Source organism: Daphnia carinata, chromosome 9 (genome assembly GCF_022539665.2).
Source record: "Daphnia carinata strain CSIRO-1 chromosome 9, CSIRO_AGI_Dcar_HiC_V3, whole genome shotgun sequence".
Classification (NCBI taxonomy): Eukaryota; Metazoa; Arthropoda; class Branchiopoda; order Diplostraca; family Daphniidae; genus Daphnia; species Daphnia carinata.
In genome coordinates, this window is record NC_081339.1 from 2073073 (window position 1) to 2314129 (window position 241057).

A 241057-nucleotide genomic window follows, 5' to 3' on the forward strand; every position below is an offset into this window, starting at 1 on the left:
AAACTCACCCACCTGTAAAAATGTATTCATTTTTATTTCATTTTTCGAGCCCATTCGTTATAAAAAAAAAATAAAAAATAAAAAATAAAATAGCCTAATCTTGAAAGTCGTTTGGCCTGGCTGCACTGTTATACACGAAGAGTCTGGCTGTCGTCTTTCTTCTTCTGTTTTGGCATCAGATTGACGGAGAGTTTCGTTACACATCGTCAAAAGAGATTCGATGGCATCTTTCTTATCCATTCTTCTCCCCCCCCCCCCCTCTTTTTTTTTTTTTTTTTATAATAGGGTCTTTGTTCACTTCGGGACTTAGTGCACGTCTCACCCTCTTTATTCTAATAGGGATGCAACCGAGAAAATTGACAGGGATAAAGAAAAAAAAAAAAATAATAATAATAAAAAATGGTAGCGAGAAATACTGAGAAATAGATGGGCAGCACATCAGTTTTTAGGTCCATCTTGCCGGCCCGCCAGTGCGGTGTGTGGCTTTCAAAGGAGAAGTCGGTAGCTTTTTTTTTTTTTTTTTTTTTTTTCATGCGAGATCGACGACAACAGCCGCATTTTCCTTTCTCGCTCGGTACCCATCCAGATTGATAGCCCAAATGGTTTAATTGTTCTTTTTCATATTTTATAGTTTTACTATTTTGCCTGATGCGCGGCCTTCTTCATCGTTGCCCTCTCTAATCACTTTTTTTTCCGATTCGAGAATTAACCTCCAGAAAATATGAAGCCATTAAGAAATGCTTCTTCTCTTCCCAAGTGTCTACGTGCGGTACTCTCCGCTTTTTGGCTGTGCACCTAATAACAAGACGTTTCACGTCTGTCGTCTTTCCACCATCCATTTGGTTAAAAAAAAAAAGAAAAAGAAAAAGAGGAACGTTCACTTGGCTTTTATCCAGCTTCAAGAAAACAAATGTACCGTAAAGCAGGTCCCCGTGGTGCAGCCACGCTCTTCTAGTCAAATGGCGTTTAATCTTGCCCCCAACTACCAAGTGCGGACGTACGTTTGCATCCGTCCGTACACATGCATTTGGGACTTGTCTTTTTTTTTTTTTTTTTTTCCTCTTCTCTGAGCTGCCGGAAAAAAAAAAAAAAAAACATTGGGATTACAGACGATAAGTCATAAGACGACCTACTTTTTGGAGGGAGGGATTGGCAAATAAAAAAAAGCGGATCGAAAGGATGACTTTTGCTTACTATGTTCTTTTCTGAGGGGATGATCTTTGTTGATGACGAGTTCCAACTCCGCCCCCGCAAGTCATACATACCTTCGTTCACCACTTAACTGGCCTTTCACACGCTGCGACAATCGGCTTTTTTTTTTTCTTCTTCTTCTTTCTTGTTTGGAGTCTCTTCATTCCACGAATTCTTCTTTTGTCTGTAGAAAAAAAAAAGAAAAGAAGAAAATATTTCACACACTCGTGTGGATAAGGAAATATATATAAAAAAAGGGAACGTGTCGAAGGACGGCGGGTCGCCGCAGTCAGGTCGATATCCAGCTGAAAAGGTCAACTGGTTAAAAGCCCCTTTTTTTTTTCTTCTTCTTCTTCTTAGACCTGATCTAATCCTTTAGCCCCTTAACTCCCCCTCCCCTTTCCTTCTGTGTTTTTTTGTTTTTTTTTCCGTACCAGTAACTTGGCTGCAATGTATCCCTCTGCTTTCCTTGTGTACTGCAACTCTGAAAAGATGAAACGTTTGACGGAGATGGGCCTACATCAATGTCGGTGGTGTTTTTTTTTTGTGTTTTGTACTCCGCCTCGGCTTTTTTTTTTTTTTTTTTTTGCTTTTCTTCTTTGTTGTGATCCAAAGAAAACGGAATCCTGTCGAAATTGTTGTTCTGTAGTCGGCATATTTGCATCCATCTCGGTACAATAACAAGAGACCCCATAGTAAGCCTGTCCGCCCAAGCTATATGGGCATTCTTTTCAGTTGCAAATTTTCAAAGACTTGTACACATATCAGCCATAGATGTGTAGATTGGGCTTCTTTTCCTATACATCCAAAACTAAAGGAATGTTGTAGTACGATGTACATTTGAAGGGGAAGGGGGTTAACTTTGTTTCTAGACAAGAATTTTAAGAGTTCATCTCCTTTTTTTTTTTTGTAGCCAAATGCGCTTACAGATTACAAAAAAAAAAAAAAAAATAAGAAAAGGAAATGAGAAATCGATAGATTTCTAATATCAATCTGTAGTCTTTGGCAATGGTTGGCTAACGACCGTTCCCCTCACTGCTTAATTGATTGATTGGAGAGTAGAAAGAAAAGGCGTTAACTATTTGAGCTCTTTCTGCCGAGGCTCTGTAGAGAAGTCTAGACGTGCAGATCAATCTTGGTGTCGAACTACTGCGAATTACGTAACGGAAACCTGAACAACTGAGACTACCCTTTCCTACTTTTTTCTTTTGGAGGGAGGGAGGGGGGGGGGAAATCTTTCGTAATTCACTTGATTATTTTGCATTTGAAAGACGAGGAACCACACCCTGATTCGATGCGAACGAAAAAGAAAAAAAAAAAATGTTTGAAAATCCATTGTGGGATGCTCTTTTCACTTCTAAATCTTATGGGCGATGATTTGAAAAAAAAAAAAAGAAAAATAATGAAAACGAAAATGAAAATGATTTTCAGATGCTTCTGGTGATTTTGGCTGCCGTGGCGGGGGAAATTGAATATGCGTGCGGTGAGTTGATTTTTTCTCCCACTTGATGATGAGGGCACCTATACGTAAGAGCTAACAGCAAGCCAAGATGAAGAGGGACCCTGACGAAGCAAATAAAAAAAAAAAAAAACCCTAATCGAATGGTGGGCCAAGGTATGGCGCCCTAAACCAATATTTGATTCATCATTTTCACATCCTCCACCCCATTCGAAAAAAAAAAAAAAAAAAAAACAAGCTGGAAAGAAGAGCGAAACGGAATACAAGGCAAAGAAAAAAAAAAAAAAAAAAAAAAGAGAGGGGAGGATAACACAGTCAGATTACAATTAGATGACACAGCGGGATTTCTCAATTTCTCCCCACAAAACTCGCGGGCGGTGGCGGCGGTCGACGGCCCTGGCGCCCCAACATCCAGCGAACCTTGTATAAATACATTTTATGTTTTCTTCAATTCTTTTTTTTTTTTTTTAGAACAAATCAAACAGGAAGAAAATAATTCCTCCCCCTCCCCCCACCCTCCAAAAAAAAAAAAAATAAATAAAAAAAATGTGTGAACTTTCACGTGTGTACACATCAATGATTGCAATTCGTTTCATTTTATTTGGAAACCTCATGATTCATTCAGTTGGAAGAATTTCATCATTCGATGCAAGTATGTACACTCAACGACCCCCTGTACAATTAATCCGCCATTCCGGCGGTACCACGAACGCACCGGGCTTTCCATTACACGACGTTTTTATCTGCTTCTTATGTTTTGCAACCGAAGCTCTACCTTGCACTATTTACAAATTCAAATGAAAGAAACGTGCTGTTTTCCTGCTGTTTTTTTTTTTTTTTTTTTTTTTTTTTTGGAAGAGAGGACCAGCCCCTTCCTTTTTCTTTCTTTATCGATATTTACGAATTGTAAATTTCTTTTTTTTTTTTTTTTTTCCTACGTAACATTGCAAATGAAATGTCAGTTGAAAATGTCGAACAAGGTTAGTCCAGACCTCCCATGCCGAGCTCTTGTTTTTTTTTTTTTATTATTATTGCAACAAGAAAAGTGTTTTGCCTGGAGCACATTTTTTTCTTTAACTTGTGCGGATCTCGATCGATTATTCCGTCCCCCGCTTTTTCCTTGTGCCAATTCCGCAGAGAGGAGGAGAAACGAGATTCTTATACGTAACAGACGGACTCGTTTTTTTTTTTTTTTTTTGCCTACCAAGTAAAAAAAAAAAAAAAAAAAACCAACAGCGCACAAATTGCTTTGTGGGACGTGTTATTATCATTGCGACAAGAGAAATGCTTTTTCAATAGATAAAGCTATGTATAGAAAAAGGAACAGCTGTTCCTGTAGTGAATTCTTTCTTATCTCAATCGGCCGACAATGCCATTTTAGAATATCTCTTTTTAAGCTGTGCACTATCCGTTTCATATCAGGCACCTTTTCCTTTTTATGTGTATACGAATTGTCGTACACCCGCTGTCGACGTTGCTCAAACTCCTTTTGGCCATTTGGCTTAAAGTTTAAGAAGCGCATTCAGCAAAATAATAATCCAAAACTCTTACGTCTAGATCGTAAACTTGGTTTGTATACGTTATATGATGTTCGTACGGATTCGTTGTTGCCCCTATCCTTTCTGAACTCAAATCAGCATAGCCAAAAGCAGCTCGAATAACTAAGTCTTTCTCCCCTCCGCTCTAGTGTATTTGTCTACACACCGAGAGGAAAAAAATATGTTTTGAATTGAAAACGTTTTGCTGGATGAGGACGAGTTGCCCGGATCAACTTGCTGACTCAGCTGGCCAAGACTGTTTTTTTTTTTTTTTTTTTTTTTTTTTTTAATTCCATATCAAGTTGCTGTTTTCATCCCAGGTGATGGTCTCTTATATAAAAAGGGAAACTGCCACGTTTGAATACGACGGCCGCGCCTGATATATCAACCCGCACCCCCAAACGAATCGCAAGAGCGTAGATATTAATTCTCAAATTCATACCCACGACAAGGAAGACAACAACAAAATTCACAATTTCATAAAATATTATTTTCATTTTTATTAGAAATGCCGAGAAGAGACCAATCATTTTTGTTGTATCTTTTTCACAAGTTTATTTTGAAAAAAAACAAAACAAAAAACTGTTGGTGATGTTGACGATAACTGCAGTTGTGTGTACGCGGGCAAGCGGAATGACTGCAGTTTCTCTTCTGTTTTTTTGTTTTTGTTTTTTTCCTTGAGTTTTTGGCTGGCAAACGAGTGCCATGAAGAAAAGCCTACACGTTTTGAAAGAGGAGACTTTGAAAGCCTTCGTCTTCGTCTCCTTACAAACGGCGTCAGGGAATTGACGGTTGATTAACCTTTAGCTATGCACTCAGCCTCTATCGGCAAAGGCAACATGCGATAATGCGTCATGCCTACAGGGGACGAATACGTCAATTCAAATCAGATGATCAGAAATCCCCCCCCCCCCCAAAAAAAAAAAAAAAAAAAAAAAAACTTGTCCGCCTTCTCTCTCGCTGCTTTACCGGTTATTGCCTTTCCATTTGACCATCTTTTATTTTTTTTTTTTGTTTTTTTTTTCCCACCTGACCAGACCTGAGAGGAAACTCGTGTTGGGCTACTGGCTGATAAAAAAACATTGAAAAAAAAAAAGAAAAAAATACTTAAATTTTCTAGCGATTTATTCGGGGTGAAGTGACGCACCGTTAAAGGATGTGGTCAAAATTTTAAAGTCGAGATCGATTTGAAAAGTCATCAATAAAACTGGAATCCTCTCTCTACGGTGTAGTTTGTCTACAGGAGCGTTCGCACGACATGCAACACTTCATATTTGGTCACAGCAGGTCCGAGCAGACGAGCAAATGAGACATGATTTAGCTTTTGCTTTCAAATCTTGACGAAAACTGACATCGCATTTGGATCGATGAACGCTAACGATGCAAACCAAATACGGCAAAAATATGTCTTCGACTGAATTCTTTCTTATTTTATTATTATTTTTTTTTCGTCTGCAGATCAACAACTTTCGCTTTGGTGTTCGTCGTGATTATTGCCACGTAGAAGGTCAACACAGGAATGCAAAAAAAAGAAAAAAAAATCATCATTTCTTGTATACACACACGTTCGGTGAACGCACAGAGAATGAAACTTTCTTATTTATTTTATTTTTTTATATAGGTAAAGTACATTTGCCAATCGTCCTACGAGTGTATGATCGGATAAGCGGGCAGCCTGGGCGTCCGATCTGTCCATCCATCATGCTCAAAGTCTGGGCAATGTGTAAGCCGGGATTGGCAAATGAATCGCTGACTCGAGTGCACAGCTGTTGCTTGAAGATTGGATCACAATTTCTATATATATATATATATATATATATATACGTATATACTGGACTCTTTACAACATCCTTGGCTGGCCTACTGTGTAATTCGATGTTCACCTTGGAGTCAACGGTGAAGGGAGCTTTAAAGAACGAGAGAGAGAAAGCTGAAAGAAATAGATACAGCATATCCCGCTGCGTGAACCTTTATTCCCCTACCTAGTTTTTCATCTTCGTTCCCTATAAATCTCTTTTTCTTTTTCATCTCCTGTGGAAAAAAAAAAAAAAAATAAAATCTCGAAAAAAACCCCGTCGTTGGAGCATCGAAAAGAGAATCAAGTCGCACTACGAGCCATTAACTTGGAACAATGAACATCAATCCCACGCAGATTTTTTGACGCCCTTGCAAAAGCCCTATTTCATTTTTTTTTTTTTTTTTCTTGTACCTATAAAAACATGAAAAGAAGAAGGCCTCGCTATGGGGGTTGTTGCTGTTCCAGATGCGTAGCGAGTTATTCAAACGGTAATGGAGCAACTGATGTCGAAATTATCGATTTGTTCTGCCCTTTTGAAACACTCCCAAACATTGGATTTCTTTTTCTTTTTGAATTCCTTGGCTGACTTGAGACATTCTTGTTTGTAACCACAGTTCTAAACTGATGCTCACGTTTCAGGATGTGCGATTGTTATCTTTCGTTCTTCTTCCACTTTTGTACAAACCCCCCTGCAACATCTTACTGAAGGCTGCATATGATCAAAACGGAGATCCATTTGTCAGATTGGTAAAATGAAATCCATTCGTGCTTTGATGCCACGTTCGGATAGCAATTCTCAACAACAACAAAAAAAAAAAAATAGAGAGCCACTACAACCGCGCATTTCAAACGGATGAAAACCATATGATTCCCTTGAAGAGGCCCAAATCGAAAAAAAAAAAGGAATGTAAAGTTCAACGAGTGTGTGGGCTCAATATGTCGGACATGTTTGACAACAAATTTCAAAGATCGATTCGAACTGCGTTCGGCTTCAACAAGAGGATGATAAATAGAAAAAGAGTTCCCAACATTCGGGTTTGCCTTGTTTGAAAAACAGGGTCACGTGTTCTACAGCGATACACTGTAGAGGTACGTTTTTTAAAGCGAAATGTTTAAGGGCATCGTCTATCGTTTTCTTCCATTCTGCCCTTTTTTCCCTCCCCTTTTTTTTTTTTTATTTCATTATCCCTCCCACGAATGTATATACATAAATATTGGGACGACCCCTCCGTTTCCTGTTGGACCCCCAAAAACTTTTGACACTCACCCGTACATAAAGGCTACAAACGCCCATGTAGAACGACGACTAGGATCCATATAATCTTTGTCTTTCCCGCAGACCCCCTGGCCGTTTCTCCCTTTATTCCTACCCTCCATACACACACACACATACACACACTACAAGAAGAAGAATACAAGAGGAAGATAGCGCCTCTTTCCTAGGGCATTTCGGAGAACCCCTGTCGTGAAAGGTGGGCCAACAGCCCCAGCAGAAAAGAATAAAGAAGATGGTGTGTGTGTGTGTGTGTGTGTGCGTAGGGAATGCGTGTGTGTGTGTGTTATAGGTAAAAAAAAAAAAAAAAAACGTACTGTGTGTGTAGAGGCATAGCAAAGAGCCCACAGCTTCTTTTCTCACCGAAACACAATGTTTTTCTTCATTCCACAAAATGAAGTGAGGCTAAAAAAGAAGTGGAGGGCCAAATAGGAGGGAGGTGTGTGTGTGTGTGTATGTTTGGTAGGTTTAGCGGGGGTCCAATAAAAACAAGCCTGAAATATAAAGGTATGGGTTTATTTCTTTTTTCTTTTTTTTTTTTCCCAAACAGGCCTACGTATAATAGGCGTGCATTCAATAGATTGAAGAATAGAGACGACGAGAGTTTAACACCATATAGCCAAAAGAGGATCCCCCTCTCGACGATTTGCTCTTATATAGGCCTACAGCCGGATGATTTCCATGGCGTATATTTCTTTTTTGGAACGCCAAAACTCTACTAGTCCTACATCCTCCATTGTTGTTCAACTGTGTGCTCTTCCTTTATTCATATACGTTTTTCTTTTTCTTTTTTTTTTATTCAACACAAAATCTTGTGTGTGTGTCCTCCAATGACTGTCGTGTCAACTAGAGATTCATGTAGAGAGGAAGCAGTTGAAGCCATTCATTTTTTTTTTTTTTTCATAAAAATAGCCAGTATTTGAAGAATGCCAACAGCATGGAGAGGGCAACATGGACCCGCACTACTTTGTTAAGAAAAAGACTATTTTCCACACACAAAAAATGATTGGGAAGGAAACATTACACATGGCGCGTTAAGATTCGAAGTTAACACACACACGCACAGCCTTTTCTTCAAAATGTTGCCAGCACGTGTCTTTTGGATATTACATTTCGACTTCCGGCAGGAGTTACTGCTCTCTACCATATTACACTGTGCCATTGTAGTTTACGAGCTGGCTTAATTGGCGAGTCTGTTAAGAACCTAAAGTGGGTCGCTCCTCTTTCCTAACCACCCGTTTTAAAGACGTTCTACGAAAGAAGAAGAAAAACAAAACTAATAAACGTCAATTCCTGCCATCGTTAACTTGTTTTTCTTCTTCTTTTTTTTTTTAAGTGATAATAATTGAATATAAATCCTGTTACACATCCAGAGAATGTGTGTACATAATAGTCCCTAAGCAAAATTTAATTAACAAACGATGATAGTTGCCCTAACGTCTACGGGCCAGCAGTTCGCGTGTTATATTGGTGATTGTATAGCGACAGATTTAAGGTTACGACTTGATAAGTGAAGAAAAAAACAACATGTGCTGCACGACTGAAAACACGCGTAAACGGAGGGCAGCTGACATGCCGTGATGCGAAATGATGAAAGACAGGCAAGAGCATTCAGCTTTTTTTTTTTCTTTGTAATTGAAAGCAAACGCGTTCAAAAAGTACAGCAGAGAAGACGTTGCGTTTTCGTTTCCCCCATTTTTGGGGGGATAAATTTATTCCAGACATTGACGCAGGAGGGCGCAGTCATAGATGTGTATCAATGGCGATATGGGTTGATAAGTGCTCACAAGAGGCCCCCAATAAAAATAATAAAAAAACTTGTTTTTGGCTGCAAATGAAAGAAAAGGGTCTGTCGTGTCCCCTCGTATTCAGATGAATGAGCCACTCTCCAGAGAGCCATATCATTTTTTCGATTGCCAAGAGTTTTTCATTTCCAGAAATAAAAGTACGGCAAATAAATATAAAAAAAAAAGAAGAAGAAGAAGAAGAAGCAGAAGCTTTCATTAAGAAAAAAAAATCAAGGGATTGGACGCAATGACACTCTTGGGAATGGGAAGGATATGGTAGACAAAGGAGTCATAGATATAGTCGCTCGGGTCAAAGAGATATAGCCCCCTGCATACACACACAAGTTGCACTGCATATAATTGGCCTGCGTGTCTGAGATGTATATATACATACGATGTAGACATATACGAACCATTAGGTTGGCTGGCGGTACGTCGCCTGTCGGCTTCATCCGATTCTTTGCAGACCACGGCCCAAGAATCGTTTTGGCTTGACTCGAGATGTGTTTCAATTTCATTTTGGCGAACGGTTAAGGTTCGTCGACATCGCGCTAATTGGTGGGGAAATGTATTCAAACGTCGCCTTCAAGTATACAACTTTTTGTTTTTGAATTCTTGGGGCATGATAGATGGCGCTCTTCAAGTTTGCTAGAACACAGGCGTGGTTTTTATACATTCTCACATTGTAGAGAAAAAGAGAGGAACAAACTAATATTGCGTTTTCAAGACGCTATTTAAGCTGATGAATGAAGAGCAGCATCTGGTGGCATGGCGGAAATGGCTCTATATGTGGCAGACCAATTGGTGAAGTCATGTGTGTGTGTGCTATATGTACGTTAGCATTATGTGTGCGTGTGTGTATTAACTTTTCTTCGTTTACAAACGCGCCTTTTGAGCTGCGTTGGATGTTATTGCCCGGCAGTCGTGAAACAGATATCGTAAAGCAGCTCAGTTGACAGCGGCTTTCAGTCTCAGCTGACACCTCCAGTCGCCCTCCCTATTTCGTCCCTTTTTTGTTTTGTTTTTTTGGCTTGAACTATAATCTACTATTTTTTTCGTATCAACCCCATTTTTACATAAGAGTCGTAAGAGTGCGAATGACTTGTGCAGCCGCTTGAACCCGCAACCCTTCTCTCTCTTTTCATGCGTGACTGCCTCCCCCGTACGAGTTTCAACTTGCCTGCATAAAATGGCCATTGTGAATGAGGTCTGCAAATAAATATCTTGACACGCACCCAACAAAAAAAAAAAAATATGGAACAAGGGGAAGGATATAGTCAAGATAGCCATCTTGGCAGCAATAAAGCAAGAAGGGAATACTTTAAATAAAAGAATAACGGAAATAAGCCGCCAAAAAAGAAAGAAACATTGTTTTTTTTGTTTTTTTTTTATTTTGCGTACGTGTGTGATGTCCTGCTTTCCTTGTACACACATGGTGGCTTTTGCCTGCGAAAGCTGATAAGCTACCATAGAGGATAGAAAGGAGCAAGAGGACAAGGAACGAGAGGGACATATTTATCGGAAGAGGCCATCGACAACGTCTGCGCTGCATTTTCGAACTCAATTTCCCTACAGAATCATATCTTATACACACCCTCGTACGGCTCTCTTTTCGCCCTCCTATTACCATCCGGCTTCTTCTTCTTCTATTTCTCCCCCTTCCATCGTAAAGAGAGAAAACGACTCTGAAACGGCAGTCGTTTCACCTGAAAAAAAAAAAAAAGAATAAAGAAATACACACACACATAGCGTACGACGACCGTCATAAAAATGCGCATCGTGCCAATATGTCACGGCCCTCTTCCACGCGACGACTGCCAAACTGCCGGCTCTACAATAGGGAGACGCGACACATGCTGTCTTCTCCTTTTTTTTTTTTTTATTTTAAAACTTCTTTAGCAATGCTAATAACAATAAAAAAAGAAGGGGGAAAAGAAAAGGAAAAAGGGGACATGGCAGACGAAGAGGAGGGACAAATATTTAAATTGTTTTACTGCGCAAAACGAGGGTGAATGATATGTTACTTATTTGCCATGTGCAGATATTGCTATTCGCTAGGGCAGCTTTCAAAAATATAAATAAAAACTAGTGCAATGGAGATAGGGGCAATGAAAAAAAAAAAAAATAACTACTGAAACTCGGTCGTGGTATAATATAATAAGGTTATAAATCATCATCAAAGTCATCGGCTGCTGTTCTCAGCGCCTGACGACCTTTAAAGGCTGCCGTATCACCGCGACGTTGTTAGTGTCAGCTGCGCGCTCTCGTTTTTTTATTATTTTGCTTGAAATAAAATGACTTTTTTAAGGGGGGGAAATGTAAAAATGCGGACGTTTCACGGTTAGTTAGAAATTTGATTGAGTTCCAATCTCAGTAGCGCAGGATGCGTGAGAACCAGACCGTATTTGGCGAAAAGCTATCAATATTGATTTTCGAAGCGAAAATCTGGTCATTTAGAAACTTCAACTGCCATTGTTTCATTCGTTATTTAATGATGGCAGCAGAAAGGGGAAAAAAAAAAAAATGAATAACCTGACTGTTTTAATTTGACATTTTCCTCTTTTTATTTTTCGTAAGGGTTCACAAGAACCCGAAACGGGTTCTGTTCGACTATAAAGGGATAAAAGAAAAGAAAAAAAAAAAGAGCACAGAGGACATGTATTGAATTTTTGAAGGCAAATGTCGTTTTCTATAGTTGGGCGTGTATGTATATATATATAATAAGTATGCGTGTTTCGATCGTATGCAGAAGAAGGCAAAAGCCGGCACGATGAGTAAATGGAGAAAAGATGTCATCCCCCCCCCCCTTTCCTTCCATCGGATTGGAAATTCAAATCAAGTCGAGTTGTTGGTTGAGCAGCAGAAATTGGGAAAAATAAATTTATTCGGAGGTCGGCGTTGTCATCCGACATGCTCGTAGCCATCGTTGGACATAACAACACGACGATGCTCAAAGGAGTTGCCCAGTTGCTCATCCGGATGGTCTCCCATTCACTCGCATGTCGATCGACGAGATCGATTTCTTACATTATCGACATATTTTGATTTTATTTCTTCTTTTGTTGATATTTTATTTTATTTTATTTTTTTTTTTTTTTTGAACGGGGAGGGGATTTTTACATATTACAAAACTTTTTTGGGTTGCATGTAGAAAATGCCAACCTGCCCTTCTATTTATTTTTGATTTTTCCTTTTTCTTTTTCTTCTTCTTCCTTCTCTCCTTGATGTAATGAAATCCAGTCGGTGGGGCTGATGGCTTTGGACAGATACTAAGTGATTGTTACACAGTGGACACGGATAAATGGGTCCGACGGGGTCCACCGTGGGTCGGCTGACAAGCCAGCGCGCCCATCGAAAGAGGCGGAATACAAGAAAATAACAAATAAAAAAAAAAAAAAAAAGAGGGAAAAATAGTTGAGAACAAGAAGAAGAAGCAAAAGAAGAAAAAAGAGTAACTTGAAACTTTCAGAGACGGCTGTCACAAATGTTTTCTTTTTCATGTTTTGAAACGGAGACGAGGGAAATCGAAGAAAAGAGAAAACCTACACGACTGAGGCAGTCAAACAAAAGAAATAAAAAGGGAAAAGAAAAAAAAACAGAAAGAAAGAAAAAGAAGACTAATGACGGTATCGAATCGAACAAGTGGTCGGAATAGGTCACAAACGAGTTTGTTTTTTTTTGTGCAGAGAGAGAGAGCCGGGGCGGATGAAACGGCCGCGTCTTTGGACGTGGATAAATCGCCGCACGTCCAACCTTCGTCTACCGCTGTCTATTACGGGGAGGCTAGGCAAATACATCGGGATCAAACGAAATCCATCAATACATGAAACACAGGTAGACACGTTATGCTTTAGAAATATATGTACACACACACACACACAGCAGTGTATACTTAATAAAAAAAATTTTAAAAAAATCTGTGATTGCATCGATCGATCGGATACATTCCGAACAAGTCGGGCAGAAAAATATTTAGAATGGAAACTGTTTTTTTTTTTTTTTTCTGAAGAAGAAGAAAACAAATGAATTCTTCGGCGTCATCGTCGTGGTAGTCTTGGTCGTCGGCTTCTATTGGCCATGCAATCAATCCATCATCGACAAAAAGAAAGACGGTGGGTCCTTAAAGTAGATGGTCATGTTCGCCGTGCCGACCGTCGTTTTTATTTTGAGAAAAATAAATAAAATAAAATATATGTATATAAAAAATAAAAAATAAAAAAAAGGTTAGAGCTTTTCTTAGTAGGAATGGTTTTCCGATTCGGCTGACACGAAACGGAATATTCAGTGTCATTTTTCAAATTTCTTTCTTTCTTTTTTTTTTCTTCTTACTTTGAAAAGGAGATTTGACACATTAAAGAGCTGCGTAAGAAAAGAAAAGGCTCGGGCTGCTTTCAAATGCAAACAATGGCGTCTCGGCTCTCGTGTGCACATGTGTGACACATAAGCAGGAGAGAACGGCGGGAAAGTAGATGCACGTAGCTCGTCGTTGGTGATCTTTTTGCCAGTTGTCACGGGCATAACAGTACGCTCGGCTCGTAGCTTCTAAACATTGCTTTCTCGGCCTGGCGTGAATCAATGACGGCACGCAGCGTCCAAATTCATGCCGGTATAGACGCGCAAAAACGTATATAAATGTACGCATTTATTTTATTTTATTTTTTTTTTTTTGTATTCGTTCAGCAACCGCATAGAGAGGGAATACAAGCAACCCGCAAGGGTTCCAACAGACGGGAGTCAGTGGCCTTTATTTTTTCTTAACACATATTCGGGATGCGCATGTTTTTGACCCACTTTGAATATCATTATTATTTTCTTATTTTCTTTTTTTTTTTCCTATTTTATTTATTTTGTTGTTTTTCTTATGTGTTTCCTACACATAGGGCAAACGATGGCCATAAAGCTCGCGCGCCATCTACATATCTATTCATTCAATTTATTAGGAATTCAGCTGAGAGGTTAAGTTGGCGATAAATCAATCGACCACACCGCCGTAACGGCCTCATAAACGCATCTAAGTTGTGTGCCGTTTTGATCCATCAGCGCGCCAATGACGATCATTTCGGGACGAATGGTCGAATAAGAATAAACGCAATGCGAATAGTGCGGGATTTCTTTTTTTTTTTTCTTTCTTTCTTTTACGGACGTGCCAGAATTTCCGCGTTGCCGCTTTTTTTTACCGCAATGCAAATGTTGGGCGGCGCGAGCCGCGGTCGACTGCACATCTTTTATGACTTTCTTTTTTTTTTTTCTTTCGTTTTCCATATCATTCTCTTTTCTCGGCTCGCCATTTATGCGGTCATTACGGCATCGCGGTGAAACAGGGTCAGCCAACGGTACAAACTTACTGATTTCCGACAGGTGGGCCAACGTGTGCGCGCGCGCGCAATCTTTATTCAACTTAGCGAGAAACAATGACGGACCAATGAATAAAATGTAAGAACACACACAGCTACAATATAAGGGGGGGGGGGGAAATGCATGCATGGGTTCAACACTCTTCACAGTTTAACACAAGTCATGACTTTTATATTTCGTCAAATTTTTTTTAAGAACCCTCAACGTCATAAAAAGGCAAACAAAAAGGCAACACAGAGAAAGAGAGGAAAAAGAATGAAACAAAGCAGCTAGTCGACCACACGCTGCGAAATGAATTAACCCTCTCGTTCGCATCGCGCTGTGTTCGCTCAGTTGGTCGTTTTTTTTTTTTAAGACATCAGCAAGTAAACCATACAGCTAAAAACACAAAAAAAAAGGTGAATAATAATCTACGCTATAGTTTAGCATCAAGTATAAGAACGAAATGAACTCTCTAAAAATGCCGCCAATGTGCGTACAAATGTCGATCGAGAGTTCGAAGAGCTAAAGCCTCGACGTTGGCATTCGGATGTGTGAGAAGGCAAAGGAGAAAACGGAGCTGCGCAGACGGTCGTGAATAAAAAGGAAAAATTCCATTAAGGGCCCCAAAGAGAAAAAAAAAAAACAAAAAAAAAAAAAAAACACCACGCGCATCTACTTTACACACAAAGTCAATAAAAACAGTGTGACAAATGAGCGGCGCGTTCGACGGTTAAGAGGAGCGCCCTCTTCTTATTCGTTCTCTCTCTATGCGTCTCTTTCTCTTAACACGAAAAAAAAAAAATATATACAAGGGCTTGTCCAAAGACGGGAAAAATAAAAATAAAAAAATACCCCCAAAAAAAAAATAAACGATCCAGGTCAGAAAACAGTCGATAGAGGGGGGTAAGACTTTTGGAGAGAAGAAGAAGAAGAAAAAAAAAAAAAAAAAAAAAAGGCGCACGATCACGATATTGGAAACGCAGCGTGTGTGCACTGACCTCAGCATGCGGCCTCTCACGTCGTCCATTTTTATTTATTTCTATTTTTTTTTTTTTTTTTTTTTAAGGAGAAACATTTTACGAGCATTGAATCCATTTCTCTTCTTTTTTTTTTTTTCCCGTTGCATCCTCGCATTTTCCTCTTCTAGTTCTTTTGCCTTCCTTCCACCAAACTCCACCTTTCGGTATGTGGCTTGAAACAGGGGAAGAAGAGGAATATGAAAAAAAAAAAATAAAATAAAAAAAAAATAAATAAAAAAAAAGTCCAAAATCAAAGCCGGAAAAGAGGGAACCGCCGCCGCCACCACCACCACCATCACCAGCGGCCACCACCAACCTCTTGAATAATTCAAAGTCGAGCACGCCATTGAAAGCCCTGAAGAATGAAGAAGAACGACAGCCATATAGGAAAAGAAAAAAAAACGAGAAACGACAACGACAAGACAAAAAAGAAAAAGGAAAACTGGAAAAGAAAGGGAAAATGAAAAACAAAAACAAAAAAAAAACAAATAAAAAGAACAACTGAAAAATGCCCTTATACGTACCCTGATACCTTCGCCCCAAACTGCGGCTAGACGCACGCAGATCTCGAGAATGGACAACATATTAGGCCTGTGGCATCTACGGAAGAGACATCTCGTGATGCTCGTCGTCATTCTTGTTTAACAATTCCGAGAAGAGCTCACCTGCACAGCGCACTCATTAACGGAATATCTGGAGAAAAGGCACGTCAAAATTCCCGATTACGAATTCAAAATGAATTGAGAGTTTTTTTTTGTGTGTGTGTGTGTGTGTGTGTGTACGGCATGATGGGCGTAGTTTGGCCGATATCTCCATCGAGTAGTAAGTATTGAATGCATCCAAAGATGGATATCTAGGGCAAAAAAATAACATAAGAAAAGCAACTGAAGATATATATTTTTTAAAACTCTAGAAGATGAAGGTAAAAAAAGGGCATATCATAATAATAAACAAGAGAAAAATAAAGAAAGAAGGAAAAAAAAAAAAAACGAAAAAACAAAACAATAATCATTCCAGACAGGCGAGTCACGCAAATACATTCTGAAGGCGGATCCGCCCTTTCGTTTCTAGCGGCCCGCTGCTCGGTCATCAACTGAGGCGCAGTCAGCAACGTCATACGTCGAAAACAAGAGAGAGAGAGAGAGAGAGAGAAACAACTTGCGCCACCATAAATCTGCACGGTAATAGACATGACGAACCGATGAACCACCCATCAATATTGATTGGTCACGTACGTCCGACATAGCGTGCCGTGAATCATCCAACAACACATTTCTCCCTAACAACTTACCAAGGCAAACAGCTTACACGGGGCGAAACAAAAAAAAAAACAACATCAGCAACAACAACAACAACAACAACACAAAAACAAAGAAAGAAGCCAACGTCTTTACATACTTGTGAGCTTTAATCAATTGTACGGATGACTCGTTACGCTTGGACGTCACTCTCACGGTCCGAAGAGATTTACATTTCAACTGCGGACGCATGACGGACAGTTAAGGCTCTCAACACCTTCGAATCGCCAAATGTCAACGTCCTTTTTATTAAAAAAAAAAAATAAAAATAATAATATTTACGTGCATTCCTCGAGTGGGTTTCGATGCGCACGACACAGGTAGATGGTTAACCTTTGTTCTAAACGTTATGCGTACGAAAAAACACGGTTGGAAAGTAGACAGCGGAAGATAACTCATTTCTGCACGGAAAATGTTAGGACAAACAAAAGGTGCGCAGCCGGAGAAAGAAGGAGAGAATAAAAAAAAAAAAAAAAGTGGACTATTTCTGTTATTATTATTATTTGAAATTTCCTTTCATCTGCTTTTTCTGTATTTTCTTTTGTTTTGTTAGTTTAGTATTTTGTCTTTTTCAGGGGGGGGGGGGGGAGAGAGATTCTTAAAAAAAAAAAAAAAAAAAAAAGGCGGATATGGAAAACAAAAGGATCCCTCTGTTTTTTTTTGTTTTTTTTTTTTATTTTCCAGTGAATTTCCTACTGGCGTAAGTATTTATCGTGGCCCAGTGCTTTTTTTCTCTTTCTTTCTTGCCTTTCACGGTGTTTTCTCCTCATGAGAAGAAGGTTCGTACCTTTTGTTGTTTTGTGTGTACAAAAAAAAACAAAAAACAAACGAGTCGGAGACGACGTGGCGTACACACTAGACTGAAACGCCGAGTTTTTAAGTAGCAACCGAGCGGCTATAGGCATTTAGCCGAATTATTTCCAGGACCAAACAATAGGAAAACCTGGCCTTTTTTTAAAATTCATCTATTTACTGTTTTCTTTTTTTTTTTTTTTCAGACATTTAAAAAAAAAAGACTCATATTTTTCTGCTTTATATTTCACCTTGGGGGGGGAGTGGAATAACAACGTTCCCATCGTCAATCAGTCGGCCGACTTAATTGAATAATCAACCAGGCACGCCATCATTTTTCCAGATTTTTTTTTTTTTTTTTTTTTTTAAGTTTTAAAATTTTTATTTCTTTTTTTTTTTTTTTGTTAAATCTTTTGCAACCGTCGTCATTTTTCTTGTCTACACGCCGCGCTGTGAATTGTCTAATGACGAGACACGTTACAGCGATGGCCGCGTGCAACGAGCCGGATTTCCCACAGTGGCCCGACTTGTGTTTACGTCCGCGCACGAACACACAACCCATTCGCAAGCGGCATCTTCTATTAAGTGAAGAAGCAAAAACAAAAAAAAAAAAAAAAAAAAAAAAAAAAAAGAAAATGGACGAAACGATCTAACCAAGTCATCGATTCGTTCCGTTCGAAAACGAGGAGGAGTGCGGCACGTCAGCAAAGTGTTTGCTTGAAAAAAAAATAAATAAATAACGTGTAATTATTCGCGCGCAGTCTCTCCCTCCGCCGAAAGATGATGAACACGGCGAACGCACACCGTTTCCGCCGCAATGAAATTTTTTCGAATTACAGACGTTTCAAACGGAAGAAACCGCTCGATTCCGGCATTCCTTTCCAATTGAAATGAGACAACGAAATGGCGTGTCATAAACGACATTCCTCAAGAATTCTTTCTTTTTTCCTGTTTCATTTTATTGATTGTATGTTTGCAAAATTCGCCTCTTTATCCACTCCCCCTTTCGTCTCTGTCAAAAAAAAAAAAAAAAAAAAAAAAAAACAACAACCAAAACAAAATTCCTTTGCCGTTTTATTTTACGTGTTTATTTGGGTGTGTGTATTTACCTTGGCTGTTATCTAGCTGATTCTTTTTTGTTTTCCTGTTTTTCAACATGACTTTTTGTTTGATCTTTGATGTTCACATTGTAGTTTGGGGCGTTTTCAGATGCGAGAGCCCATTACGCTCGAATGAATTGGATGTTGGTGTGTGTGTGTGTGTGTGTGTGTGCGTCTAGTGGAATAGCAGTCAGTCAAGTCCGTCCGGTCAGGGGTCCAGTCAGCCAAAAGGAAAATGGTTTTTGTGTACAAAAGACACGAAGGGGAGGAGCGAGTTGGCTCTTTTGAGGAACAACAACTGGCAGGACTTCATTTTCAACTCGATCAACTGCAGGGCATTCATGAGCTGACTTTTGGCTCTGGCAAAGTCATTCATTTCTCTTCTGACATCTTGCATCAATATTGAACAAACCATAATAAGCAGAGCGATGAAAGCAGATCGGCTGCATTCCCACTATCCTTTCGCTTCGCCCAAGCTTTTGCGCACAATGCCTAAGAGAAACACACACGCATATAACAAAAGAATATAACGATCGCTCCTCACTCCTTTTTTTTTTTTTTTGCTTTCGCGTTCTTCTTCGACCTCACGGCAGTTATCTGTTCTTTTTCTCTTTATTTGTCTTCGTTTATTTTATACACATCATACATCTAACCGGAATGTTATAAAGGCAAAACGTAGCCGTAAATATTGAATCGAGACAAACAAGTCAGAGCTAATGAACGGCCGACACACACACGCGTAATCAACTGCAGTGGCGGTAGCTTGCCCAAGTCAAACACCAGCTGGATAATGGACGAGAAACTGTTTTTCTTTGAATGGAACACAAACTTCTGTTCGCAAATATATATATAACCTTTCAGCAGCAATCTGAACAAAGTATATTTGGCCAATTCTTTTTTCTTATGTGCAGGGGAGTTCGGCCTCCCTAAACGGAGTCAAAGAGACGGCAGCTGAGAGAGAGAATGAGTCCATCTAGGGTGGGCACCGGAAGGATAGGATATGGGAAGGAGGGGAAGGGGGACAGGTCTTGTGGACTTGTTCATTTCCTCCGACTTTTTCCGCCCTCTCGCTCCATCGTACGTTGACATGCATTTGTATAGACGAACGGCCCGCTTTCCTTTCTCAATTACAGACCAGACGATTTATATATATGGAAACACAACCGGACATGCACCCGGCTACCCTCGGCTGGAACCTTTTTTATTTTCAGTGATTCGTCAGTATAGATTTAGATTCGTTCGTTTCCTGCTTGACTCTGAAAAACCAAGAGAATAACATCGCCTTTTTTTCGCTGCACTTAGCCTACGACTTTGTCGGCGTTCGCCTTCCGTTCTGCCCGTCCGGAGTTGTGTGGATCCGCACAGTTTTTAAACGAAACCAGCATATTCACTACAATGAACTAGACATTTTTAATTATTTGATTACGAAATGCTACTGCAAGTGAAAGCGCAGTGTCTTTGCGTACGAGAAGAAATTTTAAAAGGGCAGCATCTAACAGCTACACGTGCTGCTGTTATAGGAAATGTGCAATTTACATAACTCAATTCGAGGCTTTGTTCTTAGTGTGTGCTGAAATAAAATCCTACTAGCAATATATGTATATTTTAGTTTTTTTTTTTCCCTCAGAAATAAAATGATCAAAAGGAAAAGAAAATAATGGATGCAAAATGGAAGTCAAAATGAGCTCCCGGAACTTTCGCCTCATTACTGCAAGGCAGAACACATCTGCGTGTGTGTGTGTGTGTGTGTTGGGATCTAATCAAATCAGTGTATTGTCATGCTACGCCATCCCACAAGGCGGCTACTACCTATTTTATGAAGGGTGTTGTTCGAGACAACGAGTCCGAGCCATAGGCTCTCTGCTAACGCTATGTGGTAACGCGAGCGCTGCTTGATCATTAACTCGTTGAGGCTTGTGTTTTCTATTTTTATTGCACCTATCCGAAGCGGCCATCTATAACATAAATACACATATATACCTTTTTTTTTCTTTTTTCGGGATGTATCTATGTGCATATTTGTCGGATGGCGGAGGGAGAGAGAAGAGTGCCCGATAACCAGATAATATATCCGAAAAAAAACCCAGTTAAAACGACTCTGACGGTATAACTTACACACACACACACACACACCCCCCGAGTAACACGACGACGACGATACGGGTGCATTTACGATGGACGCCCCGTCCGAAAGAGACGCGGGCTGCTGGCTTCGTTATGTATTCATGACCGGAGAGTTCCTCTCGCGAGGCACGCGGCGGGTTCAATAACGAACGATAAAAAGAAAGAAAAACGCGGCGAGCAACCAAAGTCTTAGCGGCCGGCATCACTTTTACGTTGTTGATCCATTCAATAATTTTTTTTTTTTTTTTTTTTTTTATTATTATAATTTTTTTTTTCACGGGAATAAATTACGACGAGAAGACGAACGTTGTTGTTTAGCTCTTTTTTTTTCTCTCTAATCAAACTATCGTCGTAGTGATCTATCGATAGGACGACGGAAAACAATCCAATCAACATAAAACAACAACAACAAAATATGGTTAGGTTAAGAATCTTTTTGCTCTTTTTTTTTTTTTGCCATAGATATACTGTAATACACCATATCGTCCCGTTGGTTGGGCTTATTTACAGCCGCCATTATCACTTTTATGCGACTGTATTTGTAGATGAAATCTACCGGTAAAGAAAGGAAGCGGCCTGAAGGTCCGTTTGCACGCCAAAACAAATTTTTTTTTTTTTTTAAATTCGTTCACTACCGTGTCGGATGCAGTTAGAGCATGGTTTTTGTTCTCGAAGACAAAAGCTTCGTGATTTTTCGTTCGTGATGGCGCCGCGATTCGCATTCGTGCTCTGCTATTAGCGATTGTTTTATACGACAGCAGACGGTTATGCAGAAGAATTCCATTCGTGACCCGTTACTTCTGAGCTAAAAGTAAATAGCTTTAATGGACCAGCGTGCATAGCTTTAGCCCAAACGTAACGGCGTTCTTCCATTCTTTTCGTGTGTCCTATCTTCGGAATTTTCACGAAAAAGATAGTCAACATATTTGTTCGAATAGAAATGTAACGTTGCAAACCACGGACTCTTTTCAAGCTTATCGTTTGTGTATTTAAACAAGTAGGAAAAAGAGAGAGAGAGAGAGAGAGAAAGGAATACCTTCACGACGGTGAAGCCATCAATTTAAAGAAATAATGCATCACCTTTGAGTGTGTAACGACGTACCACAGAGGCACTTGTTGGTCATCAGTGTTGCAACAGTCATTTCTTTTTAAAAATATATTTTAGAATAGTCTTACAGGTCGTTTTTGGAAGGAAAGAATGAACGCCATTGAGGCGCTAATGACTGCCTGTTAGAGCGTCCTCATTTTCTAGTTTGCCAAGTGAGCTAATGGCCGACAGTTGATGGAAGAAACGGACGAACACCGGGCAGGAAACGAAGGCACACACATTTTACATTGTTATTTGATATCCAGCTGCTTGTCAATACGAACAGGATTTGTTCTTTTTCAAGCCCCACATTTCCCTTTTCTTTTTTGTTTCTGTAATTCTTTAACAAGGTGTACATGGAAATTTCCTTTTTGGCATATCGCTGATGGGTCTTTAGGCATTTGATGTCTACCCACAAATACGTGCACCACAAGCCCACAGTTGCTTTTTAAGAAGACAAGCTAGCCATCTTTATGCAAATAATGCTCCACTTTCAGGCCATCATCAAAATTGGGCGGCATTTATTTATTATTTTTTTTTTTTATCCTTCGTCTTTTGCTCATTTCTGCGAGGCAGAAACCGTTGGGACTGGGACTTTACCAAGGCGTATGTATATATTCATCATGCAAAGCTCATCTAAATATTACGCACCACCATGCAAATACTTTTCTCTTTAAATGTCTAGCTTTAAGAATGATGATCACCGTCATCAAAGACTGGCGGTAGCAATCAAACATAAAGCAACGCAATCAAATAGCGGCAAGCAAATGCTACCCACGAGTAACGAGAAAAACAAAAAAAGAGCTGAAGACAATGGCGGAAAAGTTGGTTGATTAATGATTAATTTGGCAGCTGTTGCTTCGTGTAGTCTATTGACCCTCTCCTTTCTTTTTTCTTGAAGCGAACCAGCAACTAAAAAAAAAAAATGCGTTCCAAATTGGCAGCTCATTTTGTGATTGTTTCCATAGTGATGCATTAATGCGATGCGGCCATCATCGCTTCACCGTTGCCCGTCGTGAATTAAGCGGCCGTCTCGTTATGTTCAGAGTAGGTCAAATTCGTGGCTCTCACACACGGCTGTATTTCTTATTTTTTTTTTTTTTAGGCTCGGGCACAAACATCGATTCCTTTTTTTGAATATTCATGGCTCTTTTCGAGCAGGTGAGGGTGAACGAGGGTGCGGAGAAAACAGCTGCGCTCGATGTCGGCGATCGCTTTCTGTGTAATGCTCTTATGTGTATGATACAGCGTCTAAGGGAGAAGGAAAATGTTGAAATCGATGTCGGCGCGACTCTTTGCCACAACAAAATTCCAATTTTGAATGATTTGAAAACGTGAAGAGAGCCCTTCGGCTTCGATAGCGAGAGGTGGGGCTACGTGATAAGCAATAAGAAATCTATCGTCGTTAAACAACGATGCAATACGAGAGGAGACGTGCATTTTAATCAGCTTTTTATCACAAGCAACAGGTGTCCATCAGCCAACGGTTTTCACGCTCATTTTTTTTTATTTTTGTTCTCTTTCTTTAAGCTTTTGTTTATTATTTTTATTTCGTCGACATGATGGGGGGGCATATCAACGACAGCCACACAACGACTGGGACGTGACAAATGCCGAGCGCAACGGACCGCGACGAGAGGTTTCATGCCGCCCGTCGACTCGACATCAAGTCGATTGAGGATTTTCTCTCGTTTTGTGCAGCTTCTAACCTCTTCAGTTGTCTTTTCGTCGGCTTCGAAGAAGCTCAATTGCCACGTCTTTCTGTAATGACATACCAGCACCTTCTACTTTCATTTTTCTTTAGTCTTTTGTCAAGGCTTTTTCCCTTTTTTTTTTATTCTCATGATTCTCCTTTTCTTTGCGTGTGATTACATTTTCCTTCTCTTTGCCACCTCTTTTTCCCAACATTCTGTATGCATACAATTTCGGCATTCGCTCGTTTCAGATTGCACAAGAGGTAGCAACACATAAGTTATCGTGCACGCACTCTACGCTCAAAGAGAAGCATGTTCACGGACTATTGTTCGTGAAAAAAAATGGAAGAGAAGGGATGGGCGTGGGGATTATAACAACTTTACGTGAATTTGAGCTCCTTTTGTGTTGTATTAAACGAAAAAAAAAAAAAAAAAAAAAAAAAAACAGTTTGACTTCAGGTTGACAGGAATAAACGAGACCAACATGACTGTCCGCTCGGGGTTTCATCGTCGGCTGAGCACGACAAACAAACGCAGTGGCCAAACTCCCGTTTGCTCACAATTGCCCTTTTTCAGTAGGAAAAAAAAAAACGAAGGCCAGCATAATTTTCCACTAGACTTCACAAAGCAAAGAGCTGCCGATTCAGCATGGCGATGCTTTGCCTCTGTTTGCTCGTTCAAACTTTTGGTCAGACCTTTTGGGAAATTGAATCGCGTTTGCATAGCAAACTCGATTATAGGTCCCGTTTTTCTTGTTTGTCGGATGGCCATGTGCGACGGATACCCCTTTCGGATTGCTACGGGATGAAATAGCTGAACCACGAACCAGCGACTTTGGCAATGAGATGCAAATTCTGCATCTTTTTTGGCGGTGTTCGTGCTTTACCAAAAGACCAACTTGCCATGTCGGCACGTCCAGCCAACACGTTCACAATTCTTGATGCCGGTTGTTTAGCAAGCAAAACCCTAACTGCACGTGACAGTTGGATTAACGTACGAAGAGAATGTATATTTGGCTCGAAAAGAATCATTGGAAAAAAAACCGTGGCAAATGCAAACGGTCAGAGCGAAAATTGCAAATTGGCAGCGGGATTAAAAAAAAAAAAAATCACACATTTCAACGGAACACCGCAAAGTGAGTCAAACGAAAAAAAAAAATAATAAAAAATAAACAATTCAAAGTACATATTGGCAATGAAATTTAAGCATTCGATGACTCATCGATGGAACGACGGGATTCGAGTCTGATACGATGTGGCTGGCCAACATTGGAATTGGTGGCACTCGAATTGGAATCCATCGACGGTGAATGCGACAAACGGCTAGTGGTTGAAGAGAGAAATTTCGTGCGGGGTGCTGGAACGGGCGGCATCGTAGATGACGCCAGAGAAGACCGAGTCGACGACACGTGCATTTCGACATTCTTCTCCGACAGGCTGTACGTGCCGGGTTCGAAGACGGGTGGGTACTCCAGCTCTCCAGTGGATTGGATCAACGGAGGCGCTGGAGCTGGAGAAGCTTCTTTGGGTGTCAGCGAGTACGGGAAACGCGTAGTCGAAGAGCTGTGGCGTAAAGACCCTCCAGTCAAAGGTCCTGGGCTCGGTGGTAGACCGAAAGGTGAATCGGGTCCCACAGGCGTCCGGCGTTGCTTGCCTATCATCGACACGCCCATGGCAGGTTTCAGCGACGGAGTTTTAGGCGTGCCCGGACAACTACCGTTACCATCTTCGTACGGCGATACGACGGCGATGCCGCAGCTGCTGGAAACCGACGGGCTCTGCACGGGGTTGATCAGCGGAGGCGGTCGTTGGTGTGAGCGATGATGATTGACAGGCGCCGGTGAGAAGCGAGGAGAAAACTCACTCGAAAGTGATGAATTAAAGCTCGATTGAGTTTCGTCTGTTTCGGGACGATCATCCAAAGTCAGGACAGACTCTTCGGGAACGAACGGATGCAAATGAGATTCGCCAGTTTCGAGTAGTTTCTTGCGTTTTTCTCGCGAATTGCCGAAGATGGCACGATGGAGGCGAGGCGAGCCTAAAAGCGTCTTCTGCGAACGAGGAGATGGCGTCGTTGCGAACGACGATGCTTCGAGCATCTTCGATTTGGCTGGAATGGAAGGTGATGGCGTCGTTTTGCGACCGAATTTCGGCGAAACCAACATTTTGAAGAATTGTTTCGCATCCGCGGCGGCACCGGTCATTTTCGGAATTTCCGGATCCGGCGTCGGCGGAGATGTGATGTCCAAACTCATTTCAAAGGCAGTCCTCATTTTTGCATCGTCTTTGGGACTAAGCGGGAAGTTCATTGGTTGATAGCAGGCGGCGCTTTTCAGTCTACTACTCGAATTCTGTTTGATCAAATGATTAAGTTAAACAGTTCAATTGCAATTGAAAAATTGGTGTACAATATAGCCTTTCTTACTTTAGGGCGATCGGGACTACAGCCATGCTTGCCTGGACTTGAAGCCATGCCACTGCGTAAAGAATTGATCCATAACTGATCTGGTGGTCCTTGGCGATAACTCTTTCTATACATGCAGCAACGACAAGTACAAAAATCGAGAAAAATGCCAGAAGAGATTTAATAATTTTCGAGAAACTCTATTTTAGTTAATGCGCTAAACGTAGTGTAGTTCATGCTCATTAACGGAAACACGGGGACGTAGTATTTAACTTCCGCTATGGCCACTAACAATGTCCTTTTTTGAGAGTGTCGTCGCACAATGTCCTGGATTTTCCACCCTGTGCCTTGCATTCGGCCTAACGACAAGCGAGCTTCAAAAGAAAAAAAATTCCCGCTTAGTGAGCCAACTATAACGATGGCTCTCGTTAGTCGCAGCGAAAGGAGGCCAGATCAGCACATTGTGCTCTACAGACTTGATTCCTTTATTGTGAGCGTCTGCAACGGCACTATTCCCGACAAAAGCACCATTTAAGATTTAAAGGCGACGTAAAAGGATAGAAATCGCCATCAAATTAATTTATAATCCGTCACCGAACGGAATGCAACCAATGAAATTCAAAGGCCAGTTCTAGATGCGAATTAAAGAATATTGCCATCGTGAGCCAATGAATTGTTTTTTAAAAAAACAAAATTAAATCCATACCCAGACGGATCCACATTGTTGAAATCGAACATCCCTCGGCTGGGCGATGCTGGCGAGAGGGAAGCACTAGGTGAAGGTAATTTCGAAAGACTGCTGCTGACTCCGCTACATTTCACGGTGGAACCACAATCGGTGCTAGAACGCCTCGAAGAGCTCACACTGGATCGACGTCCAACAGATTCCGCTTTTTTGGGACTTGAACTAGTCGAACCCGCACGATTGCCGCTGCGGAAGTAGTCGCTGGCGCTACTGGCATTACGTGGTTTGATTTTGGCGTAACCCGATTCCAGACTGCCATAGATGTCGATGTCGCCACAGTTCGAGCGGTTCCACGAGCCGCTGTTAGCTCGGCGTTGGGCTCCGTCAATGGCAGGCGCATCAGTTGGAGGTTCCGATCCGTGTCTGACTGTCGTTCGTGCACTGTTCGGTTTCGGAGCTAACTGAGGTTTAACGGGCGATTTCGGTGATTTGCTATCGATTATTTCGATACTGTGAGGCCGACTGGAACGACGTGCAAACGATGTGATTGAACTAGGCCGTTCTTTCAATTCCTGTGATTCCATTGGTGATGCTTCGGAGATGACACTTTGATTAGTCAGTTGCAAAGTAGGTGTACTGGGCAACTTGGAAGTGCTGATACTCTTGCGGAAAGCATTGATGGCATCTGAAGGGTTGGAGCGTGGAGCGGCCCGTTCAGCAGAATGACGGCTAACATGTGGATGCTTTGGTTGAACGGGCGATGAGAAATCAAAAGACGATTCATTCAATTCCACGGGATCTTTCATGACGTGTGGCGATGGAAGCGGCTTGAATGGCGAAGCCGGTTTCGAATCGTTAGGCGGCCGCGGTGGAGGTTTGGATCCATCCATCCAGCAAGGTGAAGGTGGTAGCGCAGTTGGGGGAGCTGTGGCCGTCGGCGACGGTGAGGGACTCGGTTTACGATAACTGCGGAATTGCGGAGTAGGTACGGGTTGTTTTTCGGGGGCCACCCGCAAGAAACGCAAATACTTTCGGTCTAAACTGGCAGCCATCGGGCTCCGGCTATTGGCTTTGGAAGCAGAAGGGGAACTCTTCTCCTCTGTCGAATAGGGATTTTCGGGGCTCTTTTTGATTCGACCTAGCGTTGCCGCTCCTTCGAATGGGGTTGTTTTGTGCGAATTAGAAGGGGGCAATGCTGGCGGAACTTTCCCTTTCCTTCGTCTTAGAGTAGCTGACAGACCACTCTTATGGTTCTCTGCTTCGTCCAGGGATTCGTCTTCCGTTTCGCTGTAATAAGCTCCTAGTGAAGCAAACCAAATGTTAACATTTTGATTTCAAAAGACTAATATGAAAGGGTAGCAAACCTTTGGTAATAAACGAGGAGTCCTTGTGTATGTTCGAACCTTCACCAGTGTTCCCATAAGGCGCTGTAGCCGACTGCTTCACCGTGTTCAGCCACTTGTTCAATTCCTCCTTGGTCTCGCAAGCAAAGTAAAACATCGTGCCTGCACACAAGACGATGTTATGAGATTGTTCAGAAAGTCACAACCTTTTGTAAATTTCATTACCCGGATTGAAAACTCTAAAGGCAAACTTCTTCGACTTGACTTCAGTAGCAACAGACGAACTAAATCCAGGTAAGCAGATCAGACTTTCCGCTTTTTGATCCTTCATAATTAACAGTAAAACGTTCAGTTATTCAGCGAAAAAGTTATAGACAAAATTGTTTCCATTTACCTCCGGATCACGGTAACCATAAAGGGTGTGCCTCTTTAGGACGAAAAAACGGCGTGTCCATCGGGGTCCGGCGAAAAATCCACGTGTCTGACGACGCCGGAACAGCCATCCTTGGCAATCGCCTTCTCCTAATTCGCGACATGGAACACGGCGATGTCGTAGACCGTCACTTGTTGATCTCTCATTATCGCATTGCTGTTGTTGCTGTTGTTGGTAGTTGGCGGGCCGCTGACTGAGATGCTGGTATTGGGTGCGACTGGCAGAACTAATTGCACCGTAATGACTACTGCCGTGGCTGCTCGTTTTAACTGGGGGTAGGGCCACGTGAACTTCCTCGTCATGGCGAGCGTAGGTCACCAAGAGGGAGGGGGCTATCCGTGGAACGGTGCTACCCGGAACGGGATCGAAATTGGAGTCCAGACGGGTTACTCGAGTCAAAGCAGGCAGCGCTACTTGTCCAAGCAACGCAAAGAAGCACAACGTTTCGCATCCGCACGCAACGCGAAACCAACGATTGGACAACGATAACACGAAGAACAAAGAAAGAAAAAAAAATAAACAAATTAAGAAGAGTTAGTTGAAACAGAATGAGGCTCATTTGAAATCATGTAGTAGATATTTGTGCAAGATGTACCTCGATCTTCATCGGTGGGATGGCGAGGCCAAAGTCCACGACGGATCAGGTCGCGGATTTCGTGCGGACGTAAACCCAAGTGCGACAGTTCACGTGATGCTGAATTGGACAAAACAGAACTCACACCTATCAGTTACGATGGACGACATTCAACGAATACAGGAAAAAAAACGATAAGCCACAAAGAATGGGAAGGATCAAAGCCCATCGCAAATGAATCAAGCACGCCAATCCATTCCTAATAAACAAATAAAACACAAAAGAAATTGACAAAGTGTTTACCTGCGCTCGCCTCTTGACCCGATCTGTCATCAGGACCATAGGAAGGAATGATCAGCGAATTATGAGAAGTGGATTCTGTAGGCGCATTAACCAAGGCCGGATCAGCTACTGTGTCTTCTTCCGGAGGTGGCCGAACTTTATTTCGGGGAGGCAGGGCTGGTTTAGGTGACAGTGGTGGGGAATCTTTTTCAATTCCAACAAAAGCAAAGTTAATAATTAATTGAAAGTCAAGAAACGAATTAAGGGAAAAAAACTTGAGCCTTAGAACTTACTAGAAACAGATATGGGGCAAGGACTATGGTTCGAATCTTCTTTAACAGGGTTGGGCGCTTCTTCTTCCACTCGGCTTTGTTTGCGTAAGCGAATATCGCGTAGTTTCTCCTCAATTGAACTCATGTCGCCTGATAGAGATTCGTAAGTCGGAGTGCTTTGGCTTTTATCCAGCCGCGGTCGGTCCTGCGACACTTTTCGCGAAGGCGATCGGATTTCTACATCACTTCCATCAATTTGTTTGTTGTCTTTTGGCAATTGGTCGAACTCTGTGCATAAATCACTCGGCTCCTCACTGATTTTTCCGGCCATTAACGCCGACGGAACAGCGTGGACCTTCTCCTTTTCACGTAACAGCAGCAACCCTGCTTTATCGGGCGCAGAGGTGTCTGACTGGTTAACACTTGGATCTTTCTTGTGCGGTATACGTGGTTGGCCATCGTAGTGGCCAACACTACTATGCGGACGTTGCTCAGGCTGCTGTTGTTGCTGATGGAGAAAGTCGAATAACTCGGGTGTTTTACTTTGCTGGCCTTTCAATTGCTTCCAAAACTGGGAAAGGGAAAAAAACACAGGTATAATGAATGAAAATTATGAACAAGGAAAACGAACAACAATATACAATAAAGCACGTATCAAGAATGAACGAAAATGGAACGAATCCGGGTTTTTACCATCATTATTCCTGCTGGATGTTAGGGAAGCAGTTAGGAAAAACAGAAATGGTCAGTGGTAAAGACTTATACTAGGTGAAAAGATGAGTGAATGGGTTAAATGAGTTTACCTGTTCAATATTATGTGTTGGACGAGACGACGTAGGACTTGCACCAGTCACTGTCGCTCTTCGTTGGATACTCAATCTGTTTTTCGGCAAAATTAGTCGAACGCTCGCCGGGGAAGCGGCCGCGCATCCAGCCATATCCGAGCCCGTAGCAGCCGCAACGGCTGCAGCGGCGGCTGCCGCAGCGATAGGATCGTGATTGTCTGGTAAGAAGCTGTCATCATCGGTATCGTCACTCTCCACTTCCGACGGTAGTTCAGCTGCCATTACCTCGGCCATTCTATCAAAGACGAAAAGACCCACGTAAAATCAACCACAAAAATACAAAGAGAATAATATCGCCCCAAACTAAGCAAGGACGAAAAAGCAAATTTGCTTACACTGGAGGCGCAATGTGCACAACTGGAACCGTGCTCATAGTAACCGAATCAATGGCTTTGGAAGATGACGTGAGCTCCGGCTTCGTTTGGCTCTCCCCGCCCAAGTGCCACCGAAAATGGTACGATTCCCGCTTCTTGCTTGGCAGACGATAAGGTTTTACGTAGATCTGACCAAAATTGTTCGAATGACGTGGCCGCTTTTTTAGAGTCAGGATCACTTTCGTTGGGTTTTCTAACATTGCGGCTTTCAGCTTTTTCTGCTGCCAACCGACAACCGTTTGATAGTTAACCTGTACTATTTCGTCACCTTCTTCTATTTTCCCGCACTGATGGGCTGGACTCTGGAAGGTTACGCCTCCAATGACATGGACACCTTTATACGATGTCTGAATAAGCATGCCCTGCAGTCATAAGACGTTTCATGTAAGAACATTTGTTACAACAGCAGAATATGCATACTCACTTGTAACCGAAGATCAGTTCCATCGTAGCTACTAGAAATTGAATGGGAACTAATAAGCACTACATCTTCCTCTGGTTTCTTTTTTACAGTAGCAACATCCAGAGAGGCTGGCTGCAATACCAATGGATCCAGAAACTCACATACTATTCTATCAGTAATTGTGATTAAATAGATGCAGCCTTTTCTAATAACCTGATAAGCAAAGGGGATAGTTAACAAGCATTTACATGATAATTATTTTACAACTATATTTTTCTTTTACCTGAACTGGGTGTTCAGCAAACAAATCTCTTTGCGCATTAGTGGCAAGCTCAAGACATATTTCTAGCAACTTGCTTTTTACTTCTAAATATGGTTCATGACCATCAAAAGGTGCTCTAAATTAAAATAAATAAGTAGTGATTAAAATTATCAAGCTGACAAGACCAGAAACATGAAACAAGCTCACCTGTCAAGCCAAGATAGAAGATCTTTAACTCTATCAATGATATCAGCAACAGCTGCCAAAGTTGCAGTAGTCACTTGTTCAGCTTTCCCGTTGTTATAGGAATGACTTGTACGTAGCAGCTCATTATACAGGCTTCGAGCTTTGCAGTTTAATTGCATAGCTAGAAATTGAAGATTCTCACGATCCAAATTGTAGTGCTAAAACAAAACAAAAAGAATTTAAAATCTTTGCAATTGGTTATTTTCAAAAATTTCCTGTTTTACAAAATCTCTTAATAAATCAACTGCTCCCATGAAAATTTCTTGGTGGCCAAGTTTATCTATGTGAAACACAGGCAAATCTTCAACTGTAGTTGACAGGAGTCTATGGCCATTGATTTCTTGTTCAAGCATGGGTTGCATATAGGGAAGAAGAGTATCATCCAAGCCTGTAAAATTTTACATCTGATTTGATGCTGGCCAGATTTTTTTTTTTTTTAGTAAGTATCATACCCCGCATCCAGTCTACAACCTGTTCCGGGCTCCATTCAGCAACTATTTTCAAAAGAAGTCATGAAATAATGTAAGATGCGGACGACAATGTCACTCTTACCGTTGACATAGTAGGCTGTCATTTTAAACTGAGGTCGTACTTTAATCGAGGGAAAATTGAAATAAACATCAAGCTCACTTTAATATCAATACCGCTAAGGAGGTGTTTTGTGTAAGATTAGGTCCGAATTGTTTTTGCAACAATACATTTTAGGATGGAAGTATCAAAGGCTTACCTTAAGTAAACAACCATTAAACAATAGCGATTTGCGCTGCAGTCTCTTAATATTTACAAAGGTATAGGAGCCTATACCTTGATATTTACTACGAAGCTTTTTAGCTTCGTATCGAATCTTGCAGACTAAAGCTGCGATGAGTCAGTTTTATTTTGGCTTTTGGTCACCCCATAGAAATGGCGCTGTAGATTGAAAATATTCATAAACAAGTCTAGACTGGCGTCATGTTTGTGGCGAAATGGGTTGATTTTCCCTAGCGGTTAATCAAGAAAAGCTTGTTTTCTTAGACTATAAGAGGACTAGCTAATAGTTTCGAAAGAAATCGAGAGAAGTAAAAGCTAGCGAGCTTCACGACTTTCATCTACTTGTCTGAGCTGCATTGTGAAAAATAAGCACACAGACAAAAAATAAAATAATGATTTCTATCGACAGGCCCAAGTGCGCATAGCGCTTTCATCCATAATGCCTATTGTTATTTTATGATGTTTTCGTCTGCTCACGATAAGCGACTAGCCGACTAATGCAATCGACCAAAGGATAACGAACTATTCGTTTAAATCACGCGTATCGAAATGCTACAATATTACAGACTTGACCATGACCAGTTTGGCACATTTGCCTTGTGTTAAGGGACCTAAGTTTACGTTCTTTCTGGTACGTATTTGGCTGATTGTGCCATTTTAATGCTAAAGGCCACGTTGCCAAACGCTTAAGGGCTTTGAAATATTGACCCTCCCCTCGTTTAGCGACCTTGAACAACTGTCAAGAGAATGCAAAATATCCGTATTCTGAAAAGCTGTCTGCAGATAGTCAGTGTGATTGAACGGCTTACAGAATTTCCAAATGTTTGTTAAGCAAGAATATCGTAATGCTTTTCTTTTAACTAAGTTTTGTGACGCTCTCTGTGTTGGTAAACAAGTTGGTCGTGAATTGAGCCATACAGCATGCACACAGACTTGCCGGTACCGGTCGTCTCCTTCTGCTACCACTGAAAGGGATGTAAAAGCTTTTAGCTCAATACCAGGCCCTAAACCACTACCTTTGGTCGGAAATATCTGGCGCTACGCCATAGGTGAGTCAGGGGGGAAATGTTATTTATTTAAACGTTATCGTGCTATGTGTTTTCACTGTCTTATAAAGGCGATAGGACGTAGAATAACAGTTGAATCGGATGCCGTGTCCTTTCTAAATATTATAAAGATTTTCAAAAAAAAATTGTGTATATAGGCTCATTTAAGTGTTCATTGAAACTTGTATCCTTTTTGGCGGTTTACCCTGTTAAACATTATAAAGGCATATTTTAACAAGAATGAGGGCAATCCATGCACAGGCAGATCTCTTTATTGACTTAGAAATTACGAAAAATTACTTTTTGATAAAGATTCAGGAAACTTAAAAGAAAAAAACAAACTTGTCGTACTAGTCTTTCTTTCTTACATAAGCTATGCAATCGCCGACGTTACAAGTGTTTTCGATCTGTCGAAGGTGACCTTTTTATTCCCAGGTGAAAGTCACATGACATGACTATGTCGAAACAAAAAACTGGCACTTTGAAATAATCATACTGAATCATGTGGGGCTCTGCCCGTGGCTAGGACAATATTCGTTCGACCAGTTGCATACTTCCGGACTGAAAAAGTATCAACAGTTTGGCAGCATTGTTCGAGAAGAAATTTTGCCAGGTGTAAATCTTTTGTTACTCTACCGACCGGAGGATATTGAACACATGTACCAGGTTGAAGGCCGGTATCCATCCAGGCGCAGTCATACGGCTTTAGAATTCTATAGACTTCAAAGACCTCACATTTACAACAACGGGGGCCTCCTTCCAACGTAAATGAATACAGTCTTAATTCAATTTCAATCAATAGCGTTTTTTCCAATTTGTTTGTACGGAAGAAATGGACCAGAATGGCATCGCCTACGACAAGCCCTTCAGCGTCCACTGAATATGCCGGAAAACATCCGCCAATATATTCCCGGTATCGACACGATCGCTCGCGAATTCACCGAGCTTATTTCCACGTCAGTTAATACAATGAAAACTTCACCAGACTTTTTACAAGACCTATCTAAAGTCTTTCTTGAATGTATGATTTTTTTTTCTAATTATAAATATTTTTTTTTTTATTGAGTAGCATGTGAGTGGTGCTTTATATATATATATATTTACCATTCCAACAGTTCTTGGTTTGGTGACGTTCGATACGCGATTGGGATCTTTGAAAAAGAATTTGGCTAATGATTCCTGTCCGTATAAACTCATAGAGGCTGCCGGTGACACGAATAACGAAATACTTCGAACGGATAATGGCCTTCAACTTTGGCGCAAATGGAAGACACCTTCCTACAAAAGAATATGTCGTTCTCAAGAATACATTGAGAGGTAGTGGTATATTAGATATTAAATGTATAAAATTTCTTAAAAATTAATTTTTGTTCACAGTATTGCGTTGCAATTTGTCAACGCAAAAAAAGCTGAGTTGCTTACCAAGAAGTTCGCTGATGATTCTCAAAAAACTTTGTTAGAAGTTTATCTAACGTCGAAGGACCTAGACGTTAAAGATGTGATCACTATGGTTGCTGACATGCTTCTGGCTGGCATTGATACTGTAGGACCAGAAATGTAAAAATATTTTAACATATGAAATTATTGTAAATGTGGTCTTTTTTCCTTAGAGTTCTTACACAATGAGCTTCATACTGTACCATCTTGCCAAAAATCCATTAAGCCAAGAGAAGATTTATCTGGAAGTTAAGCAGCTCCTGCCAAAATCCAACAGTGTTGTAACATCTGATGTCCTTGCTCAACTGAAATATCTAAAGGCTGCAGTAAAAGAGTCCTTTAGATTAAATCCAATCTCAATTGGGGTTGGAAGAATTTTACCAGAAGATTCATCCTTTTCAGGATATCACTGCCCAAAAAATGTAAGTTATGTTCTTTTAGTTTCAATTTACTGCAAAAAAACAAAACAAAAACATAATGGCTCAAGCAAATTTTACATTCTAGACAATACTTGTGAGCCAGAACCAGGTTTCATGTCGACTCGAGTGTTACTTTAAGAACCCATTACAATTTGTTCCTGAACGGTGGATAAAAGGAGACCCAGCTTATGAAAAAGTCCATCCATATCTGGTATTGCCATTTGGACACGGTCCGCGAGCTTGCATTGCTCGTAGACTAGCGGAGCAAAATTTGTACATTCTTTTAACACGGGTAACTAAAAAGTAAAAACCAGATTCTGTGGATTGTAATTACATTATTGTTAAATCAGCTCGTGAGGCAGTTTCGCATCGAGTGGCATGGTGCTGAGCTAGATGTCAGATCGAAATTAATTAATCGTCCAGCCGTACCATTGAAATTCAGTTTCATCGAGCGAACAAATTTTTAATTTCATTCTAAGTTTGTGAATTTAATTAAAAGAAATAAAAACATGTTGAACCCTGGATCTGGATGCAATGTTTTGAACGATAAGCTTAATTCTATTGGATAGATGAGCGCTTCTGAAAAACGGGTAACTGGTTATTGCAACCGGAAAGATCTTAAGTTAATCGGTAAAGCAACATAACCTTTCACTTTCATTTTTCGGATGTAAATTTTATTTCGGTTGACATACCGTAACTTCATTCAACGCTATCAAAACTAGTATTTGTTTCATTTCCGGTGTCAGAGACTAATTCATAGCGTCTAAATGTTGCAAGTTCGTGCAAACGAACGTGATTGACAACTTCCATGGATTAATGGTTGATAATGAATGCAAAAGGATGTGATCAACTATCTCATTTGATTCACTAATGGTTCATCATGAGTACTAGTAAATTGATGTAACATTCACAGAACAAAGATGTTAATTGGGAAATTAAAATAATGTGATTCAGCAATGTGAATAAAGAAGAAAACGTTTTCTGATGCAAAAAATTATGTTTGTCGATTTAGCAAGGAAATTGACTTCTAATACGTCAATAAATAACTCCCAGTTTGAATTGTATAAACATTCATACCTTTACGGTGAGACCGTTTATACGGTAGTAATACATGACAAAAAAGGCTTGTACGAAAGTGTATAATCTTACAGTAGAAACTTCGTAGGAACGTCGGTTACCTAATGCAGTTGAATCTGCCATTATGTAACGGCTAACATACATTGCTGTTACGTTTTGTATATTAGATGCCGGAAACCTTCTATCGTCGCCATACGTCTCGTTGTTGATGTTTACAGTTTCGTACCAGCAACTATGTAGAGTGGCGCTAAAATGTGGTAGGCTATACATCACACAAAAAAATAATATACAAAATAATAACAAAAACAAAGAGGAAGCAAAAAAAAGTACTGCAAAAAGTAGTTATGGAAATCGGATTACGAGTACGGTCATGATCAAGTTTCGATTGACTGACAGAAAGGAGAAAACGAACGAAATAACAAATATATGCGCGCGGTATGCGTCTACTGTCTAGTCGTCTACTTCAGCTCTAGCACTCTAGCCAATAGCCATGGTCTAGCTTGCAAAACCGAAACAGAAAGATCGGCGCTGCGCACGCGAATCAAGTGTCGAACCGACGTCACTGTTAAACGGTTGTCAACATGGCGTTCGTCAGATTTTCTTCCTGTTGAAAGTGTGTGCAGTGAATTGAAACCACATAATCTGTTGATTTCTTTAAAAAAAAAAAAAATTTGACCATTTGAGACAGGTTATGAAATCCGTGAAACCCCGCCCTGTATACACATTGAACATAACAATCATCTAGCTTGAATCATCTTTATCCATCACCCTTCTGAAAGTTAATGTTATGTTAAAACATGGTCCATTGGAATTACATAAGGCTTAAACAAAGACAGAAAGGGTACATATTAAACGCTGGAAATCTAACTAGGAAGAATTTACAAGTGCTTCAACCATGTGGATAACTGAATGATTACCAAACCTTATTTCTGGTCATGTAACCAATTAATCTTCAGTACTTCAAAAAAATTAAAAAATCAGGTATTTTTAAATAAAAGAGATCTCATTTTAAACATGAAAATAGAATGTTCTTTTAACTCAAACTTTATTTGTTTTGGTTTTAATTTATCGACATAAACGTTGTTCTCAAGTCAGTACAACAAGGACTTCCACTGGCAGCAATGGGTAGTGCCTTGAGCAGCTTTTTTCAGTCTGGCAGTAACCTGCTTCCAGGCAATCATCGTGGCATGTCAGAGCATTCAAAACAAATTGTTCGCACTGTTTTTCATGCCCTTAGAGCCAATCCCAGAGTCACTGTTCAAAGACTGGAAGGATTGCTTTGTCAAATCCCCAAGGTTTTCAATTATCTTTTACTCATTAAATACTTAGTCTTCACAGTATTGTGTTCATCAAGCATTAACAACAAACAATTTATGTTTAGGGTGAGAATATTTTGTTGGCCCACAACGAAGAAGGATACAATTTGCTACAAAAATGTGTAGGACTTAACAATGTAGATATGGTGAGGTGGATATTGACCAGAAACATAGATATTAATCGCGGAGCTTGCTCTTTACCTCTCCATATTGCTTGCCTCAAAGGGTAGGTGTACTTACTATGTCCCTCTTTTTTCTTGTTTTTTTTTTTTTTTTTTTTAATTGTGATATATCATCTTCGTTAGATATGAGGACATTGTGGAATTGCTTTTAAAACATGGAGGCCGCATCGATGTCGAAGCTCGAATGTGCTGGCCTGGACCTCATAATCAAAACTGTGAAGAAAGATTTAAAAATTGTAAGAAAAAATAGAACATTTTTTTAATGATTCCCCATGATGGTGATCCTCATTTTTCGCCTGGCACATACAGCTGTTCCAGATGAATCTTTGGCAGACCGATCTAGTGACAAACTGCAAAGTGCTATTTATTACGGTATTGATGGTGATCAGGTAGCCATACTTTGAATTTCTTCTTCAACTTAATTTGACTTTCGTTAAAAAAAAAAATTACCTTTTTCTACCATAGGTTGAAATTCTTGAGCTATTGACTCAACAAGGCGATGATCACTGGCTACCTTGGCAGCAAAAGCGACCTTTACTGCACATAGCTTGCGAACGTGGTGCTTGGAGTTGTGTTAAGTATTTAGTTGCAGAAAGACCGGAGGAAATTAATCAATGCTATGATGAATATTATCCTTTACATCAGGTTCTTTCTTTACTCAATTCTTGCCTTGTTATTCACTGATGCTGATTACGTGCTATTAATAGGCTGCCTTGCACGATACGCGCTTCGTGGAGCTGTTAGTAGCCTGTGGGGCCCAAACAACTGTACGAACAGCTACTCAGCAAATGACGGTTCTACATGTTCTCTTCTTGCTGGGCAAGAAGTCGGCAGAAGATACCCTACAAACAGCAAAGCTATTACTTGACCATGGTCTGCGAGAGCTTATCAATGAAGCTGATTCTCTGGGCAATACTCCTCTTCATGCCCTGATCGTTCGTTACGCTTTGGAAGAGGCCAAATATGGGTATGGTTATGGATTCTCAGGAGGATATGGCGATCACCGTCAGGAAGAACCTCAGCCGTGGAACAAGTGGGATATGCTGCACATAGTGAGATACTTAATTCACCAGGTAAACAAAACATTTTGCAGTGATTCGTAAGCCCATGCAGATAAAATACCGTTCTTTCTCTTAGGGAGCGGGACCGAGCATTAATCAGTCGGGAAACTCTGCCTTGGCCTGTGTTCTAAGACACGTCCGTGACTGGGAATTTAGATACGAACTACTTGATATGCTGCTACAACACGGTGGCAATCCAAATGTGGTTGGGCGTGATGGATCTGTTCCCTTGATGGTCTGTTTGGTTCCGCTGATCAATAAGGATCCACTTCATCATTTTACACATACTATGAAGGTATGAAAATTAAATTCGAAATCAATCATTTCAATTACATTTTCCTGTGGTTTGGTAGGTTTTTTATCTAAATTGTGTTCGGCTTCTTTGTAAGCATGGCGCCCATACTAACTGTTCATCAAGGTCTAATTTAACGCCACTTCACGTCCTGGTTTTTACTGCCTCTGAAAATATAGCTTTGAATCGCGAAGAAGAAAAAGCACAGGTTCGTATTTCGCTGAGATAATTTCGAATCAGCTCTGGTAAACCATGTTTTGTTTTCAGGCATTTGCGTTTATTCGCCAACTGCTAGTGATTCTACTTCAACATGGTCTCGACCCAAATGTACGATTCTCACAACGCACACAGCATATTCTTCTTTCGCTTATGGATATGGTGATGAATGCTCGTTCACCGGCTGATCTGGATCACGTTTATGCCCTCACACTGACGCTTCTTCAATACCGGGCCGATCCGAACGTACACATTGCTACCACGGAGCCTATGATTTGCCATTCGCAGTCGTCCGTTTTTCTCAAGAAATCATCCCACCAAGTTCTCTACTATTACGTTCAGGTCTTTTGATTCGTTCATTATATCTTAAGCACGAATCCTATGTAGTATATGCTTTCAATTTCATTGGCAAAATGAAGTTGCTGTATCCTATTTTCTACATATTGTAGCAAAGGAGGCCTAAGGTTATCCTATCTGATAATAAGCCGTAAACGAATGTAGCAATCTAAACTTACAAAAACAAAATTCACGTTCGTGATTAGACAGATTGATCTGTAAACGATTTGACGAAATTTTTACTTTTTATTAGGTAATTTTGCGTCGAGAAGAGCTGCTGCTAGATCCGGAACAGCGTTACGCTCGCATCATCATACTTTATTATATGGCGATGGAACATCGGCCGTTGTACGCTTGCCTGAAGCTTCTTTATACACAGGCCGGTCTAGTCCCCATGAGATCGGCTCTCTGCCGCCTCATCCGCCAGCTTTACTCTCATCCGCGAAGTCTGAAGCAAATGTGCCGCGTCACCATCTACAACGCCGTCGGACGGTGTTCCGCCCTCAGCGTCAACAAATTGCCCCTACCAGGACCCCTCAAAGAGTACCTTCTCAGTTTCGATCCATAAAAAAATTCAGTTGAGCGATATACATTTTAGCGGCACAGTGTGGCGCACAAGGAGACACGTTCACGTTTGGAACAAGTGTGTGCAAAAAATGTAAACGTATGTTTGTGCGTGTAAAATTGAATGCTGTTATCTTTTACTTAAGAAGACTCACGGACACAAAAATGTATATGATCATGTCAGATGATTTTCTGAAGGGATTTTATAAGTTCTATAAGCAAGTCTATTCATTCTGTAAGTAAGGTTTTTCTTCGCTATTTTGGTTGTAGACAGATTCGACAATTGCTGCTGTTACTCAATAGATGTCTTCAAATATTTAACATGTTCTATTTCAAATGTTTCACAGGCTTTGCTGCATCGCGTCTAATCTTTTAAATGTCTATTTTTCGGCTTGATCGTGGAAACAAAGCCACGATGTAATACATCGTGAGTAAGCCCATCCTGATAGACGATAACGGTTTGGTTCGGTATTTAGATATAATCTCGTAGAATTGAACGTTATTAAATTATGTTGAATGGTTTTGTATTTTGAGATACAGAAGATATTAATGGGCAAAGACTCAAAAGAGTCATTTGGATGAAGCAGCTACAATACCAAGCTGTAGATATGTTAAACGTTCTTTCTTATACTTCCATACTATTTTCTGTAAGCTCCACCTCCGGAACCGCCTCCGAATCCACCGCCTCCGGAAGAGCCACCGTATCCTCCACCGCCTCCAGATGAGCCACCGTATCCTCCACCGCCTCCAGAGGAGCCTCCGTATCCTCCGCCATTTCCAGAGGAAGCATCGCCGTATCCACCATTTCCACTGCCTCCTGAAGAGCCTCCAAATCCACCGCCTCCGGAAGAACCACCATATCCACCACTTCCACCGCCTCCAGATGAACCTCCGTATCCACTACCTCCGGAGGAGCCACCGTTTCCTGCACCAGAGCCTCCGTACCCGTTTCCGATACTTCCGCCTCCGGATGGCCCTCCATAGCCGCCACCTCCTGAGGATCCTCCGGATCCGCCGCCGCCGGAAGAGCCACCATATCTCCCACCTGAAGAGCCACCAAATGCACCGCCAGCTGAAGAACCTCCGTATCCACCGCTTGCGCCGCCTCCGGAGGAGCCACCGTATCCTGCTCCTGCAGAGCCTCCAAATCCACCACTTCCCGAAGAACCTCCATATCCACTGCCTCCTGACGGAGCTGCGTATCCGCTGCCGCCTTGGGAGCCTCCAAATCCACCACCTCCGGAAGAGCCTCCGTATCCACCGCCTCCACCGCCTCCTGATGAGCCTCCGTACCCAGCGCCTGCACTGCCTCCTGAAGAGCCACCATAGCCTCCGCCCGAAGGGCCGACATTGCCGCCACCTCCTGCAGGGCCTCTGTATCCACCACCTCCGGATGATCCTCCGAATCCGCCGCCTCCTGATGAGCCTCCGTTTCCGCCGCCTCCTGAAGAGCCTCCATATCCGCCACTTCCACTGCCGCCGGATAGGCCTCCAAAACCACCGCCTGCTGAAGAACCGTATCCGCCGGCTGCGCCGCCTCCAGATGACCCGCCGTAACTTCTGAATCCACCTCCTCCTCCGCCACTTCCACGGTAAGCACCGCCTCCCCCTCCGCCTCCACCTCCGCCTCCACCGCTACCATAGGATCTCATAGCACGGCCTGCAAATCAAAGCATTTGATAGTTTGGCATGAAATACGGATAGAGCCGTCGTTTTAAGAGGTAACGATATTTTTGCTTGTAAAAATGTAAGTGAATTTCATAGGATAAAACGCAATAGCGAGAGAATGCGAAGTTACATTTGGACGGCTAGAGTTATTTAGGGTTAAACTGATTGATTAGGAAAGGAACTACTAATTCGTTGTTAAAAGAAAATCGGTAGAAGTATATTGGATAAGCAAGTCCTATTGCTAACTTTAGTTCAACAAACTAACTCAATTTTACGTGATGAGAGTTGCAAATCGGAATTGTATTTACCAGACGATCCTTTATTGAGGAAGAACGCATCTGATGTCTTGCTGATGGCGATGACCGCTACCAGAAGGCAACTGCACAGCAGTATCTAAAAATGAATTCAATGGGACACGTTAAACCGATTAGTTTTGAATGTTTTGATTATTTACCTTCGTCATTGTTGCAAGTTTGAGAGCAAAAGAGAGCAAAAGAGCAAGTTTGAGAGGATGGATTTGAGAAGTGTTGATCAGGTCTTGAGCTCGGCTCAACGTCTGCTTTCGGTCATGAAATCTTCCTGCTTTTATACTGTTACATCAACCACTAATAATCATGCCACTTGAAGCTATCATTTTTTTCCTTCTTTGACAAATCATGACGAGTAGAAAATGGAGGGTGAGAGAGAGCGCGACGATGCGCTTCTTTGCCAAGGCTCAGTAAATTAGTAGAGTGGAGATATTTTGCACAAAAGAAGAAAAAAAAATCAACATGACAATAAAAATTGTGAATCGCATCTCTTTCGGCCCTCCAGCCATAGCCAACAGCGAGGAGATGAGGTTGTGTAAAGGGAAAGGCATCAAACACTTTCGCTTCTTTTATTGTTTACCGAGACTAAGGTGTAGTTAAGAAGGACTTTTCGATTTCTCCCCTCTCTTTATGCGCACTTAATGACTGACGATGATTCTTCTTCGACGTGGCCCCAGTACACCATCCATGTCTTTCGATTTCAAAGCAATCTCCAACCATGAAAACTTCAACACTCTTGGCTACGCAGTGAATACATCCAAGTTATGATTGAATGGTACTAATCAGAACAGACTGTTAATCTGCCTTTGCACCAAGTTTGGGTTTAAAATATTCAGTTTAAACATGATTGTGTTTGTGCTATTATTCTTCCACTTTTTTTTTCAGTCAAAGGGAACCGCATCTAAAATAGATCCGCTCTAATGCGCAGCTTTTTATATATATATTTTTCGAGTCATGCTTTGCTGGCGAAGGGGAAAAACTGCTCTTGTGATTCGCGCGTTCTGCGGTTTCGTATTTAGAAGAATGATGAATAATCCTTTTCATTTTTGAACTAGAAATAATAATAAACATCACAGCGTTTTGAAGTTCCCGTTTCTATCTTGGTGAATGGCAAATATTTGCAAGAAGAGAAATAAATGAACAGTGAAAACGTTTCAGCGTGACACAACAACTCACGCAACTTAAAAAAAAGCATGTCTAACGTGCTTTCTTAAAAAAGAAATTATGCAGTGGATCACCTTTTGCTTTGCTGATGTCACCAACGTTATCATTCATTCATGTATTTTTAATATGTAATTATTTTCAGAAGGGTAGGAACTATCCGAAAAGAATTTCATTCCTTTCTGTTTAAGTACTAATGGCTATAGAGAAAATGTCATTCGGGTTGCATCCTCATGCTCAGTAAGATGTGAAATGTAGTTTGTTGAACGGTAGTGTAAGTTTTTGCGTTTAAAAAAAAGGCTCTAACTATGAAGCAAGGAACATTTCTTGGCAGCAAATAGTTCCTTGGGCGTTGTGCAAAGAAGGTATGGTTACGCATATAAGGTCAAACCATTTAGCGAAAATACCCCATTTTTTTTTTTTGTGAGTGCACTAGCAAATTTTTTTTTTCTTAGTCGAAGATGATGTTTGATCCAATCAGCAATCAAATTTCTAGCTATTCCGGCTACAGTAAAAGGGATTTCTACAACGCCATCAGTTATGACTTCTGAGTGTGTTTAAGGTAATATGCATTTTTAAATAACGCTAAAATGCTTACGGCTACCTGTTCTAGAAACGTGACAGCCTCAAGCATCAGGAAGTCTGTCGAATATTAATGATAAGAGAATATAGCCTTGCTGTTGCTCAAGAAGCAAGCCACGCCTCATAAGACACTAGTACAATACGTTATTTGAACGAGAAACTACGCGTTTTCATAAATACAGTGAAAAGCTAAGTTGTGGGAAAAAATCTTGAGGTATTAGTTGAGTATGGTCATCTTAATTTTCGCAATACGTGCATGTGTGTAGATCAAATAGGTGCGCTTATATGTCTCTTAATAAGTCAAATTTAATAAGGTATTTAAATACCTACCGGCACTATGTATTGACGTCTTATTCTGAACCCCTTCATAGTTTATGTACTGTAAGATAATACTTATAATTAATTTCGCTTCATCGATAGCCGTCCTGCTGTTGTGATGATGTCCCTTCGAACGGTAGTTTTGTTCCTGCCCGTTTTATTTGTCGGTTCGATCAAGTCAAATGACCCAGAAGAGCCAACTAGTAAATTTTTGATTTCTTTCTAATCCTAAGTTTGCAATCGTGTTAACATTTTCTTGTACATTTAACTAATTAGGATTTAAAAGAATCATCGTTGGCAATGGCTCTGCTGTGCTGCCTCCACGACCACTACCCATCGGGAATTTGTCCAGCGCTCTAGGAGAAGCAGATTGCTACCTTGTTAACAGCCGTTTCTATTGCATTAGCCAATTTCTGGTATGTTTTATAATCTTAGTGGGTAATGGCAATCTGATATCAAGTTTTGATAAACGTTGAAACAGGCTAGTTTTACGGATTCCAACCGATACTGCCGTGAAGAAAACATGAAACTGCTTTATTTAGAAAACGAAGAAGAGCATGAATACCTTTACGATTTTATGGGCAGCAACTACCGTAATCAACTAGTTTTCAGTCTTCACTTTAAAATATTGATTTCAGTCATTTTTCTTTAAATACAGGTGCGTCGGGCAAACTGTTACACAAAACAGACTTCGCCAGTGATGAAGACTATTCTGCTTACGTTTTCGATAACATAAGTCCGGGAATGTTGGTGAAATGCATATCTGTGGTGCGTATAGACTTTTAGGATTTATAGTTGATGAGTTATTCAAATTCCAAAGTGGCTACCAATCCTACCATAAAACCAATTTGTTTCTACATTTTTTAAAACCATTTAGTTGACGCGAAAACTAATACTTTATTCTGAACAAGCGCTTAATTTTGGTTATAGGAAATTAGATTTCATCGAATTCAACGCCAAAATTTCAAACCTGAATTTTATTACGAAAAGTCGGGTTTAAAAAAGTCGGGCTGGGCTTAAAAAGTCGGGCTTAAAGTCAGGTTAATTTATTTGTTTATTTTTTCAGGGGAAGGGCGTTCAAGTTCGGTTCCTAAGTGGTTGGTGCGTTAATTACTGGAAAGTGGATTGTCACTAAATAACCATGCAGGATCTCTATAAAATTAGCGAAATAAGTTGTAAACCAGAGAAAAGGAGCTGTGCCTATAAAATAAGGAGGGTTATATCGCTTAACATAAGACATGGTTGCATGCCATAATTTGATGAGTTTCATAAAATCAACATCATCTAATAATCCTCGTGAGCTCTTCTTTCGCTGATGAGGCTAAATAATTGGTAATATCTGAGTATAAATTCCTATTTTGAAAATAATTGCAGTGTGGAAGCCAAATACGGCCTTCTGTAGACGAAGGTCGAGTGCTAGATTACGAGGACCGTGAGTATATAGGATTGGCCGTAAAAGTGCAATGGAAAACGGGCATAGTTAGGTGGTATCCGGCGCAGAATCTGATAATGGGTGCCTTTCGTAGTCAAAATAACAGTAACAATCGCCGGCCGGCTGAAGGGGTGTTGACCCTGGAAGAGGATATATTTGAGCCAGGCGATAAGGTACGTATTCGTCTATCTGCTGACATGTCAGTGGACAATTTAATGGCACCTCAGCAAACCCAACGAAGCGAGATCGGGATTATCTCAGGTTATGGATTTTAAATTTTGGGGTCTCGAACTCAAATCAAATGTTTGGTTTTTAACTTTACAGATTTGGATTTTTCTGGTGGAATTGGATTGGTCCACTTCCCGAGTAACAGAGCATGGCGAGGTCCTTTGGCTTCCTTGGAAATAGTCGATAAGCGGAAAGGTAAGTAATGTTTGGGTCACAGAAAATGATTCAAATTTAGCAACATGTGCTTATTTCTAAGGACTAGGCACCTACTGGACATCAGGGAGAAGGAATAGGCAAAATAATTGGCTGTGGACAAGCAATAATGAACGTTTGAGTTACACCAATTGGGCTACCGAAGAACAACACTCGGTACATAGAGGAAACTGCCTCCAAATTAAATATCACAAACACGGAAAATGGTATTCTGCTAGCTGTGCTGACCGAAATTATTTTATTTGCAAGAAATGAATGCATTATTGCACGAAAATTTATTGGTGGTGAACAAGTGAGTGCCCTTAACTTTTCATTAATTACCAATTTTGAAACATTAAAATTCTGTCCATCTTCAAGAATTTAAATTCTTTTCGTTTTTAGTTAATTTTTAGTCATGCAATATTTTCATTTAGGAACAGACTTATTAAAATTTATGGGGAACTAAATAACTTACGACACGAATTTGAGTTAAACTCGTCGGTTTATATCTGGCGCTAGTTGCCGTCCAATTTCATTTCTATCACTACCAGGGGATGTGCAGTTGGACATTCCTCCAAGCTGTTCGGAAAGTTCGGCCTTTAAAAACTATCTTTGGCATTGACTATTACCATTTATTATCTGGACATTCATTGCTGAAACAGGGTGCAAATATTTTTGGAGGTATAACATGGTTTTATTTGTCTGATTCTTGTAAGATGTGTAATATAATGAGAACCTTTCTATATTCTTATAGCTTTTTCGTTTTTTTCTGGAATTTGATGGCCTTGGCGCATAATCTGCCTTGGTCTTGGCTTGCATCGTTAAGAAGGAACGCCATTTCGCTGTCTTTCCCTCTCATTGCCGGCATTCTCATCTACTCTGATTATTCCTACACTCAAAAGTGTAAGGCTCGCAAAGTTTCTCTAGTAAACGGACAATCCGAAGATCTTGAAAATGTCCATGGTTAAAGAACTTTCCATGACATGGAGCTTTGTAAAGCAGCGAAAACACTTGGTGATCATCATCCCTATTGCCACCTACCTGATTGGATGGAAATTGGAGAAAATTGAGTACGAAAGGATGACTTTATTTAGAGATAGAACTGCTTTGTTTGGAAGAGAGCATGGTCCAAATTACAAACCATCATGGTGATTGTACTTTATATAAGGCAGTTGTAATGTAGATTGCAAATAAACAGATAAAAGTCATACATTTTTATTCACCCTCACAAAATTGATCCACATGAATTCAAAATTTTTTCATTTGTTTCCGTATCAGAGCCATTCGTTGTTTATGAGCTTCAGTCACTGGTGCCCTCTTGTATGGTCGTAGCTCATCTGTTCCAAATCCAGGAATCCACATATTCCACTGTCGTTCTACAAATTTGTTTCAATAGCTATAATACAATGGTAAAAACAAATAAAAAAACTAATACCTAAATGCATCTGAACATCAGTCACGTCTAATGCAGTAGCTTGTCTGTGTTTTGCAAGTTGGCAAGAAGCATTCACCGTAGACTCAATGAAATCATCAGCAATTTGCAACAGTAGCTCCTCAACTTCTTCATCTAACTGTTCATTGGGGTCTACTTCTCTAACCAAGTCTTGAAGTCTGCTCCTTGTAAGAACCTAAGGTTTCAGCGTTCCCGAATGACAAATACTTTAGTTAGCCAAATGAACAAATTAAAAAACACAAAATAATGAATTTTCCAAAGACAATTATCTGACATTAATCGTCTCACCTGGTTTTCATTATTCACTCCACTGCTTGAACTCGAATTCTGTGCATTTGAATAGTTTGTTGATGACGAACCTGAAGTGTTCTGCGACATTTATGTTGAAGTTGATGACACTACTAAATTGTTTTCGTTAACAGCGTCTCTACGAACTTGTTCTCGGTACTGGTTTACACACTTCTTAGAAAAAGATTTTATAGAGTTGAATTTCTATCAAGGCTAATAATCCTATACCGTTTCTCACAGGGATAGCAAACAGTATCTCCGCTGTATGTTACACGGCCAAGATCCGTCCTACCACCAAATAGGTAGTGAATATATTACGATTGTTGCACGGGCAGTCACATTCCGCTAGGGGCGCTATACTCGAAATTGAATGCTGATTCCGAGAAAATTGCTATTTTTTTCATTAAGTTAATCGTTTTTGAAATACACTGAATATTTGACGCAATGCTAGCACGCCAGTACGCCACAGCGCTAGCGCGATGCACCAGAAAGTCGGACTTATTTGTTAGTCGGGCTTAAATTTTTTTTCGGCAAAAACTGACATTCACCGGAATTGGTTGAGTATCACACAATACACTCAAAATTGAATGCTGATTCCGGGCAAATTGCTATTTTTTTCATTAAGTTAATCGTTTTTGAAATACACAGAATATTTGACGTAATGCTAGCGCGCCAGTACGCTACAGCGCTAGCGCGATGCAGCAGAAATTTTCGGTGAGTGTAAGTAGTGAATTAACTAGAAATCTGACCGGCAGATGGCGAGAGCAGTAAAACAGGAAAAAATTTTTTTTGTTTTTTTTTTGAGTAAAACGGATTCCCATATGCCATTATGTATGGCAATCCGTTTTACATAAAAAAAAAAAAAAAAAAAACAAAAAAAAAAAAAAAAAAAATAACACTTTTTTCTCTTTTTTCTACCCGTAGCCATCTACCAGTCGGTTTCGTTATTATAGGCATGTAAGCAATTTGAGTTAATTGTATCCCATTAGCAGTTAATTGAGTAGCTTGGCTGGAGAAAAACTCGTGGCTGGAGGAACAATTGAAAAATGGATAAGATAATACAACAAAAGGATGGTAAGTATAAAGATTATTATATTGGTTTTCAATTATTAATTATTGTTTATTAGATCAAATTATGAAGCTGCAGGCCCAATTATTGGAACAACACAAAATATTGGATAACAGCAATGCTAAGGATGGTAAGGCCTAATACGTAATGATTCTATTTATTTGCTTTTATTCATTTGTGTTTTGTAGCTCAAATTTTGAGTCTACAAGCTCAGCTAGGGGAAAAGAACAAATTGGAACGGAACAGTTTCCAAACAGTGAAGGAGGTTTTTCCAAACTCAAACCTAACTGAACGTGAGGATGAATTGGCATTAGGCCTAAACTTTTCAAATAAGAATTCAAAATAAGTATAGAATTTTAACAAACAATTATTTATTGTTTAGTTATTCAGTCTACCACCTGACAGTGTGTTAAAGTTAAATTCTGTTAGTGGTGCACTAAAAGAATTGTTAGTAATAAGTCCATGCAGCGAAGGAAGTGAACAATTGTGGGACCGTATTTGGGCTGAAAATGGGTGTGGTACGGAAACCCAGAAATAGCACAAGTTCAACATAAAACATGAATTAGGTACTTTTCGGTTTTTTGTCTATCAAAAGAGTATTTTTAATGCTATTATTTTGCATTCACAGAATTTTAGTGGGGGATCAAGTCAAGTCTCGAAGTGTAACAGGATGGAAGAGTGAGCCTACAGTTGAAAAACACTGAAAGTGCATTACCATTAAGGTATGAGGTAAAGTAATAGAGTATGCAAATTGTCTAATGAGAAGTACCATCTTGTGTGAATGAATCCTGTGTAACAACAATCCTTTATAGTTCTGTTATAGCTAGAAGCCTCAAATAATTCTGCTTCTCTTGCTAAAGAACAACTTGTCCTTTACACTCAGAGTGTTGGTGAAGCTGGGTACTTAAATGGCCCTAAAGATGTTTCACTTCACTGGCATTGCAGCGATGAACATCATACATGGACTCTTTAGGTATGAAAGGAATTTTCTTGAAAAATTTTTGAATTTATGATGAAGCTTTTCTCCTCCTTTTTGCCAACCATGTCTAATCTACAAAAAAAAAAATTATCCAATAGGAAAGGATTTTCAGCATACTGGGAACACAACTATCAACAATGCAACATTCTAGGGGTGTTATTTTATCCTTCAAGAGCCTTATACAATGATTTTCATCTACAATTTGTATGGCCTTTCCCGAGCTTCTGCCAGAAGTTGAATCTATGAGTCATGTAAGTCACATGAGCAACAATTGAGATGCTTAATGGTGTTGTTTTTCTTTTCTCAGTGTAGGTTAATAGTAACATTGGATCTGAAAAAATTCTTGGTTGGGGCAAGACACTGAATAAATTGTAATGATTGGATGGATGACATGATATTTCTATACTTCATTCGGATTCCCGAGACGGTATTTGATATTTAAAAAATTGAAGTGCATATCTGGGCTCCCTTCCTTTCCGTAGCCCCGTTTCCCCTTGACTCGTAATAAGCCCGTAGGGGGTCATGCCCCTACTGTACGGTATATATAAAAACAACATATACCGAGGTTTGGAGGGCTCTGGCCGGAAAGGGGACGTGGGGTGCCGCTTCGTCCGATGATGTGTTCACGGAGGGTGACGTGGCTGCCCACAAATCCGAACTAAAGGTTAATCGCTCCTGTAAAAATGTTCCAAATCTTCAGCTCTTCTTCCGGCTTCTCTTAGCCAATCACCGGGTAATCTCCCCGGTGGGTCAACAAGGCAGTGTCTCCCCCTGCCTGGGTTGACGGCAACTTTTGAAAGGGCTATTGTGCCTTTTTAAAGTTGCAAAAATAATTGTAATGTGCAGAGAATTGTCAATAAAATTTTTTTTATAAAATATTTTTTGCAAAATTCGTTCCTTTCATTGTGTGTGTTAGCTTTGTTCACACATTGCATTTATCAATTTTTTTTTTTTGGCTTTGATTTATTTGTTTTTGTCCCATTTGATGGTAAGGTGACGGGCATTGGCTTATCGTTTATCTGTAAGCATTCTATTATTATCCAGGGATCGAACCCTGGATGTTCGGCACACCTCGCCGATGCTCTACCAATGAGCCACGAATCATATGATTTTAAGTTGGCTTTTTTTTTCTAGTCACTTGTGGACTTGCATTTACACTTAGAATAAAACTGAAATGCAATTCTGCAATATACTCTTCTACATTATTCTACTACATTATTACACATCTACTCAGGTTTGAACTCATGGTAACAGGTATCGCAGATAAAAGCTCTACCACAGAGCTAAGAACCTTATGGAAGCAATAGAAAGATAAACATATAGTTGTGAAAGACTGCATAAACATCCTAGACGATAACATATGATATGCGATAATAAAAAATTTGAATATATCTCGTGGCTCAATGTTAGAGCATCGGCGTTGCACGCTGAATGTCTGGGGATCGGTTCCCATACGAGTAAAACAAAATACAATATTACTGCATAAAATATCCAGATTGTTCCTTGAATCTAAGTTGAAGAATTCAAAGAGTGTAATAAATAATACTTACAGATAAACGATAAACCAATGGAAACAATGCTTACCATCAAAGGTGACAGAAACAATAAAGGTGAATTAAGCAAGCTAAATATAAAAAGTGTAACGTGTGAATACAGACAATGAAAGGAACGAATTTTGCAAAAAATATTTTATAAAAAAAATTTTATTGACAATTCTCTGCACATTACAATTATTTTTGCAACTTTAAAAAGGCACAATAGCCCTTTCAAAAGTTGCCGTCAACCCAGGCAGGGGGAGACACTGCCTTGTTGACCCACCGGGGAGATTACCCGGTGATTGGCTAAGAGAAGCCGGAAGAAGAGCTGAAGATTTGGAACATTTTTACAGGAGCGATTAACCTTTAGTTCGGATTTGTGGGCAGCCACGTCACCCTCCGTGAACACATCATCGGACGAAGCGGCACCCCACGTCCCCTTTCCGGCCAGAGCCCTCCAAACCTCGGTATATGTTGTTTTTATATATACCGTACAGTAGGGGCATGACCCCCTACGGGCTTATTACGAGTCAAGGGGAAACGGGGCTACGGAAAGGAAGGGAGCCCAGATATGCACTTCAATTTTTTAAATATCAAATACCGTCTCGGGAATCCGAATGAAGTATAGAAATATCATGTCATCCATCCAATCATTACAATTTATTCAGTGTCTTGCCCCAACCAAGAATTTTTTCAGATCCAATGTTACTATTAACCTACACTGAGAAAAGAAAAACAACACCATTAAGCATCTCAATTGTTGCTCATGTGACTTACATGACTCATAGATTCAACTTCTGGCAGAAGCTCGGGAAAGGCCATACAAATTGTAGATGAAAATCATTGTATAAGGCTCTTGAAGGATAAAATAACACCCCTAGAATGTTGCATTGTTGATAGTTGTGTTCCCAGTATGCTGAAAATCCTTTCCTATTGGATAATTTTTTTTTTGTAGATTAGACATGGTTGGCAAAAAGGAGGAGAAAAGCTTCATCATAAATTCAAAAATTTTTCAAGAAAATTCCTTTCATACCTAAAGAGTCCATGTATGATGTTCATCGCTGCAATGCCAGTGAAGTGAAACATCTTTAGGGCCATTTAAGTACCCAGCTTCACCAACACTCTGAGTGTAAAGGACAAGTTGTTCTTTAGCAAGAGAAGCAGAATTATTTGAGGCTTCTAGCTATAACAGAACTATAAAGGATTGTTGTTACACAGGATTCATTCACACAAGATGGTACTTCTCATTAGACAATTTGCATACTCTATTACTTTACCTCATACCTTAATGGTAATGCACTTTCAGTGTTTTTCAACTGTAGGCTCACTCTTCCATCCTGTTACACTTCGAGACTTGACTTGATCCCCCACTAAAATTCTGTGAATGCAAAATAATAGCATTAAAAATACTCTTTTGATAGACAAAAAACCGAAAAGTACCTAATTCATGTTTTATGTTGAACTTGTGCTATTTCTGGGTTTCCGTACCACACCCATTTTCAGCCCAAATACGGTCCCACAATTGTTCACTTCCTTCGCTGCATGGACTTATTACTAACAATTCTTTTAGTGCACCACTAACAGAATTTAACTTTAACACACTGTCAGGTGGTAGACTGAATAACTAAACAATAAATAATTGTTTGTTAAAATTCTATACTTATTTTGAATTCTTATTTGAAAAGTTTAGGCCTAATGCCAATTCATCCTCACGTTCAGTTAGGTTTGAGTTTGGAAAAACCTCCTTCACTGTTTGGAAACTGTTCCGTTCCAATTTGTTCTTTTCCCCTAGCTGAGCTTGTAGACTCAAAATTTGAGCTACAAAACACAAATGAATAAAAGCAAATAAATAAAATCATTACGTATTAGGCCTTACCATCCTTAGCATTGCTGTTATCCAATATTTTGTGTTGTTCCAATAATTGGGCCTGCAGCTTCATAATTTGATCTAATAAACAATAATTAATAATTGAAAACCAATATAATAATCTTTATACTTACCATCCTTTTGTTGTATTATCTTATCCATTTTTCAATTGTTCCTCCAGCCACGAGTTTTTCTCCAGCCAAGCTACTCAATTAACTGCTAATGGGATACAATTAACTCAAATTGCTTACATGCCTATAATAACGAAACCGACTGGTAGATGGCTACGGGTAGAAAAAAGAGAAAAAAGTGTGATTTTTTTTTTTTTTTTTTTTTTTTTTTTTTTTTTTAAAACGGATTGCCATAATTATGGCAATCCGTTTTTATGGCAATCTATGGCAATCCGTTTTACACAAAAAAAAAAAATTTCGCCAAAAAAAAAAAGAAAAATCACACTTTTTTCTTTTTTTCCGACACGTAGCCATCTACCGCTCAGACTCGTTATTGCTGGCGTAGGCAATTTCAGTCCATTGGATGCCATTCGCAGTTAGTTCAGTTAGTTCATTGTCAATAAATTTTTTTGTATAAAATATTTTTCGCAAAATTTGTTTCTTTCATTATCTATTTTCGCTATGTTCACACATCACATTTATCAACTTTTTTTTTATTCAGTTTGTTTAATTCATCTTTATCGTTTTTGCCACCTTTGATGGTAAGCATTGTCTGCATTGGTTTATCTGTAAGTATTCAATTATTATATACTACACTCTTTGAATTCTTCAATTTAGATTCAAGGAACAACGTGTAATACCTAGATATTTTCTGAAGTAACTTTGTCTTTGTATTTTGTTTTACTCGTATGGGAACCGATCCCCAGACATTCAGCGTTCAACGCCGATGCTCTAACATTGAGCCACGAGATTTATCAAAACGTTTTATTATCGCATATCAAATGTTATCGTCTAGGATGTTTATGCAGTCTTTTACAACCATATGTTTATCTTTCTAATATTGTCATTAGGTCCATAGCTCTGTGGTAGAGCGTTTAGCTGCGATACCTGTTACCCTGATTTCAAACCTCAGTTGAAGTTTAAGAATGAAGCAGAATATATGTATAAAAGAATGTTGATGTATTGCATTTCAGTTTTATTCTATTCAGTTCTCTTCTTTACATTAAGTGTAAATACAAGTCCGCAAGTGACTAGAAAAAAGCCAACGAAACATCACATGATTCATAGCTCATTGGTAGAGCATCGGCGCGGCATGCCGAACATCCAGGGTTCGATTCTCTAATAATTAAAAAATGAAGTCTAATCAACGGATAAACGATTATCTAATGGAAACAAGGCTTACCATTATTGATGGCACAAAGCTTACCATCAAAAGTGTCAAAAACAATAAAGGCGAATCGAGCAAGCTGACTAGAAAAAAAAGCTGATAAATGTAACTTGTGAATACAGCGAAAACAGACAATGAAATTTTTTGAAAAAAAGAATTTATTGACAATCCTCTGCACAAAACAAATATTTTTGCAACTTTAAAAAGGCATAATAGCCCTTTCAATAGTTGCCATCAACCCAGGCAGGGGGAGACACTGCCTTGTTGACCCACCAGGGAGATTACCCGGTGATTGACTAAGAGAAGCCGGAAGAAGAGCTGAAGATTTGGAACATTTTTACTGGAGCGATTAACCTTTAATTCGGATTTGTGGGTAACCACGTCGCCCTCCGTGAACACATCATCGGACTAAGCGGACCCCCACGTCCCCTTTCCGGCCAGAGCCCTCCAAACCTCGGTATATGTTGTTTTTATATATACCGTACAGTAGGGGCATGACCCCCTACGGGCTTATTATGAGTCAAGGGGAAACGGGGCTACGGAAAGGAAGGGAGCCCAGATATGCACTTCAATTTCTGAATTTTAAATACCGTTTGGGGAATATGAATTAAGTGTAGAACTTCCATGTAGTGTATCCAAACGTAAAAATTAATTCATGACCTTGCCCCAAACAAGAAACCTTTTCAGATCAAAATTTATTGTTCATCTATGAGACAATAAAACACCATTAGCATAAAAACTCTTAATTCACATGTATAGTTCGTACCTTACATGATTTGTGAGTTGATTGCGAGTATATTCTTCTGTCAGAACTATAAAGGATTGCTGTTGTAACGGATTCATTAACACAAGGTGGTACTTCTCATTAGACAATTTGCATTACTCTATTACTTTACCTCACACCTTAATGGTAATGCACTCTGTGTTTTTTCAACTACAGGCTCACTCTTCCATCCTGAAACACTTCCAGACTTGACTTGAACCCCCGCTAAAATTCTGTGAATGCAAAATAATAGCATTAAAAATACTTTTTCGATAGACAAAAACCAAAAAAGTACCTAATCCATGTTTCATGTTGAACTCGTGCCATTTCTGTGTTTCCATACCACACCCATTTTCCGCCCAAATACAGTCCCACAATTCTTCAGTTCCTTCGCTGCATGGACTTATTACTAACAATTCTTTTAGTGCAGCACTAACAGAATTTAAATTTAACACACTGTCAGGTGGTGGACTGAATAACTAAACAATAAATAATTGTTTGTTAAAATTCTATACTTATTTGGAATTCTTACTTGAAAAGTTTAGGCACCTGACTGTGTTCACCTAATGCCAACTCATCCTCACGTTCAGTTAGGGATGAGTTTTGAAAAACCTCCTTCACTGTTTGGAAACTGTTTTGTTCCAATTTGTTCTTTTCCCCTAGCTGAGCTTGTAGACTCAAAAATTTGAGCTACAAAACACGAATGAATAAAAGCAAATAAATAGAATCATTACGTATTAGGCCTACCATCCTTAGCTTTGTTGTTATCTAATATTTTGTGTTGTTCCAATAACTGGGCCTGCAGCTTCATAATTTGATCTAATAAACAATAATTAATAATTGAAAACCAATATAATAATGTTTATACTTACCATTTTTTTGTTTTATTATCTTATCCATTTTTCAATTGTTCCTCCAGCCACGCGTTGTTCTCCAGCCACGCTACTCAATTAACTGCTAATGGGATACAATTAACTGAAATTGCTTACATGCCTGTAATAACGAAACCGACTGATAGATGGCTACGGGTAGAAAAAAGAGAAAAAAGTGCGATTTTTTTTTTTTTTTTTTCCGCCATTTTTTTTTTTTTTTATGTAAAACGGATTGCCATAAAATTTCGCCAAAAAAAAAAATAAATGGAAAAAAAAAATGGCGGAAAAAAAAAATCGCACTTTTTTCTTTTTTTCCGACACGTAGCCATCTACCGCTCAGACTCGTTATTACTGGCGTAGGCAATTTCAGTCCATTGGATGCCATTCGCAGTTAGTTCAGTAGCGTGGATGGAGAATAACGCGTGGCTGGAGAAAATAACCCTCATATTCGTGATACCCGCTTAATTCTGCATCAGTACCATGTATTTAAAGCGAAATCTAAAATTTTACCAAAATTGAAAAAGTGAGAAGGCTATAGCCTTCTTCGACTTTCTGCTGTATCGCGCTAACGCTGTAGCGAACTGGCGCGCTAGCATGCGTTAAATATTCCGTGTATTCCAAAAATAATTAACTTAGTTTTAAAAACAGGAATTTTCCCCGAATCAGCATTCAGTTTTGAGTATACCCTGTGATAATCAACCAATTCCGATGAATGTCAGATTTTTGGGAAAAAAATTTTAAGCCCGACCGAGAAAAGTCGGGCTTATTTAGTCGGGCTTATTTTTTCGGTCAGTGTATGTAGAGAAATTAACTAGAAACACTACCGGTAGATGGTGATAGCAGTAAAACAGAAAAAAGGGCAATATTTTTTATTTTTATTTTTGGTAAAACGGATTGCCATACCCAACATTATTTGTTGCAACTTACTGGTCACAAGGAAAAGAAGAAAAAGATGTTCCACATTTCATGATACTTTAGGATAAACCAATCATCATGTAATAGTGTAACAATTACTATTATAAAATAGTATAAATTACAACATAGTGTTAACCTTGAAATAACAGAAGTTCCTGAACCAATCTTTAAGAAGCTGGAGGACATTATACTTATCCATCAAATGTGAAAACAGCCTTTTGTGATCATAGTATTTGTTAAACAATATTTAGAAAAAAATTGCTTGAAAATATCACATAGCACAACAATTCAATCTGAAAAATATGGAACAGATTAATGCTTACCGATTTGTTACAGAAGGAAAAAAATAATATCACTAATTTGACTTACATCTTTGAATGAATATTATTAGGTATGTAGAACAATCAAGGAATTTAATTTGTACTAATTTTCTTATTATTATTAGATGCCACAGCCATTTTGTGGTTCCCGCAATACTAGAACAAGCGGCGACGAAGGCGAAAATGAACAATGCGATCGTAAACAAACAAAAAATAGCTAAATAAAGTATCTTCTCCATATAAACACTTTCACAATTATTATCTAACTTCTGTGGTTTGATGAATTGCACATTGTAAGGCAAGACTACTTCTATTGGGTGAGAAGAAGTACAAAAACAAATCCCTCTTCCTGTGAATAGCAACTTCAAAAAAAATTATTAGAAATGAAATGGAGCGTCAAATAACATTTTTACAAAATCATTTTTATTGAAATGGCAATAAAAACACAGCAGGTGGTATGCAAATTGTACACTTCACATAGTAACTTGATTCGATTGACAATAAATCGTCTCTAAACTGCGACCTATCTCGGTGGCTCAAGTGAAGAATGAGTTATGCCGTATTACGATATATAATTCACATCACGATCTCAAACACACATAGTTTCATGGTTTATAAAATCATCCCTAAGGTCACTATAATTATAAACAAGTTACTTTTCAGGTGAGATTTACAGTAATTATAGCCAACAATGAACGACAGAACATACATAATCATATCATATTAAACGAAAATAATTAAGCTTTTATGATTGTTCGTTAGCTGACATGAAGTAGTCTAGTCGAAATGTTTTTCTACGAAATAACAAGAGATCAAAGGGGATTAATTTCGAAGGAATGTCACAAACGTGGCTGGTAAAAATGTATGTCTTATATTAGTTAGTCATAATCGCTAGACTTCGACGAATGGATAAACAAACTTCAGAATTAGTAAGGTCTGAAAACGATTTCGGCAAGTGCAAAGACGATTTCAACTTGAAATCAATTAGTGAGTTTGAAGGCGATAAATGCGTGGATCGTTCTGAACAACTTTTAAAATGATCTGCTAGGTAGGATGTTATCAGCTATTTTCTAACTAAATGTTGGCATTTAGAGGTAGCGCAGAGCTTAACTTATAGCTCTATGCCGTATTGCTGCATCAGGAACAATTGGCTAGAGGGGATATGTTCTGGTAACCAAAATCATAAAATTTTATTACATTGATCTTCCTTGGCTTTCCTCCGCAAGCTTAGCGGAATGTCCTCGTCAGACGAAAAATCCGTGATGGTCGGTAATTTCGAATCTAAATTGCTTTTGATAGGTTTTGGTTGAGTCTTTTCTCTTCGTTTTATCTTTCTTGGCATTGGTTGAGTCACCCTTCATTCCGTAAGCAGTTTTAATATTTCGTCACATGGTGGAGAAACAAAAAAATGTACCTGTATATTCTTTTGATGTTCCCAGAAGCGGACAAGTCTTGAACGAAGGCATTCCATTCTGTATCAAACGAGCTTTTCCACTCCTCCCACTTCTCGTCGGAAACTATGGGATCTGATTTTACTGGCGTTGAATCAATAAAAAAATTATCGGTTGATGGGATATGGATCAGTGGCTTTTCGAGACACTGCATCTTTAATTTAGGTGGTTTCGTTATTCTGTCGGGTTGCCCTTCTAGTGACTTATTGTTAGAATAGTCAACAGCTAGACTGACTTGGTTTTGCAGCACATTAGAAACGGCAGAGGCACCCGATTGGAATCTTTTGCTTTCGTGAGTAGCCAGTTCTTTTTTCGGCCAAGAAACCAAAACATCCGCGGAAACTGGCTGGTCTTTGGTATTTTTTGAAAATAAAACATTAGGCAATGTAACACTGGTGTTGTTGAGATGATGGTGTTTTGGATAATTAATAACACTCACGCGCTCTTCATTTTTCCTCGTTGCCTCCACTGCCGAAACTGTTGCATAATGTTTTGGCTGTTGAATGACACTAACTCCACCGACTACTTCACTGCCTAAGTTATTCTCAGTTTTTATCTCTGACAATTCGCTTAAATAGGTTTGCCGGTGTGGACGAAAATCAGTTGAAAGGCGAGGAGATGCATTAGCTTCCACATTTGCACGGAATGGTGCGAAGGTAATATTACTTGAAGTTGTGTTTGGAAGCTCTTGGATTTGACAGTTCTGTTGAAAAGAGGTCTGATGACGTACCATCATTTCCGGATTTTGAAGAACATTCGTTCGTTCACCAGGAAGCCCTAATGAAGTATACTCGTATTTTTGTCTTGTAAATTTATTCCCGATCGAAATGTTCTGGATCCTTGAATCCCATTCTGAGCTCTGCTGTTCGAGAGTTGGTATGTCCTGTTGCTTCGAATATCGGTGCAGGGGACACGGTCGATTAAACAGACAATCACAGGAAACAGGCGCTGACGTATGTTCCGCCTGATTACGCCAATCCGATGCTAAAGGCAAGGATTCGTTGTACAATTTTCTGAATGTTGGCTGGCGACCACTTTCTCGAAAACTCGTTAAGTTTACATTGTCCCGCGAAGCTACAGTACGTTGAGATTGCTGCACACTTTTGGATCTACTATCTTGAACAAATGTCGGTCTAACGAAATTTGCTGAATATGAGGAACAATCACTTGCTTCCGGCAGTCCCCGATGCAAATGATTAACAGTGGGAACCATGCATTCATTGTTTTTCACTGAAGCGTGCTGTCGGTGACCTTGACATGCCGCTGGTGTAACTATACGAGGGTTTGTGGTTACAACAGCCGGGATGGGCTGGTTATGATGTAAACGAATATTTGATGAAACATTACCACCTTCTGCATAGATGTTTTGTTGCCACACTTTTTTTTCACCATACTGAATTCTGGGTGTATGAGCAGGGTACATGGCAGTGGGCTGAATCCAATTACGATGGTTAACTTCCATAATCGGCACATTAAATTCTTCGACTTGCTGTGAAGACTGGCTCTGTTGGTTGCTGGTAAAATTTTTTGAGTAAGGCTCAGAATAATATTGGGGCATTGTTCCATGGATGCTTGACTGAGTAGGACAGTTTGATTTAATCACTTGCGAATGAGACTGTAAATTGTATGATGTCTCATGATTCCTTTTTACACCAGTTTTAGCTTCAGGAAAATGAATGAATGGTGGTACAATGCCAACACCATTATCTTTGGGTTTTCCTGGGTGTCCTTGGAAGAATTCGCGTGTTCCTCGAATTAAATGGGAAAAATCCATGTTGTTTGAATTCCTACAAGACACTTTAAAAAGCAACTCAAAAGTTAACAGAATAGCAGAAGGAGGGATATGAAAAAAAGCACCGTATAACATAGATAAACATGAATTTGCAGCTTTAAAACTGAATCCTTGTATACCTAAATGAAGATGTACAGTGCAGATTCAGAAGGATTGCATATTTATAGTATTGAAGGAAAAAAGGGAATTTTTTTCTACATGCTAAAAATAATGCAATTTGTTTTAATGCAATTTGTTTTAATCCAAAAAGATGTAACAACCTTCCGAACATGTTCTTAGGTACAATATCTTCCAATTTGGTGATTCTTTGAAACTATGCTTGCATGATGTGTAAATATTTTCATTTTCTAAATACCTGCGACGTTGAGATCTTTAAGAATTCCACGGTCCCGTAAATGATATGAAAGTTAATTCATACTACGGTCTTCTTTTTTTTAGAACAGTAACATCATTTGTGTTCTTAATTTTTCCAAACTAGATGCAAAACTGGCATGACACTTTAAGCGCTTTACGATCACTTTGTAGGTTATACCCAATGCTGAATCGACTGAATTGTTTAGTCAATTATGCAATAATCCACAAGCCATTCGATTTACAATATGTATATGTTATCAACATCTGACAAGTCCATGAACAAGGCTCACGTATTCCCATGAACACGGATTGTTCGGATGTTGTTGCGCTACTACCCCTAAATTGGCAGATACACACGAAAATTAAATAATGAGAAATTATTTTTAAACAAGAAGTCACAATGTCAGTACAATACCAGAAGATGGTGAGCGTGGTATTGTTTTTCAACTAGTTCTTTGGAATCGTATACAATATTTTTTAAAGCTTATTTAAGAATGAAGATATAAAAAAAATGTATAGGTCATATTAGCGACAACCAGTTAACTACTTCTTTTCTAGGATGATCGATTTTGCTAATCTATTCCTGAAATAGATTTCGGAGCATTTTTAAGTGGAAAACTTAGAACTTAAATCGAGTAGATAAAACAGCTAACAGCAAGGAGCCTAAAACGTGATGGAAAGGAATGAAAAAGTCGGAATTGGACTCTCGATCACAGATGAGCAGGAGCAGATAACGGTTGACGGGTTTCAGCGGGTCTGCGGGTGTGGTAAGTTAGGAAATTTTTTAAAACGGCAACATCGCACAAGTTTGACCAACAGCTGAGAATAACTAGGGACATAGCAAATGGGAATTAAGATTCCTTTTAATGAATTGTTTATGTAAACAAAGTTAACGCAATTTTCCCTTCGGCTCAGTATTGTGCAGCCTTTATACATCGTGAATCACTATGGACGAGGTATAATCTAATCGTTTCTTGTCAGTTTCCGATGGACATTGATCACCACAGCAATCTCGGCGTCGGGTTTAGGTCTCATCCTCTAGCGGAATTTTAGTTGTCGTATTTTTCGATCATATCTATCTACTCTGTGGACTGCCATGGTGTCATGTTGATAACCTTTGGGTGATAATATTGCCAGTCACTAGGCTGGCAGAACTTCCTATCCCAGTCTGTGATTTCTTTGAATCTCTGAGGGTCCTTAATACCAGCCATTGACGAGGGTCACCTTGCCTCTGTTCATTTAGCGTTGTGTCAGATAATTTTATTTAGCCCTCATATAGCTATTTAGTGGAAAATTTTACGGTGGACTAATATGAGTGATATTGACACCGGTTCTGAATCTGATCGTTTGTTTATTGAAGGTGTGATGGAATGCCAGTTCTCATCGTTCTGCCAGTCCAACATGATTCGCAAGGATCCTATTTTCAAAACTCTTATGCTGTCCCGTAAAGGTCAGTGAATGTTTTTCAGTTTTCCAATATGAACTTATTATAATTTTTTATCAAACAGGGACAGTAGAGAGACCAACTGATGTAAATGATCCACTACGGTTTGCTGGTGAAGGTGTTACTTTTCGTGCCAAGCTAATAGGAGTTTTGGAGGTAAATGCCCCCAGAGGAGACAGACTTTGTCAAGAAGCACTTGGAGAGTTGAAAATGGCCATTAAAGCTGCTGGGGAACATAAACAAAGGATTATGATTTGCATAGCCCTGGATGGACTCCGGTTGAGGGACGAACGAACTGGGGTACCCATTTAATATAAAGTTACTGGTTGAAACATTCATTCAATTTTTAAATTCTTATGATTAACACTTTTACAGGATTGCCTGTATCACCACGCTGTTCATAAGATTTCTTTTATAGCGCAAGATATGGCAGATCCTAGGGCATTCGGATACATTTTTGGTTCTCCCGATCAGGGTCATCGTTTCTTTGGCATCAAAACGGATAAACATGCAAACTTAGTAAGCGCTAATAATCACGTTATAATTTTGTATGTTACTCATTTACTCCTTCAAATTTAGGTTGTTGTTGCTATGAGAGACTTATTTCAAGTTGTATACGATTTAAAGAAGAAAGATGTTGAGAAGAACAAGCAATACCCATTCGACAGCAGTGGCAACAAGACGGTAATTAAAAGTTACCATATTCGGAATATAAATTTATAAAAAATACATGTTTATTTTATTTCTTTAGAATGGTGATAGGCATTTAACTGACTCCATGGATAGCCTGGATCAAATGTTGGCCTTGGGAAGCCACTTGAATGGTGGGCGATCGGAAATGTCAGCCATTCAGACAGCTGATTTGTTAAATCTACATGCTGAGGAGAAATCAAGTGGCTCTTTCGATCCTTTTGCCACATCATTTACTCCAACAAGCTTGTCAAATTCCATGGCAGTAAAACCAATTGCGGGGGTCCCTCTGTTGTCGATGCCGCCAGCTATCCCGCCCCCGCCCTCTACAGTTGGGATACTGTCATGTGGGCCAACTAACGTTTCCCAGCCAGATCAGCTGAAGCCAACTGTGTCGGACACTTTCAGTGATTCTTTCGTCTCCATGGCACCGCCACTTCACCTCACTCCACTGGTTCCTCCACCGACAAAGTCACCAAAAGTTAAAGCTTCCACTTCCACCATGTCACATTATTCTACAATTCGGCCGAGGAAGAAGTCTGGCAACGACCCAACCTCAGAGCCAATGAATCCCCCACAGCAAACGTTTCTACCTATGGAAATGCCGACCACCGTTAACGCCTTACCCATACCGTCTGCCACGAAACTGTCATCGTTGAATGTGCGCAATATAAAGGGTAATCTCTCTCCTAGATTGAATTCGGCAGCAACTTTACCGCGACCCACCAGCGCCAATTCCAGTACGAACTCATCCCCTCGCGTCGTTGATGGTTTTGATAGCCAGCCTTTCACAGCAAATTTTGTCGTAGAACCCGCACCGGTTGCACCTGTAGAGCGTGTCGATGTCTTCACTGAGTTGGATCCACTAGGCACTGGACGTAGTCGACCTTATATAGACAAGAAGGATTTTTTTCAAGATCTGAAAAAGACATCGCTTGGATCTAAAATGCTGCTCAAACAATTGAGCACCTCGCAAGTTGAAAGTGTTGATCATCAGCATGCAAAAGATTGGCATGCGCAGTTATCTGAAGATCCGTTTGGTAGCTTGCACTTTGGCCCTTTGCCCGAGGCCGATCCGTTTGATACCCAATTCGCCTCCATGGCTCCTCCGCTTTTCTCTGCTGCTTTCCACTCATCACCGTTAGTCCAGTCATCTTCACCTCCCAAATCTATTTCCCCTAGTGGTTATTCAAAGGTCTCTAAAGCAATAAAATCCTCATCCCCTCGCCCGACAAACTCCGTATCCTCGTCTTTCACGAGTACCCCTCTGTCAGCCCCTGCTGCCAAGTCCAGCGCTTCCCGCTATCCACGAGGATTACTACGTGTAGCTCTTCCTGTTAGTCAATCGGATAGTGATAGTGAGATTACCAATGAGATCCCTCAACTACCTTCATCACCGATCCAGGCTCAGCGTAATCAGCCCGCTAGCGGAACCCCAGAAAACAGCGCTCGAAGTTGCTCACCACGGAGTTCAGCCTCGCAGCTGTCAATCCATATCGGTTCTATTCACATGGATAGAGGAAATACTCCCACAAATGGCACTGGCGATTCGCCCCTTCCACCTCAAGAGCTATCGTCAAGCGAGGATGATTCATCGTCCAGTTCGGTTGAGGATGGCCAGTTAAGAGACCCCTCACACCACTCTCAGTCACCGCAGCACCATTTGCGGTCGTTACAACCAGAATGTATATCGGGCTCTGCAATACTTCCTATGCCACCACAGCCACCTCCTCGCCCGCCTGTCCTCCGGCCGCCACCATTGCCACCCAAAGGGCAACCACCACTCGTACCACAACGGCCAGTCGTCACACCAACTGATGAACTAATCTGTAGTGGGCATCAAACTCCACCGCTTCCCATTCCCATTCGAAAACCCAAACAACCACTGTCGTTATCTAATTCCCATTCTAGGGGACAAAGCGTCTCACATCATACGTCACGAGAAAATGGAGACGAACCGCGTCCTGCCAAACAAATTCAATCTAAACTGAATCAAATTTCTCTTTTGCAACTTTCTAACATGTCGCTAGCTGAATTAGCCGACACCCTTCAGTTGCCCCCCGCGAGGCTAGCCAGTATGACATTAACGGAGTTAGCCTTACGGTTAGCCGAATTGAATAAGAATGATGTAAAGGCTGAATCTAAGAAAACACGCCATTCCGAAAAGAAATTCCCATCATCCCCACTGTACCACTCAGCAGCTAGAAGGAAAGACGAGGATGATGAAGAGGAAGTGGGGCAGGACGACGAAGAGGAAGAGGAGGAAGAAGAGGAAGAGGAAGAAGAAGAAGAGGAAGAGGAGGAAGAAGAAGAACCAGAACCCGTTGCAGTTAAAGTAGATGAAACAGAGATTTGTTACAAAGGTGGAAAGAAGTACGAAATACTCAGTGATGTTCCTGAACCAGAAGATGACTCAGCTACGCGACTATCTAAGACGTGCCCAACCGCAAATACTCAATTAGATGCTCGCACACCCGATATCTCAAAAGTGTCTGATAGCGACCGATACGCTGCCCTTAGAGAAATCATGGAGCAAGATCTGGCTGTTTCGTCTTGTGCTCGAACGGATGAACCAGTGGAAAACGACCGGGTTCCCGAATTCGCTAATTTTGATGATATAAATGTTCTTGCTTATTCTGCACCACAGGAAGCTAACGTTCCGTACAGTGGCACCCCACTCACGTCTATTCGGAAAGTAACCTCACCCCTTTTCGGATTCGAAGATGATTTTTGTCATGTCCAGTTAAATCGATTGACGGAATCGCCGTATGACAACACTGGTGCCCGACCAAAGACTACCGGACACACACCACATCCTAGGTGTAACTCTGTGTCTTCTGGAAGCGCAGAATTTGACCATTTTATAGAGGAGGAGACGACCGTCATACCAACCGGAGTCCCTATCACCTGGAGCTGCCCAGAGCCGGTGGATTTTAAATTGTCTGAAACGCCTGATGATGAAGAGCCAGAACAAATGGAAGTCATTGGCAAAGAAGATGACGAAGTCATTGATGATCTGGCTGATAAATTCGCAGCTTTCGAGGCCCGCTTTCCTGCCAACCCCCTCGAAGGATTTGGAGATTCTTTTGCGGATTTTGACCTTTCCGCAAATACGGTCGTTATCGAACCAAATGTCCCGCCTGTGTCGGATTCGTTTGCCGTCGATTTTAGTGCAGCTTTCAATGAAGAGAAGGCTTCAGAGAATCAGCTAAAGACCAAAGAAAAACAGACTGTCAAAAAATCCACATCAGTCAATATATTTTCTCGAGTAGACGATCCCTTCGACGACGATTTCTTCCAACCTGACCTGCCTATTACTACTGCTGCTACAAGCTCTGTTACAGCACCTTCTAATTCTCACATGGTCAAACAGCCATCGGTTCAAGTTTTTAACACTATTGTTGAAGACCCTTTCGCTTGGGTTCAACCCTTTGACGATAACGTTCAATTTGATGACGTTGATGATGAATTCACACTCTAAAAGTCATTTTCATTTTGAAGCCGAAATCATGTCTAATGCAGATTGACATGCTATCGTGCTGCTGCGCTAAACATTTCCGTATCATTTTCTGTCATTCTCAAGTCTAATAAGAAAGAGACACTTTCATTTAACACTTTCCGTCATATCTATACTTATGACCAGTCATGAAGAGTGGACCTGAAAATATGGCAGAATAGTCCAACTGATCCTGCTTATGTTTCCTTATGTTAATGCTGTCATCTGGCATAGAAAATCGTCGACTAGTCATCTATATCTTCATTTGTGATTGTTCAATTTTCTTTTTCTGTAGCCTTCTGCCATTACCTTTTCTTTTCCCTCCATTTTTATGTTTATTCTGAATCTCGTTTAATTCAAGAATTCAGTTTTTACCTTTCCATTATTTTATTTTATTGTTTTTTGCTTTTTTGCATTTTTATTTCATCGCTTTATATATGAAGCTTCAACACGTTTTTGCTATACTTTTTCCCTTTGCCAACCCTTCGTATGATTTACAGACATTTGGTTCCTTCTTTAATTCGCTACACGACCCGTCTTATATTTTTTGTCTGTGTATCTTTTCATTTCCAGCGGCAATGCATTATTAAACGTTTTAGTATGAAAATCTTTGCATTCACATTTAATTAATTAAAACAAGAGACAAGACAATCACATTACTTTTTGACAAAATCAAAATCTTTGATTGAATGAATTGTTCTGTTGAGGGTGCGACTGTTGCTGAGGATGGCCGGGATGATTAGAATAGTTCGGATGCATTCCTCCCTGCATATTGTTTTGCTGCGACGGATGTTGAGGATGATGACCGTGACCGTGATTAGCATTGCCTGACTGGGAGACATGCTGTTGTTGTTGCTGTTGCTGTTGCTGTTGTTGTTGTTGCTGCTGCTGCTGCTGCTGCTGCTGCTGTTGTTGTTGTTGCTGTTGCTGCTGCTGCTGCTGCTGGGCTGACGGGTGCTGCTGGACGTGTGGCTGTTGTTGCTGTCCAACATGCTGACCGTGGAAATCTGGCGGGCCTCCTGTCATTTGCGGTCCACTATTATTGCCAGGATGAGGAGGAGCCAACCGTACTCGTTTCGCATTAGGACCGTGTGACTGATCATTGGGGGCGTTAGCTGCTGGATTCTGGCCCTGTGGGTTCTTAGCAATCATCTAATTTTAAGAATGCCCCCAAATGCCGAAAATACATGGGAAAACCAAAAAAAAATAAAAAATAAAGGGGAAAAAATACAAATGAAGAATAAAGTAAAATAAAGTAAATTAAAATAAGTAAATAATAAATAAATAATAATAGTAATAAGAAGTTATTAGGCAAATGTTGTCACCTTGCTACTATCAGATTTGTCATCTTGCTCTTCGTCACTCAAAAACTCACGCTTCGGATACGGGATAGGGCACCCAGCAAACACGCTGGACAAATCAAAGCAAAAAAAAATAAATTTGCAACAAACGCCATTCTACTTCTTAAGAATTCACTTTCTTGTGAAAATTTAGCTTACTCAGAGGTTGGCAAAGGATCTTCCTGGAAGTAAGGGTCAGCCATAGCGGCTTCAGAAGTAAACCTCTTTGTTGGGTCCATCATCAAAAGTTTTGACAGCTTGGAAGGCAAATGCGATAATCAAAACATACTCAAAACGGACAAATATAAAATATTATCTTTTTTTTTATTACCAAATGAAAAGCTTTAGTGTCAGCTTTGATTTTATAGCGATCCATATACTTCATAAGGGAGCAAGTTTGATAGCTATAACAAATTGAAATTTATACTTATTAATAGGAATAATGTGTTAATAGGTAACTTCAAAAAAAATTTCTGAGCATACTTGTTGCGTTTAAAATCTTTGAGAAGTGTAGGGTGTTCCGGCATTTTCTTGATATCTTCCCAATCTTTATCATGAGGGAAACCCATGACATTGAAAATTCTAATGAAAAACGGTTCTTTCATTCAGTTACTCGTAAAGGACTATGTGTCTACTTACCTATCTAGTTGATCATGATGATATGGATTGGACGTTTTGATATCTTCTTGTCGGCAATGAAATATGGGCTCTGATGTCAATAGCTCGGCAAAAATACATCCAATGGCCCAAATATCTTGGCAGAAAACAACTTCAGAACAGTTTTCCATTAAACATTATTGCAATTATTTACCAATAGCTTTAGTATAGTGCCTGGCTCCCAATAGCAGTTCTGGTGCGCGATACCAAAAGGTCACAACGACTGGATCCAAATCAGCTAGAGGTTTCAGTGGTGAATTAAATAAACGTGCAAATCCCATGTCGGCAATTTTTACTCTTCCTCTTTCAATTCCTTCTCCCATGACTAAGATGTTTGCTGGTTTCTATTAACAATATCAATATTAACAAATTGCTGCATTTGATGACACAGCAAGAGTTGGAACTATAGCCAATTACCAAATCACGATGAAGGATCCAATTAGAATGTAAGTAGTGAATGCCATCCAAAATTTGATACAGCAATGATTTTACCATAGCCTTTGGTGTGTAAACAGCTTTTTTGTTGGCTTTAGCTGCTCTATGGAATTTTATGATGTGCTGAATGGGTATGTAAGCCAAAAAGAAATGATTTGTTTGGTAAAAAAACAATTTGACCATGATTTCACTGAAGAAGGATGTGGCTTATTGCACCTTACCCATAAGTCATGTTCTGCATAATCAAAAAGGAGCCATACTTTGCGGTCAGTATGGGAGAGGAAGACACGCTGAAGATTGATGACATTTGGATGCTTTAACTCTCTTAGCAGAGCTATTTCACGGCAAGCTGACATTGATAAACCAGTGCCTTCTATCTGTTTCAATGCATATTCCTTCTGGTCTGCACTGTTAAAACAATATTGAGGTTTTAAGATCACTTTATGCATTCATTTTTAGCTATAGTTAGTTTCATACCTGATCAATTTGTTGATGTCAGAAGTTGCAAAAGTTTCTTTTCTTTTTGCCTTATAGACGTGTCCGTACGTACCGCGACCAATTTTCCGACCTTCATATTCAAAGAGATCTTCCACTTTAGTACGTTCTACGCTAGTTCGAACCTTAAAATCGTAATCCATGCTTGTGTTTTCCTCTTTGATTGTTATTTTTCCTTTGATTGTTTCTGTTAGCAGATTACAGCCACCAACAGTACCCCCTCGTGGCAGAAAAATGAAGTAACTGTTTTAGATTTTGGTAACCCCCTAAAAGTGTTACCGTAACCGGAAGAGGGTTAAAAACCCTTGCTGAATACCCGCCAAAACGTTAAGCATCATGTATAAGCCGCTGGGCGCTGGCATTACTGGTGGCTCTGCTGACGTGTCTCAGAAGTAACATGTGGCATTAGTTCCTAATTCTTTTTACGTATGGTACTTGAAAATTCATCTAACCCATACATGTGCATAGGCTTTGATATTTGGGGGTCACAACTGAACAAATTATTTGTCAAATTGAAAGGTGAAATTGTAAGAGGTGTTGACAAATTCTTCTGCAAAAAAAAAATCTAACATCATGAAGGATTTAAAATACAACAGTGCATACTTGCCACAATTAGAAGTAGGTAAGATGAACAAAATTAAATGCTGCAATTATGTCACCAGGTAAATTGCAATTGCAAAAGAACCAGCACTAACCTAATTTTAAGGGAAAAATGTGTAAGGTTTGCATAATATTAGTTTTCTTCAGACGTCTAACAATAAACAAAGGATTAACGATTCACCGTAGATTAAGAAAAAACTGCTCTCGAGTTTCTCTCCACCAAAGTTTTGGCGTGACCCAGTAATATGTGTTTTTAGGTTTTCTCACTTTCGCGCCAGTACCTTCCGGTGTTAAGCTGTTGATGGATAACTCATGGGTTGAATGAGACCGAGCCCTGGTGCTTACATCCTCGTGAATGCTGCAGTTTTGAAGCAATTGATAATAAAATTTCCAGAATTTTTATGTACAAAACTCCTACGAGTGCTCCGATGTTATCCAGATTTAGAAAAGCGCGCTGCGACAGAAAAATTAGAAACAAATTTTTAAATTGGCTCATGCGATAACAAGGTGAGTTCCGGGCAATATAGATCAAGTTGAAACGGATGAGGCCCGAATTTTTCTGAGGCAATGCTGGTTCCGTCGATTACATGCGTAAAAATTTTCGAATCTTGGATTTTCAGTTCGGGGCATTGCACCGGCTCGTGGGCAAGGCGTAGTATACTGACAGCTCGTGAAGTAGTTGTCTCCATTAACTGGTAACATTGCATGGTTTATTATTATTATTATTCTTCCTTTGTTTCCTTCAAGGCTGAAAAATTACAAGCGATTATTTGTATAATACTCATCTTTTATTGATAAATTCCATACTGTATTTTTTTCCCGTAAAATACATGCTAAAAATTATTATTATTTCATTAATGTAGTTTTGTACAGACTTAACCTGTATTTTTAACTACCTAATATATGATTGGTTTTCAAAAACGGTAATATTAAAAAACGTCCCCGTGAGGATAAACTACCACCTACCTTCTTTCATTTCATTTGTGAGGTTCGTGTTTATCTTTTCCGCTAGGTGACACTATAGCCCATGCGGAGGGCAACTTTGAGGCGCTGTGTGGAACTAGGGATAGAATGCTTGGTATTGTAGGACAGGGGATGGACAGGCTTTTGCTATCTAGTAGGCATTAGCTATGATTTCATGAGTCTTGGTTAATGTTCAACATGGCCGAAACTTGGTCGCCACAAGAAGATGGCCTGTGTCAAATCTTACAGTTACTAAAAGAATCCCAATCACCCGATAATGCTACCCAGCGTGCAGTTCAACAGGTATTGTATTCATGGCTTTTAATTATGGAACTCGTCTCTACATGAAATAAGTACAATTTTGGGAGGGAAGCGGGACCACCCGGTCACAGTTTGTTTCAACATGGTTGCATGGTGGTTGTTATGACCAGTGTTTATTGATCTTTTTATCTTTCGCAGAAATTGGAAGAACTTAATAAATATCCAGATTTCAACAACTACTTGATTTTTGTATTGACTAAGCTTACATCAGAAGGTGATACAATAATTGCTCTAATAATGTTCATTTCCATTGGCACTTAAATAACTATATATTGATAAATTTTTACGTAGATGAACCTACCAGATCTCTGAGTGGCTTGATCTTGAAGAACAATGTTCGAGCTCATTTTCACAAGTTTCCTGCTCCAGTAGCAGATTTCATACGTAGTGAATGTCTTTCTGCTATTGGAGATCCTTCTCCTCTTATACGGGCAACAGTTGGTATCCTCATCACTACCATCTCTTCAAGAGGAGAATTGGCCAACTGGCCAGAGTTGTTGCCTAAGCTTTGCCAAATGCTAGACTCACAGGTATGTAAACTTGTTTTATTTTAATTATCAATTTTTTTTTTGTTCATTGCTTATCTAGTACATGAAAGTCTTAAGAAAGTTGTATTTTTTTCACTTTTGGATATCATTCTTCTTCCAGGATTACAATGTTTGTGAGGGTTCATTTGGAGCTCTTCAAAAAATCTGTGAGGATTCATCTGAGATTCTTGACAGTGATGCATTAAACAGGCCATTAAATATTTTGATCCCCAAGTTTCTTCAGTTTTTCCAACATAGTAGTTCAAAAATCAGGTAATCATATCAATATATATCATATACATATCTTTAACCAATGATAATTTACCAATAAATCAACCTCAAATCAGATCACATGCCTTGGCCTGTGTGAATCAGTTCATCATGAGTAGGACGCAAGCTTTAATGATCCATATAGATGCATTTCTGCAGGTAATACAGTTATATTAGACATGGGATTCGTCATGAGCATTTTAACTGTATTATTTTTATTTCTTTTTACTTAAAGGGCTTGATGCATTTGGCTGCTGATGATGACGCGGAAGTTCGTAAAAATGTTTGCCGAGCATTAGTTATGCTTCTCGATGTACGAATGGATCGGCTAGTTCCTCACATGCATAATATAATTGAGGTATCAGCAGTTCTCTCCCTTTATTTTATTGAATGACACCTTCAGTCACGAACATTTAGTTAATCGCATTTTACCTTTTGACTTCTACCAGTACATGCTAGGTAGGACACAAGATGGAAATGAAACGGTTGCCTTAGAGGCTTGCGAATTTTGGCTTTCGCTGGCAGACCAGCCCATTTGTAAAGAAGTTCTTAGCCCTCACCTTGCCAAGTTGGTCCCAGTTTTGGTTAAAGGGATGAGATACTCGGAAATCGACATTATCCTCCTCAAGGTTTGTTCAAAATCCTCGGATAAGAACGCTTAGGGCCACTTTCGCTAAATATGTACTTGCTTTGTTAGGGAGATGTAGAAGAAGACGAAATGATACCTGATCGGGAGCAGGATATTCGGCCGCGTTTCCATAAATCTCGAACCCACACTCTTCATCGCGATGGAGCCGAAAGCGGTCGTCCTGCCAATGCTGACGGGGAAATTCCTGAAGATGAAGAAGATCTCGAAGAAGGTGACGAAGATGACGGCATGGACTCGGACAGCGCACTCTCGGACTGGAACCTTAGTAAAACAGCGTTTACCATGTCGTTTTTCCTGTCATCTGAAAAATGTATTCTAACTATTAATCTATCATGTTTAAAGGAAAATGCAGTGCCGCCGCACTTGACGTTTTAGCAAACGTTTTTAAAGACGATTTGCTACCTGTTCTTTTACCAATTCTGAAGGAGACGCTTTTCCATGCGGATTGGGAGATAAAAGAGTCTGGAATTTTGGCACTTGGAGCGATTGCTGAAGGTATTTATTTTTATTTTTATTATTATTATTATTATGATTATGATTATGATTATGATTATGATTGGCTTGTTGTTAACGACATTATCTACCTTTGTAGGTTGCATGACAGGAATGGTAGCTCACTTACCTGAGTTGGTTCCATTCTTGATCAACTGTTTGTCGGAGAAAAAGGCTTTAGTACGAGCTATCACATGCTGGACACTCAGTCGCTACGCTCATTGGGTAGTAGGCCAACCTCATGATCAGTATTTGAAACCACTAATGACTGAGGTTTATAACATATAAAAAAATTTCTCTTAGTTTTATCTTTCAAATTTTTAAATATTATTCAATAGTTGCTAAAACGGATCTTAGATGGCAACAAGCGAGTTCAAGAAGCCGCTTGTTCAGCTTTTGCCACTCTTGAGGAAGAGGCATGCACAGAATTGGTGCCCTATTTGGGTTTCATTTTGGAGACACTAGTGTACGCCTTTAGCAAATATCAGCATAAGAACTTGTTGATTCTTTACGACGCAATCGGTACGCTGGCCGATTCGGTGGGCCATCATCTAAACAAGCCTGACTACATAAACCTACTGATGCCACCGTTAATCACTAAATGGAATGTGCTCAAAGATGAAGACAAAGATCTGTTCCCGTTACTTGAAGTACCGTTTTGCTATTTGATGTTGTTCTAGCTGGAAATCTCTACTTTTTCTGTCTCTTCATAGTGTTTATCCAGTGTGGCAACAGCCTTGCAGTCTGGTTTTCTCCCCTACTGCGAACCAGTATTTCGCCGCTGCATCTCTTTAGTGGAGCAGACACTAAATCAGCACATTGTATGTGTGACTTAGTCTCAGCAAATTTTCTCTTCCATCAATAATTCTCAAGTAATATTGCTACCTTTATTTATTAATTTTTTTGTATTTAAACAGGCTAGTATGCAGCAGCCCGATCAGTTTGAAGCGCCTGACAAGGACTTCATGATTGTAGCCCTTGATCTCTTGTCCGGACTAACAGAAGGATTAGGCGGCCATATTGAACGTCTTATAGTCGCTTCTAATATTATGCAACTTCTCTATCAGAGCATGCAGGTGTGTTTTACTAATTTTCTTTATACATATATAAAAAAAACTGAAAACATTTATTCACACACCACAAGGATCCGATGCCTGAAGTTCGTCAATCGTCATTTGCCTTGTTGGGTGACTTGACAAAAGCTTGTTTTCAACACGTTCTTTCTTGTTTACGTATGTAAAAAATTGAGCAACATTTATTGAGATAAAGATATCACAATTTTTTTTTTTTTTTGAGTAGCCGAATTCCTGCCCATTCTTGGACAAAATTTGAATCCTGAATTCATCTCAGTTTGTAATAACGCTACTTGGGCTATAGGCGAAATAGCAGTAAAACTCGGTAATTTAAAATCTCCTAATTGTACGATATTCTTTCTTGATTAGCTTCAAGCGTTAACAATGTTTTTTGTTATTTTAGGAAACGAGATGCACAATTATATTCCACTATTTTTGAATCAGCTGATTGCCATCATTAATCGACCTAACACGCCAAAAACTTTGTTGGAAAATACAGGTAAGAGACAATTGTACCACTTCTTAGAATCTAGTGTCGAAACCAAGAATTTATCTGTGAAAAATGAGATTAGTTGTTATGTAAGGTGTTTAACATTTTGTCATTTCATTTGAATTGCCGTGGTCTAATTTTAATCAATTTTTTTTTCAACGAGAGTTCAATCTTGTAACAGACACTTGTACGTAAGGTGATTTTCAATTAAGTTTTTCTTGTTGAATTCCAAACCTAAGTTACCTGAAGCTTCTGAAGTTTTGATTTTTTTAACGCTATTGGTTTGTTTGTTATTTTGAGTGCATATTTCCTGTCCGAATACTTTTTTTTATTTGTGCGTCTTTCTTTTGTCTTCTCCTCATTTCCCTATTTGGATTCGTCCCGTTTGAAACCTTACCTTACCTCTACCTACTGGCGCCGATAATCTGCCGTTTCCCACACAATCACACCAATAGCCATTACCTTAGGTCGTCTGGGCTTTGTGTGTCCCCACGACGTGGCTCCTCATTTGCAACAGTTCGCCCAACGATGGTCGGTTTCTTTTGCTAATTTTTTCTTTTTACTTTGATTAAATTGTTTTATTATCGTGGTTGTTATTATTTTGAGACTTGTTTGCAATCCTTAATCGCGAACTCTGTTGTGATAATCATCTAATAGTCCCATCTCAATTTCCGAAAGTCTAGGCGTCTTCGCTGCGGAGTTGTTTGTCATTTACCTTTATTTTTATTGATTTTTTAAGGTGTATGTCGCTTCGAAACATCCGAGACAATGAAGAGAAGGATTCTGCCTTTCGTGGGATGTGTAACATGATAGCTGTTAATCCTGGCGGCATTGTGCACGATTTCATCTTCTTCTGCGACGCGGTTGCTTCATGGGTCAGTCCACGACCAGACCTCAAGGAGCAATTTGTCAAAGTAAGTTGAAAAATAAATAGCACTTAAGGTTGATGTTAATATTTTGTTTCTACTACATTAAGATTCTCCAAGGCTTCAAAAGTCAAGTTGGTGAGGAGGGCTGGAAACGTTTCACGGATCAATTTCCGCCGCCACTTCGCGAAAGGATGTCTCAGCAATATGGTGTCTGATAGTGCGGCAGCCGACTACTTCCGTCACACATGATTGGCGGCGCTGATATCCGTTACACAGGAAACGAGAGATCACGCAAACGAAAAAAGAAAGATAAAAAAATCATTAAAAAAAAATTATAATAACAAAAAAAAAAACTAAACAAAAAGGAAAAAAAAAAACGAAAGAAAACAAAGAAACAAAGGGAAACAGTGTTTAGCGTTTTCCGTTCAGGCCAAAAATGTAATAGATTTTTGCGGCTGATTTCCCTACCGGAGTTCGTCATGTAAAACCATGATGAAGTTATTCTTGATTTCTCGTAACACGTGTTGATTTCTCTCCTTCGTTTTCTCTTTTTTTTTCCCTCCTTTTTCCCCTTTATCTTTCTTTTTCTCTTTTCAAGCTTTTCCGAAGCTCTCTTAGCATAGATGATGTACTCCTTTATTCTTTTAAGAAATTAGGTATGAAAATATCTCTTTGGGATGTGGTCAAGAACCATTGTCCGGGATTGCAGATAGTATGAAGGTTTAATGCGTCCAAGTTAGATTTATTTGTATGCTTGATTTTTGTTTTGTGGCCCGAATCCGTATCGGCAAACGTCATTTTGATTTGTCGGCCTCGAGGCCTTGGCCAATCATTTTCTGTTATGCTATTGTAATGGTTCTTTGCTTTTTGCATCCAACCTTGTCAGACGAAAGATTTCGTAAGAAGGCCTAGGTGTACGTTCGTATTAGTTTGTAATCCTACATTGTTTGTTTAAACTTCGTACCACTCGCCTCCAGCGCCATCCGATTAAAAATAGGAGAGGGAAGGGGGGGGGAGGGGGGAGGGCTTTCGGTAATTTTTGCCCCGTCAATTCAAAGCGTTTTCGATGTACTTAAACGCCAAAACAGTAGCGTCGTTCGCGCCCCGTTGTCTTTTTGTTCGATTTCAATGGTTTGTTCCTCCGATTGATACCCAAGTAAAACAAAGTTCATGACTATTAGCGTTCCACTTTGAAATTTTCTCTAGGGGGAATTGTTTGCTTTTTTAAAAAAGGGAAATAAGTCTGTGATATCTGCACGCAATGCTCATCACTTTTTTTCGGAATGCGTCCGTGCGTGAGGGAAGTCGTTTTTAAAATAATAACTTGATGCTTAAAAAAAAAAAAATAAAGACCATTAATTGATAATTGAGTCAACCGAACTCCACACCAATTTCAGATGAGGCGCGAACAATTTTTTTTTCTATAATATTGAATTCCAGGGTCGTGATTTGTTGTTGCGCGTTATACGGGTTGGGCATAGGGAAATCATTAAATATAAAAAAATTTCCTTTCTCCATTTAGGCTTATCCGCTAAATAAGGGGCTATATTCGTTTTTTTTTTATTATTATTTATTTTTTTTTTGTCTTCTAGTCTGTAAGGTCATAGTAACTTTAAAGCAAATCCGTTTATTTTTATTTTTTCCTCAACTTTTTTTTTTTTCTATGGCGTTATTAGGGACTTGCTCTGAATATTCATAATGAATTTGCTGTTGGTTAATTGGGCAGGGTAGGAAATAAGATGTCAAGCTGGTTTCATGTCACGAAGTGGGACGTTACACTTCTACGTTGTGGCGTGATATGTTTTGCTTCATTCATTTTTCCGTTTCTTTTTCCATCTCCAGAAATAAATCTTGATTTCGTTCTTGAATTACCGTCTACAGCCATGTGTCTCGTCCCCTAGGCCTTCATAATTCAACAATGTAACTGCCCATCATCGTTAGGCTATTTTATTATGTATGTGAGTTTGTATGTATCCTCTAATTGGTGAACGTTAGGACTAAATCTTCTATAGAATTGAGTAAATGGCCATGAATCGTACGAGTGCTTTGTTGCTGTGGGGTTTTCACACATTTAAATGATTAAGTTATACGTTTACCATCGCTCGTCGTTTGTAGCACTAAAACCTAAACTATCTTTTCTCTAATTTCGTAACTGAATTGGCAGTGCCCTCCCACTGTGTGACGTATCAAATGATCAATAGATTGGGAATTAGGTAGTTTTTTTTTGTCATTCATTTAAAAAAATTTTTTGTCATTCATTAAAAATTTTTTTTTGTCATCCTGATGTCATCTGATTGTCTACAAAAACGTAATCATTTTAAATAAATCGTGGCTAATCTTTCCGACAAGCTTATTTTGATGTACATTTCCTTAACACTGAAAACTTCATATTAAGACGGATGAACGTCAGTTTTTAATTGCAATTTTTAAGAACAATTTATAAGTTGGAAAAACCTTAAATTGTGAAATTGTACATTACTAAAACACAATGAAGTATTCAAATCTAACTTTTGAACTGTTTATTCAACTGAGCCGGTCTTTTCAAAACGCACACGTGAAATTTTGTCGACACTGTTATCCGTGGATCGCTGTAAAGCGCATAGTATCCGACGTGGAGAGGGAAGGGGTTTGATCGATAAGCTTTAAATATATACGTGTAAAAGACGGGCCGAAACGGTAACGTAAAAGAAAAACCGAAAGAGAAAACCGCATCTAGCAGGTTGGTACAACATAACATCTCCATAATAAAGAAATACAGTTAAGGATTTTAACTGCTTTCTTTCTGGGTTTGACAAAATAACGGAAATAAATGTGTGAGATGTTACTACCACTAGTTAAGAAAACATAAAGCTTAAACTGTTTTAACGGTAACTTGCAGGTTGAAACGATCCTGTTTGGTTCTTGAAGCCATCTGCTGTAAAATTTCTTTGCCATCCAGAACTTTTCCAAAAAGCATGGCCACCTCCATGTTGTTGGGTTTAAATTTTTCTAGAAGAAAGATTAGTTTCCAGGCAACGACCTGGCCGTCCGCATCTAAGACCGAGTTTATGCCAACGTCCCAGGCATCCTTTGTTCGTTCCTGGCTCTCCCATGTGCCCAGGGAATGCATAGCTGGCATTGCCTCAAGCATCAGTGGATTCTCGGCTTGGACAGTGATGAACATCCCAGGAGAAGCCTACGAATTAAACTCGTATAAAAAATTAGAAAATTCGTAAATGCAATACTAACCCTTCACATACCTTAATGATACGTCTTGACATTTCTCTTGGCTTACGGCAAAAGTAAATTAATTCTTGCATGAACGTAACGTGTGATGAAAGCCTTATTTTCACCAGGACTTCGCCGAGAAATTTGCTGGAGAGGTTGAATTTGCTGTTTCCTTTTTGGCCAAACCGGAAGGTGAAACTAGGTAATTCACTGCTAGCTTGTGAAACTGGTTTCGGAGGCTGCAAGGGTTTTGGCAAATTGAGCACTTGCGAGTAGCTCAGCGTGGGAGCTGGGCCCCATGCACTTGAAGGTTTATTCAGTGGTTGCTCGACAACACTAGGGGACATCGTAGTTGACGGGACGCTGGAAGATGTGGAAGGTGCGATTACAGTGGGAAGCTGTGGTGGAGGATGTCGGTTTTCGATAGAAGACAGGCTGCCTGCTGTAAACATAGAACTCGGAGGTAATTGGACCTTCAAAGCAATCTTCCATCGCTTCAAGATTGTGAAGACCAGATGCGATACAAGCATAAGATTTCGATCTGTGGTAGACAAGTTTTCCGCTGTTGACCAGTTGCTGTAAAAACCATCTTCGAATAAAGAAAACGTTGGGATGACTTGATTGTCTGAATTTCGAAGATTTAAAAGGATTCTAATCCTTTTCTGTGATTCGTAATATTCGGCAATATTTGCCACTTCGGCCAACGATTCGTCGCACTGGAAAGCAATCTTGTTGACAGTTTCCCTAACAGCTGCGACAGTCATATCTTTCTTATCTTGCGCAAAAGCAAGATTGTCATCTAAAGACATTATTCCTGCTAGATGAAGATCATTTTTCATTAGCTGATCTTTTAGTCCATCTTCAACTTGCTTCAGTGATTCCATTAAGGAGTTCAGATGGGCTTGCACTTGTTTATGCTTTTTAATAGCCAATGACTTTTTCAATGGGATATCTTTTACCAACTTTTGAAGATCTTCTGCTTCTTTGAGAGTGCTACCTCTTATGGTTACAAGAGTATGTTTCGGGTTACTGAAATAGCAAGCCAATTTGGCAACTGACTCACAGGACAGGCACCAGCATTCCAACCTGTTAAAACATTTACAATTATTAGTTGGTATCCATCAAGTGCAAGCATAAAGTAAGAGTGGCTTACGATCTTTGCAACTGTTTAGCTCTCTCAGCTTTGTTGGACATTTTGGCAATATGGAGGGCATACATGTTAGATGGAAGATTATCAACACCGTTGTTGCATGTAAATGTGTTCCGACAAAGAGGACATGTTATTATAACAGTGGATGAAGACAGTGACTATTAAAAATAGAACATTAACAAGAAAGTGTTGAAAAATACCACTTATGTTGAAATTAATTGTAAAATGTTTACCCTAAGGCACTCCAGGCAAAATGTATGGAAACAAGGGAGAAACTTGGCGATTCGCTTATCACTGTTATACTCTGAAAAACAGACTGAGCATGTACTCAGATCTTCAATCTCATCCATTTGGGCAACTTGCTTGTCGTACACGGTGTCGTCATTGAAATTCATTAAATGAGACGAAAGGCTTACAGCCATCTTAGAGCGTGCATTAACCCTTGATCGCCAACCTTTCAAACAAGACCACGTGTGAAACTCACGACTGAAATGGACTGAAAATGTCGTTCAAAGCCATGACAACGTTTAATATTTTATTATTTCTTTCGTATCGGTAAGAAAACATTTATTCATCAACGAATAAAATATTTAACAATCTAAGGTAATAATTTTAAACTGCTAAAGTTAAATCTGTGTGATTTTTTATTTTTCAAGAAGTTTTGAAACCTAGCGTTTGTTTTATAGAGATGAGTGCATTGGTGAATCAGTATCCATTATGCTCGAAAAGGGTGAAGTTTAGAGCTGCGTACTAAGTATTACATTATTGTGAAACAAACTTAAACTTCTGTAAAAGCAATTGGCAAATTATCTAGCTCACAAAATTTTACAATTTGATCTAGGAGAACGTATGCACTCGAGGAAATGTAAATTTTCGTTTCTTGGTCGAATTGGCAATGATAAGTGAGATATGTCCATTAAAACAAAAGTGCTAAGAATAAAGATCAAGGTTGTGTAAACAGAAAATGAAACATAACTAGAAACTGTGTGTGAAAATTCTTATGCAGTAGACGTATTGTGTCGAGTGATATCTGGCTGGTCGTTTGTTTCTAGTTAGATGTATTGAAGCCTTCTGGGACAAGAATAGTGAGAGCCAAGCCATGTGAGAGAAAATTCATTCGCTGTTCATATAATCAATGTAACATTCAAAATAACAAGGGCTATTGCTTAGACGTCTGACTTTCGAACATCGTAACAGTTATAGATTCAGTAAATACGGATGTCCAGCAAATGTAGGAGCATGGCAAGTTGATGCCCTCGCCACCTTGAGCGGTTCGGCTTAGTTTTACCGAGAGGAAAAGGTAACGAGCAACTTTTATCATTTTTTTCCAAAGCCATGTTGTACCCTCCTTCTTCCAAGCCTGTAGCATGTAGCTTCCTCCCTTGTAGCCATGTTCTTTTACCTTCTTCCAACAAAAACAAAAGCTGTACAAAAAAGGAAAGCTCATTTCAGAGGAACAGATGAAATGCATCGAACAAAAATTAAAGTTAGTTCTGTAATATTAACAAAACAAAAAACTAAAATGTAATTAGATTTTTTTAAAACAACAAAAAAGAACAAGTTTTTTCATTTTTAAGAAAAGTAAGCACTCAGGAAACTAATATTATCATCTCTTCTTGTGCTTAAGTAGAAAGCATGTATGGTGGAGGTAACATAAAACATTTTTCAAAATCAACATAATTGAGGCGTCGATAGCCTAGTGGTTATGGCGTCTGTTGATCATCAGTGACCCTAGATGAGGCTTAGAGGGATTGAAGTATTGTACATGGAAACATGGAACATGGAACCTGAACTTGGGGCGCGAGTCTACGGTCGATGATCAACTTTTGCCAAATTACCGACCTTTAAGATAAATTTAAACAATTAAAAAGCAATGCGTAAAATTAAGCAACGTAGCGAAATAATGTGATTAAGGATTTCAACTAAAAACGCGTTTAGGTAGATGATAACACATGACACTTGTCCAGGCGATCTGCTATGTCTACAGTTCGAATCTCGACACGCGCAAAAATTATTTTCAGCTTTGAGTTTTCTTTAAAGTTAATGTTTAGGTTTGTTATGTACTTGGGATTGTGTGGATATGCTTTTTAGAATTTTCTTTGCCTGCAAACTGAAGTTTATCGAGGGTTGCAACTTGGAAGAAGCGTGCTCTTCTCCATTTCCTTCTCTATTTCAAATTTTTTACCTTAAGCTGCAGTAAATTCCGTATGTGAACTGAGTAATGTTGACAACTTGTTAATATGGTGTGAAACTTTACGAATGTTTAAGTGATTGAAGTACTAATTACCCGAAACCCGGCTTACCAACAGAAGGTAAAATTTTATTTTCAATCAATGTTAAAGTTTATTAATGTTTTGTGCTATAATAGTCATTGTCTTCATCTAATATTATAATAACATGTCCTCGATGTCGGAACATATTTACGTGCAGCAATGGTGTGGATAAATTTCCGTCCTACAGGTATGCCCTTCATATTGCCAAAATGTCCAACAAAGCTGAGAGAGCTAAACAGTTGCAAAGATCATAAGCCTCTATTACTGTATACTTGCACTTGATGGATACCAACTAATAATTGTAAATGTTTTAACAGGATGGAATGCTGGTGCCAATCCTACGAGTCAGTTGCCAAATTGGCTTGCTATTTCAGCAACCCAAAACATACTGTTTGTACCTACTAAAAATTTTTCATTACACCTTTGCTTAATTACCATCAGCTTAATTTGCGTATTATGAACTAGCTGGTTAGTACACATTTACTTGAAAGGAAAACGCAGTCCATAAAGCTAACTAGCATTTGAACCATAGTCTTTCGTTAATTTCAATCTATCCGATTTGTTCCACTCTTCTTTGTATAAATGAGAAAATTGCTTATAAACATGAAAAAAAAATTCTCACGACAAGCCAACGTTTTACCTGAATTTTGCTTAAACTTTTCATCCGTGGCTTCATAACATCAGCCGAAAACTTTTCAAGCAAGGAACTTCGATTCTAAAGGCTTAGGTGCGATATCATTAGTTAACGAGTACATAATGTCATTTTAATCTAGACCCATGAGAATAAGAATTAATTGCTTGGGAAGCTACTGCGAATTGTGATTATTCTCCTCGCGCTATTGGGGTTTGCATGGAAGATCATTCAGAAGATCACGCTAGTGCCTAGTGAGATCCATAAGTGATTTCCTAGAACCAGTTCAGCTATTACTTTCCATTTGATTAAAGGTAATTATTGCAACCTTTGGCAGGGTTTTTACCGTTTGCTCTGGAAGGTGTATAAATGCCTGGTAATATGATTTTTGCTATCACTCACCGAGTTGAGCTCAGCAACAGCAGAACGGCAAAAAATCAAACTCTTCTCCAGGATGAAACAACAAACGTAATTTAACTTTCTTATTTAATGTGAATTTAAATGTTATTTTGAGTAATTGGATTGTTGTTCTCCCTTACAGGTTCACTGTAATTTTTTTGGTAGCATTGTGTTCAGTTCGAGCTCAGTTTAAAGAAAGTGGTGATGATAGTTTTGCTCCTTTAACGGAAACACTGGAAGAAGAAAACTCGCCTATTTCCCGCCTCAACACTGCTGAAGACACAAGGGGTAGACAAACAATGCTTCCTCAACCAAGCCAGCTGTGCGCCATACTCGGCAATTGCAATCCTCAAGGTATCATTTTTCACCGTTTATAGAAATGTCTCATCTAGCCATTCATTCCCAAGCTTAATGATTTAAAACTAACGTTTTATTTTGTGATTCGCACTATGAACTCCAAAAACAGCTCCACTCCAGGCATTTGGTACCGTAACGAATGCTGCCGCCGCTCTAATGGGTTTCCCAGCACCTTCTTCGCCGTCGATGACCTACCCCTCTGCAGGAACCATGGCTTACCCTGCTCCTATGGCACCTGTTCCTGCAATGCCAATGTATTCCACTGCTACCACACTTGCCCCTGTGCCAATGAGTTATCCTATTTCTAGTACGCCAACAAGCGTACCTTAACCGTAGCGCGAGGAAGCACCTTCCTTGCCTTCACCCACTCCAATGGGATATCCTGCACCCCCGGCAGCTCTGTCTTCGCCAATGGGCTATCCTACAATTTCAGCATCTACACCAGCACCGTCAGCACCCGTAACTATGGGTTATCCCGCACCAATGGCACTTCCGGCTGCACCTATGGCACTTTCACCAGTATCAATGAGCTACTCTGCTACGCCGGCACCAACAGGCTATCCCGCACCTTCGGCAGCCACACCTACACCGATGGGATATGCTACACTTCCATCAACTACGGCAGCACCCGCAGTCTATCCTTCACCCCCAGTTATGGCTGCTGCACCAATGGGCTATCTTGCAACTCCATCCACTATGTCCACTATCAGTACATCGGCAGCGATGAGTTATCCTTCACCTCCAACAACTATGCAAATGCCAATGGGTTACACCACAGCTCCTGCCTCAGCGTCTGCCCCGATGGTCGCTTCCCCGATTCCTTTGTCACTCCCATCCGCACCGATGAGTTATGCTGCACCTCCTATGGCTACACCTTCTCAAATGGGCTACTCTGCACCTTTTGCGTCTATACAATCACCGATGGGCTATCCCTTACCACCGGCATCTTTGCCCGCATTAACGAGCATTCCGCACCGTTGGCCCCTACGGCATCTGCTGCAATGGGCTATCCTGCATCTGCGGCACCTACACCTGCACTTTCAGCGATGTCGTTTTCAGCGATGCAACACCTCCCCCTATTTAATGAGTTCCGCACTTCCTATAATTACTCCCCGTCCATATCTGATTAATCTCTCTTTAACCTATTAATTAAACATGGCTTTCTGTAATGTTAAGAAGTATGTCCAATAAACAATAGAATGTAAAAGAAAATATTTAAGCGTTTATTCAAAAAGAGAAACGATTTCAGCATCAGAAGATCTGCTGCTTTATGCGGGTGAACGAAGATAGTATACGAACAATTTTGGAGGAAAATATTTACTGTATTTAAACTAGAATCAGCTTAAAAAGTATTCGCGGTTGAGCGCCTTCGGGAACTACCCCCGAGGCCATGCCCGTGCTCCTTCTCGGCCCGTAGGCCGAGGCGGAAGTTAACTAACTTTGGTTAGTTAACTTAAAAATTAAGTGACTTGATCACTTAAGGAACTCCTCAAGTGGTCAAGCCACTTAATATTATTTTTTTTACCTTTCTTTTAATACTAACCTTGCCAGGACGGTGATTCTGTAGGATGCGAATCCAACGAGCATGGAGTGCGGTCTCAGCATTGGAGGCATGATCGTGTGCTTCGTTCGTGGTTTGGAGTCACATGTGGTAGGTGCATGCTGACGTAATCTTATTACGTCGGCGTACCCATTGAGCGGCGCACGAAACGCGGTCTACCGACAACCCCAATGCTACAGAATTTTTTTTTGTAACACCACATGCACATGCTACCACTCCAACCACTGCACCAATCCACCGTTATTCGATCCGTCGCAACCCTTGCAGCTTCCTTCCGCCATTAGATCCATACCTGCAATTAGATAAACATTCATTAGTAAGGCTTATATACGCAGTAACGGCGCTAGCGAACCAACACCGTTACCAAACACAAATTGTTTTATTAAGTCTTTTATACCGTGCTATAGGTGATGTAAAACGCTACAGTTCTTTATGGCACTAGCCGACGTTTAATGTTAAAGTTAGTAAACAAAATAAACTAAATTGTCAATTTTAACAAATGAACTTTATTCTTTACTTCTTTTAGCATCTTTAGAATAGAAGTTCTTTGTGCAAGAAAAACAATTACACGCGAAAAAAGCCACTATAAAAAAATTGCGTGGTCTAATCCCGGATCGTGAATGGAAGTGTCCCGCCGTAAGACCGGTAGCTTCTCCTCGGTTTTCCTCAACATTTTTTAGGTTTAACAGTAAAATTACTAAACCTATTCTTAAAGGAAGATTAAAAATTTATAAAAAAGAAGATATAAAAAATCTCCCTCGGCTAAATAATCTTAGTTTTTGGTTCCTTAGGTATAAAGTTTGTTATAATTTACAGAGTTCAAATCGATAAAAAGGTTTGCGACCGTCACTAGGTGGCATGTGACTAGCACTAGCTATCATGTTGCCACTCCAACCACTGCACCAACCGTACAATCCTTTCCTAGTAATCGTCCATTCCACACTTCTCGCGGTGAAGGAGTTTTCGTAACGCGGAACTGTACCTGCTATGGCGGAATGGGGTTTAGGGGATTTTTTTAAAGACGTAGACAACGTTACCTGATCCCGCATATTATGGGTCAGTTGTTATTTTTGCCACCAGATGGCATCAGCCGAGCGTCTGCTGTGGTTTTGGTGGCTAATGCGTTATACTCTAGGGGGAATCTGTGTTTTTAATTAAATGAAGATATAATTTCCTTTCTTATGGAATTGCAGGATTTTCGAATTATGTACGTATGTTTATGAAAGTGTACTAACGTTTACGGAGATATTGAATTACTCTTAGATTTGCTGAGATATAAATTTATTTCTGTCATTAGAGCAGCCATAGGTATTTAAACTATTAATCCAACAGCCGAAACTGGCGCTTCTTATTTTTATTATAAACTTGCGACCAGCTGTTATCATTAAAGGTACGGACGCCAACTGGTAGTTGTTAACGAAGGTTCCACAAATATGTTGTTTGTGTAAAAAAAATCTGCGCAAAGTTGGCTTGCAATGATTTTTAGTTATGGTTCTATAGCTGCATTATGGGTATAGAAAGTCTTACGATAGAATTAGATGATCCTGCTGGAATTTACTTCCCTGGAGAAGAAGTGTCTGGAGTAGTTCACATCTCAAATGTTAACAGCAAAATACTGAAAGGTTTTGAATTATATCATTTTAAATTCCATTCATTGTTACATTTCTTTTAACTTTGCTAGGAATATACCTGGAATGTCAAGGCTATGCAAAATTCTGTTTCAATGAATTAAGTAGCGAGACATACTATTCAGCTGAAGAAACTTATCTAGACCTGAAAATTCCTCTAATTAACAATGAAGGTGCTAATTTAGTAATAATAAATATTTCCAATAATATAAAATAGAATGAGTAAAACACTTCTGTTATCTTCTATACACTAATTATTTTATTTACAGGTAGAGAAACATTTGAGCTTGTCAGTGGGGTTCACCAATTTCCATTTGCTTTTCTACTTCCAACAAAAATTCCCTCATCATTTCAAACTGAGATGTTGGAGAAATTTGGCTATGGCCATGTCAAGTACTCGATCAAAGTAGTTTTGAAAAGGTCTTCACGCCAAGCAAATCGAGAAACCTGCTACATTCCATTCACTGTTAGTTTACTATTTAAATTGTATTCTGTAATATTTCAAAAATACCATAAAGAATAACATTTTTCATGCAGGGAGTTTTGAAGCCGTCATGGAAACCAAATTACGAATATGTGCTCGCTTTTACGGTCAAAACCATTGTTGACTTAAATGCAATACCAAAAGCAGCAGTAAATTTTGTTTTGCATGATATGTCAACATATTTTTTAAAACACTACCTTTTAAATTTTATTGATAGTTACCAACACAAGCAATAAAAACCAAGCCCGTTTTTCGTTGGTTTTGCTGCCGGTCTGGACTTATAACGGTAAAACTGTATGTAGACCGTACAGGCTATGTCGCAGGTGAAACCATTTTCTTGCATGCAGATGTAGACAACCAAAGCATGACTACATTGCTTGGTGCAACGGTTTTTCTCATTGAGGTAGTTTTTATTTATGTGTCGTTATTATCATTAACATTTCAATTTTGTTTTCAATCTCCGTTGTCATTAAGAGCGTGGATTTTCATACCCACAACAAATCCAAAACCTACGAACGCGTCTTGTGTGAACAGAAACGGCGAGGAAGAGTGTTCCAAGAAGCACCGCAAGTGTTCTCAATCGTCGTCCCTACAATGACACCATCCTATTTGCATTTTTGCGATATTATTGACGTCTCCTACAAAATTGAGGTAAAATGTGTCTAGAACGTTGTGGTCTTGTGTTGAGTAACTCATAGTTTTATTCGTTTCAGTTCCGATTGATAGACTCTGAAGCACTTGCACCAAAGTTAGTGGTGCCACTTGAAATTGTGGTGGGGAATGTTCCCTTTCGCACTAGAGCCCAACCGTCACTCAATCTTACTGAAACTTACCAGTAATATACCACTTTAATCGCCATGAAGAAATTTTGATCTCTGCCCGTCTCGAAGATCTCGTTGTCATACCTACCATACTAAGGAGTATTGAAAATCAACTCTCCTAGGCTTTAATTTAATTTTGTTTTTAAAGACTATAATTTTTGTGGTTTGGGTGTTAATAACAACAAAAATTGCTTGCATTTTTCAGCCAAAAGGTTTTTGATTTAAAAATATTTGCTATTTCCCTGGATGTCCCTTTTGTCTTGCTGTGGGCACTGAATTAATCTGTCTTTGACCGGTAACGCCATCGCCAAGTAAAACTATGTAAAAATAATCCATTACTATATCAGTATGTATACTAAAATTATATCAGCCTGTTAATATGCTGGCTTACCTATTTTGTAACCTGACTATATTTGAATTTGAGTTTTAAATATATGTTTATTGCGTCCACGTAAATATGTGTACTTTTTTGGCAAGAAACAGACTGTGGGCAATGTCCTATCGTTTCCAAAAACATTTTCGTCTCTTCTTGTTTCTCTCACATTGTCGCTATGACTGAAAATAGTCTTCACGTAGCGACCAGAGCTGGTCTGTTTGTTTTAATAACTAAAGAAGTTTCGGGAAAATGCATTCCTTGATAACATTAGTCTCTCACGATGAATTTGCTTCACTTCAATAAAACGCTCCTACAGCAGACACCAGGCGGAAATCCGTTAAGGTGGTTCAGCTACTCCCATTTCAAGCTTAATTTTGACTTTATGTGGAATTTTAAAAGGATATGGCATTTTGAACAACATTATACTAAAAAATTGTTATCTCGTTCTACCAACAGTAACAACTGTATGCAAAAATAATTACAGTATTGTGCAGCATAAACAAAGAGGACTGATGTGTAGTGTAACGAAGCCAATATACGTTTTTACCCGATATCCTTTTCTATGTATCATTATTAACTATATATATATAAACATATGAATTGCACAATTATACTATTGCATCATAACGTACGCAGCACCGTGACCTAAATGAACACCTGCTAGCTGTCGCATCAAGTGTCATCGGCATCACGCCACTTATAATAACATTTTTGATTGGCGGTTCGCGCGACGCTCATCATCGCACCATTATCACGCCATAGTAAACATCTTCGATTGGTGGTAAGTAATTGCGCAGCAATTAACCAATTGCCCAATATGCGAGGTTTCTTGGTGAACTGAAGACATGAAGAAAGTCAGTTACCGACGTGTATCTGATCCTAGCAGTCAGGCTCCAATTCACCTAGTACCTTCTCCAATTCTTATTATTGTGTTAGAGAATTGATCTGTGTTTTCGTGTTTTAACTCAGTATTCAATTATTTGTATCTTCTTCTATCAACGTATCGACGAGTTGTGTTACACCTCGTCTTCTTCTGTGTCTACGCTCGTATTCCGCTCGTACTACTGCGGTAAGCTTATATTACGGTTGTCCCATTACACTTTCAGTTCCCCTTTTTACAGTATAACTTTCTTATGTCTTTTATTCAAACTCACTTGTATTTTTATGCTTAACTTAGATAAATATAATCATTGTGGGTACAAACGCCTTTGAGTTCCTTATATTTTTATTGTCTTAATTTCATAGTCAGTCTTCCCACACGGGAAGATGCTTTACAGAGCAATCCGCAACGAGCAAAACAAGAGTACATTCCGAAACGGCCCTTTTTTTTAAATATGGCGCTACAGCACAGCTGTTAATAAGCAATAAATTCTTTTTTTTTTCCAATTTCGACCATGAAAATCGGAACAACCCCGAAGAAAGGAAAAAGTGGTTTTACTGCTAGCTTCTTTGTTCAGCCAACACTTTAAAAACAGGCACTAGGACCCGACGATGGAGGGGGGGGAGGGGTAGAAAAATGAGTCCACAAACAAAACTGATCAAGTCTGGACTTGCCAATGCAAAATAGGTTGAGGGAAGTGGAGTTGCCAATGGCTCCCCCTTCAAGAGCGTATTCAGTTTGCTCATTCGACTAAGAACTACAGGCAGATAAACTAGCATACACCGTTTGTAATTTGTGTTTTATACGTTTTCATCATTGAAAAGGTAAGCGAATTACATTTGTCTGCTATTTACATATTCATATGTATTTTAAGCCTTTAAAATTAACAGTAGTATTTGTTTAAGTTACCGTTTTTCTTCCTCAATCGTTTATTCGTCATTGTAAAAATATTGTTTTTAGCAAAAGCATTCATGAAACTTTTATATTTTACTGATCGTGTTATCAAACGTGCAACATTATACATCATTAAGAATTTTATGTGCAAGTGTTACAAGTGTAAGTGTATTTGTTATTCCTTTTCCTTATAACTTAACTTCGCATTATATCGCAACCTGTTGAATCAACGGACAACTTTCTTTATTTTTTTTTAATTTTTCTTTGTTCCGTGGAAGGAAAAGAGTGATTCAAGATGGAAAGGTCCCGAAGAGAGTCCCCAAAGAAGCCATACCAAAAGACGTTCGGCTGATGGGAGCACTGGAGGGACTTGCGTCTTGTTTGAATTGTTTGAGTAGCCCTTTGTATTCACTCGGAAGTGTGTTACCATAAACAATATTCCTAGCGAATGTTTATCAACATGCAACAGGAATTAAGAAAAGTTCTATTTTTAAATGTTAAAAAAACACAGCAATGTGAAAAGCAATTAACAAACAAAATTCAAACACCGACTACTTAGTGGCTTAAATCCTCGAACGCTCACGGTCGCATCGACGCAACTTGACTAAAGTAAGATAAATCTGGCCCACATGAAAAGGTCATCATCACTGCCCTCTCCCAAAACTTAAAAACTTTTGTATTTATTTGTTTCTTTGCAGTTATCCTAAAATGTTTTGTTATGATCGTCTGGAGTCTCCCGAAATTTGTTTCCAAAATTGGTACACATTCGCCCGAAAAAAAATGTATCTCTTGTTCCATACAAGTCATAGCAATTAACTGGTTCCACTTCAATGCTCAGTACTACATTGGGGTAGAGATATACATGATTTCTTATTGCTCTGGGGAATAAGTGTTTTTTCGTGAAATTTTGAGTTATTGTGCCGAACCTTACGTGCAAGTCTAAGATATTTTACTTGACCTATATTTGCAGGACGTTCACAACATGGGTACCTTTCATTCGATGAATTTCATGGTGTGGATTTTGGTCGTGCATTTGCCTCATTTAGTCAATGCTGCTGCTACTTCTCACGAGGTAAATTTTACTCTAGAAAATTTTAGAAACGTGATTCATGCAGTTTTCTGTGTTGTTATTATGTATTAGTGCCGTTTAGATTCGGACTGTCCAGAATCTAGCTTTTGCGATCAATTGCATTTCGTCTGTGAAATATGCTTGCCGTGCCAAAGTCTTTTAAATCGGGCAGCTGGTGTTGACACATGCGCCAAATCGGAGGATGATTGCGGACGTTGCCTTAGGGGGTAATTACCTCTAAAATATACGATGGTTTATTTTCCCTTACTAATCCGTACTCTTCAACAGATTTCAGTCGGAAGATTTAACTGGGCAAAGGCGCTCCTACAAGTGTTTCCCAATACTAGATAAACAAGCTGAATTCCTACCGCATCCTTCATCCTTAATGACGTGGAACGAGTTTATAACTTTAGCCGCTGCCATTATGTTATTGGCAGCTATGTTGGTAGTTCTTACCACCTATTATGTAAAAAGTAATAAAATTGTGACGATTGCGTCTATTTCAAATTGACGGCACAATATTCATTTTTAGACCGTTATAGCATGCCGCGGGAAAACGCCAACACTGGAACTAGAAAAAGAAGCTCAACGGAAGTCGATTACCTTCCACCGCCCTATAATGAAGTGGTCTCATCGGATCAAACGTACACTTTTGCCACAGAAGAATCATCCGAAGAGATGAACCAAGCTACGCCAATTGGTCGCTATCACATGATCCATAGAGAAGATGAAACGAATCGCGAGGACCTTGACTTAGTTGAGGACTTACACTCCGAAGAAGAATCCACATTGGGTTCTACCGAGACTATTCCGTCTTCGTGGGAACCTAGTGGGACGACCAACAATTTGGACGGTATTACTGTTCTAAGTCAACAACATCCGCGCATAGTTAGAAGCCAATCATCGACCACGTTCAAAATGCTTCGTGAGTTTTCTTCTCGTTCTTGCCCTAATCTTTCCAGCTCGATTTCCACTGGAATCCATGGGGAACGGCATGTTTTGCTCTCCAGTTTCAGGCGTCCAGTGATGATTACCGGCCCAGGTAACACAACATTTGCAACAATGACGGGGATAAATTTGTAATCCAATTCTTCATTTAATCAGTAGGTAAACAACAAAATGAAGGCTATCGCTTTCAACTGAATGATCCGCTTCGCCAATGCCCATTGTCGAACAATCAGATCAGACAACCACAAGAAATTATCAGTGTTAATAACGAACATATAGCTCTTCAAACATTTTCTGTTCCAGAAGATACCCCAGCAATGCAAGCTTCTGAATCCATGGATCCCTCTGATCCGCTCGTGCGATTTTCGAGGAGACGAGCTCACGTGGATGAAAACCCAGTCAACGCTAAACGGCGCCATATGGAATAGCTTCAGCAATATTTTTCGTTACGCAAGATATTCCATGTTGTTCAAACGTTCGAGTGTTCGAGGCACATAGAGTTTGCTTGTTGCTTGTTGTCTTTTTTTAAAATTATCGCATTGTTTTAGTTTTCGAACGAACGAAATGTAAATATCAATAAGAGGAAACTTTGACTCATAAGTTTTCGTTACTCCATCATTTTCAAATACAAATAATTTTTCTACCAATTTGTTTTATTGTGCGAAAATGAAAGCCACCGTCAGTCTTGAATAGAGATTGCTTGTGAGTATATGGGAAGTTGGTAACGTTAATATAGGTGCGAGATTGCCATTGGAGTGTATAACGATGTGGAGAACTGACATACTTTTATCTAATAATTATTTTGAATTTAGGTCACTCAAAACTAGTAGTTTCCACAAAAAAAAAAACATTTATTTTCATAATTCACGTTAAATTTTGTATTTAAATTTTGTAGATAATATAAGCCCAACTTTTTCGGGCTTATATTATCGGGCTTAGTTTTAAGTCAGGCTTTTTCACGTAAAAAAAATCTCTTGGAATAAAAAAAATACATGTCTTACTAAAAAAAATCGAATGCTAATTTAGAGGAAAATGTTCGTTTTCCTGTTAAATTTATCGTTTATGTATTAATCGGAACTAACATGCTGCTGGCGCGTCAACATTGTTCATCCGTTTTTTAAGATTATAATATAAAACTGATCCCAACGTGAAAACAAACCTCACTTTCGTAATTGCCGCTCAATTTTGAATCAAAATAATATAATTTAAGATAACTTTTGATTTTTGTGAAAAATGAAAAAGTAGGAAGGCTATACCCTTCTCATTTTTGCCAAAATCGGCCAAAATCGGTATGTCTTGGAATCCATTCAAAAACACCACTTATTACACTCAAAATTGCATATAAGTTTTCCCGTAAATATTCAATTTTTTTTATAAAAAAGGAAAATCTAAATAATGGCTCTCAAATGACTGCACGTGATTTGGAAAATCCATGGTCCAAAAGTGTGCTTATCAAAAATGCTAAGTGTATATTATCAGTTGACATAAAATGTGAGGTAGAAGACTGTATTACCTTTCACAGCGCCATTGTGAAAACCCCAATTGTCTTACAGATTTGTGATCTCACCGGTGAGCTACTTAAATACAGCAACAACAACAAAAAAAAAAGACTTGTGTACTGTAATTGACAAAGATTATCAAAAAACAAATTGAACGCAAACATGTTTACGGAATAGCACAGGGCAAGTGTTGATTATTTCCGTAGTTTTATCTCAACGTTGTGATTTTGATAGTGTATCGCATCCGAATTTGAAAGCACGAAGACCACTGCTTCTAAAACCAACTTCCGAAAAAAATCAAAGTTTTGAAAGAGGTAATGTACTGAAATACCAAAGGAACCTGATATCGATGCTTTCATGTGAGCCTTCTGCAAAAAAATGGCTGCAAATAAGGACAAAGAGCCTCTTTCCGATTCGCTTATCCTTGCGCTTTCACGTTACCTACTGTAAAAATGGCTTTAACTGTGTTGCAAGGATTACATGCTAAGACCTATTCCTTACAATCTGATTTATTTAGAACTGAAAATGACGAAACTAGACATGGAATATGACGATGTAAGGACGAACGATTCTTCCCATTTGCAGTCGGGATCAGGTGTCAACTCCAAAATTGATTACAAGTTTGCTTCAAAAGGACCCCAAATTAAAGCTGCATTAGCAGGTAAGATAAAACAACAGCATATGAGAAGACGGATTTTCCTGGCTTCAGTGAATGTATAAATAAACGTTTCATCCCCGTTTCTTACAGCCAGCATGGGTGCCTTCATTTTAGGGACTATCATCGGTTGGTCTTCCCCTGTTCAGCCCCAACTTCAGTCGAATTCTACCGAATCTGGTGATGGGGATAGCATGTGGATAGCGGGCATAACGCTGGATGATAATCAAATGTCATGGGTTGGCTCGTTGTCCAACTTGGGAGCTCTATTCGGTGCTCTTACCGGAGGAATTTTGATGGACAAGTTCGGACGGAGATCTATCCTCATGGTCATGTCCCTGCCTTACTTTGTTGCTTGGATGCTAATAACATTTGCAGTGAATCCTGGTTAGATTTCTTCTTGAAATTCATCGTAATAACCCTCCATTCGATTTCGGGTGTTTCAATGGAGAAAATGCTCTGAACAAAATGAAGTGCAACTGTTAATTAAGGCAGTTTGTATTTTATTCTCTAATGCGCAACCAAAATGATAGACTTTCAGAAATGTTTGAATATTCACAAGCTCCATTGTGTTGCCTTCATTTTTCAAAAATTCTTACTTATCTTTATCGTTTATAGCTATGCTATACACCGGTCGTGTTCTTGGTGGCCTTGCTGGAGGAATTTGTTCAGTGGTTTCGCCCAGTTATTTAGGTAAAAGTTTCTACATACGAATGTTAAAACTCGTCACGTTTCCAAGTATCTTACGATTTATTCTCAATTTGGAAAAACAGGTGAAATTTCTATGCCCTCTCTAAGAGGACTTCTTGGCATGTGTTTTTCTTCGCTGCTGTGTGCTGGAATTTTGGTAACCAGCCTCACGGGCTGGTTGAATTGGCGCCTTATATCCGGCATTGCAGCCATAGATCCTATACTACTTTTTGTTGCCATGCTCTTCGTCCCTGAATCACCATACCACTTGATTAAAACAGGTGTTGTTCATTATTTGCTAGACAATTGTATGCTATTGATGGATATATACTACTTCGTTGACGTATAAGGGCGTCCGTCTGATGCTGAAAAGGCACTCAAATGGTTGAGAGGGCCCGACTACAATATTGCTCCCGAAATTATGCAAATGGAAGCTCGGTTGAACGCGGAACTCGCGGAAAAATTCATCCCGTCCGATTTGTTCAAGCCGTGGGCTATAAAACCTTTACTGTTGGCTGTTAGTCTAATGATATTCCAACAGCTTTCTGGTATTAATGCTGCTGTCTACAACGCTGTGGTAAATACGATGACAATAAGTCGGTTAACCATCAATGTTTTATTAATCAATTTACATATTCCTCTCTAGGCTATTTTTGAATCCGCCGGATCTACACTCGATACGCTAGTCTGCGCAATTCTCCTAAATTTAGATCAAGTAAATAAAAAAAATAATCATCGTTCATTTATCACAATATTTTTCAATTATTTTGATTTTAATTGTGCATTACTAGCTCGTCGTCACAATCGCCTCGTCTCTCCTAGTCGAGCGATTAGGCCGTAAAACGTTGTTCGTCATCTCCGAATCCGTGATGTGCCTTTCCCTGGTTGGATTGGGTACTTTCTTTTACCTGAAAGAGAATTCGTCAACTGATCCGGCGATCATCGAATCTCTCAGCTGGCTACCATTGGTTTGCCTGATCCTGTTTATAGCTGCTTTTGGCATAGGAGCCGGACCGGTGGCCTGGCTTATGACTGGTGAAGTCCTGCCATCTAAAATCAAAGGACCTGGTGCCTCTATAGCTGTTTTTACGAATTGGTTTCTGGCGTTTGTTGTAACCAAATCGTTTGTCAATATTCAAGAAGCTCTCACCAGCGCCGGAGCGTTTTGGATGTTTGGTGGTTTTTGTGTCTTTGGAACTTTGTTTGGATTATTTCTCTTGCCGGAGACTAAAGGCAAAACGCAGGAAGAAATTCAGGCATTCTTCAATAAGAGAAAATAGTTTTAAATTGAGAGTTAGCTTATCATCTCTAATATGATTTCATTTAATAAAGCTTTTTAGAATAATAAACAATTGAAAGACAACTGCATGATTCTTGTTTACCTATTACTTACCTGAAAATTTCAAGGTCAAACAAGCGTCTTTGAATTTTACTGAACATTTATTTCCTAGGAATGGATAACGCTATGAAAGATAGCTTGATTGCGGTATTTTGGAAATTCTTACTGAGAGAAAAGCACGGGAAACAACACTCTCTTACTACGAGGAAGGATTTGAGAACCGGGTCACGTGCTCCCTGGCAATAATTAAACGTTGAATTTGTGCTGTTCCTTCATAGATTTGATAAATCTTGGCATCTCTCATTAGCTTTTCAACTGGATACTCGGTGTTGTATCCATTGCCACCAAAAATCTGCAGAAACAAAACGTGTTAAAATCACTCTTTGATAACGGCAACGATAGCTGATGGCAATATCATTTCCCATTGTTAGAACTATAGAACCATCGATATACTACTAACCTGTACAGCATCCGTGGCGCATTTATTTGCAACATCAGCCGCCATAGCCTTGGCTATTGAAGCGTAGTATGTGTTTCGCCTTCCGTTGTCAGACTCCCAGGCTGCTCTAATACAAGCTAATCGTACTACCTCAATATTGATGGCCTGTAAGTTTCATATAACTGCAATGTTATTTTTCTACAGCAAATGAATGTTCACTATTTCCCACAAAACATACCATTTCTGCTAGCATGTTCATGATCAGTTGATGCTTGGCAATAGGAACGCCAAACGTGTATCGCTCCATGGCGTATTTGGTGGCTTCGTCCAGAGCTCGTTGGGCTAATCCAACAGAAGTAGAAGCGACCTGATAAGCGAAATCGTTGTCGAGATGTAAATAGTGAGTTGCGTAAGTCTAAAAAAAATTAAATAAATAAAATACCGTTGGTCGAGTGCGATCGAAAGCGCTCATTGCAATTTTGAAACCGGCTCCTTCACCGATGAGAACGTTTTCCTTCGGCACCAGAACATCTTCGAATGTTACACCACGAGTATCGGAAGCTCTTTGGCCCATGTTGATTTCCTAGAAAACAAACAGTGTTTTGCGTGGAACAATATTGGCTACGTCTTTCGCTGAAATGAATTTACAATACCTTTCGACCGGGAATGACTCCTGGTGTGTCCCGATCGACGATGAAACCAGTTAGCGATTTATGGGGTGGAGCTTTAGGGTCGAGATTTGTGCGTGCTAAAACAAAATACCAGTTTGCATGTCCAGCGTTTGTAATCCACATTTTTTGCCCATTCAAAACGTAATGATCGCCCTTCTTTTCGGCTTTTGTCTTAAGACTAGCTACGTCAGAACCTCCCCCTGGTTCGGTGACAGCGTAACTCTGTTATTGAAGAAAAGGTGCTGTTGCAACAATGTTAGTTTTCAGAAGATATGAAATTCATTTCAATACTTACACACATGAGGGGTTCCTCCACCATGCGACCCAAGTACTTCTTCTTCTGTTCCTTGTTACCAGCCACAACAACTGGTATTTGCTGTAATAAAAACAATTAGCCTAATTAATAATAAAATCCATTTTCAGGAGATGAATGCGAACAAAACTCACGCCTAGATTATTGACATCCATAGGAGTGGCGATCCCACAGCAACCGTAACCAAATTCTTCTAAAATCAGCACCGATTCCAAAGATCCGATTTCTGATCCACCTGTTCTCAAGTGTGTTTAACAGACGTTATAAGAATATTTACATACCGAATGGTTCATTTAATTCACATTACCAAATTCTTGTGGTATATGGTGATTTATGAGACCAAGACCATGGGCTTTCTTGATGATGTCCCACGGAAATTCTCCGGTCTTGTCATACTGGGCAGCTACAGGAAGAATTTCTTCACGTGCAAATTTCCTGGCCAACAATTGAATTTCTAACTGTTCAGCATTTGGTTCTGGAGGAAAACAAAAAATGTTTATTCAGTCCGCTCGGTAAGATCATACATTTTTATCGCTAGCATACCAAATGAGAAACCAGCTGATGGCTGAGAAGACTTTGAAGCAAAACGCCTGCTAGTTACCATGAGGCAGCGATGAAGACTTGATGGACCAGTGATGGCCTAAAAAGGATGGCACTATGTCATTAGATTTCAAACTTTATACAAGCCAATTTCGCGGTATTGTAGAGCCAAGCCAAATGGCAAGTAGCTAGAAAGGCCTCTTCACTTGCAAATGAAATACTGTATCGAATGTTACAAGTGAATGGAACTATACCTTAATCAAATGAGCCATTTTTTGCTTTCAGGTTGTAATGTTTTGTCTTTTGAGTCACGGTATAAGATTTGTTTGGTATTCTTCAGGCTAAATCAGCTTAACACAAGGTGATGCCTTAGTTGGTCTGTGAATGAGGAGCCCTCTAGCTTATATCTGCAACAGTTTACAGATTGTTAGCCGACAAGGATGTTTACCTGAAGATAAGAGTCTTCGCTCCCTCTAGAGATTTACCGTCGTATCTATGCATATACGTATAGCTCATAGCCTTATACCATAAAACACAAATGTCCGTATTAGGGCAACAGCCTTCTAATCACGGGTAAACACTAAACGTGAAGGCGTTCCTTTGTTTGCTGCATACCAATCAGAAACATTTTAGGCCAGTTGTATGGTGAGTATGCAAATTGCATGCCTCATAAACGTGTCCATAGGTTTTCGTTTACTTATCATTATATGTGGGTCTGATAGCAAATCGTCCCACTTTTTAGGCCCATATTCCATTGCGGACTTTTTTTTCTCATTTCCCAAAACAGAGCCGGAAGAAGAGAAAAATGGTTTTGACTTACGCTCGCAATGCAATCGTTGCATGACATCCACGCTCTTTCGTTTCGGCAGTGTTTTTCATCAAGCAAGACTTGTGCAACTGAACAGCTCAAGGGTGCTATCGTAAACAGGTTACCATTATGTCTACATGTACGCAATGTTTTTCTAGTAATGCTTAACATTCCTTTAGAAACAGGAATACTGGTTGAAATCTAACACGTGGTTTCCAAAGTTCCATCTGATAAGTACGCTATGTGGCGCAGTTAGCAATTTTTTTTTATTGACCAAGGCAAGATCGCTGTTGTAGGTGCTACACTATCAATCTCCCGCGAAAAATTCGTCCGCGTGCTGCGTAGCGTAGATTTCGAAATATTGGGTGTCCCGTACGCATTCCGGGGTACGTGGTAAAGCTGGAAAGGGTCAAACAGAGTACAAGGCTCATATTGAACAACGAAATACGCAGCGATCAGAACGCGGATATGCTTCAGTTTACATAAGATAAGAACGTTCAGCTTTGGTATGTGATTATGAACGAGCAACGTTCAACAGGTTACATTAAACATTTGGGTAGATCCTTCCCGCTCTCTCCTTAATTTATTCACCATGGTCAAAGTTTCGTGTGGAAAAAAATAAATAAATATAGAACTCGTGACAGCTTCGTGTGATCCGGTTCATTGTCCTCCTTTTTCTATAAGTTAATAAAATACCATTCTCGTATCGCTCATGTCTTTTCGACTATTTATCCAATGCAGGACCGGGTCGAGCTGATCTAAGCGTTTTGTCCTGTTCCATGGCAGAAATACAAAAAATAAAGTTTCAAAATGAACACCGTAGCAATTCGATCAAAATACAGCTGTATTAAAGCGAGTCACTAAACTGACTCTGCCACGTTTATTTTATTGTTGCCCCATTTTTCTTCCGGCTTTCTGTAATGTTCTACGGACCATAATGCAGGAAGATGACGAGGCTGCATTTTATGCAAAAAGTGTTCCCTCCAAAGACGTTCTAAGGCCAACAAACCACCAGGTTGCTTCTCAAAATAGCGAACTACTTTTAAACCATGAGGAACGTAGTCAGAATTGGGCACATGAACTTCGAGGTTTTGGCCATCTCCATGATCTCTGGTGTCAGCTTTTCTACTTCATAGTAATTTTTTATGACATCCTCTAGTACCGCTACCCTGTCGGATGGAATTGCATGTCGATTAAGAATTAAGGCATTTGCAGCTTTCTGAACACCACTCAGTCTTTTATCGAGTTTTGTCTAAAATGGAAAAAGAATAATTGGGTAGAAACTTTCTATACCACTATGGTGAAATTTAAAAAAATATATCTGGGTAGTAAAACTTCAGCAAAGGAAGTGACTAACCTTAACATCTCTTTCGGTGCCAATTGGGGCGTCGCACTTTAATGACAAATTATTCTTTACAGTGTTCTCATGGCTATTGCAAACCGTGTGGCATTCGATGCAAAGCAGCAAAATATCGTGACTTTTATGGTCCTACAGAGAAAAGGAATTGATAAACGGAGAAAAACGTTTGATGTGAAATAACTCCCTACCTTCAAATGCTCAGGAAAGTGTTTCCTGTATTCGTGAGGCACAATATTTTTTCTCAGAAACGACTCTGCCTGACCGCAAACAACGCACTTGTTAACTTTGTCCATCAAATAATATCGGTCATATTCAGACGATGGGCGTCCAGACGGTTCAAAATTCAAGCGCACTGTCATCGGATTTTCGGATACAACTTCTCCCCGACCTTTTGCAAAGTACCTGCAAACAGATGTGTAATCATTGAAACATTTTATTTATATTTTTAGCAGATTATGTATGCTTTTCTTCTTGCCACATTGCTTTCTTGTAGTCACAAGTGCAAAGCTGTTGTCCGTCTGGGGCTTGTAAAATGCAATTATCGTAGAGAGCGGTCTTTCTAGCTGCATAGGCTCTGGAACTGTTTTAAATTCATCATTTATCCCGCACCTTAAACCACTATTTAAATGTTTTTTTGTATAATACTTATTTGGCTTTGTTGCAGTAAATTTCTTCTCTTTAGAGTTACTGGTCCCCATAAATTTATGGTTCGATGACATTCGAAATCTTGTATCGGGTACCGCACATGTGACAGCCCATGATGTATAGAATTCATTCATGTTGCTTATTACCCAAAATCTGTAGTTCAGATCAGACAGTCTTGTTTCGGCTACTAGCTTCAAACAAATGGCCACTGAAGCTATGGCATCTTGCGCTGCGTATTTTACTTGCACTTCGGATAGATTTTCTGCTTCCCAATCGCTACATCTTACTGAATAATGTTTGTTCAACGCTTTGCCTAATAGCTGTTCTGATAAGCCTGATTTTTTTCAATGATAAAGTTTTTACGTTTAAAACCCATGGAACAACGTGGTGGATAGTTACCTGAAAGACCAGATTTGGCTGACAGCGACACTCTATTTGGATGTCTTAAAATCAAATGACGCACGTCAAATCCTCCACAAAAGTGAATGCCAAAATCTTTTTTCAATTTAGATGCATCTTCCCAGGTTGCAACTCCCACTTTCAAGATTTTAGGATTGGACAGGATATCCTAAAATTGTTAAAATGCCGATGGATTGCAGCAAAGAACAATTTATGGAGTGTAATGAAAAAATTACTTTGAGAGTTTCAGGAAGTGTAGATAGGCAGGACACCCTCACAAGAGCACAGATCCCTACATAGACATGTATAATAAATAAAACTGCAAATAATGTGCATACACAAGAGAACAAACAAAACACACATACCTTGATGTGAGGCCAGCTGTATTAGAGCAATAGGTTGAGTATTGCCATTGAAATTGACCCATTCACAGTCAAACCCCAAAATTGGAATTTCTGAACAATCCCTGTGACAGACAGTTTAAACATTCAAGTGTATGCTTATAAATATGTGGAAGAAAAGAAAAATTGTAGCATTAGAAAAACAAACACTTCACATTGTACCTTAAGAGCACTGGGCACACTTCCTCCCATTCTGATATTCGATTAACGATTGTTGTTGCTGGTAACGGATTTTCCAATTTTTCCCTCAGTCTGTTTTGAATTACATTTACTTTCCTCAAGAATCGCCATTTTAAAGCTGCATGCGCTAACGATCTACCAGCTATAAAAATGGTGCTGATTCCGATCCCCAGTGAAATAATACTTAATAACGGCCACTTCCTCTGATCACTCATTATGAAAAACTTGAATTTACGAATTGAACACTTTGCAAAATTATGCCTAGGGTTTAATGTTCAGATTGTAAACAAAAACTTTCAGAAAAATAGCAGACGATCTGTTAAGTTAAATAAGCCAACGATGCCAGATGACTGGTCTTACGGCGGAACATTTTCCATTGACGATCCGTGATTAGACCACGATTTTTTTTATTGTGGTTTTTTTCGCGTTTTACTGATACAACAGTTGATTTTCAACATAATGTTGAGATCAAGATGAAACGTGTTTCTCAGTCTAAATGCGAAGAGGTGAGTCTTGCATAGTGGATCTTTAAGGCAGTGTAATCAAAATTCCTTTGTAGCAACTGAATATCCATACATACGAATTGGCACGACAAGCACGATTGAACTCATTTAAGTCTATATGACAATTTTTTCTAAATTTCATGATATGCGCATTAAAGTAAAAAAATAATACAAGCAATATAGTTTTAATTGCCAAAATGGGCAATCAATCGAATCCTTCAAGAAGTTTCCATCATGTTACAGATTGGTCCGTTTACCAGTTGCGTTGTGGCGAGTAGTTTTCAGTAAGATTGCTGTAGGCGCCGTCTTTTGGCTGCGATTAGTGGGGCCTTTAAAATCAAAGAATCAAATAAAAACACTTAATGGTTTAAACAGCTTTTTCAAAAACAAGTAATAATATTGTTACAGTAGAATTTGGTATGCGCGTTGTCTCCTGTAGCTCCGCACATTTCACAAACATACTTTCGCAGTACTGGACAAATGATTGCACGCGTGACCGGATGGCGCAATGTATGAGAGTCTACCTAAATAGTTAGAAATTACACATTTTCCAATTCAATTGCAATAACTAACGAAGATTAAGTACCACACTACGAAGCTCTCCATTTTTGGCGCAAAATTGGCAGCCAACTCGTAACTGCTTGCTTCCATAGTTAACTAAACTGTAGAGAGGTTTTTTGGCAACTTTGGCATTGAATTCCGTTGGTTTCGTTCCACAACATTCAGTCAGCGGTTGCATAGTAAGTGCGCGATTTAGATCCTTTTCCAAGGCAGACCATTCGTCTTCTGAAACCTTGTTAACAATGTGAATGGCGGGGCAAAGAGGTGTTTTCACAAATGTGAAGGCGTCTGTTAATTGTGAATTTGCTGGTGAACACGTGCCATACCCTTCATCATCATCAGTCGATTGCTTTACTGATGCCAGGGATTTTTTTGTTAAGGGGCGTCCTAGAAAATATATAATACCATGGCAGTTTATTTTAATTTTAAATTTCTATGTACTGGAAGTTAGCACAAATAATTAACAATGGCATCTAACTGTTGAATTGGCCTATAATGTAAGTCGCCAAAAATTAACAAAAGACGATTTTGTGCTCATTGGAGAGCTGCACCGAAAAACCAAACTAGAGGGAAAACGTCCACGTGCTTTCAATGGCCGAACAGAATAAACCAAAACAATACACAAAAGTTATTATGAATTTCATTACCTGCAAGACGTTGTTGGCGTATCATGTTTGCTGAAGTAATAAATGAGACTAGTGAAACAGTTTTAAGCTCTTGCAAACGAGAAAGATATTAGATAAACTGCACAAAACTGGAGCACAAATACGTGACTTTCGCTAATCACTTTTCTAGTTCGAATGACTTGGGTTCAGTTTTTGGATCATGTGGCAATCTTTCAGTTGCCACTACCCTTGTTTCCCACGTTGAAAGAATTGTCCTGGGACGGCGCTGAGGAAAGAACCAATCACTGAGTAGGAGGCTCATTTTCACCCTCTTCGAGAAGTGCACTCGATGGCTGGTTTCTTAATAAAAGACTGAATTTTCCCTCTTAAATTTTTTCACAAAACCCTTTTTCTGCAACCCAAATTTTGTCCAGTCTCCCACGCGTGTTGGTGTCTTCCTCCGAGAACATAAGAAGCCGTAGGCAGTGTATTGGATTTTAACAAACCAAATCATCAAATCCAATCAAATCCAAATCACATCATTTGTGGATGTGGATTAAATTGGATTTTACTGCTTAGGTTAGTTAAAGTTAGCTTAGGTTAGTTTAGGTTATGTTACTCGAGAACTTTTGCTGTCTTGAATGATTTGAAGATCCAATGCAAATCCGCAAAAAATTGGATTTGCTTCGGATTTCTTTGTTTTTGCGGATTTGATTGGCCAAAATCCAATACACTGGCCGTAGGTTGGCTTTGAAGCAGGGCTGATTACGCAATGCAAGCCTATAAGTGCACCACATGGTGTGAAATTGTTTGCAAGCACTTATCATAAATTGCAAAGCCTTGATTTGGATGAAAGAGAGAAAACGCGGTAAACGTTAACCTATGTGTATCGCCGTAACGGATTTTCTCTGTTGTAATTTATGAATTCTATTCCAGTTACATTGGGATGTACATGAAGGGCTTAAGGCGCACATTTGGGGAGGAACAAAAGAAGGATATTCGATTTTTCTAACGAAAATTGCAGCAAGCTGCAGGGTAGAACATGCAGCAGTAAGGAATGGGGATATGCATTTAAACGAACATGAACTATGCACAATTCTTATCAAAATATAACAAGAGAAGAGCACGATAAGACAATACAATATCAGACCGTAGTTGAATGAAAATGACATTTAGCTGTAAGGGTAGCACAGATGGGGTAAATGAAGATGAAATTAGACGATCACAGCAATACGATATATATGAGGAGCTTTACTTAAGCATCGTTCTTCAAGAGAGATGAAACATCCCAGATCTTCATAACCTAAAAACATTGAAGCATTTAAAAAAAAGAAAAAATGAAATGAAATATTACGATCATTGTGACATATTTGAAAATGTAATATATATACATAAATATATGTATATTTTATGCTTACACGGTCGTGGCCCAGGGTAAGAAGCCGGGCGCGCTCTTCATCCAGATGAAGCCACAGAATTGAATGCTTGGCCTCCTGGCAAACGGCTAACGAAACACGATCAGCATCTGTGAGACTCTTGTTGCACTCAACGCAAACTCGCACCTCGTACTCGTAGCCAATTGCTGGCAAAACGGAGCGATGTGGCGAACAGTCATCACAAACGGCTCTACCACACTGACGACAGTGATGTTGCCGAAGACCTGGACACGAAATCGTGAATAAATTTTGTCAGTATTTGTAAGAGTTTAGTAGTTCCACCTAATTGACGTTGATCGAACATTCCTCTCAGATTCCAAAAGAATGGGCGGCTGCATCTTTGACAAGTGCTGGATTCAGTCCATTCTGAAGTCTATACAAATAACACTCATCTTATTGCTCGACCTTTAACATTTTAAGGGAATTCACCTCAGTTCGTTTGGCTTTCATGTTCCATATCCACAACATTGAGTCCTCTCCGCCAGAAACCAGTTTACGACCAGTCGGAGAGAAACAGACGGACATGACTTTATTTCTAATTATTCAACTATAATTAAAACAGAAATGAAATAATAAGAAATTGAGCGAACCTTACTTGTGCCCTTGAAGCTCATAAGCCGTTCCTTGCTGGCCGCCAATATCCCAGGCAATTATACCTTTATCTTCGCTGCCAGAAAACAGAAATTGATGGCCAGCATCCCAGGCTAAAGAACGTACTGGACCTGAATGGCCTTTAAAGACGGTAATTTGCTGTACACCGACAGCTTGCTGCTCGGTTGTTGTATTGCTGGTAGCTAAATCTGGTTGGGGATCTAGTTTTAACATCGTAATCTGACCAGAGGCGTCGCCTACGAAAACGTGTCGGGAGGCAAAATCGAATCTATAATTTGAGAATGATAGTGAAACCGAAGCTGAGCTTAGGATCAAATGTTGACTTTTGTTTTACTCTAAGCAGTATGCCCAAGCAGGGCAAATATGACCACCGAGGCGTTTGCCTGATATTGCGCAATAGTACTGGAACCATTTATCACGGCCCACACTAAGTATCCAAGATGGTGTGGATGCGTGATGCACTTGGGTAACCCGGGCGTGATGTGACAAATAGTCCCGCTTGTGTGTAAGCGAATTATAATCCTCGGCAAGTATAAACTCCTGTACCACAAGAAAAAAATTTAATGGCAAAACAGGTTGCTGAAAATTATTACAAATATTACTGAAATTGTGCCATTTTCTTGACCAACAAACACCCTCCAGACTTGTTTAGTAAAACAGACAGATGTGGCACCTGATGGCATATAATGACATATGCTTGGCCAAAACTGGCCTGAGTCACGTTTTAGCCAAACTCTCACAGACCTAAATGACAAGATCAGTTTTCCAAACATAATGTTGAATGGAATAGATTACACTACCTATCATCACACACAGCAATAACACCATCCTCTCCAGGGAGAATGACAGCTTGATTGACAGTTTCTTCATAACCTTCAATCTTGTGCATCAATATAGGTTTCTTCTGGTTTGATCTAGTAGCTGTAGCTGATGTTGCAAGAACAGGAACTGGTTTGATTTCTGCTGCCATTTTTTTTTCACATATAGCCTGACCTGCAATAATATTAAGAGAGGTAATATACTGAATTACTGGTATTTTGACCAATTACATATTTCATTTTTCTCACACACATATAGACTATTGCAAACTTGGTTTTGGAATACACCCCCTTTCCAACCTATTGCATATAACTGTAAGTATCTAACAAATCATAGTCATACCTACGATCACCTCGATATGGCAAACAGGGATTTACGGCTACGAAAGTTTACTGAAGTTACACTTTGGCTGATGTGTCAAAGAATTAAAATCAATAGTTTGACAAATTAGATCAAGTAGGTAAATGAAATGTGGATGACAGATCAATACGAATCAACTAGGATAGAATTTGACTAGAAGGAAACAGAAATTCCAAATATTAACGATTTGTTATTGATGGAAACAATTTTTACTTGGAATGGTTGAATAAGAAAAAAAAACGTGTGGTCAATTGTAAACAAGACAGATTAAAATAATTTTTCGACAGATGATCTGGTTGCCGAAACGTTTCTTCACTTCCTCAATTAACCATCTAGCGATGCGACTGCAAAACAATTCCGAATACGCCTGGTCAGAGAAACTTTCTTGGCCGTGGAAACCTTTTCTGGCAGAGCTGATAAATTTTGCCACTAGGAGCAGATTGGAGTATCTTTCCGCCATATTCCAGGTCAAACAATCAGCTGGTGTGGGTATACCAATCCAAGAAATGGCATCAAAATTCCTAAGTACCCAAACCGTCAAAGCAACTGTAAGTTACTCAATTAGCAATGCATTCCTAAGCTTAACTAACTGAAAACTTTTCTCGGATTCACCAGCGCGGTTTTGCTGTGCAAACGGCTGCCAAACCGGCCGCTACAGAATTTTCTCCCATTCCTAGGGAACCCGTGAAAACTACTACTTTGAGCAATGGGATAGTTGTAGCCTCGATCGAAACAAACGCTCCTCTGTCGCGTGTTGGAATTGCATTCAAGTAATATATAAAAAGAAGATGGAAGCATTAAAAATCGCCTATAATGTGATGGTATGAGCAGCCTTTTTCTACTTGTTTCAGGGCAGGAACACGAAATGAACCAAGTGGAAAAGAAGGCTTGGTTCATCTTCTACGAATGACATCTAGCCTTAGTAATAAACAGTCAACCCAGTTTGCCCTCACAAGGATTATTAATCAAGCTGGAGCTGCCTTGACTTGTGCTTCAGGCAGGGAACATGTTCTGTATTCTGTTGATGCCACTCGTCAACATATGTAATTATTTTTTTTTAAATTATGTTTAAGAAATTCTGTAGTTACTTGATCTTTATAAACAAAGTGATGGTGTGCTATCCAAACTGGCTGATGCAGCAACACAGCAAGCATTTAAACCATGGGAGTTAGCTGATAACATGCATAAGATCAAACTTGATTTGGCTGCTGTTCAACCTCAGGTATTTAAAATTGCAATTACACAATTCACCTGATCTTTAATCAAACTTTCTAATTCATAGACTCAGGTTATTGAACTCCTCCACAAAGCAGCTTTTCGCACAGGCTTGGCTAATAGTCTGTTTTGCCCGCCACATTTAGTTGGCAAACACACTTCAGATTCGCTGCAGAGCTTTGTTGCGGCCAATTTGCGTGCAGATAATGCTGCAGTAGTTGGAGTGGGTATTTCTCACGATCGCTTGGTTGCATATGCCCAAAGTCTCGCTTTAAATCCTGGGAAGCCCGCCTCGGTAGTACCTTCGAAAGTAAATGCCGGAGAAGTACGTGTGGATACGAATTGTCCTCTGGCTTATGTGGCTGTAGCGACCGCCGGAGCTTCTTTGGCTGACACAAAAGCCATGGTTACCTTTGCTCTTCTGCAAAGGACTCTAGGAACAGGTAAGAGGTTCTGGTTCGATCTCATTCCCCTGCTAACCGTTTGTCATTTTTCAGGAATTCCAGTCAAATATGGATCAGGAGCAGGATCCAAACTAAATCAAGCTGTGTTGGGTTCCGGTGCCGTTTCAGCACTTAATTTGAATTACTCCGATGCCGGACTTTTTGGCTTCATTGCCACCGCCCCTGCGGCTGATGCCGGCAAGGTCGTCTCTGCTGCCGCCAAAGTCTTACGGACAGCTTCAGTAAATGACAGCCAATTGAGCCGTGCAAAGGCTCAACTTAAAGCTGATTTACTGATGGCCCAAGAAAACACGGGTGCGTTACTAGAAGAACTATCTCTGCAAACGCTTCTTAACCGGGCCAGCACCTCTGCCGATCTTCTGTCCACCATAGACAAAGTATCAGCTGCTGAAGTTAACGCTGTAGCTTCAAAACTGGCCTCAGCCAAATTTGCCATGGCCTCCATCGGTAGCCTAAGCAATGTCCCATTTGTTGATGAATTGTAAAGTTGAATAGCTCTCCGGATTGTGGTGTAGTCTATAGTTCTCTATAATTGCACAGTGGCTCATTAGAAAACATCCAATTGAACGGCTAATTATTCTGAAAAGCTGAAAGAATACACGTGCTCTATACAACAATCGTTGATGTTTCCCTTGAATTGCACGACTTCTTTGTAATGATAATGAAGGGAACAGAACCATGAGATTCTATCTGAGACCGGAGGTACTTGAATAGCGGTGTACCGGATTCCAGATACAGCTTTCCACCAAATGGCTTAACAATTACACCTGTTAGGTTCCGTCATTCAGCTATCCACGGAAGCTGACCTAATTGGATTTTTTTTTTCTTTATGTTTTGTGATTAAACTCTAAGATTAAATTAATTAAATAAAAAATAATGATTGAAAAATCTGTATGGAGGAGGGGGGGGGGCAGGTAGTAATTAACTAACCGTTACTTTCCTTGTATTTGTCTACACAGGCTACATACTGTACTAGAGCCATAAGTAGATCTATTTATGGCTTTGACTGTACTTGCATTATTTAGTCGATTGATTGTAAAAAAAAAAAAGATGTTTTCTATGTAATTTTCTCGAGCAATTGGTTGCCTAATACCCAGCTTGCTCGCGGAAGATACTGGCGATGAGTTGAAAAAAAACTGGAAAAATCACATTTTTGTGTGTCCGAAAGTACCTTCTGGCACTTCTGGTAGTAAGCCGGGTCTCAGGTAAGCGGAGCCGAGCCCTTTCGAGCATGGTAGTTGTACTCATTTTTTATTGTTTTTAAATATGTAGCACCTGAAATATTTCTACATCTCAAAAGTCGAGGGAATAACTTCTTCAAACTCAAATAATGATTTAATTTTTTCTTTTTTCTTGTTAGCGGCAAATATCATAGTTTTTCTGGCAACCATGGCCTTAACCGTATCCGGTCTAATGGCGGCTGCCAACTAGTGTGTTGCGAGTTGTAACCTGTCAGCCGGTTTTGGCAAGTATTCAGATTTCCAGTTTGAGTTGGGAATATTGTCGTAGTTGTTTTAAAATGGCTGCGCATTTTGTCCCACCAGCAACGCAAGACAATAATGATGGTTGGGGACCTTTGGGTATACCCGATCGGTACAAAGATATGCCTTACCAACCGTTTTCGAAGGTAACATCATCCGGTGTTGTATACAAGTAAACGACTTCTGATTATTCCCTTCATGCTAGATGTCAGAATGGGCTGGTGGAAGCAGCATTAATTATTCATTTCAAGATCGCAAGTATGGTGGTGGTGGAAAATATGCCGGAGGAGCTGGTGGTAGCCAATATGCTTATCTCCATGATGAAGAAGAAAATAGTTTCCAACTTGTGGACACTGCAAGGACTCCTAGGCCAATGTATGCTAGAGGAAGATTCCTTCGTAATCAGCGTCTGGCAAGAGGCAGACAGAACTTCAGAAACTCTCAGCCAGTGCCATTGAAAGGTAGTATTATAATTGAAGTATGTGAAATATTTGTTCTACTACTGTAATTTGTTTTTTAAAGGTGGAAAAATGAAGGATAATAGAATGAGGCAGACCAGAAATAAGTGGAATAATAGAGGTCCACGACAAGTACAACTATCAATTGTATGATTTTCTTTAGCATAAATTAATGACACTTTATTGCAGGGACAAATTCAAGTGAAAAATCGTGAATCATCAGTAATTGTGCAGCCATCATGGAAAATAATTGAAGAAATGGATTTCCCCAGGCTGAACAAGTTGTCTTTACGTCTCACTAAGGAAGCTAGTGATTTGTAAGCAAGCATTTTTTGTTGATATTATTGCTTCTGTTTCTATATTAGATAATTGTGTCTGTTTTAAAATTTGACATGAAGGCTTACGTGTGGTGAACTTGAGTTTTATGACAAGCAATATGACCGAGTTACCGTAAAAAATGAGCGAAGGCTTCAGAGGATTGACCGTATTTTTCACAAAGTCACCACCACCGATGACCCCATTATCCGCAAAGTAAGTACAATACGTTTACTCGTATCATATGCTAAAAGTTATATACGCATTCTAACACCCTTCTTCAATAGTTGGCAAAAACGGAAGGCAATGTTTATGCTACTGATTCTATCCTAGCTACTTTGATGTGCAGCATTCGTTCCAACTATAGCTGGGATATAATAGTTCAAAAAGTTGGTGGTAAACTGTTCTTTGACAAACGTGATGATTCAGAATTTGGTATGAATTTATTTCGACAAAAAGAAATTTAGTTACATCTAAACTTAAATTTTTGTTTAGATCTGCTTACTGTATCTGAAACATCAAATGAACCTCCTCAAGAAGAGGGTATTAATAGTCCTCGAAATCTGGCATTGGAAGCAACCTTTATTAATCATAACTTATCCCAACAAGTTTTGAAAATGGTACATTGCCATTACAAACATATTTAATTTGTCCGATAAACAAAAATTATTTCTAGGGGGAAGAAAAATTCAAAATGGAAGAGCCTAACCCATTCATCTCAGAAGATGAAGTAGGCGAGGTAGCCTCAGTAGCATACCGTTATCGCAAATGGGATTTGGACGGAGGTGTCGTCCTAGTTGCTCGTTGCGAGCATGACGCAGCTACTGTTGGATCGGCTGGTGATACGCAGTTCATTAACATCAAAGCTCTAAATGAATGGGACTCCAGAGTACGTATCAAATATTCCATTATTAACAGTCTTAGTTGTTTATTTTATTTATCATCTGCAGTTGTCTGGAGGAGTCGAGTGGCGTCAAAAACTAGACACCCAAAGGGGTGCGGTTTTGGCCAACGAGCTAAAGAATAATGCGTGCAAGCTGGCTAAGTGGACTGTCCAAGCTCTTCTTGCCAATTCCGATTGGATCAAGTTTGGGTATGAACGCAATAACTCCAGATATCGTTTGTCTATTTTATCGCGTACCGTGACCTTATTTTCTGTACTGCAGATACGTGTCTCGGATGCATCTTCGCGATACATCACGTCACGTAATCTTAGGAACCCAGCAGTTCCGTCCGTCAGATTTCGCCTCGCAAATCAACCTTAACATGGACAACGCTTGGGGCATACTCCGCTGTATTATCGATTTGTGTATGAAAGAAGAGGACGGCAAGTATTTGCTGGTGAAGGATCCCAACAAGCCCGTCATTCGCCTTTATAAGGTGCCGGATAATACGTTTGAGAGCGACGATGAAGCTTTCTTCGAAGAAGGAGAAGGTTTGTAATCAACTTGTTTTGTAATACGTTTGTGGACCGTCTGGCTTGCATTGCTTTTTGAACGCTTGGCTGTGGGTTTTTTCTTTTTTTTTTTTTTTCTAGCATAGAACAAATAAACACGTTCGAGATGTTAACAAAACTTTTACATTTCAATAAGTCAATATTGCTTGGCTTTGTGTTATTTATAATTAGTACATTAACGTTTGGGAATAGTGCTTAGATTCCACAAGATTTGGTGGTTGAATTGGAAAAAGTTACTGTATTGGGTTATGCTTGTTCTTGTTGGCGTTTTAAAGAATTGCATGTTATTATCTATATGCCAACCGCTGCTTTATTCTTACAGGAGGTTATTAATTCATTTATTTTTGTACATGAACAGAAGACGAATGAAGCCTGTTACAACGGGAATATTCCTCCGCAAATTTTCACTCTACAATCTTACTATGCATATCGTATGTATGTACGTTTGTAATGGTATGGTACGGTACACGGAATAAAGACTTGTTCTTCAGCGTACTAAACGTTACCTTGCAGTTCTCCCAAGACGAATCTTAATTTATCTTGAGCCAGTTTAATATCTTCGGAAGTATGGTTGCAATGGACAACGATCCTTACGTTCAATTCAGTCATTGGGTAAGCCAGCAAACGGATATCTTGACCAATTATCTCTTTTTCCTTGTCGGTCGTAGTAGCGAGTCTTGTTACAAGTGAACTCGGAGTAACACCCGTTTCAATATTGACTTTTAACATAACCATATTCGTTTCCACACTTTCTAAATCAACTTCCACGATGCCCTTACCAACCTCTTGAGCTGTAACTGCCAATTGCTTAGTGAAGACATGATCTTGTGCTAGCCTAGTTGGTCCATTTTGCAATGACAAAATGCCGGCTGCGGCCAAGATACCCGCCTGGCGCATTCCACCTCCAAGAGCTTTTCGACAGCGATGGGCCTTGTTATGGATTAAACAGAAAATAAAGATGGTATTTACCGGGAAAAGAAAACCAGAAGATATACCTCGTTGATGAAAGCTTTCGATCCAACAAGCAGTGAACCAACAGGAGCACCTAAACAAGAATAAGTTGTTCAACAGCCAAGTGCGCAATTTTTTCATCTAGCTTATGCCGACTGACCTAATCCTTTGCTGAGACATATTGATATCTAATTGAAAAGATATGGAATTAGGTTACCATTTTGATTTGAAACATACAGCGCAAATTACGGAATCAAAGGGTTCCACCAATTCTGACGCGGAGACGCCTGAAGCAACAGCAGCGTTGAAAATTCGTGCTCCATCTAAATGAAATTTCATTTCATTTTCTCTGGCCAATCGGCCTGCCTGGAAGAATAGGGAAAACGTACACTGTATTAAATACAATGTAACTTAATACTATATTGCCTTTCGAAATGTGACGAAAGTTAACGAAGAAGAAACCTTTAAAGTCCAATCGTGTGGAACAATCCTACCACCGCAACGGTTGTGAGTATTTTCAACACAAAGCAAAACCGAGTGGGATTGGTGGGCATCTTTACTGTTACGTATTTTCCTCCTTACTTCATCCAGGTCTAAGCTGCCATTCGAAAATGTTCGGACAGGGCGAAGATTAATTCCTCCAAACTAAGAATAATGGTCTAACATCCTGTCATCATAGATTGTGTATGAAAACATTTACTTGGGCTGCTCCAGTTTGTTCATAATGTAGAATGTGACTCTCATCCCCAACAATTGCTTCACTTCCTCGCAATTTACAATGTGTCAAGAGGGCAATCAAGTTAGACATGGTTCCTGATGGAACATACAAGGCAGCTTCTTTTCCCAATAGTTTTGCTGCCAGGCTCTGCAATTCTATAGAACAAGATATTACAGATAAAATAGATGCCAAAGTTTCTTATTCCCACCAGTGACGGTAGGGTCTTCGCCATAGACATCATCTCCAACATCTGCATGCATCATTGCTGTCCTCATTTCTATACTTGGTTTTGTTACTGTGTCACTACGGAAATCAATCACGGTGGCCTGTTCCACAAGAAATTTTGTGACCATTATGCATTTGGCACCAATTTTGCTTTTTACATTCAATCACTTAGAAATATTGTTTACATTATATCTTTAAATTTCGTGCAATCGATATTTTTATTTCTAAATTTGGCAACACAATTGAACCCAAGAGCAAATGGCAACCACCATAGTATTTGCAACTGCTACGACAGCATGGTCATAGAACGAGGAATCGTAATATCGTGGATAAAACAATCAAGGATACTTACTCCTAAAGGAACTTCAGTTCCAGATATCAGCTTTGTGTTTCCATACCCTGTCATAACTGCAGACATTTTAGGTGTGGCTATTGTGGCAAATGTAGACTGAGTTTTGACTTTCACTCTCGATAACGATCGGCAAAAGAGTAAACACCTGCTGCGGATTGACATTTTAAACTATAGATAAGGCCGTCGCCATCTAGTGTTGTTGGGAGAACTACAGCTGAATACAAGTGGAAATTCTGGCGCCAAGGGTCTGATCGAGAAGCATTGTTAAAGAGGTCTGGCCGAATCCAAACACGAAGGAAAATACAGTAAATTACCACATTTCGTTTTGGGCAAATTATCTATACCCGGATTTTTGTTATCAAAGTTCAAGAATGAGCAAGGTGGTTGGAATTCCGGAAACTGGTGAAACATAATTTTAAGTTTCTAGGGTTATTGTTGTTTACATATTTTTACTTCTTTTTTTACTCAGAAATCAACGATGGCCGGAGTCCTAAAACCCCCAAAGGGAAGAAACTTATTCAAGGTTGAGCTTAGAATTAAAAATTTTTTATGACTCTTTCTATCAGTGTTGTATTCTTCACTTTGATTTTATAGGGACGCTCTCCTTCACACCAATTGATAATAAGAATGCTGTGCCCAAAATTAAGAATGGCAAAACATCTGAAGTGTCAAGTGAAGCTAAAGGGTGTGATGTGATTGCAGTGGTCGATAAGAACTCATCTGAAGTGGAAACCATTGAAATTGATGACACAACCAAGTATAACTCATTGCGTGAGGATTCAGATGAATCAAATAGTATCCCAAATGTGTCATTGGCTGAGGGTGAGTTAGATAGTGAACTGGATACAAGTCACATATCAAATGATGAATTAGGCAAATCATCCTCATCAGCCAATGCTTCAACCCCTAGACAAGCTGAACGACAAAAAAAAAAATTGGAAAGGCTGAAAGAAAAGGAGGTATTAAATATCTAATCTATTAAAAAGCAGTTCAAAATTGTGACCACTTATTTTCTTTGGCTTTAGGAAAGAGAGAGAAAAAAGGCTGAGGAGAAATCAGAAAAAGAACGTTTACGAAAGGAAAAGGAAGAAGAAAAAAGGAAGAAAGAAGAGGAAAAAGAAGCTGAGAAAAAGAAAAAGGAAGAGGAAAAGAAGAAAAAGGAAGAAGAAAAAGAAGCAGAAAAAAAGCGTAAAGAAGAGGAGAGAAAGAAAAAAGAAGAAGAAAAAGAGGCTGAAAAAAGGCGTAAAGAAGAAGAGAAAAAACGGAAAGAAGAAGAAAAGGAAAATGAAAAAAAGAAAAAGGAGGAAGAAGAACGGCGAAAAAAAGAAAGGCTCTCCCAAGTTTTTACAAATTTTTTCACCCAAAAGAAAACTATTGCAGGAAAGAATGACACCAATACCCCGTGTGTCACTTCGTCATCCTTCTGTTTAGCATTTCCACCTTTCCAGGTTAGCTTTTTCCAGTATTACTATGATTGTGAAGAGGAAGTTTTAAGTTTTCTGACAGTCCTAGCTAATATATTATTTCCCAATAGATTAAAGAAAACATGAAACTAGCTCCAACCGTTCGTAGCGAATTCGATTTTTCTAGAAGAGATTTCCTTGACCAAATATTAAAAAAGTCAAAACCTACAACGGAAGTAAATTGCCTACAATTCAAAGGAAATAGAGGAAGAAACCATGGCGCAACATGGCCCCTTGTCAAAGACAATGAAGTGGAAGTGATAGGTAAGTAAACTGGTATCGAAGCAAACGCAATAACTAACATTTAGTTGCTGACAGATGAAGACGAAGCAGAAGGTGCGATGAACAAAGAAGACATTATAACAGTAGTACCACCGCTGCCCCGAAGGATGCGACCGAAGCTGTTAAAGTTCTGCGAAAACCGCCGCCCCGCTTATTGGGGGACGTGGGGTAAAACTAGTCATTTAGTAGGGCCTAGGCGTCCTTTCGGGAAAGAGGTATGTAAATTGAACACGAACTCGGAAGACCAAATTAGTTATTCAAAAAAAATTATTAGAACATATTCGACTACGAAATTGATTCTGATGACGAGTGGGAAGAAGAAGTTGAACCAGGAGAATCCTTAACCGATTCCGAAGCAGAAGGTGAAGAAAAAGAACCGGCTGATGATTACGAGGTTTGTAAATTTAATGACAATTTCTTTGTTTTTCAGTTGTCCATTTTGAAACCTATGAATTTTTGTTTCTTGTAGGTGGATAACGAGTTCCTTGTACCTCATGGATACTTGAGTGATGAAGAAGGAGAAAAGGAGGACGACGAACGGCCGATGTCCCCCTCTGAAGCAAAAGAGAAGCTGAAACTAAAGGAAGAACAATTCGAACGAGAGTTAAAAGAGAAAACATGCCACATTAAACCAAGTCTAATTGGTTGTTGCTGGACAGATGACTTGAATCTTGAACCGCAACTTCTAAAAGTTCTGCAGCGCTACGCCACTGTGGTGTTCTCTTCAGCCAACCCTATTCCACTTAGTTGCAGTGAACTGCTTTGTGAGAATGGCGAGTCACCGATTGCCGATGAAACCGCTCGAAGTGAGAATAAAGCATCTAAGCGACTTGTCAGCGAAAATGATATTCCAGCCCTTATACGCCTACTTCATGGGAGTTCTTACAGTAAGCTGACGATAGTGAAGGAGTTTCAGTCCTATCTGGGGCGAAATCGTACAGACGAAAATAAAAATGGTAAATCTATTAATAAAATTTCCAAAATGCAAAATCTGCAATATTTATGCATTCTATGAATTTAGCTCCATCTAAGGCACAGATCTTGACTAAAATCGCCGAAATTGCTTCGTGGACAAAATGCACAGAAACGGGAGCAATGAATGGTAGGACGTGTTGGTTGGTTCAGCCTGATGTTCTTGATCATTACGATCTCAAAGAACTGTCTGTCATCAACGCTTGGGAATTCGCCACGGAGACCAAAAAGCGAGGACGTAAAGCTGATGATTCTAGGACGGAAGAAGATACCCCGCCTGCCAAGACCCCACGCGTTTCACTCATTAAGCAGTTTGTGCAGCCAAATAATCTTTCGTTAACCAACAGGGTTACAACATCGTTGGAGAAGGATCTTCCTGAATCAGACAAAGATACTAAAGAATCCTGCAATAAGCCATCAATAGTGTCGACCCCCAAAACCAAAAAAAGAATCACGTTAATTAGTATCCCAACTTCTGGTACCAAGAAACCCAAGACTGAGTCGAAAAGTACCCCCCTAACAAATTTCTTAAAGAAGATGAGCACAAAGGAAGCGTTAACCAAATCGTCGAATGAAATTGACGATACAGAGATGGATGGGATTGAGTGTTTGACAACGGAATGATTTGGAATTTGTTGGTGTCAATTTGTATTGAAATATGGTTTTATTTCTCGTCAATTCGATAAGTTCAAGAATGTGCGGCTGTTTTACCTCACCCAAACTGATGGATACACCGAAGCCTTCATGTGATTTTTTTTTTTTTCAATTATTTTTATTTTGCGACGATGGTTCGTTAAATTCAATTTTATTTTGTGGTTACAAACTAAACTAATAGAAAAACAATAACTCAGACTGTGTCAACTAATCTGAATTTTGGCTCTAACGGCTCAGGGATGACATGGAAGTATTTTTTGTAGACATTAACCATATTATCTTTTCTTGATTTGTAAACTCTATCTGTCCAGTATTTGTCAAAGTTGGGCTGAAATTTTTCACATGTTATAAGTACTTTCCCTGGCTGTAGGGCATAAAGAGAACCATCTTTGCCAATGCCAACCTATAATTAAATATATTACAGAATATGGGGTTTATGATGCCAATATCTAAGTACTGACATTGAGTCCAGGGTGGCAGCGAATGTTAAGCTGGCGTAACAAAATGGAACTTTGTGTCACTATAGTCCCATCCTGGGCTTTGATCCCTCTTCGTTTACCTGGAGCATGCCCTTTCCTGTTTCTTGATGAGCCTCCAGCTTTCTTCGATGCCCAACGTACCACCGAGTTAACGACGTTACCTATAGTTATAATTTTTTTTTATTTTAAAGAAGCTAGAAAAAATAAATTTCAATTTTTTTTTCGTTACAAGGTCGTAAATTGATTATGATGTTGCTCACAAACGACATAACGTGTGGAAAAGTTCTCGATTTCGGGAGCACTGCTATTTCTGTAGAATTCTAGAATATATTGCATTAAAGGTTCAAAACGTTCCTTTAGGAAACCAGCGCGAATAGTGTGTATTCTGTAAGCTTTCCGCAGCAGTCGACTCTAGGAAATTTTCGCTATAGGGATTCTGGCTTGCTGAGATGGTATAGTGCACCACCGCCGCTTTTTTACGATGTTTCTCTCAATAGATGGCGTTGTATATCCGTCTTATATGGAAATCCGTTTTACCCCAAAAAAAAAAAAAAAAAAAATATCGGCCTTTTTTTGTTTCACTGCTCTCGCCACCTCCCGGTCAGATTTCTAGGTAATTCTCTACATACACTCACCGAATTTTTCTGCTGCATCGTGCTAGCGCTGTAGCGTACTTTGCGGTTGCCAAACGCCGTCAGGCTATTTCGTCTTACTGCGGTTTCACCCCATCTGTCATTTGTACCAATTGTAGATAATGTCCATAACAAGTCTTCATGTCGACATTCTTGCCAGTGGTGCTGATACTTTTTTTTATCACAACCGCTTGTTTCAACTGTTCCAAGTATTGAAGCAAGTACTTAGAGAGGGCTGCCCATTACAAAAGAAGAGCTTATCACGGTATGTTATGAAATAAATAGATTTTTAAAGAAAGAAAACTTTTAACCTCTCCTGTTCCTCATAAATGCTGTGATGTGTGCAGGGGTCCTGAAAGAAGTTGGAACGTTTTGAACCGTCTCATCCAATAGGTCTGTCTTTTTTTGTTTGTGCCAGGAAACTCATGATTACAACTAATTAAAATTCCATTTATTGTATTATTTGCATAGGTATTAGAAAATGGTAATCGCTTAATGATTAGTTTCTTCATTGCCTGTCAACTTACCATCCAAGCAAGCACTGTCTGTCAAACCATTAGCCGAATACAATTAATACCAGTAGTTCACCAAAACAAAAGGTAAAGAAGGATTGCACCGATCCTTATTGAATATATATTGATAGGCAAACATTTAAAAATTGATTCATGTTTCGTTTTCTTTAAATAGGTTAAGAATCATACTGAATCAAAAGAGGTATCTAGTCAAACCAAATATCATAATGATAACGGTTGGAAGCCCGAAGGAATTTTTGAAAAATGCTTCCTGCCCATTACCCTCAGTCGTTGCTGCAGTCCGAAAACAAAGTATTAAAAGTTATATAAATTAAAGTGCATATCTGGGCTCCCTTCTTTTCTGTGGCCCCGTTTCCCTTAAATTTTTAATAAGCCCGTAGGGGGTCATGCCCCTACTGTGATCAGCAGTAACGGTTGTGAGTGCGCTGTCTGGAAAGGGGACGTGGGGGTCCTCATGGTCCGATGATATCATTGGAGGGCTGTGGGGCTACCCAAAAATCCGAATTAACAGTTAATCGCTCACGTAAAAGCTTGTCCGCAACCTTCGCTCTTCTTCCGGCTTCTCTTAGCCACGCACCGGGTAATCTCCCCGGTGAGTCAACTGAGGTAGTGTCTCTCCCTACCTCGGTTGACAGCAACTTTGAAATCGGCTGTTTTGCCCTTTCAAAGTTGCAAGTCTTAAAATTGTGCCGAATATTGTCAATACAAATTCTTTAAAAAAAATTTCAGATCTTGTCTTTTTTACTTTCGTGCTGTTGCTCTGTTTACTAATGTGAACATTTCCTTATTTATGTCACAATGTCATTTTATGGACATATGCGTTATATTTTCAATTTTTGCTGTTCCCAATTATGGGAGAATGTTTCGTTGTTAGACGACTTCATTGTTTACGGAACGATGCACTTTAATCTCATTTCATGGAGATTCTACAACTTTTAGTGCATTAATGATATTGAATAGTATACATGCATTGTACATCTAATTTGACATATTGAGTTATATATATTAATTTAATTTCATTTTGACTCTTCAGGCGATTGAACCCTTGATTTCTGGCGTGCGACGCCGATGCTCAACCATAGAGCCATGAGTCTTATAATTTAGTTAACTATTTTTCCATGTCTTTTGAAGGAAATCTATTTGCACTTGGGAATGTCACCTATAAATACAATAGAGTAATTCATTTTTTGTACAAAGATATATTAACTACAGTGGGAACCATAACTCAATTCTCTGGCACATAGGATCCAGACGTGACTCGAACTCTTGACTTTCGATTCCCGTAATCACACACTCTACCTCAGAGCTATTGGTATTACGTAATTTCCCGTAGCGTGCTAATACGCTACAGCGTAACGTAAAATAAGAAAAAGTCGGGCTTATTTTTAAACCTAACTGTACATCAGATGGCCGTGCATGATAAGGTTATAATAATAGTATGTGGTATATCTTCATGCTATGATCTATATTTACCAGGTATACCTTCCCATTAGCGTGATACATAATGATAGTAGTCTCTGTTAACGAAGTTGTGTCATAAGTATATCAATCAACCAACAGTAAAATAACAAAACAAGCACGAAAGAAGCCACTACACCATTTCATATATGATCAAAATGCTTAAAATTTTTGGCATATTAATGTTCATTTTTTAGTTTTTGCGAAGTTGAAAAAAAATTACCGGAAGTAACTGGAAGTAGACTATATCTCCAGAAATACTGGGCCCACAACAAAACGAATGTGATTTTCGTGATCCTCGTGAAATTTAAGGTGTGTCTGACCTATTTTGACCTGTTTTTGGCGAAAAGTCCAATTTGGCCAAAATCGCGATTTTTCCTGAACGTTCATTCAGTATAGTTCAGGGAAATTTGCGATTTTTGACGATTTTCGGGTATTTCCTACTGATACATGGATTCGACCCCAAATTTCACGAGGATTACGAAAATGTGGTTCTTTTTTCATTTAGACCAACAGATAGTGAGTTATTAGGCATTTTCAAACCGGAAGTTGTACTGAAAGTTAAAATTTCGAAAATTTAAAAAAATGAACTATGTTCTCGTTCACAAGTTACAAAAGATCTGCGTAGTTTCAAACGTAAACTATAGTAAATGAACATAACATGGCCTTTCAAAGTTCTTAAAGTTCAGTTTTCAGGTACGACCTGTATACCACTTCAAATCACTACCACACACATAATAATTGAAGCAAATGTTTTAAAACCATCCCCTTAATTTTGTAGCCATTCATCCAGAATTAAGGGGATAGTTGAACAGATATGGTTATTACCAGACAGAAGTAAATGGGTGATCTATTCTTGCAGAATATTAGCAAATAGCACATCTTCAAGAATGTCTCATAAATAAGTTACAATTGATTCACAAAGTAATAAAATCATGCAACAAATCACAATATGTGCAAAGTACACAACAGAACACATCTGGTACTTGCAACTCCACTACTGGGTATGTTTACTAATAAAAAAGAATAAGATTAACATGTTGTACATGTAAAAGTAGTAAATTATCATTCTTAATAATCCTGAAAATTGGCTTTTGGTTGTAAACACAAAAACCATCAATTTTCACCAAATATCATGCACAGTTCTGCTAGTAACACTAGCTTTACCCAGAATGATACAACATGAGACCTGGTTTTCCAAAAGTATGTTAATATTACCTCATTCTAAGCCCAAGTGCAACGGCTGACATTTCGTTTAGGTAATGAAGCAGTGCAATATTTGCACATCGATAACAAGGGTGGGTAAAAACAACAAAAAAAACGATACCGTTCAGACGAGGGAAACTCAAATACACGTTGTCAACGTAAAAACAAAGTAAACAATGAGAATCACATGACAACAAAAAATAACAATAGTTCCATTTCACACGCTAGAGGCTGATGAATCTGCAGCCCCATCTAGTGGAAATGCTGTTTGGCCAGGTTTTAAAATAAGCCCGACAAAATAAGCATCGCACTAGCGCTGTAGCGTACTGGCGCGCTAGTAATGGTTTCGATTCGCACACACTAATATTATATTTTAGATTACTCCAAAACTATATGCTATACGTAAAAACAAATTCCATTTTCGTGTTCCTTGGTTAATTTTGAATCAGAATCATCTATAGTTATCTATATTTAATGCTATTGTTTTTTAATAGGAAAAAATTTTAAGCCCGACAATATAAGCCCGGGCTTATTTTTTAACCCAACCTTTACCGTTTTTTTACGTTTTATTCAAAAACTATGAGTCCCACGAGAAAACAACTCTCATATTCGTGATGCCCGTTCAATTCTGCATCGAAACCATGTATTTAAAGCGAAATCTAAAATTTTGCCAAAACTGAAGAAGTAAGAGCCTTCTCATTTTTCCAATTTTCTTCAAAATCCTAGATTTCATTAAAAATACATTATTCCGATTCGAAATTGATCGCTGATCACGAAAATGGATTATTTTTTTATACCAGGCTTCTAGTTTTTGAATTAACTGTAAAAAACCAGAAAGTCTGGCTTATTTAGTCGGGCTTAGAATTTTTTTTGGTCAGTGTATGTAGAGAATTAACTAGAAACGTGACCGTTAGATGGCGATAGCAGTAAAACAGGAAATCAAGGCCAATATTTTTTGTTTTTATTTTGGGTAAAACTATTGGCGAATTCCAATGGGTGCCCTAGAGTTGACCTAGGGCAATTTTTTGCCCTAAGTATGTTCCAATGGGCTGACGGGGCAACTTTTTTTCAGAGCAACCCTGGGTTTTTGTGTTCCAATGGCTGCCCCAAATTTTTAGAGTTGCCCTAAAACTGCCCTTTCGGGCGCTCGCAAAAACTGACTTTTTTTTCAGTTTTTCAAACCCTGAACGGGGCACTTCCTAGCAGACGAATTTTTTACTTTTTTGCAGACGAATTCGTTGTTGTTAGCAGTTAGTCTTGTTTATGCTGTATTATTTTGTTTTACATAACTTGTTTTATAGTGAGGAGACTTTTGCAACAACGAGTGTACCGATTAAAAAAAATGAGGATGGATTAAGTGTCCTACGTCAGGTAAAGTATTTCTCATTGAATAGACTTTTTTTTAATTTAGTAAGTTGCAGCAGTGATTTTGGAACGATCTTGGCTGGTTTTCGCTCCCCATATGCCTATATAGTTAATAATCAAGCGCTAAATTAAGCCATATCGACGTTGTTACAGTAAAAAATGGTTTGAAATCACCAGGTAGGGTATTATTTACATGTTAACATACCAAGCACCGATTAACTTCAGTTATTTATAATATTACAGGATACCATTTGTAGCAATAACCACGGAAGCTGTACCGCTAAAACTAAAATGCAATAATTATGATGGTCTTTAATGCAGTTTAATACAAATAAAGAAAATATTTTACTATTTGTTTTGTATTGTTTTTTTTCTACATTAAGGATTACAATCATACATAGTTACGGATGAAAATTTTATTAATAATATCTCCAAATAAATATAAAAAGGGGTGGGTGGAAATGGGACATAGGAACACAAATAATGGCATCACAACTCTACAACCACTACACACACTACACACAAAAACTATAACCTACACTTTCAACACCTGCCATTTTTTGTTTACAAATGTGCGGTAAAAGAGCGTCTGCTTGCACCCAGTCAAAAAATGTATTCCAATGGACTCAAAACCTGGCACTGCCCCGGCTAGTGCATGACGTCATGGCTAGGTTTCTGACTGCCCTAACCCTACTCTGTAGGGCAGCCATTGGAAATCGCCATATGACAATCCGTTTTACATAAAAAAAAAAAATGGCGGGAAAAAAAAATCGCACTTTTTTCTTTTTTTCCGACACGTAGCCATCTACCGCTCAGACTCATTATTACTGGCGTAGGCAATTTCAGTCCATTGGATGCCATTCGCAGTTAGTTCAGTAGCGTGGATGGAGAGAATAACGCGTGGCTGGAGGAACAATTGAAAAATGGATAAGATAATACAAAAAAAGGATGGTAAGTATAAACATTATAATATTGGTTTTCAATTATTAATTATTGTTTATTAGATCAAATTATGAAGCTGCAGGCCCAATTATTGGAACAACACAAAATATTAGATAACAGCAAAGCTAAGGATGGTAAGGCCTAATACATAATGATTCTATTTATTTGCTTTTATTCATTTGTGTTTTGTAGCTCAAATTTTGAGTCTACAAGCTCAGCTAGGGGAAAAGAACAAATTGGAACGGAACAGTTTCCAAACAGTGAAGGAGGTTTTTCCAAACTCAAACCTAACTGAACATGAGGATGAATTGGCATTAGGCGAACACAGTCAGGTACCTAAACTTTTCAAATAAGAATTCAAAATAAGTATAGAATTTTAACAAACAATTATTTATTGTTTAGTTATTCAGTCTACCACCTGACAGTGTGTTAAATTTAAATTCTGTTAGTGCTGCACAAAAAGAATCATTAGTAATAAGCCCATGCAGTGAAGGAAGTGAACAATTGTGGGACCGTATTTGGGCCGAAAATGGGTGTGGTACGGAAACTAAGATATGGCACAAGTTCAACATGAAACATGGATTAGGTACTTTTCGGTTTTATGTCTATTGAAAAAGTATTTTTAATGCTATTATTTTGCATTCACAGAATTTAATGGGGGATCAAATCAAGTCTGGAAGTGTTACAGGATGGAAGAGTCAGCCTACAGATGAAAATACACTGAGAGTGCATTACCATTAAGGTATGAGGTAAAGTAATAGAGTATGCACATTGTCTAATGTGTTTATTTTATTAACAATTCAAAAGATTAATCCTAGTTTCAGCCAAACATGAAATAATCCAGAGAAGTACCATCTTGTGTTAATAAATCCAGTACAACAGCAATCCTTTATAGTTCTGTCACAGCTAGAAACCTTAAATAATTCTGCTTCTCTGTCTAAAGAACAACTTGTCCTTTACGTTCAGAGTGTTGGGGAAACTGGGTACTTAAATGGCCCTAAAGATGTTTTAATTTTGCTGCCATTGCAGAGATGAACATCATACATGGACTCTTTAGGTATGAAAGGATTTTTCTTCAAATAATTTTGAATTTATGACGAAGAATTTCTCCTCCCATTTTTGCCAACCAGGTCTAATCTACCAAAAAAAATTTTATCCAATAGGAAAGGATTTTCATGTACTGGGAACACAACTATCAACAATGCAACATTGTACAGGTGCTAGTTTATCATTCAAGAGCCTTATACAAGGATGTTAATCTGCAATTTGTATGTCCTTCCCCAAGCTTCCACCAGAAGTTGAATCTATGAGTCATGTGAGTTACATGATCAACAGTTGATATGTTTAACGGTGTTGTTTTTCTTTTCTCAATATAGGTTAATAGTAACATTGGATCTGAAAAAATTCTTGGTTGGGGCAAGACACTGAATAAATTGTATTGATTGGATGGATGACATGACATGACATTTCTATACTTAATTCGGATTCCCCAGACGGTATTTGATATTAAAAAAATTGAAGTGCATATCTGGGCTCCCTTCTTTTCTGAAGCCCCGTTTCCCCTTGACTCGTAATAAGCCCGTAGGGGGTCATGCCCCTACTGTACGGTATATATAAAAACAACATATACCGAGGTTTGGAGGGCTCTGGCCGGAAAGGGGACGTGGGGTGCCGCTTAGTCCGATGATGTGTTCACGGAGGGCGATGTGGCTACCCACATATCCGAACTAAAGGTTAATCGCTCCTGTAAAAATGTTCCAAATCTTCAGCTCTTCTTCCGGCTTCTCTTAGCCAATCACCGGGTAATCTCCCCGGTGGGTCAACAAGGCAGTGTCTCCCCCTGCCTGGGTTGACGGCAACTTTTGAAAGGGCTATTGTGCCTTTTTAAAGTTGCAAAAATAATTGTAATGTGCAGAGAATTGTCAATAAATTTTTTTAATAAAATTTTTTTGCAAAATTTATTGCCTTCATTGTCTGTGTTCACACATTTTATTTAGCTTTCTCAATTCTCGTTTATTGTTTATGCCACGTTTAATGGTAAGCATTGTTCCCTGTAAGCATAGTTTATCTGTAAGCATTCAATTATTATCCAGGGATCGAACCCTAGATGTTAGGCATTCCGCGCCGATGCTTTACCAATGAGCCATTAATCATATGATGTTAAGTTGGTTTTTTTCTAGTCACTTGCGGACTTGCATTTACACTTTGAATAAAACTGAAATGCAATACTGCAATATTATTTTCTCCATTTAGATGTAAATTTTTATACATCTAGTAAGGTTTGAACCCGGTGTAACAGCTATCGCAGCTGAATGCTCTACCACAGAGCTATGGACATTATAAAGTCAATACAAAGATAAACATATAGTTGTGAAAGACTGCATAAACATCCTAGACGATAACCTATGATATGCGATAATTAAAATTTTAGATATATCTCGTGGCTCAATGTTAGAGCATCGGCGTTGCACGCTGAATGTCTGAGGATCGATTCCCATGTCAGTAAAACAATATACAAGATTACTTCAGAAAATATCAAGGTATTACTCGTGGTTCCTTGTCTAAGTTCATGAATTCAAAAAGTGTAATAAATAATAATTGAATACTTACAGATAAACGATACAACGGAGGCAAAAACAATGAAATTGAATTGCGCAAGCTGAATAAAAAAAAAGTTGATAAATGTAATGTGTGAACACAGACAATGAAGGCAATAAATTTTGCAAAAAAATTTTATAAAAAAAATTTATTGACAATTCTCTGCACATTACAATTATTTTTGCAACTTTAAAAAGGCACAATAGCCCTTTCAAAAGTTGCCGTCAACCCAGGCAGGGGGAGACACTGCCTTGTTGACCCACCGGGGAGATTACCCGGTGATTGGCTAAGAGAAGCCGGAAGAAGAGCTGAAGATTTGGAACATTTTTACAGGAGCGATTAACCTTTAGTTCAGATATGTGGGTAGCCACATCGCCCTCCGTGAACACATCATCGGACTAAGCGGCACCCCACGTCCCCTTTCCGGCCAGAGCCCTCCAAACCTCGGTATATGTTGTTTTTATATATACCGTACAGTAGGGGCATGACCCCCTACGGGCTTATTACGAGTCAAGGGGAAACGGGGCTTCAGAAAAGAAGGGAGCCCAGATATGCACTTCAATTTTTTTAATATCAAATACCGTCTGGGGAATCCGAATTAAGTATAGAAATGTCATGTCATGTCATCCATCCAATCAATACAATTTATTCAGTGTCTTGCCCCAACCAAGAATTTTTTCAGATCCAATGTTACTATTAACCTATATTGAGAAAAGAAAAACAACACCGTTAAACATATCAACTGTTGATCATGTAACTCACATGACTCATAGATTCAACTTCTGGTGGAAGCTTGGGGAAGGACATACAAATTGCAGATTAACATCCTTGTATAAGGCTCTTGAATGATAAACTAGCACCTGTACAATGTTGCATTGTTGATAGTTGTGTTCCCAGTACATGAAAATCCTTTCCTATTGGATAAAATTTTTTTTGGTAGATTAGACCTGGTTGGCAAAAAGGAGGAGAAATTCTTCGTCATAAATTCAAAATTATTTGAAGAAAAATCCTTTCATACCTAAAGAGTCCATGTATGATGTTCATCTCTGCAATGGCAGCAAAATTAAAACATCTTTAGGGCCATTTAAGTACCCAGTTTCCCCAACACTCTGAACGTAAAGGACAAGTTGTTCTTTAGACAGAGAAGCAGAATTATTTAAGGTTTCTAGCTGTGACAGAACTATAAAGGATTGCTGTTGTACTGGATTTATTAACACAAGATGGTACTTCTCTGGATTATTTCATGTTTGGCTGAAACTAGGATTAATCTTTTGAATTGTTAATAAAATAAACACATTAGACAATGTGCATACTCTATTACTTTACCTCATACCTTAATGGTAATGCACTCTCAGTGTATTTTCATCTGTAGGCTGACTCTTCCATCCTGTAACACTTCCAGACTTGATTTGATCCCCCATTAAATTCTGTGAATGCAAAATAATAGCATTAAAAATACTTTTTCAATAGACATAAAACCGAAAAGTACCTAATCCATGTTTCATGTTGAACTTGTGCCATATCTTAGTTTCCGTACCACACCCATTTTCGGCCCAAATACGGTCCCACAATTGTTCACTTCCTTCACTGCATGGGCTTATTACTAATGATTCTTTTTGTGCAGCACTAACAGAATTTAAATTTAACACACTGTCAGGTGGTAGACTGAATAACTAAACAATAAATAATTGTTTGTTAAAATTCTATACTTATTTTGAATTCTTATTTGAAAAGTTTAGGTACCTGACTGTGTTCGCCTAATGCCAATTCATCCTCATGTTCAGTTAGGTTTGAGTTTGGAAAAACCTCCTTCACTGTTTGGAAACTGTTCCGTTCCAATTTGTTCTTTTCCCCTAGCTGAGCTTGTAGACTCAAAATTTGAGCTACAAAACACAAATGAATAAAAGCAAATAAATAGAATCATTATGTATTAGGCCTTACCATCCTTAGCTTTGCTGTTATCTAATATTTTGTGCTGTTGCAATAATTGAGCCTGCAGGTCCATAATTTGATCTAATAAACAATAATTAATAATTCAAAACAAATATAATAATGTTTATACTTACCATCCTTTTTTTGTATTATCTTATCCATTTTTCAATTGTTCCTCCATCCACGCGTTATTCTCCATCCACGCTACTGAACTAACTGCGAATGGCATCCAATGGACTGAAATTGCCTACGCCAGTAATAATGAGTCTGAGCGGTAGATGGCTACGTGTCGGAAAAAAAGAAAAAAGTGCGATTTTTTATTTTTTTTCCGCCATTTTTTTTTTTTTTTATGTAAAACGGATTGCTATATTGCCATAGCCATATAGTTTTACCGATTAAAAAAATAAAAATATCGGCATTTATTTTTGTTTTACTGCTATTGCCACCTACCGGTCACATTTCCAGTTAATGCTCTACATACACTCACCAAATATTTGTCCTGCATCAACGCTAGCGCTGTAGCGTACTGGCGCGCTAGCATTGCGTCAAATATTCGGTTTATTTCAAAAACGATTAACTTAGTGAAAAAAATAGCTATTTTTCCGGAATCAGCATCCAATTTTGAATATATCCTGTGATATTCAACGGATTCCGATGAGTGTCAGTTTTTGCAGAAAAAAATTTTAAGCCCGACCGAGAAAAGTCGGGCTTATTTAGTCGGGCTTAAAAAAATTTTTTTGCAAAAACAGTCACTCATCTCATCAAAAATCTCAGGAAAAATATAAAGTTGGTGGAAAAGTCGGGCTTATTTTGTCGGAGTTATTCTCAACCCCAATAATTTGACAAAAACAATATACCACTTTCGAATTCTATATAGCAATATTCATGCAGCAATTTTTTACGCTTTTTTGATCAATGCAGCAATTTAAAAAAATACATTAAATATTGTGCAGCAGCATGATTATGCTGTATTGTACTAGCACGCGAACATATCGAATGTAAACTCACCTTGAAGTTATTGCAGTTTAATGGATATATAAACCATCTTGAACGAATCCCTATCGGGATGTATAAAAACGGAGTAGCAAGTTTACGTTTTACTTATTTTGTATTAACTTTTTTTTCAATTCACGCAGTGAACTTTTGTTTGTCAATGGTGGAGGGACGGCAAAAGGGAGACGCACTGGTACCCAAACAGTGAACTCAACAGTCCAAATTGCCCTCAATCCAGGTCTTCCACATTAAACTAAACATGCTAGAATTGGTCTTGCACACTGCTTAGGCTGGCTGCGTTTGCTAGTCTATCAGCCAGTATTTCAGCCAGCGCTTTATTACTCTTTCCTATCGCCAATTTGGGCCTCCCACGGTTCAGCCCTTCTAGTAGCACACAAGCTTTACATATAACATTGCTGGACACAAAACCGCAAGCACTGCACACTCCTTGTTTCGGAAGCTTCACTCCATCTTTTATTGCTAACTGCTCACCTGTGCATCCCAAAGATGATAAATAAAAGCGTTACCTATTGTTTTAACGAAATTTAGATGAATTGTAAAACATATACCTGCATGAATAATATCTATAATGGAAGTCGACCTTAATGCTTCGAGGTCCTTTACTAATGCTCTAGCGTGGCCACGGTACGCATCAGGTGCGTATACACACTCAGTTGCGAAATAATCTAATTTTTTGAAATATGCATACAAAACAATTTCTTTTTCGTATGCATATTTAAATGGTTTTGCCCGCGGTAATGAGCCTTCGGAACTCTGCCAATAAACATGATGTACAGCTCTATTTATGAATGGCAACAGTTGAGATGATATTCCGATTTGAAGCGGTAGCACGACGTTCAGACCAACCTTCTTCAGGGCTAACTACGACCATGAGCGATTCACACTCATATCATACATGTGTATATGCAGGTTTGTTTTGTTTGTTTTGTTTGTTTTTTTTACCTCAGGCCTACGTTGAAAATACATTGATGTTCAAAATAATTATCCTGTTTTTAAATTGCTCTTCTAAAATGACACTTTTTTGTTTTCGCATCTCGTCTCTCAGTGTCTTTAGCTATTGCTAGTTGGATTCACATTCTACTCTACGGACGTGCAATCTCAGTAAAAGAAAATAAGGCATGTCCTGACGATTCGGGCGTCTACATTCTCAGTTAAAGATTTCTTCTTAATTGGTGGAAGAATTCGATAATTGCAGGCTACATCACCGCAAGAGAAAAATTTTGTCGAACATTACTATAAGATTGACATGATATTTACTATTTTCTCCTAAAATTATAGTTCCATTTGCATCGCAAGATTGTCTTGTATAAGCCTTACATTGGAGTGATTTTGAAAGTCCCTATCTGGATTCTAGAACGTCAGCCAACCGTCAATTAACCTAAATTTAAGTAAATATTTTTTTTAACATTCATGTCTTTTTTTCTGCTGAGAAAATAGTTAACAAAATTTTTCTAAATGGCTCAACTCATATCAGATATGGTTGAAAAAGAGAAGTTTTTGCAAAAAAAATAATAAATAAAAATAATTGGTTTTTAAAAAGCCAGATTTAAAAAATCGATCTAGTTTTGGCTTATTATGAAATAGTACGCAGAGCTCGTCCAATTACATACAAAAATGTTATTTTAGAGGAAGCACATAAAAACGGTTCTGAAAAGCATGCAACGTAGGCCTGAATCAGTAAAAGAAACTTATTCCATTTTTGCCCTAGAAAAATGGTCTGGACGTCGTATTAGCTGGGGAACACATGGAAATAACTTAAGGATAATTACCGTTATATGGGAAGTGCAGCGCTGTAGTCGTGCAATATCACCTCGTAAGAGGTTCATAAGAATCGTTTCAGCAACATCGTCAGCATTGTGCCCAGTAGCAATCACATCACATTTAAGAAGTATGGCTCCCCTATCCAAGGCTTGCCTTCGAAATACTCCACAAAAAGTACAATTGTTTTTTCTTCCCACTTGCTTTACGATATCATCCATGGTCCAGCCATACAAATCTTTGTACGACAAAACTGTAAGAGGAAGATTATATTCTTCTTGGTTCCTTTTAACTGATTCCAAACTATCATCACGGTAACCTGTATTAAAAGAAAAAATAATAAAATTTCCCATGGAAACAATCAATGGTTCCAATTTCACACAAATAAGCTACTAAAGTCAATAGCAAGGTAATAAAAAAACACAAAATTAAACCTGTAATTCCTTCATCAATTGAGAGGAGAACCAGCTTCAGTCCATAATTGTACTTTTCGTTCAAATGCTTCAGTATGTAAGCAAGGACTGTTGAATCCTTCCCTCCAGATGCACCGATTGCAACCACTTGACCTGATTTAAACATTTTTGTTGATGTTATGGTATGATGCACCTCTGTTTCAAATGCCCAGTAGAAACAAGTTTTGCATAAAGCATCATTAGTTTTTGGTCTCTATCAGAATGAAATAAATTGAACAATAACATTTTGAAACAAGCAATGCATCTTAATGGAAATTTTACCTTGAGGACAGCATTACAGCCACAACCAGCAGAACACTGAACTACCATTTTTTTTTGCTTTTCTATTAGTTATTAACAAAAAGCTGCCAACCAATCCAGGCTGTAAATATGGCAATTAAAGCTATTACAAAAGTTGATGGAATCAAGAAAATACCATATGCAATGCAACCTACGTCCATTTAAAAACATAGGCAAAGGATGTTGCCATTCTTGATAAATCATAACCGGGGCGCAGGAACGCTTCGATCGATACAGTAAGTCGATACGACAACTAAAAGTGTTGACTGTGTAATTGATTTTAACATTTCAAGAATTTATCAAATTTGTCGAGGTGAGAAAAATAAATTGTTTTCTGGTAATAAATCAGTTTATTGTGACTTCATTAAACTTGTCATGAAACCTTAAAAGGATACGGAATGAGCGATTCGAAAACGGAATGAAGATGGTACAAATATACAAATGCATGAATCAGATATCTCGAAAAATGGCGGATGGCAAAGAAAAATTTAAAATGCGGAATGAGTACGATAAACCAGCCAATTGAACGAGATCATGCCCCAGAAAACAGCAATCAAAAAGTTGACAAGAAATGTGTGCTTTTCATGTAAAACTATGAGAAATCAATGGAGTTCACTTCTTGGTTACGGCTTTTTTGCCAGCAGCGGCTTTGGGGGATTTTGCAGCTTTGGCGGCTTTAGCAGCAGCAGCTTTCGGTGCGGCCTTCTTTGGTGCTGCTGCCGGAGAGGTAGCAGGAGATGCTGCAGCTTTCTTGGGAACTGCGGCCTTCTTCGCCTTTGGTGACTTGGCAGATGGTTTAGCCGGAGCTGCTTTTTTGGGTGAAGCAGCTTTCGGCGTAGCTACTTTAGCCACAACTTTTGGTGATGCAGCAACGGGTGAAGATGGGACCGCAGGTACAGTTGCTGCAGCCGGGGTCTTTGTAGCTTTTGGTTTGTCAGTAGCCGGAGCCTTCTTTTTGGCCGCAGCGGGTGCTTTGGGCTTCTTGGTGGCGGGAGCAGCAGTTGTAGCTTTTTTGGCTGGAGATGTGGCAACGGCCGCCTTTACTTTCTTTGGCGAAGCAGCAGCCTTCTTGGGAGATGCTTTCACAACCGTCTTCTTCTTCGCAGCAGCTGTAGGAGACGATGGAGCATTCTTTGCCGCAGTAGGCACAGCTTTAGTTTTCTTTTCATTTGAAATACGGAACGATCCAGCAGCTCCTTTGGCTCCCTAAAAGAGTAAAAAAGCGATTAATATTGTTTCAAAAAATTACGCGATTGCATCAAATCAATACATCGATCAATCTATGCATCTCACGCTACTATATTGTAAATCGAGGACTTACTTTGGTGTTTTTCAGTGTTCCCACAGTTATTCCTCGCTTGAGGGCTTGCTTCAGGTGAACGTTGGCCATTTTGGAATCGACGCCGAGTTCGTAAGTGGAGGTGATGTACTTGAGAATGGCTTGGCGGGAAGATCCGTTGCGTTCCTTGAGCGACTCGACGGCAGCGACGATCATCTCGAGGTAGGGAGGATGAGATCCAGCAGATGAATCCTTAGCGGCAGATTTCTTGACAGGGGCCTTAGCTTTAGGAGAGGCAGCTGGTTTTGGCGGGCTAGTTGGAGCAGCAACCGGGGCTGCTACTTTGTTGGCTGCGACTCTCTTCGTTGTGGCGGCGGCCTTCTTGGGGGCAGCAGCCTTCTTCTTGGCTGGGGCTTTAGCTTTACCTTTAGGTTTTTCTGCCACTGGAGAGGATTCAGGTGAAGCTTCGTCTGATGTAACATCCGTTGCAGGAGCCTCAACTTCCATACTTTCAGTTTTGGTTTCTTTCTTCTCCTCACTTTCGGCCGTTGTGACAGGATTTACTTCTTCAGCAGCAGGTGATTGTTCAGACGACATTTTGTTTTGCTGTTTTTAACGGAAAACCAAGCGAACACGACGACTATGCAACGACACTGGTTCTAAACGAGTGAATGTAGCAGACACTGTCAGCGTCCCTCTATATAGCATTTTTGCCGACGCTGCGGAATGAAACCAAGCTGTTGTGCTTTGCAAGACTGTCTTTTCAATTTTTTCATTAATTTATTAATCCCTTATTGATATCACTTTAGTCCATTCGGATTCGGAAGATTCTCCCCTATCAAACGGTGTAAGTCAACATTCCATTCGACGTTGTTTTTTGTTTGATAATTAAGTTTTTCTATCAGGACATGGCCATCTTATGACTAGTCTCCTCTTGTTTCCTCTTTTGCAGTTACATAGCTTCTTTTAATAACTTGCAAATTCACACCATCATTTTGCTGACAAAATTTCCTATCTAATGGTATCAAAATATGTATTTTTTGTTTCGTCGAAAGTCCTCATTTCGGGCTTCGAGTAGCGAGAAGAAACACAACCCTCGCGAGCACCTCTCACGAAAATTAAACATGCTGATCGTACTAAATTATTCGACTTTAATTGTTTGTAGTATTTTTTATAAATGTCTTCACTCCTTATATTTTCCTATTCATTGAGTATGTTTGTTCATTTTTGAAGTGAAATAAAAGTTTGGGAAATTAATAGTTTTTTTCGAAATCGATAGGTATAGGACCGCCATGGATATTGAGGTCGCTTGCAGTTTTTCACTCTTATTGCTATTTATATTTTCATAATTCTTGTTGTACACGTCTTGTATACACGACACTAATACAAGGGAAAATTGTTGGTATAATTATTATTAATTACGTTTCACATTTAAAGTAAAATGTTATAACATTTGCAAATTTCCACGCTTGTAAAAACAATTTTCGATTGAAGCATGAAAGCTGTGAATGCTTCTTGATGCAACGTTTATTGGCGTCTTTTAGGTGGCCTTCTACAACAGATATACTGCAAATTTTTGAAGCTGACATTCTGCATTAGTCAACGGGAGCATATGAAGTTTTTTCGTTTGTTGCCAAAGCAAAAATAAATAAGTAAAACATTTGAACAAAAAATGATGTCTGGTACCACTTTCGTCCCTGTCTAATATCACTTAGTGGAATACGGTTGATTTAATAAATCTTTGGCAGCGAAGGTAGTAATTTTTTTGATATCATATCGAATATATTGCTAGCTGCCAACATGTAAACGTTTGTTCGGTGACAAATTCTATCTTCTTTGATTTTAATGTTTTTGGCGGTAAGCCATTTTTGGTGTAGTGTATTGGGGTGTACCATTGATGTATGTCAGCTACGGGCTGATGGCATTGTGTAAATGTACGGTACCCCTTCTTTTTTTGGTTTCACCAGTTGCGGTTATATTTACTATAGCGTAGTACGACGGAATTCCAACCGGTCGTTGCACTTTAAAGTTTTCAAGACTATGGAAAAGAGAAAGTAAAAAACTAGCTTGTTCGTTCATTACACAACAATATGGCAGCCAAACGTGTGTGACAACATGTTCTGGTTTGCAACATAAGTTTAGTAGCATGCATGCTCGAAAATTTTGCTGGCACCACGAAAAATTTCGAAAATTTTCAAGGGCTTAGATGTCGAAATTATTGTCGAATAATTAGAGTTAATGGCGTTATCTGGAAAAATACTTTGCAACATTTCTATAAATGTTCCATGGGTCTGTTAATAAACTTACAACTTACTGTGATCCACTTACAAGTTACAACACTTTTTTTGTTATCTTGTAGATAATGATTAGTGTAGCTTTTCTTTAAGACAATAAATTTACGAAAAATTTTGAATATATTTTGAAAAAGTTGTGAATATACTTCTTTACTCCTAAAAGATTTCGTACTTTGTTCCCTAACAAAATAAAGATATGATTTGATTTGTTCCCAAAAAATAGCTTCTAATGATTAAGAAAGAAGAAGAAGAAAAATGGCGGTGGAGATACAATTGTTTTTCAGTTTTATGTCCTTTTGAGGACAATAGATGCCAGCGTATCTATACCTCCTTCATTTCCAATGTTACAGACTTACACATCGCTAACGGTAATTCAATGCTTCGATTTTACGGCTTAACGTTTAAAAGGTATTTTCTACAGTATATGAATTAAGAAAACATGTTTTCTATACGTACATTAGTATTGTTTGAATTTTCTTTCTAAAGTAATAGGGATTTTTCACCAGAAATTGATGTTCTTATTCTGGGTTTTAAAGTTAATAATGTGGCATATGATAATAATTCACGCTGATAGAGGAAAACATTTATTTTGTAAGGTGGGGAAGTTAAACCGTTCGTGAGTTGTGTTTTTTCTCGCTACTCGACCACAAGTTTGAAAATGTAAAAACAGATAAAAATGATAATTATCCTCCATCCAATAAGAAATTTTTCATCAATGCATTGCTATAAATGACATATAAATCTAATGAGCAGATTAAATTGCAAAAATACACAAAAAGAGGAGACTTGTCACTGAGCCGCCACATGTCACGAGAAAAATTCAATTGTTACTCAAAGGATAAAGCAAAATGGAGCGTAGAGTTATAACACAAGATAGACAACGTTTGTTGCAATGTGGCTAAATAAAGACGGTTAGTGGAAAACGTAATTACATATTTAAAAAATTTTAAAATATGTTATTGTAAAGCACAAATTGCTAAGCGGACGATCCTACTCCGGCAAAACGGCCATATATTAGGACGCTTACTTATGTTTTATCTGTAACAAACAATAGTTCGATATCAGTGTCGTTATTCAGTTGTATTGTTTGTTTGCCTTTTTGCAAAATAAGAAAATGAAAAATGTCCTCCGAAAAATCAAATATCGCCATCATCACCAACATTCACCATGCCATATCTCTATCCTGCTACAGCCAAGAAGGCTTCCTCTATTCGTGTTCATTTCGCGTCTGTATTCTGTTTATTCACCGCCCGCCATTTGAGGCACCTTGTTTCATGCGTTTGTATATTTGCTCCATCTTCATTCTGTTTTCGCTTGGCTATTTCTAATTTAATTGCACTTTAAGGTTATGTGGCAATATCGTATGAAACTTTTTAGAATTTTTGTAGTAGAATTTATACAGGGAAATCCATAAAGCATTTTAGATCCAATTTTTTTTTAACGCTGGAGTTGTATTTACATCTCGCTTTGGCGGATGGTAACAAACGATGCAAGGTCACAGCCACTTTTATCTAAATGCAAACGATTTGGTTTATGTTAAAATGGGAACGATGAATTTCTAGGTAGCGTAACATTTTATAGTTATTATGTTGGATGGAGGATGCAGGATGGGGCTGTTATTGAGAACGATTTAACGACAGGTGGACTTGTCTTTTGTAGGGGAGATTTTAAATGGTCGTTTTTTTGTTTGTCTTGAGCTCCTCGGTGGGAAGATCCAGCACTTCTGCGAAAAAGGAGGACACATCCGTTTTCCGCTGTGCATGGCGTACCAAGAATGGGTGTTCCAATAACTGTCGGTAGTTTGGTCTTTCCGAATAATTTTTTCTTAAACTGATGAAAATATATTTGAATGATACTTGCAACATTCGAGAAAATTTGTTAACAATTCAGCATTTTACCATTTTGAAACAAAATCTTCAAATTCAGGAGAAAATCGACCAGACGGCAAGCGCGGTGGGTCACCTACAACCACCTGTTTTACCTGTGTAAAAAATAGGTTATTACTTTGAAATTCGTAGAATTATAAACTACGAAAATGCCTGATCAAACGGTGTTCTCCATGGACTATAAGGAAATTTTCCTGTGGCTAACTCCACAAGTGAAATTCCTAGGGACCAAACATCCGAACGGACATCGTATTTATCGGGGCTTCCTGAAGGATCGATCCTCTCGGGCTAGAGAAAACGAAACGTGCTTTCAGTGGCATCAAGAACGAAAGCAATAAGGACTGTGCTTACCGCCATATATGGTTTGCATCCGGCATCGATGGTTTTTGCAATAGAATTTACCAAATAACCAGATATGCCAAAGTCACAAATTTTAACTCGCCCTGTCCTGTCAACTAGCATATTACAGGGCTTTACATCCCTGTGAATTACTTTCAGTTGGCTATGAAGATAATGCAATGCAGATACAACCTGCCCCAAAAATAATAGTAGTGTTGAAAAATAAGACAATTTAAATGATCGAAGCTAATGCATACTGCAAATGCAATTTGTCCAAGCACATCTTCATCAATACTCTTCCCATGGTTATATGCTTTTACATAAAACTTGTCAAGACTGGTATCCATACACTCCATGCAAATCCATACATCTCCCTCCCTAAACAAGGCCCCATAAAATGTTACTGTGTATGGGCAATCTGCTGTTCTCATGGAGACATCGAGATCAGTCAGGAGTCTTTTTTGCTCCTGTGTGTTGACTGTTACAGGTATTCGCTAGAAAGAAAGAACACAATGTAGTGCAATATGTGACTGAAAAGGAGCTTAATTACTTTAACAGCCATTATCGTTCCAGTGTTCTTGTGTTTCATTTTCTCCACAATTCCATAAGCTCCTTGGCCCAAAAGTCCCAAGGTCTCAAGGTCATCTGCTTCGACTTCAAAGACTCTATCCCCAATAGTAATATTGGTACGCTTGTCTAAATCCCTAGGAGGTGTCACAGGTGGAGTCGTGTCTGCCACTATGCTAAACTTCGGTAATGGTTTTTTTGCTCGTTTACCTGAATTAGAAAATAATATTAGTGCAACTAAAACAATGGTAACAAATGAGAGCCATTCACCAGCCATCATTTTTCGAGATTGTCCTTTAGGAACGTAAACAAATTAACAGATTTTCGGGTGAATTCGGTAAAAACGATTCACTATTATTTTAAAATAACATTGAACAGTTCAACAATGTTCACATCAATTTTTTTTTAGCATCCACCAAGCAAAACCATGTAAAAATCTAAGGTACTAAAAACTGGGGTTCCACAAAAACAGTATTCGACAACGGAGTACATGGTTGCTTTTTGAACAGATAGGTGGTGTCTTTTTAGGGTAACACGGCTTATTGACAGGAAACTACTGCGGTGTTCATGCCTGTGGATGGAGGGCCACTAAAACGTGAAAACGAAACGTTTTTCTACTAAAAGGTAAATCTCAATGCGGAACGACGTCTAGAGAATAATCGTCAAAGCTAAAATCACTTAAGGTCAGTCTAAATTGCGAGAATGGTTGTCGAAACTATTAATCAAAATGCTAAACTGCTAAAAATTTTCAGTTTCACTTACTAAAATGTAAAATCTTCAAAAAAAGAGTTATTGCCAAGATAACTGAATATTAAAGCTGATCTATTTTCATCTTAATTTCCTACGCTTCTTCTGACAGGCGTACGAGGTGCGACCCATAATTAAGTTCCGATGGTTCGCTGTTTAGGATCTTGCGAAACGATCGAAATCGCTTAAACCGCGAAAAAAAGACTGGTTTTGCATTAAATTTCGCGGCTTAGTTGAAAAGCGTACAGCAAACACACAGACTTTGGTGAAAAGACCTTGGGAAATTCCAAAACATTCCCCTTTCCTTCACCTACTCAACCCGCCTCCAAAAGTATTATCCCCTAAATAGGAAAACATCCCTAGAAATGGATACATCGTCCCTATTGCAAAAACAGAACTTGGAGCGACCAGCAGAGCAGACGTCCTAGTTCACAGTACACTGCATTGTTGGAGATCTTTGACATTTACAAATACATACCATGATGTCGCATTGAAATGTAATTACCTGGACGAGCTCTCACGTTAGTGTTTTAAATTAGTTTTGTTCCGTTCTTGTAAAGTGAAAATCCATTTGTATAACTGCGATTTGCCTCCTGAGCGATAAAGGTAAACAGTGGAAAGATGTGCTTTTGGTAAATGTTTTAGAATTGGAAGTAACGTTCATATTCTAAGTGGCGATAATTTCAAATAGTCGGTGTAATTTTTTGCAGATGGAATCTAGAACAAAGTACGAATCTTTACAGTGTTGGAAATCTCCCGAGGATGCTCTTGATGATTTAAATTATATCTGCAACTTTGGGGTGAATGACAGGCCTTTTCAGAGCACTGAGTGCTTCCAAGTTTGGGGCCGAGGACGACCAAGACCACCTGTCAGCCAAATCATTTTGCCTAAAGGGGTGATACTGCCGCCTGATTTTCCACGAGAAAGACCAGCTAAAGGCAAAGGACGAGGACATTTGTTACTTCAAGGTTCATCTCCCAAAACTGATTCCAAATCCAATACTGTTCACATAAATAATGTTTTAAAAGACACAGAAAAATCACAGAAACATAAAAGTAAACAGCGTAGTGTCAATACCAGGCAAAATATGACTCTCAAAGATCTTGAAGACAAGTATAACAAAGCCAAACATTTGGGGACAAGGAAAACCATGTACGACTTAAATTGTGATTTTCCACCATTGCCACCAACAGTTTTGTTTGACCAGTAAACATGATTTTCAATATAATTATGCTTTCATTTTCTGTTATATTAGATTTGATAAGCAGAGCAGAAGCTGTTGTTGATCAAGATTTAGGTAAGACCAGATCTCTTGGGCTGAGGTTTCATCCAATTCTCCTAATTTTAATGCCTCAATGGCATATTGCAGTGACTGAGGTTGTATGCAGTTTTCTATAGCAGGTAGAAACAGAGTTTCCAGTTGAAAGTCTCCACATCTTTGGAGAATCAACACTAAAAGAATTTGTGTCAGAATATTCCTTGGGTTTGGTTGAATAACACCAAGTATTTTTAATGCTTCTCTGAAGGATCCCTGGCAAATGAAGGATGAAATCAAACGATCTCCTGAAATACAAAATTATTCTTAGTTTCTTTCACAATCCTCTCATTCAGTTGAAAAGCTGACATACCAGAAAGGTTTTTCTCCATTTCATTTTGGGTTAATTTAAAAGCTTTAGTAAAGAAGCTAATGGCATTTGGATAATCATTCAGAGAGAGAGCCGTTTGCCCAGCTTCCATTGATGTAAACCATGCCAAGCATGTATCATTTGTACTGCCAATAGCCCCTTCATAGCATTCATAGACGGGAAGTTGTTGATTAGTGAAACAGAAAGTTCGTGCTGATTCCACATATAAATTATTGTATTCTGCCACTTGTCTTGTTCCATTATTGGAAACGGCATTAGTACTGACAGATCGCTCCAACTGGGCAGCTGCAAGTCTGCATTCTGCACTTAACTCGGTAAAACCAAGATCAAGCTGTTTCCGACTCAAATTTTCTACATAATACAAATTTGAAAGACATTAAAATGAGGTAAATCAAATAAGGTAAAAACTCACCAAAGCCATCAACTGCATCTGTAACATTCGGTCTACGAACTTCTTGTCTAAATCCTACGAACTTTTTCCTCAACTGGGCATTTATGCTGCGATACGTCTTCAAAAATTCGTCCTTCTCCAGCATATCCATATTCGAACGGTAAATCGGTGCTTACAGCTTCGTTATGAAAAGGGCAAAAGCTTAGAGCACGGAAAATAGCAAATAGAAATCTGATGCTGCCATCGTTGTTTATCGACAACTGTTAAATGTTATGCTGGTGGTCGTAAATGAGGCAAGCGTGTAACCAGTATTTTACCCCTCATAGATTGGGTCGGTTTCTGCTGATCTGGCGGTCATGCTGGTTTTCAGGGTGGGTCGACCTGGTTAACCTGGCTGTATTTTTTTTTGCCCCGTGCCCCGGCTGGTTTTGCTCTGGTTATTTGGTCGGTGTGCGTAACCCAATCACAAGCAAGCGATTGTTAATAAGCTTTAATAGATCCAATTTTTCGACAACTAGTAGTAATTTAATTTATTTTCACAAGGCCAATAACACCCAACCTTTGATCCAGCGGCCATTAAGCCACCAGTTGGGGAGGGGGGGGGGGGGCGGACGGCGCGAGATCGCGGACTAGCCCTAGTAACAACTGACTTATGGGCTGTAATGAAAATTGGTACTTACATAAGAAATGTCGTTTTACTATTGCAAAGTAGTGTATTATTATGAATGATTCAGTAGAGCGATACAATATTGAACTTCGAAAACCACCTTCCTTCCTAGGCGAAAAAAGAAGAAGGAAATGGATACAATGGACACTTGGATAGGTAAACACAAAAAAAAACTTAAAAACAAAAAGGAAAGTTGTTTGTATTTGTGAGTGTTCGGACTGAAGAAGCAGTTGCTTTCTGTCAATAAACGAAAGAGGAGATGCCATCAGGAAAAAAAAATTATTGACGGAACGGAGCAACTGGATGAGCTAAAATTCCTTAAAGTTGAAGTTGCAACAGCACTAGCTGCAGAGTGAACAAGTTTGGGCCATCAAAAGAATATAGCGTGACTAGAAGGCAGTAAAAAAGAAAAATAGAAAGTTTTAAAATTTTTAATGAAAGGAAATAGATGCTTATCAAGTCTGAAAACCGAAGCTGTCCTGATGTGTGAGTACGTTTGAAAATATCGCAAGCCAAAGTTGTGAAATGTAACAGAATAACTCGTCCCCATTACGAGGGGTGAACGCTGGAAGAACCTCATCATAGTGAGAAATAGACGTAACCCAAAGTATGGCTTGAAATGTTACAATTTCTGTCAACACACAAATTAATTATCCACATTTCCTCCATGGGAATTAATAGTCCTTAGGAAATCAAGAAAACAAATCCAGTCATACCACTTGTGGAAAAAAAAATTGAAGTGAAAAATATTATTCATGATTTCAGGTATCATTTCTGCCAAATTCAAAAATAGAATTTTTTTCGCTATGTTTGAATTTGGAGAAGTGGAGGAATCAAGGAGCTGAATCGCACAGCATGACAAGTAAAAGATCGTGTTGTGCAGTGGTATGCTATTAGCAAGAACGCTAATACAGAACAGAATTCGGTGTGACGAGCCATTTTCTACAACAACGTGCACTTCCTTTGGCGTCTCTTTTGCGGTTCCGGTCGGATGACTGATCGAACAGCTTCATCAAATACCTATGTTATACGAAAGAAAAACAAACAAGTAACGAAATGTAACATTACGTAGGGCGAAAGTACCTGTTTGAGTCCCCTCTGGGTCAACGCTGAGCATTCCAAATATTTAACAGCCCGGATTTTTGACGCCAACTTTAAACCTTGTTCCCTTTTCATTGGTGACTGGCCTTGTTCAGCTAACAGAGCCAAAGTTTCTCTATCCTCTCTGAGATCAATTTTTGTGCCAACCTGAAATAGCTTTTTGATTAAAATTTTGATTCAATGATGATGCTGGCAATATGGAATACCAAGAGAACTGGAGCATCAGGGCAATGGTGCTTAATTTCAGGATACCATTTTGATGTGACATTCTCAAATGAAGATGGGCTAACAACACTGAAGCAGATGAGAAATACATCAGTCTGTGGATGGCCAAAAATCAGGCACAGAAGTTAGTAATAAATAACCAGTTGGACAAAAACTTATCCACCTGTGGGTAAGAAAGTGGTCTTAAACGATCATAATCTTCCTGTCCTGCAGTGTCCCACAGACCAAGACTGACCTAGGATTGAGAAGACGAAATAATATATGTGTAATGGTAATAATACACTAAAAAATACTTAATTAAGTTGTTTTAGCTGAAATATATTGCACTGATACTCACCGGAATGCTATCACAAACCATCGGTGCAGAATAGTTGTCAAATCTAGATATTGATATTGTAAATATATGTAGAATCAATTCAATAATATGGAACCACAGATGCACTTACACAGTAGGCACATATTCTCCAGGGAAGCTATCGGTTGTGTAAGAAATCAACATGCATGTTTTTCCGACAGTACCGTCTCCTACGACCACACATTTGATAGGACGTCCAGAAGACATTTCATTTGCCTGGTAATACAATTAGAAAGATCCTTCTTGTGTGTGGATCCACAATAGTAGTAACTTGTAATTAGACGCGGCTAGCAATGGGAAGGATGTGTCATCATCACTCAAGAAGCCGGGTGGAAATTGAAGAAAAAAAATAACAGACGCGATTGCGATTTTAAATATGAATGACAAAGAGATGAACCAGCTTCTAATGAAAGTTCAGTAGATAGTGCTTGAAATAAGATAACAAATTTGATATTCCAATGGTCAGTTGACGTGTGCACCTCCCTTGTTGATTCCCAGCATTTGGGTATCTTCTACGCCATAATGGTATTTAGCGCCACCAAGGGGCGACTCAAGCAACTTAGCTAAAGCATTCTTCACGGTTGATTAATTCTACATCCTCCTCTTTCGTAAACGGCATGTGTCATTCACGCTACAATGTATTGATAGATAGCATACTAGTAGCAAATCGAACGCTGAAACAACACGATATGAATTTAAATCGAGGGACTTTCTAGCAACGTCATGCTTCATTTACTTATGATGTAGTCGATCTCTAATGATATTTCACTGAGAACTCTAACATGGAGTTACGAAATGTCCTTTCGTTAACAAGTAATAGTGGTGAAAATATTCACTGTTTGTCACTTATGAAAAGAACATCCTGGACACTTGAGAATTTTCTTTATAGCATGAATATTGCATAGCATTGCCATCACAATAATTCAAGAGGCGAAAGATTAAAAGATGTTTTACTTGGCTATTTCTATTCAACGGCATGATGAAGTGGCGTAGTACTTTTTCACTGCATAAATGGCAAGCAGTCTTCACTCTGCAGTTGCTACGCACATACTTGCTTGTTTGTTGTTGACATTTGTTTTGTTTTGATACATATTGCATATCTTTACAACATATGGGTGAACGGCGGATTACGATGAATGTGATCCAACCCCAACTTCGTAACTGACACCCATGCTTATATTAATTTGCATTATTTTTCAACAAATTTTCAAACATATACGTTAACGTGGTTCCCGATAGGTGGCAGTTGCCAAATTGAAGGAAACACGTGTATTAGCTAGAGCTTACGTTTTCACTTGTTGACGGAAGTCTCCCCTATAAGTAAACTGAAATATAAACATTTTTAAGGCGCAAAAGGTGATGGAACCTGTGAAGGTTTCGGCTCCTGTTCTCACAGCAGCACAGCAGAAAAAATCTATTAGTGGTTCATGCAAAGTTCAGAAAAGGAAAGTGTTACTAAACACTTTAGATTCCCCTTTGGATCTGGACTGGTAAGATTTTTTACAAATTCATCTTACTTTTCAATTGGTAACCTACAAGTTTATTTTCACCAATATTCTGTTGTAGGCCGCGAATAGGAGCAGAAAAAGAGGAGGAAGTGAAAACACTGTTGACCAAGTAATGTCACAGTTTTCTAGAATATATTAAAACTTCTGATATTCTGACAAAAGTTTTGTTATAAGATATCTTTCCCCAGTTAGAGCAAATCATGTCCATGCATCTAAGGCCACAATTACTGCCATGCCAAAAGAAGAAAGAACCGTATGGCGAAAAAAAGAAAAAGCGAAAGCCAAGGAAGGTGTGGAGGAAAGTAAATTAAAAATGTATGTCAGTTTTTTTCATAAAGTACTCATTATGAGAACATGATTAAGATGAATGAATATTGTTTGCTAGGTCTGACCTGTTGATTGGGTTTCGAGATGTAGTAAGGGCTGCCGGAAAGGGGCAAACCTGTATAGTCTTTTGTGAGAAAACACCAGATCCACCCTTATTGACAAGAATGCTTGCTCCTCTGTGCCGAAATAATGGCATCCCTCTCTTTGCCATTAAGAACTTTAGTGCAGCAGTTAAGCATCTTCTGAATATTCCCAGATGTTTGACCATGGCTTTAAAGGTAAAATGTGTAATTTTGATAGGTATAGAAACCTGAGATTAATTAATATCCATGTTTCTCAAGTTATCAGCCAAGGAAACAACAAGTCCACTAAATGAATTTTACCAAAAAAATATTGATATCTATCAAAGCTGTGGACTGACAGTTTCACAAATAAGTTTTGGGACGGCTACCGAGTCAAATGATGACGTGGTGGTGCAACGAGGAAGAAATGAAGAAAATCATAACCGGAGGGAAATCTTGCCCGTTTCTGGCTCTAGCGAACAGTTTTATTTGAAAAAGTCTGACCATGGTTGCCGCTTCATACCAGGGATAAACAAAAATCCTTTGAGAACAAACAATCAGATGGACGATACTTCTTCTATTGCGGCAGATTACATTTCTTTAGGAGTCGAACCCTCTCCAAAATTGCCCTCCACCAAAATACTTCGGCACCCTAAGATCAAACAAATCCGGCCTAATGAAAATAAGCAACAAAAAAGGGCGTGAAACACACGAATACAGAATCGGCCCCAAAGAAAAAGAAGATATGAAAAGATTGACTATTTTCGGTAATCAATCATCTAAAATGTCAGATTCGATCACTCACAAATTCATATACAATCAAAAGAAAAAGAAAAAACCAGGTACTTGTATTTATTTCTTCTCCGTATCATTGATCAATAGGTGGATTACATTAAAACACTCGAGGGGGGAAACCAGGCAGGTGTATTCGGGGACGGCCGCCAGGGAGAAACTCACGTATAAGTGTGGCGGTTACGGGATAGAAGCTTTTAGTCGTGCGCACCAACCGGTTGTATTCACAAGGCCGCTAGCAGTTCGTGCAAGATTTGAATGACGTTTAAAACCGTTTCTTTTTCGTTCTTTTTTTTTTGCTGTTATTGTTATTACTGCCCGTCCTACGTTTTTTCTTCCGGGTGTGATCAGTGCGGTTCGGTCTTATCTTAGTGGAACGTCCCGTTTCTCGCACGCTGTTGGATTTTAAGAATCTTCGAGTCGGTTTGACAGGTAATTCACGTTAACTTTATCTAAAGGCGGTCATTTCGAATTGAGGGCGTGTTCCTCAGGTTGACCTTTTATAGTGTTGTCCGTTTTTTTGCCCACCAACCACACACGGATGGCCTTCCCGGTCTGAATAGTTGAAGTGCCGTAGGCGACCGATTTTTAAACGAATTGCTAAGCGCCGTTGTAGAATCAACACTCCCGAGTAGTAAATATTTTAGAAAGATTCACGCTGAGTTGTGGATGTTGTTGAACATAAAAGATGTCGAGTTCTATCTGGCATAGTTGCGCATCGTTTCCTACCCTTGTACGAGTCGTAGTTGCGATCCCCTGGTGCACCAATTGACTTGTTGGCTAGTGTTTTATCCGCCTCAAGGTAAATTATCTGTACCGCTAAGTTTATTTTCGTTTGACCGAGAGGCTGAATTGGGAATCTTCTTCGTGCAGATAGACACGGAGAAAGAGCGAACCGGTCCTGAAGAATGAGCGAAAAGTTTTTGCTTGTCCAGTTGTTGATGAATTCTGTCGGTTTTGTCCTTAGCTGATTAGAGGAGAAATCTTCTTCCTGTTTTGTCCCTCCTTTTTTAGCGTTAGCGACGCAATAATATCGCTATTGGGGCCGCTTGTTACCAAAAAGGAGTTGAAAAAGATTGGCTGTTAAAATGAAAGGAATGTTTTTTTCACTTGACTCGCCTTGTCTTTTATCTACGTACGGCATCGTGTCAGCTTTTTGCGATCAATTGAACAATATGAAATATTGAAGATAGGACACACTTGTACATGTTCGAAGTGACTTGACATACTTTCGTGTCCATCTTTTCAATCTGCTGGTACTAGGTAGTACTAACTATTTTTCAAAAATAAATACGAGGCGCCCTTGTCGCCCGCGCAGTTTGAAATAAGAAAAAAAAACGACGCCCTTGAGTTCCGTGAAGGGCTTGATGATTTGCATATGGAATGAAGCCAGCCGACTTTGATCCGTATTAGGCCGTTATTGCCCGTGACTCAGAACCCAGAAGGCTACAGACGTCTATAAATCATTCGGCCATCTAGTAAAAGTGATTTTTTTTTTGTAAGATAAATTTTTTTGTTGTTGTCTTTTCTTCCAGGGGATGTCGGCTAACAGTCAAACCGCGATCCAAAATAGGATCCGGACCGGATCGTTCAGGCGGTGTGGAATGCAGGTACGTAGGCTCATTAATTACATGAACATGCCATTAGTTTTATTGGAAAAAAACCTTGACGTGTCGATTTTCTCTTTTTTTGTTCCTGCTGAAATAACATTCAAGGCAACCAACGACGTTGCCGTTGTCGGCGCCAAGGTAGCGGGCTGCGGGATTTATCGCGCCAAAGAAACATCGCCTTTAGTCGGAAGCTCACGGCTCCTGAATAGCAAAGATTCGTCGAGAACCCTTCTTCCGGATCACTCCACTCGGATAGCCACTGATTGTTCGTCGCCAATCGTCACTCTGTCCTACAGGTATGATTCGTTTATCATAAACAAATTCGATCAAAAAACGAATATCGTGCATGTTGAATTCCTTGGAGTTGCTAACGCCAGGTATTGCAAGGTTTGAAAGTAGCACCATTTTGAGAAAAGCCAAACTAGAAAGAAGGATTTATGGGTGACATTGCTGGGACGAGAACCTCTTTAATCAAATTATTCTGGTAGAAAAGTGGTATGTGGTCGAGGCCAATTGAGAAACGAGTCTGTTGCGGAAAAACAAGTGAGGAAAGCGCCATGTATTTAGTTTAAGCCGTGATGTTGTTAACCTCAATTCCTGCTTTGCCTTTCAGTGATGTATAAAATGATTAAGCGTATTTTTTTGTTTTCTATTTTATTTGATTGTTTACGGACACAGCCGAGATGGCGAGTGTAACGAGAGGCTGAATCCAGAGCGGAGAAACCGACCGGACGTCAATGAGCGCCGCCCGTCCGTCATGAAAGCCGCATTACAACAACGACGCTCAGGTCCTACTAACCCCATTGCGGTGGGCCTTGCCACAAAAACAAGCGGATCAACATCTTCGAAAATCCCTCGACTCAATATTGTCACTCAACTTCGAGTCACCGGTAACGTCGGACAATCGCCGGACTCTTCCGTCATGATGGATCCAAACGATTCGTCATTGGATTTGAGTCAAATCGGCCGTAACAGGAGCACTTCGAGTAGTCAGAGTAGCAACAGTAGTTTAATAGTAATCAGCAAACCGAGTCGTCTTCTTCCGCCCGGAAGTATTGTCTCGGCTAAATTGGCAGCTCACCAAGTAGGTTGTCGTGTTGGACAACAAACCCCAAGTGCTCGTGCTATCACGACTTCCACTCCCGTTTCCGTCCAGAAACCGGCAGCCATCAAATCCAAATTGCCGGTGGCTACGTCGAGCGTCAGTAGACGAACAGATTGCAGTAGTACACGCTCGCTTCCGGAGGGGACAGTTCGAACAAAAGTGATCAGTGCAACAACAGAGAAGACAACGACGACGAGTGCCAGTGTTGTAAGTACAAAAACGTTCAATCGTGCCATGGTCGTGGCGTCTCAGCCGAATAACGGACGGATGAAAAATGTTTTGCGTCCCGTTGCGGCCACGAAATCGATGGTGGTGCGGATAGCTCATAAAACACCGTGCACAACAACGACAACCGATCGTGGAACCGTGTCGAGGAAGAAAGGCAACAACACAGCCGCAGGGCACAAGAAAGAGGATGAGGGTGGAATGGAATGTCGGCCGGTATCCGCTGGAGGCGGGGGTGAAATATGTACTAGGGGGTCCCAAGGTCGACAAGAGGGTTCTTTGTCTGCTGACCCCAGAATAACCCCAACAACACAACTACCTGACGAGGTAGACCACCTCCACCTGGCAAATGTAACCGACTCGTTGCTCAGTCAGACTGGCAAGAGTGTGGTGACTAGTAGTGCAAGTACAACCGGATCGACTGGATTAAATTTCTCCTTGGATCAAGAGTTCGTTCATGGAACAGTTCAACAGCCTGTGATCCAGTGTCATAGTGAACCGATGGAGCGTCCCGCTTCCTTGCACGAATCGTCGCACGAGTGGACTACGGTCAGCATTCCGGCGGCCGAGAGTAATGAAATGTTGGCACGATTAGAGTGCGAACGACGCAGCATTCGTGGATCTACTCGTTACCTAAACACACCTACCGTTGTGGCAGATGTTGAATTGATGGAGCTCCTGGAACGCGACATTCTCATAAACGAGCCAACGCACGACGAATCCGTTGAAAATAATCCGCAACGTTCTCTTTCCCTACCTAAATCTTTCCTGGCTACCAAGTACGGACTGATCGGATTAAAAGCGGCTTTACCCAGGTAAAAAAACGAATCAAATAAAACCTCATCTTTTTTTCCCACGAGTCCCCCGTTTTTTTTGTTGAGCCGTTAGCTGGACGCAATTCCCAAACTCTCATTAATGCCTTGTGGGAAATCCACCTAGAGGTTTTTAAATTTTGTCTACATTTCGGAGAACAAAAAAGCTGGGCAAAAACTTTCCCCTCTCAACCAAAGCGACCTTGGACCAGCAAAATTGACAGTTTTTTTCTTTCTTCAAAACAAAACGCAGAAAGTGAACGTTGTTTTAAAACAAGAGCCAGTTATATTGCTTTCACTGGGAAGGGCAAGTTTTCGGGTACGATGGAATCCCGGCGTCCCCATGGCGACGGCGAATATCGATAAGATTTTTGTCCATTTCTTTTTTACGTGTTTTTAAAGTCTGAAGTTTTTTTTTTATCGTCCGTCAGTTGATTAGTAACATTTGTCCGGATTTTACCTGTGCATATAGGTTGTCGATCATTGAGAAAGAAACGGGCGTGCCTGTGCATTAGTTTCGCAGAAATCCATTTAAAAACAGCAAAATGGTGGATTAACCAACAGTCTCTTTGCGAGGAAAGAATAAAAATTCGTAGGGGTTATTCAGTTGAGCAATGGATGTGATGACTGGCGAAAGTGTAGTCCGGAGACGGATTAAAACCACCTCTGGTCATAACCGCCAACGCTGGAGTGTTGCCGATGCTCGACAGGTGGCCCAAACAGATAGGCAATCCATCTGTTTTAGCGCTGGGTTCTTGTCTCTTTCGCCAAACAAATCGCCTTCAGTGTCCAGCCTCGTCCGTCAGCCGGACACGTGGCGACATAGCTACGCTTGTGATGGTGATTCGATTGGACAAGTGAATCACTCGAAGAAATTGGATTCGATTCGTGAAGAGGAAAATGATGTCGCCGCTCGTAGCGCCACTTTGCGGGCCGATTCCTTTACAGCCTTGAGCCTGTCATTGTAAGAGCAAGTGTAACGTTTAACCCACTGTCGTCATCGCTATGCGTTTTGGTTTGTGACGAAGCGTGTAAACATTTTTGATTGATCAAGGTCCTTTTTGCCGTCTTTTCGAGGTTAAATGGATTAAATGAACCTCGTTGTTTTTAATATTTTTCTTTCCGAATCAAAAGACTCCAAACAAGGAGTTTTTGCATACAATAAACATCCTCAAAAATGAGTCATATTTCCTTCCTGTTCATAGCCATGGAAATTTTTCTTTTCGCTTTTCCCATAATTGAATTTTATTTATACATGTATTTTTTTTTTCTATTTTGTAATTTAGCGTCCGGTTTCCTTGGAGGAGAACCGAGGGGAACCGTGTCACGATTTCGCAAACGACCGCTTCTTCTTCCCACCAAAATTCCGAGGTAAGCAAAAAAGAAAACAACACGCATGACTATATAATTCGACTTGCTTTCCTATCCAACATTCTCGAGGCAAGAGAGGCTGTAGCCCACAATGTGGGACATCATAATTGCCTTAGATAATGACTTTTTAATGGCTTTGGGATGCTGAAATAGCGTGACACGCGTTTTACACTCCCTCTGAAAAGTCAATCGCCGAGAGACTCTAATATCCCATTTATTAAGGAGTTGTTTTTTTAAATTATTATTTTTTTTTGTATGTTGCCTTTGATGAATGTAGTCTTCTACAAATGCGGTCAATACAAGTTTACCACCGTCCGGGCCCAACACTGCATCAAGCGTTACGCTGACCGCTGCAGCTAGACGGCCTGCCGGAAGCGTTTCAATTACGCGGACAGCACGTCGTTTCAAATCGACTTCGTCACCTGTTTTTATCGAAGATGATGATCATGTTAATCGAAGTCATTCCGCCTGGGATCTTGCGAGGTATAAACAATGTTTGTGTATTTAAAGTTTGAACTCAAATTTATTTAAATTTAATAATAAAAATAGCCGACCTTGGTCGCATCATGGCGATGTGTCAGTCAACGCATCGGAATTTATGGAAAAAAATAGTATAGCAAAACCCAACGAAGTACAGACGGATATAAGAGAAACGACAACATCGCCGACATCCAACAGTTCAACGATGAGGAAATTTAGGAAAAGTTTTTCGCTTCGTTTGTCTCGACGGCCATCGCAAGACGATACCAACCTCGAGGTAAACATCAAATCTCATCTTATTTTTAAATGATCTGACCCTATTCATACTGCGCAACCTTCAGGAGGATCAAGATGGCGATTGTAGCGAACAGACAAGTCCCATGTTTCGTTTCGGCCCGCTGGTCTGGCGTGCCAGTCGCGAACGTAACAGCAAAAAGGGCGCAGCAAGCAAGGCTGCCCGCAACGCCAAATGCAATAGTGGCGATAGTGGCGTCCAGGTGAGGCGCCATTTCTCATTATCATGCGGGATTAACAAGTTGCATTTATATCTATGATCTTTGTTGTTGACTGATACCATCGCGCGATTATCGTTTACTGTTGTACGTCGGGCGCTTAGAGTCTCGTAATGTGATAAAAAAACTATTTTTCGTCGATAATCTCGTGGCCATCTGGTCAAACATGTTTTGTAAAAATGGGAATTGAAAATTTGTTTTCCTTAAATTCCAATGGCAGATGGAGACGACGTCACAGCATATGGATGATAGCGAATCGAATGTGCGACGCACTCAATCGGATTTGGGCGGCGAGGCGGTGATAGAGGCGGCGCTGCGATCATCGACGCAAACGTGGAATCAGGCATCCGCCATTTCTGAAACGGCCAAAAATCGTTCCCGTAAATTGACTCGCCATCTTGCTAAAGCTCACCTGAGACGGTCGGTTAGTCAACCGATGGTCGTTCCTCCTGGTGGCAGAGTCCGATTAGATGGTACTAGCGACGAAGATGCCGGCCTCTGTTTATCTGAAGATGATAATCTATCGGATTGCGGCAACAGCCCTCAGGTACTCAATTCGTTCTAACGGAACGGACTGTGGGTTGTGTACATCGAAACGTTCCTCATTTGTTTTGTTTTTCACAGGCGGAAAACGAAGCGGTCCGTTACACTGCGGCAGCGCAAGGTGTGCTGGCCATCGCGCTCTGGGATCACGATGCTGTAGAATCGGAAGAGTTGAGCTTGCAAACCGGCGATGTTGTTCACATCCTTGATTTGTCCGACCCTAACTGGTGGTGGGCAGCTCGAGATAAACAATATGGTTGGCTTCCGGCCTCTTACGTCCAACTGTGCGAGCAGCCCTTCCATCGTGAACAAGGGCTAGCGCAGGGACAGAAATTTGCGCGGACATTGACTCCGGCCGGATTAGCCACTTTACAGCATTCCGTGCGCGCTAATGTCATCAATGAATTAGTCACGGCCGAGCGTGACTATGTCAAATTGCTCAGTGATTTGGTCGATGGTTACTTGAAGCCAATGAAATGCCGTCCAGATTTGTTCACTCTGCAAAGGATCCAGTCAATTTTCGGCAATTTAGAGGAGCTCTATGAATTTCAAAAGAATTTTCTTGTTGATTTGGAACATACGCTCAACTGGAACGCTTTGGAAGACAGCGTTGTCGGCGGATGCTTTTTGCAACACGTAATTTCTGATTATTTTTCTACTTACCTTAAATGAATAGTAGCTTAATGAAATCCTCAATAATCACAGATCCCCAGGTTTGAAATTTACGCCACTTACTGCAATAACCAAGACCGCGCTGCTGCCGAGATGCAACTGTTGTGTGACGATATGCGTTATCTACGCTTTTTCGAAGCGTGTCGTCTTTTGCGCCGCATGATTCGTCTCCCGCTCGAAGCTTTCCTCCTGTCGCCCGTTCAAAAGATCTGCAAGTACCCTCTGCAGCTGGCCGAACTGCTCAAACACACGCCGGTATTCGTTTATAAAAAATAATTCAAAAGTTCCAATTTTTTTCATTGAATTTGGCTTTTTTTAAGGACGAGCATCCTGACCGACGTTTGGTGTCATTAGCGCTGGATTCCATGCGCTCCGTGGCCTACTTGGTCAACGAGAGTAAACGACGGGCCGAAATGCAACAGTTTCTTGTTCAGTGGCAGACGGGTGTCGATCATTGGATGGTACAGTTAACGGGTTTATTATACCATCATGAGACATTAGCATACTAATGTGTTTTCTTATTTAGGGAAGTGATATTACGACATTCAACAGTCGTCTGGTGCATCAAGGCGAACTCTTCAAAATATCCTCAAATGGATGGACGAGAGAAGTGACTTTATTCCTCTTTGACAAGGAGCTCGTCATTTGTAAGAAAGAGCTCATCAAGCGCAGCTCGCTCGTCTACAAGGATCGCCTGACTGTTGAAGATATCGAAGTATTAGAACCGTTGGCGGCCGTAGACGTCCGCCCACATTCGTTCCAACTAAAGTCGTTTCGCCGAGCAAAGTCTTACTTATTGGCATGCCGTTCGGCCCAGGACAAGAATCAATGGGTATCGGCCATCCAACATCTCCAGCACCACAACGCCTCAGATTGGCCAATTTTCCCAGCTCCGACCATGAATTTTGGTCGTCAGAAGATGTCCAATAAAAGAAGTAAAGGTAAATTGTATAATGCAAAGCCATCTAGTGAGGCCATGTATGGTTCTCGTTTTTCCTTTTTTCAATCGCCATAAAAAGTTATCAGAGAGGAAACCAACTCGGTTGAAACAAAGATAAATGAAACTTTCCAGACGATTGATATAACTGTAAAACGGAAACGTCGTAGGTGGCCTGAAAGCTGATTAACTCGTTTATATAACACATTCTGTTATCTCCTTTTTTTTTACAGTCAAACACAACCCGGCTCTGATTTTAACACTGGAGGAGGCTCACCTGACCCTGGAAGGTCGCGACCTATCTGCTAAAAGGAAATTCTAATATTATTTGATTTTGCCCGTTTTTTAATTCATATACAAATATACACATTGTTTATAATCACACAATTATGTAAATGATCCATCCAAAAATTGTTATTTTTATCGGATAAACCTTTATTGATTTTTTTATTACCTTCAATCGTTTTCGAGATCGGCAAGTTGCAACTAGTCAACATTCGTTTGGATACTTAAAAATAAATAATTTTTCCCCCTTTTGTTTATTTATTTGTCATCTTACGTGTTTTAACAGCATAAAGGAATCGAGAAAAGAATGGGAAACGAAATCTTGGCTGGCGGAATACCCCGTTGGTTTGGTTAACGGAGAAAATGATAAACCTGGGAATAATGTTTATGTGATAAGAGGTTTTTTGGTTTCCGTGCGATACGTGCAAGTTACGCAAAGAAACGCGTGGGTGAAACAATAAACGAAACAAATAGAAGGAAATGGTGGTCTCTGCCGTGACACTGGCGGCTGCGATTAGGAAAACGACGAGCGACCGCGTTTGGTCGCAGATCACGGCCAAAACAAAAAAAAAATGATAAGAATGTTTCACAAAGAGAACGTTTAAATTTCGATTTTCTCATCGGTATAGATTTGTCTAAACATCCATAATAGGGAGACACTTCTAGTTAGGAACTAGGCTGTTGCCAATTTGACAGTAATGACGGTTCTCAGATCGAACGATTTTCATAATTTTGTTTGAATTTTATCATTATTTTTTTTAAATTTTGATTTTCGCTTGTTGGCAACTGAGACTAATCCACTGTCTTGATACAAAATTTAAAGAAATTCAAAAATTGCTCATCCATTTTTGCAACTGTTGCCAACTTTCCGAATTCCCCCGCCGTAGACCAACAAAAGGAAATATGTGGCCACGTCTTAGTAGCCTGCACAACGGCTAATTGTGGTTGCCCATCTTTGATGGCAGTCACAGCCACCGTGAAATGGCCGGTTCCTATAGCATGGTGCTAGACTTCCGATTGGTTTATGGATGCGACAACTCACCCGATGTTAGAGATACCTACATCAACTGTTGCTCTTCTTCATTATGCGTCAGCTGCTAAATAAAACCATGATTTTCATTCTTTTTTTTTTCTCGTTAAGAAAGAATGTGGAATGAGGGAGACAGGGAAATGTCTGTTGCCCACCTGTTTGGGTTTAGCTATCCTATCCGCGTGAAAATCAGAACTACATGTTCCAACGTGACGTTGCCTACCGTCATTGCTGGAGATCAGGACGTATATTTACTGATAGTATGCGGTGGTTTATGTATTATTTTCTTGCTCATAAGTTGTGGTTTTTTTAGACAGTTTGGAATCCTTCCCTTCGTTCTTGTGGAACCACCGTTTTCCGATTCGTAACTGTTTCTTGTACCTGATGAATCTTTTCTAGGCAATAGATATACAGCAGAGTAAGAAAGAAGTTTCGGTTACAGCTCATGTAAGCTAGCGCCACCGCCAAGCCCTAGCAACACAGAAACCTGACACGAACTTTGCCACAAATTTCAATAATGTTGCGCTTGAATTGACAACTAAAATGTCTTTCTCATCATATTCATCAGTATTTTGCCTGGGAGAAAACAAATTTTAACGAAATTACTTTTATGACTCATACCAAGCACAAAAGTCGAGAGCTAATGGAATAATCTAGAACTTTGTTCGGAAGGCGGAGCTTCGACGACTTTTTTTTAGGGGTAGAAAAAAGAATTTGAATCGATTGTCAGTTAACGAATAAATTGTGTACTTAGTGTAAATTGCTGGTAATATGTGTCTTCGACTTCGTGGTATTAATATCAGTGGCTCTTTTCCTATTTTTTTAAAGTTAACAATCGGGAAATAAACCGATAGTTTATAACGTTGAAACCACTGTATGATGAAAGAAAAAGGAGAGAAACTCCCCCTCTACCCGGTTGACCAAAATGGCGACCGGAAACCAGTGTGGCCCTCTGGTGGGCAGTGTCAGCTGAGCTTCCCTCCCTCTCTTATTATCAGCCGCGCGCGCGTTTCTATCGTGTTGGTACATACCCTCCCTCACTACCACCCTCTCTCCTCATCTGTCTCAATAGTCTGTAATACCCTCACCCACCCTACTTACTAGCCCTCTTTCTCTCTCTTCTCTCTCTCTCTCCACCCGGCGTCTGGTTCGCAAACCCCCCCACTGTAGTTCTCCCGTCTCTTCTGACTCGCACTCTCTCGCTTTTAGACGGTTATCGAGACGGTTGCAGTTAGTGTGGGCCCTTTCTGCGCTCTCTCTCTTTCTCTCCTTCGTTCTGGCTGACACACCACACTGCAGCAGCACACACAAAAAAGCTGAGTTTGCCACATTTTCCAACAACAGTCTCCCCGGTTTGTTCTTCATTCGCACAAAACTAGGCCAATTTTCTTACCAGTTTTGCGACTTGTCGTCGTTTACTTCAAATCTACGCCGATTCAACACATTTTGTCCATCCTTTCATCATGAGCTGGCAAGATTACGTCGACAAGCAACTCTTGGCTTCGGGTTTCGTCAACCACGCCGCTATCATCGGCACCGACGGATCACTATGGGCCAAGTCGGCTGCATTCAATGTAAATATTTGACAGTATTTTAATTTAAACTTGGAGCAAATTTTATGTATTTTGTGATGTGCATGTTGTCTGAGTATGTCGTGTGTGCCGAATTGCCATTGAGGAGGGGCTGTGTCGTGCAGTGTTAACAAGAGACACGGCAGTCGCCATATATGGGCACGGTCTTGGCCGCATTTTCCTTCCCTTTTTTTGTTCCTTCAGTCTACCTACTTGTCAATTGGGGAATCGAAATTTTAACCGTCAATTTAGACGATGAGCTTCAAAAGACCCGAACGACATGACACGCCTTCCTCCCTTTGCACTTTAATGTGTCAGCCTGCGTGCGTGAGTCAGTGTGTGGATCGCAACAGTCTCTTGGGAACATCAGAGTTGTGTGGGTGGGGAAAAAAAAGCATGCAATCTTGATCTTGAACTCTGATTACATCTTATTGCTATTCATTTTAAGATATCTTGTTAATGATGTCTAATATTCTTCTTCATTCTTTTCAGGTGACACCTTCTGAGCTGACCACCTTCGCCAACAACTACTCGTCACCAGAATTTTTCCAGGGCAATGGAATCACGCTGGCAGGCACCAGGTTCATCTTCCTCTCTGGCACTGACAGGGTCTTGCGAGCCAAGAAGAACAAGAGTGGCCTTCACTGCATGAAGACTGAAAAGGGTGAGTAGATGTCCATGTCTGTTGCCAGGCTGTCGAAGCCTTTAACCCCTGACTTGCATGAGTTAATACTTGATTGTACTTTTTAGCAATTGTGGTGTCCATCTACGAGGAACCAACAACCCCCCAGCAGGCTGCCAATGTAGTCGAAAAGCTGGGTGAATACCTCATGGGCCACGGCTACTAGAGAAACAAAGGAAAGGGCCAGCACACAAGGGAGCGGGGAAAAGGCCAGCCAGAAATGAAATCCGGACAAATTTTGGATGCTTCAGACCAATCGGGAGATCATTCAGCATCATCAACGCTTTTCAGTCTTGTTATAATTAATTTCCACTCAGTTTGATAGATGGTTACCAAGAGTCCAAGATTGATTCTTCTCTTTTCTCTTTAGTGTAATTTCCTTTATTTTTTTATTTTATTTTGTTACTGTAGAGAACTAGAGTTTGCCCATTCCTTTGCGTCACTTTCCTATTCGAAAAAGGAGGGAGTGGGTGCAAATTTTCTCTGGGGTCGATAATTTCTTCTGATTCGTTGAAAAACGCGAACAAGCCAAGAGTTGGGAAGTTTGAGAATGTTGGAGGTCCCGAAATGGCAGTGTCGCTCCTTTTTGTGTTTCAGATCGTTTTCCACCCAGTCGTATTCAAAGCATGTTTTTTTTTGTATTTTTTTCCTCTAATGTAACACTAAACAAATTACTCTCCCATCCCTCCGTCTTTATTCTTTTTCTTCAATTGGCAATTTGATATTTATTTTCATTCTCTATCTTTAATTTCTGGCATATAAGAGCTAAAGCATATTAATGTACTCCTACTTTCTAGTCTGGTCTCCAGCCTCAAAACCGTCTGAGAAATTAAATTTTCCAACAAGTCGGAAGAAAAAATTGCGGAAAATTAAAACTCCCCGTCTCTCCTAGCTCCTGTCCTTTTTCTCTGTAATTTTTAATTTTTTTTTTTTTTCAATATTTTTTTTGTCATGAAAGAAAATTCGAGCGTCTGGCTTGATCTATAAAGCTGTGGTTATTTCTCTCTCTCGTCCAGCCCAACGAAGAACAAAAGATACGAAAACCAGTATGAAACGTCAACTGTAAAAAAAAAATTGTTTTTCGAATCGCTGCGAGATCATCCAGTGGAAGTTGAAACAGGATTTCCTTGAATACGAATGATTTAATACCATTGGGGTATCTTTTTTTTGGTGTGCTCAATACAGGTTCCAGACAGAATGCGTAACGTGCATGTTAACTCTTTTATCAGAAGGGAAGAGGCTAGAAGAAGCAAAACAAACCCGTTTGTCTCGCCATCAGTCTTTACATTTTCCTGGCTATTCAGATGTGTTTTAGATGGGCGTCTGTGGTTACACAGATTCAATGTCTGCAAGTTTAGTTTGAAAAAGTAGCGACTTTATATACCGCAACGTCAGGCATGTCCTACCATTCGACATTTGGAAATCTACAACGGCTTTCCCCCTCTAGCTTACATGTCACCTTCCAACTGTTTGTTTAGATCGTCAGCTCTTCCTGTTAGGGTTTACTGGTCCTATCCAGCTGGAAAGCAATTTCTAGCACCCCCCTTTTTCATCTACAGCTTCACGTGTCCGCCCAATTCCCCCATAGCTCTTCCTTTTTTTTTCTCATTCCAGCCAGGATGAAAAATATTTTAACCGAGAATTTTTTTTATTATACTTTTACTACTAATGGGTCTTTTCCGTACTTCTTATTTTAATTATCAAACTGTGCTCCTTTTTGCAATTTAAACAAACAATTAATAAGAATCGCGCGCGCGTGTTTGTGTGTGTGTATCAGTATCCAATTTATTCTATTAATTATATTTTTTTTTCGCTCTGCCAATTTGAGAAAAACCCTCTCTTCCGGTGGCGGATTCTTCCTGTGGCAGAACCCCGCTGATTTTTTTTTCTTCCTTGCCCTCCTTTTTTTTTAATTTTCTTGTGTGTCTCGGTTTCCTGTGGCTGTAACAATAAAAAAATTCCACCATTTGCTGAAACATAAGCGATTCGGGCTCAATTCTTTTCTGTACGTGTGCCTGTTTATTTGTGTATACTACCATCTGTTGTGTGGCCAGAATGCGGTAGACACTGGTGTGCCTGTGTCAAACTCGAGCGATTTGCGCATAACCTCTATTTTTGGAGACTTCCTCAGAATGAGACTGTAAAAACCTGGGGGAAAAAACGAAAAAAAAAAATATAGATCTAAGTGTGGAAGTAGGTGAGCCACGGCGACAGAGCTGTTGAAGTTTCAGACCAACTGCCGTCAGCATAAACATCTGACGCGCTCCAAGTGCGTTCATGTTGTGTTAGATTGAAAACGAGGACGTCGTCCCGGGCAACGACCGGCCAGGTTAGTCTCGTTAACCAGGTATCTGCTTCCCGCACAGAGGCAAACAATCGAGTACGGATGGGTCTGCGACAACTGGCCACCAACGTTGTTGATACCGCTAGAAGGCAGATTGTATTGAATACCAATGTGAAAGCAAAGTTGAACAATATCCGGGGGAGCACGAAATTGAAAACTGCTACCAATAGCAGCAGAATTGAAATTGTTTCATTTGAAATTCTTCGATTTCTTCTGGCTTTTAGGCGTCCTTCTTGGAGAGGATGAACGGCTCCGAGAACGACGAGATCGCTTCGACGAGTCATCGCTTTTTGATCTCGACCTGGTATTTAGTGATCATGCATTAGATTTTTACACGATAAACGCTGAGAAAGGAACTGTAGACACGAAAGCTATATTAGGCAAGCATATGCGGATGAATCATCATACCTTCGGGGGGTTCTCCGTAAAGAGTGGCTAGGACTTGGCGACCTCGATGATCGTGTTCGTTTTGATCGCGATGACCTATTCGATTACAGCATAATTACACGGATGGTCGACTAATCGTTCATTGCGGGAGAGGTCATATGTCAAACTGGGCGTGCTCAACTGTCAAAAATGCTTACTTTCTGGGCGATCTGGAACGAGACCTTGATCTGGATATTGAACGTCGTCTATCTTTTTCTTTATAACGTTCTCTTTCAATTCCCTGTCGACCAGAACGGTCCGATTTCTCCGTACCGTGAGACGTGCGCCGTTCCCTATATTCATGTTCACGGCTATCGCCTCTTTCTTGAGAACGATCGCGCTTGGACTTGTTCCATGGAAATTAAAAGATTATCGCGTGCAAGAAGAATGAAAAGAATCAATCAAAAATTTGGAAAGTGATGGACAGGCTGCGGTGCACGCTATGAAATCTCACCTTTCGCAGAAGATGTTCACGGTACTGTTGAACTTGTTCCGAGATCGACATGCCCGTAATCTGATTATGAATTCCCGCTTCAAGTTCATCCTGGTAACGAATGACTTTCAACTCTAATTCTCGCAGTTTCCCGCGTTGGTCTTCGTTTCTTTGAAAGGAGAAAAAAAAATTTAGTTTAGTTCACTGACGAAAAAAAAGAGGACATAATGTGCTAACCTAGAACCAGAACTATGTCGCGTGGCCTCAGGTGAGGAATCCAGCGGTGCGCCGTCAAGATCTTCATCTGAAACAGCTGCTTTTCGTTTGGTGCTGGCGACGTCCGCAAAGATGTCCTCGTCATGCTTCGATTTGCTTTTCTTTTTAGAAGATTCATTTGGCTCTGTCTCGGGATCTAGATTGTCCCACTTGCTAGTGGCAACCACTGGTGCCGGTGTTTCCCACTTCGATGACTTAGTCTCTCGCCTCCGGTCTCGTCTGACCACTGGTGAAGAAGAGCTTCTCATTGGGATCCCATCCAGATCTTCTGACACTAGTTAACACGCAAAATTAATGGAACGGAAATTCCGCAATGTAGTTATAAAATAATGTTACTTGGCACTCCATCAAAATCCGCGTCATATTTGCTTGATTTTGTAACCGTAAATGTGCGAGCGGGAGAACTAGTTTGAAGTTTGACTGCACTCCTTAAAAGAGCCGCCCCGTCCAATGGTACACCTACCAAGAGATTTTATTAATTTGCACAATCAAGCAAGCTTCGGTATTAATAATACCGTCCAAATCCTCTGAATCACTAAGTGGAGCTCCATCGATCGCTTCCGCATCTTCAAATGGAACACCATCAACGTCTTCAGCGTGGCCCGAAGACCGTTGGGATACATCTTGATCAGCCTTTGAAAATAAATGATGCGTAAAGAAACGATGTTGTTGAATCAGTTACGTGACCAGCTTACTGAGACAAGGCCAAGGAATACGTTTTGCAAATGAATAAGGAAATCCGCAGGATACACGTTCCATTCTTCCCACGCGCGAAAACAGAGCATAACACGCTGCCGAAAAGCTTCGGCTTTTAATCGGCTTTCAGTTGCTTCATACGCCTGATGCATATACTTGACTATTTCCACCATGTGCGACTGGAATCCCGACCGGAAATTGGAAGCATTGACCGCCTTAGCAGACGAATTGTAAAGAACATCCGACACCAAAAAAAATCTTCCCAGCTAAAAGTACAAAACAAATGAAACCGCTCCTCTGAAAAACTTTACTCAGATTAAACACTTTTACCCTTTTCGGAATGGAAGTTTTGATGCTATTAAGAGACTCGGTGATGAAATCGATAATTTCTTCGTAGGCTTCAGCATGTTCAATACAAAAAATCATGGCTTCTGCTACTTTTGTCTTCTCAGGGGTCAATTTTCGTAACATCAATTCTAAACGTTTCTTTTGGCTATTCAACAGATTGAAAATGAAAAGCATTATCGCGTAAAAAGATAAAATGAATTTTTAGTGAATACGATTTGCTAAGCGACCGCCGACGACTCTCGTCATCTTCCTCGTCGGAAGAAAAAAGCTCGTCAGGCATGCCTTCGGAAAATGGATTTATGGGAGGAGGTTTCCAGATGGACCCGCCTGTTGGAATGAAAAACGGTACTAGTTGGAGGATTAGACCGTTGAATAATCACATAGTAGTTTTTCACCTTTGAACATGCGGAAGTCTTCCGTTGACCATTTATTGCCAGCTTCGCCTTGTAAAATGGAAAACAATTTCCAACGATAGTAAATGTGAGCTGGACTTCGATTTTCGAATAGAAATCTGTAAGCGAGAAAAGAAAACAGAGGAATAATTATTGAAGTCGTTACTAACGGCAAGGTTGAAGTACCTGAACTGTTGGTTGTCGATTTCTTTGTTCATCATCATAGCCTCAAGCATAGGCCCTTCTCGAACCACAGCCTCAATCATTCGATGAATTAAACACAACAAATTTCTGTGTACCCCAGGTTCCAGACAACCAAGTTCAACAGCACAAATGTCAAACGCACAGGAATACGTAGTGATAGAAAAAATGAAAATATTATGCTTAGCAATTGATTTAAAAATTTTTGGACGATGTAAACGAAATATTTCAGAAGAGCAAGATTTTTTTTTTGCAAGCATGGAAGTATTAGTTAAAATTTACAAAGTTTACAAAGAAGTTATAGGACTAGAAAATACGTCTTGGAAGAGTTGAACGGAATATTTCACAATTCCTTTATGACAAAAATTCGATACTCCCTGAGGCCTGGCGGGAGCAGCGTAATGTTCACCACTACACCACACGGCCACGCAGCATCAAGGAATTATGAGGCTTGATCTTTGTTACATACCTGTCTGTAGGGATAACCACTTTGACAACAGCCCTGGATATAATCTGCGAGAGAAGCAGCAAACCCGGGTGAAACATCAACATATTTCCAAACACACAATAGTATGAGAGCAGTGAGACACGAACAGGGTCATCACTAGCCAAACAACGCATGAAAAAGAGTGTCGAGTTTCATCGTTTTCCGCCCGAAGCCCACAAATAGAAAAGATGAGATTTCCCAACGAAGCAACCGCACACAACTTATTCGGCAACTTTTTATCCGCCGATCACAAGTAAACAAGCTGGAACTGGCGGATAAAAAGGCTCGACTCTTGTGTCAGTCATATTGCTGGGTCGATCGAAATAACTTGGCTCATCCCTCAATACCTTGTTGAAGTTCTCCAAAGCCTCGCCATGTGTTGGATAGGGTGTTCCAGGTGGTGGGATCTGGAATGAGATAGAAAGAATTTAGCTACATAATTGAATTGGAAGATAGGCAGAGAGTAACAAGAAGCAAAGAATGATAATATATACAAAACACTTGGTTGGTACCTGATCGATATCTTGTGGAGCAGGTATTGCGTTAAACGGCAAGCCGGTAGGAGGAGGCGGGAGTGTTTTCTCAAGTAACACTGGTGGGATATAAATTGGTCGAGCTGGAATGGGCAAGGCTTTTCCCCATCCAAGTTTCATTTCAAACGATAGAATATCTTTTCCTGTGGAAAAAACTTGTGTCATTATTTTGGTACGGTGTAACATGGAAGCTAATGATCACCGTTTAGCTTCTTCATCGCTCGCTCTGCATCCTTCCGGCACATGAACGCTACGAAACCACAATTACGATTTCTTGCTTTTTCTTCTTCAGTTCGAGGCCACATAATTTTAACGCTTGCCAAAGGTCCATATTTTCCAAAGGTATCCATCAGTTGCTGCTCAGTCATCTGCCACGAAGATATATTTCAACTTTACTTAGGCTGTAGAAGCATATTAAAGAATATTAAACAGACTTTAGGGTTAATATTGCCCAAATAAATGTTGGTGGTATTAGGATCTCCAACATCAAATGATCCTGTCTTTTCTTCTAGACAAATAGAGTTAGCTTAAACTAGCAAGGAAATTACAAATGAAGTACCGGGCAAAATCAGTCCATGGGCAAGAGAGCTTTTGCTGGTGCTTGGAGAATGTGCACTGACAGGCTCAAATCGACTTGGCTTTAAATGTGCTTTTACTCTATGTCGTTCTTCCCTCTCTTCTTGGATCCTGTCAAAGCACCAAGGTATTATTAAGAATCAATAGCCATTTGGTGGATGTTACACTTACACCCTTAACTCTTCCTTAAACATCTCAAGATTGCTTTTTTTCTTTTCCTTTTTCAGTAAGCTTTTATCCTTCGACTCTTTTGTGTCTTTAGTATCATTTGGTTTGGGCCTGGTGGAAAAAGATTCTGCTAAGCTCGCTAGTTTTGATGTTGGTTTGTACAATTTCCCCTTATCTTTTGCATCTTCCTCTGAAAATTTTGAAACAATAACATTAGCATTGCATCAATAATATGTTGAATTGCAAAATTGTATTGCTTACTTCGCTGACCAGCATCATAGGTACCCGCTTTAACCCACACTTTGCTGACTTTGCTGGCATCTTCTTGAAATGTTGCTACAAATTCCTCAAAGACCTAGTTATGTGTATGTAATATTAAATCAGGCATAAATAGGCCAGCAATTGTTTATCACCTCAGCAGCAGCCTCAATTTCTTCGCGCTTCTTGATTTCTTCTAGTTCTTTGCGGGATAATCCTCTTTTGGCCATTTTCAGCACGGTTTGCTAACTTGTTAAGATCGTTAAAAGAAGTTATTAACCTCATACAATTTCTCGTCATAGGAATGTTTAACAGCTTGATCAATCCATTCCAGTACCAGTAAGCACGGCTGTTTTACTCTTCTAGATTTTCAGCTCCCTCGCACAGCAGCGCCGAACAGCGATGCCACTTTTGATTTTTAGATTTAGCTGGCGAATAATAAGTAATGACAGTTGCTGCAGACGTCTGCTAGTGCTAGCTTCTAGATGTAGATTTCAAATTCCCCAAATGTTCGAGCGATTGGTTGTCATGGCCACAAATCTAACAAAGTTTTGAATCTCATTTCGTAAGATGCCTGAAACGGAAGATAAAATTCCCGCATTCTATCCTACGAAGCCTCCACTTGATAAAAAGTAAGTTTAGCTAGAAGAAATAGACATATTGTGAGGTTGTTTTTGTTGTGTACTAAACAAACACACGTTTCTGATATTGTTCAGGTTTAGACCAAATGCCGTGAAATCCATTATACAAACAATTCTCAATGAAGAATTGAGTGGGAAGCAATATGATGCTGAGCAAACCCCAGTCTGGAGCAGATCAATAGCAGATAAAATAAAAAACAAAATCAAAGGTTTTAGCAATCATATAATTCAAGTTCACAAGTTGTTTTCACACTTTTCATATTTTAGAACTAAACTACTCCAGATACAAAATCATTGCACAAGTTTTAATTGGAGAGCAGCGAGGAGAAGGAGTTCGAATGGCAACCAGATGTTTGTGGGATGCTGAGGCAGACAACTATGCCACCCAAACATTCATGAGTGTAATTTATTACTTGAAGTACAAAAAATTCATTCTCTTTCTTTTTACAATTTCATTATCTAGGATTCTCTATTTTGTGTGGCAGTTGCATATGGTGTCTATTATTATTGAAGGAGCCAAAATTAATATGGGTAGCATTTCTCAAGGTTTAATTTTACTTCATGATTTTTCTCATTAGTATTTGACCAATACAAAATTTTACATGTGTGATAATATTTATCTTATTACAAGACAAATAATGATGAAGATAATGAATACTGGTGTGCATGAGCTGCGCGAATAAGAATAATAATCAATTTCATAAACTGCAAACAGAAACAACTAAATACCTGTATTAATGCTTGCTTGCTAAAGTAATTATGGCCAGCATTTATTTAACTTAACATATTTAATCCACTTTCACCACTGAATAAATTTTGCGTACAAACCAAAAGCATGCGAAGAAACCAATAGTTCCTGTGAAAAAAAAAACGAAAACGGTTGGTCGAATGAAATATCAAACCTGTATCATATTTCTTACCTGAAAGTAGGAAGAACATGAAAACCATAATGAATGTGTATCCAAAGTAAAGGAAAGTAGATGTAGCATCTGCAATCTCTAATTTTGTGACAAAATAGTGGACGCAATACAGGAACAAGTAAAAGGCTGTGAAACCACTTGTTAAAAAGCTTCGCCACCACCAATGGTAATCCTATTAGAGAAAAGTAAATTGCATTCTAATAAACTTAATTCATAATAAATTTTTAAGACAAACCTCAGCACACAAATGGAAGTAACAGAGTAGGACTGTCGTTTCCGAACAAGTGATGACCAGAATGATGAAGACCAAAAAGAGGAATCCGAACATGTAATACATCTGATTGGACCACAGGGAGTTGAGTATGAAAAATAGTTGGATGAAGATGCAACCGAAGGGTAAAACGCCGCCCATGACAATTCCTGGGGCCGGGCGTGTGTAAACACTTTGATCGGGAACCTGTCTTGGAATCTGGTTTGTCCGAACGGGGTGCTCAATTGGCTATAAGTGAAATAACACACATTTTAGTAGGAATAAAAACGAAGAGTGAATTATAATTGATATGTCTTTGTTGAAAGCTAACCCTTTTGTGGAAGCCAAAGAATGCGCCGACGAACGTAAGTGGAACTGAGATGCCAAACCATAGGGCTAACAATGCCACTAAAATGCCGAAGGAGATAGCACCTGAGCTTCCTTTGCTCCAAAGAACCAAATTCAAAACAAAAAAGATGGCAAACACAATCCTGTAACGGTTTAAGGCGGTTACTTATATGTACGAAAGTGATACGGTTTGATTTCAATACCCTGGACATAGCATGGAAGTAAGAAGAACGTTCAACTTCCATCTTTCGCCACCGAAAGATTTGTAGATACGGGATGAAACATATCCGGCTGGCGTACCCAAGCACACGTAGAGAACCAAGGCGCATGTCATCAATGCACCACGGTTGGCTGGTGACAGGAATCCCAAACAAGCAAAAATTAAGGTGATCAGGGTCATTATGAAAACCTGAACACCCGATCCCACAAACACTGAGAGTAACATGCCCTTTCGTGGTGGGCGGAATATATCACCATGAACTAATTTCCATCCAAATTCTTCTTGTGCGTCTTCCCCAGAATCAATCTAACAAATTTCGAAGTTAGTACCTCCAAATATCGAAACAACAGTTGTTGAGTATTACCTGATTATAGCGGGCAATATCTTTGTGCAATGTTCGCAGTAATATCATAGCCACCATGCCAGACAGGAAAAGGACAATAACCAATGAATTCAAAATGGAAAACCACTGAATATTGGCACTAGGCATCGATTCAAGCAAATAATCCCACCTAGATGACCACTTGGTAAACGGGTCGTCCTATTTTTAAAAAATTGTGCGATTTAGTATGAGTATAAGTTTCCTCCTTCCCAATAGGCTTACAATGAATTTAACGGAATAGGTGTATGTGATTGTGAGGGGCTCCTTAAGCTCCTTTGGTACGATCATAGGAGGTGACGTAGGATCCTTTTCCACACTAAGCGAGCGTAGTCCCACTTTCACACCTTAGAAAAAACATTGTTAACATACCATTTTTTTTTTAAATAAAAGAAGTCCTTCAGTTACTTAGAATTCGCCCAATATCGTCATCCAACTCGGTACCCCATGTTTCTCCTTTGCCACCGTGATAGGTAATGGTGAGATCAATATGGTTAAAAATGTAATACGTATCCGGTTTGCTGAAGGCAGGCTATTAAAAAAAATCATTATTAATTATAATCGTTATGGAAGGAGAAAAAGTCTTTTTTGTTGATGAAAGTAGAATTTTTAAAGCATTACGTTCATCACACAGGCGTCTTTGGGTTTGCCTGATTTTGGAAGATAACAACCCATTGGGAAACCAGTACTGCAGAATTGTTGGCCAGGTTCTCCTTGATAACACCACGTCACAGGCATATTATCTATTTTAAAAAAGTATTAAATTCCAACATTTATTAACACACTATATATAAATATATAACTACCAACAATCCAGTGATGTTGATAATTTAATGATATTCCATGGATTAGTTCTTTAATTTTTTTTATATCTTCCTGGTTGCCTGGTTGATAAGACTTCTTACAGGCATAATTCCATTCCTGATTGTTCTTGAACTCCAACTACAAACAAAATTAAGATTAAAGATTTTGTTTCATGAATAGTTAGGAATTATGAGAACCTTGTAGGGACTTGATCGAATCCGTTCTCCGAAGACAACTTGGCCTAAGTTTTCTACTGGTCCTGTTTCATGGTCATCGGTGCAGAAATCAAAGCTAGAAATACAAACACATGTAAACTAATTGACAGTTCTACATTAAATGATGCATACTGATGGTATTCGTAAGGAATTATAGCTTCCTCTGAGTTGAGCCGATTAACAAAAACTGATACATCATTCTGAAAATATGAAAAAAAGAATACAATTTTATCAAAATACAGAATAATTTAGTGTCACACTTCTTACTTTGCATGTGTCACTTTGTTTATCCTTGATGCAGTAATTGACGGGAGCCAGCCCGGGAAGATAAAACCCATAACTGAGATGTAGCAATAGCCAGATACTGCTAACAATATATTTGGTAGGCATGGCAAATGTTTGACACTTAACAGTTCGCACTGAGCTAAAAGGCAATAAATATGGTTGCAAATTTAAGGAGCGAACCCGAAAAGGATTCGGCTTCTCTTCTCAAAAAATGTTGACACGTCAAAGTTTTGCTTACGTACGTATTATTTCGGCTAGCTCACATTTAGAGATAGGAGGTGGGAAACTTGCCCCCTAGCGCCACCTGAGCGCGGCAAGTACGTACTACATGATTCTGTCAGCCAGTCCCAAATCAACTCTGCAACAAACGTTACGGACGCCGGCGAATGACGTCAGCGCTGAAAATTCGAAAACTTGCCACGTTAATACAATAAAAAACATCAACCTTTTGTGCAACGTTGGCGAATGAAAATTTGGTTGTGAAAGTACAACTGCCTAAATAGCATGTGGTAATTTATATGAACTATTGGAAACGACAGGTACAGAAAATACAGCATTGAGTGAGAAACTCACGTGTTTGGGCGTCGAATAGATGGAATGGCGAACATGGAGACACGGGGACAGTATGCTGTAATCAAGGTTTTTTGCTTTTTCATAAATTTCATGACTAGTGATTATTTTCCGTTTGCCACGTAACATTAACATTTTATTATACCGTGCTTATCATTAACACACGATGAATGTTACGTCCCATGGTCTGAATTTCGGATTTGCATTTAAGGCACTTCAAGCCATATTAGTGCCAATTGTCATAGCAACTTGTAACTGTTAACCATATTAAGTTGCGTAGTCCAACAAGTCTTGTATCATTTTCACAGGAAACCGGTAAAAGGATTCAGTTCCATCCTGTCTATATTTCGAAATCCACGTGTAACTATAGCCTACTAGGGAACGCCAACTTTTTGCCTTTATTTCAAACTTTCTCTTTATCAAAATGTTTTACACGACCACTGTCTTATGTCTTTGAAAGTTGACGGACATAAATCCTTTACGTCTTACGAGAAAAGTATGGGGGAAACGTAGAAATTAGCACGCTGGCTCGAAGTAACAGAAAAGCGGCTGCACGGGAACATTTGTTATGAAACATTGAAACTAGCAGCACAGTTTTCGTATTAAGGATTTCCACGGCTAGGTTTGATAAATATTTTAAATTAGCGATAACGCAAGTTATTATGGAATTTTGTATTCCAAACGGCCCATATCCGAACATAAACTCAACACATTTTCGTTACAAAAATGGTTTGGAAAGTTGGTTTCTTTTCCTTTGGGGCATTTGCACATATTTTAGGTTTTACGACTGTTTCTAAGGCAACGTAACACCAAGGCCAGCGGCTTATGTTTTTCTTTTTTTTTTGGAATTGCCGCGGTCAAAGTTTCGTCCTTGGAGCATATGCGAATCTCTCGACCCATCGTCCAACCTAAAGCCTTGGAGCCAGTGTCGCGACTGCTTCATTTGTTAGTTAACCTGTTGCCCATTTCCTCTCACGTCTGGGCATAGACAAGCTTGTGTATATACAGTTTTCTACAAGCTAATTTCAGTGGACCTTTTTGATACTTGTTTTCTAAGGGGTAATTTTCAGAAATCGACAGTAAGTAAATATGTATTCTGTTTTCACATCAGCTGTTTCCGATTTCATGTTGTAGGTGTGAAAATGTATTGAAGTGTGTTGACAGGTGATGGGAAATATTTTGAACTTCGTGTTAACCATTCTTTGATGTGTGAAAATGCAGGTATGTTGATACCTGAGCATTACATTACCGTATGTAGCAAAAAAAAAATTCCTAATGTGTATCAGTTGACGTTGCCTGTCATAGCTCTTCGAACTCCATGTCGTTATAGTAACATCGAATGTAATCTGAGAAGTGCTAGATTTTTAAGAAAAGGCTTTTGTTGTGAATGTTTACATATTCATCAACCGTAGCAAGTCGACGTGCTTTTTGGTTCGATCGGAGTTAGAATATATTTTATGACACAACAATGCGATTTCCAGTTCCAGTTTTTGTGGTTTCTGATACCTGCTGGTTGAGTAGTTGATTTTAAATAATTTCTTACTATTAGAAATATGCGTCTGTGGGTGAAACATGCTCGCCAAGTCGTTCGAATTGTTTCTGATTCTGACGCATGCAGAGAATATTTGGCTGGACCGGCTCAAAAGAATTGCAATTTAGCGATTTTGGAAGAGAAGGATGGTATCGGCCTGTCAGTCATCATTGATCGGTAATAAAATTTTGTTTACGTAGATGTAAAATCGTCGTAACTGAAAGTATTTCGCCATTGACTTCAACAATCGTTTTGGCAAATATTATAGTAATGTTATTAGAAATTTTGCATCCAAATTAGGGATGGACTGATTGCTGATATTGGTTATGATGATGTAATGGAACTTAAATACAAAAACCAAACAATAGAAGAAATCATCGACGCTACGGGACGCAGCGTTCTGCCCGGCTTAGTTGATGCCCACACTCATCCTGTCTGGGCTGGCGATCGAGTGCATGAGTTTTCCATGAAGGTATTAAGCAACTTACAACAAATAGGTAACATCTAAAATTCAACATAGAAAAACTCTATTTCTTTCCATGAATAGCTAAAACAAAGTCTTTAGCTTACGTCAACAACAAAACAACAGTCGTATCGCTTAATGCTGTCAAAAATGGTTGACCTTGCTACCACCAGAGGTACCCTGACTTGTCAAACTGACTGGCATGACGTTTTAAATGTGGGATGCGCTGACCAACGTGATTTGTATTATTTTCTTATGTAAATGGGAGAGTTGCTAGCACTTACCGTAAGTGAGGTCAACCATTTTTGATGAGACGATGGCCAATCCTAGTACGGGAGTATTCGTTGACCAATAACTCGATCATACCCACAAATGCTGAAAAGAAAAAAGTTATAAAGCAAGCAAAATAGCTTTCTATTTTATTCATAAGTGTTCTAACTTTTAGTTACAAATATAAAATGATGTCCCCTATTTTCGTAAAAGCTTTGAACACAAAGGGTGTTCCGCTTTCTGCCGTACAGAGTTGGTTCCCATTTTCCTTGTATTGTCTTCAAAATAACACGATTTGCTAGCTCGAATGAAAACAATTGCATTAACACATCATTTACATTATTTAATTAGTCCATGTAGGCTTATGTCATAGTTATGGATTACATAGAGTGCACCAGCACATGTTTTATTAAATGGTGCACAGTGACTATCCTCTTTATTGTAATTCTCATTATGGCTATTTATAGCTGGCCGGCGCGACTTATATGGACATATACGAAGCAGGGGGAGGCATCCATTTCACCGTCAATCATACCCGAAATGCAAGCGAGGACGAATTATACGGCCTACTTAAACAACGTTTAACGCGCATGCTCGCCAACGGTACTTCGATTTCAGTTCGTTTGCTGGTTTTGCGAGCCAGTAAAATGAGACACACAGTTTAATCCCTTATAATCCGTTGACATTTAGGCACTGTGCTGGTGGAAGGCAAATCGGGTTACGGCCTGGATGCGGAGAATGAGATCAAAATGTTGCGCGTGCTGGAACGGGCCAAACGTGAATTACCCATCGACATTTCGTCTACGTTTTGTGGAGCTCACGCTGTGCCCAAGTAGAGCCGCTTTTCTCTAACTTGTGGTTTACCGATCCCATTGGACGGAAAATAACTCTAAATTCTATTTTTACTGGTGCAATACTTAGGAATCAAACAGCAGAGGAGGCTACTCTGAATGTGTTGAATGAACAGCTGCCGAAAGTTATGCTGATGCAAGAAAATGGAGAACTACACGTTGACAGTAAATATTAAATCATTCAATTCACGAGGGATGGGCCATTGTTCCATTTCATGAAAATTATTCGGAACTTATTATGCGAAGGGATGGTAAACTTTGTAAAGTTGGGACCTGCCATAGTTTAGGAGTAGCTTATGAAATTGCTCACTCCCCTCATTTTTAAATTTAGCTTTTTGATTTATTACATTATTCTATGAATATAGGTATTGATGTCTTCTGCGAGAAAGGCGTATTTGACGTGGAACAGTCACGTAGGATTCTGGAGGCTGGGAGACGAGCTGGTCTGCGTCTCAACTTCCACGCAGATGAACTGACACCCATCAATGGCACAGAGGTAGACATTCAGAATTGTAAAAAAAAAAAATATCACATTACCCAAATGGGGCTGTTCTACGCAGATGGGAGCTTCACTTGGTGCCGAAGCTATGAGCCATCTGGAAGAGATTAGTCCGGAAGGAATAGCCGCTATGGCCGCCAAACCTTCGATTGCAGTCATATTGCCAACCACTGCGTATCTTCTTCGTTTGAAACCTCCACCAGTTCGCCAAATGATCACACAAGGCGTACCTGTAGCTCTCGGTTCCGATTTCAACCCAAACGCTTACTGCCTTTCCATGGTTTGTGGATTATTTTTTACATTTCTAAACGTAAATCATTTGACGATTTATTAATACGTACATTTGTAGCCGCTGGTGATGAATCTCGCTTGCGTCATGTTTCGGATGACTTTGCCGGAAGCTCTGGTTGCTGCCACCATTAACGCAGGTTCGATTTTGTTTTTTGTTGACATTGAATTTTTGTAAAATTAAATCGCAGAGGAAAATTAAAATAATAATTTCGTTTGATGAACGCAGCCGCTGCGTTGGGCAAACAGAAAACGCATGGATCGCTTGAAGTAGGAAAGTATGGAGATTTGCTCATTTTGAACGCACCAAGGTATTGACATCAGTTTCATTTTGAACAGCACGTGTTCCTCTTGATGAATCGAATTTTGTTGTTGTTTTGAATCCAAGGTGGGAACATCTTGTTTATCAAATGGGTGACAATCAACAAGTGATTGGGCAGGTGATCAAACGCGGCCGTGTAATTGACCGGACCGTTAATTAATCTTGGAACGCATCGTAGAGTTTATAACCTTTGGTTTAAAGAAATATGGCGTATAACAAAAGTTAACATAAATGCAATGGCCAAAATGAAATGTCTTGAAAACTAATAAAGAACAATAATTTGGAACCTCATTTGCGTTCACGATTCGCGTCAACGTGAAGTTCCATGCAAATTTCAAGCTGGCTTTATTCATTAAGCCAGTCAATCTGATGACCACAATCTCCTGAAGCCAAACACTGTTTAAGTGCCTTGGCAACCATAACGAGTTTATTACAAACCTAAAAGTATATCCATCCCATACGTGAATTGTTCGGGCTGTCAACAGCTTGGGCCGATAACCGCAGCTATTCTGAATAAAATAATAAAAAAAAAATTAATTATAATAAACTATTCTAGGTTGTAAAAGTGATGAACGAAACAAAGGAAGACGTTTAAAAAATAGGCAGCATTAAGTTGATAAAATTTGTAGAAATATAATGCAGTGTACTTGCGAGAGTACATCACGTTTTCTCCGTTGGGATACACTCACAGACGACCGGTCCATTTTGCCGGCATCAACACACGAAATGAGGTAATGGAAGGGCAGGAAAAGAAAGGAAGAAAAAACACACGACAGAAAGAAGGATGGTGAGAGAAACGGATGCAATTAACGTACAGTTCCGAAATTTAAAGTGGTGGAAGGGGAGAAAAAAAATTGGGTCTTATGTACAAATTTCATTGCCAAGCGATTCTGTGATACAAAATGTTTTCCCGACTCGACAGATGCAACTCTTAAGAGATATCATTTAAAACGAACAGTTAATCTGGACACATAAAAACGATGGATACGAGCCAAGACCGGACTGATTTGTTTTTTGTTTCAGGCATTATAAACCTTGAAAAAAAAAAGAAGAAATCAATCGGATCAAAAATAATTGTTTGCGAATCGATTCCATCGGTAGCCTCCCAATGCAGGAGCTTCTATCCATTTACAAATTGAAGCACAAAATCCTTGACACACATACACGTCGGTGCACACCCACACACACACACACACACACACACACACACACGCGCGCGCGCACAACAAATTGTCAATTTATTATTATTATTGTTTTAAATTGTATCGTCACAAGATCTTCATCAAAAAAGATGGAACTCTCATGATTTGGGGAGAGAACGTTCGGCCGGAGTAGAATCTTTCCCCCCGCCCAATGGCGAGTACATGGAGGCGGCGAAAGATCCGAGGGAACTTAATCCAGGCAGGCCACTCAGTCCGGGAGGAAGGACCGGTGCCAAGGCTGGCGGATAGCCACGTTGAATCATATCCTTATAGACTTGAGCCGTCACTTCAGCCGCCGCGCTAGACGCCACCATCTGCTGATGATGATGGTGGTGGAACATGGCTGACGAGGTTGGCGTGTGTTGAAGCTGCGGCGGTGCCGCGGCAGCCGCAGCGGCCATAAAAGCCCCGGCCGGAAGGTTGTACATGTGTGACGAATACAGCGACGAATAGTAAGACGCTAGCGCCGGATCAAGTAACGCCGGATAAGCTGCATGAAGGCCGGCTGACGAACTGGATGTGGTCGGTTTACTGGCCCCGGAAGAAGACGACGATCCGCCGTAGTGCGAAGAGGTCATAGTTGGACCGGATTTGGTCATTGAGGAGGCTCCACTCGACGAAGAGGCATTCATGGTCACCAAACTGTCGACCATTCGTGGATAACTTTGCGGCTGCGCTTGGGGCTGTGCTTGCGGCTGTTGTTGTAATAGCTGCTGTTGTTGCTGTTGTTGGGGCGTGACGGATACGCGATCTATCCGCTTCATCTCTTTCTCCTTCCGGTGCTGCCGAGAATTAGACATCTCTTCTTTGACGAGTGGAACGACCGTGACGGAATGACGTTGCGCGTTCGAACTACTGGCACCGCTGGATGTTTTCGCATCCGATCCGACGCCATCGATTTTGACGTTGAGGCTAATCGACACATCGCCGGATCGCGGCGAACTGTTCCACTTGGGTAGGCCTGCAAGCTTGTTCTGTTGGTGTGCGCTCAAATCCAGCAACGGTTTGCCATTCACTTCCATCTGGCTAGAAGGATGAGCGGCAAATGGCTGCGATGCTTTCCTGCCGGAATGATGATGATCTTCCGTTTTCATGTTGTTGATGGATCGGCTAGTCAAGTCAACCAGTGGAATGGCGGCAACCCGGGCTGCCGGTGCCAGTGACTGAGGTGCAGTAGAAGCGCGGACGTGGTTGGTCTGAGCTGCTACAACCGGTCGAGATGCAGCCGGACGAGGCGGAGTGATGTTTTGCAGAGGTGGTGGTCCCGTGTTGATTGGTGTCGGCGACACTTTATGGTTCGAAACGGACATGGCTGATTTCGAATGCGCAGCCGGGATGGCGGAGGACGATCCAGCCGCAAGGGCCGTGCTATTGCGATTCCTCTTGATGTCCAAGTTGGGATCGACGTAGATGCGGCGAGACGGGACGAAGATGGACGGAGTAGCTGCCGCCGGAGTGGGCGGTCTTAAAGTCAATTCCAACATGGCAGCGGCGCTGGCCGGCAACGGGTTCCCGCCCGTCGCTTTGTCCGAAAGCATCTGTGCGTACCACTGGCGCAATTGCTCCGAAGCCGGAACTTCTCCAGCCGGAATGCTGGGCAACGTGACTGGTTTCTGACTATGAGCCGGAGGAGGTGGACCCAATCCCGTCGGCTGGGCAGACGACCCGCTCGATGGCTGGCCGCTTTTACTCGTCCTACCATCGACCAAGTTCTTTTGAATGACCGACGGTCGCCTGATGTCGCCATCCTTTGACACTTCACCACTGGCCGGATAGTTCTTAGACTCTTTATTCCGATTGAGTTTGGCGGCCGATGCGGCTGTTGAATCCAATTGTTGTGCGTATCGAGCGAAATCGCCCAATGCCGAGAGTTGTTTGGTATCGCCCGAAGCAGCTGCAGCAGCCACGGCGGCCATTAGGTTGGCCCGATCACCGGCTGCCATTAATCCGGCAAGATTTAAACTGGAACATTCTGCTACCGATTTCAACTGTTCCTTCATTTCAGCTGGAACCTAATTTTTCAGGCAGAATAAAAAAAAAGATTAATTTTGTTATTATTTTAATCATTCTCATCGTTTCACTTGATCCACTGGATTCAAGTTGTTTAACGGCCAAATTGCCCCACATAAAAAAAGCGCCACCAAAGCAAATGTGTGTTGTGATGTAAACCAAAAATTAAGGAAAGGTAAACCTCTAAAAAAAAAAAATGGACGCATGGAGTGCAGGCAAAACACACGCACACATATAAAAAAAAAATCCGGAAGCGAGATTAACAAGCAATACCCCAACAATCTCCACACCAAATATTGTCTGTTCTTATATAAACAACCAAACAAATAAAAAACGATGTCTGGCTAGTATTATATGAGCAAAGAAGACCACGCAAGCAAAACCAAGCTCCAGATTTCCGGGCTTCCGGAATCCCACAGATAAAAAAACAACGAAAAGAAATTGAAACAGAAAAATGTGTTCCAGTTCTTTTTATAAAGTGGCGAGGGCCTATCTGACCTCTCCGTCGGCTGGACGAGTCAAATCACTCCGCACGGCCACTTTGGCGATAGGCTGAGACGTTGCAGGAGGATGCGACAGAATCACGACTTCCGGCTCGGAATGGGCACCATCGTCGGGCGCTTCCGGAGGCGGCGGTGGCGGTTGTGGATGTCGGACAATGACCGAACCCGGTAATGGACTCTCGACAATCTTTGGTGATTTAGAGGTCTCGTCCGTTGGTTGCGGCAGGCAACTCTCGACGATCCGTAACCGATCCATCCGTCCAGCATCCACACCACCGCCACCGTTAGATGGCGGCTGTTGCTTCTTGTCTTCCTCATCGTCAACGTGCTCTGCCGGCGCTGCCGCGGGCTGTTCAAGTGCATTAAACAGTTTACCGTCGAGACAATACCACAGCTTTCTCTCCCTCTCTTTTTCTTCTTCATTCAACTCCCAACTTGAATTTTTGATTTGACCCAGTTTCTACTTTTTTTTAAAATTCGATTAATGAATATGAAAATTTTTGTTTACCTCAAATGGCAGATCAGAAACGTCGGAAATTTTGCGCTTCTTTGGCGGAGTGGCGACGGAAGTGCTGGCCGTTGAAGATTCTTCTGCCGCCAACGACATGGCATGTCGTTCGTAGGGTAGCAGTAACCTAACGCCACAATGTCGGTATTTATCTCATGAATTTTGGATTGCTTTTTGTTGTGATGTCGTTTTACTTTTCATAGTGTCGTCGAGTACAAGTGGCGGCGCTCGTGTTGCTCGGGTGGCCACCCAACTCGATGTAGATGCCTTTCCACTGTTTGTTGGCCACGGCCGCTTCGTATCCGCCGGCTCTTTGCACTTTGGTGTAGAACAGGAACAAATCCACTAAGATCGAATGAAAAAGAAATGGAATCATTGTTTTAAAAATAGCGTTGCGAATTAAATCAAGTTTAAATAAATACGTTGCTTGAATCCCAAACTGGGCAGTCTGCCAATCGGCGTCCCTCGTCCGGCCATGAATTTGTGCAATTTCTGCATGAACACTTGTTCACCCTTTAGGCCTGTCACCAGCTCGATATGGAGTAGGAACGTTTCGAATTCCAGGTTTCATAGGTGAATCTTTACTCTAATTTAAACAACGTCGAACGATTTAATTATTTTTTTAAATTAAAAAGTGGTTGTGATTTTTTTTTTTTTAGATTTGAAATTTGAAAACTAACCCTATAGGAAGAGGTAACGGTACTGACGGATGATTCAGACTCGTTCGATTCCGATCCAGGCGAATGACTTCGCTTTTTAAGCATTTTCCTCGGACGGCCCTTCCATTTCGGTGCTTTGAAACAACGAGAAACCGGCCAATGAATTAAATAATTGCTCAAATTGAACAGACGTGTAAAGAAACTTACCGAGATGATTGCACAAAAGTTCGTGATCTTCGAGTTCGGGATAGTCGAATGTATTTTTACAAAAGACGACACGCGTGTTGGGTAGAGGAGCTGCCCGTCCGCCGATGGCCTCGACCACAGCTTGGCGCATGTAATCCGTCTGGTTGTGCCCTTCCAGCCGCTTGAGTGTCGACCGATAGCGACAGTAAGCCGGATAACTCAAGACCAGGACGTTGGATGATCCAGTTGCATCACCTTTTTATTTAAAAAAAAAGGGGAAAATAGATTTTTTTTTTAAGGGATATGCAAATTTTTTTTAGTCAGTTATGGGACAACGTAATGCGATTTGAATTAAGCCACCCAAATGGAAGAAAGGGTGGGTAAAGAAATCAATACTAGTTAATTAAAAAGTTGCATCGTTTACAAGCGAATACTTGGTAGAGTTAGAAATTCCTGCTTAATTGGTTGCAGTTGGAAGTTTTGTTGGCGGAACAAAGTTCACTTTCGCCCGTCCATAATTGCTGCAAAATTCAAAGTTGACCGACTACACAAAATCAACATGAAAAACATTTTGCTCACCGATAGATTGTTTCTCCTTGATGACGTCGCGCATGTCCAGCACGCCGAGATTAGCGCCAGCAGGCGGAATGGCCGCTCCTTCCGTCGCATCGGCCGCGTTCGGCGAATCCGGTGGAGACGGCGGCGGAGTAGGGCACTGGCGCTCCCACACGGAAGGAGCGCCTTTCTCCCATTTGACATCGTCAACGAGCCACGTCGCCAAATCAGAAATTTTCAACACAACCTTCTCCGATATAGAAACTACCTCATCCTGAAATTCGCAGATAAAACAAACGCGCAATTAATTTTCGTGTCTGTACGTGTTTTCTTGTTGTTTTCGAGAGTTGAATCGATCGCTAGATGTCGTGAGGCAATCAACCGGTCGTGACAAAAGAAAGTTTTTTTGAAGCTCACGGTCGTTTAAAAAGAATCGTGAACATAATGAGGTCAAGATGGAAATCTGTCATGTGCGAATGGTAGCATAGTAGAACCGGATCGAAATTCAACACCATTTCCTTTTTGATGAGAAAAATCATTGTCATTCTTTTGACTTTGAAATGCGAGATATTTGTTTTTTCTAAACACTTGGGGTAGTACACAGTTTTCCCATTTCCAATTGATTTTGTTGAAGCAAAAATAAAGACACTCCAAACATTCCTACGTTGTGCATCGATGCGGTTGCCTACGTAACGAGCAACGATCGATGGATAGGTAACTCTATTCAAAAGGGCAATCACGAAATTATGCCAGTAAAGAACGAAAAAAAAAGAAGGGAAATTTGATACACGGATAATAGAACAATCTGCTTAATAAACCCGGCTACTGAGATAACATTCACACAAGAAAATAAAAAAAAAACACACTTCAAACGAGTAGAAAAAATAAAAGTCTGCATCGGTATGATAATGAAGGTTATCATGACGACCGGAGCATTCATGCTTTTTGAAATAATCAATTGCAAAAAAAAAAAATGGGGTCTTTTTATGGATGATCGATCCATCGATCGTGTCCGTGTATTTCATATGTGTGCGATAAAACGAGATGAGAAGCTCGACGATAGGATAGCCCCCCCCCCCCCCCCCCCCAAAAAAAAAAAAAAAAGAGGCTCTGGCTAGAGAGTCCCGTAAAGGGCTGTGCGTGCTCCGAATACCACTAAAGGGCTTTTCTTATTTATGGCAAGTGTATATACACACACACAGTAGTTGCAGTTGTTGGGCCCCCCCTACCCAGAAATGAGGGAGAAAAAAAAAATCGATCCATGAAGGGATCCGTGGCGGAAGGTCCAATCAATGAGGTCCATCATCCGTCAATCCGATCGTCGTTTTTCCTCTCATTACAACTTTTGAGCCAATCTCGTTTTTAATCAAGATTTACAACGGTCACGCGAGTCCGAATGTGATGGATACGCATCAAAAGTTTTGCAAGACGAAAGATAAAAAGAAAATAAAGAGAGAGAGAGAGAGAGAGAGAGAGAGAGAAAAACTTTGCTTTCTCCTGTTATTCAGAGCGATCAACGTGATCGATAACGGCGTCATGCAAAATAATGCAACTAAATCATCGATCTTGATGCTTCCATCAACCACTAGATGGCTGAAACATTAGACGGGGCGAAAACGCGACTCAATTATGCCAAAATGATGCGCCATCTTTAATCGCAACTTGTCCTTATTAAAAAGTTAACAAACAAAAAGCAAAAAAGAAAAAGAAAAAAAGGTCAGTCAAGAGATCCTAAATATAACGACGATGACGCTTGCGGGTATCGATTAGTTTATCACGGCAATTCGAATGTTTGGCGCTAGGTGGCAAAAGAGTCAAAACTTAAATAAAGACCAATTTCCCCCCAAGGGCAACAAGGGCTCTATTTACTATTAAAAAATGTACATTTATTTATTTAGATATATTTTTTTCTTTTTTTTTACCGTCATAAAAATACACGGTCTCTTTTCCGCCCCAAAAGAGACCTCGGGCCAGGTGCTCTCTCTCTCCTCTCTCTCTCTCCCCTCCACGCAGTACAACACGACGAGCAATTAACATGTGCTCGGACCAAGGGCGCGGTTACGCCGTTAAAAATTTCGACAAAAAATCATAAATTAAATAAAAGAACAAAACAAAATAAAATAATTCCTTTGTCGATTCAATAATCAAAGATGCGTTCAAACGGATCTGCGCACACCATCCGGCCAGGGACTTGATACTTAAAAAAAGAAAAAGAAAAAAAAGGGGGGCCCCTAAGGCAGTGATTTAATCTCAGGAAATAACGGATCCTTCTATTCTTTCAGACTTTTTTTTTTTTTTTGTAACATTCAGTAAATTAGATTTCAGGCATGAAGAACAACTTTTTTTTTCTCAAAATTATTCTACTGGGGAATGCAAAATTTTGGCAGGGGAAAGTGACTTAATTTGAGTACTAGATTTCCCTTATATGGCGTTGGCGTTAGACCAAAAAAGAAAAAAAGCGGCCCATTCTGTGAATTAGCCGCTAGGCGTCGTCTAACTCGTTTTCCCAGTTTTTTAAAGAAAAATAAAAAAAAAAAAAATTTATCTGCCATATTATTCATGTGTCCCCACCGACACTCGGGTGTTCAATTTCAATACAAAAGACGATCGTCAAGCGCAATTCAGAGTGATAATCGGAAAAACATGTGTTTGATAATTCTTCATAAGAGAATCGTGTCTGCGTTGAGATCAATAAAATCTATCCCCCCCCCCCTTCATCTCCCCTTTGCGAGTTCTGGTATGAATCTCATTAATTTCGATTGGATGCGCGCTGTTGCAATGGCTACATTTTAATGCTCTGCGTCAAGCGCAAATCGATTGCACTTTCCAAATTTTTGATGGGAATTCGTTTAAACTCTAATCGACTGAAGAACTTGTCTTTGAACTAAAATGAAAAAAAAAAAAGAAAATGAATCTAATTGCTTGGCTACAAAAGATGGCGTTACCGTCCGCATACACAAAGTTTCACTCCCTGCGGCCGAAAAGGCTGTTTATCCTGTCTCTCCCCCCCCCCCCCCCTTCGCTCTTTTATTTTTCCCCATTTTTCCTCAGGCATACGCTAATCGTTACCAGACTGTATGAAAAATAATGATCTCTCTTTTTGATCGGATTTATCGATATACAGCAGCACGAAATCAATGCTAAAGTTCCTAAAGGTCAATTTCATCGGACGGCATTCCGTGAAATCGGTGCCACTTGCAATTGACCTACTTGCAATGCAACTCGATTTTTGTTTGACTGTGTGCACACAATTTGATTTCAAGGTCATTAAAGGGTCTTTGTAAGTATCAAAGTTCAGTGAAGGCACAGAGAGAGAGAGAAAAAAAAGATAATAAAAACAAAAATGTCCCTGCGACTTGAAAAACAAACAAAAAAAAAGAATCGTGCGTACGCGTTTTACCAATATTCTTAACGACAATATTCCTTTGGCGAATGCACGCTACGCGCCAAGCCTAGAAAAAACTGTTGGGGCGTGGCCTTTTTATTTTATTTTTTGGCTACCGCACGGGCAGACAGGTGGCGCCAAGTGTACGGCGAGGAGAAAATGAAACACAGTGTTTAGGGGGAGGGGAGAGCAAATGAATTCCGCGAGACAAACATCCTGTCGTTGCTGTGTGTTCATTTCACCTTAATGAAACTCGAGGTATGTCGGGAGAGTAGCCTATCAGAAATGACGGCATTTAAGATGGTAGAGTATCGGATGATTGAATTAATTACGTTATCGATCGAAGGAAAGCTGTAGGGAGACGCATAGCGTCTTTTTCTCCCTCTCTCTCCCTTTTCACTGAATTCGTCATCCATTATTCATTAGCGCTGATCATGTAAATGTCTCTTGGATGCTTGCGCAACATTTTACTGGGCATTTTCGAGATGCTCACGACAATTTGTTTTACACACACACACAAAAAAAACTAAATGAATTTAAAACAAAATCTAAAGTGCACACCGCCCTGTTTTCCCCACGTTTGGACCTGTATTTTTTTAGATCGATAAATGAGAATAACATATCGATGATTGAAGAGCCAATCCAAAGACGACTAGTTATTATTAAGGAGAGGGGGAAAGCAAGTCAGGCGGATGGTAATTCATTTAACAACAGCTGCTTCCCACCGCAGCCGCCATTTTTTTTGCCGTAGAAATGTATGTAGTGGTTTGCTATTATGCGCAGATCGATTTCATCCAACATTTCAGATGCCAAATGAGTCATTTTTGGCGTTATTAACATTTTGTCATTACTAGTGACATTGTTTGCTTTCCTGTTAAATATGCATGTCATGGCCGCCAGAAAGATTAAAAATAGTGGGGATAGGGACGAAAAAAGCCACTTCCTTTCGAATACTACGACGAGTGTAATCGTATTATCTCGGCGAGAGTGAGAGAGACGTTTTGCCTTTTTTCCCCGACATCTGTTGCAACAACATCAAGTATATACTTCCAAGGTCAATTAAGGTTAACAAAGAGCTCGACGCATGTAAATTCTTACGCGCGGAAATTCAATTAGCTTTCGATGCATTCCATTATCTGTTTCCCACAAAGTAGAACATGGCGATTTGCCAAGGCTAAACAATTTTTTTAAAATAAAGATTTTCATCGGCACAAGTTAAGCGTTCGTGTTTTGTTTTTCATCGTAAACACGAACGACTTAAAGAGATATTTGTCGTTAGTTAAAAAAGAAAAAAAGCAAGTCTTTTGTTCATCAAGAATTAACGACAAAAGAAAAACACAAACGAAATGAAGTGAATAAATAAAAAACAAGAAAGAAACCCCATCAGCTGATTTCAAATATTGAATGAGCGAGCGTCGGGTGATAAGATAGTGGTGGGCCAGCCCAGGAGGACGAACACAAAAAGGAGGGATGGGGGGAGGGAGAGAATAGCCCTTAGGCTACCATTGGGCAAAGTCTTGAAGAAGGGAAAAGTTTAAAAAAAAACAGCCTTTTAAGGAACCTTTAAAAGAAAGACGGTTTCAAATGATCTCAACCTTGCCATGTTTGTTAATAATAAATGAGACATTGTTGAAATGACCTATTTTCGTATCAAATATCCGAACTCTGCTCTTCCTCGTAAGAAAATCGTTTCAATATTGCACTAAACGATTAAAACAAGAGTCGTTTTTGTTTTTCGTATCGCACGTCAATCACGTGTCAACCGGGTGGGGCGGGGCTTGGCGCACGAAAGGAAAGGGTAAGAAAAAGTTTATTGTCGCAACGCAATTGGCTTGCACACCCAAGTTTTTCTTTTTCTCTTTTTCTAGGAGGGGGGGGGGGAGGTCGACAATTTGAACAGCAAAAGATAAAAAATCGATCCATCATTAAATGTTTCAACTTTCACTTATTGTATGGCGCTTTTCATAATTTCCGGAATTAAAATGTTTCAAAATTTCAAAAAAAAGTTGGTGGTTGCTATGCCAAGCAAAAGAGCCATAAACATTTGGCTTCGTATTTATTAACACGATATGGGGAATGGTACCCTCCCCCCCCCCCCACTTCTCTCTTGAAAAATAGAAAAATCCCTCTTCTACTTTAAACCATTCATCAGACCCTACACTTTGGACTGGTATTCGCTGCAGCAGACGACGAGCACAAGAAACATAAGAAACACACCTGCCCTTAGGGACTCGGGCAATCAATCGATTGATAAAAGTATCGAGATCGCAGATGCGTGACGTCAAAAGCGAAACGTTTATGTACGGCAATTGAAACTCGATTGGGAACCGTTACGCAAGCCACGTCTTTCTTTTCAAACGAAAATCAAAGTTAATGATGGCACCTTTTGTGTACAAATGTCAAACAAAAATGAAAAGTTATTGTTTGTTTTGTTTTTTTAAACATGGATGGGTCAAGGGGTAGGGGGATTCGAGTCGATTAAAAATCAGGAAACGTCGCCATGTTTACGGTTGCCCAGATTGGATCATCGTCGTGAAAAACGGAGCCGTTGCTGAGCTGATAAGCCGCACCCATCTTGGTTCGACACGCGCTTCAATTTATTTCTGGATATATATATGTATATATTGTGGTATTACGTAACATTACTTGGAAAAACCGCATTACGATAATAAGGAAAGAGCTACACCAGGTTGCGAAGCCAATCAACGACACTAATGAAAATGACGCAGACGTCGTTTTTGTTTGAGAACTTTTGCTAGGTCGTCAAATCAATAATCTCCTATGTGAAACAATCAAGATTCCCGCTACTTGACGATAGAAACAGCTGTTTGACAACTTAGGGCAGGGGGAGGGGGGGGGAGAGAGAAAAAAGCTGGCCCATTGTATTGCGCCAGCGCCAGATGCATTTCATATTTTAATTCTCTTCTCCCCCCCCCTCCTTTTTTCCATCTGCACCGCCATCTTGGGTCTTTTTTTATTATTTCAAAGAAAATTGTCGTAGTCCCCCCCTCTCGTTTTGATGAAAATGGACGTTAAAACAAGGCAAAGGAATTCAATAAATCAAGTCACACGAAAAAGGATTATTCTAGCCGTGGTGCAACATAACCGTAATGATCATATTTGGCAACGGCGTTAATTGATTTCGTTTCGAAAGTCACAAGAAGAAACACTTCCGCTTGTGAACTGGTGGAATTCACCTTGAAACCTTTTCCTTTTTCCCCGGCTCGGAAAAGAATGTTTAACGTTAAAAGAAAAAAAAAAGGCCTGTAATGACGATGGCTTTTAAAGAGAGAGTTCGAAAAGCAACGCCATCTAAACAAAAGAATAGTAACTACTTGCCATTCAAACAAGAGCACACACACACTCTTACGCACACACACACACGCACAAACTGGAAAGAGCCGAATGATGATGATCATCGTTTCAGGTTCTCCAACTAGAAAATGAATCGTGTCAATAGTTTACGGTACCTCGCCGTGTTCCTCGTGTCGTCCGTCGGGTGTGTTCTCGGGCAGAAAGTACAACTTGAGACTGGCTAGAGGCGAAGATGGTTGATTGTGATGATGATGGCCGTTGTTGTGTACGGGAAATTTGTCGTCCTCCCACAATAATTGAAGCTCACCGATTGAAACGATTTCCTGATCTGTCCACATTTTAACAAAGAAGAAATCGCCCAATGCGAGGACACGTCGATGCATTGGCGTAGACAACTTGACCGCCTTGTAAAAGGTGTAGGTGCCGTGGTGGCCGCACGATGCGCCGACCCATTCAAATCCAGGCGACGAATCCCCATCTGCGGTAACGTGACAATCACCCATCACGCTACCATTAGTGCTGCTATTGCTGCTGCTGTTGCTACAGCTGTGGCTCAACCCGTTGTGCTTGATGGCCGCCATTTTTCCAACAACTAATCACGTACTAATTTCTCAGCACATCATAATAGCCATCGTTGCATTTCAATTCGTTTTTTCTTCCACTGACACAATGATGCACTTATTCAACGATAGCACACATACACACATACACACACACTAGCACATGGACACCAATTTATTATTGAGTTTTCTCTTGTCCTCTGATTTCCTTTTTTTTTTTTTTCTTTCAATTCAATTTCTGGCTTCGATTTCATTAATAAATAAAAAAAAAAACGGGCGTGACTTGCGTCGTGTGCTGGACCGGCGTGGCTAAAGTCCCGGACTCGACTGGGGGGATGCTCTTCTACACACACACACACGCACACACATACACACACACACACAGACACATATACACGGGGAACATACAGCGAGAGAGAGAGAGAGAGAGAGAGAGAGAGGAGGAAGAAAAATGTAAAAAAAAGGGGGAAAGGGGGCAAGATTTCTTCTCGAAGCCCCGCCTTTCAATAGGGGAAGCTCCGCCTTGTTGTTGCAGTGAGCAAAAGGAGATGGAGGTGTGGCCAATTTCATCGAGAGATGACACTCTGCGTCAAGTCTACCGTTGGCTACCCATCTAATTTGTCTCCAATTGTTATGTTTCGAAAGAATGTTTCCGACCTTTATTGAAATGTCGGCCATTTCCCTACCAAAAAATGCCACTGAATCCTTTTTGCTTGAAATTTCGCTTGTGGCACACTTTTTTTTGGTATCTCCTTTGTTCCTGTGTACCCGTCCTTCTTCGCAAGAGGGGTGACCATCGAATGTACAAAAATTGTTTTAAGGTTAATGAAAATTGTTTTTCGAAAGGCCCAGAACTATTGCGAGAGAAATGGAATTAAACAAGATTGTTAAACACGTACATGAACTTTGTCGTCCAGCTACAAAGTTCATTTTTATGTAAAGCGAGATATCAGATATTGATTATTTGGCCCGATGATATTGGAATCTAATTGAATGATCATTGAAATCGTTTTGAGTAAGTGCATCGAAACGCACAGACAGAGAAAGGTTGGTATAGTAATAGACGGTTTCAATCCGGTGCGGCTGTTGTGACGGCCACGCGGTCCGTCACGGCCTTTGCTGCTAATTTGCCTAAAATCTTTTTTTTTTCTTTTTTTTTCTTTTTTAACGCAATAACAAAAAAATGGCTGTAATACATTTTCCTCCGTTAGTTTTCTCTTTCTCTTGTACATATAATACTTTTCTTCTATCCATTTTTTTAAACGCCTCGGGCGATTCATTGTCTTCCTCCTCTTTTCACCCAAAATCGTCATAAAGAACAGAAAAAAAAAGAAATATAAAAAAAAAAGATGATCCTAATGTTATCGCTTGACATGGGACCCGCGCCATCTTGGAGAGTCATTACTACACGCATCATGTCCACAGACACACACTGGGGCGAATCAATAAAATTGTATCAAAAGACATAACCTCGTGAGCGTGATCCATCACCAGATGGCCCGCATCGGCTATATTGTCAAACAAGCAGGTGCGACCGTGATTGTGCAACGCAAGCGGAATGATAACAGGTAATCAGGTGTTTTCCTGCCTGGCCGTTTTCTCTCTCTCTCTGTGCTCTCAACCTTTTTTCTGGTTGTTAACGGAGCCGTGGAAAACAAAATGGCGCCTGCGCTATATATACATGTACGCACACATATTTACATGGAGAAATTGGAGAACAGGAAACGCTCCCTCACCGAGAGCGCGCCCCACGCGTCCCAAATCTCCTCGCCAGACTCATTTCATTTAATTTATTCTTCTTTTTTCTTATTTCGTGTTTGTTTTCTCCATGGGTTCTGATTTTTGTTTCCATTCGTTTTGGAAAATTGGGAAAAAATGAATTCTTTTTTAAATTGTCGTTAGAAATCGTGCGGAATATACATTAGATTTTCGCTGCAGAATGTGTTTGAAGATATGCAATCAGACTATCCCATGCTTCACCCCTCTACCTCTCTTTTAATAAGAGGGAGTGGCCTGCAGTCAGATGAGGGTGGCAAACTATACTCACCGTAGATGTGCCGATTCTTCACTACAAGCGGCTATTCACTTTTTTTTTTTTCCAAACTAAATCCTTTTGAAACTGTGGAGGAGGGCCTTCAACCGAAATCATTTCAAATAGTAAAGCGTAATTTACAGAGATAACTTCAGAACTTTGTCAATGTTTTATTGTTGATATCGTTCGTTTGTTTGTATTCTAATCAAGAGAAATTATGACATTCCTCTTGCAATAAAGAACCGCATCGGCAAAATGTGGCGCATAGTTTGACTAAAGCGAGTTTGATGTACACAATCATTTCCTCTGTATGCTGATGTTCGCCATTTAACTCGTGTTGTCACCATGATTAATATTTTAGTTTGGTTTTACATTTGATTTCTCTAGGCCATTTACGTAATTTCGATAGTTCAAGAGATACGCCATTCACTCGAAAAGTTTCTCTATTTGGGACAAAACAAAAAGGCAAAACAAAAGGAAACTTGGAACAACACTGTAATCAAAAATCGACTTGATTGGAAAGTATTCCAAGAAACAAAATGGATTTAGCATTGTTGGCCCCCGCGGCAGGTGATATGCTACTCCCGTGGGTCTCAATAAAAAAAAAACCGTTGAAATCCAATTCAATAGAACGATGGCCATCACCCTCCGTATCCCTCCCCTCTTGAGTGTGTATGACCCTCCCCAGATTTTTTTTATGTCTTATTTTTTTTATTTCAACTTTTATTTCCTTATTTTTTTTTTCAGAATTTGTTTGCTCGTTCACTTTGATAAAACCGTGTGAGACCTACTTGGATCTTGTGATATTGAAGGCCATCATTAAAAATGCACGTATCCAAAGTGTGTGGAGATGGCGATCGACGCGCCATCTGGCACTACCCTGAACGGTAATTTGTGTGACGTCATTGGCTTTCTCGGAGCAATCATGTCTCATTACACAATCAAACATTTCTCGTATTTTGGTTGGTTGCTAAGATATTCCGAGTCTTAGCAACCAATTTCGCAGCTGTAACTCATTTAGAAATGTCAGTTTGCCAGCGGATGAATGGGACTTGATTTTTGTTGTTTGTTATTGAATCGAGTAAACTTTGTGTCGCGCTCCAGTAGATTAATCGTTCATATAAAAATAGCATTCGATTTTGGTTACAATAATTGGCCACAGGTGGCGTTAACATCAGTGCAATCTGATCAAACTATTGTGTCATCCCGTCCGCCCTGTTTACATTTTAACTGCAAAGAAGACACAAGCGAACGGACAAGTAGCTACAAAATCAGAAAGGAAAAATATTTGGGGTTGCTGAATCACAAAATTGTTATTAATTATGCAACAAAAAAAATGAAGAATCCGTTTGATGACCCTTTTTCAGATTGGCTACAGGTTGATGACGGCCACACGTTTTTATCTTGGTGATGTAAGACGATCCTAATCCGCATGTACGGCGTCGCTTATTTATTACATTACATATCAATAGAAATATCGATCGAATCGATCCGCGGTCTATGTCATAGAATCGCAAGAATAGTGCAGGAGAGAGCTGCGTTCGTGTGTTATTACATTCTAGCCGAGAGCTGGATTAGCTCCGCCCATTTGTAAATGCTCATACACAAAATGTGTGTTGTCTGTGTATTATATTATACTCTACTGTAATTTATTGACTTGCATCGATCCAAAAAAGACAAAAGAATAAGAAAATAATAAATAAAAAAAGAGAGAGAAGTAGCAAGTCAATTTAGGACTTTCGCTTACGTAGCAAAAATTTTTGTAGCTAAATGTTAAAATAAAATTGTTGAAAAATATAAAGAAAATAAAGAAACTGGTAGTGATGGGAACAACTGCATTATGTGCCGAGGAAAAAAAATGGCCGTAGTAAAAAGAGAAAAAAAACTCGACAAAGATATACGGCCTTGATATTGTCGCGCGGAGATTCGACCTTCACCGCCATAAATCAAGCAGTCGAGTATGGCTATAATTTCTTTGCATGATTTCTTTTTTTTTTTTTCAAATATATCACGTGACCTTGATCCGATTGACAACTTTGTTGTATTGCAAAACGAAAGGAAACATTCATTAGCAATTGAACATATGCATACCGTTTATTGATTGATCATTCAAATAGCCCCAGGGAGGTTAGAGGGTTTAGAAGACGAAGACTTCTTTCCCCTTGGTTGCACAACGGCATGTGTACATGCATGCACATCAAGAGAAGTACAACAGAGAGAGAGAGAAAGAGACTAGATTGAATTTCCAGTCGATTGGAAACACCGGGGAAATAGCTGGGGTCCTGAAATAACTCGACTGGCGCTCACACAGTTGTAACTATACATCACTCGAGTTTCCTTTTTTACATTCTTCTCTTCCACCGTCTTCTTCGATTATTTATCGATTGATCTTTTATATTGTTGTGTCTCTGATGTGTTTACCCAAATGGATTGTTGAACTGGTGTGTTGAATATCAAAAACTGTCTCGCAAAAGAATTGAAACAGTCATACGTTTGAGGGAGGGGCATTGAACTATGTATCATGGTGATACCATTTAATATTAGGAGATACCCCCCATTGTTCACCGTTTCATGGCTGCTGGCAACTGCCGAAAGGCATTTGACCTTTTTTGTCGCGCCAAGTTGCCTCCATCTAGCTAGTACGATTTGTTACCGCTAGATGGAAGTAATTTATTTTAGCTATTTTGAAGTTCAACAAACTGAATGCAGACAACAACAATTAGGACAATGACTTATTGAAAACTATTATTTATGATATTTCAATAGTTTGAAACAATTGGCTGAATATGCTAACATAATCACTGTAGTTATCTTAAAAAAATTCCACTTCAGTAATACTGCAAACTATAAAATTTTCTCACAAATGCAGGCGATTTTGTTATGGGATTACACTATGAATTTATTGTTACCCACGACATTAGTGTACGTATGTAAAACTTTGGGGTTGATAAACCTTTTGCAATGCAACGGAGTCAATTAAAATCACTATCTGAATCGTGAGCTTTGCGGTAAACGCGATCGCCTTATCCGTTCTCGTTTCCCCATTTTGTAGTCATAAATATAGTAAAATGATGTGCCAGTGTATATAGCTTGGCCTTTTTAAAATTCGTAACTTTCTAAACCGCCTAATTTTCAATAAAGTTTGACCTATATTTTTCGTGCTAAAACATCCATAATACGAATAGGTCTGTCGCTATGGTGATGGAAGCCTCATACGGAAGAAGATATGCTAAGGCTGGCGGCGGCCAGGCTTTCTAATCAACTGTTGGATTTTGACCTCGTTATCATTTGGCAAAGGAGGTGTTAAAGCGCCGGCGCAAATATACGATTATGGCCAGACTTAACACCCAACGACCTCAAAACAATCTCGCAAACAAGTACACCTCGTAATATTTTACATTATTCACACAGAGAAATTTGATATCGGCAAGCCCTTGTGTTGGCCAATCCTCTAATATATATATATATTAAATCGTAAATTAGATATGATAAACGCAGCCTTGACATTTTGTTTGATTCCCGGTATTCATCAGTTCAAATGTGACATGACACACACGTAAACCGACTTTTCCAGCATTACTTTGGAAATCGGTTAAAAGCTTTTGAGGATTCAGTCGAAACAAAACAAGGGAACCTCGCAACCTTCATGAAATTGTTGCGAAGACTGTCTTTTGAAAACTTAAACCGTCAAGGTAAATCCCATCCGCACAGCGAGGCATGCCATCAACCTGTTAAGCTGGTGTCATTTGTTATGTCTCGAAACAATGTGATAAACATTGCATACATTTTTTTTTTTGCATTGCAGAAACACTTTATTTCAGTTCCCCCCTTTTTGGGTATCAACACCAAAAGTGGGCAAGTAATTCGATTCAAAGAATAAGTTACGAAGCAGTCTCCTTTTCTTCACAATTTCAGTTCTTAAACGTCGCTATGAGAAGGCACCAAACAATAGGGTTTGTTCGCTTTGTGTTTCTCTTGTAAAATAGCATTTCTTAGCAAGAAGCTGATTGAGATGCCACCTAACTAGATCATCATTGTTTGAATATTAGTCCAGTTGCTCAATTTTCACGTGGTATAAAAATTCAACCTGCGTGGCTACAAGTAGTAAAGCGATGCCAGAAAGCCATCCAGATTTGGGTTCCATCCAGAGGGCGAATTCTTCCGCGCAACTGCCGCCCGCTATATTGCCAGTCGCAGGATTGCGGCATTCGTCAGGTACGACTTTATTGAACGATGGGTAATCTCTCCAGTCCGAAGGTCCACAGCATTGAATCTACATCGCGATGAACGTTAGATTGAATCCTTTTAAATTCGCGAATACTATTTGATTACATCCTCCTGGATGATTCGAATGATGCGAGCAGATCTCTCGTTGTAATCCATCTCGTGAAAGAGGACCCAAAAACGCTCTTCCAGCCATGGAGTTAAATCTGAATGATAGATTCCATAGGTGAGCGTGTAAGATACTCCAGTTAGCCCTAGGATTACCGACATACCGCTGCCCAGTGCGAACTGTAATTGCCAAATAATAAATAGAAGTAAACTTTCTTATAATCGATAAACGATGACAAATGAGTTATATGCCTGTTGCCATGTTGACGAACACGCACCGTTTTCAATATGTAATAAGCACGAGTTGTCTATTAGCATTCGTCATTCAAGATTAGAAATCTGATGCTATAGACACACATCGGTGTGATTTAATAACAAGCCACGGAAAGCGTAATCTAGTTGGGTAAAGCTATAAATGGCCACCCGTTTCCATTATTAGTTTTGAATTTCATTTTTAAAATTGGAATTTACAAATATGGTTTGAATCATTAGCCTATTAGTTAAAAACATTGGAAAGCAAACTACCAAAATTCCAATCCATTTTCCTGTTATTCATCAACTATGATTTGTTTACGCGTAGCACAAGAATTGTACGGAAGACTTCGGCCATTTTATGTGCCAATTATTGTTCTAGTTTTGCAATTTAAACCCACCAATAAAAGTAGTCGACAGTGTTCAGTGGCAATAGCCCAGGCTCCAACGGCGGATGTTGCCATTACCAGACTAGACGATGCGATCAGAAGGTACGGTCCAGTCCACATAACTTTCTGAGCTTCCAGTTCGTACACGTAGTGCTTAAAGTCCCACTCGTAACGGAGCCACAAGCAAAGTCCCATGACGGCAACTGCTAAAAACTTTTGATGGGTTAACAAGTAGCCAATTAGATTCCAAGCAAATGAACTTAAATCAAGAAAAGTGCCAACGTGACGTTATCTTACCGCAGACAAAACCATCAACGCGTGCAGAGCGTACCCTAGGGCGATTTTTTTCATCGTGATTCGTGAGTAACTGACGCCGGCCGTTACTAACGAATTTTTCTAGTAGATGTGCATCATTTATGGCTTTCGGGTAACACGAATATTTGAAGCTTTTCTTTAAAAGAAACAATCAGTGCATTGCTGTCGATTTTAATCGCATTGCTTCAAAATGGAGGTGGATAAGGGCACGGGGAGGTGGAGTTATTAGAGAGATATTGTATTCTTAAGGCTACGGTGACTGCAGTCACATGATGAAATGTGAATGGTATTCTATTCATGTGCCGTTTTCTTAAATATGCCACGCCATTCGGAACAGCAGGTTACCCTCTTCTTTAAATTAAAAGATTATATGTACTGTGTAAACTGTCTATTGTAATGCATTTCAGTTTACAGTAACGTTTTTAGTCGTCGTGCAGCGTCATCAAGTGACACCCCTCAACCCATTTCGACCGGAACTAATGGTTGATTCATTACATTTTAATTAGTTCTATGACGGCATGGAATGAGAGCACGCATTGCATAATGTCCGCCACAAAGATGTAGACGAGTGCAATGTCTTGGGGAATAAATGTTCAGTAAAAATGGGCAAATTTCATTGTAGATGACTAAAATATCGTTTAGAATGGACCGCAATGTGCATTGGATTGTATCTTCCCAAAACGAATATCGTCTTAGTGTATGGTCGATTGTCATTGCAAGCGTAACAATATTTCTAAAAAAAAAACAAAACAATGATGAAAGCCCAAAACAAATAATAATAGAGAGCACATAGAGTAATCATTAATGAAAACGGGGGATTAAATTGCGTTCCGTAGAAAAGGACAGATTAGGATAAATTCAGCTAAATGTTTAGTACTTTTAATTAGCGAAAACCTCCATTATTTTAAACGGTCAGGACATAAAACAGAAAGGATGGAACGAAGAAAAACCACAATAGAAGTAAATCCGGTGCACACTCGGTAATTTTTTAAGTTACGGAAAACAGATGCCGTTTTTTTAACAGCGAACAAAGAGCGTTCAGCGAAAACCGTCTCATTTGTGGTTGACGAGTCGTCGAAAATGTTTATGACCCAACCGAGGAACACTCTTCCTTTTCTCCTGTAATGAATATAATATATATTTGTAAATTTGTCTTGTCTTCTTTTTGAACATTACCTGAGCTTGCGTCAAATACCCGTCGCCTTTATTGTCTTGCGCAAAAGCACGAAATGATTTTTATCATTAACCATAAGTTACGACAACGTCTGCTTATTTGATGTGTTGACCAGAAGACAGCTTGGTCAGTAAACAGAACCTTAGTTTTTCTCGTGCGTCATCGATACAAAGTACGAACGGGAAGTTGTTCAAGAAGGCACGATAGGGAGCTATCATGTCGTTTATACGTAATCAATCAATATAAGCAAAAGTACTGTGCACGCCTATGCTAACAAAGTGTACATCTATCACATGGTTTAATACGGTGCAATGTTTGACGCAGAGATTACTACTCAAAATCAGATGAAACTATTTTTATTTTCTCCATCGCCCATGTTGCTAGCTTATAAGTTAATGGGTATAATTTAACAAAGAGAATGATATTGTGACACATTTTCTTTGAAGGAACTCCTTTTTCTTTTTTTAGAGGTTGGTCAAAGTTATAACGCGTAGTTTGGTGAATCAGTGTGGGTGTAATTTTCAATGTTGAGTAAGAGTGTAAGCTATAACGTTGTCGCAGAAAAGTCGTATAATTATGAAGGATGCAATAAATGTTATGGTGCTATAGGGTTTGCATTTTATGTTCTCGATTTGCTAAGACTTTAATTTTCTTTGACTAAAAAACATGTTTGTTTCCGTTAACTGTAATGATTTGTTGTTTATTTTCAAAGCGGAGCCTTATAGCCATCTGGCCATGTCGTAAGCAACTGATAACTATCTTAGCTGTATGGGTTTCTTTGGAATTTCCCCCATGTTAATAATAGCCACTGTTTAATTTAGGCTAAGGATATTGGAGTACCACAATTTTTTACGAGCATAACTTGCGAAGGGCGTATCACGATATAACAACTACCAAAGAAAAACGTGATATCGGTAGCTCTATGCTAAAAAAAAACTTTTATAAATGGCAGTTTTTCTTCCGCCATAGCCATCTAACGCTTGTCTTAAGCAACTATGGATTGCGTATACGTCTTCCATTCTTCTTCTTTCAAATTATTAAAGTCAACCAAATTGCACTGAAAAACAACCTTAAAACCTTCGCATAAAAAAAAATTTATTATAAGTACTTGGCCGGGAAAATTCAGATAAATTTACAAAATTTAAATTTACGTCGGTGAGTCGGGAATATTTCTTTAAATTGGCGTAATAAAAAATGGCAATGTCGCTGATTGGTTGTTATGGCGGTGAAAAACCCGAAAAACACTCGCTTGGATCATCGATCAGCAGAGTAGTTTTAGAAATTATGTTACTGACTTTCATTTTTTGAATCAGTATTTTAGATCGTCTTAGCCTTTTAAATTTACGTTCATATTTTATTTCTCCATTTTTAGTGAAGAGTCTTTAGATATTTATTTATGTTAAACAAACAGTGCAATTGGACTTTGATGCCAAGATAGAATTTGTACCTAGTTGGTGTAATAGATACCCATTTTTATTGGTAACATTGTCCCGCTTTACAATAAGTAAGCTTTTATTGATTGGACGTTGAAATCTGAACAATGCTTGTCATAATTGAGTCCACAATTTGTGGAAATGTGGCTGGATACCTGCAGTGTACCGTCACAGGTAATGAAACTATAAATAGCCTGCTGTCAACATACTGTGAAGCCAAGGTATTCATGTTCATATTATATATGCATAATTTGATTTGAGTTAATCACTTTTATTCACAGGGAATTCAAGTAAATCAAAATTTTTTACTTCGGGACCAAAAAGGAGTTGTGCTTGACAGTAGGAAAACTGTATCAAATAGTGACATCAAAGATGGGGATACTCTCTATCTTGAAATCAAAGGTAATATCAATGTGTGGACATGATTATAAAAGGCATTAATTCCTAAATCAAAGCCATGTACTCTTTGATGAAGTTTAATGTGTTTCAATTCTGAAACAGGAACGCAAAATGGCATGTTTCGTTTTACCAGCTGGTGGTTGCTGGCCATGGGATCAATCTTCATTGCTTTTGGGGGTTTCGCAATTGTTGTTGCCCTACATCTTTTGACGGGACCTACCCCGATTGAGGTAAGGCCATAAATAACCATTTTTTCTTTAGAGGACAAAATCATTGGTATATTTGGAACTGGTAGATTTTAGTTTTATAGTACTGCATCTTTAGGCTTAAAAGAAATTATACCAAAGGAGGCAACTGTTTGAGAAAGTAAGATGAGCCAAGGTTAAAGCGTTTAGAAACTTTATCTTCGATCCAGGAAGACGCGTGTGGGATGGATGCGTAAACGCCGGGAACGCCATTCTCACCGCATCCTATACCCCAGGCAACAATTCCAACTTGCATGTAGCGGAAAGGCTTTCGTTCACCGGGTATGGGGCAAACCAAGGGCGATCCTCCATCCCCCTAGAAACAAAAATTGTTTTAAAACCAAAAACGATATGAATGGGAAAAGCTCTTTACCTTGCATGTATCTTTTCCGGGTTCGCCTCCGGCACAAACGAAGCTATTATGAAGCTGAAAAGCTTGCCCGAGCCTAGTTTTACGCAAACTACTTTCACATGTAGAATGAGGAACCAATGGAAGTTCGATCTTCTTCAAAACATGTTGATATTTCCCGGCTTGACCTGTTTCACCAAAAAAAAATATTTAGTGTTACAAGAGCCCTTCAGGTTGTTGTACCAAATAGCAAAATGTTTGCATACCAAATTGATCCTTTCCCCAGCCAGTTGCAAAACAGCGACTTCCGTCGAAAATTTGATTTGGTTGAGGAAGACAAACAACATCAGCTTCAGGTCCCAAATCGATAGGTTCTGCAAGGAAGAGTAAAGCTACATCGTTGAAAAGCGCTGCAGGGTAGTACTGTTCGTGAATGATGGCATCGACAACAAGTCGATCCTGATGCGGGAAAAATTCATACGCTGACTGGGTATCCCATTCGCCGATACGGATTTTGAGGCTTTTGGGGTCTTTGCTGTAGTGTGAAACGTGAAAGATTAGCGAGAGACAAAACAAAAATCGCCTGCCAATTCTAATTTACCCGACGACACAATGAGCTGCCGTGAGTACAACGGACGGGTGAATCAGTGAACCCCCACATTGGTAGACATCATTCGTTTTGCCTGCTGCGGACACCGTAGGTCGCAAAATAGCAACCATCCATGGGAATTCTCCATATTGTGACTCGTTGTCTTTGAAATTTGTGATGCGAACATTAAGTCCATCTCCGTTGCGTACACCACAAGTTGAAACGTATTTAGGCCCCAATGGCACGGGTGGAACGATTTCCGGTATACGTTCAGGTGTAGGCATTTTGCAACAAACTTCGATCGAACCGGGGCAGTTGCCTCCAACCAATCCGTTGGGTTCATGGGGAACGTCTCTCTTTCTAATAGATTTGGCCTCAACCGTCACGTTTTTTGTGGGTGGCTTCTTGCGTATGTCAATAATTCCTGCTCCATCTGTGATGATTTGGCCCTCGTTGCACAGATAGTAGGGTACGCAGACACAAACGCCTGGATGAGGAGAAAACTTTCCAGCCGTTTCCGGTCCGCTACTCAAGATCTGAGCCACTACTGTAGAATCGATTGAACTCTCTGCATTTGGAAAGAATGCAAAAATGTAATTAAAAGAAATTTTAGTTCAAAGTGTCTGCAATGTTCTTACCTTGTTTGATGTTGGCAATTTTGCTGTCGTCATGCGAATTGCTTTTGGCCTCTGCAATTGTCTCTACCAAGGCCTCGTCGTCAACCGCTTTCTCCTTGTTCAACCACCAAAATTCGCCATCTTCTTGACGTCTGATACGAGCTGCCCAACAACAACAACCCGTCAGGACAACAAACGCGACCAATACTTTGAACAACATTCCGTAATCGAGTGCCAGTTGTCTTCCCAGCGTTTGCGACTGGAATGGTAGAAGAGATCCGGTGTTAGCTGCTGATATACTGCATGTCAGAGAGCTGAAGATAGAAGCCAGGTAGAAGCACTAGCGCCATCATTGGTCAGCGGCATCCATTTGCTTTTTTCCCCTTTGCTTTTCCACATCTTTCGGGGTACTCTGGGTTTTTCAAGGTCTTTTGGTCATGTCGTTCGTTTTTCTACACCATGGACAGGTATTCCTATTAGAATCACCTGACGCTCTCTCCCCTCTCCTGGGGAAATCCCAATGAGATCCGTGAGTTTAGCATTGACCGAACTCTTTCTAGGTTGGCTCGTAAAATGTATCATACGATATTCAGTTGCATTTTGTAATCGGAATTGGCTAATTTTAGTTATAATGGGATACGATCAATCTATTGACAGGAATTACCTTGAAATTTTTGTTTTATTTTTAAAACCACATATCATCGAAGCAACAACGCAGTCCGATCGCTTGAAATGCGTGATGATTGAAACCGCACAATGTGACCTTCTCTTTCATGCGAAAGGAAGCCATGAACCGGCATCCGCCAAATGGAAAACAATTATCATCCGGCTTCTCGAACAGGAATTGTCATTATGTAATTTGTGTGGTTGTTACGTGGGATGGGTCTCTTTTTGTCTTTTTTAGTTTTGTTTTTACGAGTTTGAAGTAAACGACCCTGAATGCGTGAGGGGGGGGGGGGAGAAAGTAGGTTTTGATTGTGAACTCCTCCTTGCATTTAAAATTTAACTTTCACTCTTCATGACGTGTCGCGATATTCGATACATATCAAGGTTATTGGAAAATCCAAATTTCTGTCTTCATGTTTATTGAGTTTGGCTATGTGAAAAAAACAAACAGATGAAGTAATCAGTTGCGCGTTGATTCTCCAAAACAGTTTGGCGTCGTCCTTGATGGCGGTTCCAGTCACACGGCTCTTTTCGTTTACCAATGGCCTGGACCCAAATGGAAAGGCACAGGTGTTCTCCAGCAAATTGGCAATTGCAACATAGTTGGTAAGCCGTACTATTTTTTGGCAGACATTCCGGTCGTTCCCCTCAACCGTAACCGGCATGGTTGCTTGACCTTATTCTTCCCCGATCACTCACAAGGATGACTCTAAAAACGGAAAACTTTCTTTGGCATAGGTGACATTGCCAGCTTTTACAATAACATCAGCGGCGTGGACGCCTTCTTAACACCATGTTTGACGTACGCCAGCAGCCAAGTCCCTTCTGCTAGTCATTTAACCACTCCAATATATTTTGGGGGCACAGCTGGATTACGATTACTGAAGTATGAATTACCTTTTTCTCCAATCATGCAATGTTTTCTTAACTTAGTTTCTTTGTTTTTATATCCATTTATTCAGTATTAGCCAGCCAAGTGCAACTAGTGTTCTACTTGACTCGATTCGCAACCGACTTAGTCGGTCGGGATTTAGATTCGAGCCTTCTTACGTTGAAATTTTGTCAGGAATGGACGAGGCCCAATTCAGTTGGGTTACAGTCAACACCCAACTGCGAAATGTTGGACCTGATCATCGAAGGATGTACTTGAGGGAGAATTCTCAAGGTTCCTATTTCCTTGTCATTATGAAACCACGAATTCGAAATTAATCGATATTGGTTTAATATCCAGAGACAGTTGGTGCATTGGATTTAGGCGGAGCAAGCACACAGTTGGCTCTAGAAACGTCAAGTGGTCGCGAAACCATGTGGAATTCGACAAGCAAATCGAGTGGGATGTGGAGAGAAGATGACGTATCGAATTTAGAATTGTACAGCCAAAACTACTCTGTATACAGTCAGAGTAGTTTGTGTTATGGTCTTTTGGAAGTTATCAAACGCTATCAATCAATGCTCATCGTTGAAGGTGAAAACAATGGATTGAAAATATTGGAAAGTCCATGCCAACCTTTAGGTCACAGCGTTGTGATAAAAGCCAGCAATGTTTTCAATTCACCGTGTTCCGAGAACCGATCGACCACTGACGAAGAATGGACTTTGAACGGGACCAGCAATTACCTGAAGTGCTCTAATATGATTGAAAGCCTTTTCAACGCTATCTATTGCCAGTCACATTTTCTGCCTGCAACCTGCTTCTCCAATCAAGGCCAGCCATCTCTTGAAAATCAAGACTTTCTGGTTAGGATTTATACAATTACCACCTTCTTGGAATTGATAACCAACCATTTACACGATAGGCATTTTCCAGCTTTACAATTTTGACAAGAGATTTGAACGTTACCAATAGTAGCTCATTGGCGAATTTCCGCAATGCAGTCGAATCAGTATGCAATATGACCTTGGATGAGATTTCGGACATTCCGTTAACAGGTACGTAGCACATTTTTTTGGAGAATCAACAATGAAATGAAATATATAATTTTTTTTTCTTCTAGTCCCTAATTCATCCTTCATACCGCTCCTTTGCTTGGAGACACAGTACATACTGTCATTGCTGACTTCCGGATATGGTTTTGATGATCAAACGTGGCAGGGTCTTCATTTTGTTAAACAAGTAAGTCGCATCATTCATTTTGTTCAGTACCAAATGTTAAAATTATTCCAAGCAGATCGATAACACGGAACTCGGATGGGCGTTGGGTTACATGACGGAGAAAACGAACCAGATTGCCGCCGCAGAAGCATCTATTCTACTAGCCACTCCGATCTTCATCGCTCTTGCGATTCTATTTAGTCTTTTCCTGGTGGTTGGCTCACTACTCGGATACCACGCCGTGCGGATGAGACGCTCCGCCAATTCATACAGCAGGTTGCGACATCATACATACGGGACTTTGAACCTGTCACTCTAGACCTATCCATTAAGGTTTTAATTCATTTTCTCCTTAAACGATCAGGCGTCTTTGATCCTTTTTACGGTAGATTTGCTTTGTTCAGTTAACCACAGCCATCCTCGATATCCTCTTAGGGCACTGCTGCTGAAAATCGACGATGAACTGGAACGATTCCTGCCAATTTTTGATTCCAACGAGCAAGAGGTTGATTAATTCGCCACGTCATACTTCCTTTGTACCAGAAATGCATTTAATTATCATAACGGTGGGTACAAAGCTCGTGCCCAATAACTGTATTTTCACGAAGTCAGTTTTAGTTTTTTTTCCTTCAAACGTCTGCATTTGCATATTTTATCGATTGAGGAATTTTAATAAACGCGGATTATTTCCCGATAGCCATCCGGTGAAAATCTTTTGGACTGAACAGTGAAACCGTCTAACCCAAACATCATAGCACTGAACGAAAAGTAAGTACATATCGAATCTTTTAATGTAATGTCGAATGGAAACAAATTTCATACAGTCAAGAAAGTCATTATTACTTCTTTGCTTTCTTTTTAAATCCCTCAAATTCAAAGCTAAGCAAAGGGTTATCTTTTCTTTTCAAAAAGGTTTTTTCTTTTTTGCCAGTTTTTCCTTCACCATGGGTTGAAGAATTACCTCGTGCTTTATTGCCGCTCGCTTTAGCAAGTCGTCTTAAGGTAGGTGGGATTATGTAGTCGGGCACATCTTTGAGATGACCCTGTATGCGAACTGTATGCAAGGCTTTGTCGTGGCGCAGAACTCCCATGTCATTCGGGTTGTTTTCAAAGTGCGACTAAACAAAAGTATGAATATTTTGACTATCAAATAAGTTAATGAAAATTGTTTTTTTCTCACCCTCAGTTTTTTGGATTGCATCATTTCCGATTTAATCTCTGCCAAACGAGCTTCTCGGACTGCAATTCGGGTAACAGCTTTCCATGCGTCCTGTGAGCGGTAACGGAAAGCTTCAATCTCTTCCATTCTGAACTGATATGGCCTGCAAAATATTCAGAAGTTAAAACCATAATAGATATTGCAGACAAAAGCATTTTAGAATTGAAAATGATTCTTACTTGAAGACCGATTCCTGACCGGGAGGAATCCAATCACTGAGATGTTCTTCTACTGCTTGCATAAGGTATTTTTCTCTAACACTAACAAAAGAGAGTGCAGTTCCTTTGTTATTACCGCGAGCAGTTCTACCCACTCGATGAATGTAAGAGTCGACATCTGGAGGAAAGTCGAAATTTATGACATTCGAAACGAACTGAAAGTCAATACCGCGTACAACTCCAGATTCTTTATCATTCTTACGCTTTCCCTGATTTAAAAAAACAAAAACGGATAATTACAGGTTACTATTATTTGACAAAAAAAAATGCAAACCTTGTTTGACTTGTCAACAGAGGCATAATTTGGATCTTCTAATGTTGACTCGTCTGACGCAATAATAATATCGTAGATTCCAGAGTTGAACTGCTGAACTATGTGGCAACGGGAGTTGACAGGCAGTTCACCGTTCAAAGCACATGACGGGATTCCAAACTGTTGGAGGTATAACTTCAACCTAAAATATTACAAATAGTTATGAGATATTACTGATTGAAGAATTTTCGAAAGGTTTACTTGTAGCATCGATCAACGTTTCGAACAAAGACGATCGTTTTCCCTCGTACTAAATTTAATTTGAATAGGGCATAGATAAGGACTGCTTTATCCCATTCTTCGGCATAGATCTGGTATTGTGTTAGTTGTGAAGCAGGTGGTAGCTCAGGTTCCTCCAATTTCAATATTACTGGGTGATGAAGAACTAGACTTTTCAAATTCTGAATGTCATCACTCAAAGTGGCAGATGTCAACACACATTGATAGTCATTGGGAAGGTACCTACAAAAACAAATTGAAGTTATTTCTTGCAAGTATTTTTCCCAAAAGGCTTTACTTACTCAAGCACACTTTTCAAATCAGCTTCAAAGCCAAACGAAAATACCAGATCAGCTTCATCAATAACAAGGTATTGAAGGGATTCTTTCAATACAAGCTTTTTTGAGATCAAATGTACCAAAACAGTTGAGGGAGTTGCAATAACTATGTCGGGATGTGCTGCCAGAAGAGTTTTTTGTCCTGATATTGCTGTCTGTTAAGCAATTTTAGGATAACAATTACCGCTTTTCAAAGTAAGCACTTGATTAAGTGATTACCTGAGAGCCAACATTTACACATGTGATGTCACGAGAACAGCTTGTGGTAAATGATTGGAAAGCTTTGTGAAGTTGTTGGCAAAGTTCTTTCGTTGGAGCAAGGATTAAAGCCCGGGTGACTTGTTCCTTGGCTGTCTGTTTTTCTATCAAAATGTTCTGAATAATGGGGATGGCAAACACGGCTGTCTTCCCAGAACCTGTTCTGCCTTTTGCCAAAACGTCTTTGCCTTCTAAAAACAGAGGAATTCCTTTTTCCTGAATTAACGTCGGTGACACCCATCCCAGTTTGGCAATCGCTTTAAGTAAGCGATCATCAAGATTCATCTGATGGAATGCCACAATTTTTTTTTCAGGATCTATTTCTACGGGTTCACTCATTTTCTGGCTGTCTTGTTTTATTTGGAGCTATGATTTCAACAGTAAACTCACGTGTACGCAGTGAGCAGCCATGAAACTAAAAAAACTGGTGCTACTAAACAGCAATTCAGATTTTCAGAATACGAATATTAATTAAGGTGGTATAAGAGTTGCTGAAGAACTTTGTAGATGTATTTTTAAATCACATTTCCAAGGAAGTTATTTTAAAAATGTGTATATCTTCACATCTAAAATCATTACGATAATATTCATAAGGTACTTTGGAAACACAACAAGTTTTCTTTATTTTTTCGAAGAAATCGGCGATTAACGTTTTCTTTTCTTCACTTTCCCTTTCTTCATAAGAAATGTAGATATCCGTTTTTCTACCTCCATTGGGATGGGTACTGAGATCTTCAATGGTTTTAATGAAGGCATTCAAAGACTAAAAAAAAATTGATAAAACCATTTCTTAGTCCCATATGGTATAAGGGGTGTAAACAAGGACAGTACCTCTTTATAATATATACAATCTGCAGCTAGCACAATATCAAAGCCTTTATCAGTACGAGAAACTAGACCCGATATATCAGAGCCCCACTCAAAAGCTTTGGCACTACCTGCTCCTTGCAACAATGGAGTATTTTTGAGAAGATTCCTCTTTATTAGAGGAACCATTTCAGGTAAGTCCGTCATCAAGCAATCACCCCTAAATTACAAGTAACATTTTTGTGTGATGCAAATTCTATGACAATCAGGGTAACATGTGATCTACCCAAGGGCTGCAGCAACCAAACCAACAAAGCCTGTGCCAGAACCTAGTTCCAGTATCCTGCGACTTTTCACTGGGATTTGCCTAGTCTGGTTCATATGATCTAGGTAGGCTCCTAACACAAGGGCTGCATCCCAAACCACACAACCAACCTTATGAAGGGGGAAAAACAAATTACTGATGGTAATTATCAAAACTGTCTTACATCTCCTTAGATTTACGCACATCGCCTACGGTGTGTTGAAGAATTTCAAGATTTACGTCGTTCGATGTAAGCTGAAACTCTCTACTGAAGTATTTCTCCATCGTTACTTTTCAAATTGAGCTTGAAACCTGAATGAAATGAGGTGTACTTCTTCTTGCGACTATTCTGATTATTTGTTTATTTACAACTAGAGTTTTGCAAAGACCAGATTTGCCGGTCGATAATTTCTTGGACGATAATCGTCTGCTACAGATCGAAAAAATAATAATAAACAATAATCGGCGATGAAGTTTTTTGGGGAGATTTTAAATTTTCGATTAATTTTTATCGACGGGTTCTCCGATTTCTTTTTGGGCACCGAAAAGTATAAAAAGAAACAAAGTTTTATTTAAACCCTCGAGTATATCAAGATTAGAAAGGTCTGTAAAACCAGTTGAGCCACTCGTGTTATAGTCCAGAGGTGGCGTTGCGGCTATTCTGGAACGCCAGTACCTGCCGGTACTATTTCATTTTTAGGAATGAAAATTATGGCAACCCGTTTTATATGGCAATCCGTTTTACATAAAAAAAAAAAAAAAAACCAAAAAAAAAAAAAAAAAAATCACACTTTTTTCTCTTTTTTCTACCCGTAGCCATCTACCAGTCGGTTTCGTTATTACAGGCATGTAAGCAATTTGAGTTAATTGTATCCTATTAGCAGTTAATTGAGTAGCGTGGCTGGAGAAAAACGCGTGGCTGGAGAAAAACTCGTGGCTGGAGGAACAATTGAAAAATGGATAAGATAATAAAAGATAAGGATGGTAAGTATAAACATTATTTTATTAGTTTTCAATTATTAATTATTGTTTATTAGATAAAATTATGAAGCTGCAGGCTCAATTTTTTCAACAGCACAGAATCTTAGATGACAACAAAACTAAGGATGGTAATATGTAATGATTGTATTTGTGTTTTTTTATTCATTTGTGTTTTTTAGCTCAAACTTTGTGTCTACAAGCTCAGTTACTGGAAAATAACAAATTAGAACTGGACACTTTCAAAACAGTGAAGGAGGTTTTTCCAAACTCATCCCTAACTGAACGTGAGGATGAGTTGGCTTTAGGCAAACACAGTCAGGTACATAAACTTTTCAAATAAGAATTCCAAATAAGTATAGAATTTTAACAAACAATTATTTATTGTTTAGTTATTCAGTCCACCACCTGACAGTGTGTTAAATTTAAATTCTGTTAGTGCTGCACTAAAAGAATTGTTAGTAATAAGTCCATGCAGCAAAGGAACTGAAGAATTGTGGGACTGTATTTGGGTGGAAAATGGGTGTGGTATGGAAACACAGAAATGGCACAAGTTCAACATAAAGCATGGATTAGGTACTCTTTGGTATTTTGTCTATCGAAAAAGTATTCTTAATGCTATTATTTTGCATTCACAGAATTTTAGCAGGGGATCAAGTCAAGTCTGGAAGTGTAACAGGATGGAAGAGTGAGCCTACAGTTTAAAAAACACTGAGAGTGCATTACCATTAAGGTATGAGGTAAAGTAATAGTGTATGCAAATTGTCTAATGAGAAGTACCATCTTGTGTGAATGAATCCTGATAACAGCAATCCTTTATAGTTCTGTCACAGCTAGAAGCCTCAAATAATTCTGCTTCTCTGTCTAAAGAACAACTTGTCCTTTACGTTCAGAGTGTTGGGGAAACTGGGTACTTAAATGGCCCTAAAGATGTTTTAATTTTGCTGCTATTGCAGAGATGAACATCATACATGGACTCTTTAGGTATGAAAGGATTTTTCTTCAAATAATTTTGAATTTATGACGAAGAATTTCTCCTCCTTTTTGCCAACCAGGTCTTATCTACCAAAAAAAATTTTATCCAATAGGAAAGGATTTTCATGTATTGGGAACACAACTATCAACAATGCAACATTCTACAGGTGCTAGTTTATCATTCAAGAGCCTTATACAATGAAGTTAATCTGCAATTTGTATGTCCTTTCCCAAGCTTCCACCAGAAGTTGAATCTATGAGTCATGTAAGTTCCATGATCAACAATTGATGTGTTTAAAGGTGTTGTTTTTCTTTTCTCAATATAGGTTAATAGTAACATTGGATCTGAAAAGATTCTTGGTTGGGGCAAGACACTGAATAAATTGTATTGATTGGATGGATGACATGACATTTCTATACTTAATTCGGATTCCCCAGACGGTATTTGATATTAAAAAAATTGAAGTGCATATCTGGGCTCCCTTCCTTTCCGTAGCCCCGTTTCCCCTTGACTCGTAATAAGCCCGTAGGGGGTCATGCCCCTACTGTACGGTATATATAAAAACAACATATACCGAGGTTTGGAGGGCTCTGGCCGGAAAGGGGACGTGGGGTGCCGCTTCGTCCGATGATGTGTTCACGGAGGGTGACGTGGCTGCCCACAAATCCGAACTAAAGGTTAATCGCTCCTGTAAAAATGTTCCAAATCTTCAGCTCTTCTTCCGGCTTCTCTTAGCCAATCACCGGGTAATCTCCCCGGTGGGTCAACAAGGCAGTGTCTCCCCCTGCCTGGGTTGACGGCAACTTTTGAAAGGGCTATTGTGCCTTTTTAAAGTTGCAAAAATAATTGTAATGTGCAGAGAATTGTCAATAAAATTTTTTTTATAAAATATTTTTTGCAAAATTCGTTTCTTTCATTGTGTGTGTTAGCTTTGTTCACACATTGCATTTATCAATTTTTTTTTTTTGGCTTTGATTTATTTGTTTTTGTCACATTTGATGGTACGGTGACGGGCATTGGTTTATCGTTTATCTGTTAGCATTCTATTATTATCCAGGGATCGAACCCTGGATGTTCGGCATACCTCGCCGATGCTCTACCAATGAGCCACGAATCATATGATTTTAAGTTGGCTTTTTTTTCTAGTCACTTGTGGACTTGCATTTACACTTAGAATAAAACGGAAATGCAATTCTGCAATATACTCTTCTACATTATTCTACTACATTTTTACACATCTACTCAGGTTTGAACCCAGGGTAACAGGTATCGCAGATAAAAGCTCTACCACAGAGCTAAGAACCTTATGGAAGCAATAGAAAGATAAACATATAGTTGTGAAAGACTGCATAAACATCCTAGACGATAACATATGATATGCGATAATAAAAAATTTAAATATATCTCGTGGCTCAATGTTAGAGCATCGGCGTTGCACGCTGAATGTCTGGAGATCGGTTCCCATACGAGTAAAACAAAATACAAAATTACTGCATAAAATATCCAGATTGTTCTTTGAATCTAAGTTGAAGAATTCAAAGAGTGTAATAAATAATACTTACAGATAAACGATAAACCAATGGAAACAATGCTTACCATCAAAGGTGACAGAAACAATAAAGGTGAATTAAGCAAGCTAAATATAAAATGTGTAACGTGTGAATACAGACAATGAAAGAAACGAATTTTGCAAAAAATATTTTATAAAAAAAATTTTATTGACAATTCTCTGCACATTACAATTATTTTTGCAACTTTAAAAAGGCACAATAGCCCTTTCAAAAGTTGCCGTCAACCCAGGCAGGGGGAGACACTGCCTTGTTGACCCACCGGGGAGATTACCCGGTGATTGGCTAAGAGAAGCCGGAAGAAGAGCTGAAGATTTGGAACATTTTTACAGGAGCGATTAACCTTTAGTTCGGATTTGTGGGCAGCCACGTCACCCTCCGTGAACACATCATCGGACGAAGCGGCACCCCACGTCCCCTTTCCGGCCAGAGCCCTCCAAACCTCGGTATATGTTGTTTTTATATATACCGTACAGTAGGGGCATGACCCCCTACGGGCTTATTACGAGTCAAGGGGAAACGGGGCTACGGAAAGGAAGGGAGCCCAGATATGCACTTCAATTTTTTTAATATCAAATACCGTCTGGGGAATCCGAATTAAGTATAGAAATGTCATGTCATCCATCCAATCAATACAATTTATTCAGTGTCTTGCCCCAACCAAGAATTTTTTCAGATCCAATGTTACTATTAACCTATGCTGAGAAAAGAAAAACAACACCATTAAGCATCTCAATTGTTGCTCATGGAACTTACATGACTCATAGATTCAACTTCTGACAGAAGCTTGGGAAAGGCCATACAAATTGTAGATGAAAATCATTGTATAAGGCTCTTGAATGATAAAATAACAACTGTAGAATGTTGCATTGTTGATAGTTGTGTTCCCAGTATGCTGAAAATCCTTTCCTATTGGATAAATTTTTTTTTACATTAGACATGGTTGGCAAAAAGCAGGAGAAATGCTTTGTCATAAATTCAAAAAATTTTCAAGAAAATTCCTTTCATACCAAGAAAGTCCATGTATGATGTTCATCGCTGCAATGCCAACAAAATGAAACATCTTTAGGGCCATTTAAGTACCCAGCTTCACCAACACTCTGAATGTAAAGGACAAGTTGTTCTTTAGCAAGAGAAGCAGAACTATTTGAGGCTTCTAGCTGTGACAGAACTATAAAGGATTGCTGTTACACAGGATTCATTCACACAAGATGGTACTTCTCATTAGACAATTTGCATACTCTATTACTTTACCTCATACCTTAATGGTAATGCACTCTCAGTGTTTTTTCATTCAACTATAGGCTGACTCTTCCATCCTGTAACACTTCCAGACTTGACTTCATCCCCCACTAAAATTCTGTGAATGCAAAATAATAGCTTTAAAAATACTTTTTCGATAGACAAACAACCGAAAAGTACCTAATCCATGTTTCATGTTCAACTTGTGCCATTTCCGGCATTGTGTACCACACCCATTTTCATCCCAAATACGGTCCCACAATAGTTCAGTTCCTTCGCTGCATGGACTTATTACTAATGATACTTTTAGTGCAGCACTAACAGAATTAGAATTGAACACAGTCAGGTGGTGGACTGAATAACTAAACCATAAATAATTGTTTGTTAAAATTCTATACCTATTTTGAATTCTTATTTAAAAAGTTTAGGTACCTGACTGTGTTTGCCTAATGCCAATTCATCCTCATGTTCAGTTAGGGATGAGTTTGGAAAAACCTCCTTCACTGTTTGGAAACTGTTCCGTTCCAATTTGTTCTTTTCCCCTAGCTGAGCTTGTAGACTCAAAATTTGAGCTAAAATACACAAATGAATAAAAGCAAATAAATGGAATCATTACGTATTAAGCCTTACCATCCTTAGCTTTGCCTTTGCTGTTATCTAATATTTTGTGTTGTTCCAATAATTGGGCCTGCAGCTTCATAATTCGATCTAATAAACAATAATTAATAATTGAAAACCAAAATAATAATGTTTATACTTACCATCCTTTTGTTGTATTATCTTATCCATTTTTCAATTGTTCCTCCAGCCACGCGTTATTCTCCATCCACGCTACTGAACTAACTGCGAATGGTATCCAATGGACTGAAATTGCCTACGCCAGTAATAACGAGTCTGAGCGGTAGATGACTCCGTGTCGGAAAAAAAGAAAAAAGTGTGATTTTTTTTTTTGGCGAAATTTTTTTTTTTTTTTTGTGTAAAACGGATTGCCATACCCTTACCCAGTCGTTATGAAAATAAAAGAAAACAAAGTGCTGTTGGTGACACTTCTTTACGCTGTAGCGTACTGGCGCGCTAGCATTTTCAAATATTCGGTGTACTTCAAAAACGATTGACTTAATGAAAAAAGGAATGATTTTATCGGAATCAGCATTCAATTTTGGATATGTTCTGTGATTTTCACCCAATTCCAATGAGTATCAGTTTTTGCAGGTATAAATTTTAACCCCGATAAAATAAGCCCGACAATATACGCCCGACTTGTGTTTTTGACGTAGAATTTTAAAACTTTAAGAGCTATTGAAAAATCAACTTGATTTCCGTGACAAGCCTTAAATTCTAAATCGGAATCATGTATTTTTAATCAAATTTAAATTTTGGTCAAAAATGAAAAAGTGTGAAGGCCAAAAAAGGAATCTCTTGGAATTCGATGAAACTCACACAGTATAATGAAAATTGAACGCTGACTTCGATTCAGCTATTGGTTTTCTCCTTAAACCAGCCGTTTTCAAAATAAAATAAAAGATGTGCTATTAGCGACACGTTATTTTTGCGCTGTTGCGTACTGGCGCGCTATTATTGCAGCAAATATTTTGGTGCAATGATCGATAACAGAGATTCTTCTCTCCTTTGTCAATGCGTGAAGGGACAAAGAATAAAAAATAGCATGCAGAAGATGCTAAAAGAAGCAACCATTTGGATGGATGAGCAATCGTTCATCAAAGAATCATCAAAGCGTTTGATTAAAATGAAGCATTTGGTGGATCAATAACGAAGCATTCTTTTGTCTTGTTTCGCTTTGGTTTCTTTTTAGTTATTATTGTACTCTTTTATTTAGGTTTTTACTTTCCATTAAAATATTTTTGAAAATATTCGTTTTTGTTTCGCTATTGCAAAATCTTAAGCACTTTATTTCCTCAAGAACTACGATAAGCTGCATTTCCTGCAATCACCTTTGACTTTCATATTTCGCCCAGGTTTGTTTTTGAAACCGTGAGACGTATTTTATTTTGCACTCGGCCGTTGGTCAGCAAAAGGAAGAGGGAAAAAAAAATATTGATATAGGATAAAGCTTTGGTGCATATTTGTACAGCAACCGGACAGATACTGTACGTGTACATGTGTGTTAAGATAGATGAGCCGAGCGTGTTATCGTTTATGTCGATAACTTTCAGCAGGCTACATGTATACTGTTAGAAACTGGGCACATCGGCTCCGTACACAAGTGTCCATCGATAACCTGAGCAAACAATCGCAAAGAACGCGCCATACCTTTTGTATACAAACGCCCCAAAACCAGCACCGAGCAAAGTGAAGATAAAGTCTACGTACACACCTCATCTTTCATCTGTTTTTGTGTACATGAATTGGGTTTTCTGGTACGATGGCCAAGACTGTGAGCATGATGAAAGATTTAATAAACAACATAGGTGACGAAAAGAAATCCAGTTTGTTATACGCTCTGTCAACGGCGGGAGAGAATACGCCGTTACGTAGACGGAACTTTAATGGACCTTAAGACTTGAGCCCGTCAGAAAAAAGAAAGCTAATTGCCAATATGAAAAAAAAAACTGAATGAAATATCTGCCTTTTTTCTCTAACAATTTGCAATGAAAAAATATTTAAGGAATGTGAATTTTCCATTCAACAGCTGCGTACACTGAGCACCTTGTATTTAAAAAACAAATAAACAAAAGAAAACCAGATTTTAAATTCTATTCGCTGCAAGAAAAAAAAAATGGTTCGCGAAATTTCTGTCTAAAAATGACGTTCTTAACTGGGGCATTTGATGACAGGCAGAAACTGTTATCTATGACACATGACAAAGCACGCTTCGACGCACAACAGCCGTGATTTTTGGATGGTCGTTAGACGACTGCTGTACGCGGCGTACTCTGTGATGTGAAACATACTCGGTCATCATCGATGGCAACCATACCGACAACAAGAAGAGCAGGATGCTGAATGTCCCTTTTGCAGTTGTGCATCCTTGAGCCAAGACATCTGTGCTGGTCGCGTTTTGCGCAGGAGATGACACTCCAATTCGAGTAAACTGCAAGGGGGGGGGGGCGGGGGTAGCTACTTACATTTCACTTTAGGCACCCTTGTAAGTTATTCCCGCTTACAGCACTCCAGTTCAAAAAAAAAAAAAAAAAAACGTCTCGAAAATAGAAGGTTGACCCTACTGATAATGAGAGTCAGTAAATGTAAAATTGCGTTTAAACGATAGCAGTGGGTCCACGTGTAAAGTAATCCTGAGAGCAAAGATTTATGATGAAATTTTCAAAATAACATGAAGCTGATGATACCGCTAAATGGGATATAAATTTTATATATGGAACAATTTGTGGGGCTATCAAAAAGAAATTGAGTGACAGCTTCATTGAAACTTGAAATTGTAGTAACCAATTTATTCCCACCGTGAACGATTCCTTTCCTTTAAATGGGTGCAGCCAACTTCATTCCATCCGCTGTAAATAATAAAATCGCTGGAAACCTGGTCCTCGGATCAGCTCCTAGGAAATAAAGGTACAAATATGATATTTAATGCTTAAACTCAACACACAAAGCTAGACAGAAACAGTTCCTTAGAAATACGAAATTCGAACATTTGAATAAAAACCCTTTTGAAAGCTATTATTATTTTTTTTACATGTCCTAGATTTGCGCGTAATCTGTTACTGAAGCAGGTTAATAGCAAAACTTTTGTTGCAAATGAGCTTATGAAAATTAAACTATACGACAATTGCTACTTGAATAGAGCTACGAAGCCATATCGTTTCATTGCCTCTTTATTTGCGCACCAGGTATTTATCATGAAAGTGAGAAAAAGACAAAAGAGAGTGTGATGAGATAATAAACATCAACACGCAGGCAGTCGAGAACCATAAATTGCCTTTATCTGGCCTCCCCCCATAGTCTAGTAATAGCAGTAGCCTATGCCAACGATTTCTGACGAAATTCTAAATTCCGAACAGAAAGGGCTAGAATTAACTAATCAAGAAAGAGTTGTAAAGCGTGTTTCAACGATTCGCATAAGGCATATGAAAGCTAAATTATTCCGACTGGCTAACGCGAAATTAAATCGATTAAATTGTTTAAGATGAAAGGGAATTCACGGGGAGGAGTTTGCAGTGAGGCTCCTCCTCACGTCGCATGATGTCCAACTTGCACACCTCGCAAGTGAGCATATCTCTCACTCCCCATCTTAAAAGTATATACCAAACCAAACACATGACTTTTCCCCAGTCCTGTTGCTACACGCTCACAGATAACTCTGGCTGATATACAACCAGCGAGAAAAGCAGTTCACGTTTACATATCTTCACAATTTGGAGCTAACATTGAGACAGAATCAAAGTTGACACACCATCGGTCAAAACAGTGTCCTCAACGAACGTGAATGTGACTTAACTCTCGTTTTACGCGTACGTCGTTGCGGTGGGACGTGAAAATTTATCGCTGTGTCAACCAGAAGCTGATCCGGTTTTTGGCGCCATAGAGGATCACCTAATCTGTTCTGGTAAAATCTAACCGTGAGACAGCTATTCTCCTATATTACCGACGGATTACATGTTACGGATCGGACAGAACCAACAAAAGAAAAACTAGATTTTTATCATTCTCACTTGTTTTTTGTTTTTTTGTTTCTTTTTTTTTTACCGCAGCGAGTATCCCATAGATTTAACAAGCACAATGACCTAAAGTTAATTTTTTTACATTAATCAGATTAGTATGTACGATAATGAAAACGCGTTATGTATTGGAGCAAATAGCGTTGCCTATTGTTTCGAGACCTAATTGATTATGCCTCGTTCCTAGCGAGCTGGGGAGAGGCTCTTATTCCTAATGGATACGTGGGTGTGAATACGGAAAGGACCCAAAATGTATCGACTAACGTAACCAATCACAGTCATGGGAAAAACAGGGTGAGGTACGGCACGTTGGGGAAACATGGGAAAGTTAAAAAAGACGATGGGGAACTGTGGTTTCTCGTCGTCTCAAAGTTTATAAATAGAGAGCGAGATGATGACATTATGTTTATTGAGAATGTCTCACAGTACAGTGCTGCAATGTACACACTTCTGGCTTCTTTCTCTTGAAAGTTACCTTACATGACTCAATATTGCTGGGTATAATCCTATAAACACTCATCCTAACCCGTGCGTTTCGAATATCAAACAAATTCTCATCAAACAACAACTATTATTTAAAAAAGCCAACGCTGAGGGGCTTTATTTTGGCCCTTTGAAATAACGAAGCGTAAAAATATTGTATATACAACATAGTGTGAAACATAAAATCGAGTACAAAAGAAACAAACTGTAAAGAAATAAGCTCGTGTTTTTATCATAAATTGCCGTGCAGTAAAAAAAAAAAAAAAAAGCCTGCATTGTAGGATTGTTAATGCAAGAACATGTAGTCAATGACGCAGGACTTCCCAATCGATTGTTAATCTAAAATTTTCTTCTTTTTTTTTTAATGTTAAAAATTCCATTCGGTTTCGTTAAAAAAAGAACTCGAGTCTAAATTGTTGAAGATAGAAACGCATCATTTTATCAACAGTCCCCATCCCTTTCGCTTCAGTTTAGAACAACACAATCAATCATTTTTGCTGCTCTCTCTAGTGCTGCGGTAGTAAATCTTGCAAATGCCAATGTCTTTGAAAGTGATAGCATTTTACATAACGTACGATATGGCTGATTAATGATGTGTTTGGACAGATGGTGTGAAAGAGACACGGGGGTTGAAGAACCAGTCGTATAATCGATCTCATTGCGTCGTCACTGTGAAACGCATCAGTGATTCCATCAGCACGATTGGCGACTTCATTCAACCAGCTGTTGCGTTTAATATATGCACTGAAGATGAGCAAAACACATTTGGCTTTTATCCTGTTGATTGCAAATCACATTACCGGAGCCCTTTCTCGAGGTAAGTTTCGTATAATTCTACAAACATTTCAAATATCAATTGGTTTTCTTTTTATTTGACACGACAGGTCCACCAGTGATTGATACGACAGCTCCCATCCAACCACGTTTTACTGGAAAATTGGGTGAAGTTATTCATTTTATATGCCCCATCAGAGGTGACCCACAACCCATTTTCGAGTGGTACAGAGTAAGTCGTCCCTCTATTTTGCGGTTCTATAACTATAATCAAATTCCTTGACATATGATAATAAAGGACGGCGAGCGAGTCATGGAATATTGGGATCGCTATCGGCTTATCAGTAAAGGATATTCTCTCAACATTCAGCGGCTTGAATGCGAAGACCAGGGCACTTATATCTGTAAGGCTGTGAACGGTTTCGGCGTTCATGAAATCAGCTTTCAATTGGACCTTCTCGGTACTTATCTACATCTAAAATGAATTATGATATTTCAAAAGAAATAATAAAGCTAACGCGTTGTTTTTTTTTAAATCCTTAAATAAAGACGATGCGATGCAAGAAGCTTGTAAAAGCAGTAGCGACGAAGATGACATTTCGTCGTCAAAGCCGATTATCTTGCATAAATCCAAAAAATCTAAACATATGTTAAAGCCGGCCGGTAATTACGCTTTGCTTAAATGTATCGCCGTCGCTGAGCCACTTCCAGATTTCCACTGGTTCAAGGTGATAAGCCACTGTTAATGATTACCGTATGATTGAAGTCACGTTAGTTCTTCTTAAATGTGTATGGTCGAATGAACAGGACGGTGTGGAGATTATACCCGAGAAAGGGCCGCCAACTGGCAACGTGGGACTTAAATATGTTGTGCGATCAACGGTACTGTCAGAAGACGATCTGACTGAAGTCAGCGAAATGGAGGGCATGCGTTCCACCCTACAGATTAGCAACCTAAGAGGATCTGATACAGCTAACGTAAGCTCCTTTTGAATTTCGAAACAAAGGTTTTTCCTACCTAGCTTAACCTTATCAATAACTTTCTGTTACAGTACACATGCAGAGCCCAGAATGAACATGGGTGGGATGAATTAACTCACATCTTGGAAGTTGTTGGTAAGTTGCTCTCTCTTCATGTGTTCAGTTACCGATAGACTATTGCTAAGACTAAATTGCTTTCCAAAAGGGTTTCATCCTCCACTACACATCTTTTTAGAAGCTTCTGGGTTTGTCCTGTGTGCAGTATTTGATGTAATAGCTTTGGATGATATTGCAGCCACGTTAAGGGATTCGATATTTAATTAACGTACGACTTGGGCAACAAGCTAATGTATCCACCGTGACACAAAAGACGTTTGTACTAACTGTCGGCATTACATGCCAAACTAGGAAGAGAACGGTTGCTGTATGGAATCACATAGTTAAACATCGCAAGAACCTTAGCTAGATATTGGTAATTTTTAATATCTAGAATCCTTTAAAATGGTCAATTAAAAGAAGTTCTTACCTGGTTTGCTGAAATTGTAGTCACAAAGCTAAAATCCGACCAACTGTACGTGACGAGAATGAATTTCAATTTGTGTTTAGGTTCGTAAATAAGCAACGCCACCTAGCGAGAGTATTCGATACTTTCAGTTTAACTGAAGCCTTCAGTTTTCTTTTCCAAAAACACATTTTAAAAATTTATTTCTTTGAAGAATTGAAGTGTTAAACGCTACATTTTTTTAATAGAGAGGGGATGAGAATTCAAAATTTTGTAAAAACTTTCATTTCAAACAACAATATCAAATTTTAATGTGCATTCTTTGTAACCCACTGCTATAGAGAGGCAGGTTCCTCGGCGTCCAGAACTGCATCCAGATTTTCCGCCGGCCTATTCGTGGGTAGAGGCAGGCCAGGCTGGCTCACTGTCTTGTAAAGTGAATTCTGAATTCCCCCCGGAAGTCCATTGGCTGAAGCGACTCACGCCAAGCCCCGGATTACCAAACATCGTTCAACCTCCAGTGCCTGACGAAGTGGAAGTCGAAACAATTCATCCGCAGTTCATCGTCAACCGCACTATCATTATAGGAAATATTAAATATCAGGTCAGTTGAAGTCGCAACGAAATGAATATCGTTTCATCATTCCCATTTCTCTGGAACGTAGATCTTACCTTCGGCCCCAGCCAAACTGATTGCCAGTGACGGTTATTATGCATCAATTTTACTCTTGTCCAAAAAGAGTCAGGAAGTCGATTCTGGATTCTACGTCTGTTTGGCTTTGAATAATGCAGGATTTAATTTCCGGCAAGTCTATTTTAACGTCACCAATAGCTATGTGACTCCGTATCAAACTACAGGTATTTTGCATATCGTTTAAAAAATAAATCCATTTTGAAAATTAAGAAAAAAATAAATAATAAAACCAATGTTTGATTTTCATATTTCACCGTGAATAGATGACAGTTATCCGGGGCGTAACACAAGCGAGGGCTGGGGTGACAAAGGCCGTACGGACGCCACAACAATGGCGGTCGTCATTGTTGTTGTTGTGTGCGGATTAATCGCGATGGTGGCGTCGTGTTTCGTCTGGAAAAGACGCAAGAACCACCTCAGAGATAAAACTCTTAGTGTTCCGTCTCCGTCTTTGTGTTCCTCAGCGCCGGAAGCCATTGTTGTACAGCAACCCACTCCAGTGACTCATTCTCCATCTTCACTGGATTACACAGTATTCCGGTTAGTTTCGCCCATACGCTTAGAACAAAATTTAAACCAAGTGATCAACGGGGATGATTGACGATGATTTGCATTTTTTTCAAATAGCGAAGGATTGTCCAGCGGTAATGGAACACCTCCGGCGTCCAACAGTTCTCGATCGGACCCACCTCAGAACGCGCCACTGAAGGCCCACGTTCAACAGCAAAAAGAAATCGTGCCTCCACGGATGTATTACTTGCCTGCGCGTACGCCGAATTCCAGTAGTCCCCGACAGCAGAAGGTGATCCATCAGCCGCGAGTGAAACAGAGCAGCGGGAGCGGGAGAAGCGGAAGCGGATCTCGACAGCATCACCGCTCGTCGCCAAGGAGTAGCAATAATCATCATCATTACTATGTAAATCCACCGTATCACCATCAGCGCCATCCCGTGCCTGCGGAAGCCAGGTCATTGACGACAGACACATCCTTCCACAGCGAGTCGTTCTATCCGGATTGGTCGGCCTATCCGCATCACATTCGATTGCTTCACCCGTCACCGGAGAGCAGCTTCGATCAGCTTTGATTCTCGATGGGAATACGATCCGTCTGGCTGCCGCATTGAGATTGAAATCCAACCGAATCGGCCATCTGTTGATCAAAACTGGCACTACTCGTTTCGACCGATGAAAACCGACAAGTTGACTGACACCTGTGCATAAACGTTGAAGTTCGCGTCCTTTTTAATTTAAATCATTTTCTAGCCAAACCCTAAAGTGCTGGAACGGATAACAAATACTCTGCGCTTTTTACGTTTTTTTCTTTGTTTTTTTTTTTTTTTATTTTTATTTGCCCATTTATCATTGCGTGTATACGTCATCTAGTCGTTTTTTTTTCATTCATCGCTGTGTAACTACTATATATTTTTATTAAGGATGCAAAACGTTTTGACCGACATGAGATATCGTTGCAACTCAAAAATTTTGTTATTTGTTGGCATTGTATTAATCATCTGTGTATATTATATATTTACAAAATATAAAAATTCAAAATAAACCGCGAAAGCTTTTACAATGATGACAGGCCTTCTGTCGTGGCTCTCTTTCACACACACACACACACACACACACACACAAGAAAAGACAACAATTTAAAGCTGGGCAGGTCGTAAGCCGTACTTGGTACACCGTCTTTTTTTTTCGAAAATAGTTTTCCAAAAGACAAAAAAAAAAAAAAACGAACAGCACAATTAGTTATGTAGAATTATGTCCATCCCTTATTTCAACAATTTTTTTTTTCTTACTCGGTTTGTTACATAAAAACATAAAAACGAAACACTCAAATTGACTCGACCTCACGAATGACCGTTATACATCTTTTTTTTTTTTTTGTAAGAAAACAACACAAACAAACGAGGAAGAAAACCGAAAGTAGGGAAGAAACATAAAAAAAAACGTATAAAGAGAGAGAGAGAGAGGAAAAGAAGATACACAGATAATGAGGTACACTATTTGCATGTTACAGGATTTTCCAACGATTTTTGTTAACAAATCGTCCTCTGAGTGTTTTCTTTTTTCTTTCCCTTCTAAATGCTTTTAAAAAAACGGAATAAAAACGAAACAAATATACAAAATATACTTATACATATATATATATACTGTATATAGTTTTTTTTTTTTTTTTTTTTTGTTAGACCATTTCGATCCGCTGGAATCGGTTGCCTCGCATATCATGTGGATGCCGAATTAGACTGCTGCTGGCGACGGCAGCCGGTCGCAGATCTTCGTAGTTACTGACGCCATGCACAGATGCGTAGGCGTGCTCGGACTCGGACGGCGGTGGAGGAGGAACCATCATCAACGTGGCCTCGTGATGGTACGGATAGCTAGTGTTGTGATCACCCGATCTGCGAATCCATTCATTTATTTCATTGATTAATTCATTTTAAAAAAATCAATAAAAAACGATTGAATTCGAATGAGAAGTGTTGGTTTTTACCTGCCACAAGGAGGCGGACGGTAGACGTGACTCCAATTGCCTCCGTTGCCTCCGCCTAAAAAGAGCGGTCCGCCGCTGCTGCTTCCAGCTGTTCCGCTGGACGACGTTGCCGTACCGACCAAAGGCGAGTGGCACGACCTCATTCCCGATTGGCGGCCGCTACCGTTGATCCCATGGTGAAGGCGCATCATCTCCTGCTGCTGCAGTTGAATGGTCCCCATGAATGGAGTCTGCACCCAAAAATAGGAAAATCATAAAATAAAAAAATAAGAAATACGATCGTTAAAAGCAGGAAAAGGAACGGAAAAAAAAAAAAATGGAAAACATTTAGATGATTATCTTTATCCTTTTGAAAGACAAAAAAAAAAAAAAAAAAAAAAAAAAAAGGAAAAATCTTGTCTGAAAATCTTTAGGTCTTGTCTGGTTTTTCTTTTTATTGCGTGTATGGATCGTAATAATAAAAAAGAAAAAAAAAAAAAGGATCAGGATGTGAAAATCAGGGCCACTGAAAGCCATCTTTGTCCGGCAACACGTAAATATACCAAATCCGCCCTTTTCTTTTTTCTTTTTTCCTCTACAAAAGCGTGTGATCATATAAAAAGTAGAACATATAACATAATTCCGACACGCAAGTTGCAAGGGGCTCTAACAGAGAAGAGAACGAAACAAAAGTTGGTCGGTTCATCGAGTAGTGATTTGAAAATGCCATAGATGGCGTTGATTTTCAAAACAAGACGCACGCAATTTAATGAGCAGAAATTCTTACGAGATTGTCCAAACTACAAAACATTTTTTTTTTTTTTTTAACATCTCTCTCCTTTCTTTTTAACACGTCGTAAAAGTATGGCCAGACTTACCGAATATGGCATGCAGCTGGGCGGTGGCGGTTGGTATCGATGATGAATCGGTGCCGATTCCGGCGGTTGGGGCGGCTGCGTGGGTGGCGGCGGGTGATCAGCGGAGCCGCCGCGAGGTAAACAGGGCGCCGTCAGACTAAGATCCTTGATCTCTCGCGGGTGAAGGTGATGACGTTGGTGATGGCCCACACCACCACCACCGCCGCCGCCACCGACGACGCCCTCCTTCCTGGCCCGAATGCGTCGCTCCGATTTGAAATAGTAGGTGATGCCGCACATGAGCACCAACACCACCCCGGCGCCTACCACCAAGGCGATGACGACCACTGTCGGCAGCCCACCGGTGCCCGCGTCGCTGCCACTGCCGACGCCCATTCCCGACGACGACGATGAAGACACATCACCCAACGGCCGACCAGAACCTTATTTTGGAGGAGGGGGATTGGAGGGTAGATAAATAAAGTCATTAGTCAACTTCCATCATCCCTCAATTTGAAAGTGGAACACACGAATGTAACGAAGTGCAGCTGCTGATGTCTGACAACAGCTCGTTTCAATCGAATTTTGGCCATCCCAATTCGAACGCCTATTGGTTGATGCTGAAATTGTCGTCTTCATCAACAGCGTTCGCTTTGAAATGCAACGTCAAGAAGCGGCCGATGTGTAACAGCAAAGTAGACCAACAATGGCGATCGATAGGAGCTTTACACACATCGGTACACGACGAGAACATCGAATAATACCAAGGAAAAAAAGGGGGGATACGTTGAACGAATGATTCAATTCCAAAAAAAAAAAAAGGCCTATTCGATTGCACCAATCCACGGACGGATCCCCCCCCCCCCCGGCCTCTTAAAAATAGACGACTGCAACAACAAAGAAAATAGAAGGACACAGAAAAATAGGAGAGAGAAAACCTATCAACATGGCGGAGTATCATTGAAAACTACAACACAAACGGGCGAGGGAGAGTCCCGTCTTTCGATCCATGTGGGAATTACGGCCATTCACGCGTCAAATAAGAATCGAAGATGCGTTAGCTATATTACTTGGCTATCTCCTCCTCCTCTATTTTTTTTTTTTTTTTTTTTTTTTATTCTTTCCTCTTTAAAGGTTAACGTAGAAAAATAAAAAAAAGGATTACTAGTTTCCGTTTTCTTTTCGGTTCCCATCTAGTGCGCATCGAGGTGTCATTACGACGGGCCACTTTAAATAATAATAATAATAATAATAATAATAATAAAAAAAAATTCAACTATAGCGAATAAGAAGAGGCACCCATTCGAAACTGTTTCAAATTGAAAAGAAAAAAGGAAAATTCAATTGGTTCTAATAGAAAAGGAACCATTTAACCGTGAATGTAATTGCGACAAACCGTCGCAGTTGTCCGTGCGTGTGTGTGTGTGTGTCATTTCCGGAGACACAGAGTGAGAGAAAAAAAAAAAATAATAATAATAAGAAAGAAACAAAAAAGGGGGGAGGGATCGTCGTCAAGCGTCGTCAGAGGCGTCGTCATCGTGTGTGAATTTCTTTGAAAAAAAAAACAAAAAAAAACAAAACAAAGAAATGCCGACTCGAACTTCACGTAGCGGAGTCACGTCAGATCGGCCCTCCGCTTATTATTATTACGATTATTTATAGACGCATTAGGGCGATGGCCGTTTCAAGGGTGGCCGACTTTTGAACACTTTATTTTTTTTTCCCTTCCTTCGAAAAAGAAAAAAAAAAAAAAAAACGGTTTGTAAAAATGCCATTTCGGCTTCGCCAGTTCGTCTGTTTTGTTCTTCAAATTCGAATGGCAAAGAAGGGACTCGACTCATTAGCGTTGCGCGCACCGCGGGGTGAATGAAAACAGGTGAGCAGAAAAGGTCTCACACCGCATTAACATATAAGGGTACCCCCCGTAGGGGTCCCTCCCCCCCCCCCCCGTATGATTGCAAGTCGCACGTTAAAGATCGAAAACGCAAAAAGCCGGCGTTCATTATTATTAATATTTTTTTTTTTCCGTTCTGCCGACGCTAGTAGGTAGACATGAAAAAAGAATGAGGGACCCAAAATAATGACCGTTAAACGTCACGCGGGATTCCCGCGTTCACTGAGCACGGCGCATCGCAAGTTGTTTGCGCGTAAAGATCCCTCCCCCCCCCCAAAAAAAAAAAAAAAAAAAAAAAAAAAAAACACACGCCCGTTGATTAAAAAATTCGAGTTGCTTTTTGTTTTTTCTTTCGAGAAATGTTTCCAATGTTTTTTAATAACGCAGCCAATAGCGCTACGTCTTTTGCTTTTTACATCCAAGCGCCGATGTTTTCTAGCTGCTAGAAGCTGATTAAAAACAGGAACCGAACGAAAGCAATTTTTTTTTATTCGAGTTTGTTTATGCATACGAAAAAAAAAAACAAAAAAAAAAAAAAAACAAGGCAAGTGATCAGCTCGGGGAGTTTTGAAAGCTTCTCGAAAGGCAAAAGGCGTTCGACAAAATTTACGGCAAACATCACAATGGCTCGTGTGATGAGCTGCGCGCATACTTAAAATGAAAATCTCCATACTCGCCGTTGCGCTCGGTAAAGTCCGTCAAATAATAATAATAAAAAAAAAAAGTTCTTTTTTTTTTGTTTTTGTTTTTGTTTCTTTTTTTCCTCATTTTAATATTCAATCACCGTTGCATCCCAAAATGAAAAAAAAAAAAAAGAACTCGTAAAATCTCGTTAGCTCCGTGCACTAAGCGAAATGGGGAAAAAAAAAAAGGAAAATGGCGTAACTACTGTTTTGACGTCTGGAACATTCAGCCTTAAAAAAAAAAAAAAAAAAAAAAAAAAACCTAACGGATTTGAATCTCAGACTTGGCTGTTTCGCTACGGTGGCTTCCCAAGAGATGGCAACGGTTAATAATAATAAAAAAATAAACATATTCCGGGATATGATTACGAGCAACTATTAAAGTTCGTTCTTTTTTTTTTTTTTTTTAAGAAAAGAAAAAGAAAAGATTTAAATTTTCTTACCTGAGATGACGTTGACGCTAGCCTCTCGGTATTGGAAGCCGGCCTCGTTGGTGGCTATGCAAATGTAGACGCCACTGTGAGCCGGGTGAACATTTTCCAGCGCCAATTTGTCCAGATAGGAGCCGTCATCAGCCTGGTAGGACGGATTACTCGATCGTAACACTCGATACCTCCACCCTTCGAACTGGAACACACGTCAAAAATAGAGAAAAAAAAAAAACAAATTCAAAATCAGAAATGTTTTTCTTTTGCGTGTGTGTGTGTGTGTGTGTGAAAATGTCTAAGGCGGATGAATCGATCTGTCAAAACTTGATGCGCTCCACATCAATTAACATGTGCGGCTACTTGGAATAAGCCACGCTGATGGATGTATCCCCAACTGACCCCACTCGCTCCCTCAAAAATGATTTTTCGTATCTTGATTTCGAGAACGGCTCAATGCGTTTTCCCTATTTACTTTTGAAAAGACTGATGATGCGACCCCAAGAGCAAGGAAAACTCCCTCCCTTTAAACAAAATTCCATTTCAACCATTAGAAAAAAAAAAAAAAAAAAATTTTTTTTTTAAAATAATAATAATAATAATAATAATAAAAGACGATGTGGGTCCCTTTCGGTCCAAAAATAAAGGTTCTTTTTTCTAATACAGAGCCCACGGAGCCGGAAACGTGACTGATGGTTTCCCACCAGTCGGCTCTTCTCGACAACATCAATAAATCACGAATGTCATACGAAAGGCCATTTCTACTTGTACACACACACACACACACACACACACACACACAGAGACACAGTCATATAGAGTGCGCGCGTATGTTGTATATACAATTTTATTAACTATATTTTAAAATCGTAAATAGACTTTCTGCTTTTATGGTTGGTAAGAGAAGGCAAGTGAGGGGGGGCTATTTAAGTTTTTGCGTACCTGAAGGACGCCATCTGCATCGGGTCGGGCATAGTCCATTCCGCCAACCGCTTGACGATGAGCTTCATAGGGCGAAAGACGATCGAGTCGCTTGAGCCACTGCAGAAAGAGGGGAGTGTCGCTAATGACACGGCACTGCAACCGGGCCGTCGAACCCTCCATGATGGTCACGTTCTGAGGGTAGAGACCCACAAAGTCCGGTTTCCTTACTGTACGATCTGGAAAAGCACGAGGGACGCGAAAGTAAAAAAAAAAAAACATTAGCCATTTGCGTGCGTGTTTGAGTCAAACTTAAGAGTTCAACAAGCGAACGTAAGGGATACTGGGCAAAACATGAAATCGAGAGATGGGGTAAGGGGGGGGGGGGACACAAACTACGCTGCTAGTTTAATAAGCTACTAATGAACTTGACAGGGTTAGGCAAAAGGCACGGCCAAACTTGCCGTTGTCATCGCAACCCCTTGTTCGTTTTGGCCATCCCCTTTTTAATGATCTCGCACACAGCCATGATTAATTAGTTGTTTTTTTTTTTAAATATACAAGTGAAGTCAACAACAGATAGCGAGGGCAATGCACTAGTTGAGCTGTGTGCAATTAGCTCTTCATTAGCATGCTCCTTTTCCTCTTGATATCTTCATGTTTGCGAATGAGCTTTTTGTCAACTTCATGTGCCCTTTAGGCGAAACGTACGTAACTAAAAAGGCATTTTTTAAAGTCGACTACCAAAGGTACAACTTGCCGATTGGCGAAAGGGCAAAGAGCTTAAACAGAGAAGCGCACAAAGTCCAAAAACAAAACAAAAATTGTTTTTTTTTTTTTTTTTTTTTTTTTGTACTCGCCTTGGATTGGACGGGAAAAAAACGGAAACAAGTTGTACGGGTAACTGAATTATAAAAGGCGACAAAAGAACGGGGCCAAAAAGTCATTGAAGCTTACACTAAAAAAAAAAAAAAAAAAAAAAAAAAAAGTACGCAGCGAGCAGAAGGAAGACGAAGGCAAGCGCTATAATTGAATTGGAGAAGATGTCGAAAAAGGGGGGGGGGGGGGGGAAACACAAGTCGAAAGAAAGTTTCATTCCGCCAAGAGAGAGAGAGAGAAGAGAAGAGAAGAGAAGAGGGATTTATTGTAGGCCTCATAAAATATATAAGGTTTGTGTGTGTGTGTCTATATACCGAGAACTTGAACGACGAAAGAAGCGTTGATCGATCCGTAAGGGTTGACGGCTCGGCACGAATAGGTTCCCGAATCGTCCAAGTTGAGTCGCGACACTTGAAGCTCCCAGCGGCCAATGCGACGGTCATCTCCAATCTCCTTGCCATCCTATTTTTTTTTTTTTTTTTTTTTTTTTTTTTCGTTTTATTTCAACAAAAAAAAACAAAAAAAACATTATATCATCAGTTTTTAATGCATCATTTCACTTGTTTTGTATTTTTTTTTTTTTTTAAGCGTTAACAGAATGTCAACATCCGATAATTGTGCGTCGTTCATCCAGGGGGCTTGATAAACACACATCCATTTACTTAATGGCTTTCCCCCACTCAAAAAAAAAAAAAAAAAAAAAAAAAAGTTTGGCCCCTTTCGAGTTTTGAACCTTCGTTTCAAAAACAGGATCTCTCGAGGATGAACAAATAAAATAAAATAAAAAAAAAAAAAAAAAAAAAAAGAGGGGAACGGGGACGAAGCAATTGGAAGAGTTTGTTTGCTGAAACTGCGTGTAGAAATACTCGGGAAAACAAATTTTCATTTCCATTGGCGGGGCAAACCAGTTGGAAACGAAAGGGGGGGGGGGAACCAATTTGAAGAGCCATCACGACAAGCTTGTTGATGATCATTCATTCCCCAGCTTTGCACTTTTTAGTAGCAAAACAAGTTGTCAAATTGAGAAACGGCGCCAATTAATTAAAAAAACAAAACAAACGCGAGCACAAAAAAAAATTCCAAAGTGGAAATTGAAAGCGAAACGTCTACAACACGCAAATGTTTATACCTTGAGCCAAATGAGATGAGGTTCCGGCTCTCCTTGAGCAACGCATTTGAGTCGCAGAGTTGAATCGACGGGCAGCTGCCAAATGCGACCGGCCGGCATTTGACTCGTCTCGCTGAGGTGAGGAGCCGATCCCGAGCCGGGCCGCACCATTTTCCTCCACGTCACGAGGTCCGTCTCCGTGTCCTCCGGTCCGAAAATGGTGTCAGAAGGCGGTGGATCTGTCACTTTAGCGTTCGGATCTTTTGTTGATTCAAACAAACAAAGAAAACGAATAAAACATGAGTGAGCGTGTTATAAAAACAAATGCACAAAATCATCGACAATCAAACAGGATTTTTGGCTTTTGATTGCTGGCCAAAATGCATTTTATTTATTTATTTTTTTTTTTTTTTTGGCTTGCGTCACTTGTTTCATTTAAAGAAATAAAATTTAAAAAAAAAGTCCATTCAACCGTGCGTGATTCCATGTAAAAAAAAAAGGAGAAACGGGCAAAAGACGATGGCCCTGTCTCTGTTACGAAACGAGATTTCCTACACCTATCGTCTGGTGTGTGTGTGTGTAATCTAAAAGAAACGGGACGAACGCGTAGACAAACTGGTGGTGGGACATAAAAAAATGTTGAGTAGTTGTGAACGTGTTTTTTGATTTATTTTTATTGCCACAAGTTTTGTCCCTGTTGCGGCCAGTGTGTGCATATATTAGCTCAATTTTCTCACGTCAGCAAAAAAAAAAAAAAAAAAAAAAAAAAAAAAAAACTACAGCTGGGCAATGTGGAACGAGCAGGCCATCTTGAAATTCTCTTTCTTGTAATCATAATATAAACGCGCGTGTTTTGTTTTTTTTTTTTTTTCTTTCCCCCCCCCCCTTTCGGTACGGGAATGGTGGTGATAGCGTGACTTTACCCAAAGTCAATTTATTCTTTTAGTTTTTTTTTTTCTTTCTTGTTTATGATTTCATTTTTTTTTTCTAGAAGGAAATAAATTCCTCCTAGCGAGACCAGCAGCCGCGAGCTGACAAGCATTCGGGACTTTCACACACACGCTAGACCTACAAGCTATTCGAATTGAATACAAAAAAAAAAAACACATTACGCCTTGTGTAGCGAGGAGCAATTGATAATTGCGAGCAGCCGACCTAATTTACGTGCAACACGAATCAAACACAGTTACACTTGTTGCAATTGAAAAGGAAAAAAAAAAAAAAAATGATATCGAATTCTGGCACGCACAATGTTTCGGCGGCTAATTTATCGACTCATCATCGTAAATCAAACAGCTGGAACACACACACACACACACACACACACAGAGTAAACGATAAAGAGCGGCAGTTGGTCTCTACGCAATGCGCTTATTTATGAACATCAAGTCGAAGTCGGTGCAAAGTTCCAGGCCATTTAGCGACTTGTTTGACAGTCTCATCGCACATCGCATCGCGTTTCGTTTCAAATAGAAAAGAACAAGAAAGAAAAGTCGATTAACGAAACGCATTTAAAATGCCTTTTTGTGTGTGTGTGTGTGTGTGTCTTCCTCTTGGCTGCGTGTCGTACATCTTAGACGTTGCGATCGAATGACAACGTTACTCTCCTAAAACTGTGTTTAGCCGTTATATATATATATATTTTTTTTCTTGTTCACTCGCAATGACTAAACTTCGTCTGAAAGATCAACGGCTACGTGAGTGGAGGGGTAAAGGAAAAAAAAAAACTAAAAGAGAGGGGGATAGTTAAATGGATCACCGGCTCACTGAGGTCCCCTTTTTTCTATTTCGTAATAGGATGTAAGGAAAAACCATCAAACGAAGCCTATGGGAAGAGGAAGAAGAAGAAGAAGAAGAAGAAGAAAAAGGAACAGACTGCTGATGTTGAGGCTTTAAAACCCCTTAAAAATAAAAATAAGGCTCGCCTACTTTGAATAGTCCATCTAGGTCTTCCCTTCTTTTTCCTTTCTTTCTCTAGAAGAAAAAGAAAAGCAATTTCAAAACGTGTGTGGGAAACTGAGCAGGTGACAATGACAGCGGCCGCCGATATATGTACGGTTATAAAAATAGCCAAAAGAGAAAAAAAAAAAATAAGACAATGGAACGTTCAACGGAACAAGACTCCGCCTGCCGCTGTCGTTTGTGTTTTTTTTTCCCAATAAATTTACTTTTTATTCCTTTCCCATTTTGAAGTCCTCCTCCTCCCCCCTCTTTATTTTCGTAGTCATAGCCTTTTTTTTTTTTTTTTTTTTGTTTTTCTAATAGCGGCGTATTACGAGCGTACCGGTTGTAATCAACCGAGTGAAAATCATGTTAGTCTGATCCTCCTCCTCTCCCCCCCCCCCTTTTTTTTTTTTTTTCCCACTACAAGTTAGCAACACTGCCAGATGAAACGAAGAATTGCGGAAGCGTAATAGATAGATTCGAAACGGTATTATATTTGAAAAAGAATAAGGGGCGAGGGGGGGGGAGGTGGCGGAGGGGGGTTGGTGGAGGGCTGCGTTTACACGCGACACACACATCTATACGTGGCAGCAGCCACGGGCACAAGTGAAATCAATGTTCCAGAAAAAGCTTATTGCCAGGCAACTGGCTGCAAATCCAATTGTTCCGGTTCGCTGATGGCCAGAATCGAATCGGCCCACACCGATATTACATTCGTTACATCTCCCTCCTCCTCCTCCCCCCCCCCCTTCTCTCTTTCTCTCCCTATCTGCTTTTGTGAAAATCCAGAAATGAAAAAAGAAACGGGGCTATGTGGCGTATGGAACAGTTGTTCTCTCTCTCTCTCTCTCTCTCTCCCCACCTCATCCTGGACATGAAAAAAAAAAAAACGGTGATGGAAGTGAGGCCAAATGAAACGAAACGTTTGACACGATCACGAACCCGTGCAAAAAAAACCTTTGCCAGTCTGTTTAAAGGGGGGGGGGGGGGGGGAAGTCCAGCACAGTTTTTTAAAACTCTGCCCAGTCTCTTAGACATTGTAACTATACCCAAGATACACAAGGACACAGTGCCATGTTTCTTTTGTCTTTAATAGCCAGGCCATGGGGCTTTAAGAAGCAGAAACAAGAGGAGCAGCAAGCATTTATTGTTATTACTAGCTCGAAATAAATAGTTTTGGCAAAAAAGGGCAAGGCTTTTTTTTGTCTAGTTGCAAGCACAAAAGACAACGAGATTTCGAAAGGGGGAAGGGGGGACTCTCTCTCTCTCTCTCTCTCTGTGTGTGTGTGTCTGGTCGGTTAATTGTTTCACCATGTGTCAGCAACGAATGCCGGAAGTGAGAAAAACTCATTAAAAAGTCATTGCGCGACTGTTTGGAAAAAGGACAGCGGGATCATCGCGAACCCCCCCCCCCCCCCTCCAGCAAAAACGGAGGGAAACAATCACGCAACCTTTTCTTAGCACAAAGACAAAAAAAAAAAAAAAAAATTAAATTAAAAAAAATAAAAAAAAACAAAACACGAAGGCCAATCTTGGCTCTTGGGGGGGGGGGAGGATATATAAAAAAAAAAAAAAAGTACACGCTCACGACTTTTAAAATACTAAAAAAAAAAATAAATCGAAAGTATTTTGTTGTTGTTCACTTACCGACAATGACGATCTCAAAGGTGACCTGCTCCGAGCCGAACCCATTGACACCTGTGAACCAAAAAAAAAAAAAAACATTTAATTTTTCACATTTAAAATTGTTTATTAGATTTTTTTTTTTTTTAAGTAACCTTTACAGGTGTAGACGCCGGAATCGTCGACGATGACTTCTTTGATCCTTAGCCCATGGCTAGTTGACTTGAATCGCTCCCAGCCGGCCGTCACGCTGTCTCCATCCTACAAACGGAATAACGTATTAAAACGCAAAGGGAAACATAGTGCGAACGTCATGTTAATCAGCTTTGTTTTTCTTCCTCGAAGAAGATGGCCGAGATCAAACGTGATCAAAGAAGATCTACATTTGTTTGTTTGTTTGTTTTTTTTTTTGTTTTTTATTGCGCCATCTTCAAGTGGATGAAAGCGAGAAACATCGACGTTCTAAAAACAAAAACTAAGAGGCGCCGAATTGAAAATGAAAATGCTGTAACAAATATTGACCTTGTACCACTCGACGATGGGCGTGGGCGTCCCTCGGATGGGACAATCTAATTTGATGGTCTCGCCCAATCGAAACGTTTGTTTCGGCGTCACCGACCCGGAAATGTGCGGCGGACCTGCACCGTCACATCAAAAGACACACAAATTTAAAGTTAACTTCCCGATTCTTTCGTACTAATCACATAGAAATAAAAAAAAAAAGAAAAAAAAAAGAAAAAAGAAAGGGAAAGAGAACATTGAAGAGTGATGACAAATGCCAGCATTTTCAAAGTGGTACGCCATTCGTACAAGATGAGAGGGGGGGGAGGGGAGAGGAGAGGAGAGGAGAGGATTTCGGACGGGGTTTATAGACTGGCCTCTCGATGGGTATGATCACGAAAGTGGACGAACATGGTGAAGTCGGCATTCGTTCACAGATATATAGAGACGGCCAGAAAGAGTGGGGGGGGGGGGGGGGAGAGCAGACGAAGGGGAACATAAAAAAATAAAATAAAAATAAAAAGTTGCATGTCAAGTGCTGATGCAACACACTCGGCACTCTGTTCAAGTGCTTTCCATATTGACACAGTCATCTGCTTCTCTCTCTCTCTCTCTCTCGCGATGGGCGTTTCATGTTGACCCGACTCGTCGACGTCATCATCATCTTCAAGTTCTTTCACCCCCCCCCCCCCCACATCCCCAAAGAGTGTGTGGGCGTCGTTGGTTAGTGGGGGGGGGGGGCCACTATATTTCTGGTTTAACGTACATTTCCCCCTCCGGTTTAACAATGCGGTTAATCTCGTTTTGGAAAATTGAAATAGTCCTGGCAACTCGGACCGTCAGTTTTCATCCGTTTGTTTGAAATGATTTCATACTCGGAGGGTCTTTGTAATTGAACTCCCGCCTACTTCTTTTTTTTTTGAAAATCACCAACTGTGGGAGGTCTGGCCATCTTATTATTATGCATATCATTTTTTTTTTTTTGTTGTTGTTTAGCTTCTCCATTTTCTTTTTGTTACCAATTATTCGAGATGGACTTGCGCCCTAATCAATTTAAGGCGGACGTCTCGCGTTTCGCTCGAGTCGTTCCAGTAAAAAAAAAAAAAACACTTTCAGTGGGGAGTTGGCTGAGATTACATCAATGTGTAAGAAGGAGGGGGAAGGGGGACGGGAGAAGACGGTGGAGGTGGGAGGAAGCGCAGTTTCGCTTCCAACACGTTAATTAGTTCAGCTCCGAATCGTTAATTCAGCCGAATCCCGCACGCGGCGCCGGGACCCAAAAGAGAATGAGAGTGCGCGATGCGCACGAGACGTTTTTTCTCAGTTTGACCTCCTCTTCACGACAACCGGCAGCGTTTTGTTGACTCATCAACGAGTCTTCCTACACCACCTACACCCGCCACTCTTTTTTTTATTTAATTTTATTTTAATTTCAATGTCTTCCGTGCAGAGAGAAAATGTTACGCCCGATTTGATTCGATTACATCAGCCATTTCGAACAAAACACAAGAAACGCTATCCATCAACTTCAGACGATGTGAAAACGAGTCGTTCCATGTTGCGCCACCCAACGCGATTTCCAAACCAAACCTTCCGAGTAGTTTTTTTTTTTTAAATTTTTTACGACGTAAGCCAGTAGAAATGTAATCGTTTTTCAAAAGTGTTTAGCTTGGATAGCCATTAACGCCTTCGCTTGTTTTTGTTTCGAAAAAGAAAAAGAAAAATGCAAACGTTACATTTCAAAACGTGTGTTTTCAAAAGAAACGGCAGCACAATGTGAAGACTGCGTTCGTAAACACGGGCGTGAAGTGGACGTGCAAGGAGAAACGTAACAGCATGCAAAGATTCACGATCTCGTGTGTCCCAGCAGTCTCTCTCCTTGCTCGACATGTTTACCACCACATTCGTAGTTGTTGCCAGTGCGAAGAAGACACACACACACACACACACACACACTCGCCCTTCATCAATAAATAAACGATTGCGCGTGTTTATATACGCGTCGTTTCCACGCAATTCAGAGTACACACACATCCGCGTTCTGAGCTTGTGTGTTGCACGAGTCAATAGAATTGTCCTATATATACATATATTACATTTAAAATAAAAAAAAAAAAAAAAAAAAAAAAAAGAATTTTCTGATATTGAAATGTTTTGATACATTTTACTTTCCCCCCCCCCCTTCGACTTTGTTTTGGAGCTCTCCTGGTGAAGTTGTTTAGATTCTCAACGTGACGGGGGAGAAAAAGAAGTTGAGGGCTAAATGACCGCACGCAAATATATACAGAAAATAAAAAATGTTTTCTTATACACACAAACATTTTTTTTTTTTTTTTTTTTTTTTTTTTTTTTTGACAAAGAGATAAGACAGTGAGAAGGAAGTAAGAACTAGCAATAACATCCCCCTGGATGCTACTGGAGAACTGGCGCAAAAACGGGGGAAGAACATCCCCACCATCGATGGCGTTGATTTTTTTTTTTTTTCCTTTCTAAATTTAGCATTTCTTCTTTTCTTTCTTTCTTTTTTTCTTTTCCCCACTAGGAAACCCCCCCCCCCCCCCCCAAAAAAAAAAAAAAAAAAAAAAAAAACGGTCGGTTTCAATCTGAAATACGTGAAACAACACACACGGAGGGCGCTAGGCTCCCCATCACTCTTCGCGTCTCTTTCCCGAATCGTTCCCCATCTAGACACGTTCGCCACGATGTACACACGCCCGGTCTATTTTCTTAATTACCAAAAAAAAAAAAAAAAAAAAAAAAAAAAAGACGAGAAAAATCCAAATCGAAAAGAAAGAAGGAACCCAACTTTGTTTTTCCCCGATCCATTTGTCTTTGCGTTTGCGTGTGTGTGTGTGTGTGTGTGTGTTCATCCGTGTGTTTTTGTTTACACAAGTTAGTCTCAGCAACACATCGTATTGTATATATATATACGAGTTCGAAAGTGTTTCATTTTTGGAAAAATAAAATAAAATTTTACCTTTTAGGCCAGAATCGGAGAGGGTCCCGGCCACGTGGAGGGTCAGCAACAGCAGGAGGTGGTCCACAGCGTGGCTAAACATTCTTCTCGCGTTTTTCTTTTTTTCTTTTTGCCACCAGCAGTTGTACTTGATTTTTTTTTTTTTTCTTGTATACGTTTCACTAAATATTTGAAAAAAGAAGGCAAACAAAGAAATGAGTTTGAAATTTTCAAAAAGAAATGAGTTTGAAACATTTGAAAATACGTTTGTCTCATTTGACTTGTAAAATGATTGTCGTCAAATGAGGTTGTCACACAACAAATGGCGGAGGGGGGGGGGAGGGGGGAAGGAACTAGTTGAACGGAAATGTATTTATGGAAATGAAGAGGAGAACAGTGTTTCCGAATCATTCACGAACGTTGTAAGCGCATTGGCGAATGTAAAAGAAGAGGAAGACGCGCACTCGATAGATGACGATTACGAGGCGGTTGCCAAAATAAAATAAAAAAAAAAAAAGGGGAAAAAGAAATGGAATGCATAATGCGCATCCGCCCTGGCCTTTTCAATTTCCTCATCACTAGACTAACAAAATGGGAGCTCTCAAAATGGAAATCAACATCCGACGACGTCTCATTTCCATTGCTAATCGCCAGCCCGCCCCTGCGCTCTTTATCACCTCTCCACCCCCGTAACGCAGTGCCAGTTTCTTTTCCTTTCTTTTCTTTTTACAGTTCAACCGATTGAAATAAATTATGCTCCTTTTATCGATTTCTTCTACGCAACAAAGTAGTAGTAGTCGTCCACATTGCCCTCCCCCCTCCCCTTCCTTCCTCAACAAATTTATAGTTTTATCCCTTTTTTTTTTTTTTTTTTTTTTTTAAGTATTTTTTATTCTATTTCCTTTTAGGGGTGGGGGATGTATTTTATTTTAATTCTCAGCTTTTTGGAAAGAAAAAAAAAAAAAAATAAATATGTCTCTGCTGGAAACACGCATAAAAATGGGTGCGGGAGATGTGTAGGATTATTGTTTATTAGACTACTCTAACATTGAATTTCAACGCTGCCATCACCCCCCCCCCTTTTTTTTTTTATGATAATACACTGCGTGCAAAAACTCCCGGACGTGTCCAAATCAACACGTACGAGTTTTGAAAAGTGGGGAAGTGAAAAGCAACAAATGGTATACAGCCACACCAATGAAAAATAAATATTAAAAAAAAAAAAAAAAAAAAAAAAAGATGACGGAATGTAACCTACTGTATTTATTTATTTTGGCTGGCCAAACGCTCTTAAGCAGACGGCCTTCGTCTTTCTCAGACGTGAACGTGTTTCAAAACGGAAAAAAAAAAAAAAAAATCTTTCAGATTCGTATCTATTTCTGTACCATTTTCGTGTGAAGGGTGTGGCCACCGGTGGTGGTAAAGTAGAAAAGAGCGTTCATCGATTCAATGGGTTTCCCCCTCTTTTTTTTTTTCATTTCATTTCATCTCTTCTTTCTTTTTTTCTTGACTTGGGCGCTGTCGTCGAAAGAATAAGAGCTCCCATTCAAAGACGTTTGAATCTTTATGAGCTCGCGCTATAGAAGAGCGTGAGTTATCACACTCGGTTTTTGCCGCTTCTTCTTCTTCTCCTCACCCCCCCCCCCCCCCGTTTTTTTTTTTTTTTTTTTACTTTCTTCGTTGTTGTCTTAAATAGCGCGTTCTCATTAACAAGCAAATGTGAGGAACAGATGAACCGTCTCTCGTTCTTTTAACCGAACATCGGGCGTGCCAAAGAAGACCTTCCCTCCGCATCCCCTTTAGTGTCTTCAGAAAATGCCCATGTCTTTCCGTGTAATTGATTTGTTAATCCATTGGAATTCCTACGTCTTCCCTTCCCCCCCCCCCCCCAAAAAAAAAAAAAAAAACTCTTGACGTTTCACTATAATAATCATAACATCGCTCGGCGCTGTGTCTGTGTCATTCTCTTCGTACACGATTTTCTTGTGCCCGCAGCTAAAAAAAAAAAAGGACCAACCCACTTCCGACAGTGGAAAAAAAAAACCTTATTTAGATGCAAATATGAATAGATAAATAGGTATTACAATAGAAGAGGAAAGAAAAAAAAAAGAGAGAAAGAAAAACGAAATGAATAATTTTTGTTTCAAGTCGTCACGCAAACGCAGTTTGTTTTTGTCTGCAACAATTCTTTCGGTTGCGTCTGGAACGTGGGGCGGGGGGGGGGGGGGTAGTGGTGTGTGTGTTTTCCTTTTCTTTCTCTTGTTTTGTTCCTAGTTATTCATTTCTTTTCCTGTGTGTGTGTCTGTGTGTCTGTGTAATGTATACGGTGCTCTACGGGTTTAGGGTTGCCGAAACAATGGCCTAATATGGTCATTGCCTAAACTTGACTACAAATGTGACAAGCAAAAATCGGGAATCAAAACAAACGAGTAGATACTATCGAATCTTTGCAACAACAACAACAAAAAAAAAAAAAAAAAAAAAGAAACACGTTGAACTATGGAATTTAAAGGAGAAAGTTTTATGTGTGACAGGCTGGAATGAATCCAGGAGGTAGTCAAATTCCCAGTGAATTGACCGCGGTGAGAGACGACGGGCAAACTCGGTTCCCCAAATGAACATAAGCCTGTTTTACCTACACTTCAGTTGTAGACTACAAGCTAGGAAGCTTATGTTAATCGATGTAGATAATTCACCGTCGAAAATTATATGGGGGGGGGGGGGGGGGGGGAAAGAAAGAAACACACAAAAGAAAAGGGGCGTGTTTTTTTTTTCCGAAAAAACATTGACACAGATTTTAAACGTTCCTTTTCTTCTCGTAGGGAAAGTAAACATTAAAAATAAAAAAAAAAATACATAGAGGAGTATAACGTTTCAATCATAATGACTCGTTTAATGCAATACGGGCGGGAGATGAGAAATGGGAGGGTGCGGCATATTTGAAGATGGATCGGCCTCAAAAACTAAAACGAAGAAGGGCTTGACTGTCGTTTCGATCTAAAAAGCTTATTTCCGAACGTTTCGCGCCCCCGTGTGTGTGTGTGTGTGTGTGCACGAGCGGCACACACACACGCGGCCAATCAAATTTCGTGTTTGCGCTGCGCAAACATCACGATCCCGTTGATCAAACAGAGACTCTGTCGTCAGCCAGTGCCATCAAGTCTTGTCAGGGCTCTCGACAAAAGTGAAAAGGCTTTTTTTTTTTCTTCTTTTTTTCTATTGCTATGGGAAAAAGAGAGAGGTCTGGAAGGCTGGAACGAAGAGCTTTTTTTTGTTATATGTCGTTTGGCCGAGTAAACCGGGGCAATCCACCATCTTTGTGTGGATGGGTTGCATCGATGGAATAATAGAAAGAAAGTGGGATGGCAATTCGATGAAACTGGATAGCTTCCAAAAAGTGGGGGAGAGAGAGAGAAGAGGATAATGTGCATATTGGAGTAAAAAGAAACGAACGCACGAAAAAAAAAAAAATATCGGGAGAGAGAGAGAGAGAGAGAGAGAGATAAATGCAGTACGCAAAGTGGGGTAGTGAGTATCAGTGTGTAGTAGAGAAGTTTGCACAAGATCAAAAACAAAAAGCGTATCAAAATCGGTAAATGGAGTCGAAACAAGAGGCTTGATCGATTGACACCAAAACAGCTCTAAGTACCAAAACATGTATCTGTTTTGTGTGTTCTTTTGGCACTAGCGATTATGCTGACAGCTGGTGGACGAAAAAGTCAAATGCGAAAAGACAAAGTTGGCGAAACAAAGTTGAAAACGAATTGAAAATTCCACACACAAAACAATCGTCCATTTCTTGTTTTTAGAAACAAATACTTTTTTTTTTAAAAGAAAGAGTGTTATTTTCATAACTGGGCATAGAGCAACAACAGCAATGAACAACGTGTTCACACGAAGACAAAGAGTCAATTGCGATTGCTTACCTCCTTGTCCAGTGTCATCGCGTGGCCATTCGAAACGAAAATACTCGGCATTGAATTAAAAAAAAATCCGTCACCGTCAACTCGCGATTATGAAATCACACGATAAAAAAAAAAAAAAAAAAAAACAAGTCTCGAATACCACGTTGTCCAGTTCTCCAAGGTATGCGGGCTAATGTTACAAATGACCCAAACCAAGAAAAGAACAAGAAACCAAGATGAAATTGCATACACACACAACACACACAATACACCCGAACTCGAAATGCAGTGAATTTCACAACACTAAAACACACAGAGACAAACACACACCACGCGTTCGTTTTCTTTTAAAAAAAAAAAAAAAAGAGAGAGAGAAAAATTTGGGGAACGATAAACGTTACACGTCCGTCTTGGTCGAGGACGAGGCGCCAACTGAACTCGCGTGTGGTGGTTGCCTCGCTAGTTTTTAAAGCTTCTCCCATTCGCCCGGGCCTCCATCTTTCTTTTTCTTTTTTCTCACCCATCCCCACACCACCCACACTCGCCTTCTCTGCCAGATCGTTTTGTACGCGCTACCTATACGCTTGCAGTGTGAGGCTCAGGTATATATATATATATATATATTTTTTTATAATGTGTGTTCCTCCTTTTTACAAGTGCATCTTTTAAGGGTCGAAATAGGGGTCTTCTTCTTTTCTTTTTTTTTTTATTTTAAACTATTTATCTGCTTATTTTCCGCTTTAATGTTTTTTTTTTTTCTCTTTAATAGTCTTTTGAGTTTCTGGAACTTGGCATCAAGCTACAATTGCTAGTGCCCTTCACTCTCTAATAGTGTTCAACTGTTGGACACACTCGATGAAAATGGAGATAAAAAAAAATATATATACAATTGAGAAACGGATAGAAGATGTGGAGGCTTTCCTCCAGCTGTTTAGACCGGATGAAAAAAAATACAGTAGGAGTTGGGGTATGAAAAAAAAGGGGGGGATTGAGAAAAGTGAGGGGGGGGGGTCTATATATTATTTTATAGCTAGCAACTAGTTGTTAATTGCCAACTTAGCGCCCCAAAGTATGGGATTTTTTTTTTTTTTTTGAAAAAAAAAAATAAGGGGAGCCCCCAACAATAATCCCAAAATGTGTTCCATGACTACAAAAGAAAAATAGGGAAACGAAAGAAGAAGCTCCCGTTAATCTTTATTCACATTTGTAACGCTTAAGTGCGACCCCCTTAAAAAAAAAAAATAATAATTCATATCATCTGCTGTCTCAATCGCACATCTCAATTGCCATTTTTTTTTTTTCTTTTCAGTTCCAGACATTTTCAATACTATTTTCTTGACGTTGAGTATTTTAGCAAAAATTCTTTCGGGGTTCCAGAAACAAAAATATTTTCGGT

General features: G+C 39.7%; 47 protein-coding genes and 6 long non-coding RNA genes across 72 annotated transcripts; 25 read left to right on the forward strand and 28 right to left on the reverse strand.

Moving 5' to 3' along the window:
• Positions 1–24485: 24485 nt before the first annotated feature.
• On the reverse strand, positions 24486–32416 carry LOC130688934 (uncharacterized). 5 transcript variants are annotated; one of them, XM_057511936.2, is made up of 18 exons: positions 32347–32416; positions 32172–32210; positions 32072–32113; positions 31844–32007; positions 31581–31777; positions 31395–31509; positions 31133–31324; positions 30670–31070; positions 30293–30569; positions 29511–30060; positions 29239–29421; positions 28957–29055; positions 28323–28774; positions 28154–28253; positions 27950–28090; positions 26607–27885; positions 25922–26027; positions 24486–25847 (listed from the first exon to the last, which is right to left on the reverse strand). In XM_057511936.2, the coding sequence occupies exons 2-18, from the start codon at positions 32191–32193 to the stop codon at positions 24699–24701; spliced, it is 5469 nt and encodes a 1822-aa protein (XP_057367919.1). In that variant the 5' UTR covers positions 32194–32210; positions 32347–32416; the 3' UTR covers positions 24486–24698. The 5 variants fall into 5 exon arrangements, with proteins under 5 accessions (XP_057367919.1, XP_057367920.1, XP_059353065.1 ...); XM_057511937.2 differs by lacking the exon at positions 32347–32416 and having other exon boundaries at positions 28323–28771; positions 32172–32306; XM_059497082.1 differs by lacking the exon at positions 32347–32416 and having other exon boundaries at positions 32172–32306.
• A 617-nt stretch (positions 32417–33033) lies between these two features.
• Positions 33034–35779, forward strand: LOC130688938 (cytochrome P450 302a1, mitochondrial-like). Its single transcript, XM_057511944.2, has 8 exons — positions 33034–33418; positions 33942–34179; positions 34246–34436; positions 34531–34732; positions 34793–34958; positions 35026–35274; positions 35357–35563; positions 35622–35779. Exons 1-8 carry the CDS (start codon positions 33190–33192, stop codon positions 35736–35738), a joined length of 1599 nt encoding a protein of 532 aa, XP_057367927.1. The 5' UTR covers positions 33034–33189; the 3' UTR covers positions 35739–35779.
• A 1045-nt stretch (positions 35780–36824) lies between these two features.
• On the forward strand, positions 36825–40636 carry LOC130688936 (ankyrin-2-like). 2 transcript variants are annotated; one of them, XM_057511942.1, is made up of 11 exons: positions 36825–37329; positions 37440–37643; positions 37730–37890; positions 37970–38082; positions 38156–38235; positions 38312–38491; positions 38554–38919; positions 38984–39202; positions 39261–39407; positions 39467–39757; positions 40005–40636. In XM_057511942.1, the coding sequence occupies exons 1-11, from the start codon at positions 37258–37260 to the stop codon at positions 40317–40319; spliced, it is 2148 nt and encodes a 715-aa protein (XP_057367925.1). In that variant the 5' UTR covers positions 36825–37257; the 3' UTR covers positions 40320–40636. The 2 variants fall into 2 exon arrangements, with proteins under 2 accessions (XP_057367925.1, XP_059353068.1); XM_059497085.1 differs by having other exon boundaries at positions 37444–37643.
• Positions 40637–40822: 186 nt separating this feature from the next.
• On the reverse strand, positions 40823–42571 carry LOC130688939 (uncharacterized). The gene is made up of 4 exons (XM_059497086.1): positions 42438–42571; positions 42292–42376; positions 41349–41975; positions 40823–41219 (listed from the first exon to the last, which is right to left on the reverse strand). The coding sequence occupies exons 1-4, from the start codon at positions 42444–42446 to the stop codon at positions 40954–40956; spliced, it is 987 nt and encodes a 328-aa protein (XP_059353069.1). The 5' UTR covers positions 42447–42571; the 3' UTR covers positions 40823–40953.
• Positions 42572–44197: 1626 nt separating this feature from the next.
• Positions 44198–47205, forward strand: LOC130688940 (E3 ubiquitin-protein ligase HERC2-like). The gene is made up of 9 exons (XM_057511946.2): positions 44198–44248; positions 44455–44555; positions 44629–44768; positions 44834–44945; positions 45011–45120; positions 45727–46045; positions 46109–46207; positions 46269–46885; positions 46959–47205. The coding sequence occupies exons 2-8, from the start codon at positions 44471–44473 to the stop codon at positions 46478–46480; spliced, it is 1077 nt and encodes a 358-aa protein (XP_057367929.1). The 5' UTR covers positions 44198–44248; positions 44455–44470; the 3' UTR covers positions 46481–46885; positions 46959–47205.
• Positions 47206–47403: 198 nt separating this feature from the next.
• LOC130688941 (transcription initiation factor TFIID subunit 12-like) lies at positions 47404–48249 on the reverse strand. The gene is made up of 3 exons (XM_057511948.2): positions 47946–48249; positions 47640–47832; positions 47404–47580 (listed from the first exon to the last, which is right to left on the reverse strand). The coding sequence occupies exons 1-3, from the start codon at positions 48033–48035 to the stop codon at positions 47453–47455; spliced, it is 411 nt and encodes a 136-aa protein (XP_057367931.1). The 5' UTR covers positions 48036–48249; the 3' UTR covers positions 47404–47452.
• Positions 48250–55802: 7553 nt separating this feature from the next.
• On the reverse strand, positions 55803–56507 carry LOC130688943 (uncharacterized). The gene is made up of 4 exons (XR_009421816.1): positions 56369–56507; positions 56244–56315; positions 56046–56186; positions 55803–55975 (listed from the first exon to the last, which is right to left on the reverse strand). It is a non-coding gene; the product is annotated as an uncharacterized LOC130688943 (long non-coding RNA).
• Positions 56508–57243: 736 nt separating this feature from the next.
• On the forward strand, positions 57244–58076 carry LOC130688944 (uncharacterized). The gene is made up of 3 exons (XR_009000592.1): positions 57244–57363; positions 57433–57674; positions 57729–58076. It is a non-coding gene; the product is annotated as an uncharacterized LOC130688944 (long non-coding RNA).
• LOC130688937 (uncharacterized) lies at positions 58005–61544 on the reverse strand. Of its 3 annotated transcripts, none has more exons than XM_059497022.1 (3): positions 61202–61544; positions 59018–60841; positions 58005–58958 (listed from the first exon to the last, which is right to left on the reverse strand). In XM_059497022.1, the coding sequence occupies exons 2-3, from the start codon at positions 60826–60828 to the stop codon at positions 58784–58786; spliced, it is 1986 nt and encodes a 661-aa protein (XP_059353005.1). In that variant the 5' UTR covers positions 60829–60841; positions 61202–61544; the 3' UTR covers positions 58005–58783. The 3 variants fall into 3 exon arrangements, with proteins under 3 accessions (XP_059353005.1, XP_057367926.1, XP_059353004.1); XM_057511943.2 differs by having other exon boundaries at positions 59018–60851; positions 61202–61543; XM_059497021.1 differs by lacking the exon at positions 61202–61544 and having other exon boundaries at positions 59018–61056.
• A 56-nt stretch (positions 61545–61600) lies between these two features.
• On the forward strand, positions 61601–67437 carry LOC130688531 (protein disabled-like). Its single transcript, XM_057511512.1, has 7 exons — positions 61601–61624; positions 62090–62156; positions 62561–62650; positions 62709–62944; positions 63020–63163; positions 63224–63328; positions 63396–67437. Exons 1-7 carry the CDS (start codon positions 61601–61603, stop codon positions 66813–66815), a joined length of 4086 nt encoding a protein of 1361 aa, XP_057367495.1. The 3' UTR covers positions 66816–67437.
• LOC130688838 (cyclin-dependent kinase 8-like) lies at positions 67369–69967 on the reverse strand. Its single transcript, XM_057511842.2, has 10 exons — positions 69740–69967; positions 69484–69670; positions 69245–69385; positions 68982–69171; positions 68810–68924; positions 68654–68752; positions 68502–68574; positions 68330–68427; positions 68156–68240; positions 67369–67982 (listed from the first exon to the last, which is right to left on the reverse strand). The coding sequence occupies exons 1-10, from the start codon at positions 69898–69900 to the stop codon at positions 67503–67505; spliced, it is 1629 nt and encodes a 542-aa protein (XP_057367825.1). The 5' UTR covers positions 69901–69967; the 3' UTR covers positions 67369–67502.
• A 1469-nt stretch (positions 69968–71436) lies between these two features.
• Positions 71437–78227, forward strand: LOC130688845 (transportin-1-like). The gene is made up of 19 exons (XM_057511853.2): positions 71437–71623; positions 71780–71855; positions 71933–72171; positions 72290–72441; positions 72516–72597; positions 72674–72796; positions 72888–73067; positions 73136–73352; positions 73430–73582; positions 73680–73852; positions 73918–74229; positions 74293–74400; positions 74497–74655; positions 74724–74811; positions 74879–74977; positions 75056–75151; positions 75598–75673; positions 75882–76056; positions 76119–78227. Exons 1-19 carry the CDS (start codon positions 71510–71512, stop codon positions 76224–76226), a joined length of 2730 nt encoding a protein of 909 aa, XP_057367836.1. The 5' UTR covers positions 71437–71509; the 3' UTR covers positions 76227–78227.
• A 288-nt stretch (positions 78228–78515) lies between these two features.
• Positions 78516–80847, reverse strand: LOC130688837 (E3 ubiquitin-protein ligase TRIM32-like). The gene is made up of 4 exons (XM_057511841.2): positions 80602–80847; positions 80372–80526; positions 79251–80304; positions 78516–79186 (listed from the first exon to the last, which is right to left on the reverse strand). The coding sequence occupies exons 1-4, from the start codon at positions 80788–80790 to the stop codon at positions 78863–78865; spliced, it is 1722 nt and encodes a 573-aa protein (XP_057367824.1). The 5' UTR covers positions 80791–80847; the 3' UTR covers positions 78516–78862.
• Positions 80848–81176: 329 nt separating this feature from the next.
• Positions 81177–82953, forward strand: LOC130688846 (uncharacterized). Its single transcript, XR_009000560.2, has 3 exons — positions 81177–81668; positions 82637–82680; positions 82737–82953. It is a non-coding gene; the product is annotated as an uncharacterized LOC130688846 (long non-coding RNA).
• A 1017-nt stretch (positions 82954–83970) lies between these two features.
• Positions 83971–85177, forward strand: LOC132088289 (nascent polypeptide-associated complex subunit alpha, muscle-specific form-like). The gene is made up of 3 exons (XM_059496854.1): positions 83971–84025; positions 84138–84310; positions 84365–85177. The coding sequence occupies exons 1-3, from the start codon at positions 83971–83973 to the stop codon at positions 85175–85177; spliced, it is 1041 nt and encodes a 346-aa protein (XP_059352837.1).
• Positions 85178–86963: 1786 nt separating this feature from the next.
• Positions 86964–88978, forward strand: LOC130688844 (arrestin domain-containing protein 17-like). Its single transcript, XM_057511852.2, has 7 exons — positions 86964–87211; positions 87271–87390; positions 87487–87683; positions 87755–87850; positions 87919–88104; positions 88176–88352; positions 88415–88978. The coding sequence occupies exons 1-7, from the start codon at positions 87097–87099 to the stop codon at positions 88538–88540; spliced, it is 1017 nt and encodes a 338-aa protein (XP_057367835.1). The 5' UTR covers positions 86964–87096; the 3' UTR covers positions 88541–88978.
• Positions 88979–89754: 776 nt separating this feature from the next.
• LOC130688841 (uncharacterized) lies at positions 89755–93336 on the forward strand. Of its 3 annotated transcripts, none has more exons than XM_057511845.2 (9): positions 89755–89967; positions 90144–90602; positions 90951–91281; positions 91371–91522; positions 91643–91744; positions 91814–91968; positions 92030–92214; positions 92274–92783; positions 92846–93336. In XM_057511845.2, the coding sequence occupies exons 4-9, from the start codon at positions 91391–91393 to the stop codon at positions 93115–93117; spliced, it is 1356 nt and encodes a 451-aa protein (XP_057367828.1). In that variant the 5' UTR covers positions 89755–89967; positions 90144–90602; positions 90951–91281; positions 91371–91390; the 3' UTR covers positions 93118–93336. The 3 variants fall into 3 exon arrangements, with proteins under 3 accessions (XP_057367828.1, XP_057367830.1, XP_057367829.1); XM_057511847.2 differs by having other exon boundaries at positions 92849–93336; XM_057511846.2 differs by having other exon boundaries at positions 90957–91281.
• An 888-nt stretch (positions 93337–94224) lies between these two features.
• LOC130688839 (facilitated trehalose transporter Tret1-2 homolog) lies at positions 94225–96863 on the forward strand. 2 transcript variants are annotated; one of them, XM_059496767.1, is made up of 9 exons: positions 94225–94502; positions 94553–94634; positions 94706–94849; positions 94937–95230; positions 95462–95536; positions 95617–95814; positions 95884–96110; positions 96180–96248; positions 96325–96860. In XM_059496767.1, exons 3-9 carry the CDS (start codon positions 94714–94716, stop codon positions 96811–96813), a joined length of 1488 nt encoding a protein of 495 aa, XP_059352750.1. In that variant the 5' UTR covers positions 94225–94502; positions 94553–94634; positions 94706–94713; the 3' UTR covers positions 96814–96860. The 2 variants fall into 2 exon arrangements, with proteins under 2 accessions (XP_059352750.1, XP_057367827.1); XM_057511844.2 differs by lacking the exon at positions 94553–94634 and having other exon boundaries at positions 94359–94502; positions 96325–96863.
• A 151-nt stretch (positions 96864–97014) lies between these two features.
• Positions 97015–99240, reverse strand: LOC130688843 (medium-chain specific acyl-CoA dehydrogenase, mitochondrial-like). The gene is made up of 10 exons (XM_057511851.2): positions 99090–99240; positions 98839–98935; positions 98603–98770; positions 98430–98530; positions 98278–98358; positions 97965–98204; positions 97754–97894; positions 97550–97678; positions 97333–97476; positions 97015–97224 (listed from the first exon to the last, which is right to left on the reverse strand). Exons 1-10 carry the CDS (start codon positions 99105–99107, stop codon positions 97072–97074), a joined length of 1272 nt encoding a protein of 423 aa, XP_057367834.1. The 5' UTR covers positions 99108–99240; the 3' UTR covers positions 97015–97071.
• A 1229-nt stretch (positions 99241–100469) lies between these two features.
• On the reverse strand, positions 100470–102921 carry LOC130688974 (exonuclease 3'-5' domain-containing protein 2-like). Its single transcript, XM_057511996.1, is given in 10 exon segments — positions 100470–100736; positions 100739–100895; positions 101001–101132; positions 101192–101405; positions 101479–101583; positions 101649–101982; positions 102048–102216; positions 102284–102339; positions 102413–102513; positions 102611–102921. Coding segments are annotated over 10 exon segments (1734 nt in total). The 5' UTR covers positions 102844–102921; the 3' UTR covers positions 100470–100503.
• Positions 102922–103149: 228 nt separating this feature from the next.
• LOC130689119 (nanos homolog 1-like) lies at positions 103150–104551 on the reverse strand. Its single transcript, XM_057512131.2, has 4 exons — positions 104340–104551; positions 103718–104079; positions 103538–103655; positions 103150–103460 (listed from the first exon to the last, which is right to left on the reverse strand). The coding sequence occupies exons 1-4, from the start codon at positions 104362–104364 to the stop codon at positions 103369–103371; spliced, it is 597 nt and encodes a 198-aa protein (XP_057368114.1). The 5' UTR covers positions 104365–104551; the 3' UTR covers positions 103150–103368.
• A 627-nt stretch (positions 104552–105178) lies between these two features.
• LOC130689118 (WD repeat and FYVE domain-containing protein 2-like) lies at positions 105179–107876 on the reverse strand. Of its 2 annotated transcripts, XM_059497089.1 has the most exons (10): positions 107738–107872; positions 107507–107677; positions 107146–107338; positions 106948–107089; positions 106680–106885; positions 106329–106613; positions 106163–106268; positions 106016–106106; positions 105716–105957; positions 105179–105600 (listed from the first exon to the last, which is right to left on the reverse strand). In XM_059497089.1, exons 3-10 carry the CDS (start codon positions 107313–107315, stop codon positions 105553–105555), a joined length of 1290 nt encoding a protein of 429 aa, XP_059353072.1. In that variant the 5' UTR covers positions 107316–107338; positions 107507–107677; positions 107738–107872; the 3' UTR covers positions 105179–105552. The 2 variants fall into 2 exon arrangements, with proteins under 2 accessions (XP_059353072.1, XP_059353071.1); XM_059497088.1 differs by lacking the exon at positions 107507–107677 and having other exon boundaries at positions 107738–107876.
• A 32-nt stretch (positions 107877–107908) lies between these two features.
• Positions 107909–109820, forward strand: LOC130689117 (cytochrome b-c1 complex subunit 2, mitochondrial-like). Its single transcript, XM_057512128.2, has 6 exons — positions 107909–108072; positions 108140–108294; positions 108376–108567; positions 108632–108746; positions 108807–109182; positions 109237–109820. Exons 1-6 carry the CDS (start codon positions 108031–108033, stop codon positions 109686–109688), a joined length of 1332 nt encoding a protein of 443 aa, XP_057368111.2. The 5' UTR covers positions 107909–108030; the 3' UTR covers positions 109689–109820.
• Positions 109821–110601: 781 nt separating this feature from the next.
• LOC130688550 (eukaryotic translation initiation factor 3 subunit D-like) lies at positions 110602–113403 on the forward strand. Its single transcript, XM_057511529.2, has 11 exons — positions 110602–110830; positions 110890–111145; positions 111207–111274; positions 111332–111459; positions 111541–111673; positions 111745–111892; positions 111953–112077; positions 112134–112346; positions 112408–112550; positions 112624–112892; positions 113272–113403. The coding sequence occupies exons 1-11, from the start codon at positions 110723–110725 to the stop codon at positions 113280–113282; spliced, it is 1602 nt and encodes a 533-aa protein (XP_057367512.2). The 5' UTR covers positions 110602–110722; the 3' UTR covers positions 113283–113403.
• On the reverse strand, positions 113239–115329 carry LOC130688552 (L-allo-threonine aldolase-like). The gene is made up of 8 exons (XM_057511531.2): positions 115160–115329; positions 114791–114908; positions 114565–114737; positions 114327–114509; positions 114114–114230; positions 114025–114052; positions 113909–113958; positions 113239–113843 (listed from the first exon to the last, which is right to left on the reverse strand). Exons 1-8 carry the CDS (start codon positions 115319–115321, stop codon positions 113409–113411), a joined length of 1266 nt encoding a protein of 421 aa, XP_057367514.1. The 5' UTR covers positions 115322–115329; the 3' UTR covers positions 113239–113408.
• Positions 115330–115391: 62 nt separating this feature from the next.
• On the forward strand, positions 115392–118622 carry LOC130688548 (chromatin assembly factor 1 subunit A-like). The gene is made up of 9 exons (XM_057511526.2): positions 115392–115561; positions 115629–115682; positions 115754–116118; positions 116185–116607; positions 116694–116886; positions 116941–117119; positions 117179–117298; positions 117374–117860; positions 117926–118622. The coding sequence occupies exons 1-9, from the start codon at positions 115531–115533 to the stop codon at positions 118498–118500; spliced, it is 2427 nt and encodes an 808-aa protein (XP_057367509.1). The 5' UTR covers positions 115392–115530; the 3' UTR covers positions 118501–118622.
• Positions 118623–118665: 43 nt separating this feature from the next.
• Positions 118666–119393, reverse strand: LOC130688563 (large ribosomal subunit protein bL27-like). The gene is made up of 3 exons (XM_057511546.1): positions 119239–119393; positions 118992–119170; positions 118666–118933 (listed from the first exon to the last, which is right to left on the reverse strand). The coding sequence occupies exons 1-3, from the start codon at positions 119276–119278 to the stop codon at positions 118724–118726; spliced, it is 429 nt and encodes a 142-aa protein (XP_057367529.1). The 5' UTR covers positions 119279–119393; the 3' UTR covers positions 118666–118723.
• Positions 119394–119707: 314 nt separating this feature from the next.
• On the forward strand, positions 119708–120858 carry LOC130688567 (uncharacterized). The gene is made up of 4 exons (XR_009000458.2): positions 119708–119906; positions 119989–120034; positions 120113–120240; positions 120329–120858. It is a non-coding gene; the product is annotated as an uncharacterized LOC130688567 (long non-coding RNA).
• A 4197-nt stretch (positions 120859–125055) lies between these two features.
• Positions 125056–125964, forward strand: LOC130688562 (uncharacterized). Its single transcript, XM_057511544.1, has 5 exons — positions 125056–125154; positions 125208–125279; positions 125338–125477; positions 125548–125731; positions 125794–125964. The coding sequence occupies exons 1-5, from the start codon at positions 125127–125129 to the stop codon at positions 125856–125858; spliced, it is 489 nt and encodes a 162-aa protein (XP_057367527.1). The 5' UTR covers positions 125056–125126; the 3' UTR covers positions 125859–125964.
• A 3035-nt stretch (positions 125965–128999) lies between these two features.
• On the reverse strand, positions 129000–129751 carry LOC130688560 (uncharacterized). Its single transcript, XM_057511542.2, has 4 exons — positions 129685–129751; positions 129487–129626; positions 129233–129416; positions 129000–129170 (listed from the first exon to the last, which is right to left on the reverse strand). The coding sequence occupies exons 1-4, from the start codon at positions 129746–129748 to the stop codon at positions 129106–129108; spliced, it is 453 nt and encodes a 150-aa protein (XP_057367525.2). The 5' UTR covers positions 129749–129751; the 3' UTR covers positions 129000–129105.
• A 1013-nt stretch (positions 129752–130764) lies between these two features.
• On the reverse strand, positions 130765–133384 carry LOC130688555 (cytoplasmic tRNA 2-thiolation protein 1-like). Of its 2 annotated transcripts, XM_057511535.2 has the most exons (6): positions 133351–133381; positions 133182–133281; positions 132882–133113; positions 132459–132766; positions 131238–131442; positions 130765–131160 (listed from the first exon to the last, which is right to left on the reverse strand). In XM_057511535.2, the coding sequence occupies exons 2-6, from the start codon at positions 133227–133229 to the stop codon at positions 130931–130933; spliced, it is 1023 nt and encodes a 340-aa protein (XP_057367518.1). In that variant the 5' UTR covers positions 133230–133281; positions 133351–133381; the 3' UTR covers positions 130765–130930. The 2 variants fall into 2 exon arrangements, with proteins under 2 accessions (XP_057367518.1, XP_057367517.1); XM_057511534.2 differs by having other exon boundaries at positions 133182–133384.
• A 142-nt stretch (positions 133385–133526) lies between these two features.
• LOC130688553 (uncharacterized) lies at positions 133527–135157 on the reverse strand. Its single transcript, XM_057511532.2, has 2 exons — positions 134521–135157; positions 133527–134405 (listed from the first exon to the last, which is right to left on the reverse strand). Exons 1-2 carry the CDS (start codon positions 135073–135075, stop codon positions 133812–133814), a joined length of 1149 nt encoding a protein of 382 aa, XP_057367515.1. The 5' UTR covers positions 135076–135157; the 3' UTR covers positions 133527–133811.
• Positions 135158–138436: 3279 nt separating this feature from the next.
• LOC130688554 (dual specificity mitogen-activated protein kinase kinase 6-like) lies at positions 138437–140009 on the reverse strand. Its single transcript, XM_057511533.2, has 7 exons — positions 139835–140009; positions 139548–139774; positions 139255–139491; positions 139010–139189; positions 138812–138946; positions 138671–138753; positions 138437–138602 (listed from the first exon to the last, which is right to left on the reverse strand). The coding sequence occupies exons 1-7, from the start codon at positions 139842–139844 to the stop codon at positions 138440–138442; spliced, it is 1035 nt and encodes a 344-aa protein (XP_057367516.1). The 5' UTR covers positions 139845–140009; the 3' UTR covers positions 138437–138439.
• A 980-nt stretch (positions 140010–140989) lies between these two features.
• Positions 140990–141604, forward strand: LOC132088308 (uncharacterized). Its single transcript, XM_059496910.1, has one exon. It carries the CDS (start codon positions 141022–141024, stop codon positions 141520–141522), a length of 501 nt encoding a protein of 166 aa, XP_059352893.1. The 5' UTR covers positions 140990–141021; the 3' UTR covers positions 141523–141604.
• LOC130688558 (uncharacterized) lies at positions 141314–142620 on the reverse strand. The gene is made up of 3 exons (XM_057511539.2): positions 142371–142620; positions 141941–142309; positions 141314–141875 (listed from the first exon to the last, which is right to left on the reverse strand). Exons 1-3 carry the CDS (start codon positions 142498–142500, stop codon positions 141559–141561), a joined length of 816 nt encoding a protein of 271 aa, XP_057367522.1. The 5' UTR covers positions 142501–142620; the 3' UTR covers positions 141314–141558.
• A 422-nt stretch (positions 142621–143042) lies between these two features.
• Positions 143043–145298, reverse strand: LOC130688559 (ras-related C3 botulinum toxin substrate 1-like). Its single transcript, XM_057511541.2, has 6 exons — positions 144789–145298; positions 144680–144722; positions 144506–144577; positions 144324–144437; positions 144100–144264; positions 143043–144036 (listed from the first exon to the last, which is right to left on the reverse strand). The coding sequence occupies exons 1-6, from the start codon at positions 144902–144904 to the stop codon at positions 143959–143961; spliced, it is 588 nt and encodes a 195-aa protein (XP_057367524.1). The 5' UTR covers positions 144905–145298; the 3' UTR covers positions 143043–143958.
• A 700-nt stretch (positions 145299–145998) lies between these two features.
• LOC130688557 (uncharacterized) lies at positions 145999–147662 on the forward strand. Of its 3 annotated transcripts, none has more exons than XR_009000456.2 (6): positions 145999–146187; positions 146264–146314; positions 146380–146520; positions 146591–146810; positions 146874–147380; positions 147477–147662. XR_009000456.2 is itself a non-coding variant. In XM_057511537.2 (5 exons), the coding sequence occupies exons 1-5, from the start codon at positions 146057–146059 to the stop codon at positions 147297–147299; spliced, it is 969 nt and encodes a 322-aa protein (XP_057367520.1). In that variant the 5' UTR covers positions 145999–146056; the 3' UTR covers positions 147300–147662. The 3 variants fall into 3 exon arrangements, 1 of the variants encoding a protein (XP_057367520.1); XR_009000457.2 differs by having other exon boundaries at positions 146874–147361; XM_057511537.2 differs by having other exon boundaries at positions 146874–147662.
• A 54-nt stretch (positions 147663–147716) lies between these two features.
• LOC130688545 (uncharacterized) lies at positions 147717–156184 on the forward strand. The gene is made up of 14 exons (XM_059496909.1): positions 147717–147817; positions 148923–148996; positions 149102–149292; positions 149675–151141; positions 152425–152509; positions 152787–152992; positions 153059–153266; positions 153331–153486; positions 153722–154048; positions 154126–154680; positions 154750–154971; positions 155037–155177; positions 155243–155657; positions 155887–156184. Exons 2-14 carry the CDS (start codon positions 148925–148927, stop codon positions 155973–155975), a joined length of 4134 nt encoding a protein of 1377 aa, XP_059352892.1. The 5' UTR covers positions 147717–147817; positions 148923–148924; the 3' UTR covers positions 155976–156184.
• Positions 156185–158199: 2015 nt separating this feature from the next.
• LOC130688565 (profilin-like) lies at positions 158200–160470 on the forward strand. The gene is made up of 3 exons (XM_057511547.2): positions 158200–158542; positions 159032–159203; positions 159290–160470. The coding sequence occupies exons 1-3, from the start codon at positions 158432–158434 to the stop codon at positions 159385–159387; spliced, it is 381 nt and encodes a 126-aa protein (XP_057367530.1). The 5' UTR covers positions 158200–158431; the 3' UTR covers positions 159388–160470.
• Positions 160471–161602: 1132 nt separating this feature from the next.
• On the reverse strand, positions 161603–166753 carry LOC130688547 (U2 snRNP-associated SURP motif-containing protein-like). Of its 2 annotated transcripts, none has more exons than XM_057511525.2 (21): positions 166515–166753; positions 166363–166456; positions 166105–166291; positions 165917–166044; positions 165792–165862; positions 165560–165725; positions 165337–165500; positions 165172–165231; positions 164807–164850; positions 164323–164427; positions 164140–164255; positions 163957–164071; positions 163727–163889; positions 163396–163662; positions 163216–163333; positions 163037–163159; positions 162662–162974; positions 162446–162593; positions 162150–162337; positions 161974–162048; positions 161603–161866 (listed from the first exon to the last, which is right to left on the reverse strand). In XM_057511525.2, exons 1-21 carry the CDS (start codon positions 166587–166589, stop codon positions 161755–161757), a joined length of 2832 nt encoding a protein of 943 aa, XP_057367508.1. In that variant the 5' UTR covers positions 166590–166753; the 3' UTR covers positions 161603–161754. The 2 variants fall into 2 exon arrangements, with proteins under 2 accessions (XP_057367508.1, XP_057367507.1); XM_057511524.2 differs by having other exon boundaries at positions 165792–165865; positions 166515–166752.
• Positions 166754–166811: 58 nt separating this feature from the next.
• On the forward strand, positions 166812–167603 carry LOC130688566 (dynein light chain Tctex-type protein 2B-like). The gene is made up of 4 exons (XM_057511548.2): positions 166812–166991; positions 167076–167209; positions 167268–167401; positions 167464–167603. Exons 1-4 carry the CDS (start codon positions 166930–166932, stop codon positions 167509–167511), a joined length of 378 nt encoding a protein of 125 aa, XP_057367531.1. The 5' UTR covers positions 166812–166929; the 3' UTR covers positions 167512–167603.
• Positions 167563–170697, reverse strand: LOC130688549 (transmembrane 9 superfamily member 2-like). Of its 2 annotated transcripts, XR_009421778.1 has the most exons (14): positions 170404–170697; positions 170269–170336; positions 170119–170212; positions 169924–170059; positions 169739–169860; positions 169526–169649; positions 169343–169464; positions 169103–169279; positions 168722–169044; positions 168502–168661; positions 168156–168419; positions 167921–168092; positions 167730–167856; positions 167563–167671 (listed from the first exon to the last, which is right to left on the reverse strand). XR_009421778.1 is itself a non-coding variant. In XM_057511528.2 (13 exons), the coding sequence occupies exons 1-13, from the start codon at positions 170524–170526 to the stop codon at positions 167789–167791; spliced, it is 1953 nt and encodes a 650-aa protein (XP_057367511.1). In that variant the 5' UTR covers positions 170527–170697; the 3' UTR covers positions 167563–167788. The 2 variants fall into 2 exon arrangements, 1 of the variants encoding a protein (XP_057367511.1); XM_057511528.2 differs by having other exon boundaries at positions 167563–167856.
• Positions 170698–171912: 1215 nt separating this feature from the next.
• LOC130688551 (probable imidazolonepropionase) lies at positions 171913–175434 on the forward strand. Its single transcript, XM_057511530.2, has 11 exons — positions 171913–172070; positions 172541–172699; positions 172823–172994; positions 173723–173858; positions 173946–174087; positions 174177–174271; positions 174472–174602; positions 174667–174885; positions 174955–175033; positions 175123–175204; positions 175282–175434. Exons 2-11 carry the CDS (start codon positions 172545–172547, stop codon positions 175373–175375), a joined length of 1305 nt encoding a protein of 434 aa, XP_057367513.1. The 5' UTR covers positions 171913–172070; positions 172541–172544; the 3' UTR covers positions 175376–175434.
• Positions 175435–175837: 403 nt separating this feature from the next.
• LOC130688544 (uncharacterized) lies at positions 175838–188446 on the reverse strand. Its single transcript, XM_057511521.2, is given in 10 exon segments — positions 175838–178429; positions 178926–179279; positions 179439–179565; positions 179633–179783; positions 179861–179954; positions 179956–180024; positions 180119–180231; positions 180305–180538; positions 180863–181112; positions 187694–188446. Coding segments are annotated over 10 exon segments (3732 nt in total). The 5' UTR covers positions 188120–188446; the 3' UTR covers positions 175838–176515.
• A 5714-nt stretch (positions 188447–194160) lies between these two features.
• Positions 194161–195522, reverse strand: LOC130688530 (tetraspanin-2A-like). The gene is made up of 4 exons (XM_057511510.2): positions 195401–195522; positions 195116–195316; positions 194463–194642; positions 194161–194403 (listed from the first exon to the last, which is right to left on the reverse strand). Exons 1-4 carry the CDS (start codon positions 195452–195454, stop codon positions 194176–194178), a joined length of 663 nt encoding a protein of 220 aa, XP_057367493.2. The 5' UTR covers positions 195455–195522; the 3' UTR covers positions 194161–194175.
• A 2280-nt stretch (positions 195523–197802) lies between these two features.
• LOC130689194 (ectonucleoside triphosphate diphosphohydrolase 2-like) lies at positions 197803–203678 on the forward strand. 4 transcript variants are annotated; one of them, XM_057512217.2, is made up of 11 exons: positions 197803–198246; positions 198307–198427; positions 198527–198654; positions 201379–201496; positions 201629–201776; positions 201853–202055; positions 202122–202627; positions 202687–202819; positions 202885–203003; positions 203059–203315; positions 203372–203678. In XM_057512217.2, exons 1-10 carry the CDS (start codon positions 198133–198135, stop codon positions 203299–203301), a joined length of 1833 nt encoding a protein of 610 aa, XP_057368200.1. In that variant the 5' UTR covers positions 197803–198132; the 3' UTR covers positions 203302–203315; positions 203372–203678. The 4 variants fall into 4 exon arrangements, with proteins under 4 accessions (XP_057368200.1, XP_057368199.1, XP_057368201.1 ...); XM_057512216.2 differs by having other exon boundaries at positions 203418–203678; XM_057512218.2 differs by having other exon boundaries at positions 203059–203258.
• LOC130689205 (phenoloxidase-activating factor 2-like) lies at positions 198486–200509 on the reverse strand. The gene is made up of 5 exons (XM_057512235.2): positions 200246–200509; positions 199620–200175; positions 199285–199553; positions 199043–199206; positions 198486–198985 (listed from the first exon to the last, which is right to left on the reverse strand). The coding sequence occupies exons 1-5, from the start codon at positions 200442–200444 to the stop codon at positions 198761–198763; spliced, it is 1413 nt and encodes a 470-aa protein (XP_057368218.1). The 5' UTR covers positions 200445–200509; the 3' UTR covers positions 198486–198760.
• A 77-nt stretch (positions 203679–203755) lies between the features above and the next one.
• Positions 203756–205953, reverse strand: LOC130689196 (probable ATP-dependent RNA helicase DDX56). The gene is made up of 7 exons (XM_057512220.2): positions 205509–205953; positions 205254–205444; positions 204934–205194; positions 204694–204874; positions 204381–204628; positions 204163–204304; positions 203756–204100 (listed from the first exon to the last, which is right to left on the reverse strand). Exons 1-7 carry the CDS (start codon positions 205884–205886, stop codon positions 203822–203824), a joined length of 1680 nt encoding a protein of 559 aa, XP_057368203.1. The 5' UTR covers positions 205887–205953; the 3' UTR covers positions 203756–203821.
• A 90-nt stretch (positions 205954–206043) lies between these two features.
• LOC130689220 (protein N-lysine methyltransferase METTL21D-like) lies at positions 206044–207051 on the reverse strand. The gene is made up of 4 exons (XM_057512255.2): positions 206863–207051; positions 206641–206789; positions 206379–206574; positions 206044–206310 (listed from the first exon to the last, which is right to left on the reverse strand). Exons 1-4 carry the CDS (start codon positions 206941–206943, stop codon positions 206068–206070), a joined length of 669 nt encoding a protein of 222 aa, XP_057368238.1. The 5' UTR covers positions 206944–207051; the 3' UTR covers positions 206044–206067.
• A 1048-nt stretch (positions 207052–208099) lies between these two features.
• LOC130689228 (uncharacterized) lies at positions 208100–209121 on the forward strand. Its single transcript, XR_009421812.1, has 3 exons — positions 208100–208212; positions 208275–208620; positions 208692–209121. It is a non-coding gene; the product is annotated as an uncharacterized LOC130689228 (long non-coding RNA).
• Positions 209122–211433: 2312 nt separating this feature from the next.
• Positions 211434–211962, reverse strand: LOC132088342 (uncharacterized). The gene is made up of 3 exons (XR_009421841.1): positions 211855–211962; positions 211603–211784; positions 211434–211540 (listed from the first exon to the last, which is right to left on the reverse strand). It is a non-coding gene; the product is annotated as an uncharacterized LOC132088342 (long non-coding RNA).
• Positions 211963–217181: 5219 nt separating this feature from the next.
• On the forward strand, positions 217182–220901 carry LOC130689191 (fibroblast growth factor receptor-like 1). Its single transcript, XM_057512211.2, has 10 exons — positions 217182–217356; positions 217424–217545; positions 217612–217774; positions 217863–218041; positions 218121–218291; positions 218366–218429; positions 219138–219400; positions 219462–219654; positions 219754–220030; positions 220118–220901. Exons 1-10 carry the CDS (start codon positions 217290–217292, stop codon positions 220572–220574), a joined length of 1956 nt encoding a protein of 651 aa, XP_057368194.1. The 5' UTR covers positions 217182–217289; the 3' UTR covers positions 220575–220901.
• A 125-nt stretch (positions 220902–221026) lies between these two features.
• On the reverse strand, positions 221027–240072 carry LOC130689190 (fibroblast growth factor receptor-like 1). Its single transcript, XM_057512210.2, has 12 exons — positions 239683–240072; positions 235778–235938; positions 232822–232937; positions 232455–232560; positions 232324–232374; positions 228754–228992; positions 227939–228086; positions 226767–226984; positions 225843–226026; positions 222844–223265; positions 221987–222216; positions 221027–221894 (listed from the first exon to the last, which is right to left on the reverse strand). The coding sequence occupies exons 2-12, from the start codon at positions 235857–235859 to the stop codon at positions 221678–221680; spliced, it is 2013 nt and encodes a 670-aa protein (XP_057368193.1). The 5' UTR covers positions 235860–235938; positions 239683–240072; the 3' UTR covers positions 221027–221677.
• Positions 240073–241057: the final 985 nt, after the last annotated feature.

Excerpts from the sequence above, each read along its gene's own strand:
- LOC130689196 (XM_057512220.2), bottom strand. The coding sequence starts at position 205,886 with ATGAGTGAACCCGTAGAAATAGATCCTGAAAAAAAAATTGTGGCATTC. Across the intron at positions 204,629-204,693 it reads CTGTTGACAAGTCAAACAAG|GGAAAGCGTAAGAATGATAA; the intron begins GTTTGCATTTTT and ends TTTTTAAATCAG. Across the intron at positions 204,305-204,380 it reads GGTCAGGAATCGGTCTTCAA|GCCATATCAGTTCAGAATGG; the intron begins GTAAGAATCATT and ends AATATTTTGCAG.
- LOC130689119 (XM_057512131.2), bottom strand. The coding sequence starts at position 104,364 with ATGATACGCCAACAACGTCTTGCAG. Across the intron at positions 104,080-104,339 it reads ACGCCAACAACGTCTTGCAG|GACGCCCCTTAACAAAAAAA; the intron begins GTAATGAAATTC and ends TATATTTTCTAG. Across the intron at positions 103,461-103,537 it reads CGCGCATACCAAATTCTACT|GCCCCACTAATCGCAGCCAA; the intron begins GTAACAATATTA and ends TTGATTTTAAAG.
- LOC130688531 (XM_057511512.1), top strand. The coding sequence starts at position 61,601 with ATGTCAGTACAATACCAGAAGATG. Across the intron at positions 62,651-62,708 it reads TCTTATGCTGTCCCGTAAAG|GGACAGTAGAGAGACCAACT; the intron begins GTCAGTGAATGT and ends TTTATCAAACAG. Across the intron at positions 63,329-63,395 it reads ACAGCAGTGGCAACAAGACG|AATGGTGATAGGCATTTAAC; the intron begins GTAATTAAAAGT and ends TTATTTCTTTAG.
- LOC130688566 (XM_057511548.2), top strand. The coding sequence starts at position 166,930 with ATGCCTGAAACGGAAGATAAAATTCCCGCATTCTATCCTACGAAGCCT. Across the intron at positions 166,992-167,075 it reads AAGCCTCCACTTGATAAAAA|GTTTAGACCAAATGCCGTGA; the intron begins GTAAGTTTAGCT and ends GATATTGTTCAG. Across the intron at positions 167,402-167,463 it reads CCACCCAAACATTCATGAGT|GATTCTCTATTTTGTGTGGC; the intron begins GTAATTTATTAC and ends TTCATTATCTAG.
- LOC130688938 (XM_057511944.2), top strand. The coding sequence starts at position 33,190 with ATGTTTGTTAAGCAAGAATATCGTAATGCTTTTCTTTTAACTAAGTTT. Across the intron at positions 33,419-33,941 it reads TATCTGGCGCTACGCCATAG|GACAATATTCGTTCGACCAG; the intron begins GTGAGTCAGGGG and ends GCCCGTGGCTAG. Across the intron at positions 34,733-34,792 it reads TCTCAAGAATACATTGAGAG|TATTGCGTTGCAATTTGTCA; the intron begins GTAGTGGTATAT and ends TTTTGTTCACAG.
- LOC132088308 (XM_059496910.1), top strand. The coding sequence starts at position 141,022 with ATGGAATCTAGAACAAAGTACGAATCTTTACAGTGTTGGAAATCTCCC.
- LOC130688547 (XM_057511524.2), bottom strand. The coding sequence starts at position 166,589 with ATGGCCAAAAGAGGATTATCCCGCAAAGAACTAGAAGAAATCAAGAAG. Across the intron at positions 166,292-166,362 it reads CTATGATGCTGGTCAGCGAA|AGGAAGATGCAAAAGATAAG; the intron begins GTAAGCAATACA and ends CAAAATTTTCAG. Across the intron at positions 166,045-166,104 it reads TTTAAGGAAGAGTTAAGGGT|GATCCAAGAAGAGAGGGAAG; the intron begins GTAAGTGTAACA and ends GTGCTTTGACAG.
- LOC130688563 (XM_057511546.1), bottom strand. The coding sequence starts at position 119,278 with ATGTCGTTTGTGAGCAACATCATAATCAATTTACGACCTT. Across the intron at positions 119,171-119,238 it reads CATAATCAATTTACGACCTT|GTAACGTCGTTAACTCGGTG; the intron begins GTAACGAAAAAA and ends TTATAACTATAG. Across the intron at positions 118,934-118,991 it reads GCTGCCACCCTGGACTCAAT|GTTGGCATTGGCAAAGATGG; the intron begins GTCAGTACTTAG and ends ATTTAATTATAG.
- LOC130688558 (XM_057511539.2), bottom strand. The coding sequence starts at position 142,500 with ATGGATATGCTGGAGAAGGACGAATTTTTGAAGACGTATCGCAGCATA. Across the intron at positions 142,310-142,370 it reads AGATGCAGTTGATGGCTTTG|AAAATTTGAGTCGGAAACAG; the intron begins GTGAGTTTTTAC and ends TGTATTATGTAG. Across the intron at positions 141,876-141,940 it reads AATGGAGAAAAACCTTTCTG|GAGATCGTTTGATTTCATCC; the intron begins GTATGTCAGCTT and ends TTTGTATTTCAG.
- LOC130688545 (XM_059496909.1), top strand. The coding sequence starts at position 148,925 with ATGTCGGCTAACAGTCAAACCGCGATCCAAAATAGGATCCGGACCGGA. Across the intron at positions 153,267-153,330 it reads AAGACGATACCAACCTCGAG|GAGGATCAAGATGGCGATTG; the intron begins GTAAACATCAAA and ends CGCAACCTTCAG. Across the intron at positions 155,178-155,242 it reads CGGGTGTCGATCATTGGATG|GGAAGTGATATTACGACATT; the intron begins GTACAGTTAACG and ends TTTCTTATTTAG.
- LOC130689194 (XM_057512215.2), top strand. The coding sequence starts at position 198,133 with ATGCTTGTCATAATTGAGTCCACAATTTGTGGAAATGTGGCTGGATAC. Across the intron at positions 198,247-198,306 it reads CAACATACTGTGAAGCCAAG|GGAATTCAAGTAAATCAAAA; the intron begins GTATTCATGTTC and ends TTTTATTCACAG. Across the intron at positions 203,004-203,058 it reads GTCTTCATTTTGTTAAACAA|ATCGATAACACGGAACTCGG; the intron begins GTAAGTCGCATC and ends TATTCCAAGCAG.
- LOC130688940 (XM_057511946.2), top strand. The coding sequence starts at position 44,471 with ATGATGTCCCTTCGAACGGTAGTTTTGTTCCTGCCCGTTTTATTTGTC. Across the intron at positions 44,769-44,833 it reads ATTGCATTAGCCAATTTCTG|GCTAGTTTTACGGATTCCAA; the intron begins GTATGTTTTATA and ends ACGTTGAAACAG. Across the intron at positions 46,208-46,268 it reads AATAGTCGATAAGCGGAAAG|GACTAGGCACCTACTGGACA; the intron begins GTAAGTAATGTT and ends CTTATTTCTAAG.
- LOC132088289 (XM_059496854.1), top strand. The coding sequence starts at position 83,971 with ATGCTTCCTCAACCAAGCCAGCTGTGCGCCATACTCGGCAATTGCAAT. Across the intron at positions 84,026-84,137 it reads CGGCAATTGCAATCCTCAAG|CTCCACTCCAGGCATTTGGT; the intron begins GTATCATTTTTC and ends CTCCAAAAACAG. Across the intron at positions 84,311-84,364 it reads CTGCTACCACACTTGCCCCT|CGCGAGGAAGCACCTTCCTT; the intron begins GTGCCAATGAGT and ends CCTTAACCGTAG.
- LOC130688559 (XM_057511541.2), bottom strand. The coding sequence starts at position 144,904 with ATGTCTTCTGGACGTCCTATCAAATGTGTGGTCGTAGGAGACGGTACT. Across the intron at positions 144,723-144,788 it reads GGAGAATATGTGCCTACTGT|ATTTGACAACTATTCTGCAC; the intron begins GTAAGTGCATCT and ends ATCAATATCTAG. Across the intron at positions 144,265-144,323 it reads CTGATGCTCCAGTTCTCTTG|GTTGGCACAAAAATTGATCT; the intron begins GTATTCCATATT and ends AAGCTATTTCAG.
- LOC130688555 (XM_057511534.2), bottom strand. The coding sequence starts at position 133,229 with ATGGTAGTTCAGTGTTCTGCTGGTTGTGGCTGTAATGCTGTCCTCAAG. Across the intron at positions 132,767-132,881 it reads AATTGATGAAGGAATTACAG|GTTACCGTGATGATAGTTTG; the intron begins GTTTAATTTTGT and ends CTTTTAATACAG. Across the intron at positions 131,443-132,458 it reads GCTGCACTTCCCATATAACG|AGTTCCGAAGGCTCATTACC; the intron begins GTAATTATCCTT and ends GTTTATTGGCAG.
- LOC130688843 (XM_057511851.2), bottom strand. Across the intron at positions 98,531-98,602 it reads CCATATACCACAAGAATTTG|GTGGATCAGAAATCGGATCT; the intron begins GTAATGTGAATT and ends ACTTGAGAACAG. Across the intron at positions 97,477-97,549 it reads TGAACATGCTAGCAGAAATG|GCCATCAATATTGAGGTAGT; the intron begins GTATGTTTTGTG and ends TGAAACTTACAG.
- LOC130688530 (XM_057511510.2), bottom strand. The coding sequence starts at position 195,454 with ATGAAAAAAATCGCCCTAGGGTACGCTCTGCACGCGTTGATGGTTTTG. Across the intron at positions 195,317-195,400 it reads CGTTGATGGTTTTGTCTGCG|TTTTTAGCAGTTGCCGTCAT; the intron begins GTAAGATAACGT and ends ACCCATCAAAAG. Across the intron at positions 194,643-195,115 it reads ACTGTCGACTACTTTTATTG|TTCGCACTGGGCAGCGGTAT; the intron begins GTGGGTTTAAAT and ends TGGCAATTACAG.
- LOC130688554 (XM_057511533.2), bottom strand. Across the intron at positions 139,190-139,254 it reads TTGGACAAATTGCATTTGCA|GTTGTATCTGCATTGCATTA; the intron begins GTATGCATTAGC and ends TTTTTGGGGCAG. Across the intron at positions 138,947-139,009 it reads GATGCAAACCATATATGGCG|CCCGAGAGGATCGATCCTTC; the intron begins GTAAGCACAGTC and ends CGTTTTCTCTAG.
- LOC130688562 (XM_057511544.1), top strand. The coding sequence starts at position 125,127 with ATGGATAAGATAATACAAAAAAAGGATG. Across the intron at positions 125,280-125,337 it reads TAACAGCAAAGCTAAGGATG|CTCAAATTTTGAGTCTACAA; the intron begins GTAAGGCCTAAT and ends TGTGTTTTGTAG. Across the intron at positions 125,732-125,793 it reads CAACATGAAACATGGATTAG|AATTTAATGGGGGATCAAAT; the intron begins GTACTTTTCGGT and ends TTGCATTCACAG.
- LOC130688549 (XM_057511528.2), bottom strand. The coding sequence starts at position 170,526 with ATGCCTACCAAATATATTGTTAGCAGTATCTGGCTATTGCTACATCTC. Across the intron at positions 170,213-170,268 it reads ATTCCTTACGAATACCATCA|CTTTGATTTCTGCACCGATG; the intron begins GTATGCATCATT and ends TTGTATTTCTAG. Across the intron at positions 169,045-169,102 it reads ATATTGCCCGCTATAATCAG|ATTGATTCTGGGGAAGACGC; the intron begins GTAATACTCAAC and ends GAAATTTGTTAG.
- LOC130688838 (XM_057511842.2), bottom strand. The coding sequence starts at position 69,900 with ATGGATTACGATTTTAAGGTTCGAACTAGCGTAGAACGTACTAAAGTG. Across the intron at positions 68,925-68,981 it reads GCACTATACTAAAGCTATTG|ATATTTGGGCCATTGGATGT; the intron begins GTAAATAATTGC and ends TTTTCTGCCAAG. Across the intron at positions 68,753-68,809 it reads CATCATGATCAACTAGATAG|AATTTTCAATGTCATGGGTT; the intron begins GTAAGTAGACAC and ends GTTTTTCATTAG.
- LOC130688837 (XM_057511841.2), bottom strand. The coding sequence starts at position 80,790 with ATGGCTGTAAGCCTTTCGTCTCATTTAATGAATTTCAATGACGACACC. Across the intron at positions 80,305-80,371 it reads GCTAAACAGTTGCAAAGATC|GTTGGAATGCTGGTGCCTGT; the intron begins GTAAGCCACTCT and ends ATGTTTTAACAG. Across the intron at positions 79,187-79,250 it reads TGTCAAGACGTATCATTAAG|GCTTCTCCTGGGATGTTCAT; the intron begins GTATGTGAAGGG and ends TTTAATTCGTAG.
- LOC130689118 (XM_059497088.1), bottom strand. The coding sequence starts at position 107,315 with ATGGCAGCAGAAATCAAACCAGTTCCTGTTCTTGCAACATCAGCTACA. Across the intron at positions 106,614-106,679 it reads GCTTGGGCATACTGCTTAGA|ATTCGATTTTGCCTCCCGAC; the intron begins GTAAAACAAAAG and ends CTCAAATTATAG. Across the intron at positions 106,269-106,328 it reads TATGAGCTTCAAGGGCACAA|AAATAAAGTCATGTCCGTCT; the intron begins GTAAGGTTCGCT and ends TTGAATAATTAG.
- LOC130688934 (XM_059497083.1), bottom strand. The coding sequence starts at position 32,193 with ATGACAGCCTACTATGTCAACG. Across the intron at positions 31,510-31,580 it reads CTTCTATCTTGGCTTGACAG|AGCACCTTTTGATGGTCATG; the intron begins GTGAGCTTGTTT and ends ATTTTAATTTAG. Across the intron at positions 30,570-30,669 it reads GTGCACATTGCGCCTCCAGT|AATGGCCGAGGTAATGGCAG; the intron begins GTAAGCAAATTT and ends CGTCTTTGATAG.
- LOC130689191 (XM_057512211.2), top strand. The coding sequence starts at position 217,290 with ATGAGCAAAACACATTTGGCTTTTATCCTGTTGATTGCAAATCACATT. Across the intron at positions 217,775-217,862 it reads CTTTCAATTGGACCTTCTCG|ACGATGCGATGCAAGAAGCT; the intron begins GTACTTATCTAC and ends CCTTAAATAAAG. Across the intron at positions 218,042-218,120 it reads CAGATTTCCACTGGTTCAAG|GACGGTGTGGAGATTATACC; the intron begins GTGATAAGCCAC and ends TCGAATGAACAG.
- LOC130688552 (XM_057511531.2), bottom strand. The coding sequence starts at position 115,321 with ATGTCAATCCGCAGCAGGTGTTTACTCTTTTGCCGATCGTTATCGAGA. Across the intron at positions 114,053-114,113 it reads TGGTGGAACCCTTTGATTCC|ATATCAATATGTCTCAGCAA; the intron begins GTAATTTGCGCT and ends CTTTTCAATTAG. Across the intron at positions 113,844-113,908 it reads CGAAAGCTTTCATCAACGAG|GCCCATCGCTGTCGAAAAGC; the intron begins GTATATCTTCTG and ends ATCCATAACAAG.
- LOC130689190 (XM_057512210.2), bottom strand. The coding sequence starts at position 235,859 with ATGTTTAGCCACGCTGTGGACCACCTCCTGCTGTTGCTGACCCTCCAC. Across the intron at positions 232,938-235,777 it reads CTCCGATTCTGGCCTAAAAG|GTCCGCCGCACATTTCCGGG; the intron begins GTAAAATTTTAT and ends GTGACGGTGCAG. Across the intron at positions 232,561-232,821 it reads CCATCGTCGAGTGGTACAAG|GATGGAGACAGCGTGACGGC; the intron begins GTCAATATTTGT and ends TTCCGTTTGTAG.
- LOC130688551 (XM_057511530.2), top strand. The coding sequence starts at position 172,545 with ATGCGTCTGTGGGTGAAACATGCTCGCCAAGTCGTTCGAATTGTTTCT. Across the intron at positions 174,088-174,176 it reads GGAGCTCACGCTGTGCCCAA|GAATCAAACAGCAGAGGAGG; the intron begins GTAGAGCCGCTT and ends TGCAATACTTAG. Across the intron at positions 174,886-174,954 it reads ACGCTTACTGCCTTTCCATG|CCGCTGGTGATGAATCTCGC; the intron begins GTTTGTGGATTA and ends GTACATTTGTAG.
- LOC130688553 (XM_057511532.2), bottom strand. The coding sequence starts at position 135,075 with ATGTCGTCTGAACAATCACCTGCTGCTGAAGAAGTAAATCCTGTCACA. Across the intron at positions 134,406-134,520 it reads GAACACTGAAAAACACCAAA|GGAGCCAAAGGAGCTGCTGG; the intron begins GTAAGTCCTCGA and ends TTACTCTTTTAG.
- LOC130688565 (XM_057511547.2), top strand. The coding sequence starts at position 158,432 with ATGAGCTGGCAAGATTACGTCGACAAGCAACTCTTGGCTTCGGGTTTC. Across the intron at positions 158,543-159,031 it reads CCAAGTCGGCTGCATTCAAT|GTGACACCTTCTGAGCTGAC; the intron begins GTAAATATTTGA and ends CATTCTTTTCAG. Across the intron at positions 159,204-159,289 it reads CTGCATGAAGACTGAAAAGG|CAATTGTGGTGTCCATCTAC; the intron begins GTGAGTAGATGT and ends TGTACTTTTTAG.
- LOC130689205 (XM_057512235.2), bottom strand. The coding sequence starts at position 200,444 with ATGTTGTTCAAAGTATTGGTCGCGTTTGTTGTCCTGACGGGTTGTTGT. Across the intron at positions 199,207-199,284 it reads CTGGGGAAAGGATCAATTTG|GTCAAGCCGGGAAATATCAA; the intron begins GTATGCAAACAT and ends TTGGTGAAACAG. Across the intron at positions 198,986-199,042 it reads CCGGAAAAGATACATGCAAG|GGGGATGGAGGATCGCCCTT; the intron begins GTAAAGAGCTTT and ends TTTTGTTTCTAG.
- LOC130688839 (XM_059496767.1), top strand. The coding sequence starts at position 94,714 with ATGACGAAACTAGACATGGAATATGACGATGTAAGGACGAACGATTCT. Across the intron at positions 94,850-94,936 it reads AATTAAAGCTGCATTAGCAG|CCAGCATGGGTGCCTTCATT; the intron begins GTAAGATAAAAC and ends CGTTTCTTACAG. Across the intron at positions 95,537-95,616 it reads GGTTTCGCCCAGTTATTTAG|GTGAAATTTCTATGCCCTCT; the intron begins GTAAAAGTTTCT and ends TTGGAAAAACAG.
- LOC130688560 (XM_057511542.2), bottom strand. The coding sequence starts at position 129,748 with ATGGACCTGCAGGCTCAATTATTGCAACAGCACAAAATATTAGATAAC. Across the intron at positions 129,417-129,486 it reads CATTAGGCGAACACAGTCAG|TTATTCAGTCTACCACCTGA; the intron begins GTACCTAAACTT and ends TTTATTGTTTAG. Across the intron at positions 129,171-129,232 it reads CAACATGAAACATGGATTAG|AATTTAATGGGGGATCAAAT; the intron begins GTACTTTTCGGT and ends TTGCATTCACAG.
- LOC130688936 (XM_057511942.1), top strand. The coding sequence starts at position 37,258 with ATGATTACCAAACCTTATTTCTGGTCATGTAACCAATTAATCTTCAGT. Across the intron at positions 38,920-38,983 it reads TGAGATACTTAATTCACCAG|GGAGCGGGACCGAGCATTAA; the intron begins GTAAACAAAACA and ends TCTTTCTCTTAG. Across the intron at positions 39,758-40,004 it reads TTCTCTACTATTACGTTCAG|GTAATTTTGCGTCGAGAAGA; the intron begins GTCTTTTGATTC and ends ACTTTTTATTAG.
- LOC130688939 (XM_059497086.1), bottom strand. Across the intron at positions 41,976-42,291 it reads CCTCAATAAAGGATCGTCTG|GCCGTGCTATGAGATCCTAT; the intron begins GTAAATACAATT and ends TTTGATTTGCAG. Across the intron at positions 41,220-41,348 it reads CTCTTCAGGTGGGAGATATG|GTAGTGGATACGGAGGTTCA; the intron begins GTGGCTCTTCCG and ends GCTCCTCCGGAG.
- LOC130689117 (XM_057512128.2), top strand. The coding sequence starts at position 108,031 with ATGGCATCAAAATTCCTAAGTACCCAAACCGTCAAAGCAACT. Across the intron at positions 108,295-108,375 it reads CGTGTTGGAATTGCATTCAA|GGCAGGAACACGAAATGAAC; the intron begins GTAATATATAAA and ends TACTTGTTTCAG. Across the intron at positions 108,747-108,806 it reads TGGCTGCTGTTCAACCTCAG|ACTCAGGTTATTGAACTCCT; the intron begins GTATTTAAAATT and ends TCTAATTCATAG.
- LOC130689220 (XM_057512255.2), bottom strand. The coding sequence starts at position 206,943 with ATGGAGAAATACTTCAGTAGAGAGTTTCAGCTTACATCGAACGACGTA. Across the intron at positions 206,575-206,640 it reads TTGGTTGCTGCAGCCCTTGG|GGGTGATTGCTTGATGACGG; the intron begins GTAGATCACATG and ends CTTGTAATTTAG. Across the intron at positions 206,311-206,378 it reads ATTGTATATATTATAAAGAG|TCTTTGAATGCCTTCATTAA; the intron begins GTACTGTCCTTG and ends ATTTTTTTTTAG.
- LOC130688550 (XM_057511529.2), top strand. The coding sequence starts at position 110,723 with ATGGCTGCGCATTTTGTCCCACCAGCAACGCAAGACAATAATGATGGT. Across the intron at positions 110,831-110,889 it reads CTTACCAACCGTTTTCGAAG|ATGTCAGAATGGGCTGGTGG; the intron begins GTAACATCATCC and ends CCTTCATGCTAG. Across the intron at positions 111,460-111,540 it reads ACTAAGGAAGCTAGTGATTT|GCTTACGTGTGGTGAACTTG; the intron begins GTAAGCAAGCAT and ends TTTGACATGAAG.
- LOC130688937 (XM_059497021.1), bottom strand. The coding sequence starts at position 60,921 with ATGTTATACGGTGCTTTTTTTCATATCCCTCCTTCTGCTATTCTGTTA. Across the intron at positions 58,959-59,017 it reads AACATCAAAAGAATATACAG|GGTGACTCAACCAATGCCAA; the intron begins GTACATTTTTTT and ends TACGGAATGAAG.
- LOC130688548 (XM_057511526.2), top strand. The coding sequence starts at position 115,531 with ATGAGCAAGGTGGTTGGAATTCCGGAAACTG. Across the intron at positions 115,683-115,753 it reads AGGGAAGAAACTTATTCAAG|GGACGCTCTCCTTCACACCA; the intron begins GTTGAGCTTAGA and ends TTGATTTTATAG. Across the intron at positions 116,119-116,184 it reads AAAGGCTGAAAGAAAAGGAG|GAAAGAGAGAGAAAAAAGGC; the intron begins GTATTAAATATC and ends CTTTGGCTTTAG.
- LOC130688941 (XM_057511948.2), bottom strand. The coding sequence starts at position 48,035 with ATGTCGCAGAACACTTCAGGTTCGTCATCAACAAACTATTCAAATGCA. Across the intron at positions 47,833-47,945 it reads GAGTGAATAATGAAAACCAG|GTTCTTACAAGGAGCAGACT; the intron begins GTGAGACGATTA and ends CTGAAACCTTAG. Across the intron at positions 47,581-47,639 it reads TGATGTTCAGATGCATTTAG|AACGACAGTGGAATATGTGG; the intron begins GTATTAGTTTTT and ends ACAAATTTGTAG.
- LOC130688841 (XM_057511845.2), top strand. The coding sequence starts at position 91,391 with ATGATCGTCTGGAGTCTCCCGAAATTTGTTTCCAAAATTGGTACACAT. Across the intron at positions 91,745-91,813 it reads CTGCTGCTACTTCTCACGAG|TGCCGTTTAGATTCGGACTG; the intron begins GTAAATTTTACT and ends ATTATGTATTAG. Across the intron at positions 92,784-92,845 it reads AGTGATGATTACCGGCCCAG|TAGGTAAACAACAAAATGAA; the intron begins GTAACACAACAT and ends TCATTTAATCAG.
- LOC130688557 (XM_057511537.2), top strand. The coding sequence starts at position 146,057 with ATGGAACCTGTGAAGGTTTCGGCTCCTGTTCTCACAGCAGCACAGCAG. Across the intron at positions 146,315-146,379 it reads GTGAAAACACTGTTGACCAA|ATATCTTTCCCCAGTTAGAG; the intron begins GTAATGTCACAG and ends TTTTGTTATAAG. Across the intron at positions 146,811-146,873 it reads GTTTGACCATGGCTTTAAAG|TTATCAGCCAAGGAAACAAC; the intron begins GTAAAATGTGTA and ends ATGTTTCTCAAG.
- LOC130688845 (XM_057511853.2), top strand. The coding sequence starts at position 71,510 with ATGTTCAACATGGCCGAAACTTGGTCGCCACAAGAAGATGGCCTGTGT. Across the intron at positions 71,624-71,779 it reads CCCAGCGTGCAGTTCAACAG|AAATTGGAAGAACTTAATAA; the intron begins GTATTGTATTCA and ends TATCTTTCGCAG. Across the intron at positions 75,152-75,597 it reads AACTTTGTTGGAAAATACAG|CCATTACCTTAGGTCGTCTG; the intron begins GTAAGAGACAAT and ends TCACACCAATAG.
- LOC130688844 (XM_057511852.2), top strand. The coding sequence starts at position 87,097 with ATGGGTATAGAAAGTCTTACGATAGAATTAGATGATCCTGCTGGAATT. Across the intron at positions 88,105-88,175 it reads CAACGGTTTTTCTCATTGAG|AGCGTGGATTTTCATACCCA; the intron begins GTAGTTTTTATT and ends GTTGTCATTAAG. Across the intron at positions 88,353-88,414 it reads ACGTCTCCTACAAAATTGAG|TTCCGATTGATAGACTCTGA; the intron begins GTAAAATGTGTC and ends TATTCGTTTCAG.